Below are 223,452 nucleotides of genomic sequence, written 5' to 3'. Positions count from 1 at the left end.
TTGAATTGATCAGACTCGCATCGTGGTATATATGGTATGGGAGAGCAGAAAATAAGGATTGTCGGCTGGCGATGAGAAGGAACCGTGGAGGTAAATACACCCCTTTTAGGGTCCGGTCGTGTGGCTCCCGAGCATTGACCTGCTTGCCTCTATGCTCACCACTGCATTGCCGTGCTCGTGCTCGTACATTCCCTGCACGGGGTACCCTCCCTATCCTCTCTCTTTCGTGTAAATGACCAGACTTTTTCCTTCGTAAATACCTTCACTCTATATCCTTTCCTCAATGGAGTTCCCTTGCTGTTGTTTTTTTCAGTGTCATAGGACTAAACGACTGTCCTTAGGACCGGTTCGACGATATGAAGGAATGGCTGGAGCAATTGAAAGAGATCGCTGATAATATGAGGTAGAAAAGAACAGCCAAAACAATATAACGCGGGTTGCAACTTAAACGTGGACCAGACTGCCCCCATATTTCACGAATCACGTGTCCCCGGACAGCGATCGATTGAATACCCCGGTCCTCTTTTGCACGCCGCTGTTACTCTAAGATTAGGGGTTGAGGCATTAATTATCAAAACTATTCCTCGTATACCTCGCCCCGCACTATGGCTGGCGTGCAATCAAATATCATCCTAACAACATCTAGCTGCGTCATCTAAGAAGTTCGCAAGTGCTGGATTTCCATTCTCTCAAGTAATGCCCATCTAATAGTGCCTAATATCATTTGCTAATCCCATATACTAGTCATGGACGTGCCTTTTGACGATCCTCCGTCAGAATCAAGCCTAGCCCTTATTCTTTCCGTGTCCTCGATCAGATCCTTTTTGACTTGTTCTTCCCATTCTGGCTTGGTATATATTGTAGTTCCGGGAAAAAGAGCACGGGGTCTGGAGCCCACCTGAAACCGAATGAATCTAAATATGTCGTAGTTGTCTATGATGGCGTTATCGAATAGTTCCTCAATGTAGACTATGTTTAGCTTATTTGTGTGGTCTCCTTCTAGGCTGATCACCTGAGGGCGTTTGGAAGGAATGAACTGCCCGCTTGGATGGTCTTTTATATAATCGACGAGCCCACGTAGCCTCAAATCGGTAATGGGCTTTTCATCAACGTCGTCGTGGATCTTGGCTTCCACCAAGAGTTTAAGGTAGTCCAAGGGCGAAAGTTGGCCCCTGGCATTAAATGGTATTTTCGGAATGAAGGGCACCGGCCCTGGTCGGGCTCCACGCCACGTCAGTACTTCGAGGCAAACTTGCGTCTGTGGTGTGACTCCTTTAATGTAGGCATCATATTCATCCGGGCTCTTTAGCCAGATATTCGGGACATCTCGCTTGGACTTCTCGAAGGTTACTAGCTTGAACTTGCCCAGGCGTTTGGGGTCTCCTGATCGGAAATACGGTGCCCAGGAACTGAACTTGGTCAGGTCGATTCTTTTGCAGAGGGCGATGAAAAGTTTCTAGTCAATCACGACCAGTATTAGAAATTTAACTTTCGGCGGAATAGCCACGTTTTAGACATACCGAGTAATCAGGGCATTCGGAAAATGGGATATCGCACTGCCCTATCTCGGTCGTATTACTGCTATGCCACTGAACGTGGATAGTTCTAATCTTAGCGTCTGCCATTTCGGCAATTGTATTATGGGCTATATGTTAAGCGAGGGAGAGCCGTGTCCTTTGGGGTTGTGATTGCTGCTTGGTGACGATGAATACGAAGCGTCGAGAAGCTGATGATAACAAGGTAATGATTACCATTATAGGTGGCTCGCTGGGAGTGTTTTATAGATAATCGAACGCAACAAAGCACATGTCAAGAAGTCTTCATCGGGTGCTGTGCTGTAGCTAAGGGCTAGGCTGCAGTTGCCGGCCTGGGCACGCTGTCTCGAGAGCGCGGTCCAGACAGGTTGGCCAGGTCATGGACCGGTTTTCATGAACATGCATGGACGGAGGTTTCCATGTGGTGTACGGTGTGACTATAGGTATAACCGCGTTTCTCGCTGTTTCGACCTGAGCTAACAATGGCTCGATGGCGGCCCTGGTGGGGGGGAGGGGGGTTGTACAAGTGCTGCCAACCTTGACAGCGGCATGCGAAGGAGGACTAGGGCGTTCCATTCCGACATTCCGACGGAGGCCTTGAGCTTCAGCGACCTGTTTCAGGATTGGGACCTGGGTCTATTGGGGCTAAAAACAAAGGTTGTATTTCCTTTGCTGATTCCGACTCTCGAATGCCACCTTGGTCCCGCGCCGCATCCAACCGCAGAATCGTAACCTCGCGGCGAGGTTTTCCTCTTTTGATTGAATTAGAATCCTGACGAGTCGGAATTCCGGGAACCAATTAAACGCGGAAACCCAGGCCCGATTATTCGGCCCAAACCCAGGTCCAACCTCGCCTCGGCCTCGGCCTCGGTACCCACCCTCCAGACCAGTGAGATGCCAGAAACAAGGAAGAGAAATGTGGACCGGAGACTAGGTACCCCGGCTAGCTCGGGCCCCATCTTTCTGTCCCGTAGTTGTACAAACGACCCACAGCAAATGTGACGCTGATTGTTCGCAACTGAACCACACTCGGCTCCACCACCGAGTGTCGCTCCCCACTGGGGCACGGGGAAGGGAGTGGGGATTTGGCAAGGAAGGCCAGCGAAAACGGCCTAGCTGGCTGTGTTAATCTGCCGTCGACGCTAACGCGGGGCGCTGGCTGGCTAAAGATTTCTGAGTGGGAGCGGGAACCGGGACTGGAGCTGAAACTGGAGCTGGAACTGGAGCTGGAGCGGGGTTGGTGGCCGTGTCGCCCCGCTCCGCGCCTCTCTCTACGCCCTTTTTCTTGCTCGCTTCAAGCCGCCCCACCAGCCGCCGCCTACTAGTTTTGTCTATTGTTGGAGAACTTGGTGACCACCCCCATTCAGTTTTGCACAATTCAGTTTTGCGCAATTCAGTCTTGCGCAGATGCAGGCGCAGCCGCTCTGCAGGCTGGCAATCAATTGATCTTTGCAGAGTTCCTTTGGGGATTTGTTGACCTTGGCATCACAGTACATAGCACGGGCGCTAGGACCTAGGACCGGCCTATTAGTCAGTCAGGACCCAACAGCCTAACACCCGACGGCGTGGCCGATATCGGCCGCATCGGGGTCTATTGCGGGGACGCTGGATGGTCCTTTTGCCTAGCCGCCGAGCCATGGGGGCGGCAGAGTCACGGCGCAAACGACACGGGCTCTTCGTCCACTGCGGCAAGGAATCTGCGCCCCCGGCAGAGCTGCGATGCCTGCAAGAACAGGAAGACAAAGTTATTTATGCAATTTTTTTTTAGCTGGCCACGTTAGTCCGCGCCGCCAGTTGGTCGCATTGACTGCTTTGTGGCTTGCCTTGTTTCCCTCTTCCTCTCTCTCTTTGTCTTTGTTCATTTTTATTTTGTATGAGTGACGGGCGACATCCAAGAGTGTGTTCGGACTAGTAAGCACCAATTGGAGTTTATCTCCCCCCATCAACCCTCCCCCTTCCAAAAAAAAAAAGGGGGGGGAATAAATATTGACTAGATAAAAGGCACGGGATCATGTCGGTACTGCGCGTTAAGCAATGCGACATGCTCGACCAGCGTGCGGCTGCAGCGGCGGCCGTACTACCGCGTGTCGGAAGAAGAATACAAATGCTGCATGCGGCTGCTGCGGCACTCTGTGCTCAACGCGACGCTCGACCTGAAGACGATGAAGGCTATGCTGGCCGAGATCGAGCAGGGCGTCGACATCGCCCCCGCCGTCGCCGTGCCGCCCTCGACACCGAGGAGAGCGACGTGTTGCAGGAGGAGCTGGGCTGCATGACCATTGATGCGTAGGTGAGCGAGAGTAATTTTTTCTTCCTCTTCTCAAACCAGGGACCAATTTTCACTGACAGCAATGCAGGATACGTGGCGCCGACTCGTCAGTGCGCTTTGCCGACGCCGTCGTCTAGGTCAACCTAGTCTCCTCCCCTTGGGCGCCGGCTCTGCTGCGGAGCTAGGGACCGTCAGCAGCAACAGTAAAAACAGCCTGGCCATTATCGTGCCGCTGGGACGGGAAAGGCTCCTGCCGAACTCCCCCGACAGCAGTAACAGCTCCGGCAACAACATTGTCAACATCAACAACAACAACCGCACAGCCGCAGGCGCAACAGCCACAACAGCAGCAACAGCAGCAACAGCCGAATCTCCCGCGGCTTCGCCCTCGGCAACACGCAGCCGACGGCAACGGGCTGGCGGTGGGACACAGGCAAGACCACCGTGTACCTGCTGGACCGCGACGTGTGCTAGAGCTACGCGATACGCTTCTTTGACGAGATCCAGTCCATCTACTGGTTCTTCTCGCCGAGCAGCTCTACACGCTAGTCGACCAGTCATATGCCGACGGCGGGCCGGCAGCGGCGCCAGCTGGCTGTGCAGCTTGTACAGCATCTTTGCCCTATGCTCCGTGCGGGAAGAGCAAGGCGATGACGGCGTACCTGGTGGTGGGCATGATAGTCCGCACTGCATACCCGCTGGGCCTGCACCGCGACATAGCGCTGTCGGCGACGCAGGACTCGGTGCCGCGCGCGCGCGCGCACCGCCTTAGTAGACCGTGTGTGGACCTGCTGGACCAAGAGATCGCGGCGCTGCCGGGCTACCCGTGCGCCATCGTCGACGACGTCATAGGCATCCGCACACCGCCCGCCTGCGCGCGGCCATGGCGCCATCTCACCGCCGCGCCGTGGCCGTAGCCGTGCTGCACCTGCGGTACTGGGCCATGCTAATCCACGCGCAGCGGCCGTTCCTGCTGCACGCGGCGACTCTGGCCATGGGGAAGCCGCTGATGAGATGCGCACGTCGCCCCCCCCCCCTCCCCCTCGCATGAGCGCGGCGCAGACTTCCAGCCCAACCCATGGAAGACGGCCTGCCGTATGCTTTCTTTGACAGTTTCGACGACTTTGAATATTGAGTTTCCCCCGCACTGCTCCTGACCCCTTCACCTTGCTGACGTGCACCGCCAGCACCATTGACGCGCAGCTCGATGTCTTTGACACGCTTGATCTCGACATAGGCACCTTTGCGGGGGAACAGCCCATGTATTTCTGGGACGGTTCAAGGCTGCGCGGCAGGAATGGGGGTCAGCTTCTACTTGCTCGGTTGTGTACGGCATGTCATTGAATTTAATTTGAACAAATGAATTCACGTACATATGAATATTTAGCTAGATATCATTGATTAACCAACCCTTTCCCCTTGTTCATTAAATTATTTCCCAGTCTCGACTGCATCCACCCAGTTCCCGTACAGCCCGTACCGCAGCCTCAGCGGCAGCTTGATGACGGCCAGCGCGTGGGTGAAGTCGTTGGTGTCCAGCAAGTGCAGCTCGCTACTCATGAACGCGTAGTCGTTGATAAGCGCCAGCACGTAGCCGTCGCCCTCCGTGGTGCTGTCGCGCCGCGGGATGAAGACAGGCTCCTGCCATCACCCGGTAGAAGGTCCCGTCAATGTCCGCCGGGATCGTGCCGTACACCTCGACGTTCGCCACCTCGACGTTCGCCACCTCGACGTTCGCCACCTCGCCCTCGACCTAGGTGGGCTTCGTAAAGCCCGAAAACTGCGGTCGGTCGGGGCAGTGCGTTGCCACCACGGGCGGCGAGCCGGACGGGACTGCTGTCGACATGCCATCTGACCTGGAGACGGAGTGGAGAAGGATGCGGCTGCAGTTGGGGTTCGGCGATCTCCCGCGCTTGCCGGCGGGATTCAAATCCGCTAGTGGCACGAGCTCGTGGTTAGTTCAAGTTTTCGGGGGAACAATTGAAATTCCTGACGGAAATCGGAAACGCTGTGAATTCGGTTGCTCGAAGAGCAAATCAGGCAGGCAGCAGGACTGGTGGGATTATGTAATAATAATCCAGACACTGTCTGGGCCTGAGGTCTTGCCGCTTAGTCAGGATTCTGGTCAAACCTGTTCCGATTCCGTCTCAAATGTCCTTGATCTTCCTAATTTTATTTAGGCGCTAGACCTGGGCTAGTAAAATTCTCCACCTTCTACCCTCTACCCTCCACCAGCTTCTCCACCAAAGCTAATGGTATCATTTCTCCACATCCCATACTTTCCAAAACCGCAGCATTACCTAGGTCCATTGAGCTAGCCGCAATTCAATGTCGACGGCAACCCCCTCACCCCGTTTTGGGCCGATGCAGTGGGCACTCGCCCACTTGTCCACTCTCGTTGCCATGCTGGGGTTTGACTTCAAACTCACCGTGGAGACAAACCAGCCCAATGCAGAAAACATCCAGCCGAGCTTATCTGATGACGAATATGAGGATTTGCCAGACCTAATTGCAAAGCCGTCGTTGTTCTTGAAATTCCATGACGCGCACCGTGGCATAACGACACCAAATAATCAGCCCCCCACCCGAGACCAGCCCATGCCCCCAGGCCGGCTGAAACTCGGCCCTTACTTTGAAAAGCAGATGCAGCAACCTATCGAGACAATAGTAAGCAATTCCTGTATCCATCTTCTTAAAAACCAAAAGCCCGTATCTCACTTCCGTTTGCACAGCGGTTTCGTTTTCGCACCCGTATCATTAGCGCGACCATCACCACGGCTGACAGCATTCACCGAAATGTTTGCCGCCTCCATATCCAACCCAGCACTGTGCAGCGGTTTATTGGCCTGCTTCTTGTAATTTTTCCACGCCCGGTCTCTCGCTGGTTCGAGTCCGCCTTTCCCGAGTGGAACCTTCCTTCCCAAGTCATCCTAAAGAAGCAGAGCTCTCCTATTATCCGACATCGGTGGTGCGGACCTGGCATCGCCCGAGGCTTGTCTGCTCAAGATGGGCGATTTTCGCCGGATGATTTCTCAGGCACTAACTGCCCTTGCTCAATTTGGTGTCTCACATGGCGACGAAAAGCTAGATAATTACCATCTTGTCGGCGACAAGATCATGGTCGTCGATTTTGAATTGGTTAACGACGAGCCCTTGACCGAGAAGCAACTCGAGCGAAATATCGGGTTTACAGTGGATTTTTTGGCCGAGCATTACCAGCGAAGACAGCATAGCCTCTGGCAGACAGGTCTCGTACAGATAGATTCCGAAGAAACAAGCTATAGCCTCAACCACTCTTCTGAGACAGTCCAGAACGACAGAGTCTCATATACAACGCTGACCCCGGCCAAATCATTGGGATCTGTCTACTTCACAGCTCCGTCAGCATCTACCGAGCGATTATAGCCTCCGGGATAGTCCAAAGTCTTATTGTTGTCCATATCCCTCCAGATTAGGCGGCCATCAAAGAATCGACGTTCCACCGACTCAAATCCACCGACCGACAGCGGCCCGGGCAGGGCGTTCATTGCCTGAAAGCGCCTGAAACCCTGAGATAGGAGCATGTACAGAGCATATCGCAGCGGGACGTTGGTCTTTTCACGCGGAAACACCCAGCAATCCACTTTGACGGTGTTTAATAGGATATCGGCGGCCTTGGATGCGCGAAATTGGAGAAGGAGGAGAGTCTCGCCGTCGAAACAGTACACTTGTGGTGCTTGATAGTTATGGGCATAACTGGGTGAGGTAATGCATCTTCCGTCAGCCCTCAGATGTTCGAGGTGGGGTTCATGTCAAGGGGGCGGAGGGATAGCATACGCTCGAAGTTCCTTGGACAGCTTCTCCTGCGGCGAATTACCCATGATATTGCCGGATTGCCAGACACGGGCGTTGATCAGATTCTTTTTCATTTCCCCGATGACTATCACCGTCATGTTATCATAAGGTCCCACCAAGTACGTGGCGTCTACCGATTCGGCATCGTTGGAGCCTAGCAGCTTCATATGCGATATTTGCCTCACTAGCGGGTAGTTCCTCCATCCCGCAAGAACCACGTTGGACACTTCGGTGTGGAAGAACAGCTCGCAGTCGGCTTCACTGTCAAATATCCATGACCTCATATTGGGCGACACCGCGTGTTGTTGAGAGCGGAGGGCGTCATCGTCGAAGGTGTTGAAAGTGGTGAAGTCTCCGTTCGTCCTCCCATCTCTATCTAGCTGGGTACGTATCATGAGATTTTGGATTGCATGGTAGGGATTGGTCCAAGCCTTATCGGTATAGGTATAGGCATGGTCATTCTTGACGGGGTTGTCGGGGTTTTGCCAGATCAGATGACCAACCGTGTCCATGATTCAGATAAGTTGCGATGGACCGTCAGCGGTGGACTGTCAGCGGTGATTTATTCGTTCGACTGAGCAGACTGCCAGACTAGCGACGGTGTCCGTTTGAATGAGCAAGATGGCAGATGCAGCTCGACAGCGGCCGGTGGCAGTAGCCGGCGCAGGGCCCGAGACAGTAGAAGAGAAAAGAGGGATAATGAGATAATCCTGTCCGGAGGACAATATTACTGCGAAACTCTGAAAAAATTACTATGTGAAATTGATAAGACGCCTTATCGCCTTTCCGGATTGGCTAACCTATGTGGAAAAGTGGACCCGATTTCTCAGTCGCATCAATATGGGCAGCCCCTATCACATGCCTATCTGCCATTCGGTCAGCACACTTTCCAAAATTGATATAACCGGGATCATTATGTGTATAACTCTACGGAAATTTTGAATCTGAAGCCCGATTCGTATTATAATGGAAATTGGCTGAGATATAAGCGTTTAAATGCTTTCTGGCGTGGTGGGGCGTGCGTAAAGGTGGGCTTGCGTACGTGACTACGCGAATTGCCCTACAACCCCGCGTCGAATTTCAAGTCACAGGGCGTCACTCTCGACAAGGTGGTTTATGATATCTCCGCGCCAGAGTTCGCGTGCGGCCTATCGTACGTGGCAGTTCCAGGGTCAAGACCTTAGATGGCCTAATGTTTGAATCGCCGTTTGATCGGAGCAGGATATACCGCGAAGTGCCGGTATAGAGCATGTAACTGAAGATAGCGGATTACGGGGTAAGGAAGTTACAGCTATTAGATCCATAGGAAGAGGAGGTTGACTCGAGCGATATGATCGGGTATATAACTGATAGCTCTGTTGTATAGATGTAAGATTTAGTTGTGTAGGTTTAGCCATCGTTGTAAGAAAAGATCTCTAGAGCATCGGAGTTGTTGGCCTCCGGATAGGATATTGTCGCTTCGCTTGCTCTCTACGTCATCTAAATAAGTCAACTGTCGCGCTCTAAATTGCCAGGAGCGAGTGAGAGGAAGGAAGCGTCCCGTAGCGCAGCGAAGGGTCACGCGACTGACGAACGAAGCGACGCCAGCAATTTTAGAAGAAAGAGAATGAACAAAAGAAAGGGACGTACTGAAGACATTATTATACCAACAAGGCCAAAGGTGAGCACAGCAAAGCAGAAAGAGGGTGGGCGGAAGCCTGGAGGCGCCCTCGGAAAAGAGGCGCCCACAGTATACGGTACACGGGTCATTTGAGAGCCGGGAGGTACCTTGGCTAGTGGGAAGCCCATCATAACTGGTCGAGCCCAGAGAGATTAATCATTTTAACTGCAGCCAGGTCGCAATCCAACAAGAGACATTCGACATAATGCACGCGAAAAATGGTGGACAGTCATCCAAAGAAGAACGCTTCCTCGATTTTTGCATAACAGAGGACCGGACCAGATTGCCCAACGGCGAGGGTCTTGTCCGAAGAGCCGAAGAGCCGAAGAGAAAATGGCAAGTCATGGGCTGAAAGTCCCCCAATCCTCACACACGGCCCCTTTCCCAGTTGCCAACTAGGTACCTTGCCCAATTAATGGCTTTAGCTGGTTGGCAATTAAAATGCCGGGTATATTGTCTCCCACCCATGTCGCGCAGCACCTTGACTCGTTATCTCAAGTTCCCCAAACAGGAAACTCACGAAGTCCCCACTCTGATGTTTCTAAAGACTAAAAGGCACCATCTAACCACCGATCCTAGGAAAAACTCAATAGTAACAGACAGAGCTCTGCTGCCGAAGCGCACTGCAGAGTAAGGCCAACACCACTACGGCTATAGAGGCAAGAAATCCCACGGCAGTCCAGGCGGTTACCAATCCCTAAAGATGAATCGGCCCCCAATCAGAAGGCTGCAACAGGTACGGGCACCCCAAGAGACTTGATCTCGTCAAATTCCCATCTTCTCTGGATTGCGATGCCGCCGAAGGAAAGTTTGCCCACGCTGCCGCGGTCAACTTGATGGCATAGAGAGTTATAATCCCTAAAAGCAATCGGTGGGCATATGAAATCCTAGAGCAACATACGCCGGCCACACAATGGTACAACTACTTACGGAGAAGTCGTAACAATGTCTAGAACAAGGTCATTCGTGAAAGCTAGCGCCGGGTTCTTCAAGGCGTGTAGAAGTACTAGTGTCATTCTCAGTCGCTTGAGTCTTGCGGCTGCGCTGCCTCCTCGAAGCCTAATAAGGAGTAGGTGTAGTCATCGCCCTCAATCTCAAACCACCAGTCACAATGTGTGATGGTACCCCAACTAATGAAACAACCCTCGTCGGAATACTTTGGAGTCGGAGAGATTTCACGACAGTTCTCCATGAATTCTTTGAGCTTGTTGATCTCGGTCTGAATATCGTCGGCTTCGGGCTCGCACATGCCAAAAAGCTCTTCTGGTCCGTTTTGCCCTCTCTGGACTGGCCGAGAGCCAAATATGCGGATCTAATTAGACGTGGCGACCCAACAAAGAAATCGCCCCACAACGAAATTGGCCCACGCCATGCCCACACCCACTCCACGGGCGCAAATTATCCATTTCTACACAAAATAACTAGCAAAAAAATACTCAATCCTCTTCTTCGGCCTGTCTATATTGTTCGAGCCCACGGGCGATTATTTCCCGGGCTTCTTCGACTGCATGTGGCTGGCTTTCTGCCCGAGCCGTTTTTTTCCGCTTTGGGGGTATTTGACTAGCTTTTTGTGCCTTGGCGATGTCCTCTATACGTGCAAATCGCTCATTTCCATCTTCATATACCCTCTTACGCGTGCGAGGCTTTGAAGCCTCTAATTCGGTTGTGAGATGCGTAATTTGTGCCTTCAAAGACGCGATCTCTGTATTCTTCAGATCCAGGGACCTCCCGACCTTAGTAAACAAGGCCCGCACACGCCGCTGAGCCGGACTGAGGGCATTCCGAATACTGTCCTGGTACTTCTTGATGTCCTGACTGCCGTGCGGTGTTTTGAAGAGCCTGTCATCGTCGTTCGGGGCCGTCGGCGGCGGTGTTGAAGGCCGGGCCGGGAGTGCCTCATTGTCCTTGACCGCCTCAGGGTCATCAAGTAAACAAGCCGGGTTGAAGGGCCAAATCCCGGTTTTACTGAAGCCCGACATGATGTTACGGGCACTCATGCCTTTACCCGAGGCATCTCTGTAGCAGTAAAGGAACCGAACCTTGTTGACAGGAGCTGACGATGTGAAGCTCGCGAGGGCCTTGGTATTTTCCCTAAAATAGGTCTTTAAAGGTGAAAAGACCGAGCGATCGAGAGGCTGAGACTTGTGCGATGTATGAGAAGGTAAATAGACGAACTGGACCTTATTTTGGAAGGCCGCTAACATGAATTTTTCGTTCATATGGCTCGAATGTTCGTCAAGGATCAGTATACGCCATTCGCCCGGCCTTTGGGGCTTTGTTTGGATCAGGTAGACCTCTTTGAGCCATTTCAGCGCAATACTGGCGTTGCTCCAGCCTGTAATTGAGTAATCGTACTTCCATTCCCGGAATTCCTTCGTCAGGTTGAAGTTATCAGGAAAGTGTTGTCCTTGAAGACTGGCCCCGGTAAATATGATCACGGGCTTCAAACGAACGCCCTCAGCAGTGCCGCATTCGATAACTGAAACCCAGGTTGTTGCATCAGAGCTTTTCACGTAGGTTCGGTTCGTCAGGGAGCTTCCTATGACCTTTCCGGCCCGGGTCTCGAGCTCCTGCATGCCGTGCTCATCCATGTTAGCGATGTTGGCCGGGATGACCTTTTTATCCTTGATTTGGAAGGCCAGGCGCTTGAAGAAAGCTTCATAAGCTTCACGAGTAGATCCGCAGACTCGAGAGGATTCCAACAAGGTTGAATTCTTCATCTTTACCGCCGGGTTGCGGCGTAGGAAGCGGTCCACATATCGCTCCCCAATGGTCTTTTTCGTGCTGGCCTCATTGAGTATAGCTTGAGCGAATCTCTGCACCTGATGACGGCTAGGAGCCCTGCCTGCAGCCTCCTCATTGAGGCACCAGTCGGCTAGGAAGCTTTCCTGCGCATTGGAGAGGTTTCTTTCGGCTTGTTTACTTTGTGCTCGATTTCTGCCCCGTGGATGCGTTTGCAGAGGGTAGAAGGAGGGATCCCGAAGTCATGCGCGGCCTGCTTCTGCGATGCGCCCTGTTCAACTGCAAGTATTGCAGATTGAATTAGCTGCTCTCGACGGTTCGACATGATGTATTTTGAAGCTATTCGAGCCTGAATTGATGAAGTTGTGTTGTGTTGAAGTTGAAGGGCGGGAAATTAGATGACAGGGGCAGAGATTTCGTTGTGGGGCGATTTCTTTGTTGGGTCGCCACGTCTAATGTTGCCCAGCTATATCTAATGTGGGATCGCTGCGCCTTGTATCTGCAACATATCATGACCCTCAAGGACTGTTTCAAAAAGAACTGGCATTCGACCCAAGTATAGGGATGGGTTTGATATGGTCAGGCGGCGGCGGCGGCGGCACTCAGGCCAGTCGAAGCCGGCAAGAGATCTCATGAATGGGGCGCTCGAGCAGATTGAATCCTTTAAACCGTACAACTGGGCCGTGGCAGCGTAGTAAGTGTCCCTAATCGTCTCTTCTCAATTACTTTCACATTCACAACTTGGCGCTATTGCTGATTAATCACTCTCTTCTTTAAAAGCACACACTTCGGCCTAGGTACTGTCGATCGTTATGACCGAGAATATACATCGGCAGAGGCTCATTTCATCGAAGCGTAGAACCTGTGGCTAAAGGGAGACCAAATGCGTAGCGACCCATTCAACGGCGCGTGCATGTACCGGCTCGGCTGTGTACCTATCACGATGACTTACCCACCTCGCCACCACCCCCCCCCCTTTACCTACCTCCCATCCCCAACCCTTCGTTTATGGTGCGCCCTGATACCCGCTAAGTTTTTGGTGGCACCCAATAATGTTGGTTCGGGGCTGTTGAGAAACACTGGATATCATGCTGTTTGACTATTCGAGTCGTTGACTAGTCACCAGATGACTTTCGGGGCGCGTCGCCAAGTCAGGTATGTGTTGTTTACGCCTGAGAGAAATTACAAATCAATCCCGACGTCTCACAGACCGCAGTTGCCTTTTCTTACGCCCGAGACGAGCCACGTCTCATCAGATGGTGCTTGCCGTATATCCTCGTGCGAGAGACTCAGGGTTCTGCCTCCTCACCCTGCACAAGGTGCGGTGCGAGGGGTAGTTAATTAGTGAGCGGTCAGGTAATGACCAGGGCAGGTTACCCATGTGGCATCAATTTCCCGGCTTGGATTCTGTACAATACATAAGGTACATGCCTAGGTAGCTATTTATTAGCCTAGGTATGATGTAGCTCGCCGCCTTTCGTTTCGGCCTCTTTGGTCACGTTTCTCCTAATTGTGGCCCGATTCATTTCCCCAACCCACCCTGGTCGACCAAAATTGTCATCGCTTTCGGCATACAGGACGCTTTCAGATCGGTAACACCAACTAGAACCATGAGCGGCCGGACCCGCCGAGTGCCTTATGGCCAGCAGACTATTACCACGAGGGACATCGAGATGCAGAGATTCGACCAATCCAGAGTCGCAAGAACCAGTACCGGAGATGATCCCCACACGGCAACCCTGCAATGTTGGTTTGGGCTTTTGAAAGAGCAGGTGCGCGGGTGGTACCCTGGTTCGAGACCTATCTGCTGCTATCTCGAGACCTGATTTTATCCCTTGCTATCGGATGAGTATGCCATTGTGTGGCAGTTTCTCGGCCGGCGGAAGCCCGAGCCGGCAGCCGAGTGTTGGCAGCTGTTCGCCGACCTGTACTCTTACATACAGGTGTCAAAAGACGAGAGCGCAAGCATCAAGGAGATCTGGAAGACCTTTTGCCCGCCGACCCCTATTTCCCAGTCGCCATCGCCATCCCCAGGAGAGGGCGGGGGGCCGTCGATATCCTCCAAGGCTTATGATCCCTGCTTCATCACTGTTTTCTCGATCCTCTGTTAGGTCTATCCTCTGTTGGGCAACCATGACTCTCCAGCCAAGATTATGCTGGGCTGATTTCAAAGGCCAGCCCAGCTTGATGGTACATCGGCAAGCGCTTGACCAGGATGCACAGAAGATAGAGTCGGCAGTGTAGAGGCCCATCCCGACAATCTTTCGGCAGTTCTGCCGAGCTATGTCGACAAGTCGGTGGCGCCGTCCGATTGGCGAAGCCAAGACAGACACCTCGGTGGCTTTCGAAGCGGCGTGCTTAAACGTTGCGTCCCTCAGAGACATTGGGAAGATCAGCCTGGTCTGGGTCAGCGATCCGACTAGCCATTTGGACTTTGATGCCGTTGGGCGGCGGCTCTCCGTCTATCGTTTCCCCACTTTTCTGCGCTCTGGGTTGCGTGAGTGAGAGTCAAGGGTTGTCGGTGCCGGTCCTCGAGGGGTAAGTTCAGTGACACAACGGCCCTCCGCTCCGCCTCCCCCCTATCAGGCCAAGTAACTTCCTACCTATATCACCATTGTTTCGCCCGCAGACAAGTACCTTACTCTTTTGACAAACACTGATCAAGGACTTGTTTTTTGGGGGGCAGGCTCGTTCGAGAGTTGTACAGTAGCAGCGGAAGTGGCAGTACTGGTGCCGAAGATCGGGAGCCTCATAGTCACACACAACTAGGGAGATACTTCTGTCTTATCGGCTGCTGTTTGGGCAAAAACCTGGCTCACGACGATTGGCCAAGGCTGCATTGAGCAGACTGCGCGACGAGGGACGAGCCGACGAGTACGACGAGCTACTCAATCTAGTGTGTGCCCATCCGTACGACCGCAAAGTCCGCGCACTGCCTGCGTCACTTTGGCCAGTGACGTGCCGCGACCTCGAGGGGCATGTGCAGGAGCAGGGCTCCTACAGCTCCCAGGGCGACTTTCCCTTTCTTGGTCAGCGATTGGCCAAGCTCCAGGAGTTCACTCACCGCCAGCAGCCGAGCGAGCTGTGGGATCTTCGGCGTGATCGGAGAAACCTGCTGCAGTGGTATACCTTCTGGGCCGTCATGGTTGTCGGTGGAATTTCCATTTTGCTTTGAATACGGCAGCTCTTTGTGGGCATTGCCCAGCTGGTCGTCGCGATTTACGCCCTCAGGCTTTGAGACGCACTTCTTCCTCCTCCCCGATTTGGCCCCATGTCAAGATCTCGGCTCCGCTCAGTCCAGTAGCGGTAGGGTTTAATAATAACTGCGCATAATCATCTACGTCCTTGTTGATTGTGGGAGGGGTACTATACTGCTATAACCATATCAATAGTAACTGTCATCATTGCCAGCAAAATGACATACTACGGAAGAAACCAACTTCATTGCTAAGACGGCAATGATGAGCATTGAGACGAAATTGCAGTATCTCGCTCGCGATGAATTGTATACAGTAGACAAGCCTTACTCGGCCGAGTTTGACATTGAGGAGATCGACGGGGTGCAGAAGACGAACTTCATTATCATCACGGAGCCGGTAACAATACGCCCAATTCGACAGTCAGGCAGCTTTGACCTCGGCCGAAATGGCTTCTGCATCATTCGTGAAGGGACCAACATCAATGTGGTCTGTGCGATAAGCAACCCCGGCGCTGTGGAAGCGTCTTACCTGACTGAACTTGAGACCATTCTCTCTCGCTGGTTCTACTAGGTACTTATATACTTAATTAACCTAATAATACTTCCAAGTTCTATATTTACCCAAGTCCCTGGTCACATCTTCGCAATTCTATTCTCAACGACGTACCCAACGATAAGACAAGCCAAGGCCGACAATAGTAGCTACTCGAGGTCACCGATAATTAGGTGGTCAGTTGGCATTATCTCATTTGCATTGGATTGACGTTGGGGACATACCCTTGGCAGCGCGGAAAGTTGGGATGCGGCACTTCTTTGCCGGACCTCTGGAATAGACGTTGTCTCAGCAGAGTGAGTCCCAGACGGCTCGGGCAGCGCTGTGAACCTCTAAACGCAGTTTGCAATCTAGCTCCGGACTTGCGCTTCGTTCTTGTCTATCAACTAAATAAGCCGGGCTTTATTTGACAGGCCCAAGTCTTCGATCCAGCTCCGGAGTGTGTAGCTGACCTGGCGGCCTTCTCCGACGCGAAGAATAGAATCTGGATTCCAACCCATCCTGCGAACCCCTTCAAATCTAAACGATGCCTGCGACTTCCCCAGCTTTATTGTGGCACTTATAGTGGTATCTCTCTCAGAGCCCCTGAAGTGAAGCAGCTCAATCGAAAAGTGAGAATCGGCGCCTTGTTCCAAAAAGATCTCAAGAACGCCGGCGATCCTGTCGGCCCAGCCCGAATCCCATGGGTATTTAGTTCCATGCTCCGGGTTGAACCATTGGAAGAAGTCCCGACGAGAAACTAGTCCCAGATACTCACGGTCCGAGACTTCGAGATTTCTTGAATCGCGTATCCGGGGTTGATTGGTACCATATTCGTTTCCAGGCAAGGCGTAATGATGCGTTGGGCAAAGAGGTAGCCAATAATATCTGCGTTGTCTCTCGCAAGACAAGCGATTAGGCTTATTTTAAGAGGGTGGTTGGTGAGCCGGGGGTCGTCTGCCAATCGTCGCATAGCGTAGCCGGTGTTCCCATTGAGGACGGTTCCGAGAAATAAACTAGATAGGCGGACCTTCTGTCGGTAGGCGGTGCGGATCGGATCTAGTATTACGGCAATGAAAACTTCGGATTGCAGAAGGGGGTTCAACCATACTTCGGACGTAGTCGGGGGGGTTTCTTTTGAGCCGTCAAAAAGGTTCGTGTCTTCTATTTGAATGCCGCTGGAGAAGATTTCCGGGGAGGTGCAGAGGTCGTCCTCGGAGAATATGTCGGAAAGATAGTCCAGAATACCATACAGCGACTTGTCGTTAGCATCCAAACAGAGTTTTGCAGCTTTGATATGGTAACTCGACGAAAACGATAGACCGCCATGTTTTTTGGAGACAAGAATTCGTGATAGGGCGGAGGCGGTATTGAATTTTTGTAGCTTCGCTTACATACGCTCTCGGATGTCTTGTTTCCCGAGAAACTCTGGAACTGACCGATGAGCAAAGGCGATGATCTTGGCTTCATGACTCTTCCTCCAGGAGCGAGGCTGTGTTGGGAAGTGCACCAGCCCCTTGCACCACCCATTTGCTTTCTTCTCAGCGAGTTCGATATCTGATCTCGTTAACGTACGTCGTTCTTGAACCTTGGGGTCATCTCGAATTGCAAAGTACGTGTCTTTTTCGTATGCCTCGAGTAACAGTATTCCGACTAAGGGTAGATTGATGTCGTGTTTGGTTGCCCATGTCAACATGGCGAAGATCTCGTAAGCCCTCCTCTGATCCACATCGTTGATGGAGTCAAGGAGATAGCTGAAGAGGTGCTCCAATTCACGAGGGAGGGAATTGAGATGACTCATCAGATCCGGGAGCTCGATGCCGTTTTCGATTTGCTCCCGCACCGTCCTCACCACTAAGGTTACCCAAAGGAATATGCCATCGGCCTTGGAAGTTATCTCCGACACCAGGAAAGATCTTTCCTGTTGCGGGATACCCTGTAGCCGGTCTTCAACATACTGTTTCATATCCTTTGCAGTAAGCTCGTGAAGCCGAATTCTGTTTCCGGCGTCAAAGTTGTTCATGAAGACGTTTTCCTCGCGACTGGACACGCAGAGTTTTAGGCTTTGTGGTGCTGTTTTGGACTAGCCGTTCAAAGTGTCGACCATGAACCTGTGGTTATATTGAGGGGGTCTGCTCGTACTCGTCTAGTCTATCGATGAAGAAGTAGAAGCAGTGGTCGGGTTGCTGAAATAGCCGGTCAAAAGCCGCTCTGACCTCCTTGTTGTTGATCTCGAGTGCGGATTGGTCGTGCCACGGAACGTTACCAGCACGCATCCAGGTCTCAGGCATGACATTGGATATGAGGCCCGGGCAGCACTTTAACGCGTCGTGGAGGAGGGACCGGAGAAGGCCCGCGAACGACTTCTGCAAACTCGTCCCCGGCTTCTAAAAGAAGAAGCTTGCAAACACAAAAGCTCGGTCACCTGCCCGGCTGGTTAGCACCGGTTGGGGAATGGGCACAGGACGGCACTTACCGGTCCATTCTTCCAGCTTTGCTCGCATTTCTTCGCTTTCAACCAGAAGCTTCATCAAGGTGGATTTTCCAGACCCCATTCTTCCTGAGATGTGGAAAATGCCACCAGGCGATGCAACCCAATTCCAAAGCTTTCGCTTTGCCTCTCTCCGTAACTTGTCGCTATCTGACGGCCAGACATTTCTTGTTTGCTCTTTGGAACTGTTGGCGTTGGCGTCGGCGTCGGCGCCAAAGTCCAAGATCGAGGCAAAGTTTTTGGTATGGGCTTCTTCGACTGCCTCGTACCGTTGGTGCATGTTGTCAAAATTCAAACTCCGAATGATGCACCCCTGTCTGCCGGCATCCAAGGCGTCTTGATGGATACTAATGAGCTCGCGGAACTGTCTTTGGCCTCTCTGTTAATAGAGGATATCTTGACTCTGTCCCGAAGCTCGTCGAGACTTGTTTGCACCTGAATCAGCCTGACACTGTTCTCGGTAGACGAGGTAAGCAAGCCATCTATAGAAGGCCGCTCGTTCGCTGGCTGTGTCGTCGGTGGGGGTCAGTAAGCGATTAGCACAGTCTGCAGCTCAAGCCTCAAGGCAACTACCTCGCATAATACGCAAGCTGCACGTGCAGCTAGGTCCGACACGTGTCCAGTGTCTTCTCAAGCTCCCGTAGGCTCTTCTCGTGGAAGCTCGTCTTGATTGCTGCCCGGATGGTCTCGACTTGGAACTGGGGTCTCTGATTTGTGTCTGAATTGGATGAGCGGATACGGTACTCACGCAGGCCCGTAGCCTCCAGGCCGTTCACCCAAGGACCATATCGCACCATCCTAGCCATGGACCTTCTATCGTCAACTACATTGTGCTGCTCAGCGCGTGCGAAGGGTTCGACGGCGGCGGCGTCCCCCTAAAGCTCCCCCTAAAGCACCACCTCATCAAGATATATTTCTGCGACTCTGAGTAGAGTCGGGCTATTCCCTCGTCTATAGAGGGCGAGGGGAAGTCAGATGACCCCCGTCTCCGGTAATTAGTAGTGATGATAGGGGCCGAAGGAGACCTGGGAGTGCTCTCTATGCTCAGTGGGTGATATTCTTGGCATACGATTGGCGTCGACTAGCGGGCTGCAATGCAAGTCGACGCCTGTTCCACTGCTGCAGATAATCAACATGGCTCCTCTCGCTCAGCTCTTCGTCTCCCCCCTTGCGGCTGCCGCCACGGCGGTGGCCAGACCAGTTGCCGCTGCCGTTGAGGGTGACGTCGAGTCTCTGGAATACCGCGGCTCGCCGCAGTCGACTTCCTGCAGGCCCTCGGATGTCATGACCCGCAAGTCATGGTAAGCCCCCCTTCTCCTCAGACCTCAACCAATGCATCATGCCAACCAACTCACCAAATGTCAGGCACACACTATCAAACAAGGAGAACAAGGCATACCTGGACGCCGAGGTGTGCCTGATGAAGATGCCGACCCGGCTCCGCCTGCGCGGTGCCAGAATCATGTTCGACGCTTCTAGTCGGCGCACGTGTCGCTCACCGAGGTCGTGCACTACGCCGGCCAGTTCCTGCCGTACCACCCCCTGTCCGTGTTCGCGCACGAAGAGGCGCTGCGCAGGGAGTGTGGATACAAGGGCGCGCAGCCGTGAGTCTACTAGAGCTATGCATAAATGGAGTAAAAAATGCTTACACCTGCATCCAGCGGACCGCGGTCGACTTCATCAGCTGGGCGGGGCACAAGGTTACGGGGAGAGGTGCCTGGCCAAGGCGACGGGGCTCGGTTTTTGGGTGTGCGTCGAGGCGTCGCCGCACACAGCCGGCCACGCCGGCATCGGTTTGCAGATGACCAAACCCATGTCCAGCCCCGGCAACCCGCTCTTCTACCTGCACCACGCCTACCTCGACATGCTGTGGACTAAATGCCGAGCCCAAAACCCGTCTCTACGCCTCACCGAGATGGGTGGTAAGAACAGGGGCAACATGCAGACGGAGTTCCACGGCGCCCTGCTGCCTTACTGATGTTCCACCCCCGCCCGGCTTCCCCGGCGGCGGACCCGGAGGCCCCGACCCGAGCACCATTCCGAATGTGACTCGCCCGTACGAGGCCCCGTAAGTTCCCGTATCTTTGCCTAGCTCTGATCAGCTGTTTCTTTGGACTTGAACTGACAAACCGATCACAGTGTGCCTATCATCATCGGCGGCCCGGCCAACGTCACCACTCTCAACCACGTCCTGCAGATGCACGGCCTGACCCGGGATCGGCATATCCGCGAGATCATAAACACCAAGGGCTTCCTGTGCTACGGCTACGACCAGTGACCAGGCAGTGTCCGGGTAATATCATTCTCTGTTGGTCACAGACTCATTACGGGGGTGTGGAGGTTCGGGCTCGCCGAATGAGCAACTGCCAAGATATCATTCAAGTTACTAGGAAGTCTTTCTCAGTAAACTCCAGAAACTTGCCAGCGTGTGGCATATCGGCCTTCCAGCCCGCAAAAAGTAGCTGGTGACACCAATACATTTCCGTCTCGTACATGGGGCCGTCTTTGAGGCCTCGTAGTTGTGCGTCTTGAGGCAATAATTAGCAGTTAGCAGCGCTCTTGTATGATGAAAGACTTGTCTGGCAGGCAGGCAGAGCGGGCGGGTACTGGGCCAACCTTGACGAGAAACCTGGTCTTTAATGTCGCGCATATATTTTGTTTGGTGCCCGTCGACCGTGGACCTCTCCTTGCCCGACCACTCGAGGAGGGACAGGGGCGCGGCACCGCCTGCCGCAAAATGAAAATAGTCGAGCACGGTCTTGCAAGCGTGGTAGTAGGCCTGGCATGGTAGTAGGCCTGGCGTGGTAGTAGGCCTGGCTGAGGGGGCTATCGTGGTTAGACCGTGGCTCGGACTATTGGTAGTTGCGTAATTGACATATCGGTCAGCCCCAACACGGACAGGAAACCAGCACGAACGGAAAGCCAGCACGGATGAAAAGCTCTCCCATAATGGATAGAGGCATGACAAGAGGGAGACTGACGCGTGGCAAGGGGGTGATATACTGACGCGCGACACGGGGTGGTTGCACTAACGCGTGATAAGGAGGGAGGGATACGCTAACGCGTGACAAGGAGGGAGGGATATACTAACATTAACGCCGAATCGCTGAGAAAAATTCACCATGTGCGAAAGCACTCGCTCCGTGTTGTGCAGAACGATGAAGGATACGAGATATATCTCATACCAGTGCTCATTCTTCCTGGACAGGATCTTCTTCTTCAGAAGCCGGAGGAGGTTTTTCTTGAGGGGGACCAAAATTCCCCTAATGGTGATGGCGTCGAGTTGGGTATCCATAGCTGGGGTGACGGGGATGGCGTTGACCAGAGGGTTGTAGCGGCAGGGGCCGATGCTGTGCTCCATCGGGGGCACACCAAGCGTATCCGCTCCGCAGATGAGCCAAAACCTCTCGATCATGCGTGTGACCGACCAGAACATGAGGGCGGCGGCAACCAGATTGCTCTGTGCGTCCAGTTAGTATTGAATAACGTGTGCCTAGACCTAAGAGAACTACCGACCTTGGACTCTGTGTAATAACGCTCGGCTTCCTCAAAGGTTCTCTTCACTATCGGGTTGCTGTCGACGAGGAGAGCCTTTGTAAACTCAGCCCTGGCCGTCGTGGCATACACGCGCATGTTTGTGCGAGCTTCGTCCATGTCTGAGATATAGTACGGCGGCAGAGGGTACTCGTGAGTGATGCCATCGCTGCCGGTCCATACGTACGACGTTGCATCATCTAGGCCGGGCTCGAATCGAGAGACTGTTACCCAGAAGCAGGTTTGATTGATGTCTTGTGTGAAGTAGACACAACGAGGAGGAGCCTCAGTTGCTGCAATGCCGCCTTCTGGCAAACGAGGCCGTGCGCCGTGTCCAGGTCCACTCGGCAATGTCCACTGGCGAATGGTTGCCGGGTCCGCACCTTGTGAGAAACACGTTAGGACTCTGCGAATGTGGGGATGGGCAGAAAGGGAACAAAGGCCGGGGTGGCATACCGAGTCTGAATAGCTTGATATCGACAAGTTCCACCCGGCAGCAAGGTTGTGACAGCAGGTGGGACGGCAGCGTGGAACATCTTCCGCACGGTACAAACTTGTCGCACGATTGATCACAATCAGGCAGGGGGTTAGCAGACGCAGGCGCAGACGAGATGTATGACTCTGTGCTAATATATCTTACACGGAGCTTCTTGTTCTGACAGGCAAGACACGCGCCGACTTGCCTGGTGAATGCAGTGCGTGCCCGAGACTGCTCGTCAAGCTTGGATCGGTCTGTGCCGTATGCACGGAAAACCGTTTGGAGAGCACCCCGGGCGGCTTGTTGACGGGATGAGGCTTGAACCGATTGCCGCCAGCGGTGACTTGCAGAATGGGGAGCTAAGTCAACACGGGCCGAACCGTGCTTTAGTGTATTAGCCGTTGTAGTCGCGGCAGTGTGGCGGTTTGGAGCACCACCACTCGCTTTTGTTGCTGCCGGAAAAACAAGAGCAGTAATAGGCAGCGCAGATTGTAGTTCTAGAACCCAGGGAGGAGTGAACGGCTCGAAGCCGTTGCTCCCAGCCCACCAGTTGGGCTGAAACTCACCAATCTCAACTGCCAGCCGGGTTTCTGACAACGGGGGCAAGCCGAGGCCTTGAGTGACCAGAAAAGGGTCGCTTGCTGTCGACAGGTCCAAGATGGGGCCGGCACTCTCTGCGTTGCACTGCTGCCCGCCGTTGTTTTGATGGGCCGAGAAGTTCTCCAGCGAAGAGGAGTCATTGACCTTCTGACGGCGGCCGTCGACGCTGATGATGGAAGAAATTCCAGTCACGGTCACCGCGTTCCCACCCGTTAGAGGAAATTCGTAGATTTTGGTAGAGGTTGTGGGGCGGAGTGGGAGAGGCGGTGCCGAGAAAGTGCCAGGAGAAGACACAAGCTCAACCGCATGTTCAACAGGCCCAAAAGAACCTGTGAAATCGGTGATATTATTTGGCAGAGCCCATGGGTCACCTGAGTTGTTAGGTGCAGGCGTTATGACAGTGCCAGCCATGATCGTGTCCAATCCGCCAAGAACATGTAGTGGTCCTGTTGGCGCGGACAAGCCCGCCAACCAATAGGGGTCAGGTGCAGCTCCAGCTGCGATCCCGGACGGGTCGTCTTGGTTCTCGGTGGCATTGCGCATAGTCGCAGTGTTAATGATTGGCTAGATGACAAATGCTGGCGTCGGCGGCTACTCCTTGAACAAGTGAGGTAGACACCTTATGTTGCTAGGAAGGTCAGGGCAAGCCGAAGAAAATCGTGTCATGGGGAGAACGTCACGCAGTCTGCCAAGCACCTTGTCGTCTGGAATTGGCCCACTTTTCATGGAATTGGACAGGCCCTGGTTGACATGCCTCTGAGCTTCCTTCATTCTTTGTTATTTCCTTCATTCTTGACTCGGAATGTCTTCATTTCATTCGGAATGCCCTCTTTCGGGCTGATTATAACGCCTCCCTTGCCTTCTCTCCACGAGTATAAGGAAGCGTTCTTTTCTGTACTTTTAGACCTATTGAGCAGACAATTCAATGCGCTGTCAACTTCGATCGCGTGCAACACACCTCAAACGACATCACGACTCTGAGCCCCTACCCCACTTAATAATTCACGAACTACGGGCGGCCCAGCACCTTCGTTAAGATGATAGGGAGGCAGAGATGAGCCCACCTATCCCCACCGTGTTTGCTATCTTTGCGCCTTTCATTAAAAGCTGAGATGGTAGGTAGGTAGGAAACTCCTCTCTATTCAGTCTGATGCCCTTCCCGAACGCCGAAATGGCCGAGTTTGCCAGCCCAGCCCAACATGTAGATCCGAGGATGGTATGATGTGTTGCCACACCGACTTTTCCGCTAGCTGGAAATGGAAATCGGTACTCGTCAGGGCTACAAAACACGTTGACTGCGGAGGCAAACAAACTTTTTCGTTGGCTCAGTTCAGTTGAAGCGTGTTGCTCATGATCAGAGTTAACAGCGCATTAACTTGTCTGTCTAGGCTAGAAGAAAGGTTCAAAGGACGAAGCCGAAGGCTTCCTTACATAGACCCTGTAGCCCTGCGCCTCCTGCCGCCGCCTCCGCCGCTTATTGTCGGTTCAACCAACACACATCTTCAAACAAAGGTCAGACGTAAGACGACGGAATAAGCCGACTGTGGTTTGAAGAGTGGCTCAAATCTGGGCGACAAAGCGCAAGAAAACAGATGATTCGTGTCGCCCACTTTTGAGCCACATTGTCAAGTCACATACCTGCATATCCCTGCATATCCCTTCATTCGTTACTTTCAGCCCTGATCCCTTTTTTCGGGCTCCCGGACTTCCGAATGCCCGCTTTTTTCTCCTTTGCTACGGCTGAGTCCCTTACGGAGTACGACTGAACAGACTGTTGAACCAGGTTTCCTTTGTCCTTTTCTTGGAAGCATAAAAGGCCTTCTTTCCTGTACTATTAGATTGGATTGAGACAGACAATTCGAGACTCTTCAAGCTACTGTCAACTTTGATCACGGGCCAGAATTCGCAAAGAGTATAGCCCACTACTAAGATGCTAAAGTACCCCTCCTTTCTTAAAGTACCCTTCTTCCTAAAGTACCCTCCTTCCTAAAGTACCCTCCTGTCCTAAAGTACCCTCCTTTCCTAAAGTACCCTCCTTTCCTAAAGTACCTAAAGTGTGACGGCCCGCCTTACGCAGGAGGGATGTCAATGGTTGAAGGCAGTAACGAATGTGGATTTAAAGCTATAAGGAAGAGAAAGGAATCTATCGCGGGGTCCGCGCAGGGCGCGGGGAAATAGGTTGTGGTGCTCAGTGCGCACAGGCCACACTCTAAACACAATGCAGCCAATAGAATCAATCCTGTCACATGAGCCCTGTAGCGACCGTGACATAAAGTACCCCTCCTTTCCCTCGGTTAGGCCGTTTTTGTAGGGAACTTATCGGGGCACCCCCCCCCCCCCTTTAACACTCCGGGAACCCACCAATCCGCCTTTGGCAGCTGTATCTAAGAACCCGCGTTTTTAGCGGCAGAATCATTACTTCTGGATACTGGCCCCCATATGGAGATTTTTGGCCTTCCGCATCCCGGGCAAATCGGCCGAATGCAAATGAGGCCTGAAAAGGCGCCTCCCGGGCTTCCACCAAATTGTGTTTGAATTCACGGTTTAGTGTCACCACACAGTCAACTGTAGAGAAGCAGGGCTGCAATGTGGTTGCTGTATTCGTAGAATCTAAAGCTAAAGAAGGAAAAAGGAAAGAAAGCTTCCAAGGCCTAGGCGGGGCGCAGGGGAAGTGGGTTGTGATGTGGGTCACGTGGTTATAGTGTGCACGGACCACTACCCAAATCTGGTCAGCTGTCTGCACCTGCCGTGACATTTAGTTAGTAATTGTTGTCATGGTCGTTGGTAGACTTCAAGTGAGGGAGTCACGCGAGGAGCACGTGACTAGTGTTGAGGTCCGCTCAGACAATGAAGGCCGCTGTAGAGTAGAAAGACCCGGGTACCTGGGGAAGGAACGGCTCGCAGAGACTTAGCTGCGAGCCAGAGATTAGCGCCACGTACGGATTACCGATACCGCCTAACCTTCGTTGCCTCTGTCACTCTCGACACCGTTGTCCCAAAGCCCCTTACACCTGTTGAATTGCCAGAGTGGCGATGCTATTTATGGTGCTGTGGTGTTGAGTCTGTCAACCGGCACAGTTAACTGGGCTCAATTTACATATAGGGTGCTGTATCAAAAAGTAACGATTTTACCGCTACAAAGGCGTACAGTTGATGCCAGCCGCCATGGCGGGTTTTTTGTGGGTAGGTGGGTGTTCGTAACGATAAGCCCCTGTTTGTAGCCCTGACGAACAGCATTTTCATCCAATTTCGCACTCAAACTGATTGACGGAAATGGAAATCGGCAAGCCATAGCCCCCGACCCCTACCGCGATGCTACAAGCCACCGATGCCCAATATCATCTCGCCGACTACCAAGTTGGTAATGGTAGGCAAACAAGTAGGGGGGTAGGGAGGCATATAATACTTGATGCAGCACGCCCAACCTGGAAGCTCGGCACCCAGCTCTAGTTAAAGCCCAGTTCCAGTTAAAGCCCCACATCTAACCCGCCACGGCCCACAACGCAACATGGCGCCAACACCAGAGGATAAGCGACCCGAGTCCGATTTGGTCAATATCACTATCGGGGTTATCACGATTTTCCTTGCCGCCGCTTCCGTGCTCGTTGGCATTTGCCAATATCGCAAAATGCCCAAGAAGACGCGCTCACCCGGCCCTCGCGAAACAAGCTTCTTCCTCATGTCGCGGAACGCGGCCGGGGCGATAGGGGAGGGGCGAATTCATGGTGTCGATCGTTTGTCGCCGCGAGCAGTATTGGCGGAAGAGATAGTCGAATTCCCACTGCCAGTGCAAGGTGTCGCAGGGGGAAGAGTCAGAGTCACGTGACGGACAAAGATGCACGCTAAGGGAAGGGCTTGTCGTCTTGTACCTTAGTCTTTGCCGGGCCCGGGAAATTCTCTGATTGCTCTGGTTTTTGAGTGCGGGATTCTTTGGGTCTCAAGGACCAATTCGGGCCTAGATATACTTGTTTATCACTGGAGCGGAATTTTCCGTTAGTTTAGGTCACATCTATTCAACACAATCAAATCGGCATTTTACCCAGTCAAATGGCACTAGTGATACCCTAAAATTCAGTTAAACTTGGTCCTCGATTCGACTTGTTTGAGTTTTTGCAAGCCTTGATTGTTTACTGTCCGCGTTCTATAGTCTTCCAGCTTTCCGGCCGGCCTCGCCCCTTGTCAGCCAGCGAAGAATTAAATTACGGATAAGCGCGATGAAAATTGAACCACCGCCACGCGGTGAAGAGACAAATAGATTTGAGCAAATAAAAGCCAGTCACTCCATAGTCGGTAAATGACAGAAAGATACCGCCTAGCGCAGCCAGAACTCCACCGTTCGGTTCTCAACTATCCCGCCTCGTGGCGTTCCAAATTCCCCTTGTGCCGCCGCTCGAGCAACTTATCACGGGCCATCACCCATTGAGCATGGAGAGCTCCTCTAGTCCGGGCCAGTAGGTGCACTCCCAGATCTCCTCCTTCTTTACCCTACCATCATCACTACCGGAGAGATAGGCCGTCTTCCACTCGCGCTCCATGGACGGGGGGATGGCCCAGCCCTGCTCGGGGTCGCGGAAATACATCTTGACGAGGTGGCGCTTTAGGGGAACGCCGCCGTCGTGGAAGCCCTCGCGCGCGTGGAACAGCGCCATGTCGTTAACGAGCAGGACGTCACCGGCTATGACGGGCAGCGTGATTGCGTTGCGGGCAGCGATGAACTGGACGGCGTCCGCTGCGTCGCGCTGTGCCGCGGTCGGTAGCGGCACGTCCGCGCTGTGCCGCGGTCGGTAGCGGCACGTCCGCGCTGCGCTCTCGCTGGAAGCCCGTGACGGGGTAGCGCGAAAACCTGAACAGCACCGGTATCTTGTCGGAACCAACAACCCGCTGCAGCGGCCGCACGTGGCGAGGCGGCTGGATGGAGAGAGGTTTGAATCTGTTTTTTTTCCCCTAGGCACGGACATTGCACGTATCCAATTAGCCAAAGTCTAATTAATAGGTATGAGACAATCTCGCTAGCCCGTTGCGGTGGGTAGTCATTAAAGTGCGGCTAGCTTGCCTCACTTACGTATCCAGTACCCATGGCTCGGCGAGGGTGTGCAGCACTTCCAGTTTGCTCGCCGCCAGCTCATTGTACGTCTGCCAGATGCTGCTCAGTAAAGTCCAACCGCTAAGAGGCGCCACGTCCAGGTAGTAGAACGCCATGATCGCGCAGTTATCGGTGTGGAACGACTTCAAGACAAAGCCCCACGAGGGATTGTGCGGGTTTAATTAGCTGGTGGTTCGTCCATCTTCGACACATGGGGGAGGGGACAAAATATACCAAAGGAACATCACTGAAGGCCGGGGCCGTGGTATTTGGTTTTTTCCTTCTGGCTTGTACGTTCACTATGTGGGCTAGCAGTATTTTCAGAGTTTTCCACGTTAGAAAAAGACGGAGGAGGCTTGGCTCTGAGGCGACGGGGCAGGCAGCCAGTCAGCTTACCAACAACGCCCTTCCCAGCCACGTCGACAGACCCCCGCTGTGGGCAGACGTGGGCAGTCACCCCGACGTACATGATCATCTTCTGTCTAGGCGTGTACTTGGTCGGATCGAGTCCATGGATTATCTGGAAGCCAACTCCTCGGTAAAGCTGATCGGAAAGCTTGCGCAGGCGCTGAGAGAACTCGGTTGGCAGCTCGAAAGTGGAACTAGTGAGCTCCGCAAGGTTCTCGCCGTATTTCTCTATTGTCGCGCAGTGGTTAGAGTAGAACTAGACTGCACGCCCCTCACAAAGGCGTATGGCGCATCATGAACCTGTGACTGATAGAGTGGAATACCTAATATTCACTTTCGAAAGCAAATACTGCAGCATCAATAGCGGTAATCTCGTCGCCACACAGATCGACCTTCCACTCCCGCACCTTGGGATGGATGTCTGAGCCCTTCCATACGAGTGGCGATTGGATTATGTCCGGGAAACCCGGCGGGACTTCTGAGATGCTCCGCTCCCTAGTGCGCTCCCTGTCCCAGAAAAGCTCCGTGTCGAGCTTTGACGGGATATAAGACGAACACATGATCAATTTATGATGAAGTTGTTTGCTATTTCAGCAGATTTCATGGCTAGGAGGGTGAGATCTGGTTTTTGGATGAACTGTCAGGAGGTTACCGGGCCTCCTAGATGTGGCCTCGACAGCAATTTCCAAATCCCAAACGCCCGGCGGGTGTTGGTTTTTAAACACAAGTTTTTATGCTGCTGTCCGCGGAATCCAGACCCCCACAAAGGTTCACAACTCGCTTTCAGTTTATCCTCGAGCCGAGCAAAAAGCCGAGGAAAGAAGGATTGGGACCACAGGCAACGTCAAACAACAATAAGCTCTAATTAGACAGAGAGAATCATGGTATCGGCAAAGTTGAGAGCTTAGAGGCGGGTACCAATCATATCCTGGGTTGGGTCTGCAAGCGATATTGCTGGCGGCATCAGGTGGTGTCCGACATTATGTTATCTAGTCCACTTGGTTGGGAGGACAGTCTAGTGATGTGAGCGTACTTAACGTGGTGAGTTTCCGCGAGGAGGGATATTAAGGGCTACTTTACCCCCCATCTAGTGGCACGGCCACGGCATCGCGCTTTTATCGGGGCTGGGGTCTCTGCTTGACACGAGTCATTGGCCTGGATGAATGAAGCATAGCCTGCCCAGGGTTTCAATTTCCTGCATCGTGTAATTAGGTGGCATACCGGAAGAAGAAAAGACAAGAGGGGGAGGAAGATGTTGTACATACTATCCCTTGGGGAGAGAGAACCGAGTGGGCAAAGAACCGAGTGGGCAATTAGCCAGCGTTTCGGGGGAAGGGGCCTTGAAACTGGGCCAAGGTAGCGGTAGGTAGGTAGCCAGGTCGGTTGTGTACATATGCGAGTAACAAACTGTTGGCTGGAGAAAGAATAGCCCAGAACCGGAATAAACGGGAAAGAAAAAGAGAGGTTCCCGGGGGGAGGTTCCCGGGGGGGCGGGACCCGCGCCCCAAGCAGTGTTGGCGCTCCTCGACCATGTACACGTAATTGAGGATTGGGTTGAAGCTAGAGCGGAGACGGTCTTCAAACATCACCATGTCTGCCAGATCTTGGTCGCCATAGTGGGTCTTGATGTTGGCATAGCGGTGAAGAACACCAGCGAGGAAAGCCGAGGCGTCAAACACAGCCCTCATGCCGTCCTGGTCGTTTTGAAGCAGCTGCAGGCCGAGAGATATCACAGTCCACGCCGACGATGCTAGAAATGTCAGCGCCAAGCACTGAGAGAGCACGCAATTAATTCCGAGTGGCTTAGTATTTGGTGGGGTCGAACTTGACGCCTGAGTCTATGATGGCCTTGGACCGCAGGGCAAACCTGAGGGTTCCTTTTTCATTCTCGCGCACGCTCAGCAGGACTTTTGCATCGTAGTCCTCGATCTTCAGCCCACCATTTCTATACTCGTCAAAAGACGACTCGACGCCTGTAACCATGTCTTGGATGACGTTTGTGATGCAGGGCTGGACTTGGCCGTGCTCGTCGAGATTGAGTTTCAGCGCCGATCTCTTGTCGTCGTCAAGGTTGTCTACGGCTTTTTGCCAGAGGTCCCAGAAAATTTTGCTGCTTTCTTCTTCCTCGACACTGCCGTTGGCGCCGCGACCGGCTGGACTAGCCGCGCTAGAAGCTAGAACTGAGGTGATTGGGCCATGGCTGCCAACTCCAAAAGCTGCCGCGCGGTCGTGGAAATGGAAAGAGACGCAGACGGTTCAGGTTAGGAATCTCCAGCAGAGTTCTTGACTGCTTTCGACTTGCGAGAGATCTTCCACAGCCGAAGCATTTTTCTGGCTTTGAACCAGCGGATTATGGACGCTGCCTTCACGCGTCGAGTCCGCCCATCTCAAATGCGCTGCTAGGGGAGGGAAGCGGGAAGGGCTGCGCCCATCAAAATTGGTGACCGCTTTTGACAGCCCATTGGGCTACAATGCCCGTAACCCTAACCCCAGCAAGCCTTTTGCGCTAGCCAAAGTTACCAACTGTTGAGGTTCTCGTTGGTCTCTTGTAACTACAGTCGTAGAGCTATTGATCGAGATACCACGACACATCCAGCAATTTGGTAGCACGTCTTATTCGCATGGACAACTCAAGCATACAAGGTAAAATGCGGACTTTGAAATACTAATTGATTATGGCCGTAGTGAATTTCAAAAGTATCGGAGATACCCCTGAACGGTGATGTAAGACGACAAATCGAGTTAGTAGCCGATAGGGCAGCACCAGGATCAGCATCAGAATTGGCCACTGTCTTGAGCCCGCCTCTTGGCAATGGGCCGAGTTATCCCGCAACCCAAGCTGTCCACTAGTGCCTGCGCAGCTGCTACTAGTAAAGAGCCCCCTAATCTCTACATGTTTACTTGAGAGAATGTAATTCATGGACAAATACACAACCTGGATGATTAGTGTCATGCAACAACAACCAGAAATACAAAGAAAAAAAGTACACTTTTTCCCACTCAACACAAACCATGCCGCCAAAGAACAAGAACAAGAGCAAAGCAAAGAGAGGATGGCAGGATGCTGCCCGCGAAGCCCAGGAACACCGTGACGCATCCATCAGCCACGCCCTGGCTAACACTATCGAACAAGACGTCGCAGCTCGCATCACAGCGCTGGACCCGACGTCGATCGCGCGCATGACGGCCGCCGGAGAGCTGTCAGCGGTGCAGGTGGTGTCGGCGTTTCTGCGCCAAGCAGCCACGGCGCAGCAGGCGACCAACTGCATCACGGAGCTGCTCGGGGCGCGGGCGCTGCGTCGAGCCCAGACACTAGACGCCTCGCCTCCTGCCGCATCGCCAACGGCGCGGCCGCTGCTCGGCGTCCCCGTCAGCGTCAAGTCGCACATCGGCATCGCGGGCGGGCGCATGGCGGCCGGGTACGCGGCGTGGTGGTTTGCGAACCCGCCGGCGCCGCGGGACGCGCTGGTCGTGCAGATCCTCGAGCACGCGGGCGCCGTCGCGCACGCGCGGACCACGGAGCCGCAGAGCATGATGCAGCTCGAGTGCGCGAGCAACCTGTTCGGCGAGACGCGCAACCCGCACCGCGGCTCTGAGCTGTCGTCAGGCGGGTCGTCGGGCGGCGAGGCTGCGCTGCTGGCTCTCGGCGGCAGCGCGCTCGGCGTCGGTAGCGATGTGGGTGGTAGTGTTCGCGTGCCGGCCGCCGCGTGCGGTATCTTTGGGCTCAAGCCTACTGCGTTCCGCGTGCCGACCACGGGCTGGAGCTCGACGCCGCCCGGCGCGGATCCCGTGCCGACCGTCGTCCGCCCCATGTGCCGCACCATCGATGGCGTTGAGCTGTTCATGGCTGTCATGCTGGCCGCCGAGCCATGGACCGTCGAGCCCGCGATGGTGCCGCTGCCGTGGCGCTCGATCGATCTGCGTCTATCAGACAGGCCGCTGAGGATAGGAATAGCGTGGCACGACGGCACGGTGCAGCCGCACCCTCCCATCGCGCGCGCGCTAGCGCAGCTGGCCGCCACGGTGCGGGCACTGCCGGGCGTAGAAGTGGTCGAGTTCCCGCTGTACAACGCCGACGAGGCGTGGGCCATCGCGTCAAGTCTGTACTTCACCGACGGCGGGGCGGCCGACGTGGCGGCCATGGCGGCGTCTGGCGAGCCGCCGCTACCTCTCGTGGATTGGATTTTGCGGGAAAGCCCTGGCACCAAGGTCCTCACGCGTGAAGAGCTCGAGTACTGGCTCGAGGAGCGCGAGGAGTACCGCCTTGAGTATGCGGACTACTGGAACCGCACCGGCCGCTGGGACGACGGGCTGGGCCGCTGGGCCGGCACCGTAGACGTGCTGGTTTGTCCGGTTGCTCCGGGGATTGCCACGCGCCACGGCACTGCAAAGTACTGGGCCTACTCGGCCATGTGGAATCTTCTCGACTACCCGGCGCTGGCGTTTCCTGCCGGCACGGCGTCGAAGAAGGTGGATGTCAAGGAGCAGCGCACGAGTTTCATGAGCGATCACGACAGGAGTAACTGGGATTTATGTGAGTTACTTTTTTATCTCTAAAGATCGGGGCAAGGTATGTGCCGGGTTGGATCCACACTAACAGAACACAGACGATGCTGATTTGTTTGACAGAATGTCGGTCGGCTTGCAAATGGTCGGCCGGCGGTTCGATGACGAGAAGGTCGTGGCAGTATATAGGTATTTGAAGGAATAGGGGTGCTTTGGGGGGTAACTAATTCATTCTTGTTAATAGTCTGGCGCCGGGCATCAATACCATGTAATTATTTAGTTGTCACATTCAGGTTCGCTGTGAACTATCTGCGCGATTCCAGACTCAGCCTTGGCCGAGATTCATGTTGGATCCAGTATCCACTTTCCAGACACTCGACAGAGTAACGTGGCTGGAGGTGGCCGGCTGACCTGCAAACGCCTACAAGCCAAGCTGCGAGACACGGCACATACAGCAAGCCCCTCTTTATTCGCGTCAAATGGGGCTCCCTACCTCTGAGTATCTCAAAGAGACTCGACTAAACATAGTTCGTTAACATGGCGCATCAATACCGCTACGAAGCCCTCTCACACGCCCGCCGCATCCGGCTCCTTTCCATTGGCAAAGACGCCTCCAAGCCGCACGGCCTACTTCTGTCGCTGAGCCAAGTGAAACTCGACGACGCGCCCGAATTCTCGGCCCTCTCTTACACATGGAAACTTCCAGGGTACGCGCCGGGGAAACCAGACGCCAGGTGCTTCTCATGGACAACATCTACAGCCAAGCGCAGAGGAGTGTTCTCGTCTGGCTCGGCGAGCCGGACCCCAAAAAAGAGGTCCTGTGGGTCCACGACACCTTCATCCCCGTGCTGGGCAGGCACGACAGCAAAAACGGAGCTAGAACTGGCGCTACATTCCAGCTGCTGGCGGCGGATCTCCTGTGCAGGTCCGCCAAGGCTGTCGAGCTGCTGGGCCAACACGTCTGCTCGCGCTGGACCGTCTCGTCGCTGGCCTTTGCCAACTTCCTCGAACAACACGGCTGGTTCTATCGCGGGTGGGCTATCCAAGAAGTGGCTCTTGGTCGCGCCGACGACATCATCCTGCTCTGCAGGGGCAAGGAGCTGAGCTGGCGGCGGCTCACGGCCATTTGCCACTTCTTGCAGCGCGCCGGGTTGGCCAGCTCGCCAAGGATCACATACCAGGCGAGTGTCGGCGTCTACGTTGTCGGCAGCAAGCCGATCGACAGAAAAGCGCCCATCGGGATCAAGATCCGCGCCATCGACGAAGCCCGCCGCATGATCGCGGCCGTCCCAACACAGCAGCATCCGGCGTCCGACTCCGCGAGATGGACCCACTGGTACCAATGTGCGAGCGATCTGATATCCAAGACTCAGTCAGCGCAGTTCGAGGACCACAGTGACTATATTTACAGATGCCTGAGGATGCTCTCGCAGATGCTCCCCGAGAGGTGTGCGAGCCCGATAGTCCCCGTGTAATAGGTGCCTCTGTGCTAGCTAGACAAAAGAGAAACCTGTGTGCCTAGGAGTCTAGTCAATTATGCATACTCACTGCTGTGGGCTTGTTACGTTAGTAGGGCACAAACCTTCTAGGCTATATTAAGCCTATTATAGATAGCTTCCTTATACTCATGGAGAGAGGGCAAGGGAGGCGTTGTAATCAGCCCGAAAGAGGGCATTCCGAATGAAATGAGGACATTCCGAGTCAAGAATGAAGGAAATAACAAAGAATGAAGGAAGCTCAGAGGCATGTCAGCCAAGGCCTGTCCAATTCCATGAAAAGTGGGTCAATTCCAGACGACAAAGCTCAAAAGCCTCTCCTCGCGAGATTCTTCCAGGGCGTCTCAAGGTGGGGCTCTGGCCGAGCTTCCATTGGTCAGTCGGGTGGATCCCTCTGGCTGGTCGGGTGGATGCACCCGGCTGGCGTCTGATTAGTCAGAGCGTCTGGGAGGTCTGGAGGACCAGGCCCTCACATCCGATACCTAATAGCCTTAATAAGGCTATAGTAGCTATAGGCTAGTAATAAGGCTAGCTTCGAGGCATAGAGAGGATAGATCAAAGACTATGTCTCCTTCTACGGCGACTAATTCCCGGCTATAACGGACGAGCTTATCTTTATAGCTAGACTACTGTTGTCACAGTCGTCACAGGGCTCATGTGACAGGATTGATTCTATTGGCTGCATTGTGGTTAGAGCGTGGTCTGTGCGCACTGCTTCACTTGCTCAGCACCACCACCTATTTCTCCGCGCCATACGCGGACCCTGCGATAGATTCCTTTCTCTTCCTTAGCTTTGAATCCACATTCGTTACTGCCTTCAACCTTTGACTTCCCTACCTTCGTAAGGCGGGCCGTCACAACTGTCACGGTCGTCACTGGACACATGACAGAATTGATTCTACTCAGTATTAGCTGCATTGTATTTAGAGTGTGGTCCATGCACGCGCCCACCGCGTGCCCTGCAACACTACCTAGAGTATTTCCCCGCGCCCTGCGCGGGGAAGTAGGTGGCCCTGGAAGACTGTCGAATACGAGGCTACGGGCCTCAGGAAGACCTGCCTCTGGCCTATATAAGGCCAGTCCTTTCCCTTAGATAGATTTCCTTCCTTCCTTCCTTAAGCAAGTTGCACGCCCTCCTGCTCCCGGTTTTGCCACTCGAGCCAGCAGAGGCAGCGAGAGGTGTTGCTGACCACGTCGCCGTCGTCTTCCCAGTCCCCGCTGCCGTCGCTGCCGTCGTCGTCTTCCTAGTCGTCCCCGCTGCCGCCGTCTTCCCGGTCGCCGTGGCCGCTAGACGACGGCTCGGGCGAGAGAGCAAAACGGACGAGCCCCCGCTTGCTCTTGGCGCGGTGCTGCCTGGGCTTCCGCACTGGCTTCCGCGCATCGCCGCCAAAGACGGAGTAGTAGAAGCGGCCCTCTTTCTGCACCAAGACTTTGATCTTGGGGGGAGGCACCAGCTGCAGCGGTGAACGACAGCGAAAGGAGGTGGGTGGTGGCCGAGTGGGCGGGCTGGCCAGGTCGGGAGGGGGCATGTCGACAATGTTTTGCGGAAGGCCCTGGGTGGGAGTGTTTGAAGCCACATGTACGTCCTCGACAATGTCTTGCGGACCAAGGCTCTCTTGCTTTGGCGGACTGCCCGGCACGGGAGGGGGCATGTCGACGCTAGAAAAACGAAACTAGCAGCATAGTCAACTTAATTAGAATCCAATACAGCTCACTAGCAAAATCGAGACAGTTCACTAGTAAAATCGAGACAGTTCACCAGCAACATAGTTTTCGCCAACCGCAATATTAGAATGCTCAATATAAGCAAAGACGACAAACCAGTAGTAGCGGTAATAAAAGCCAGTATCAAGGCATAGGAGAAGGAACTGAAAAAATACATCATACTGCTAAGACCCTTAACGAGGAGACCGAGGAAACACAGTCATATAGACAGGACAACTCCCAGCTCATTGTACGTATGGAGACGGCAGAGAAGCAAGTAGAGGACCTCGATCAGCAAGTGGAAAATCTCAAGAACCAAATATAGGAGTTCGGCAACCTCAAGCGATATATGGAGGAAGTCAATAAGCCCTAGAGAAAGTCACCTCCGAGGTGAAGAAGAAGAGGAAATTGGAAGAGATCGAGGATAAGAAAAGAGAATTGAGGAGAAAATTCAAGGAACTAGACGAGGAGGAATTAAGCATTAAATAGTTCGGGACAAGAGGACTATTAAGGACGAGGAGATCATTTTGGAACAATTCCTATAAACGGATACCTAGCAACAAGAAGCTCACGGGAATTATTGATCTCACAGAGGAAGATCTCATCAGGAAGCTATTACACAGCCTGCCTCCACGACTCGCTTACTCCTTCAGTTGCTCGATTGCTCCAATTGCCTTGTAGGTGAGGACGTAAGCTTCATCCTTCTCGTTGTATCGTAGACCCGTCTTGCGGACGTCCTTTTCCTCCAATCCGTTGAGGTTTCCGACATGCATTTCATGGTCTTGTAGCGAGCCAGTGTTGACCCGGGTGAACACGTTCAGGTCGCGTGTGTAGATCTTCTATCAGTATGCCTTGTTGTCGACCGTGTAGTCCACGATGCCGTCGCGCACTTTCTTGAACGTGTATGCTACCATGTTTTTTGTCATGTCTCCCTCCTTTTCGCCCTTGCCTTTGCTTCTGATCGAGCGCGCGATCGCGCCCTAAATCATGTTGCGCATGTGTACTGCGTCCACAGGGTCTGCTCGTCAAAGCTCATATTTATCTGAAACGCTGCACCATGATTTCCTTGCATGACGAGGTCGTTAATCGTTTTTGCTTGCTTGTTGATCACCTGGCGCTGCTCCTTCATTGCCTCCTTCTGTTCCTTCACCTCAGCCTTGAGTAATTCCATTACATCGTCGCGGAGTTAGAACGATGGCTTGTTGTCCGTGGCTTTCTCACTACCCTTCTTCTTTGCTTGGAACGGGATATCGCTGTCGTCGGTGTCCGAGTCAATGAGAAAATGCGTTTTCTTTGCCTTCTTAATCAATGGCTTTGTCGTTAATAACTCGTCTCCTGAGTTAAGCCTAAAGGCTTCCTTACCCCGCTTGGGGGTGCTGGCGAATCCCGCTAGGCTTGGAGTGACTCTGCCGGGATTCTTCTGGGGGGTTTACGGTATATCCTCCGTCTCCTTATTCTTTGATCCTATACGAGGGGCTGTGATCGACGATGCGTGCGTATTATTCACGACGATACCCCCAGTCCACTATGGGTCATATGCACGCTCGTTGTCGCTATCGATCATTGCGTCTAGTTTCGCGTCCACCAACGCTTCCTCGTATGACTCGCGTAATTTGCCGCCGCACAAGACGTACACGGCCTTGACTTGGTCGATCTTGGGCCAAGTAGTGTCGGCAACAGCAGTGACTGCCGCATTGAACGATGGATAGGCGTTGACTATCTTGACGAGCTCATCGAGTCGCTGCTTTGTCATGCGCCAGGCTTCGTGCGAGCTGGGTTGGTTGGTCTTAGGGTCGTTTCGCTTCAGTGCTGCGACGACTAAGTTAACTTCGCGCTGGGCCCAATCTTGCTTTTTCTACTTCTGGTATCGCTCGATTGCCTCCTTCATTCTTGGTGCCGTAGATTTGGCCATCGTGTGATCGAGAGCTGGTATAATGCGATGGGTGGCTTTGGGGTAATCGGTTATGCAGAAATTTGCGTGCAATAGTGGTTTCGGTTTCTCGTGCTTGCGCGATGGAAGTACGGCCTCGATATTTGGTTTGGGGTGAGTTTCAAAGGGCTGGGTGCGTTTTTGGTGCGACGCGTTGTTTCTGCCTGATGTATTGGGTTTCTCATCTCATATTCGTACACCAGATCGCTGGCATGCTCGAGCAACGCCTTGCGCGGGTACCATTGATTGTGCTTATCTGCCCAGTCCTTCCATTTGATAAGGCACTCTAGTTTCAGCTGTCCTCCATGCCGTGTCGTTCTGCCAATGAGCGGTCATGTTCGTGACTGCAGTTGTCAGGTTCTGAACAATGTCCTATGCGCCGGTGTTCCAGAAGTTCTGCATGGTTTGAGCGACTGCCATCGACACGATCTGCGCCAGCATGGCTGCGTCTTGGTTGCCCGTATTGGCAGGGTTCGGGCCAGGTTGACCAGCATTCAATGGTAGGTTGCCGAAGGCGTTGTGGGTATTGGGTAGTTCATTGAACGATCCACGGCCCGCTAATCCTCGGCCTTGTCCCAATTGATTAGTGCCTCGTCCTTGTCCGGGAAGTTCATTTATCTGCGTGTTCGGCCACTCCCTTGTCCGGGGGGGAAGGTGGTGGTGCATTCATGACGGAGGCTAGGCCTGCTTGTGTTATGATGGGGCTGGGGCCTGCTTGTGTTATGATGGGGCTAAGTGTCAGTGTTGTTGTACGATCAAAGAGTGTTGGCAATTGGAGGTTTATTTGAGGGATCTGCTGAGCTCGATCTAGCTGACTAGTAGGCAGTGCTAGTTGGACTTGCGTATTTGGAGTGGTTCGATTGATCTGAGAAACGGCAGTGCTTTGTGTTACTGGGAGAATTTTGTTAGATTGAAGAATAGCTGATGGTTTCGTAGATAGTCCGAATCGTTTAGTAAGGCTTGGTTTGGTTGAGTAGCTTATGTGATGTGGTGATGGCGTCCACGCTCCAGGGGCGGTTGATAGGGACAACGCTGGATCAATAGACGGAATGTCGGCTGATAGCCCGAGTTGTAATGCCAGTCGTGCGAGTGAGCTTGCTATTATCTGAGCTGCGCCTGCCAAAGCCTCTGCCCAGGTCTTGGATGGAGATTCCTGGGGTGACTTTGCCGTTGAGTAGGCCGGAGAGGTTAGGCCTGATGAGAAGTCTTCCAATAGGTCGGGGCTGGTTGTGCGTTTAGGGCTCTTGCTCGCTGTGAACAAAGTTGTACGTAACCGATGTACGTCAAGGTTTTTTAGGCTGCGCGTCCGATTGCTTGCCCCTGCCTGGCCAGGGTTCAGAACAAAGTTTGCACTTGCCGTCTGATCATCTGATCCTAGAGCTGGCTTAATTTTAAGACTTCAGGGTCAGTGCGGGGAAGTCTAACAACTGGCGTTGCTATATGATCGTCGTCCTCAATGAGTAGATCCCGTGAGATCAGCTCTAGTTGACGAACTAATTCTGATCGTGCGATTAGATCAGGTGATGAGCTACCTTCTCTGACCATGGTGAGCTTGTTCAGGCCTTTTTGGAAGGTGGTAAAAATATCCTTTGGTATGTGTATCCAAGACCCAGTTTTCTGGGTATGGAGGCCACATTTAGCCCACTGCAGATAGCTTCCTCCCTTTAGCAGAAATCATCTTCTTTTCTTATTTACTTTCCGATGCCCGATGGCCTTAACAGGGCTGTAGTAGCTGTAGGCTACCCCAGCACACCCTGACTGCGAAAGACGGTCGAGGAAGTTTTTACGTCGGTAGCGGCAATGCTCTTGACCGAACTGCCCAGCTTGGCCGAGCTGTCGAGGGTCGAGAATCGGACGTATCGCCGCCACACCTCTCTCCCGTCCTGGTTCGCCGACTAGGTTTTAGTTCAACATGGGTAGAAAAAAAGGAAAATGGGTAGAAAAACCCTAACCCTCAAAAAGCTCAACTTGGGTAAAATCGTTCTACCCATGTTCGACCTTTCGCATGCGCTTAGTAGATGCTAACCTACGTAAAAAAATCTAATTCCGTAACAAAAAATCAAACCTAAAAAAATAGAACGGAGCGTAGGATATGCTGAGTAATGATACAGTTGGTAGTAAATAATATAATTTATATCCGAGGAAGAGGTGTGCGTATGTAGAGTAAATGCTGCATATATGCTGAGATGGTTGTACTTTAATTCGCTAAAAGCGTGGTTTTAAATGACCCCGTTATTATAAACCACTCGACTGTTAGGGTCGTCTGTCTGTAAGAGAGCAGGGGCTTCACAGAGAGGGTTGCTGAGTTGGTAATAATGAAGACTGAACAAAGGGCAAGCTACTTGTAAGGAAAGAGCCCTAACCCACACACACGACCAACTCACATGCGTACCGAGCGGGCCAAGACCTCACTCCTTCATTATGACTTCTCGCCCGCTAGCCCTGCACTATGTCATGTATATAAGCAGTGGCCCTCGCCCCTTCGCCTTGACCGACTTAAGACGCTAAATAAACAGCAATGCCACTTTTCTAATTATCGTCCTAAGAGCTCGAGGACATGATTTCCAACGAATAATAACTATATAGGGAAACACTATAACACAATGACTCCCATAATCCTGGTTCCCGAGTGAATATGCCTACCTTGTGTCGTGACTAGGATCAACCAGGTCAGTCCGTGTCAACTCATTACAACTCGTCGTGCACCACCTCCCCAGGCCGCGACCCGTCCCACGGCTCAACAGCGCCGCCCACCACCTCACCCAAGAACTTCTCTAGCGCCGCAGCCGACAGCTCTCTTCCCCTCGGATACGGAAACAGCTGGCCTGTCCCAAGGTTTTCCACGGACACGCCCGGCAGCACCCCACCCGACAAACCCGCCAAGGCCGGCATGGCCGGGTTTTGCGCAGTATCGATAATAGTAAACAACAACTCGTCAGCATACTTCTTCGCGAGCGCGCGCACCTGCGTCCTGTACGCATCCCTGTCCGCGTCGGAGGCCGCGAAGAAGTGCACGACGATGCCCTTAGCTGCACGCGCCGCCGCCGCCGCCAGCTCGGCAACCTCTTTGCGGCTGCCGGGCTCGAGGATCAGTGGGGCTGTGCACTGCGTGACCAGCTCGTCGAGCGCGCCCGCTACCCACAGCTCGGTCAGGGTGTAGCTCTCGCTGTCGACGTTGTTGCGGCAGCGGACTGCTGACGGCTGCTGTTGCTGTGATACGGGCAGGAGCAGACCGAACGAGAACTGGTCGTGGTACTCGCTGGCTAGGCTGCGGTAGTGCGCTTCGTACAGCCCGGCTTCAGAGGGCGCAAACACGGCCGTGAAGACGATGTCGTCTGAGGACGTGAACTCGGCCAGGGTCGCGGGGTTGAGTTCGGCGATTACGGGGCGCGAGGCGCGGCGGAGGAATGCGAGGATCCTGGGGGCGTGTGATTAGGTGCTAGATATCGTGCTAGATATCGCATTCCTGCCAGACGGAGGAGACTCACGGTGCAGATTTCCGTGGTCCTCTGTACCGGTCCATCCGGCCATCGCCGTGGTACAGGCGGACGGCCGGGTAGGCCACTACATCCAGCTGGATGCAGGCGGATACATGGGCAGCGCAGTCAACGCTCATCACCTCGGTGTCGTCTGCAGCGGCTCCGACCACAGCCCAATCCGCTTCGAGGGCTTGGCTATCTTTTCTACCTTGGGTCAGCTCACACGTCTCGTGGTGAGGCCAGGATGCGAGAAAGAATTACTGGACCGGCTAGGGCGTCACGAGTTAGCTTGATAGGCATCATATGTAGGTCGACAACTGAGCTCACTAGCACAACTGATGTAATGAAGCACGAATTAGCCTTACTACCAAGACTTGATTGGAAGAGAATCAATGCTCACAGGCGATTAGCAGCGCTTGCGCACGCTTTTCCAGCGCCTCGTCGAGCTCTGCCGGGCTCGCATGCTGCCAGGCACGCACCTGCGATGATGTCAACAGCAGCAGCAGCAATATCGAGAGCGCCTGCAAGGAAGCTCGGGTTTCCATTGCCTCGAAGGTCTTGATTTTTGCAAAAGTACCGCCTAGGTGGGAGGGTGTGGTGCCGCCCAGACGAATATAATCAACAGTGCATGAGCCGGCTAATTCAGTTGCTCGTCCATTCATTGTTCATTCATGGAAGACGCCACGTCTCGGAGCTTCCAGCATGAAACACTCACCCATCGGAACACACCGGAACACATCTTCCCCTCTCCATTCAATTTGTAATTACACCACACATTGCCCCGACCTCGGTAGTATAGTGTGGGCAACTGACTCGCTGGAAATGATCCTATCCCTGCTTATCGCGACGGCCGCCGTGCTCGCCTCGGCGGCCGACGCCAGCACCACCGACGCCAGCACCACCGACGCTAGCACCGCCGCCGCCGAGTGCACACACCCGCCATACCGGGTCTACAAAGTGTCGTCGTCGCCACTGATCCTGTACCTAGAAGGCTTCCTGACACCCGGCGAGCAGACGCATTTACTCAACGCAACAGCATCCCGCTTCCGGCGGTCCGTCGTCGCGGGCTCCGATGGCGCCGCGCAGCAGTCCACTATCCGCACGTCGCAGTCGACGGACCTCGACCACCACGCCGACAACGTGGCCGCGTGCATCGCACGGCGGGCGCTCGACCTGCAGGGCTTCGATGCGCGCGACGCCCAGCTCGAGCCGCTGCAGCTGGTGCGGTACGCGGCCGGCGAGGAGTACGACGTGCACACGGACTGGCTGGCCGACGGCGCGTATGCGACAGCGCCCAACGGCGGCAACCGGGCGACGAGCTTTTTCGTCTACGTGCACGTGGCGGCGGGGACGACGGGTGGCGGCACCAACTTCCCGCTTGTGGTCGCGCCGCGCGACGGGCGGTGGTGCGCGCGCGGGTTCGTCGAGTGCGACGCGCCGTACGCCAGCGGGCTGACGTTCCGGCCGGTCGCGGGCAACGCCGTGTTCTGGGAGAACCTGGCTGGGGGTGGTGGTGAGGGAGACGCGAGGACCGAGCACGCCGGGCTGCCGCTGACTAGTGGCGACAAGGTCGGCATGAACATCTGGACCAGGCAGCTGCCGCTGAGCCAAGAGGCGCGGAGGCGCGACGTGCCGCTGGACTTTTAGCCGAGCGCCCAATCGAACGGCGCCAGGCGCGGATCTGCTGGTCGTGGGTAGATTGTTCATGCGTCTGCCGGATGATGGTGGGTTATGTATTTCTTGGCAGAGCACGGCGGGGAGGCAGGCCAGGTCTTGGACTCTGGCCTGGGCGGGCTCGGTCTCGGAGAGCTGCCGAGTAGAGTGGCTTGGCACTTGGAGGGGAGCTATGGATAATCTGGAGCAATGTCAGCCTCTCGTGCGATTGGCAAGCGCGAGCAAAATTGTTGGTGGTGTAATTTTGGGAGCGTCTAAGCGAGGCAGCCTGTCCGCTCACGCTGGTGGCAATGGGAGAAGACGGAATCCATAACTAGGTCCCCGCCGCTCCTGTGCCAAGTGCAGATCTCTTGGAGACTCCATAGCCAAGGAAGCTTGTTCCGCGACACCATCCACCGGCTTCGACGACGTAAACAGGTCGCGCGTGAATCATGGCTCGGCTTTCTGTCTTGACGGCACAGCTGCTCGCAGCCTGGGGCAGCACCATGTTGGTGCTTCCTCTGGCTGCCGCGCAGTGCTCGGGCGTGTCCAAGACCAGCAACCAGAAGCTGGCCTCGGGATACACGTCGAGTGTCTTGGTTACGGGTCTGCGCACGCCGCGCGGCATCGCCATGGACCCGGCGGGCAACCTCCTGGTCGCCGAGCAGCAGGGCGGCACCGTGCGGCGGCTGACCCTTAAGGACCAGGGCAGCACCGTCTGCGTCGACACCAACAAGGTCCTGATCTCGGAAAGCACCGTGAGTTCCGCTCCAAAACCGGACGACTCTCCTTCTGTGGCTGACGGGGCGAACAGAGCAACCACGGCGTGGCCGTCGCGGCCGACGGCAAGACCATCTTCGTGTCCAACCTGCAGAAGGTGACGGCGTACCCGTACGACGCCGCCGCCGGCACGGTAGGGACGGGCAAGACGGTCATCACCAACATGCAGAACAACGGGCCGCACCCGACGCGGGCGCTGATGACGTCCAAGTTCAGCCCGGACACGCTGCTCGTGGCCATCGGGTCGGCGGCCAACGTGGACACGGCGGCGACGGCGCAGACGGCCGGGCGCAGCATGATCAAGGCGTTCAGCATCAGCAAGATCAGCGCCGCGTCGGTGGCGTACGCGACCGGCGGCGAGGTGCTGGGCTGGGGACTGCGCAACATCGTCGGCATGGGCGAGCACCCCGTCAGCGGCGGCGTGTGGTCGGTCGAGAACTCCATGGACGACATCCGGCTCGGCGGCAAGGACGTGCACAACGAGAACCCGGCCGAGAAGGCCAACTTCCACGGCGCGCTCAACGACACGGCCAACAAGCTGCGCGGCGCCAATTACGGCTACCCGGGGTGCGTGGCGGCGTGGGACACGGGCTTGCTCGGCCAGAGCGCGCTGGCCGTCGGCAGCCTGTTCTCGCCCGACGGCGTGCCCAAGGCCAGCGACTGCGCGACGCGCCAGCAGGCCCGCATCCACTTCCCGTCGCACACGGCGCCGCTCGACATCAAGTGGACGCCCGACGGGGCCGCGGCGTACGTCAGCTTCCACGGCTCGTGGGACCGCAGCCCGCCCGACGGCTACCGCGTCATGAAGGTCGCCTTTGGGCCCGACGGCCAGCCCGTCGCGCCGCTCACCAGCCGCTCCGCCGCCACCACCGTCATGGAGAACCCCAGCACCGGCTCGTGCCCCAACGGCTGCTTCCGCCCCGTCGGCCTGGCGTTCGATGCCAAGCGCCGCCTGTTTGTGTCGAGCGACAGTACGGGCGAGATCCACGTTATTTACGGCGCCTAGGGGGTGTGTCTTTGGTCTTGGGAAGTGGTGTGTCTTTGGTCCTGCGAAGGGTTGTGTCTTTGGTCCTGCGAAGGGGTGTGTCTTTGGTCTTGGGAAAGGGACTGTGCAGAGCACGAACTTGTTGGATTGGTGGTTTCACTCTCTTCGTAGTGTCGCGTTGCAGCTCTCAGAAGCTAAATCGTGCGCAAAGCAGCAAGAATGGGGAGTGTTCGCAGTGTGCATATTGATGATTGATGCGAGGAAGAAGAAAAGCCTTCATGTGCCCGGTCAAAGACTGCCAAGTAATTAAGCCAGGTGAACAATGACTTACCTCTAATATGCAAGATCCTCTGCACTTCTTCCTTCCTCCTTCAACACCAACACATCACTCTTGTGAATTACGACGTGCGTAACAGGGGCCTCTGTCGACCCTGTGGAAAAGGCGGTCTGATCGAGGTCGCCATTGCAGGTCCTGCCTGGGACCATATCTGAATAGTGTCAAATAAACAAACCTGACAGCAAGAAGCTGAATATTGCAGCTGCAACTATGCAATACGAGGGGAGGCGGTCTGACAGCAAGCGCTTTGGTCGAGACAGGGACAGCATTGGCTATGCCGAAATTCTAGTCCCTGTGGCGTTCTCCACGTGGCGACCAAGCTTTTTAGCAGACAATGGTTTGCGGCGGTCCCAGGCTATCGGGATGGCCGGGTGGGATTTTTTGACTTCTTGGGGACTGCTTTGTGCGGAGAAAGGTGCCGAAGCGCCGGAACATCGAACCATGGGCGGTGGCTGTGCTTGCCCCGACCTATTGATTGGGCTTAAACCCCATTGGACGTATGGTGCCACGGTGCCCAATGCCCAGCACAGCCCGTCAGCAAGCCACATTTGAATCCCCAGCACTTGATTACTGGATAGGTCCTAGCGCGCTGCATGGAACTGAACACAGCACGAGAAGCTATCGTATTTACGTAATTTTCCCATGCGGAAGGGAAAAGGGGAAGGGCCGCTCGCAATGACCTCCTAGGAGGCGGCTGAGTTGATGCACGACGCACGGCGCACGGCGCACGGCGCACGACGCACGACGCATTCAGCTTGAATATTCAGCTTGCAAGCCTCAACTAGTCTATGAGTCCAAGACAAACCTCCTGACCATATTTTGGGCCTCGACAAACATAAATAGAGACCATCATGGTATTCTCGACGGATGGAAACAGTCCTCGTCACTCACATCTCGACGATTCGACCTCGGTCCCTTGGAACTGCCAATAACACACTTCAAATTACAATTACCTGCAACCCGCGCTACCATGCACCTCGTCCAGTTCATGGCCTTTGGCCTGTCTCTCGTCGCCGCTTCTCCAGTTGTACCGAAAGTGAAAGTAATCGATGAATGCAAGGCTGTTGACATTGTCGTCGACGTTCTCAAGCTGAACAAGGCGACACCATTCTGTTCGAGCTTCTTGAGCGTCAAGACCTCGACGGCCACCGCCTACGCAACGGTGACCAGCACGTCTACCCAGCAGGTACAGGGGCCTACAATCACCTCAACGGATTATCTAGCTCCAGTGTAGGTACAACAAGACAAGCAAGTAGCCAGCCCGAGGCAAGTCCCGGCACTAACAAACATGGACAGCACGGCAACCAGTGTCGCCGCACAGCTCGTCACAGAGACCACCACCGTCACGGGCCAAGCTGTGTCGACCATCAGCGGCGTCACGACCACGACCTCGACGGCCTGGACCACGACAACAGTCTACTACAGTCTCGGCGTCAACGGCCGCAAGCGCTCTCCGGATGCCGACATCAGCGCCCTGCCCATCGCCCCGCGCGGAGCACCCAAGCTGCCGCCCTTCGTCGCAGCATTCGCCTCCTCGGCCATCTCTAAGGCCTGCAGCTGCCTGTCCATCCCCACACCCATCACCACCGTTACCCTCGGCACCACCGCAACGGCCATCGCAACGGCGACTGGCGCCCCCGTCACCGTCGCCGTGTCCCTCGGCACCACCACGACCCTGCACTCGACCTCGATCGCCACGTCCACCGCGACAGCCCACACGACCACCACGGTTCTGACGACGCAATACTCGACCGCCAGCGCCGTGGTGACGTCGACGGCCACCGTGTCGCGCCTGGCCGTCTGCTCGCCCGGCCCCAACGCGCTCTACAACAAGCCGCTCGGCTACCCGTCGCGCCTCGACCTCGACAGCAGCCAGCACCCCACCGACCTGCCCGACGCCCAGACCTGCTGCGAGTCGTGCTACGCGCGCCAGAACTGCGTCGCCGCGTCGTTCCTGGCGTCGCAGGGCACCTGCTTCTTCGCCATCGCGGTCAGCAGCGCCGGGACCAGCCCCGCGCCGCCCCAGCTCGGAGATCGCTGCCCGCTCGGCGTTGGCGGCAACGGTGTCACTTCCCCGGGCCAGGGCGGCTCGTGGTTTCCCGGCCCCTGTGTCGTCTAGATGCCTTGGGAAGTGTCGGCTGGGTAGGATGGGTGGTGGGTTTGGGTAAAATTAGACTAGACTTCTAGACGCAAGTTGGTATAATTAGGGGATGAAGATTTGTAATTTAGCGCAAAGATGGATAGATTGATAAGTAATCGCACCTCATTAACATTTTAGTCGAATTACTCTGTAACAATCAGCTCAGGTGCTTCGTTAATCCTTGAAAAAGTTAACTTTCTTTTCGCTTTCCTTTAGAGCCTTTAGAGATTGGGCGGCTTCTACGGAGTACCTATTTTCGCTTGAGGAATACTTGTGGCGGCCAGTGTGAGGCCGATCGATTAGAGTGGTGATGTTATTTGCGTTGTTGAGTCTATAGCCGGCGCGGTTAACTAGGTTGTACTGCTGCCTGGCCGTGGCGTTGAAGGAGAAAATATACACATAGGGGGCTGCATCAAAAAGTACCGATTTTACCGCTAAAAGGGCTGTCAGTTGACAGCAGCTGCCATACCGTGCACATCGCTGCGCTGGCTGCTCAGGTGCTATGGTAGGATGGGTGGTAGACATGGCTTTTAGAAAGCTACCGATGCTAACGAAGAATGCAGTGAGTCCGATCGGGTGGATCACTCCACGCCAGACTCCAGTTAGGCGTCGCTTGATCTGCTTACACAAGATATCAGCGACGGCTCTGCCGAGAGAGAACAGCGCCAGGGAGGCGGCGGCGGTCTCGCTGAAAGCTGGATCATTCTACCCCACAGCTATACACCTGCTTGATCGAGCCCCCCCGGACCCGGAGGCGTCGCATCAAATCGAGCCCTCATTCGAGAACACGGTCATCACTGTGGCACTGAACCACAACATGACGCTCTGGCTGCTCTGCTACTACGTCTGCAAGATTAGCCTGCTGTGCTAGGACCAGGAGCTGTGCAACCCCCAAGACTCGCCGGTCCCGAAGCGGCCGGTCCCGGCGCCCTTCTTCCGGGGCGAGGACAGGCTACGGATCGACCGCATGTGCTACGTCGTGCTCGTCGACGGTAACACCGCCGAGCGACACTAGACAGCCATCGGCGCAGACCTCTCTAAGACGGCCGAGCGGTTCTACCCCGTGCTGCACGAGAACGCCTACTAGGTCACGTTCGCCGCCGGCGTCGACGCGTAGGCCATCATCGAGTCGCGCGTGCTGCTCGACGTGGGTGTCTTATTCGTCGAACACGCCCAGATGGACTCGTGGCAGGCAGAGAGAACCTACGGCACGTCGCGCGCCGGATCACATCTGCTAGACCGGACCCAGGCTCCGCCCAACTACCGAGACGACGGCCACCAGGTGCCATTAGATGACGGTATGGAGTAGAATGCCATGCTCACGGCCGGCTGCTTCAAGCTTGGCCTTGTTATTCGAAATGATGGTGAACAACGCATTCGAGCTGGTTAGGGAATTGTGTCGTGGGGTGAAGTTCCTTCTTCTCCTTCTCGCCCCGTTTTCACAAAGAGAATAAAAAAAACAATGATAAAAGGGGTAGGTTTCGGTGCGCATTCTTGGCCTGAATTTTACCTAATTACATGCGCGGCCGTGGCTGCTGCCGCCGATTTGGTCAGAGCACCACATCCATCGTTCCATCATCGTTGAGATATTTCTCATTGCCGTACCGCTCGGCGAGTTTGCTTAAACACCGAGGTCAGTTTCAATTACAGTCGTCATTATAAACAGCTGAAGAAGCAGGAGCTATACCAAAACTCGATGCACGCGGTGGCAACGGTGCGTAGGCCGTCGAGGTATCTCAGCAGCTCCTTGCGGGCCCACCGCTGCTGGCCCGCGTCGCCGGCCGTCTTCTTGCACATGCTGTCGGCCGCACGGTCGAAGGCGTCGCGAGAGCCTTGCAGCCGGGCCACCAGCACGCGGATCGCGCTGTCGAGCGGCTGGCCCTGGCTGTACAGGACGGGGATGGCGTTGTGCACGCACCCGGCCGCCAGCTCCTTCTTTGCCGACAGGATGTCGTTCTCGCTGCGAGGTCCCGTGGGTTAGTTGGCTGCTGATTGGTAATTTACTGAGTTAGGTAGGGGAAAGAGAAGGACGGACTGACACGAGAACGAGCACCGTCAGGTCGTCCCACAGCGCCTGCATCTCGGCCGACTTCATCATCCGGACTGGTACCCTCACGTCCTGGCCGAGTCTGGCGTTCACGGTCAGCACTTGTGACACTGCTGGTGTCGATTCAGTTCCTCATTTACTCACTGGACGAGGAGGCCGCAGCAGCGAATGCCGGATGTGTGATGTCGAACGCGCAGGTAGCTCTCTAGGCTGTCGGGCATTTCCCCCGTCATGCGCTCGCGCTGTTCAGTGGTGCAATGGTCGAGGTAGCTCTCGATTTCCCTGTGGAGCAGCTCGCGGAAGGCTGTGAGGGGGGCCACATTGCGTCAGTCGACAAGATCATCAATATCCCAAGAGCCCTAGTCAGAGCCACAGCGGCCACTACCGATTAAATTACCCACCCAAGCGAGGGAATCAGGCATGGAATCAAACCTTTGCTGGTGGTCAGCTGGACCCTCTCGGCAAACTCGAGGAAGACGCTGTTCGGCAGGCTCGGGCACGGAGGGTTCCACTTCTTCACGGCCGGCTGGAACCATGACAGGAGCCTCGAGGCGGCGCCGCCGCTCGGCTGTGGCGGTGACACGGGATCTAGCCCCAGACAGCACCGCGTGTAGTCGAGGACCTGCTTGCGGTACTCGCAAGACGCGGAAAAGTCTTGGGAGACGGCGCCGGCTCGGTCGTCCATGGCGTCGTCGCAGTGGAAGATCCAGAAGGAGAAGAGCCCGCACGTGTAGAAGTCGTCCCAGGCGGCGTCGGGGAACCAGCTGTTAAGTGTTAACCAACGAGAGGGCCAGTTTGACCAACGAGAGGGTCAGTTTGACCAACGAAGAGGGTCAGTTTGCTGTGCAAGCGAGCACGCACGGGTGCTTTGGAGAGGCTTCGGGGTGGTTCGTACATGGATGTCAACAAAGCAAAGTCGCTCTTCAGCGCCAGCTCCCGCGCCACCTCGTCGGGAAAGACGCTGTGGGAGAGAGAACATGTCGTCAGCGTCTCGTCGTCTCACGCAAGCAAGCAAAACCGCCAGCATGGAATGTCAGTATTAGTCAACCTTTGAACAATCTCGTCGAGCCTTGCCTTCAGGCGCTTGTAGTACTTGTTGCGGCCGCCGCTCGGCCAGCTTTTTGGGAATAGCGACAGCATGTCCGGGACGTGCATGACCTGCCCTTCGAGCTTGGCGATCAGCGCGGCATGCGGCTCGCCATGGGGCTGCGGCTCGCCATCGGGCTGCGGCTCGCCATCGGGCGGCGGCAACACCCCGTCATCTGGGCCATGGTGCGAGAGATCAGGCTCTGTGGAGGCCATGGGTGGTTCGGTTTCTCTTCAGGTGTCGGGCGGGAAGGTTGATGTGCTGTGATAACTGACCACAAGAAGTTGGGAATAAATCCTGCTTTTTAATGAGCGACTCGGCTTGAACGAACCGCCGAGTTGTCGTGCTCGTCGGAACAAAACCAAGAATCACCATCCGAGCACTTTTCGTATTTCGGACACACTGCCAAACTCGCCACTTTGTGATTTGTGACAGATAGAAAATGGTCCTACCGGAAACGCCGAAGATGTGCCCGCACTCTGTGACACCCGAGCACCAGAGTAGCGTGCAGGGAGATAGGCCCAGAGCGGTCAATGAAGAACATGACTGGACGGCACTTGTCTCTTACTCGCTAGCATTTATTTGGACCCCCTTCCCCCCCCCCTTTATGATAATGGGAGGCTCAGCTACCTACCTCTTGCCACGCCCGACGAGGACAGCTGACTGTCTCGAACCAATGCAGAACGAGAACTAACCAGCAAGTGGCCACTCCCAAATGACAGAAGTTGTGACGGCGGGGCTCAGCACCTACTACCGCTGCACCACACCTTCCAAACGGATGCCAGAATTGCAAGCTGCCAAGCTGCAATCTGTAGTAGTAGGTTATAGTATGGTCATGCACCCGTAGGCCTGCTCACAGCGCCTACGGTACCGTGCCGTGACAGAAGTACCCAAGACGAATCAAACCAATTTCGGCCCGATTGTGATTTTCTCGTGCTGAGCACTCCCTGCATTGATCCTCTTTAATTACAAGAGCATTTCTTGCACTTTTCCCAACCACGAGGCCCTGCTCACAAACACCTACACGCTCCCATAAGCTCGCAGTCACACCGACAGACCGGGAATTGGCTGTGTGGCTACCCACGGCCAGCATTAAGACCATGTTACCTTTTGTGGATGCTGTACGAGAAGCTGCTGCCGGACGCCCGCCTGGCGGTACGTCGTCTTCTTCGAATAGCGATTCCGTGCGGCTGGATTTACCCCCGGACGACAAGATGTCGGCACGACAAGGTGGTATCACGGCCTGGTGGGGGTCTCTATCGCTTAACTTTCATTTAACATGGCATGACTGATGACGTACTTGTCGAGTTTTTGTTAGGGCTCTCGGATTATCTGGCCCTTGCAGTCAAGCCCCATTTTCCCCTACTGACACACGAGAACAGGAACAGATTAAGTCATATGGCGCTAGATAAAGTTAGTAAATAGGTAATAGTTAGCAATCAAAATCCAAACCCGTCTATCTAAAACGTAAAAACAAGTAACTAATACCAAACCGAACATGTTACCAGGAAGAGAAAGTCTAAAGTCTTCGGCATATAACTCTGCCACAACCTACCAAAACTATTAGACCTGATCATAACACTTATGTTGCAGGCGGTCGAAGTTCACAGCGAATTGGACTGTCTGGCCAAAATAGGTCTAAAAGTACAGAAAAGAAGGCTTCCTTATACTCGTTGAGAGGGGGTAAGGGAAGCGTGGTAATCAGCCCGAAAGAGGGCATTCCGAATGAAATGAGGGCATTCCGAGCCAAGAATGAAGGAAATAACAAAGAATGAAGGAAGTTCAGAGGCATGTCAACCAATTCCATGAAAAATTGGTCAATTCCAGGCGACAACTTACTATCACAGTCCCCCTACTATAGAAAGTATCTACAAAAAATGTGCTACCTCGTAGTGTTTTACCGGTCTGGCACCAGTGCCAAGCTCTTGTGCGCGTTGCACGGAGCATTGAGACCTCTGAATTACGGCGATTTCTGGGAATAGAGGATATGACATCAGAAACGAAATTATATCATATACTGTGCCACTATCAGGGCTCTAGATGTATTCTCATGTCTCTTCAATTCCTAGCAGGCTCTGTACAATACGGTTTTTGTCGTACTGTGGACAGTCTTCCCCTAATGAGACTAAATTTTCTGTTTCGGGCCCTGCGCCATGCCGTCCTCGTGAATCTTCAAGATGAACTGCGGTTTCACGGCGACGGCGTCCCACAGCGACCCGCGGCCTTGAGCCCGGGCCTTTTCGTCCTCGCGACGGAAGAACTCCTCGGCACTGCGGATGCGCGCCGGGTGAATCTCGTCCAGCAGCGCATAGTCCCTGCGGACGACGCCCTTGTTGCCGCCCGAGGCCTGCCACAGCCGCCAGAAGCCCGAGAAGTTGTTGCGGATGGTCATGGCGGCCGGGCTGGCGGGGTCGGCCGTGTAGCCCGTCTGCAGCGGCGCGGCCTTGCTCCAGTACGGGCCCTGCCAGTACTCGTCGAGGCTGACGTCGACGAAGCGCGCCTTGCGGCCCGTGACCTTGGCAAAGGCGGCCGCCAGCTCCGCGTAGCCGATGTGGTCGATGGCCACGGCCAGGTCCATGCCGTCGGCGCCGCTGGGGTTGTCAAACAGCCACCGCGCGTACGCCGCGCAGTCGTCGAGCGCCACGTGCGGCACCGCCCCGCCCGCCGTCAGCGGCACCCGCCACGTCACCACCTCGTCGCCGTCGTCGTCGCGCTCGACACTCGGTGCCATGGGCGTGTGCGGCGACAGCACCATCTCGATGTACGGGCCGGTGGTGAAGACGGCGGCCTTCATGCCGCCGCTGTTGCCATCCTTCTTGGCCGCCGCGCGCTGCAGCTGGATCCACTCGCCCATGCGGCCCTTGCCGTCGTAGTGGCCGCAGCGGTAGCGGGCGTCGTAGCCGCCGAGCTTGTGGCCGTAGTCGAGGTTGCCGTGCACGTACATGGCGACGCCGCTCTCGGCGGCAATCTCAAAGCACCGCGCCGTCCAGAACATCTCCATGGCCTCGCCCGTGGCGAAGCCGTCGACGTTGACGAACGCGCCCCAGCACCCCGCGAACCCCGCCCGCAGGTCCGCTTCCGACGTGAACGAGCCCGCCAGCAGCTCCACGTTGGGGCCCAGCGTGACGAGCTCCTTTGCCCGCCGCGACGTCGGGTCGCGTGTCAGGACTCGCACCGCGTACTTGCCGTCGGCGGCGAGCCCGCGCACCACCGGCAGGCCCTGGGCGCCGGTGCCGCCGACGACGAAGATTTTCAGGGGGTGGGCCATGTTGGCTGTTTGTGCGTGTCTTTTGGGGGTTAAGAGTCAGGCAGGTCTGTGGAAAAGGGCATAGAGACAAGAGGACCATGTCGGGTTGTTGTTTCTTCTTTGGTTTTCACGGGATGCTCGACGCCTTTTATACCGTCACCACGGCACAGAACAGCACAGCACGTACGTACCTAACTAACATCCGGCGAACCCACCAGACATACAGAGACGGAGATCCAAGCACATGCCGATGACAAATTGAATTTCCCGAGTACGTTGTTCAATGTTGACATGTTCAGGGCGCAGCCGCGCAAATGTTCACTAATCAAGGGAGTTGGCGGTGGTGCGTGTAACTAGCGATCACTAATCACGAAAATGGGCTTTGTGCGGCTGGTGTCACTGCCGTCTCCGAGCTTCGGGGACTACCAAGACAAGGAGCAGCACGAATCTCGGCCCACTGTGGGTTCGGCTGCCTTACTATCCGATATAGGTTTCGTCTTATGCTTCGAGCCCACTGTGCCAAGACATCTCATCAGGCGCTGGGGGTCGGGACCCGACATCTTCCTGGCACGTCATCGTTCCTACCCACCTGACTGACTGGGCTGGGCATGTGCTAGGCTGTTTCCCCGCCAAGGAGTTTGTGCCCACATATTTTATACGATTAGCTCCCTCCACTCCCTGTTTAGTTCTACACGCAACAAGCAAAGCACTTTCTTTTCCATTGTCTGCTGCCATCGTTCCGAAACCTCTTTCGCTTCCACTTCTACAACCATTCTTTGCATTCCAGAGCAAGCATTCCCAGCTGATAGTCAATCCAGCGATTAGACGTGGTGAGCCAATAAGGAAATCGCCTACAACGAAATCTCTGCCCCTGTCGTATAATTTCCTACCCTACAACTTCAAAGCACCACAACTTCATCAAATTGCTTCAAAACAGGCCATGTCGGACCGTCGCGAGCAGATCATTGAAGCTGCAATATTTGCTGTTGAGCAGGGCGCTTCGCAGAAGGACGCCGCCAAGTTACATGGCATCTCTGCCTCCACCCTCTGCCTCCGCATCCATGGCGTAGAAAATCGAGCAAAAAGTAAACAGACCGAAAGAAATCTCTCCGATGCGCAGGAAAGCTTCCTAGCTGACTGGTGCCTCATGAGGAAGCTGCAGGGCGTGCGCTTAGCCGTTGTTAGGTCTAGAGATTCGCTCAAGCTATACTCAATGAGGCTGGCACGAAAAAGATGGTGGGCGAGCGATATGTGGATCGCTTCCTACGCCGCAACCCGGCGGTAAAAATGAAGAATTCGGCCTTGTTGGAATCCTCTCGCGTCAGAGGCTCTACTCGTGAGGCTTACGAAGACTTCTACAAGCGCCTGGCCTTCCAGATCAAGGATAAAAGGTCAAACCGGCCAACATCGCCAACATGGGCGAGCACGGCATGCAGGAGCTTAAGACCCGGGCCGGAAAGGTCATCGGAAGCTCCCTAACGAACTGAACCTTCCTACAAAGTTCTAATGCCACTACCTGGGTTACAGTCATCGAATTCGGCACTGCAGGGGGCATTCGTTTAAAGCCCGTAATCATATTTACCGGGGCCAGTCTTCAAGGGCAATACTTTCCCGATGACTTCAGCCTGGAAGCCGAATTCCCGGATTGGAAGTATGACTACTCAACAACAGGCTGGAGCAACACCAAAATCGCTTTAAAATGGCTCAAGGAGGTCTACCTGATCCAAACAATGCCCCAAACGCCGGCCGAATGGCGTATATTGATCCTTGAACATTCGAGCCATATGGACGAAGATGGAAATGAGAAATTTGCACGTATTCAGGACATTAACAACGCCCAAAAAGCCAGCCAAATCCCCCCCAAGCGAAAAAGAACGGCCAGGGCAACAAATCACCCACATGCAGTCGAAGAAGCCCGGGAAATAATCGCCCGTGGGCTTGAGCAATACAGAGAGGCTGAAGAAGAGGGTTGAGTACTTTTTGGCTAGTTATTTTGTGTGTAGAAATGGAGAATTTGCGCCCGTGGGGTGGGTGTGGGGCATGGTGTGGGTCAATTTCGTTGATGGGCGATTTCGTTGTTGGGTCGGCTCTTCTAGTGTGTATTTCCCCAGTGGTGCGTGAGGCGTAAGCGCACCTCTAAAGCACCTTCGTAATCAAGCGATTACCGTACCGCACCCCCATTCCATGGGCATATATGACCGACTGAGCATCCCTCAAATTTAAGGGCATATTGATCGCCGAAATCCACTGGTCTACCGGCCCTATTCCGAATCGCGGGCAGTACTCCATACCGATCGCGCGAAATTAAATTAAGTCTTCAGGCGACTGAAGCTCAGCTACAACCTTCCTAGGTCGCGCCACTATACAAGACATTACCAACTCCAAAATGGATCTACCTCTATGGGATAGGCCCCATGGCCAACCACTAGACCGCACGATATCAAGAAACATGTCGTCTATGCAGTCGTTCAGGAGCCCGAAGCTCCTGAGGGAGCTGCTGCAGACCTCGTTGCCAGATTCCTTGCTGAAAAAGACACATGGAAGATGGTCCGGGCTCTCTCCATTGCCCTGATCGACCGGGCTCTCTCCATTGCCCTGATCAACCGTAGTCTGTCGCTGGAGGTGCGAGCGAAAATTATCGCTCAAGGCTGGGACGACCAGGAGACTGACTCAAAGGCCCTGTATGACCTCGTCAAGCGAGTTGTTCCCCGACTTACGCAAGAAGCCATCGTAGACCTCGTTGTTGAGTACGCCGCGATCGACCGTACGACCTTCACCACCATGCCAGCCTATTACACAAGAGCCCAATTTCTCTACAAGAAGCTCGGGGAGCTCAATGCGGGAGTTGGTGAAAACTTCCACCTTGATCACCTCATCGTCACTTTGATGGAGGCATACCCTGAACGTTCTCTATTCTGGCTCAGTGGCCTGAGGAACAAGACCCTGGATATGAAGTCCCTGGAGAGAGACCTGGAAGAGATCTCTTCAAGCGGGGAGACGACAGCTATGTTCAACAAGGTCACTGCGAGCAAGGATACAGAGAACAACTATTACCACCCTGGTTGCGTAGAGACACACTGCAACCACACGGGTTGCGCCAGCCTCTTTCTTGTCTGGGAAGACGAGGAATGCTCTAGGCGCTGTATTGAGTGGAAGTTGGCTGAACAGGAGAAGAAGAATTCGGCTATCAAAGCGAAGAAGATGAAGAAGAAGTTGGCCATTAGGGCGAAGAAGGAGAAGGAAACCTCGGGCACGGCAACTATGCCGGCGGTCCTACAGAGCGGCTCAGGCAACCCCAACACTCCAAGCTGAACCAACGCTTCGCCTCAACTATTCGCAGACTACTCGCAGACTACTCCCTCATGCCCCTTATGATCGGCTTAACCGAAGACTATCAGTTCAGCAGCCCGCCCGCGGAGACCTCGACCTCGGAAAACTAAGCGGAACATGCTTACTACGAGCATAGCATGTCAGAATAGCCTCATTTAGAGTGTGGCCGAAGGAAGGGGGTGTGGTGCGGGGTTTCTGCCCACCTGACTGGGCATGTGCTGGGTGGTTTTCCCGCGGATGAGTTCTCGCCTACACATCATGCAGGTAGCTTAGCACCACTAGTTTAAACCAGTAGACAACGCACATTTCATCATTATTCACTGCCACATGATCCATGTGTCCGGTCGTCCCGAAGATGTGTATACCGGGAGATAAAGACGGTGGGAGACGTGTGCTGAATTATCGGCAGTCTGTCTATCATGAAGACGGCCGGGGTTCTAACGGGTCAATACCCGTATTGGATAGTACACCACCACCCTTTCTGCAGTGTTTTTCATTAGGTAGACAAGCATCAATCAAGCGAAGCTGTCCCAAAATGGCCACCGTTTCTAACCCCAGTTTGTTTCACTGCAGCCACCCCGGGCCCATTTTCATCCATACCACAGTTTCTGAGACAATCAGGGGCTGGCGAGCCTTGGCCGTGGATTGTGTGTTTACGTTTGCACGCACGGGCACGTTAGAGGGTTGAGATTGGACTGGAACAGCGCTGCGGGCACTTGGTCCCAGATCCCGTCACTGACAATCACCCACAAAAGAAAGAAGAAAATAAAGCGCCTCTCGCAGTCAAACATCCCCCGAGTTGAAGAACATATTAATTACCTCGATGCCACCCCGATAACATTTTTTAGCCAAATACTTATTAGGCTTAGAACCTGAGCAGGAGCTGAGGCCCGGGACGATCTCACCGGCTTGTTCCGCTCACTAGCTTATCTCATCCGGCGTGTCGTCTTCAGGCCTAAGTTAGAGCTATTCTCTGGCCGGAAGAGCCATATGTTTGTTACTAGGCAAGTTCATGCGCAGTAAATGCAAGATGATACTAGCTAAGATAATCTAGCAGATATATTTTCAGAGATGATGCCGCCAAAGTCCTCATTCGCACCGATGGTGCATGTCCAGACAACGGACAACAAAACCGAAAGCCAGATTGGGCTTTTTGGCATGGGTCTGGCCTTCGAACAAGCTACTCGTCACCTCTGGCCGCTTAGAGAAGAAGGGGCTTTTCGGCGACGATAGTCTTCAGACTAGCAACCAGGCGGAGCTCCGTGCTGTCATCACCGCCCTGCGTTTTAGATACTGACCCGGCGAGGGGTTCCACACACTTGTCGTCGCTCCCGACTCTGAGTATGTGGTTGAGGGCTCCACCAAATGGGCCAAGACATAGGTCGAGAATGGCTGGGTAAAGCACGGAGGGGCTGGCTCAAGAATAAAGACCCTTGGGAGGCGTTGCCGAGTGAGATTGAGCGATATAGGGATGAGTGGATAGCTGTTGAGTTTTGGAGGATCCTGAGGGAGTGGAACGAACACTGTTGCTGATGCAGCTGCGAAGAATGCTGCCGCCGAGAAAGATTCACTTATGGGTGGACAAAAGCCATGGGATAAATGTCTAAATTAGGGATGGCGATACGAATTGCAATGTCTCATGAATCCAGCTATTGTTGGCCCCAGTTTTACAAATCATATCTGCTCAACCTCCGTCATAACATCTCGACCCCCACCCCCACCTACTACCCATTATAGAGATGTCTTAGTTATGTTTTATTTCGTCTGCTTCAATGAGGCTCTGCTCAAGGAGGACTCCCACAGTTAGATTTATCACAAAAGTGAAATGGCTCATACCCATCAACACGTACACATTAAAAGGTTAACACAGGCATATGCCGCGGTACAGCAAAAAGTCAAAAAATTAAACGGCACCGACAGAGTCATACCGGCCGACTCACGAACCTTATCACCGCCATGCAAGATCAAAGCAATTCAAATATCTACGGCTTCATAATTCTTTGTCTGAACGGTATTTTGGCCGTATTTGATTTGCCTATGTTGGATTACGTTGATCTGCATTGAATTATTTGCATTGTTATTAACGCTGCCTGTATTTGGGGTTATACGGGGTTTTGATAGGTCAATAGCCTAACAGACGTGTCCCCGTATGACAGCAGGAGTCACGGTTTCTTGAGGTTTGTCTGGACTGCTTCATTGAAAACCAGTCATGGCTACAGGCAGACAAAGAATCCTAACCCCCGACAGGCGTCCGCTTGGGCTTGCCAAATGCCTCTCGACACCCCACTCGATCTTATCAGACACCACTTGTCAGAAGAAAACTCCACCTTCCAGGGTCCTCCAGCTCCCCTTACCACGCTCAGTGTTTATCTGTGACCCAAATTCCCCAATCGGAACATGCCTTGCAGTCGCCGGGGCAACATTTGCTGTTCCGCCTTCATTTGAGCTTGTCTGGAGGGCAGCAGGCAACGAGGTCACAGCTCAACATAGGTCATAAAAAGCTCAACATAGGTCATAGAGTTTGACTTATGTTGAGCCGTATGACTTATGTTGAGCTTTTCGGTCAGCAAATAGCATATGCTGAGCAGCCCCAATAAAAATATATAACTCGGTACAAGGCAAATAAAGTAGTATAAACGGTCAATTAAAGCAAGATGTACGATAAATTAATTGGTCTAAACTATTAAGGAAAGAAAGATAGAGTGTAAACTGAGTCATACTTTGATGGCCAAGTAATAATATGTTTTCATATTTTCCAGTGTTCGGCATATGCTGAGCCCGTATTTGAAGTATAGGTGACTTGGCGTTCTGCGATCGGCTCACGCATGCACTGCGACTGAATCTATCCCACGCTAATATAATGATCTGAAATATTCAATATCAAATCGTACAGTGTATTATATAATAGGCCATATAGTGTGCCATGACTCCGAATCCGAGCTTCGAGGGCAGCCCACAAAGAGCGTCTAGACGGTGTTAGCATCTGCCGAGTCGACCTCGAGCAGTGGCTTACCTCATTTCGAGTAAATATTGTCATATCTTGCCCCCGGCACCTCTCCAGCCCAGCTCGATTCTTGCAAGGGTAATCCCCCTTATCCTTCCAAGTATTACAATAACCCTGGTAAGTACTATATATACGTTGGGCTTAAGCTAGAACAAAACTAGAAGTATTTACTTACTTTTCTATTATAGTTTTTACAGCCTCGGTCAAATTCGACCCATCAACGTCCCCTTGTTGTCGTTTTGGGAGGTCAGCAAGCAAGCTTAACTTCACTTTGTCGGACGCTGGGTACGGAGTCAGAATATCCTTAGCAGCTGCTCCATACACTTTCAGTCTTGTATACTTATAAGCCATGTGCTAGGCGGAGTTTAACGACGTATCATTACTATCTCTGTTTAGCAGAAACTTAAGCTTAGTGTAAGGAAACCACCCTCGTAACCACCATGGCCACCGCCACCAGGGCCACCCTCGCCACCATCGCCACTATCGCCACCGCTAACAGGGCCACGCACTATCGCCACTACCACCCTGGCCACGCAAGGATGACTCGTAACCCCTTTCACGTGTATATAGACCATGGCCTTCGCACACCTCTTTAGCTCAGGCCAGGTTGAAGTCTTACGCCAATACCAGTCATTGCTCGCCCTGCTTGTTGCTCCTATTGTGACCACCTTGATCAGGCGTACCTGCCTTCTCTTACACTTAGCCTGAAAGATACTTACCTTAAGAATTTCAGCTTCGTTTTTAAAATTGTTACAGTTGTTCTACTTTTAAAGGTAGTATGAAATTGAATCTGTAAGAGAAGGCAGGTACGCCGGATTAAGGTGGCTACAATGCAAGTAAGAAGGTGGGCGAGCAATGAGTAGTATTGGTGTGAGACTTTAACCTGGCCCTCGCAAAGGAAGGTGGGCGAGGGCCACTGTTTATATACGTGCTCAGGGGCTCAGGCCCGGGGCGCCATGGCGTGGCGTAGTGGCTTGTGCCAACTGGCAGTGTTCCGGCCAGTTGGTAACAGGTGGTGAGCGCGCACCCTGTGCGCGCGGCTGGTGTTTGGGGTGTCCTTTCCTTACAAATCTTCATATATGTAAGAGAAGGTAGGTACGCCTGATCAAGGTGGTCACAATGCAGGCAAGAAGGTAGGGGAGCAATGACTTGTATTGGTGTAAGACTTCAACCTGGCCCTCGCAAAGGAAGATGGGCGAGGGCCATTGTTTATATACCTGCTCAGGGGTTCGGCCCGGGCATCAGTCTGCGGTCGTGGCGCCACGGCGTAGCGTATGCCAGCTGGCAGTGTTCTAGCCAGTTGGTGACAAGTGGTGGGCGCGCACCCTGTGCGCGCAGTTGGTGTTTGGGGTGTCCTTTTCCTTACAAGCCACTTTTATCCACCTACCAGAACCAATTTTGTAAGGAGACCCGTCGAATATAGATATTTTTCAGGAGTTTACTCGGGTATAGGATCAGGTACGTACTTAGTATCTACCGAAACAAAGTTGAAGCTAATATATATTGTAAGGAAAAGGACACCCCAAACACCAACTGCGCGCACAGGGTGCGCGCCCACCACTTGTCACCAACTGGCTAGAACACTGCCAGCTGGCATACGCTACGCCGTGGCGCCACGACCGCAGACTGATGCCCGGGCCGAACCCCTGAGCAGGTATATAAACAATGGCCCTCGCCCATCTTCCTTTGCGAGGGCCAGGTTGAAGTCTTACACCAATACAAGTCATTGCTCCCCTACCTTCTTGCCTGCATTGTGACCACCTTGATCAGGCGTACCTACCTTCTCTTACATGGCTATACTATCCTTATGAGTAAAAGGATAGCTTAGAATAGTAAGGCTATCAACAATCTCAGCCACAGAGATAATATGTTTACGGCCACCGCTGATATTTAGGCCGTAATCCTTAAGAGTATTCTGCTTCAAGTCATTCGAGGTTCAGCATATGCTGGAGCAACTCACCTTGGTAAAACCCATCCCTCCCACGATCTCTCCCGCTGTCTCCCTGTCACGGCGGGTGCCGTGGTGGTGTCAATGACGTAGTGCTGGAGTGTGGTCTGTGCGTACCTATCACGTGGTCCGCACCATACCTAGAACCCCGCGCCTTGCCCGCTCCCCGCAACACCTTCCTTTTCCTTCCTTAGCTTTAGATTCCACAATACAGGTTACGGTTATACTCCGTGTTATGCCAGTCGAATCCTCTCCTTCGTGACAATCCGCAATCGGATCATCGTCATCGTTCCAGAATTGTTCTACCGCATCGTCCACACTTTGCTCGAGCACCTGCTCATTCTCATCGCCTGCAGACTCTTCGTCGCCGGTATCGCTAAGGGTACCGTCTGAAGGAGAGGGGGACGGCGTAGGCTCATACTCATACTCGGCATAAGCTACGTAGCGCCTGAACTCAAAATCGGCTGTTGCTCCTCTGTGGGTTGGTGATGTATCCATTGCGGATCAATTCCCCTGAATTGTTATTATTGGATTGGGGTTTGAGTCCAGGTTCGGCATATGCTAAAGCAGAGTAATAATTGTGCGACAATATTATTTTGAATCTTAATTTCTTTTGTACGTTACAGATGTCTACCCTTGCTCGCCGGTCTTTTCTACTTTGGGTTGGTCGGCTAACCTTTAACATATGCTATTTGCCGACTAAAAAGCTCAACATGGGTCATAACAGCTCAACATAGGTCAAACTCTATGACCCATGTTGAGCTTCTTATGACCCATGTTGAGCTGTGACCTGGCAGGCAACTTGTCGGAGCGGGTCAAGCGCTACGAAGCCGAGTACGGCCCCTTGTTCCCTCATTGTGAAGACCAACAAATCACAGACACAGAATATTGTCCTGTACTGCTTCGATGACGAGAACGACGTCCCGGAGTAATTGCGCGAGGAGCTGTGTGAGCTCTACCAAGCTCTCCAACCAATCTTGGAAGAGCTTCTCAGTGTTTCCCGCTCCACTCACCCAGCTAAAAGGAAGCGCTCTTTTCTGTACCTTTAGACCTGATTTAGCAGACAATCCAGTGCGCTGTCAACTTCGATCGCATGCAACAAAAAACTAGGCTTCGAAGTGGCACCATGCTGTTAAAATGGCGCTGGCAGTGTGACATACTGTAGTCTTCAATTTTGAGCGATTATCGAAGACTTTCTAATCGGATTAGAAGAGGACTGAGAGAGGTATCACGGGTAAGACCAAAGGTGGGGATTAATGTGATGTGAGTGTAATGGGATGGTTCTATCAAGAGCGAGGTCCCGAGGGCCGCGGAAAACACCTGCCTCGGGAATATCCTCTATTTTCCTGTGTCAAGGACAGAAGAGAACAGGGGTATTTCAGCGGCGCTGTAGCAATTGCGAGAAGACTGGGCACAATGCGCGGAGCTATTAGAAAGATGTAGATGTAGAAATATCTCTGGCATGTAATAATGAGTAGTTCGAATTGATTCTTGTAATTATAGTTGTGTAAATGAAGTGTTTTGTCGCATCGTAGAAAAGTGCGTCACGCGGCCGCCGGGTACCACGTTGTATCAAAAATATCCAAACCAAGGCATTAAAGACTGGAGATGAGAAGCCGATACCGCTTAAACTAGCGTCAGCCTTCTCTGCCCAACACTCTCAAAGGTTCGAATCGTCGCGCCATCTTCCCGCTCCTCGTCTGCATAGCTGCTCCAATAACCAACGCGCTTGTAGAATTTCACGCCAGCTTCGCCTGTGCCGACTACTGGCTTTAGAATAAGACCCTTCAGCCGCTGCACTCCGTCGCTGTCAAACAACTCGCCGATGCAGAGAAGCCTCCACGCGCCACCAAGGATGCGCGCGCCTTTCTCGTAATCGTCCCACGCCAAGTCAAAGGACACCCAGCCCTCCTTTCTCTCCCATTTCCATCGGTACTGAAACTCTGCTCTGTCGTAGGCTGTGCGCTTGGGCTCCGCCTTCATCTTGAGGACTTGCCCTTCGATCGTGAGACTTGCAGACTTTACCTTCCCATACGGATTCTGCTCGTCCTCCAGATCGACAGCGAATGATTTGACCCGAGCAATCGCGTGATAGTCTGCGCTCTCGTGCGCGGATATCTCTCCGATGACAGACGCCCAACTCCAGGACGGAGCAACGTAACTGCTTGGTATGACGACGGGATCGGTGAGCACGCCGAAGCGCCGCGTCCGCCATAAGAGCGCCAGAGGCAGCTGGGACGCAAAGTAGCCGGCGACGTAGCGCTCGCGGAGGTACTTGTCGTTGAACCGCTGCGCAATGCCGGATATAGCGGGGAGTCTGTCTTCGACGACGGTGATGCTGCTCTTCGCGTAAGCTGCCGTCAGGGTGCGCCAGTGCCAGTCGGGGTCGACTGTGGCGTCCTCAAGCTGCGATACGTCGGGCATGTGCCACTCAAACGGGGCATCGTTTGCATAGACGACGTCTTCCGGCAATATCCCCGGCACGCCTCTGGGATATGCGCCCGACGCCAGAACCGCTCTGCATTCCCAGAAGAGATCACGGCCTGCGTAGTGCAGGGCCCGCGGCGCCAGCAGGCGCTCTTGGAAGACCCACGCCCTGGCGTTCAGCTGAAAGTTCTGGAACTGCGAGTAGTCACACAGCTCGGCCGCAAACACCTTGCCTCGTGTCGTCACGATGCACGGGCTGGAGAAGACGGCCGGCCGGGACTGGAAGCACCCGCCGTGCGAGCTGTCGGCGTGCGACGCGGCGATATTCAGGTAGCAGTTCGAATAAACGTCTGCCATGGCGCGCACGTGGCGCTCCCAGTCCTCTGTGTCGAGCGCCCTTCTGGATGATGCAAAGCGAATCAATCCAGAGAAAGCCGACGCGAAGCTTCCTTGTAATTTCGATAGCGTCCGTGAACGACTTTGGTAGGCTGTTTGAATCGATCTCGTGGTGGAACTGATCAATGTTATCCGTGCGCAGCACCTGCTGGGTAGGACTGCGTCCCCAACAATGACTAAGCGCAAAGTAAGTAACCGAACGCCCCGTGGCTGCCAGCACCGATGCGTCTACTAGCCTCAGTCTCGGTCCCGTGCAATCCAGGAGACGCGGTGGGATGTAGGATGACTTGCGATCCTCCAAGCACGAGTGACGAGCGTTGCAAGTGTTAATCCAGCCACGCACGTCGATGTCTTTGGTGCTGCATAATGTTTCGGTTGGCTCTGGCTGGTTGGCATGAAAGGCGGTCCTCGCTTTCGTGGCGGCATCAATCACATTAAAGGAAAAGCTCACGAACCGCCCGCCCTTCTCGTTTTCCCCTGTCGGCTCCACGCCCTCCCGGAAGTCAAAGTTGAGCGCGTACGGATGAAGACCATCGTCCTTTCGAATTGCACGAACGCAGATGGGTCTCCCCTGGCGGAATGGAAGCCAGTCACGGGTCTCAGGCTCAAAGACTGCTCTCGCACAGAAGGGACATTGACGCTCGGCGGCAGAGATGAGCTGCTGGCGGCTACAGTGGTGAGGATATTCAACTGTCGCCCGTCTTCCCCGTCGCTGATCCAACCCGCGTGGCACTGAAAGTATGCTTTCACAAGCGCTACACAGCTGATAAGGTCCGGCAACTGAGGGAGAGGCGAATTCGAATGCTTCGGACGTGATGGAAACGTCGGAGGAATCGTTAGACGCCTCAGATGCACTGGAAGATTGGCCAGAGCCCATATTGTGCACTGGAGGATTGGCCAGAGCCCATATTGGTGGCCGCGGCGCAAGTGTGATGGCACGAGCAGTAGGCCAGGTAGGGCCGCGAGCAAGAGCTGATTGAGTTGATAGAATCTAGAGGTGGTAGCATGAAGAAGAGACAGCGGAAGGAGCACGTGGAATCATCCCGTGTTGAGGTGGCACAAACTACCCCACTTCCCAATCCAGCCTAAAACCCGATGTTTGGCGACTGCGAGATTTTCATTTGGCGGGTAGCCACTAGCCTGTTTAGACCCTCGAAACGTCACTTGTTCCTGCCTTTTGTGCAACCTACGCACGAAGTTAGGGAACGAAGCAAGACGGTACCAACACGCAGATCGGCAGCAGCTCAGATTTGCCATGTGTCGCAGGGAACACGCTGGCCAATCAGATCTACAAAACCCCCCGACCATAGGGTGTTTTCAGGGCGACAAATGCGATACCAACCTCCAGAGATGAAAGCCCCACTAGCTACGGACTGATCGAACTGCCTCCGTATCTAATACCTGGGAAGGGCACGGGATACGGCTATAGTAGCCCAGGAGATATGCCTTGCAACGCAGGCGAATACGCTGGCCACCAAGTATTTATCTTACCGCCGCTGTTATTTCCCCTGTTGAGGGGTGATTAGAAACGGGCCCCCTTATCTAGCCCAAAACCTATCCGTCGTCGCGTTAAGTTGGCAATTCGTGGTATGGTGAGCAATGGTGAGCAATGGTGAGCCGAGGGTGAGGCGAGCCAGATTTCAGCCTACTCATCTTTGGATAAGGCTTAATTTTTTTTTAGCGGCCGACTACCTAGAATAGGTAGATAGGTAATGGTGAGCCTAGACCGAGCAACGGCATGCCGCCAAGTCCCTGCCTCTCGCAATCTATGGAAAAAAGGGACAAACCAATTTGTGGATTATTATGTCGAGGAAAGAAAGCCAAAGGATCAAAATAACGATGAATAAAATCCCCTCAATAATACCACGGCTCCGCCAGCCACTGTGACGGCGGGGCTCAGCACCTACTAGGTACCGCTGCACCACACCTTCCAAACGGATGCCAGAATTGCAAGCTGCCAAGCTGCAATCTGTAGTAGGTTATAGTATGGTCACGCACCCGTAGGCCTGCCCACAGCGCCTACAGTACCGTGCCGTGACAGCCACTCCCTGACCGCCCCGTCCGCAGCATCCGACACCACCAACACCGAAACAATCCCCTCCCCGTCCCCGTCGTCATCCCCGTCGGCCCTCTCCCAATGGTACTGCTCCTGCTCCTGCTCGCACCCGCCCAGCGCCTCGAGAAAGAACCCCCGCGCCGTCCTCGCAGGCCTGGCCCGCGCAGCAGGAGACCGCCATTCCACTACGAGCGCGTACTATTCAAAAACCCTGGCTAATCTGCCACTTCCATCCCCCTAACTCAATATTTACAAGCCCTGACCTTATCCAATGCTTCAAACACTCAAGGTATTATCTAAAGGAACTATTCGGCCAGAAAGTTGGATAAATTGATTCATTCGACCAGGGGACCCTCTCAGATGGCTAATAATATTGTGGAGTCTGATCAGAGGGTTGAGGTCAAGAGCAATCTTAGCCTCTTTTAACTCTAGATCTTCATCTTGGTCTATGTCCTGGAATAAAAATGCCTGGAGAGCGAGATTGATGATATGCCCATTACATCGGATTCGATTATCTGATAATGACCAGGGAATGGCCTCTTCGTTAAGGGTTGCTTCGAGGATCTTGCAAAGCTTATCGTTGGTTAAAGCATTATCGCTAATTATCCTAATCTTCGAAATGATATTATAACCTTGAGGGATATAAAAGAGAGCTTCGTATTGAGTTGTTACATAATATGACAGATAGATGGAAGACCGATAAGTGCTTTTGAAGGGTTTCTAATTCGAGATCCACAAAATAAGGACAAATTGCTAGAAAGAGCTTCTTATTCGGAGAAGTCTCAACATCGATAGAGATGTATCGTCCTCTCAGGGGCTCCCACCTCCCTTCTCGGAAGTGGTAATGGCGCCGCTCTGACTGGCTTCTCACTTGGGGCAGGTCGTACACCCACTCAACATCATCAGCATCGCCATTGTGGTGTCGTGCTGTTACTCTCTCGGCGCGGTTGTAGGGGTAGTAATAGAGATGGTCTCAAGGTTAACGATTTGATTGATGATAATGATGGTTGGCGTGGTCGTCGCCATGGTCGGGGACATGGGGCCGGCCGTGCTCAAACTGCTGGCCGTTGGCGAACCTCACATGGTGTGTAGGAGCCGAGTGGCACCTCTTGTGCGTCTCATTTTCATACTGCAAGGCGGCATTAGACTTGTTGTCGATCTCATCTTCGGTTCCATTCTTCCTTAATTAGCTTCCTGCTGTTTACCTACCCATTATTGAGCCGACCTCTGTGGTTGTATGCGTCGCCGTGTGGGTACCCCTGGTAAACAGGCCGCTCCCGCCGCTCCCGTCTTTCGGGGCTTTGTGCCTCTGCGGCCATGGAGCCTGAGTGCCCTGATGAATGGATCCTCTTATACAGGTCACGTAATAATATCTTATAACTCTGAACGGTGCGTGTCGTTGTTGGCCTAAAAACTGTCGGCAAAGGAGTCAGTCCTTGTGGCTTCTTGGATGGTATTCAAAAACTCGGGAGCGGTTTGATTTAAGCCTGCAGGAATTTACAGCTAATTATTTCAGTGGCGACGAGCAAGCGAATGTAGGTGGTTAGGTGTGAGAGTGGCGTGAGGGACACTGCCGCGTCATGGGGCTTCATTACGCCGCACAAGCTCTCAGCTCACGCACCCATACGCCCGCTAATTGGCTGCCAACCATCCATACCTGGCACATGCTGTAGTAGCTGTGGCTGAAATGTCACCAAATGGTTGTCTGACTAACTTCGGTCACACGAGGCCATGTTCCTACACCATCTTTGGGTTCTTGGCTTCTGACGACATTGGCGGAATTTTCGCTTCCGTGCGGCTGGAACTGACTAGCGACGAACGACGCTACGATACCTCATTCCCCCAGACTTGGTGGGCCGGCTTCTTCGCGTGACATTTGAATCGAGGTCGAGATTTGGGGAGATGGTGTGGGAGTCAGACTAAAGTCTCCAGTACCTACAGCAAGGGCATCGACACCCTTTGCAGCCACTAGACTGCGGGATCTCTCGCGAAATATTGACTGAATAACCTTGGTGCCCTGGTTGATGGAAGGTCATAAGAGGAGGGCGCGAGGTGTATTTGCCGGAAAAGGGGAAGGGTAGGTAAGACTAGGCACCACAGCAATAGGTAATTGAGTGCTCTTATTGTCAGAAAACCCTCTTGCACATGACTGATCCCATCCGTTGAAGTCGCCTGATACCATCATCCCCTAAGCCGCCTTTTCATCATAAAGTCATTACCCGACCACCCTTTCTAGGAGGCCACTGAAGATTCTCCAGATCGATTTTGTGGGCCAGACGCCGCTCGAAGCCAGTTCCTTAACGTACCTTGGTCATACAACCCCCCTGGGAGGGAGAGAAAGGGGAAAAAGAAAACCACCTTCAGAAATATTCTCTGCACCGCACCGCGCAGTCCAAAATCTCATGTTTTAACTAGTGCCACAAGTAAACTGCGGCGGGCTGCGATGGAGCCAGACAATGTAATTCGCGCCGCCGTTGTTATCCCAAAACTCGTCGCCGGCCACGACGTAGTGGAAGCACAGCTGGAAAGTCTTGCCCTCTGCTAGCCGCGCGATGCTGGGGAGATGGATTGTGAGGGCGAATGTGTCCCGATCAGGCGTCGCGCTGCCCAGGTAGGCGCCCGCCACCTCGTGCGTCGTCTTCCAGCCGTCGTGCGTGTACCGGCAGCAGACGTACTTGTCGTAGGCCAGGTTGCGGACCGACACGGTGGCAAGCAGCCGGTTGCGCTCGTCGGATATCCAGAGCTGGTCGAGACTGACTTCTCTGGTCGATCCTACTGAAGGTGGCGGCAGCTGGAATGGGAAGTTGACTAGCGTCATGGCGACTCTGCTCGGCACGGGGTTCTGTTTGTACGTCTTTGTTGGCGTGATGGATCTTCGGCGTCTTGACGAGCTGACAGCGAGCGGCGGCTCCGCTTCGAGGAAGCATCGGACGTTTTCTTGGGAATCGAAGTGCACCGTCTTGGAGGCGGCCGACGACAGGCCGACAGGCCATGTCTTGCGGCGGAGAATGGGAGGGTAGCCGCCGTTGGCGTTGCAAGAGCCCTGCCTGGGCTTTGGTGTCGAGGTGGCGTCATCTCGGTCGAGGACGGGAGAGGTCTCTGTTTCTCGGACAGGTTGGCTACTCGCTCTTGGGCGAGTAAGATGCCTCGCGGTCCACCCGCTCTCGAGACCGCAAACCGAGTTGGAAACGGGGGGTTGGGGCAGGGCCAAAGCCATTCTTGATGGTTGATGCAGTACCGGGATGTGGTTGAAAAGGGGCTAGGTGTGCTGTGTGAATGGAAGCTAAAAAAAAAAAGGCAAAGAGGGGTGATGGGGGAGGGCTGCCCTCCTAAGTGGGTTCGGGTTTGTTGATAGTATAGTCGAGGCCTCGCTAGCTTTACTTCGCTTTATTCCTATATGTCTTTTGTTTTTTTATTTTTTATCTTTTTATTCGTTGTAATTGGTATTTGAAAATCAGATGCGGTGCTGGGAGGTCTCGATAGGCGTGCGATACTTAACATCCTAGGAAAGTGGGGTAATTTTAGAACCGGAATGGTATGCACGTCAGGGGGCACTGTAATGGGGGGACAATTCGGCCTGCCTGGTATGGTGCTGTTTCGAGCGGACTGTTAGGACAGGGTCGACATGCTAATTGCTGCTCGACTAATTGGTCCTATTCTAGTACTCAATGCTCCCGCGGGTATGGTGTGACCAAGGCCTCTAATTTGCGGGGCGCAGCAATTGGAATCGTAGCCCGGTACCGCCACACTGTTCCGGCAATCGGGAAACTCCCAGACGACCCCAGAAATCCAATACTACTCCAGTGGGCCCAGGGGCGAGCAATGCGCTGACAGCACGGCACAGTCGCTGCAGTGCCGCCTGCCAAGTGCCAACAAGCCTGCAAAGTGTCTGAACATGACGTGATCGGACCAGAACAAACTGTCCGAACGCCTGGTATCCATGGACAGCAATCCACGAGGTTGAAGAGATGGGTGCCGCCTACCCGACGTTCCATTGGCGCAAAGCCGCCAGCGTCTGGTGGTGCTACAATGTGTCAAGTCTATAGGCGGTTCCGAACCCGCCTGGGGCCCTTACTTAATAACACGCTTTATGGCCCAGCGGGATTCAGTCTTCGAGGTCGCCTGTTGGTGGGTCGGCCACGATTCATGTCCAAGCACCATCCTCGCCGCTGCAAGGAAACACCTTACCTACAATATGGTGCACCGCTAATTAATGCAACGGTGTGCCAGCAGCGAGGTAGCGGAATTACCACTGCCAAATGTCTTGGCCGGAGAAAACCGGTTTGGGTCGCTTGGCTAGGATATACGCAGTAATTCTCTACCTACATCAGACCACCTTGGACCTAGCCGAGGCCGGTGGTCCGGACGGGTAGGTACGGTTGTCCGACGAAACCCAGCAGCCCCGCAAGTAAGTCTAATCCACCATAGACGGCTTCACTTCCTTGACATTGGAGCCCGAGGTTACCGAAGGGTGGCAACTGTAAGGACTGCCAAAATTGGCTAGCAATAATTAAGATGCATGCCACCGCAACCTTTGAACCGATCATGTTGCAACCACAACTAGGTAATTAGAAATCACAACTAGGTAATTAGAAACCACTACTAGAAAATTAGAAACCACAACTAGGAAATTAGAACGGCTCGGGCATGACCACGAAAGGCGGCGAATGCATCCGCATCTTTCTGTCAGGAAATTCTTGGCAATTTACCATCCGTCGTATTGTCCGGAAACGCCTTCTTCTCCCCCTTGGTCAGTTGACTACCTAGGTAGTTAGGTATTCAACCAGACTATGGGCGGTATAACTGCGAGATAGACTGAGTCTAATCACCGAACGGAGATGCCACAGACGAGCAACTATACTTCGCGCGTCTGGGATGGATACACTATTCCCATAAGTGACGATACAAGGTACTCTCAAGTCTCACCCTTTTCTCTCATCCGAACAAATCTATTACTCGTTGTCGCAACAGACGTCTCCAGAGGAGTCGTACTACTTCCTGCCAACGTGGTTGATGGATGAGGATAATACGCACTCGCCCGCGGAATGTGTGCTTGACCAGCGACAGCAGCACGTCTCCGCTGCTGCTGCCAGCCCCCGTCAACATCCACATCCACCTCCAGCGGCGGCGCCCCAGTATTGGCACCCCAGTATTAGTTGGTCCAAAGAGCGTGTCTAAACTCCCCTCGGCCAAACTCCGCACCTCGCGCCGCAAATACAAAAAAATCACTAATAGCACCCATATTGACTCTATTGGCAATGTCAAGCGACCCAGCAGCAGCAGCGGTGGCGCGGCTGAGCCTATCACCCGCCCCAAAGCCGAAGCCAAAGCCAAAGCCGCGGTGCGCGCCAACCACAAGGTATTACTCGAGGGCAACTACTGCCGCCGCGTCAACCAGCAGTTTGAGCGGCTGCCTGGCGTGCTCGGCAACAACCCTGACGATGACAGCAGCAACTTCCTGGACCAGGAACTCGCCATGGCCGCGGTTGCGTCGCTGGCCACGGAGAAAGCCGTCAGCAAGATCGAGATGTTGGACCAGGCGCGGCGGCGCATCCTGGCTGTTGAGGCGGATAATCAAAGCTGAAAGGGCAGTTGGCTGCTAATAGGAGGGTGGTGAGGGCAGCGTAATTAGCTGGGGGGTTGGGAACAGCGAATTAGGGGGCGAAGATAAGACGCCGTGGCGGTTGGAAAGTCGATTCTAGGGCTGTTGGTATCAAAGGGGGATGTTGGAATAACATACTGGAATGACGCGCTGATCCAAGGAATGCGGCTCCGCATTCCTGGCCACAGCAACGTCTGTGGAGGAGCGGGCCTGACAGATGCATATATATTGGCCTACGCCCACCTGTTCAGATAGATAAAAAGACAGACACAAACGAATCCATCACTTGAACCACCACCTTATGGCGCGCAGCGCGCCATGCTGTTTCCAGTACCGGTACCCTGGTGATTCCTACAGGGGAATGTATTAGTTAATTGATGATTATTGATGATGATTACTTGATCAGATAGACAAATCCTTGTTAATTACGGCCGAACTCTTCCCTGATTATGGCTGGTCATGGTATGAAATGAGTGTATCGATACAAAATATCCAAGAAACAAGAGTGTGACTAGAATTCATTAGGATATATGTTTTAAGTCTTTGTCTAGTCTAGGTAATCAGTGCTAAAGTGACGCAGAGACCTCGCCCTAGAGACAGGCGATAGTACCAGGTTGGCTACCACCGACGAGGACATTGAAAAAAATGAAATAAACGGCGACTAGCTATGTAAGATACCCGGCCGAGAAATCCAATCACCCATTTCATCAAGCCCTAATTAGTCCATATTTACACTTGCTCTGTCCAATAGTCCAGGCCTAGTCATAACCCCGTCATGATTTTGTAGCACGCCTATCCCGGTTTGTGTTGTAATTAAATCTCGGTCACCCCATTTTGGTCTACGTCTTCCTTTCGTCAACCAAAACACTAATTAAGCCGAGATGGGGGCCCACCATCGCGTGAAAGAGCGAATGGGCATGGCATTGAGGAAAGGCTTGATGTGCTCGTCCGAGCACGGCGTGCCGGAGGAGTAGTATGACTTGTTACCTGCCGCCGTCTCCTTGCAGGTGTCCTCGATACACACAACGGCGATTGTGGCTTCGTTTGTCATCTTGGAGGCAGTGCTTCTCCGGGCCGCATTAACGTCGCTCTGCTGATCTTGAGCCGACACCTCACAGTTCTCAGTGCCTGGGCCCGCGGCCGATACAAGGCTCACGAGAGAATTGTGGTCGGGAAAAAGGTCGGCGATATCGTCGACAGCGTCGACTTCTTCTCCGTACGTCACCGCACGATCCTCGGCCTCGTCCTCGTCCTCGTCCTCAGTGTCTGAGTCGTCCCAGTAAGCGTCGTCGTCCGAGTCGCCTTCGTCGCCGGACTCGTCTCCGTCGTCCAAGTCGGAGCCAGTATCATCATCGTCGTCGTCGTCGTCGCCTTCGTCGTCGTAAGTATCTGCGCGCCGCCCAGCGGGCGCAGACTCGATCTCGTCTGCGTTCTCACGGTCGAGTTCAGCCAGGTCCCATCCCTCCTGCTGGCTCTCCCTCTCCAGCCGCTCGACCAGCGCGTCGAGCAGGTTGGCGTGTCCGACCAGCCGGAGGAGCTTGTAGTCGGACTGCGCGGCCTCCTGCCGGAGCTTCTCGCGAGCTAGGCTGGCAATCTTGTATGTCTCCGACGACGGGCGAGTCAGCGGCAATGTCGACGACCCGTACCCCCCCTCGCGAGAGGGGTTTCGCGAGGCCGCCTGAGTTGCTTTGTGGTGCTCCCGGCGTGTATGGGAGTGTGTGGAAGGGCTGTGAAACATATAAGGTGTTGAGTTGTGCGATCTTCGACTGTCGCGGGATGTCAATCGTAAAAAGTTGTGGTTTGCTAGTTCCGTTTTCACCTTGGGTGATGTTGTTTATTTGCACCGCCATTTATGATAGTGCTAGCTACCTCAGCTTTGACCAAAGACACTAGAGCTTGGGGAAGCTTACCGCAACTCTGGGGCGCATCATGCCACCACACGTGGCGAGCCAAGGCCTACACTTCCGACAATCGGGACCTATCTCACGCCACCCCTCCGGCGGCCGCCAACGCATCGAAAGTTTCCTAACGATTTCCCCATGATGCGAATTTGTTCCCAATGTTAAATTCTAATTAGCCTCGGTAGGGGAGCACGAGGTCATGCTTCCAGAATTCAGGTCGTAAAATCTCTGCGAGAGGGTCCCCGATTGAGATGCACGTATGAATTAGTCGCCGGACACTCATGTGGTTAGTTATAGGCTGTAAAGGTGGTTAGGTGGCTGTCAAGGTGGTTAGGTAGCTGAGGTACGAACCCTCGAGGCAAGTGCCGCGCTCACGAAGCATGCCAGAAATTTTAAGCCAGAAAACACAATACCCTTCAATGACAACTGAGGTTGGAGATGACCAGCGAAATACTCAGACAGGCACGTCTTCACGAAAAAAGGATCCCCATAGCCAATTCAGCATATTACTCAATGAAAACCTCAACTTTGAGTTATTACCACTCCTTACCTAACTGGTCGCCCAAAAACTCTAAAAGTACTTAACACTACCTAGCCCTCTTCTAGGCTATTAGCGAGTGAGGCTTAGAACTCGTCACCGAGAGAGTCGCGTAAAGTTGACAATTTCTTAACATAGTGAGCGTAGACTAAGAAGCTGAGGAGCGTAGATTATGTAGAGACTTGATCGGCGCACCCATTAATTATCATCGGCGCACCCACCTGAAGGTCCGACCAACTGCTGGCAACTGGCATTGCACAGACTTGTTTTATTTGCGGCAAAGTCACCTCTCTGCAAGAGTCCCTCCCAATGCCGCCACCAAATCCGGTGTTATTTCGATCCCTTCCTCGATCCCTCTGACTTCTAGGAGCTCACTCCCGCGCCCTCACTGGAGCCTGAAGCTATTCCCGACCCAGCCGACCGCGCCGACGACGTTCCGCCCGAGGATGAGCTTGCTTCCGACCCCGGCCCCAATTCCGACGAGCCAGTGAGCGAGGATGAGCTTGATTGAATCCGATAACCCGTTACCAAAGGTCGCCCAACTAACCAGGGCGGTCTTTTTGGTGACGAGCCGACGTAGCCACCTCACGCACCACGCAAATCGACCGCTTCAACCGCGAAGATTCGTTTGAGTGCACGGCTCTATTATTCACAGTCCGAGCTGACGGGACTGAGCCTCGAAGAGCAAGACGAAGCCGACAGCGCTGAAGCCAACGTCGAACCTGACTGTATTGTTATTGGACTCAAGAGGAGGGCATCAACACACACAAGAGAGGGAAAGAAAGAAGACCGCAAGCAGCACCAGGGTGCTGAGGGAAACACCTATCCCGAACCCCTGCCTTATAGACTACGAGCTTGCTATGCGGCGTCAGATGAGGGCAAAGAGGCTAGCGGGCTTGCAGATGCTTGAGCAAGACGGTTAGCTATCGAGCCCTCAACACCATGAATATTATCACCAGTCTGCAGACCGTCCAAGAGGCTCAACAATGCCAGTTTTTGACAGAGCGCACAAAGTTATTGTACTGCGCCATAGAATCTAGCCAAGTCAGGGCTAAAAAGGCGGGTCGAAATTGCTTCCTGCCAGCAGACTGACCAGCTAAGCAACGCTGTAAGCTTCAATGGCGAAAACACAAAAAAAACCCCCCCCCCCAGGTTTCCAGCGAATTTAGCGCTTCGTAAAGTCTTCAAGTCCTGCATGCATGCAGATCGCCCAAGGCTAGCGGAGCGTGCGTTAGCTGAAATTCGGCTTTTTACGGTACAAAGGGGGCCGGTGCGATGGCAGCTGCCAGCGACCCGGGTGGTGCACCGATGGCAATTGGCCGATCAAGACTCATTACATAACCACTCACCGCAGACAAGGGCACCTGCGATCTGCGCTGTCCTTCCACACCATTAACTTAACTTATTAATTCGCCATCCATCTTTCTCCATCTATGATCTTTTTCCGTCAACATCCAATCATGAGACTTGTCAATGTGATAACGTTGGGCATCGAAGAATTCATCGACAACAACAACGCTCCCGAGTATGCAGTCCTCTCGCATACCTGGTCTAAGGAAGAAATAACATTCCAGGAGTGGAACGATGGTAAAAATGCCGCAAAAAAATCAGGGTACGCAAAAATCAGCGGGGCTTATTGTCAAACGTCGAAGGACCGATTAAACTATGTCTGGGTCGATACAAACTGCATCGATAAGACAAGCAGTGCCGAGTTGTCCGAAGCTATCAATTCCATGTTCGCGTGGTATCGCGCGTCGAAGGTTTGTTACGTCTACCTCGCCGACGTCACGGCAGACGGCGTCGAGGATATCATGCCCGCCTTGCGCATAAGTCGATGGTTCACCCGCGGCTGGACCCTCCAAGAACTTCTAGCTCCGGAAAACGTTGTCTTTTTCTCCCGCGACTGGATTCGGCTAGGAACCAAAATAGAGCTAGCCAAAGAGATCTCTGCCGTCACAGGCATTCACCAGCGCTATCTCCAAAGTTCAGATGCCATCTTCTCAGCATCTGTTGCCGGACGCATGTCATGGATGAGGAACCGAGTAACGACACGAGTCGAAGACATAGCGTACTGCATGCTAGGCATCTTCAAGATAAATATGACACTACTCTATGGCGAAGGCGCCAACGCCTTCCTCCGCCTGCAGGAGGAGATTATCAAGATCTCGGATGATCAGACCATCTTCTGCTGGGGTTTCGTCTCCTCGGACGTGGTGCCGCCCACCTGGCAAAACATCCTAGCGCCGCACCCAGCCGCCTTCTCTTACGGTCGCGGCTTCATACCGCGCTATGCGGACGATGCCGCCATCGAGCCTTACGCTATTACCAACGCGGGCTTGTCCATCTCCCTCCCTGTCGTGTACACATGTGAAGGCATCTGCGCCATCCTGGACGTCGCCTGGGACGAGGAGACGGAGATTGACGAGAAGAATGATGTCTCCCGGGCGTCTGAAGCGGAAGGACGGTCCCCTTCTACTGCCAACTGGAAGGCCCGTGGTTTTTGCGCTGCCATCCACCTCGGTATGGTCGGCAATCGCGGCCACTACATCCGCGTGCAGTATCCGCCGGTGCCAATTCCCATCATACCGTCGCGGTCACGGAGGACGAAGCAGCTGTTCTTACGCTGCCGCGGAATCACGAAGGATCAAAAACCTGTCTCTTCTACTACCACCGCGGTGGACATGGTGCCCGCTACACATACCAATCGCCGAGGCGAAGCCCTCTTCCTAACATTCGACCGCGCCGTCACAGTCAAGGGAACGTTTACGCCTGGCGATGACAACACAGATGACACCATTGCCCCGCTAAAGCTTGATCGGGCTGGCAGCTCTGTGTGGATGCCACAATTGGGCAGGGGAGAGCCCGGTGGCGAAAGACAGCGCCGCCAGGAAGCATGCCTGTCCATGGTGATCGCAGAATCACCGCTGAAAGGAGAGAAGTATGGTGGGTGGGGCGTGGGGGCAGTCTTCATAGCGAAGGTTTGCTCTGATCCGGCATCCAGCAGCGGCCGCGCTGACCGTGTTGAGGGTAATGAATACCGCGACGGTAGTGATAGCAAAGCCAATTCCCAGCTGACCTCGACGGTAGCGAGAGAGTGGTATACAGAAGTGGCAGGCGTACAGGAGACCGCCACCTTGCAGAGGCGAGCGCCGCCTACCTCTACGTTGTCGGGAACGCTTGAGAAGATCAAGAACATGCCGCCGACCAGCTACGGCCCCTTCTCGACCACTATCATCACGCAGCTGCCTCGACTAGGAGAGTTACGCCAAACCCGCCGTGGACGAGGCTGCACATCGAACTTTCGGGTGGAGGAGCTGACAGCTTAAAGAAAATGGTATTAGATGACTTGGTCAGAGTCTTCGAATCCGGCAACGGCCAACGAACGGGCAAACCAGCCCAGTCAAGGGGAACTGAGGTGGAGCAGATGTTACGGTATCCAGCGCTACTGGCATTCACGAACCATAATTACTGCGATCCCAGGGACTGTGCTTTACATCATTCGTTTTTCTAGGGCGGCTTCCGTCGTCTATGGGATGCAGCTTGCCGTCGTTAGGCCGGCTGCGCATATACCTATAAATCAAAACTAGCAGTACGTCGTGCAGAGTTGGATTTTAATTGAAATAGGCTCTCGGTGCCTTTTCTTAGCTTGTCTATGCTTGATCATAATCTCTAAATCGCGCTTTGACGCTGCAGCCCTGATGACTTATTCTACTACGGCGCTGCCCATGGGTCCCGGATGTCATTGGATGGATCATGTGGTGGATGAAGCATGTGGTGGATGGAGCATGTGGTGGATGGCGCGAGATATTCTATTCAATCAATCACTTAAGATAAACCTTATCTGACTTGTCTCAATTCTCTTTAACCTTTCCTAACTAACCTACAGTCTAAGGTGCACCGTGCTTTCTACTGATTAGGAGTCTTATTTGCTTAACCTATTAATTAGTTAATTACGCTAGCGAGAAAGAATATCTAATAAGATAAATACTAATAATAACGGCAGACTACTATGCGGCCTTAAATATATAACCTAATATTAGTGACGAGTGTCATGTCAGGTGTAAGGCGCGCGGTCGCAGCTGCTAGAGTGGCCTTATATAGCCCACTACGGTCGCAAGTTTCCAACTTGCGACTCTAGACATCCTTTTGGAAGGTTAGCGCAGTGGTATAGAGGGCCCACAGTACGAGCCGTCATAACGAGGCTATCGATAAGGCCCGCGAAGCTCATTAACTAGCGATTAAGCTATTTACCCGAGAGCCTAAGGACCTAATTAAGTAGTCTAAATAGTAAGATCAAGCTATATTAATAGCCTAAGATAAAGGGGTTACCGAAGCAATAAGAATTAAATCTTGCTTTTACGACTTTGTTATCCGCCGACACGTCAAGGGCAGGGTCATGGTGGAAGCCAGAGGCTTCCAGGAGAACAACTCTAACTAGCCATGGCCGCGGCCTACAAAATACGGCCAAGATATTTCATTCTTAGGCCGTGTGCTGCCACCGAGACAAGAACCGAGTAGAGCTCTGCATTGAGGATACTATGGGGCGTGGAGTTTGGCGCATGATGGTGTATTTATCTTCAAGGTGCGTCTTAATGCCTCATATTCATGAATGACCACACATGATGAGAGATACAAGTCAAAGCCCTTCCTTTTCTCTACCCGAACAGGCATCTAGCAGATCGTTACCAACATGCCCGTCCTAGGATGGCACCCCACGTACTCAAAGTACTGCTGCTCAGGCTGCAACACCATAACCTCATGAAACACCCTCAGCGTGACATTATTCCCCAGCTTCTTCGCATACTGGAAAAACCCCCCAAAGATGGCCAAATGCGTTGGATGCTCCTTGCACCACTTCTCCAGGGAAGCAAGCTCATTGAAGTACGCCAGTCCAAAGGTACGATCGATGCCGTCCGGCTTGGCTGTCTTTGGATCAACGACCTCAATGAAGCGACAGCTGTAGCAACCGACCTCGTCGCCGTGGTCACGTAGGAAGTCCATCCCTTTTGTCAAGACGGGATGCATGGTATCGAGGTAGAGAGTTCGCTCTTCGGGGGTAGTGTCAAGCCAGTCCTGGCCCGAGCGGATGACGGCGAGGTTCTTCCTGCCTGGGATGATCACTCTGCCGGTAGGGGTGACGTCCTCAGGGGGTGACCTATATCCATCTGGCACGGCCTTCACTCCCTCTAGGCCATCGGTCTGCGAGAGAGGGATCCTGTCGCGCATGCTCCCCCAATATCCATGCTCCTTGACAGCTTCGCTCATGCACTGACCCATGTGAGCGGAACCTTCGCGGGCGGTGTCGGTGTTGAAGAGTGTCTCGAAGCGGTCGGTCGTTGGGAAGAAGGCCTCGAGGAACCAGCCGTTGGGGCTGTCAGGGCCGAGAGCCTGCCACCACGCCTTGAAGCCTGACTCCTTGGCCCATGACTCGTATGCGGCTTTGCTGGGCCAATACCCCAGGGCAATGATGTTGTAGAAGCCCTTGTTGTCGGTTACCGAGGCCCATTCAAAGAAGGAGGGAAGGGTCGTGCTCGCTCGGGATGTTAAGAAAGTCGTAAGAGTGGCGCGAGAAGCGCCGTCGGCGGCGTCAGAAGCTGATTTGTGCTGGGCCCCTATGACGGCCATGACAAGCTGGGAGACATTCTCGGGGAAGCGGATGCTGAAGCTCGGATACGGAGGCTGGAAGTCGGGGTTCGGTAGCTGGGCTGGTCGAGTTCGAGGACACTTCATGTGATCTGCGATGGACGACACCAACATTGTGAACTGCCTGTTCCTGGGTGTTCTGGTATTCTATAGAGTCGTCTTTGGGGGTGTTTTGGGGTGTGGAAAACGATGCCCCGGGTCCTTCTAGGTATCTAGATCCTTCGTGCGGGTATTATCCCGTGGGCTCGTCCTCTTTCCGCACCAACGTTGGAGCATATGAGCGGGCTCTCCCTTCTCCGGTCTTTTGTCCGCTGCGAGCGTCACGGGATTGCTGCCCAACCGCATGGCCCGAAACACCAGAGAGACCACTTGTGGTGGAGCGTAGTGAAAGGGATGAGTTCTAGTGGTATTTGCCCAATTTGCCGCATTATTATTGCGGCTCCAGCGGACCACCGTCCTCCATATCCTACTGACACGAGGTCCAGGCCCCGTGCTCGTCCCACAACCACAGTTCAGGGCCCTGGGTGTCTTATCACAGACGACGCCACCAAAACAAACTCGATCTCAATTGGCTAATACCCCACTCTCAACACCTCTACCGCATGATGTGTGGGAATGGCGTTGCACTGTGATGGAAAAGGGCGAATCCTGAAAACCTAGAATTTCGGTAGTGGGCCTGGCTAGCCACTCAGAGGGAAAAAAGCAGCACTCTCAGAGCTGAGCTGCGAGTTTTCGGAATGGGGAAGACCTATTAGCGTCCTTCTCTCACTGTTTGAAAGACGCATTGCCGGATGCAGTCAAAGGGGTGGCCGCTTTGCTTCAGCTTGGCATCATGTACCTTATCTTCCCTGCTGGTTGGTCGGCCATCTGCGGTCGACGAAGATCTGAGACCTAGACCCTGCGAGTCTCATTCCATCTTCTATAGGGCTGTCGAGATGTCAGCAGCATATCACAGTTCAAGTAAGGCGCATCCAGAGCGCATCAGCTTGCCACTCAAATGCAAGCCCACGAGAAGTTGTCTGACGTTTCAATGTGCAAAGCGTGGAGACCGCCTCCTCGACCAGAAGCCTGGGTACCCAACGAGCGGAGTAACCGACCTATCAAGCCTCTTCACGGCCCTCTTTTCCGCGATCCGCCGCCGCAGCCGGCCCAGCACCAACCACAACTTCCTTCTGCCGCTTGTCAACGCCCAACCATAACAAGTCAGGCCGGCTGTAGTGCCCAACGATATCAATGAACCCCCTAGCGGCCACGGTCCTGCCAAGGTCCAAGTCAGCATACACAATCCCCTCATCCACCCCCGTCCCACCCCCAATGGGCGTCGTCAGGCGGCGCCCATCCGGACCAATGACGCAACTGTGCCCGCCCCCCGGCTGGCGGCACACAATCCCCTCCTACGTCCCGAGCGCCTCGATGCTCTCTTGGTTGCACACAGCAGTAGTGTGCAGCACGTACGCAGCGCTCTCAATCGCATAGGTCTGCGACAGGCTCTGACACCCCTCAGCGGACATGCTCCACAGACCAGGGTCCTCCACGCCAGCCGAGGGCGCAAGAGGCGGCCACATGGCGATGTGGATGGCCTCGCCTTGAGAAATGGTGTGGTACTTGAGTAGCGGCTGCGTGTGCTCCCAGCAGGCGAGGCATCCGACCTTGATCTTGCCGTGTTCGGCGCCGAAGTCAATCTCGGCGACGTTGTTCAAGTCGCCACCAGAACCGTCGCCAAAGATGGTGCGCTCCATGTGCGTTGGCTTGAGCTTCCGGCGGTGTGTGAGAACCTCGCCCTCGGGGGAGATGACGGCCTGGGAGATGTAGACGCTGTTGGTGGGGCTCCGCTCGGAGAAGCCCAAGACGGCGACAATTGAATGCTCTCTGGCTGCTGCCTTGAGGAGTTCCATCTCTGGTGAGCGGACTGACAGGGAGTTGTAGATGTATCGAGTTTGCATCTCGACGTCCACCGGGCGGGCCCTGGGCGCCGAGTGTTAGGGAGGTGACTAGAGACTGGGTGTGGGAGACTCGCCAGATCCACGCGGGGTAGCCAGGGAGCCAGCATTCCGAGAAGGCGACAAGCTTCGCGCCCCCCCTGGCGGCCTCGCCGATGAGGTCGCACGCCTTTTTGACCGATGCAGCGAGGTCGAGATAAACTGGCTCCGCCTGGACGGCAGCAATGCGAATCGGGGAAACCATTTTCGGCGTTGAGCACCTTGCAGCGTTTTTGTGTGTAGAAGGTGAAGAGCAAGACTAAAGTACAACTTTGACCGAAACCGAATACACAGGAATTCGGAAGCTCTGGAGGGACCATGTCCTTTACTCGGCGTGGGGGCAAGGGGAGGATGTTGCCGACTTTAAATTCCCGCCCGCTGTGGATGAAGACGAAACCGAATCGGCGCAAAGCCTATTATTAGCGCGAGAGGCCATGGCCACACACATTTAGACACGAAGGTGGTACTGGAGGCAGTTGTAATGGCTCCAATCAGTGGCATCCGGGTGCCGCGGCAACTCGCATGTCGGGCCTGAGAATGTCAAAGGGCTGCGAGTCCCCCAAATCTGACATGGAAAGGAGGTATTATCGGTTGTATGATAGTTATTTAAAATATAATTCTTATTTCGGAAGCTTGAAAGCTAGCAATTAAAGTAACTTGAATTTCTTAATAGATAACGTTAACGTGTGTGATAAGCGAGATGAACAGACAAGCGAGTTGAACAATTTCCACAACCTCACCACAACTACCCTCAATTACACAACCACAACACTAGGAAATAACAATAACTGAATCGGAAACAGATGAATCAGACGATTCTGCAGCCTCCTTGCACGTACGTGCATTATGGCCAGGCTTGCCGCATACGCCACAGCATCGAATCTTCGTACGAGACCCCCCTGCACCACCACCATTTTGTCGTGTTTCCTGGACCAACTGCCCACCCACAGCCTTCTGATCCAGTAGATCCTGTGCCTCTTGTACAGTAAGTGATCCTCCAAGCCGAACACGTGTTTTCTTGGCTCTCCGTCGCTTACTAAGCCCCTCATTGGCCTTCCGAAGTGCTGAGACCTCTGTACGCAAAAGAGCCACCTCGTGCATCATAGCCATCGTACCTTTAGCTAATCGATCCACAGCAGTCAGCATTGGTGTTGGAGAGCTGCCCTGATGGTTGGAAATTCGAGTTTTGATGAACGCTGACTGTGAGGCAGCCTCTCTCGGGTTTTGTGGCGTTTGGGAGACCCAAGGTAGCGATGTAGTTGGGCTTGTAGCTGGGGGTGTTGGAGTCCGAATACGCACATCCAGCTTGGATATCACCCTCTCTGGATCGTACGGCACAAGGCCGGCTCCAGCAAACCCCCCCTGGATATTCCTTTCCGTAACCGAAGCAAAAAACGCCTCTCTAAACCCACAAAGAAACTCCAGCTTGCTAATATGTGTGATGTTCATCCGCATCAGCTGCTCAATCTGACAGCCGTACGCCTTCTTCAACGGCCCAAAGCAACCAACATCCAATGGCTGAAGTAGGTGTGAAGAGTGCGGAGGCATACAGAGTGTGATGATGTTGTGCTCCCGGCAGTAAGTCTCGAATTCTTCGGAGTGGTGGCTATCGTGGCCGTCGAGAATTAACAGTCGGTATATTCCCTTCGTACGAGATGCTGTGTGGAAATCGAAGTGCCGAATCCAATCCATGCCTTTCTCATTAGTAGTCCAGCCATTGTCGGTTGTTGCGATACGCCAGGTACCCGGAAGGTTGCACTCTTGATACCAGTTAGCAAGGTGATATTGCCCAGCTAAGATAATGAATGGTGGGATAGTCCAGCCTAGAGCATTCACTCCTTGGATGACTGTAGCCCACTCTCGATTACCAGGCTGGGCTTGCTTAGCCCTACCACGGCCATCAGAGGTAGTAACTACCATAGCGGGGATGATAATGCCCATCATAAAGCCGGTCTCGTCGAAATTGTACAAATCTTCGTCAAGGATACCGTACTTGGCCTTCGTGTTGTGCACAAGCGCAAACCACTCGCGAATAACTTTTGGATCTTCGCATTTGGCCCTCTGGTAGTCGTATTTACGCGTAAAACGCGTCCGAAGTTCTGGCTGGCGCTTGACGAAGTTGTGAGCCCAGCGTGTACCGACAGAGGGCGCGTCGCGTTCGCGTAGCAATCGATTGGCCATATCTTCTACGTACGAAAGCCGGGGATGAAATGCGCGCGCACATAGCTCAATGATGTACTGAACAATCGTTTTCTCTTCCAAATCCGTAAGCTTCCGCGAATTGGCTGGAGTATCACGTCGTGCAGGTTTGCCGTCGCGTCGGTTGCGTATAGTATTTACCATGACTTGATATGTTGTTGCTGCAGCTCGAATACTGAGTTTTGGGTCGTTTTGAATAGCCCTGAGGGCCAAATTCACCCTAGCTTCGTATGAAGGAAGAGACATTTGAGTTTGTTGAGGAATTTGGTGTTTTGTAGAGAGGAGGCGCGTCGCGTCAAAAGTGTTCAACTCGCTTGTCTGTTCATCTCGCTTATCACACACGTTATTTTATATATTTATCCCATATTACTAAAAGTGGATCTCGAGATTACTTCCTTCCTTATTTAGTATCTTCACTAGTACCTTTGAGTTTTCGTCCATCATTTCTTGGAAGCAGCGAATATGCTTCGTATTGAACCTTGCTAATTGGGCGCGGTGCTGCTGGAAGCAGCGCGAGGAATTCAGTGAATCGTTTGCAATCCGTTGCAGCCGAGAGAACGACAGCGTCGGCTGGACCAAAAGAGCCGCAAAGTGGGGTCTAGGCAGCGCGGGGTAGGCAAAGCGACCGAGTGCAGGGTAGGTCCTGCCGGGTGTAGGCTCGGGGGTGGCTCAGAGCTCCCTGTCTATATAACGAGAGCTGTCCTTTGTAGACTACTTTTCTAGATCGGAACTAAGACATAACCTTCAATTCGATCGACCCACCTTTTCTGCCGTTCGCCCTACCGTTTCCCGTTTCCAAGCTCCCTCAAGCTCTCTGTGAGACCGTCTTATGAACAGCTGGAAGACCCTGACGTGGGAGATATTTTCTTTTCTGGCCCGTGATCAAAGTTGACAGTGGCTTGAAGGGTCTTGAATTGTCTGCCTAAAAAAGGTCTAGAGATACAGGAAAAGAAGCCCCAATTTATACCCTAAAAAGTAAACAAAGGAAATCTCGTGATACTAGGAAGTGAGCGTCATAGAGGGCCTTTTAAGGTTCAACTCAGTTATGGCTCGGATGTGACTCAAATCTTAGGTGACATCCTTCATCTTGAGTAGGGATGAATGACACAGGTCTGCGGTGCTGTCTTGAAGGGTGCGTGTCAAGTGCAAAAGATGTGATTTCTCCGCGGCTTTTTTCACGGCTGGGAGTAGGTAGTCTCTTCGCCTCCACCGAGCTTTCTGACTGTTAGGCGTAACGCTTTCTGCGTCTTCGAGCCGTCGCGTGCTGTGAATAACCAAGGCATTGCCGGGGATTACCATGCCGTCGGGGGCATAAGTCAGGTGATCTGCTTATGGAACACCCCTGGATTTGGAACAAGGTTTGTCATCAAGGACTTGCCGCTCGCCACCCAACTCACCTATTTCAATCGCTTGCAACTCGACCAATTCTGCTTCAATACTTATCTTCTTTTCTCCATTCAATTGAGAAATGAAAGATAAAGCGATATACTCAGTTGGATTTGCAGAATGCGCTGGCAGAGTATGCAGAAACCGGTTTACTCCGTAGCTCTGCTGAAAATCACGGCATCCCCCCTACTACTCTCTTTAATCGGGTTCGTGGTTCCGAGCCAGCCTCCAAGGCCCAAATTCTTAATCAAAAGCTTTCTCCGGCTATGGAAGAACGCTTAACCGAATGGATTCTATTCCAAGGGTCGCTCGGTCACCCTCCAACCCACGCCCAAATTCGGAAACTAGCTAGAAGAATGCTCGAAGATAACGAGACCCTCGGAAAACGCTGGACTAGCCGGTTTTTGGCTAGAAATCCATCTTTTTCTACAATTAGGCCTCGGAGAAGCCATGCAAACCGTGCTGATCGAGCCTGTGAGGCCGTTATCCGGCCTTGGTTTGACTATTTGAAGCCTCCAGGCGTGGAGGCTATTCCAGCCAAGCATAGGTATAATATGGATGAAACTGGCATTGCTTCTGGCATTGGAGATAACGGCCTGGTTGTTGGATCTAAGGAAAGAAAAAAATTCCAGAAAAAGAAGAAAGGAGACCGAATTTGGACCTCGATTATCGAATGTATTTCCGCTGACGGCCGGTATTTGAACCCAGTCGTCATTTTCAAAGGTGGAAGCCTTCAACAACAATGGTATCCACGCGATTTACAGCCATTTAAGGGCTGGAAGTGGAAACCCACTGAAAACGGCTGGTCTGACGATGATACTGCCGTCGCATGGCTCCGCAATATCTTTCTTCCAGAGACTCGGCCAGCTACCCCCTCGGAGAAGCGCCTCCTTATTTTAGATGGCCACGGTAGTCATACCACCGAAGAATTCATGTGGCTAGCCTTTTCTAATAACGTACAATTGTTATTTCTACCAGCCCACACCTCCCACGTTCTCCAGCCCCTGGATTTATCGGTTTTCGGCCCTCTAAAAGCCCGGTACAGAGCCAAGCATAACGAGGTTGTTTCCGGCTTCGACGAAGGCACTGTTGCTGAAAAGAGGGCCTTCCTAGAATGCTACCGGCAAGCCAGGGTCTATGGAATGACTGAATCTAATATCAAAGCCGGCTGGAAAACTACAGGCCTCTGGCCGGTCAGCCTCAGGAAGCCCCTAAGCAACGGCCTTGTTATTAAGAATTCTAACGGCGACGTTGGTCAACTGACCTCTACGGTTTCTATAGACCTTCAAGAGGTCCATAACCCCATTCTAAATAAGAATTCGGAGGGCCGGCCTATATGGTTTACCCCTAAAAAGCCGAAGGATTTCCGTATTCAGGGGCAGGTTTTTCTAGCCGGCCAGAAACGGACTGCCAACGACCGACTTTTCATACGCAAGGCCGCAAAAGCCTTCGATTACGTGGTTTTCCAACTAGCCAATACGGCGCATCAATTGAAGGCTGCAGAAAAAAGCCTAGAACGCAGAAGAGGCCGAAAGAGAAGGAAGGTCCAAGTCGACCCTAATACGCAGTTCGCTGGAATTGAGGAGGTTCGTGCCTCACAGAGAGAGGCTGGCAGAGAGGACATTAGTTATTCTGAAAGAGAAGAATCAGGAGAATCCGATACTGAAGACTTCATCATTGTAGCTAATTAATTGACAAAGTTGTTGGCAATTGAAGTTTGTGGTGTTGTGCGGGGTCCGATTCAGGGGCTGTTCCATAGGCAGGGGTGTTCCAAAAGTCCCCCACCTGACTTATTTGACAACCCTTGCCTTTTCTAGAGATGGCACGCTTTGACAGCGCAAACATCCTTGAAAATATCAAGTTATTTCTGAGACTTGGACCTGAATGCAAGCGTCATGGAGCGCCAGAGTCTCAAGCAGGTGGTTCAGGCCCAAGGTAGACAGATTAATACGGGCGGCTGTATTGCCGCGGCCCTTCAAGTCACTTGCAGTTGCACGCATATATGTGGTATCGCCACCTTGCTAAACTATGACGCCTTTGCTCAGCTTCTATTACGCTCGCTTTTTATACGCCCGCTTTTCCTTCCTTCTGAAAATATATACTACCAACCTAGCTTACAATTTGGTCCAATGACTTTTCACCAAATCCGAAATTGGAATGCCTACCAATAGTCCCGCTCAGTCACACGTTCACCTACTCCCGCAAGAGTAGGCGGCAATGTAGGCCATCTAGCTAGAAACAGCCAGCCACGTCAAACATGGTCCCAGGTGGTCTTGTGCTCGCCAACCTTCCCGTCGGGATGGGCCCGGTCATGCACGCCCTTGAGACCATCAAAGGTGGCCTCGACCTTGTGCACGACGGCCTCGCGGATACGCTCCTCGCCGCGGTCCATCCATGTGTGCCAGCCCGCCTGGGAGAGGGGCCACAGCACGCGGTTCTCGGTCGACTCGATCCACTCGGCATTCCTGCGCTTGGGCCGGCTGGCGATGACGTCCATGTCGGCGGCGATCTGGGCGCAAAATGTCTCGAGCGGCAGGTCGTTGACGTCGCGGCCGAAGGGGTTCTCGATCTCGCGGCCGATGAAGAGGATGCCGAGGATGATGTAGGCGGCCGCCACGGTGCCCGGGATGGCGATCCAGCCCTTGAGCGGCTCGAGGAGCTGGAAGGGCAGGAGGATCACGTACACCCAGGTGATCTGGGCGATGGCGATGGAGTAGGCGATGGGCAGCGGCGTGCTGAGCACGCGGTCGGTGCCCGTCAGCACGTCGTTGAGCGTCATGATGTTGTTGTACGCCATGGTCTGGTGCATCGAGACGGGGAGCTGTCCGTTGGCTACGAGCTCATCAGTGAAGGCGGCTAGGTAGGACAGAATCTCCAGGGGAAGGTTGCCCAGGGGTCGCTCGGCGCGCTTGAGGGCCTTGCGCGGGTTGGACTCGGCAAAGGACACGCCGAGGTATTCGCCGACGCTCTTGAAGAAGCCCGGGTTCCGGTTGAGCGTCTTGTGCACCTTGTCGGGCTCATCCACCGTGGCAGCCTTAGCAAAGGTGTCGAGATGGGCCACGAGATGCTGGACATCGTCGTAGCAGGTGTAGGGTTCGAAGCGCAGCTTGTGCTTCAGCGCAACGCCGAAGGCCACGATCAGGTTGAGCGCGGTGCTGTTGAACACCTGTCAGCATAACACGCGGTGGCAACGAGACCGACTCTCCACTTCCACGTACAGCTTGGCGAGGAGATCCTTCTGGCCCTGCTCGCCCTGTCTCTCGGTAGCGTGCACCCAGTAGACGCGGCCCAGGTTCTGAGAAGCCAAGATAAGCTGGGCAAAGTAGCGGCGGCCTTCGGCATAGCGCTCGTATGCCGTGGAGCTGCGGAAGGACAGGCCCAAGCCGACGACGAAACCGAGGACGGTGAGCAGGATGCTGGAGATGTTGATGGGGCTCACTTTCATGTGGATCAGGGTCACAGCGGTGGCCCACGCCCCGACAGCGAGGAGGGGGAGGATTATCTTGGGCAGGATACTGCCGTGCAGCTGCATGAAGATGGGCCATTTGGAATGCTTTTGCATGTCTCGAGGCCCAGCAAAGTAGTCGTCCAGGTCCAACGACGTGTTCTTGCGACTGAACGGGTTGGGCGCCTGAACGCCGCGAGGCGACTGGAAGGGCGAGGCAATGTCCTCGGGAGCGGCAGCCTGGCTGTTGTTGTTGATAGCACCTGGTTTCCCACCCATCGCCATGGCCGGCCCCTGGGAGGCCTCGCCCGGAGCATTTGCCGTCTCGGCGGCGGGAGCTGCCGCACCACCACCGCCGCCGCCGCCACCATGCCCGCCGCCGTCGTCGCCCATTGTGGCACAAACACGTCTAGGCTAGGTATTATACCAAGAAAAGGCGGAGGAGGGTATCAATTGCAGTCAAGTGAAGCGCACAGTCGAGTGAAGCGCACCAAGAAGACTCAAGCCTGGCAGCCAGCTGCGCGAAGCCGGATTCGGTGCACTAAAAAAAAGGGAAGAGGTGACAAGGAGCGACGACCAGAAACAAGAAAGCAAGGTGAACTTGGCAAGAAGGGAGGGTCTGGACCTTTTTAGCTCCCATCAAGCCAAGAGCTCCGCGGCAATCAGAGCGGGCAGGGAACAAAGAGAGAATACGAATCGCCCCTGTCGCGTGCATCGTGAAAAGCGCTCAAATTGGGCGACAACACGCTGCAGGGGTCCTTCGCCTCGTTTCATTATTCTGGGGGAGCTTTCTTCCCTGCTGAGACCTAGCGTGCTGAGGCCTAGCGCCTGCAGTGCTCTCGGTAGTGGGGAGTGTCAGCAGCAGCCGCAGCGCGCACACGGAATGGCGAACCAGGAGCTAGAGAGCCAAGACCATCATACGTGGACCAACCAGGATCATACCCGCCCAATCCCTTGTAGTCTTGGCGGTGCAATTTGTCTCGTCTTCTCAAGCCCGGCTACGATGACTTTGATGAGAGGGACCACCTCAGATTTTGCAGCTCAGTGTGTGCAGAAGACAGTCCTGTCTACATCTACGAGTATTGATTGCACAGAGAACTGCTTACGAGAATGTAAACAGTCAAAGTTGACGACAGGACGAAGGCACGAGCAACAAGGGTACGTCGACAAAATTATCAGGGGGTCCCCGCCAGGTCCCCCCGACATTGCCAAGGCTCGAGCTCTGTTGTCGGTGCGCCTTCAGGGGGCTACCTTGCGCTACAAGGTAGCAATCCACCTGTATTCCTGAAAATCGTCCCTGAATGAAACCCAAGACTGTGCAAGCAATTGTTCACTTATTATACAAAACGATCTCACTTTTCCACCTTCATCCGCGGGCCAATCTCCTCTCGCAACGGCCGTAGCCTAAGCACACAGCAGACCTTTCGGATCAGCACGATCCTCCACCCGCCAGAAGGGGTGTAGGCCTGATTTATCCAGACTACTAGAGCAACTGCGTGGACAATCTGCAGTGTCTTGGGCCATGATGTCTTGGCGTCACAAGTGGTTGCACCTAGGTAATCGGTCACGCTGTGAGAGTTAGAGTTGATTGATCGCGCCGGGTTAGCACCGGGTTTATCAAAGCAAAGAGTGAGGCTCGCAGAGAGTATGTGCGATGCACGCGCACGACTTGTGGGTTGAGTGCACTCAATTGACCGTTTGTGAATTAGTTCAGAATTGATTGCTTCATTATTCTCTTCGGCTCTGTTGAAGAGACCTGTATTATGTATATAGACGGCGGCGAGGTGTCTATCCCTTTCTACCTGAGCCGAGCTACGCCAAGCTACGCCGAGCTACGCCAGCTAAACTATCCGTTCCTCTCTTTCCAATAGTTAGAACTGCTAAACTGCGTGCTCCTGGCAGGTCTGAACGCAGCGCCTGCATAGGGTTGCTGCAGTGGGCTCAGGTGCTGCAGCTGGGCGTTGCGGAAGCGGTGTCGTAGGTGACGGTACCGGGCTAATGTATCGGGCTGTACAAAGTAGGTCGGAGGGACCCGAAACACTAGTTACAACAGTAGGACTCAGGGAAGTTACAATAGTAGGGCTCAGGGAAGCAAGACGACCAACTCTGTAGGACCCTACCACAGGGACTAGACTATAGGGAACTCTACCCTGCAACCAAGCCTGCACCAAGACTTTAGAGAACTCTGCCCAGTAGTTGACCGTAAGACCTATGCCGTGTAGTCGAGAGCCTCGTAATGAGCTATGCACTATAAGACAGAGGAACTTGAACAGACAACCACAGAGCCCTCATAATCATTCACCTAGCAATGCGGTATTTCCAACATGGTGGCTGCCTAACGTAGACGTCACCAAGACTCCATGTGTCACATTATCTTTTGAGCTAAAGACCAAACCTCGCGGCTCGTTTAGGACTTGGAGTGTTTGGGAAAGAAAGGAGCTAGACGAATGTACGTAAGGCGACAGCCCGTCGAGATCTTCGTTTCCCTCCCCGGGCCACCCCCTGCATCTCCCGGGGTTCCTTGCAGAAGATACAACGACCACTTCAACAGCGCTCACAACCTGGTCCGCCCAACCCATACGTCAGTGACTCCCGACACGCCGGGCACGTCGCACAGGGCACCCCGGTGCTAAGATAAGTAGTACAGCCGTCGAATCTTGTCACTGTTGTTCGTGTCGGCCTCGGCTGCCGCGCCACTTCGCTCGAAGGTGAGGTGCAGATTGGAGGCAAGGTACAATCAAGGAACCGTGGACACTGCAGAGCGCGAGTCATCGTCGTGGAATGGTCTGGTCCACATGCTTCGGGCGTTGCCTGTGCTGCCCGAGCAATTGGAGAGGGGGGAATAGATGCTAGAATGCTATGATGGGCCGGTCAGCATGAGCTTGACGACGGAAAGTGGTTGTGGGAACGTACGGAAGCCCAAGCGAGACGATGTACCAAAATAGGTTCTGGAAGACATCCATGTTTTATGCAGTAGCTAGAGATCCTTTATACGTATAGCGCCTCGTTAGATGCTGGTGCGACATACGATTCTGAAGACCATGACCGCGTCTGGCGAAATTGAGAAAACCTGGGGTTTCTTACCGAGCTTTAAAAGGTCAAGTCTTTCAACCGGGGTGATAAATAGCCTACTCCCTAACCCGGTTAAATGAGATGTAGCCCGGGCCGCGCATGCGGCCGAGCCGGGGCATAGGTGGATCTACGGGCTACACTATTCCAGACCATCACCTTGTACTCACAGGGACCGGCTGTCGGAAAGCCCTCTTGATCGGTATTAATTGTTCCGGTCAACGCGGCCAGCTCAGGGGCTGCATTAACGATGTCAGGAACATGTCCGGCTATCTCGTCGAGAACTTTGGTTATAAGGGGGAGGATACGGTCATTCTTGCCGACGATCAGCAGAACCCCATAACCCAGCCAACGAAGCAGAACATTCTCAGAGCCATGTATTGGCTCGTTAAAGATGCCCGTCCAAACGACGCGCTCTTCTTCCATTACTCTGGTAAGCGAGCTCTAGTACTCTGTTTGGCACCGGATTCTAACCTTTGTGGAAGGTCACGGAAGCCAAACCAAGGATCTCGACGGTGATGAGGAAGACGGGTACGAGGTCATTTACCCGGTTGACTTCCGCCAAGTCGGCCATATTACCGACGACGAGATGCACCGTATCACGGTACGGCCGCTCCAAGCCGGTGTGCGTCTCACAGCTATCTTTGATTCTTGCCACTCTGGAACAGCGCTCGACCTGCCTTATATCTACTCCATCCAGGGTATCCTTAAGGAGGCTAATCTCGCTAAAGAGGCTGGCCAGGGCACGAAGGCTGGCCAGGGCCTCCTTCGTGCCATTTCGGCATATAGCCAGAGTGACCCAGGTAGTGTATCCAATAATATCTTGGGCTTCTTTAAGAAGGCTGCCGGTGGCGAGAATGCTCATGACCGCGCTATGGCTACAAAGACGTCTCCCGCCGACGTTATCATGTTCTCCGGAAGCAAGGATGATCAAACCTCGTTCGTATACCCCTCTATTATAATGATTTATCCTTAACGTTTTTTTTCACCTTCATACACTGCGTTTCATGACTGGGCATTTTGATGGGGTTTAGCTTGAGTTTCGTGTCTAGAGTGGCGGGTTGCGTTGGAACACCCTACCTGCTTCTTATCTTAACACCCCCAACACTCCTCCACAATTATCTTGTAGTAGGATGCCAGCTAACCACTCTACTCTAGTGCCGATGCAACGATTGCGTTACAAGCCACTGTTCCCATGTCATGGGCATTCATCACCGCGTGGAAGAAAATCCCCCAGCAGAGCTATGTTGAACTATTGAGTAGCATCTAAGACGAACTGCAAACTCAGCATGCCCAAAAAGGGGCAGCTCTCCTACTCTCACCCTCTCGGTACGTGTCTTCAAGTCTCGCGCTAGCATTCCACTATTTAGATCGCCTGACAGAAAGTAGATCTAAACCTCTTGTTTGCGATATGACTGGGGTTTCCAACGAAGAGCCCTGAGAGAACGCGCTGGGTTGTGGGTTGGAGCCAAATCGTGTTTCATAAGGTGAGCCGATACAGCCCTCGGGGGCGGGGCGGATACCCGAAATTAGAATCTATAGCAACTGATTCGCTACAAGGGATGATGGGGCTACGAGAGGAATAATAAAGTGTAGATAGACCTATAGTCTACCGAGAAAAGCACCGTGATTTACACCTATACGGCTATATGTTGGTTGTAGAAATTGGAAACTGCTTCTTTAATGATTGGTACCCATTTGAATCCTATCCTTCTTTTGATATGGAAAGGTTAGTTGCTCTTTATAACAAGTCTCCCAGAAGCGTCTGGGCCCGGGGGCCTTGTTTCGTGTCTGAAGACATGTGCCCCGCTGGCTAGGGCGGATTGTAATATTACCCTGCTGACTTTATATAGAGAGAGTGCATACTCCTCCAAGAGAGAATTGAGGCTGTCGGTTACTTACTAAACAACCTTGCGGCAGGGAAATGCCCGAAGGGTATTCAAGATGTTAGAAAAGGCAAGCTCAGGTCTATGAGGACCTGGTTCGGAAAACGAATTACCTCTGACATCTCTCTTTTGTTGTAAAGTCCCAGCAAGCGACGTATTTACTGATAGCTCGAGTGGCTTTGTCCGTAGGCACAGGGCCAGGCATCTTCTTGGCCAACTCGGGCGTGTTTCCCGCATACAAAGACAGCTTCCCCTAGAGCAGCTTCGTGCAATGGTACGAGAACGTCCATATCCCCGACTGGATGGGTGCCAAGGCCGGGGCCATCACGTCGGCCTGGAGATACCATCGCTTGACGTGGACCACGACCTCCGTTTCTTGTCGCCTACAAATACCGCGACATCTCAGCATTGAACTTACTCGAGTTTATGAACGTCACGCTCAATCGTCTTTCGTTGCCCTGAGGGTGAACCAATCACCGAGTTTGCCAATATCACGGCCATGGCGGGCCCGCATATTGAGACTTTGGGGGTGGGGGTGTCGGTGGTGGAAGCGTCGGTGGTGGCGGGTTTTCCTTATCTCACTCCCCGAACTCTATTTTATACCGCATTTTCTTAATATTGACACTTGCAGCAACAGAGCGAGGCCCGCTCCTGGTGATAGAGGGCTTATTTGGCACGTCTAACGAGATCAAGGAAATTGAGAGGACGTTTAAGAGAGTTGATATGGCAATATGGAAGCTTATGGGCCTACGGTGATGGGGAAGCAGCCTGGGGCTACTGAGGCGGAGATAGGGTTGTGAACTAGCCAAACCCTAGTGGCTAATGCCCTAGTTGCTAATGGTGGAACGTCCTCGGATTGGCATGGAACATGACTTGTTTGGCCTATATGTGGAAACATGAGCCTGGTGGCCGAAATTCTTATACTCCAATACTATGACTAGGTATATATGCACTTTGACTTAACAATTGTCCATTCACAAGTGGTATCCTTCGCAAAATTCTCTAGGCGCTATATCCATTTCTACCAAGAAATCAAATTACCCTTGCCGCCTTTCCTTTTATTACACCTCCGCATCCCATCTGTATCTCGTATATCGCAGTTAACAGTTCATTAACGCCCGGCGACAATGCTCCACCAGCAGCAACTCGACTGCTGAAACTCTGACTCGGACTGCTCAAACTCTGAGTCGGACTGCTCAAACTCTGAGTCGGACTGCTCAAACTCTGACTCGGACTGCTCAAACTCTGACTCGGACTGCTGAAACTCTGACTCGGACTGCTCGTACTCCTGCTGTGGTAGGCCCCCGCCCCTAGTCTCATCGAAAGTCGTCCTGCCGCCCGTTGTTGTGCATATCCAGCGGGTTGCCCGTATGCCGGTAGAGGACTCCCCTACAGACTCGGGCTCGAATACGAATGCTGCCCAGATTGGAGCATGGTACTCGCTTCACTGAGCCGAGGGCTCCCCGGCTGATGCGGTGATAGCTGGTCCTGTCCAAGGTCCCGTGGCGATGGCTGTGGCTGTAAATATTGCGCCGGAACGGGATTGCTATCCCCGTTATCCATCTCAATATACTCCTGCCCCGGATTAGGACGCATCTCCCGCTCGTAGGCCGGTAGTTCAGTTTTATAGCCCGTGTATACCACTATGGGTGTGCTCGGTGTGCCGAACTCGGCGACGGGTGGCTGCCCTGGGATGCTCTGGTACTGGTACGTGTTGGAATAGGGATGCGCCGGTGGGCTCGGGGGGTAGCTGCTCATGTCCTCGGGGGGGTAGGGTTGGTTGTAAGGGCGTCCTGGTGGCGGGAGGCCAAGTGGTTGTTTCCGTTTTCGGTGTTTCCGGCACCAGAGGACGAGAGTCGCGAGCAAGGCGATGAGAATGATGCCGCCTATGGCAGCGCCGACGCCGATGCCTGCTTTGGCGGCCGTCGAGAGCTCTGAGCCGCCTGCGGCCGTCGAGGGATCTGAGCTGCCGGGCCCTGGTTTGGAGACACCGGTCCCCACGATGCCGGCGGTTGTGCCAGGAGTGTAGCCGGCTACAGGCGCCGTCGGTGGGACAAAGTTATTCTGCCAGAAGATGGAACTCCCTGACAGGGTCGGGAGCGATGCGTATGCGGGGAGGGATGAGGAGCCTGCGTACAGGACGTCGGTCGACGCGCAATACGGAGTGCAGGCGGCCAGGGGGAGCTTGACCAGATCTGTCGAGTTGACGTCGACGATGCAGCCGGTCCAATTAGTGACGCCATCAGCATCGCTGTCAGCGTTGAGGCTCTTGCAGGCTTGGTTGATGGCGACCCATTCTTGCTCGTGGAACGGGGGCGGCTTGTGAAGGCAGTTGGGCGAGACGAACGAGGGGTCGGTGCAACCGGCGACGTACGTGTTTCCGGCTGTGAAGGGCTGTGTTGGACTTTGCGACCCACGACGGCGGAGGAATGATGGAACTTACACTTTGCATCCCAGCACGCGTTCGCATCGCCCAGCGACAGGCAGTAGCTTCCCGCCTTGCAGCATGGCCAGGTCTCTATTAGCTCGTTCCCACAGGGGATAAAGTCCCCCTTTGTGACCGTGTTCTCGGCATAATAGCACGTTCCGTTCGCAATGTTCGGATTGATGGTCGACATGTTTTGCGTCTGGTCGTGTCAGGTCCAGGCCGACAGCGTGCGGGGAACATGGACGATTCGAGGGTCCTCGTGGCAGGTGTGCAATTTGGGTCACGGGAAAAGGAAAGGGAGACAGGTCGGGGGATTTAGAGTTACGACGCAGAGCGGGCAGTGCATAAGATGAGGGGCCGGGCCGGCAGGCCACTCGCCCCCTGGGTCGAGCCGTTCTGGACCCAGTAGGCAGCGACAAATGGGAGACGGGGCGGCCTCGGTGCGCCAGCGAGAGATGCGCGATTCTGTGTACGTCCTCAGAGCCTATGGGAACCCTCAGAATACCCCAAGCGAAACACGACTAACTGCGCCACATGCACCACGTCGGAGAATTGCCGAATTAGATGATAGTCCACAGCCTTGGGGCTGAGCCTTTACCCGAGACACGCCCTGCTCGAATGTCATCCTATCCGGGAATCGCGATTGTCAATCTTGTCGGTTCGCGTATAAATAAATGAGCTGGATCCCGTTCTCTGACATGACCTCGCCGACAAGCCGCAGCCTCGCATCCCACGTGCAGAATGTCAAGGCCAACGGCTGGCGGCGGTTGTTGAAGGTGGATTCGCGGCCCTGGCCGCAAGGCCGCTGTTTGGTGGTGTGCCGACCCAACCAACCCTTCGATTTGCCCATCTGGGGTTACACATGGCTCAACTTTCCCCGGCCGACATGATCCCAACTTTATGCATTTCGCTGGAAATACCTCAATCACTGTGATATCCACTCGTTAACGTACGTGAGATGCTGATTATAGTCTAGGACACACAGATTTGGGTAATGGTCAAGCGAGGTGGACACATCGTTTCCCGTTTCCGCTGACGCCTACCTTTACCATATTACCAAGAGACTATCATCAATATTCCCGCCTACCAAGTCATGAGAACATGGAGAAAGTCCAATGCTTAACTATTTCCATGGTTCCATCATTCAGTGGCACGATTGTTCATTGGTCTTGTCTTGCATAAAAGCGGTAGCCAATGCTAAGGCTTGGCACAACTTGCTTTGCATCATTTCTCTTGCACAATTGCCGCATTCAAGGCCCGAGCTTTATACATGTCCCGCCGTGGCCTGGGCGCATCCATCTCAACCCGTGAGATGCCGAGTTCCGCTATGCCGCGACAGACTCGATCGACATGTAACAGAGTATTATAGCTCGGGAGCACCTCTCCAAGCAGGCAGAAGCGACACCAAAAGCATCAGAGGCGTTGCCGTTCATTACGTTTGTCTGTAACGTTTTGTCTGTTATGAATTTTATTCTGCAAAGCTACATATTCATGGAGTTCCGGTTTTAGGCCACCCCCCTTTCCCATAATGAACAGGCTGTGGTTTTCTTCACTCCGCGCCCGAGGCATGTTAAACACTACGATAAGTTAACGGTATTTAGGGACTAGCTGTTTCCTACTATTATTAAAGAAGTTTAGAGATTCCTAGGATTTATTCACTTTACTAAATGGCTTAAGAAGTTTGAGTAGTATTCTAAACCCTTAGTAGATCTAATAAAAGGGGGGACCCCTTTATATAATTTCTAGAGTGCTGATAAGCCATCGAATAGATTGAGAGGGTAGCTCTCAAGGAGCTAGCTGTTACGATCCCGGCTCAGGTGTGTAGGCGGCGTCTTCGGGAGGCAACAGAAGGTGCTGAAGAAGACTAAGAGGAGTTGTGTTATAGAAGGACCATAGTATAAAGAGTGGTGAGTGCGTTTTGTCAAAGTTAACTATACGTTACAAGTAACGTAGGACGCCTTTTCCTGATTCAATCACATGCATCACATGTGCCCGCTGGCTTCGAATTTACGCGGCCCTTCCAAAACATGACCAGCACCTGCTCGCGCGAACAGTCAACTCAATAGCCCACCGGAATACATTCCTCAACGAGTCGCGACCAGCACGGCTCTTTAATTTCTTCTTAGCATCACTAGCCTTAGCCAGGCCACCAGCGGGCATCGTCTCCGCCGCCCCCACCGCCTCCGCTTTTCTTCTTCTTATCGTCCTCTTCCTTCGCCTCCTTTGCTGCTGCATCGGCTCCCTTCGTCTTCTGCACCTTGGGCTTTGCGACTCTAGCTTCACGCTCGGCCTGACTGTCAGGATTGACGAGAATGACGTTGTTTCGAGCTGCCGTGAGTCCATAGTAGTGGAAATTGTACCGCCAGTTCTATAACCGGAGGGTGGCATTAGTGAGCCGGACCGTGGTGTGGGGATCTGGGTCAGAGCCAGAAGGGTTGGTCGTGGGATGAGGGCCATCCCTGGGTAGCAGGCGGTAAGAGATGGACTTATTCTTCGTGAAAAAGTTGAAAGCAACCGATGGTACCACTGAACCTGGGGTGGGATACAGCTGATCCTTCCGCCGGGAACTTGAGGATCAGGCTGGCCTGGAGGGGCTTATTATCAAGCTTACATGACTTCGGCCAGGTGAGGTCGGGAAGTGGTTCAAGACTCTTTTTTCCCTGGCAAGCGGCACAACGCAGTACAGAACTGGCTCCTGCTCGTCCGTGCCACGATCCTAGTGTTTCTAGTTGCGGAGCTTGTATGGTCCTTGGAGAAAAGAGCTTCAAATCTGTGAGGTTCAAGCACGGCGACAGGAGAGCCAAAAAGGGTGGTAAATTCGTGGTAGTTGCCCCTGGTTAGCAATGCATGTTAGGACTTTGGTAGGGGAACCCAAGTGCCTCCAAGTTCCGAAAAGCCACCGTAAAAAGAGCCAGACGGCCCACCGAAAAGCCCAAGTATAGTCAAGGTGCCTGCTCTGCATCCCCGGGTGTTAGGGGGGTTAGCGCAGACTGACTCCCACTTTAGTTGGAATTCTACTTGAACGGTAAACTTACATACAATTAGTCTAGTCTAAGAGGTCCGGCTTGTTTCAAGTGCCCAAACTCAAAATAGACCCACCGACTCAGGCCCCCAGGCCGCCACTTAATCATTAGTCGTGTGTGTGTCATGGTAAAGTGTCGCCCACTTTTGAGCCACTTTTGAGCCACACTGTCAAGTCACATCCCTACGTATCCCTTCATTCGTTCCTTTCAGCCCTAATCCCTTTTTTCGGGCTCCCGGACTTCCGAATACCCTCTTTTTTTCTCCCTTACTACGGCTGAGTCCCTTACGTAGTACGACTGAACAGACTGTTGAACCAGGTTTCCTTTGTCCTTTTCTTGGGAGCATAAAAAGCCTTCTTTCCTGTATTATTAGATAGGATTAAGACAGACAATTCAAGACCCTTCAAGCCACTGTCAACTTTGATCACGGACCAGATAAAGGATCATTCTTCGCGCTGAGAACTGGAAAATGCACTCAGCAGCTGCAGTGGAATTATAATGGCCACGCACTAGAGCCCTAGTCCACCCTCGGCGTACGAGCAGCACAACCTCCTGTATGAGGAATTCAGTGGGTACAGGAAAAGAGGCTTCCACCTAGTCAGTATTCATGACACCTTCCAGAGAACTCTGACCAAGTACACTGTCGTCTACAAACTCGGCTACGGAGGGTTTGCTGATGTGTGGTTAGTCAAGGTGACCAACACGATCCAAATGGGCACAAGGCACGTTCGATTCTTCATTCTGGACGGCCGAGAATCTGACCCGGACTGATGCCGTCTCTAGAATCTCAGGTGAGAGTCTGAGATGCCGGTGGTTCTCGCTGAAGATGCTCAGTGGCGACGCCTCCTGGTCCTAGAAAGCAGCGCATGAACGAGCCGCTCTGGGCAAGGCTGTCTGTCCACCAAAAACTACGGCCGTCTTCGCAGAATTTTCTTCAAACCTTCTCACCAGATAACAAATTCATCAATACCGAGTGAAACACTGTCTTACTCTATACGTATATCCGGTATTCGCCGCGTTCAGTCTTGCTAAGAGAGAGAGCACCGATGCCACCGAGACAGAGGGCGGCAGAGGGCGGCAGACATCTCCTCATATCTAGCAACCTGCACAGCAGCGCCGATCATTCTAGTTCACGCCGACACCAACCTGACTCCAGAGTTTCCATGGCTGCGTGCTGTCTACGCTTGGCCAAACTTCTTATCTAAATGCAACCACCTCGAAACCAACAGTTGATCCCGTCGATGCTGCCACCCCAATACTGCGGCGCAAAATAGGCACTGTGAAAAAATGCAGCACGAACAGGAGAGGAGAATCCGGCAAACAGAATACGCTAGGTAATCTACCGTTGGCTAAGCACCTTTGGAAGCGCGGCGTGATAAGGGGAACACATGTTTCGTGCCTGTAGGTGCACCAGTGTACCTAGATACCGATTATGCACAAGTCAACCCCTTGTACAAGAACCCGCCCTTCTTCTGTAACAAAATCCTCTGCATTGAAGTCCTCATGCCACTCGTATGCTCCTCCAACTCCCGCGCAGTCGGGCTCTTGTTGTGTGTATTCTTCAGATAGTCCTCGCTCTCGTACGCGGCAAGCGTCCACAGCTTGTCCTTGTTGCCGGGGTCCGTGTATATCCCAAACGCAAGAGTCCCGCTCTCGTTGCGCGATGCATCTACTTCCTCCTCCCAGTGGTCAATGACGTGGTGGACGCCGCCTTCCATGTAGGTCAGGGCCTCGACGACGATGTACGGGTCGGCGACCTTGGCGAACTCGGGTTTCACGAAGCTCTGGCCGCTGATGACGGTGAAGTTCTGGACGGTTGGGTTGTGGGCCCAGATGTTGGGGGTGTCCTGGGACCACTTCAATAGTGAGGTCGACACGATGTCGGCCGCGAGGTGCTTGTTGAGAGCTTCGTCATCGTCGTATCTGCGTGTCGCGTCGGCTCAGCTGCGAATTTCTAGCTTGACAAATTACTCACTGTTCGATCGAGTACGCCGTAAGGTTGTCGCCGCCGCCACGGGGTATGACGAGCGCGTGCTTGGTCACGCCGGGTTCGTTCGTGCACGACCAACGAGATATGTTGTCCATGCGGCTGATCAACTGAGGCAGATTTACTATTAGCTGCTGCTCCGAGCAAGCTCTTGAATTGAGCTCCATGTATACCTCATCTCTGAACACGGTGCTGGACGTTGGGAACAATTTGAGATAGAACACCGGAGCTCCCGCGGCCGATACGTGTTGAATCGACAAGCCGAGTGGGACCAGCAGGCTGAGAAAATGCATCATGACAATTAGATTCCGTCGTCCACCTGGTGTTAGTATTTACCGTGCAAGCTACGGGCAACTCGTACGGGCGAAGAGCGGGCTCGCTTTTATAATTGCTAGTTTGGGCTCATACAGGCTATACAGCTATTTACCGTTTCCATACTGCCAGTAACCTCTATCCTTTCCGGTTAAGATGTGTGACCTTGAGCAAGTTATAATTGGGTGGGGCATTTGGATGTACTCAAAGTAAATGAAGTGCATCTGCCGCATGGTCGGTGTTGCCCCGGGGAACACATTTATCCCTGGACCCTTGCGTGGATTTAGAACAAGGTTGAGACGAGAAGTTGCTCTGTCCATCTAGACTTGACACATTACAGCACCACCAGACGCTCGCGGATTTGCGCCAATGGAGCGTCGGATTTAGGAGGAACCTATCTCTTCGGCCTTGTGGGTTGCTATCTATGGATACCAGGCGTTTGGACAAATTGTTCTATTCTGATCACATCATGGTTAGGCATTATTTTACAGGCTTATTTACAGGCTTATTAATTAGGTAGGTCGCACTTGGTAGGTGACACCGCAGCGCCTGTGCCGTGCTAGTCAGCGCATTGCTCGCCCCTGGGGCTCATTGGAGTTTTGGATTTCTGGGGTCGCTAGGGAGTTTCCCGATTAGCGGAACAGTGTGGCGGTACCGGGCTGCGATTCCAACTGCCGCGCCCTGCTAGAAGTCTAGAGCTAACCGACTTGCCCCGCTAATTAGAGTCAGGTCTAGCCCTTGGTCACACTATACCCGCGGGAGCGGATTGAGGGGGCTACACTCGACTAATTGGTCCGGTAGCACTGCATATCGACCCTGTCCGAACAATTCGTCTCGAGACGGCACCTTCATCATCATACTAGTAGGTGGGATTATCTCTTGCTAAACTGCGTGCCTGATAGGCCTGTAAGAGGGCACCTGTATAGGGCGCTACAGTGGGCTCGGCACTGTAGCTGGCGGAGCAGAAGCGGTAGCGAAGGCGGGCGGCCAGCAGAAAACCTTATCGGTATCGCGAAACCTTGTCGGTATCGCGAAGCCTTGTCGGTATCGCGAAGCCTTGTCGGTATCGCGAAGCCTTGTCGGCTACGACCGCAACATAAGATGCCTCCAATGGAGGCTCCTTGCTCCCGTTCTTCTCTCCCTTCTTAATAATACCGAGGGGGGCGACTGAATTCTCGGTATCACTACGTCGAGTACCATCGCCCAAAGATCGAGTCTTTGAGGTGTGGAAGCTACGGTTCCTAGGGACCCAGACCTAGTTGGTCGCCGGTGAGGGAGACAGGGCGAAGACCGACCCATGATCCCCCTGGAAGAGTTCGGGTCGGTAATTTTGTGTAAATTTCAAGCATTCACCGCCACGAGGCAAGTAAAACACAGAGCAGGCATGGCTATGACTATTCCTTTGGGCTACCTTTATCTTCCGAGGCAACGCAATCCATATATCCTTTATTATCTACCGGCCACCTTAGATGGTGAAGGTGGAAGTTCTCGCCAACTCCCGCATCGGGTCCATCGAGCGTCTTGTATGCCCAGGCTCTGCTTTGTCCCCTGTGCTAGGCACAGGCCAAGCCTGGCCTAGCCTGGACCACCTAATGGTCCATGCACCACCAGCCTATCCCTCCACCATAGACTTTTCGCCTGCGGGCAGATAGTTTAGATTCCTCAAGCAATCAACAACTTTTCCTAGTAACAGTGCACCTCGCATATCCCCCAAGTGGTAACCACACTGCAGCAGTTTCTTCTCGGGCGGCCGCGTGGTGTCGTGTGCTGTGCTCGCTCCACTCGGTCGGTGACTCCACCGGTGCACCACGCTCAGCAGACCAGAAGTCTATGTTGGATGGGCGTGGTCGTAGCGCTCGTAGCGACCTTCACTATTGGAGATTGGGGGTGGAAGGAACCGGGTGTGCTGGTACCACCCGAAGGGCGCTGTATACCTTTCGGCCCGCTGACGCGCCGATTCGATCATGCGGATCTCGCGGAAGAGGTAGCGGCCGGGCATCACGGCCTCCACCACTACGGCGATGGCTTCTTCGCTGTGGGTTGCGTGGGTTGTGACCGAGACTTCTCTGCTGGCGAACAATCGGTCGAGGTATTGGAGGAAATCCACCAAGTAGCCAGTCCAGGCAGGGGCCTTTCCAGGCTCCTCCTCCAGTGCAGCAGGACGAACAGGCAGCACGATGACGAGGCCCGGCTTCACAACGCCGTACAGCACTGCTTCAGCCTCCTCGTTGATCTGCCTGCAGGGCAGTTCTCGGTTTCCGAAGAAGATTGAGATGCTGGTGTCTGTCTTGGCTCTCGCGGTAGTCGAGGGCGGGACAACAATGGTACTGTCAGTGGGATTCGCGATTGTCGACGACGGCGCTGATTGATCACCTAGCATGCTTGACGTGGAGGGCGTTTAGGTCTGCAAAAGCCAGGGCCGTAATAGTCAAAGTTGGTGTCGTTGTCTTGTTGCGCGGGAATCTCTGCGAGTGCGACGTGACTTGCGAGATTGGGTTCGGGAGCGGTTGGCGGTGCGGGGAAAAGGAAAAGGAAAAGGAAATGTAGCCCTACTGCTAGTTCAGGTCTGAGTTCAAAATCATTTTCGCACTACAGCTCCCCGCATCAGAACATACAACTCGTGATACACCAGAGTCACTGCCAAAACATGTCGGTTAGTCTTGGTGAGGGAAGCATCGTGATGGTGGTCGTCCTGAACGTCCTGTTACGGGGGTCGTCCTGCACGTCCTGTTACGGCGTAACGGGCTGCTGCCACACCTTAAGGCTTCTAAATCGCCTACCTGGCCCCCTAGACGGTCCCATGCCTGTTCCAGTGTCTCTGGGGAACGCGCAGGGACCTAGTTGCAAGATATTAGGTGAGCAATTTAGAAGCCCTAACGAGACCCAGTATTTTGAAAGTAAGGGGGGGGGATTCCGTTACAAAATGGAAACTTCTGGGTAGATTTCAGAGGCTTTTGCTTATAAAATAAAATTCAAAACGAAAATAACATAAATAATCTTATCAAATTTCTCAACGCTTCTTATCGATATATAGATGTACTTTTTGGATTTGAATCGGCCTAGGACTTGGTTGTAGCTACGTATTTATATGCTGTTGTGAGAGGCTAGGTTGAAGACTTTGAAAGTTTGGAAAACCGTGGCAAATCCGATGTGTTTGATAACCATTTTTGGCTAAAAAGTTGGGCTTCCTCTGTTGGTTTTAACAAGCAACAGCAGACAAAGAGATGCTCGCTGCCTGGTACTCTGGGTGACAACAGCCATATGGGCGCAAGCCTCACAATACGTTCCGCTCCATTTCAACCGCCTTCTTGGCCCGTCGGGTACAAGATGTGACCAACCACTTTCGCGACGGGCGAAGCCGACATTGTGTTCCAGTTGAACGTCAAGGCACCGTTAGTTGACGCCCAGCTCCAAGAAGGCGTAGAGGTCGGCCTTAACCTCGGACATAACCTCGGACATATTCGATTTATTTTTATAGAGCCCCCCAAAACGAAATTGATGGCCTTTTATTCCCTCGAGGAATGTATCGCCGGCATCTGGTATCTCAGTGCAGCTCCAGAAAATATAGCCCATACCGAAGCACAAGACTGGAGGGGAGAGGAAATGCTCTTCCAATACCCAACCGCGAGTGTTGAGCGGCAGCTCCCCAAAAGCTTTGCGGAGGTCTTTTCCAAGAATGGTAGACACGTAGGTATCCAACTACTAGACACGTAGGTATCCGACTGCATTAGCTGGCTGCCCTCTCCAAAGGGGGCCGGGTCCTGTCTATGTTGAAGGGCCGTGTTACATGAGCGGGCTAGGTGCCTCGGCAGGCCTAGTTTGGATTGGCAGCCCCGGACAGCGAGACGTTGAGGTTGCGGTTGGAATAGACGTCGTGCATCTTGGCCGACTCGGAACGCCAGTCTTGGGTGCTCCCGGGGCCGGACTGGATGATGCAAAGCGAGTCTATCTACAAGTATTAGATGCTGATGCTCTTGACAAATTGCGAACCTCGACGAAGGCCCTGGGAAGGTCGGAATGCTGGATCCCGGCCTGACGAAAGTTGGTCAGACTCGCAGCCTCGAGACGTATAAAGCCGGGATTGAGGCCCTAGCAGTAGCTGAGTGTGGTGTAGGGGCCAGAGACGTGTTTCTTGGTGGGTAGGATGAGGTGGACCTTGGACTCGCCTAGCTCAAGGAGACCCGTCGGATAGACTGTGGGTTGGTTATTGTGGCTGCACTTTTGGTGCGTGCCGTCGCATCCGTTGAGCCAGTCTTGTGCACGTCCGATCAGAGCTGGCGATGCATGCCTAAAGTCTATGGGTGCTCTGTCGGAATACTCGAGTCGAATTTGACGTCCTCGTAGATGAGATACTCTTCGCGCAAAGGCACTACGGTATCAGAACCAGGACCCAGGGGATATCGTAGCTTTTGCAAATGAAGCAGCGTGTCGAGAGCGTGGTACTAGTATTAATATCGACTTGGGCGCCCTGCAAGTGCAGGCGAGTGTCTCTACGAAGCAGGTGCAAATAGCGCAACCACTTTCGACCCCTTGCATTAGCGACGCGGCGTCTTCATGGTGCGGACTTCCGTAGTCAAAATCGCCCTGCAACGCGAGGGAGCACTTCTCGCAGATCATTGCGCGTGTCGTGGCCGAGGGAATTGGTTTGGGTTGAAAAGAAGAGGTAAAGGTTAATTAAGGTCAAAGGTGAGATTCTCCAATCTTGACTCCTGCCGAGTTCCAACGGTCACGTGTATTTTTAGATAAGGTGATTAGTTGATTAGTCCCCTTACGGTCATGGTAAATCAGGTACTGACAGACCGCACCACCTCGTGCTTTCAGTTCTTGAAATTTTAGGCTATTCGATCGACTTCTTTTCCTACAGGGCCTGAACTCGACTCAAGCTCACAAAGTTTCGCCTTCATGTCTTCCGAGGCAATATTTTGAACAGATCGCCGATGAGCCTCTCCAAGAATGGAATCCAGCAATTAACCAGCCCAGGCCTAGACTAGACGAACGTCTTCAACTCGTCGCAGTATCCCTGTGCAACAGCCTCATAGCCGCAAAACTCCACAATCCTCTTCATCTCCTCGTCCTCGGTGCGCTTACTCACCACATGACATGCATCCAAAGTCAACCGCACCGCACGAACGCCTCCAGCCTCCAGTCGACCTCATCCTCTCCAAATCCTCCGTCCACCCTTGGGCCTCGGGCATGGATTGCCCCGCATATGTCTCCGCCAGACATCACAAAATGTCTCCGTAGTTGCTCCGCAACTCCTCCCCAAGTCCCTAATCCGTCCAAAGTGCCCTAATCAATCAATCATATTATGTCTCCGAGGAACTCTCCCTGTCGCATCACGAAACGACGGCGTAGACTCTATAAAGAGCTCTCTCTGGATTTGCTCGATATAGCAAAAGCAAAACACTCAAGAAATTCCCAACTTGCTAAACTCCCTCTTCTTCATCAAGACCAACACAAACAAAACGGAAGTCGGCTCAAACACCTACCACAGCCTCGCCTGCACTACTCCAATGTCTGTCCCCACTGTTGTCTTCATTACCGGCGCAAGCAGAGGCGAGTATCTGCACCATTTGCCCCTCCCGTAGCAAGCACTGAAGAATTGAAGGAGGCCTACGCTCACCCGTAGCCGTCTAAGCTAACGTTGTCTCTGTCCGCCGACTATGCAGGAATCGGCAAGACACTGGTCCAGACCTATCTTGCTCGGCCCAACCACATCGTCGTCGGTAGCGTCCGTGACACGGCCTCGCCCAACGCCGAGGCCCTCAGGTCGCTGCCTGCCGCCGACGGAAGCCGCCTGCTGCTGGTCAAGATCGAGAGCACCTCATACGCCGACCCCGCCGCTGCCGTGCGCGAGCTCGAGGCCGCCGGCATCGGCCACGTCGACATTATTATCGCCAACGCTGGCGGCACCGGCGGCGGCATAGCCCCTCTAACCACCGTCACCCCTGGGAACGTGGCCGACGTCCTCGCCCTGAACGCGCTGGGCCCTCTCGCTCTGTACCAGGCTTTCCTGTCTCTGCTGAAGAAGTCGCCGGCGCCCAAATGGGTGTCCGTATCCAGCGCCGTGGCCTCCATTGGCAACATGGAGAACTTCCACTCCCACGTCGCTCCCGCCTACGGCATCGGCAAGGCCGCGCTGAACTGGATCACCGTGTATGTCCATCTTCAAAAGGCACTGCGAACGATTCAATTGGGATATGGCTGACTGTGCCCCAAAATTAGAGCCGCGCACTGCGGCAACAAGGAGCTCATCGCGTTTGTCCTGCACCCTGGGTAAGCAAACAAGCACGCCCACCACTCCAACAGAAAATCTCCCAACCCCAATCCAGCCCTGGGAGGATAGAAACGGGAAAAAGGAAAAAAGACCAAGGATCTGACCGCCTTGGCACAGCCTGGTCCAGACCGACATGGGCAACCGGGCCGCCAGGGGCATGGGCCTGCCCCAGGCGCCCATCACCCTTCAGCAGAGCGCCGACGCCATCATCAAGCTGGTAAGCTTCCCGGTCAAAACAGTCGCTCCCGTCCTTGTTGCCTACGGGAAATACAAAGAAGAATTCAAATCAGCACAGCTCTAACTGCGAACTCTTAACCAGACCGACGAGGCCACACGCGAAAAGACTTCGGCCAGGTTCTTTGACGCCATCCAGGGCACCGAGATTCCCTGGTGAACTCATCTCTTTCTACAAGGGCTATTCGCTGGGAGCCTTGTGACGTGATTAATTATCCTACTGGATGAGCAAGGTTACCCATTTCCCAGTTGAGTAGCGAGTCTAGAGTAAATAAGTCTGAAAGAAAGTCGAATAATACCTATATAATTAATCACCCCCCAGAGCATAACTCTAATGTACCCGAGTCAAATAAAAATCAGCCCAGTGCCCCAAAAGGGTGAAGAGGAGAGTGGAACGCCGGGGACATTGAGCCTTTTTGGGCCGATATACCCAGCTAGGATTGGCGGAGGCACCCAGACACCGAGCTTTACCGCAGTGTCTCGGAATACCAGCGGCTACTCTCCGATTGGGTTGCCATGCGACAACAAGAGATGGCGGATGACGACGGCTAGCCCGGCCGAAAAAAAGACGAAAGACGCACGCCGTTCTATTATTCCTACGTACCCAGGCAACCGTTTGAGATTTATCATCTCCGAGCAGCAGCAGAAGCAGCCTCCAGTGGCCATCGTGGGCCAAATTGAGGGAGATACTCAGCTTCGACCGCGCTCTCTGTTGCCCTCCCTACAGATCAACCCCTTCTGCCGAGCCCGGGCCTCGGGGGACCTCGGAGAATCTGTGGGTTACCTAGGTGTAGTGATTTCGTTGTCATTATACTTCAAGCTACCTAGCTAGGATGCATAACTTACCCTTCAAATCCTTCAATGCAGCAGCAGCGGTTCTCGGTGTGTAATCTCAGCAGCCCCTTCCAGAATAACGAGGTTTGCCGTATTGGGTGCGAATCGTGAGTGGTTCCGAAAATTAAAAATTTATTACTTTTATTTCCTTTTGCTATTTCCCTTCTTCTCTTTTCTTCTTTTCTGAAAGAAACACCATTCAACCGCAGCAACGGATGACCGGCCTCCGATACGAATTACCCACCTCGCAGTTTGAAAGCTTTCAAATTCTGTCAAGGTCGTCCAATCTCGCACGCTTCTGAGACCGGATCATTATCGTGGCTCTCTCTCTCAAAAAAAAAAGAAAGAATGTCTCAGTTTTGGCCTTTGATCAGCGGTACCTAATACGTAATCGCAGCGACGATCCGCCAAGACCGGCCGCCTCTTATTGGTGTAGTACTTCTCTCCTCCTTTCTCAGCTTTGCCTCAATGCAATACCACCGTACCACGGCTGTGGAACGCGCATGCCGCGGAACCACCAGGCGAGAAAATTCTTCAGCCAGTCGTGACACAAAAAAAACCAATTCGGCTTCATGTCTGTCGGCAGGTCTCGCAACCATTCGACATGCTCGGAATAGCCGCAGCTGAATGCTATACCCCACGTGCATGCAAATGGTGCCGACGATGGAGGCGGGTCCGGGGGAAAGACTGCGAGGGCGCGGATTCCGAGAGTGCGAGGCTGCCTAAGTAGAGAACTGCCTTTACGGATTCCGAGAAGCGCGGCCCACTGTTTTGGACACGCTCGCTATCGTGGCATGCCATGCTCTCACTGTCTTGCGGCGCGTTTTCGCGCGAACACTCTTCTGCTCGTTGCAGCGTCTATTATTGGATAAGTTGGTCCATGTGGTGATCAGATCTATGTGTTGACGAGTATTTGAACGACCAATATCCCTCCTCAAGTCCTCATACCCCCTGGCAATGTCCTTCTCGCCTCCCTCTTCTTCCTCGCGTATCATTGTCCTGCTGTTTGCTTGTCCTCGTTGCTCGCCGAGTTCCTCGTCGCATACGGATACACTCCCAACAACTCCGGAACCATGAAGTCTGCCACCGCGATTGCTGCCTTGGTTGGCATCTCGCTCTATGTCTTCCCGGGAGCAGCAACGCCACTCCCTAGCAACGCAAGCTCGGCGGTGGCGAGGACCTGCAACCCGCGGTCCCCTGGGTACTGTACCGGAACGAATTACACCGCATCGCTCCAGGACACGTACGTGTGCGGCGACAGCAGGCTCGGCCCCGTCGTGCTGCCCACCTATCTGGAACCGCTCGAGTCCGTGGTCGAGCTCTACGAGCGCTACGGCGGGCTGTGCCCCGGCGAGTTCCTGGCCAAGCATTGGAATGCATCGCATGTCAACCCCAGGACCGGCAAGGTCGAGCCCAGCTACGAGTACCCTCCATTCGAAGGCTTTTCGCTCGACGCCCACCACCAGCCAATGCGGGCCAACTTCACGCTCGAGAACGGGACGTATGTCGACCGGTTCGGCTCCGAGTCCGGCAACTACACCAGCCCGTTCGGATCGCCTTACATTCAACGTTCCCTGCCGCCGAACAGCTTGAACACGCACCTCCCCACAGGGTGAGCTCTCTCTCTCTCTCTCTGTCTCTCTGTCTCTCTGTTTCTCTGTCTCTCTGTCTCTCTGCCTCCCTGTCTCTCTGTCTCCCACACTCCCTAAGAACCACGACGGCGGAGGACTAATTCGCAGGATCAGCAACGCGTTCAACTATTATGTGTACCACGTGATCAAGCCGTTCATCGTTTTGGCCGGGCCGGCAGCGCCATGGTTTGAGATGCCGGGTCAAGGCGTGCAGTACGAGCTGTACCAGCCCATCTCCCAGCTCCTCACCACCGCGGACGGCGGGCCGTACTTGGAGCGTGTGGCGAACCCGGAGACGCTGTTGCCGGTTATTCAGTAGCCGTGGCGCTTATGTGAAGTGCGGCGTTATCGCTGGTGATGAAATAAACATGGAGCATGTTGAGGCTGCACAGCAGCGAACCAGGAAATAGGGCGTCTGGGCTGGAAGAGCTGCATTTTTGCATTGACGATGACGCGTGTGACGGCGCGCTTGTTTTTTGTGCAACGAGTCAACCAGAGACTTGGAGTTTGCTCACCGACTAAGGTAGGACCTACCTAGCTGAGGGGGAATGATGGGATCTTTGGTCTCCTACTAGCGGAAAAATCCAGGGTAATGCAGTGGTGGACTTGTATTTTCCCTCGTGGACTCACTTCGCTGGCTGGATACATTTGGGTGACCCACCTTGCTGCTGCGAGCCTTCGGAAAGCTGACGACTGTCTCTCTCCCTGCACTAACTACGGGAGTTGGACATTAATTAAATCATTTGTAGGTATGCACGGCACCAGCAGTAGTATTATTAACCCGACTTGCACTAATTGAATACTTATCCGAGGCTACCGGTTTGGTTTGATGGCGATGCCGTGTGCGGTTCCCGCTGTAATCATGTACGATGCCGGTCCACGGCCGTATTCTCACGGCTGAGTAGGGGATGTAATTACGCGCCCCCCAGACCGACAGCTAGGATAGAACGCGGCTCCCCCCAACTCCATTCCCCCCCCTGCGTATGTGCCACTCCTAAGGCTGTGCTACTACTATTACTGCTGCTGCTGCCCCGACGGCGGCCGCAAGGTTTTTTCGTCATGTTATGTTAATGAGGGAGTTGTTCGGTGATGTAATATGTTCAAAGGGGGGCGGGGGCCTCAGGAGTCGACGATGTTGCTTGGCAAGAAGGGCTTCGCTGAGAACTTGACTTCGATGAGGGCTAATTAATTAATTTACTGCGTGGTAGCGACGTGATTGTCGGCTGTTTGGCACTCTGCGGTGCGCTTGGATGAAGGGACATATGTATTTTGTTGACAAGGTGACGTTATTCTGGAAGAGGCTGGCTTACTTTTCGTTGTAGGAAGTGAGCGGCATTGCGTGGAAAATGGCATTAGCCTTGGGATACTGGCTTCGAGGTGATGCATGTCGTTATGTTAGAACGAGCGTGCACTAGGAGTTAAAAGACACTGAATTTCGATTCGTGTTTTATCGGGATCGTGGAAACACATCCGCCACGGGCTGCCCACCTGGTAGGTACCTGGGCTGGTGCCCGCGTTGATCTCTTATCGAGGTACTGGGCGGTCGGGCTTCGTTGGCGGCGGCGGCGGCCATTGCAAGTTCCAACGGTTATGAGGTCTGTCACTTTGGTGTGTTTGGGCTGCCAGCCAGCGCCGCTGACCTGACCTGGCCCGACGGCGTCGACGGTAGCCGTAAGAGGGATAGAGCTGCTGGTGGCTTGGTGTTCGGATCTGGATATGAGATCGATCTGAGAGGGCCTCGAGGAAAAAGGGATAAAAGAGCATCTCACATGGCCTGTTATTAGTCTGTAATTGCGTCGTAGAGTGCGTGCGTGCTCTAGACCACGCTCTGACATTCTTACCCAGCAGGCATATCATCTATTAATCAATTCAATTCCAACTCGTCATCCATCATGTGTAATATAGCCCAGACCTACTATAGCTGCGGCTGCAGGGGCCCATACGTTGTCAAGGAGCCTCGCTGCTCTCGCCACCCGAACTGTTCAACCACGAACGTCGGCAGTACCCACCTTAGCTACCCCTACCACGATCACCGGCCCAGGGGCTAGTGAGTTGAGAAGGAATTGCATGCTGTTGCAGAACTGGGGTGGGAATACAGAGAAGAAATGGGGGTTCAACGGGGTGTCGTCGCCGGTCGACGGACGATTTGTTTTTTGTCATTGTTTGTGGGGCTGGTTCCCCTGAATTGAATTTGATCAAGGTAACGTATTATACAAACGAGCGGCGAATATAAGCGAGCGGCGAATTTTCCCCGCGACGCGACCCTTCATCTTTGATCCTCAATTCTACCACAACAAGCTATAGTTACCCCTTCGAAAGAAGCTAGGGTAATCTTAGATCTCAAATCAATCCAAAATAGTAAAAACCTCAATATTCTTTCCACAGCCAATCTGTACAATGTTCCAGAAACAACACTTCGCTATCGACCCGCCGGTCGGCCTTCACGACGCGATATTCCAGCTAATTCGCGAAAACTCACAGATCTAGAGGAGCATACGATTATCCAGTATATATTTGAGCTATGTGTACGCGCGTTTCCTCCTCGGCTTTGTTCGAGGGACAACAGAAGTGCTGAAGAAGACTGAGAGGAGTTGTATTATAGAAGGACTATAGTACAAAGAGTGGCGACTGCGATACTTGCGTACTTCAAAGGAAATCTATTTAAGGGAAAGAATAGGTCTTAATATAGACCTGAGGTAAGCTTTCTAGAAGGTTCTAGAAGCCGTAAGTGGCCCTATTTGACAGTCTTCTAGTGGGCTCGTAGGGGGTTTGTGTTACGGATCCCTGAAGGGATGCACCTCGGTGGGTCCTGCTGAGTCAATCTCGGCCAATCAGGAGTGTCCCACGCCTCTGGCCCGGGACATGGGACCGGGCCTGGTTGACAGCCAATAAGAGGTGTCCCGTTTCCCGTTCGCGGGACACGGAACCTCTCTTTCAAGTCCCGCGTCCCGGACACGGGGGCTGGGACCCTGCGACCATTTTTATTGGTTCTACAGATAGATATATACGATGACCGTACCCACGGTCTTAGATAGTTCTTGCTTGGTTCTGCAAGCAAGCAATACACATTCACTGCACTCATATACTTTGAGTGGCATTCCGATTTGACTGTATTACCCGTGCGATAGGAGCTTGCCCTTTGTTCTATCTTCATAATTACCAACCCCAGCATCCTGTGGAGCCCGTGCTCCCTTACAGACAGACGACCCAAACAGTCGAGTGGTATCCCTGGGTCCCGAGGTTCGGGACCACTTAAAGTCGGGGACGCGGGACAGTATCCCGCGCGCCCGGCGTCCCGAGACCGCAAGTCTTGGGACCACGGGCCAGTGGGACCATTGTTATTGGTTACACAGTTAGATATATACGATGACCGTACCCACGGTCTTAGATAGATCTTGTGAGGACCCGTCCACCAAACTGGCCCTCAAGCAGCCAGAGCCGCCCAGAACCCCCGGGCCTATCAGAAGCCTCCTCGAGGCCCCACCTACCCCACTGATAGATGAAAACTTATTCGCGAGCACGCGACGCGTTGTCGGACTTTTCCTTCTTTCCTTCCTCAGTTTAGAATCTTCGTCGATAGCACCCAATGGACTGAGTTCACCTCAATGCCTTGCCCTGGTCGTGACAGATCTTGACTCCTAATTGGTCCCTTCCATGGGACGCTCCTGATTGGTCCACACCAAACTGAGCGTGCCCCACTTATTACAAACCACTCGACTGTTAGGGTCGTCTGTCTGTAAGGGAGCACGGGCTCCACAGAATGCTGGGGTTGGTAATTATGAAGATAGAACAAAGGGCAAGCTCCTATCGCACGGGCAATACAGTCAAATCGGAATGCCACTCAAAGTGTATGAGTGCAGTGAATGTGTATTGCTTGCTTAAAGAACCAAGCAAGAGCTATCTAAGACCGTGGCTACGGTCATCGTATTTATCTAATTCATGTAACCAATCAGAGTTCTTTCTTTGCGCTCCGTGGGCCCCGGGTGCTCTGCTCATAGAGCACGGAGGCCCCGCAGAGCGCCCGCTCCGTCCGCTCTGTTGGTCTTGGCAACAGATCGGACAGAGCGCTACCTGATTGGCTGCACCGAACCCCTGCGGGGCCCGGCCCGCCTGCCTGCCCTGCCTAATTAGCAATCGGCTTCCAGCGCCTCCTGCAGACTTGGACCAGGATCGTAACATACGAGCATTAAGACCCGCGCGATTACTAGACGTACTCAGTATAGGCGCCGTCCTGGTAACTAGGGATACGTACGTAATACCGGAACTTAGGGAACGCCTCTAGGTTGCCGCACTTCCGCGGGTAACGGCGAGCGCGCTGTAAGGAAAGAGCACCCCAAACGCCCGGCCCGGCCCAGGCGCCACCAGCTGGCCCCAAACACCCGGCCCAGGCACCCGCCAGATTGAGCCACCCAACTATGTATATAAATAGTGGCCTCGCCACCTTCCTTTGCGAGGGCCAGGTTGAAGTCTTTTACCAATGCCAGTCATTGCTCGCCCTCTTGTTCCCTCCATCGTGACCACCTTGATCAGGCGTACCTGCCTTCTCTTACACGCGCTATCCGCGCAACTGGATAAGGAGGGTGATGCACGAAAAGTGTAAATAGCTTCATTACGTGAAGCGCTGGTGGGAGCCCCACTAATAGCGTTCGGCGCTAGCACGTGACATAGCGGGGTCTGGGGATTTCCTACCTTAAGGAAATCGCCGCGCCCACCTAGCCTTAGAAAAAGCATCACCTTTTACACTTTTTTGCTTCCTTCTCGGTTTTACCGCTTCAGAGGGCCCGGAAGTACGACTCCCGCCGGATAATCTTGGTAAAGAAGATATCCAAGTTGGCGAAGTCGGCCTCGGATACGCGTACCTCGGTATTAACCGCGGATATCGAAATTAGGCGACGCTTATTATCCTAGCTACAATTAACCAATCGTATAACAAAAAGAGAGACTCTCGAGGGTAGAACTTACGTTAATAGAGAAAGCGGCAAGGAGACTACGATTACTATTATAGGTAGTGGGAATGAGGATCCAGATAGACCTATCCGCCTCGGTGCGATACGGGACGGAGCCGAAGAGGATAGTCGATACCGTACCTTTATTAAGGATGGGCACGGCACCGCCAGAGCCGTCAATAGCCGTCAATAGAGACAAGAGCCATTCTGCTGAGAAGAGGGCAGGGAACCGCGCGCACATAGAGAGAGAGAGAGCGGCTGGAAGTGGGTAGGAAACAGCGCGCGCAGAGAGAGAGAGAGAGCGGCACGGTACGAAGAAGAGGAAAGGAAGGGAAAGGTACTTATTTATACCCAGGTGAATGGCCTGAAAGGACGTACCTTCCGGGACCCCTGCTCCTTCCGTACGCTCCACGAATACGAACTCCCGGTAGTACGAAGGCCCGGATCGGCATTAGCAGGCAACCAATTTATCGGACGGACCGGCACGGCAGGCACAGAGTGGCTACGATCAAGCGAGCACGTCATTAGAATCAGCAGTGTAGGGACCTACGCACGATTCCAGCAAATAACATATTCAGACGAGGCAGTAGGACCAGATCACTTTACCACGTAGGAAACCACCGTGGTGGGGATCCATTTTCCTACCGATAGTACTACCACACCTTTGACCTGCAGGCACCTCTGCGTGGTTAGAATACCACGGACACCTAGTGTGTGGTGGTTTAATTGAGGATACTTGTGGTAGGTTGGTTAGAAATTCGCCGCTCGCTTATATTCGCCGCTCGCTTATAAAATACGTTACATGTATTTAGGAAGGCAATTGATAGGGAGGCATGACGAATTGATAGGGAGGCATGACTCTTAGGGAGGCATGAAAATCCCGGTCGTTGATTGGCCCAATTTTTATTGTTAGTGCAAGTGAATTCTGCCACCAACCTTCCGAAGTCCTGTCTCAACTGACCCACAGAAGCTGCCCAGAGCTCCCTTCAGCTAGACGCGTTAAATCCAATGCACGTAACGAAGCGAAGCCATCACAAGCCCTCTTGACGAAGAATCCCTTGCTTTGCCAATATGGAAACCCGTTCGAGTCGCCATTCGAAGCGACAAGTAGGGAGCGATGATCTTGACGATCAATCGCATTCTCGGAAGCGCCAACGAACCAACAACAATACCCCACGATCCGACCCTTCGCCCTCGCGATCGGCCGTAAGCCGAAGCTCCAGTATCGGGCAATGGTACGGCATTGGGGATGAAGATGTATTGAGCAACCTCTTTGCTTCTCACCCGGAAACGTTTACTACTGTCCCACGCCCCCACGGATCACGCGGGCTCCATGCGCCCACGTGGCAGTTGTGATCCGACTATAGGCTTTACTTTTCGAACGATTTCCCTTGACCGGGGGGGCGATCGATGCAAGTCACGATGCCGATACCGGGCCAGAGCCTGATTTGCTGGCCAGTTCCTCTCCCGAACCAAGCCAGCAATCCAACGGACCTCTCTCTCCTCGGACGCAGTTCCGATCTGCCCTGCGATTGGTCCGAGAGGTCATCGGCGAGGAGCGTCGGCTCACTCAGGAATGTATCCTGTCTTTCGAAAGAGTATGCGCCTGGCGTGAGAAATGGGGTTGGTCGCTGGCTAGTTCCGATACACTCGACAGCCCTCCGCCGTATTCGCCACCTCGCTCGCCTGGAGCCGATCCAGCCAGCAGTACATCTCCGAACCCAAGCTCGACTTCTGCCCTCTCTGCCTCGCCGGCTCCGCCTTCGATCCCCAACCCACCTATCCCAGGCAACCCTGCGCCTTCAGCGGAGGTTCTCTTTGGCTTGGTCAATATATTTGCCAAAGCTAATGGCTTTGGCATTGTTCGGCGACAAGGATATTCATATATGGGTCGGAGGATCCGATACTCGTTCCAATGCGATCGGTTTGGAGAGCCAAAACCATCTCGCGGTGCAGGACTACGGGAGCGAAAGAGCAGGAAGTGTGGCTGTCAGTGGATGGTCATCGCCGAGGCTCTTCAAGAGGGGGAATGGCTTTTACGCCAGCATACAGATACCAAGCACAACCAGCACAACCATGGGCCAAGTCTTAATGCATCTGCACATCCGGTACACCGACGGCTCGGTGATTCCGTCAAGGCAACCATTGAATCGTCAAGTCGTCGAGTCGGTATTCGGTCTCGGGATATTCGAGCTATCGTTCAGGAACAGCATCCTGATTCGGTTTTTACTCGCCGAGATATTTATAATGCTCGGTCTCTTATCATCCGAGAGAGACTGGGAGGTCACACTCCTGCAGCCCTCATCAAGCTGTTCGATGAGAAGGAGATCCCATACTTGGTCAAATGGGCCGACGAGGACCCAGACCGACCCGTCGGGCTTGTCTGGACCTTTCCATACTGTATCCAAACGTGGCAGCGATTCCCTGAAGTAATCAGCTTCGATAATACCTACAATACCAATCGCTTTAAGCTTCCCCTTTTCTAGGCGACCGGTCAAACCTGCCTCGGCACGGCCTTCAATGCCGCATTTGGCCTAATTGATAACGAGAGGCGCGAAGGATTCCAGTTCCTTGCAGAGAGTATGCGACAATTGATGGAGCAGCATTCCATCCGGCAGCCCGACGTCATCATTACTGATTTTGACGATGCGATGAAGGCTGCATTGGATCACCAATTCCCCGAAGTACAGCAACAGATCTGCATCTACCATATCAATTCCAATGTCCTTCTTCGGGCCAAACAGCGATGGGTTAAGGATCAGCTTTCGTTTAGCAGCAGTAGTAGTAGCAGCAGCGATCCTTTCCCTTCTTCCGATTCTGCCGACGACACTCCTACCCCCTCTCAGCCACCCCGGCTCAACAACCGGGACAGGCAATTAGTCCACGCATCAGCTCCTGATACCATCCCACATACCTACCAAGGGGTTTTGGCGATGTGGAAGTTGGTTGTATTCGCTAAAAGTGAGGAAGGGTTTGAAAAGGCCTGGGCGAATCTTTGCAAGGAATTTGACGACCAACGAGTCATCTTGCGGTACCTCTACGGGACTTACATCCCCGTTAGAGCGCAATGGGCACGCTGTTTTATTCGCAAGTATCGCAACTTCGGCATTCGCGTCACGTCGGGTACGGAAGCAAGTAATAATAACGTCAAGAGTTACCTTTTGAATGGCATGAGTCACCTATATCGCCTTTTCGAGGCGATGCAGGACATGATTGTCGACCAGGAACGGGATTTTTTTGATGCCTGTGCAGCGGATGAGGTTCTCACGGCACGTAGCAACCGAGGCCCAGGCGCTGAGTATTTAGGCAATCTGTCGGGGGTGATATCGTCGAAAGCGCTGGGGTTAATTACTGAACAGTATCGGCTGGCGCGGAAGGCAATACCGACGGGGAGGGTTCCTCGCCCGGCCCCGCTAGGTGATTGTACGGATGATTGCTCGGTCTCGACGGAACTTGGGATCCCTTGCCCGCACAAGATCTACGCCAAGCTTACAGACGCCGGCGCATTCACCAAGTGGGAGGTTCACCCACGATGGCACTTGCGACAGTCCACATCTCGCAATCCTTACCGGCGAATCCTCGACCCAAGGATTGCAACCAACCTCCGTGGCAGGCCTAAGAATACCAAGGAGGCAATTCCGTTGCAGCTTACAGTCCGGGCGCCAGATCAATCGAGGTCCCAGCCCGCTAGCCAGGCCAGTCAAGGTCGACGGGGTCGGCCGCGAGGGATCCGGAACAAGTCGACGCTGGCTCGGCTGGCGCTGGAGGAGGGCCAGGAAGAGAGTAGCCAGGCGAGCATGCCATCCCCGCGCAGGACACGAAGCCAGTCGGCCTTACTAGGGGCTGGGAACACGACAGGCGCCCGCGCCAGCGGTCGTAGGTTACAACCCAGCATTCGCAGGCGACGGAGCCAGTGGGAGATGTTGAGTGATGATGTATAGAGGTGACGGCTGTAAATTATAACTTCGGGTCGTCTTTCCTTAGTATTATAACTTATATACGTAATCGAAAAACCTACTAATTTACTTCACGGGCTCGAGCCGGAGTTTCAGTCTTTAAAGTTGCCTCCCTCGATGTCGACCGTTTTTAAAGTCTGTAAGTCGGGCTCGAGCCCGACCTGCGTACCCAAAACTACTTTAGGCATGTTAAGCGAACTGGCTTCACCGCTTTTGGTGGGGGAGTCCTGCACTAATATTAAAAATTGGGCCAATCAACGACCGGGATTTTCATGCCTCCCTAAGAGTCATGCCTCCCTATCAATTCGTCATGCCTCCCTATCAATTCGTCATGCCTCCCTATCAATTCGTCATGCCTCCCTATCAATTCGTCATGCCTCCCTATCAATTGCCTTTAGGAAAATTCCGGGCCATTGCGGGTCAATGGGCGGCGTCCATTCTTTCTTTTGTATAGAAACCTAGAGCCTATCTGGATAGGCAAACCGTTGCTAGATAATAGCTCGATCAACAAGCCTTTCTAGCTACCGTCGTCGTCCCCTGAGCGTGCGTGCCCACGTTAATAATCACCTGCTGCCAAGTGACTGCGTTCACACCAAGGAGTTCGATTGGTCTGGTGCCAGGTGAATGACAGGCTGTGTGAAGACTTGTATATTATCTCGTGGTTATTTCGTTCTATCCGCTGTAAATTAAGGTAATTAGTGTAACTAAGTTAGGTGGGGGAGTAAGCGAACGCCACTGATCCAGAACATTCTAGATAAGCGAGGAACACAACCAACCCTCTTATATAAAAAGCCCATAACTCAACCAATTCTTTTCCAATTCTCTTCATCTTCAATTCGTTTTATTCTTCTCTTGACAATGGTTTCATATACAGAAGAAGACCTCCGCAAGGCTTGCGAGGAAGCCGTCAGAACACATCGATTACGCAAAGTCGCGCGAAAATGGAACGTTCCACCCTCCACCCTTTATGGCCGTCTACATGGCTCCCTACCTCGAAATGTTGCTCATCAAGATGAGCAAAGGCTTACACAGACCTAAGAGGATCGTTTAGTCGAATGGATTCTTCTTCAACAAGATTTAGGATTGCCCCCTACACATGCACAGATCAGGGAGCTTGCACGCCGTATTCTAGCTGAAAGGGGGGACTCCTTACCACTTGGAAAGGGGTGGTGCCGTGCCTTTCTTAACCGCAATCGAATTTTGAAGACTCAGAGGGCCAAGAGAGTCGATTCGGTCCGCGTCAACTGCGCTACAGAGTCAACAATTCGACCTTGGTTCAACCATTTCCAAACACCAGCTATCAAGGCGATTAAGCCAGAGAATCGCTGGAACAAGGACGAATCTGGTATTATGGAAGGCAGAGGAACCAACGGCCTTGTCATTGGAAGCCGTGCCTTTAAGGCGCTTCAAAAAAAACAGCCTGGAACCCGCACTTGGACCACTTTTGTCGAATGCATCTCAGCAGCTGGCCGTTGCCTTCCTCCTTTGGTCATTTTTAAGGGGAAAAGCGTTCAACAACAATGGTTTCCTTTGGATATGAAGCCATTTCAGGATTGGTTCTTTACAGCAACTGAGAAAGGATGGACTACCGATGAGACAAGCCTCAAATGGTTAAAAAATGTGTTCATTCCTCTCACCAAGCCAGCAAACTCCTCTGAGAAACGACTCCTTATTATTGATGGCCATGGCAGCCACACAACTGCCGATTATATGTGGGAGGCATTCACAAACAATATTCACATTATTTATCTGCCTCCCCATACTTCCCATGTCCTCCAACCCCTAGATTTGGCCATATTTGGCCCCCTAAAACGACTTTATCGCAGACGGCTTGAGGACCTTCTTGCTAACGCCTTTGACGACTCTTCTGTAGCCGGAAAACGTGCGTTTCTGGAATGCTACCAGATTTCACGCACAGAGGCAATTACTAAGAGTAATGCTAAGTCAGGATGGAAGGCATCAGGCCTTTGGCCCTTGAATGTCAACAAACCGCTAAGAAGCCCACTCCTCCTCAAGAATTCTAATACTTCACGCCCCTTAAGAACTACTATAGTTACCCCAGAGGTTCGCACACTCCGTATGCCAATCCTGGAGGATTATAGAGACGATCGGGTGCAGTGGAGGACTCCTAGAAAGGCACGTGATTACGTTGAGCAGGCAAAGAAGTTCGCACGCATCATCAAAGCAATGCCAGCGGATAAGCTCTTCCTCAGAAAGATTGGTAAGGCTTTGGATAAACAGGCCTTTGAACTGGCTATTAGGAAGCGAAAGATTGAAGGTCTAGAACACACTCTCGAATCAATAAGAGCCAGAAAGAAGAAGAAGGTTGAAGAAGATCCAAATACCACCTTTGCGAATATTCAGACTATTCGTGAGGCCCAGAGAGCTGTAGGGCGTGCAGCAGAGGTTTTAGAAGATGCGGAAGAAGCGGATGATTCAGAGGATATCAAAGATTGTATTGAAGTTTTGTAAATAAAAAGATCACCCTTTCTTTTGTTGGAGGGTTAGTTGGGACTCCTGCTTATACAGAATGTTCTAAATCAGTAGTGTTCGCTTACCCCCCCACCTAACTTATAGCTCTTCCGGCGCCGGGTCGGGTCGGATAAGACCGGATGATATAGGATCCGGAGGACCTTCGCGTCCTAACTATGCAGGCAGATTCGGTAGGCAGTGGCTGGGTACCTTAAGATTGCAACTACAACCTCAAGCCACCAAGATGCATGCAGAGTGGGCGACTGCCGAGTGCCGACCGGCTCGAGCATGGTCTGGTCAGACCCAGAGGAAGGTTGAAACGGCCGGCCACATGTCAATCGCCAGCGCCGCTTCTGCTTGCCTGTTCTGTTGCTCGCATGCATGGGTCTAGACATGCATGGGTCTAGACTCTGTAGGCCTTATCAGGAAGTCTAGACCTCATGGCGTTTTTTCAGCTCGGCGGGGTATTCCTGCAGCCATGTCCATGATCCCCCATTTTCGGCTTTCCTCAACAGGCTCAAGGCCCATGTGGCTTAGACCAAGTCAGCTGGGCTTTCTGGTCCGAATTTGTGTCCGCCATGCAAGTCGCTGCAGACCGAACAAGTCCCGACCCAGACTCTGCAGGGAATGTGGTGCGGCTTTTGACAAGAGCTGCTCCCACTTCTGTCCTGGCCTGAATGGGGCACACTCGATATTCGGGAAATCTTGGGAAACAGTAAAGGCTGAAACGAGGAGTTCCTCTAGTGAAAGACAAGTGAATGCCCGGCGCCTGCTCTGGTCCTCGAACTTCGAGTTGCTCCAACCCTCCCGACATAGCTAAGCCCTTTAACTCCATAATTAACTAGTATCTAGCATCTTGTTTTGCTCTGCCTAACATGCCTCCTGACGTCCCTCCTACCGTCCCTCCTACCGTCCCTCCTACCGTCCCTCCTACCGTCCCTCCTACCATCCCTCCTACCATCCCTCCTACCATCCCTCCTACCATCCCTCCTATCACGTCTCCTACCGCGCCTTCGAAGTACCAGTGGCAGTACCCGGCGCTGACTCCCAACCAGCTGGACGTCATTCAGGGCGATATCTGGAGCAAGGGGTTTCCGAAACACAATGAGACGTACTATCTGTTCAAGATCGCTCCAGGAAATGCGACAGCCTTTGCACAATGCCTCAGGAAGATGGTTGTGGACCAGCCGGAGCTCATCTCCAACTTGAAATCGACGAAAAAGGCCCGTGACGACATCGCCGCCGAGAAACAGAGGGCGAAAGTGGCGTCCAAGCTGGGACTGCCCAATGGAAAGCCCGAAAAGCTACACATGTCATTCGCTCTGATTGCTTTTACCTACAAGGGCTTGAACATGGTAGGTACCTTTTTCGACCTCGATCTAGCGGCACTGCCACCAAGCGCTCGCTAACCTGCCCGTCTTTATATCCAAACTGGCCTTTCGAAACCGGGCAGTCTGGAGTTGAACGAGGTCGGGAAGACCGATCCGGCATTTTTCAAAGGCATGAAATCAGACGGCGACGCCCTGAACGATGCGAAGACGGGCTTGGACCCTCTCCTCGCCAACGCCAACGAAATCCACGGGTTGATCAAGGTCGCCGGATGCTCCACGGGGTCGGTCAACGGACGCCTGGAGAAGCTTCAAGCCGCTCTGCAGCGTGGCACAGTCATTCAGGACGTGCCTGGGGGGGCTGAGGGCCGGCTTGACGGTGCCACCAGGGAGGAACCCTTTCGTGGCAAAGAACAGTAAGATGGTTGCCGATTAATTTACCCAAGACCTGATTGATAATTACGCTGTCCGGGCACTCATGCTTCCGATGAATCATAGTTTCGGATTCGAGGACGGGATTTCACAGCCCCTGATGAATGGGATCGACGACACACCCCCAGTGCCGGACCCAGGGGCCCTTGCCGAGTTCAACATGGACACCGAGCAGAGCATCTTGGTTGTGACGGGGACCACGCGCCACGAGAATTCCTCGGCCCGGCGTCCCGACTGGATGCACGACGGATCCTTCCTCGTGTTCCGCAAGCTCGAGCAGGACGTCGGGGCTTTCCGGCAGCTCAAAGCCAGCTTCGCGACGTACCAGTGCGAAAGCGCAGCGCACATGGGTGCGAAGTTGATGGGGCGGTGGCCGAGCGGTAGTTGCCAGAATTTCTTTTCGCCCCGTAACTATCATTCATGATAGGCAGGCCGTGTCGTGACAAACTGCTGACGGCAGTTACAGGTGCTCCTCTTACGCTCCCAGCCTACTACACCACGGACGCCCCTCCCGCCGACCACGAGAAGGTGAAAGCGATGAACAACTTCGGCTACGTGAAGGTTGACGACGATAAACTGGCTGCATGCCCGTTTGCCGCACACATCCGCAAGACTAACCCGCGGCGCTTTGGCGAGTGGGACGCGAACAGCGGCGACCAGGGGCTCAAGTTCGCCAAGATGGTCCGCTGCGGCATCGCATATGGGACCGACTACACCGAAGGCGAGCCCGCCGGCCTGCAGCGCGGGCTCTTGTTTGCCTGCTACCAGGCCTGCATCGAGGACGGCTTCCGGCACATGCAGCTGGCTTGGTCCAACAAGAACTCCTTCCCTGGCAGCAAGTCTGGTCTCGACCCCATCGTCGGCCAGGCCCCTGCGGGAGAAGCAGTGAAGACCTTCGTTACTGACAAGAAGGGGAATAAGAAAGAGGTGCTGATCACGGCGCCACTGGTGACTTTCAAGGGTGGCGAGTACTTCTTTGTGCCGTCTATTACGGCCTTGAAGGGCGTCTTGACCGAGGCCCCCCTCTGAGTTGAATCACGACCTGGCGCATGTACCTTTTCGTGAATATAGCAGCAGCTCTTCCTTTCGTCTTTTATTATTATTATTATTATTATTATTTTGCCCTTCCATGTATTAGTCAGTCGCTTCAACGCAATCCTAGCATCTCGATAATCTAGTCCCCAAGTTATGCTCCATGCCAACTACGTTGCCTAGGTTCTAGTTAGTGGTGGAGACCAAACCTTGGGGACCGACCGCCCTCTCTCGCGACAAGCTAAAGCAAGCGGACGGAGGGGGGAGACAAGATGTTCGGTACGTAGCCCCTTGATACAAACACCTGGCCGACAACTGCGTGTATGCATGAAGAGAGAGGCCAGGTCCATTCATCCAGGCCAGCTCTTATCACGCAAGCCTTCTTTTTGGACAAACTCGGCGGGTAGGTAGAGGGCTGCCGCTGCAATGCAGGTGCCGTCCGAGAAAGGTGAAGTTTAGCGAAAAGCCTCGAGAGCCGCGTTCGCGGTTTACTACTCACCCCAGGGCTCCGGGGCCGGAAAGAAACCTCCTGGCCGGTACTGTACGTACGGCTTGAATGGTCTTTTGTGTGTGCGCCTTGTCGGTATTTAGGTTACACTGTGCCAAGTTAGGGAAAAAAAACAAAGTTCAGCTCCCAGGGAGCAAGTAGTCTAGCCCGGAAGCGGTGTGCTGCAGACGAGCTTTTACGGTTGGGGAGACTGCAGGCCCATTATCGTCCTTCTAGGACTACTACGGCTAGGCTGAAATCTCAACTGAGCTGCTGCAGATCGCCACAAGCACCTACAAGATATGCCACCGACCACTAGTGCGTTTAGCCTTCCTCAGCTTTGAGCCTTAGCAACAGCCACGTAGAGATTCCAGGCGTCTTGCAATTCAAGGGGCTTGGTCTAGACCTAGCGGAAGCTGCATCTCCCCCCCCCCCAAATCTGCATGTTTTCGGTAATGTGACCATGCAGGGAGCAAGGATATCAACGTAAGAGCAGTCAGGTCCTGTCGACGACCACGGCGCGGACTCCTCTTACATTACCGAATGAACCTAGAAGCATCGAGAAGTTAGGGGAGCCGAGTTATTCAGACGGCCTCAGGGCGTATTTGCTATCTACCTGCAGACATAAGTTCAACTAGCCCAGGCACATACCCGAGCTTACCACACGTCTCGGAATCTCCCTTCATGGTGAATGCCTGCCTACCTTGTTGCAGCAGCACCCAGCGAAGCAAGCACCATGTTCAATCTCGGCCGCAAGTTCTTCTACGAGGCCGTGGCCCTCTCTGAGCCCGAGTCTGAGCCAGATAGCACGTCGGACTCGAAGGATCAGGATCTGCTGCCAGTCTTCAACGGTGCAGAGAAGACCACCATCGTAAGGCTCAGACAGCAACTGCCCTTCGTCGTCAAGGTCGTCGTCTTGACATCTGTCTTGGCTTCTGCCGTCTTCTACGGCAAGTCAATCGCCCACTGTGCTGCCCTGGCGTACAATGTCATCCTGCAGTGTGCCAAGGCCAATGGTCACAGTGAGGCCCCCGACAATGCGATTGACAAACCCCTTGGCCATGCGGTCATGGCCAACAAGTCCGTTTCGGCCGCAGCAACTCTCTGGGGAGCGACGCGCATAGAAGACCGCACCGGCTGGAAAGCTACGTGCAGCAGCAATGGCACGGACAGCACGACGGGCTGCGACAAAGCAATCGATGCTCGCGGAAAAGAGACAGATTGGAAAAGTGCGAGCAAGCCGGGTGCCGTTCACTGGATCGTCATCGATCTGGCGAAAGAAGTCAACATACATAGCCTCGCCGTGACACCGAGCAACAGTTGGGAAGCCGCCGGAGGGTCGGTCCGGAAACATGGGGTCGAGGTTCGTACACAAACCGGCGACTGGCAGACCGTTGCCTTCGGGGCCTGGAGAAATGGTAGCATAGGTAACGCGCCTTGCGAATGATCTCACCAGGAAACCATTGACGAAGTGCTGACAAGCTGCTCCAGAGACTGCTGCGACGTTTGAGCCTCGCCCAGCCCAGTTCGTGCGTCTTTCGGTGCTGGATACACACAAAGACGCGGATTTCGTCGCCATCAGCGACATCAACGTCTACACTCTCCCTGCCGTTCCAGCCGCTGTGGCGGGCGGAGGGAGATGGAACTACACGCTGAATTTCCCCCTGGTGCCCGTCACGGCCTTCTTGAACCCGATAACCCACCAGCTGGTGACCCTGGCGTCGTATGCACCCGACAAGTTTGTCAAGGACACGTACAAGTACACGGTCCTAGCCACGTGGGATCCACCGAGTGGAAATATGACGGATCAGTTTCTCGGGCAAACGGAGCACGACATCTTCTGTCCCGGAACGTCGATGGATGAGAGAGGCCAGCTCATCGTCACTGGCGGGTCCACCTCGGACGTGTTCAGCATCTACAACCCCAGCCCCGGGCGCGGATGGGAAAAGCCCAAAAACAACAAGGTCGCAGTCTCGCGCGGATACCAGGGCCAGACATACCTGTCCGACGGCAGGACCTTCATGATCGGGGGAACCTGGTCGGGCGGCAGCCCAGACGAAGACAAGAACGGCGAGATATACGATCCGAACAACGGCGGCGGCTGGACGGAATTGCCCGGCATCGCGGCCGACTACATCAGGATGAACGCAAGCCAGAGCTGCGACACGCCGCAGACGTCGAAACCCTGCTTCGTGAATGAGTGGCGGCAACACCACGCGTGGCTATTCGCCTGGAAGAACGGCAGCGTGTTCCACGCCGGCCCTTCGGCGAGGATGAACTGGTTCTTGGTGAAGGACTACCCCGGAAGGGTCGAGCTCGGAGGCTACCGGCGAGACGCGGCCAAGGGCTTCGCCGACGGCGACGCCGTGTGCGGCGCCGCCGTCATGCACGACGCCGCCAACGGCCGCATCCTCACGGCTGGCGGCGCTCCCAACTACCACTACTGGCACGACCCCAACAACAAGGACCCCAAGGCCGGGCACCGGCGGGAAGCAACCACCAACGTGTTCAGCATCACGCTCGGCGCGCCCGGCCGCGTCGTGGAGCCGACGCAGCTGGCCTCGATGAAGCACCAGCGCATCTTCGCCAACGCAGCCGTGCTGCCCAACGGCGACATCTTCGTCGTCGGCGGCCAGCGGCAGGGCGAGCCGTTCTACGACGACACCTGGCAGCCGGTCCCCGAGATCTACACGCCACAGACAAACAGCTGGCGCGACGCGGCGCCGCACTCCACGCCGCGCGTGTACCACTCGTGGGCCATGCTGCTGCCGGACGCGAGCGTGCTCGTCGGTGGCGGCGGCCTGCAGCGGCCCGAGACGGACCACTACGACGCGCAGATCTACCAGCCATCCTATCTCCTCACGCCCGACGGCAAGGACGCCATCCCAGACACGCAGCGGCCCGCCATCAAGGACGACGGTGTGACTGAGTACAAGGTCGGCGACACCCTGTCCATCGTGACCGACGGCGACGTCGACGACGCGAGCCTGATCCGCTACAGCGCGGCCACGCACGCGCTGAACAACGACCTGCGGCGCATCCACTTGACTCTTCAAGGTGTTGGCAGCAAGAACTACACTGCCGCCATCCCGTCGGACCCGGGCGTCGCGCTGCCGGGGTACTGGATGCTGTTTGTGCTGCGCAAGGGCGTGCCCAGCCACGCAAAGACCATCCGCATCCACACTTGAGAGTCTCTCTCTGTCTCTCAAACAATCGCACTGTTTTGCTTCATTAAAGGTTCAGCTCGCTGGGGGGGGGGGCATATGTCTCGAGTTAATAATACAAGATTGAGATATTGATGAGCCACCACAGGTTTCGATTGGTCTGGTGGCAGGCTTTGATTGGTCTGGTAGCAGGCTTCGATTGGTCTGGTGGCAGGCTTGTGTGGGGAAACTTGCATATCTCTCATGATTATATTGTTCTATTAGCTCTGAACTATTAGTGTGAGCCATAGCCCCTCCCACCGCCTGGGGCTGATCGGGTCCGGAGAGCAAGATCCGACCTTCGCGTCCTAGACTAATTATAAGCAGATAGGTACCGCAGGCAGATCCGGTAGGCAGTGACTATCCGCGTGGTGGCGACGTGTTTGCTGGCTGTGCGCTCTGCGGGGCAGCTTGGATGACGGGATGTCTTTTTTTTGACATTGTGACGTTATACTGGAAGTGGCATTGCGCGGGAAAGGTTGGCCTCGGAATACTGGCCTCGATGATGTATGTCGTTGTATTGGAACGAGCGTGGAATCAGGGGTTAAAAGACACTGGATTCCGATTCGTCTTTTAATTAATATCGGGATCGTGGGGGAAATCAACGAAGGAAAAGTCATTGGGGGAATCTCGTAATGTGTTGGAACAGCGGCAATAATGACCGTACTTTTGGTGCAGGAGGGAGGTGGCACCAGGCACGTACATGCTCACGTGGTACGCGAGCGCACGGGGGCCTGCGTGCCGATCCACCAAAACCAAGCCCACCCAGAAACCTTAGTTGCTTCTAGAGACAAGCAATGAACAACCATTACCCCCCCCCCCCCCACAGTAGTACTACTACGAACCATTCCGGAATACCACGAACATAATGATACTTGCAAATGAACGAGGAGATATTCCCTGGAAGTTCAAGCCAAACGAACGAGAATAAGCAGCATTAATTGACGTGAGAAAGAAGAGATGGCAGGTCCGGGGACCTTTGACAGGGCTCGCAACAACCCAAACAAACCAAATCGGGACCTATATTTGCATTGTTTGAATGTCGTCTGGAATTGACCCACTTTTCATGGAATTGGACAGGCCCTGGTTGACATGCCTCTGAGCTTCCTTCATTCTTTGTTATTTCCTTCATTCTTGACTCGGAATGTCCTCAATTCATTCGGAATGCCCTCTTTCGGGCTGATTACAACGCCTCCCTTGCCCTCTCTCCATGAGTATAAGGAAGCGTTCTTTTCTGTACTTTTAGACCTATTGAGCAGACAATTCAATGCGCTGTCAACTTCGATCGCGTGCAACATTGAACAAACCAGGCCATCAAGTGCCGAGCGACGACAGCCCCACTCTTAGTTCTGGGTGGTGATACCGCAGGAGGATGGTAATGCACAGTCAGCCAATATCGCTTCCAAAAAGAAGCAGGCTCCTGGGGCACGGCTCACTACAAGTCGCTCCCATTTGCCCATCTCTGACGCGGCTTGCCCCTTCTTATTGTTGGTTCCGGCCTGGGCCGAGCCGACACGTCTAATGAGGAAACCAGAAACCACCGTATTGCGTTCAAACCTGAGCTTCAACTTTCTTTCCCACCACCCAAACAGGGCTCCCGTCTTGCCCACCATCTTCCGTTCCTCGCGCGACGGGCAGTGAACCTACGTTTTCTGAACACGTCGAGTGCCCCTGGGCCAGCTAGGTCTACGCGAAACATGGATATCCCGTTGCTGCAGCTCCGCGATGGTAACAAAATATCATTAGTAAGATGCTCGCTGGGCGGCCACACTATTCGTGCACTGCCGGCCCCAGCTGAGATTCCATGTAGCTTGCCTTTGGAACGGGCACGGCGTGGTTCAAGGATGTCGGTGACACGAGTTTCAATCGCAGTCTTGTCGACCTGATTAAAGCAGCCATTGCGAAGGGTCTCTACCATCTCGACTGCGCAGAGATGTACGGAACCGAGGAAGAAGTCGGCATCGCCATCAAAGAGGCCGGCGTTCCTCGCGAGAAGCTCTTCGTCACCAACAAGGTCGCTCAAAGCATTGGCAATATCGCTAATGCGATTGACCAAAGTCTCAAGAAATTACAGACCGACTATTTTGACTTGTGTGTATTGCCTCTGCTTCTCCATGGAACATTCCCCCCCCCCCAACCCCCTCTTCCGGCTCTTCCCATTGATGCTGGGGCAAACTAATGCCGCACAAAAGGTACCTCATCCATATCCCATTCTTCGCCAAGTCCGAGGCCGACTTCCAGGGCGCGTGGAGGGCGATGCAGGAAGTCAAGCGGTCCGGCAAGGCACGGTCAATCGGAGTGAGTAACTACCTGCGCCCGCACGTCGAGGCGACGCTCAAGGGGGCCATCATCCCGCCTGCCTTGAACCAAATCGAGTTCCACCCCTACCTCCAGCGCGGGAACGATTACGTCGCCTGGTTGCGCGAGAACGACATCCAGGTCGGCTCGTTCAAGGGCCTGACGCCTGCCTTCCGGGCGCCCGACGGACCGTTGCGCCAGCCGCTCGCCCGCATCGCGAAAGCGCACGACACGACGGAGGCCGTCATCCTCATCAGCTAGATCATGCACAACAACATTGTCGCTATCACCACGACGACGAAGCCCGAGAGGCTGGATGAGTATGCGCAGGCGCTTAAGATCAAGTTAACGCCGGAAGAGGCCCACGAGATTACGGACGTGGGCTCGACCTATCACTTCCGCACGTCTTGGTCTAAACATTTCAGGGACGAGGACCGATCGTGATGTTTAGCTTTTTCATTCTTGATTTGAAAAAAAAAAAAAAAAATAGAGAACTTTGCTTTGTGTGGTGATGACAAGACCCACCTCTGATGGTGAGTTGGATCTGTACAATTGTTTGCATGCACTTCTATACCATGAAGTCCGTCAGATCTGGTCGAACATGAGGGCGCGTAGGTAGCTGCAGGCGCTCAAGAAGGAGCTCTATAAGCTGGAGCCTCTCTTTTGGCCCGAGCCTACGTACAGGGAGGGAATCAAGATTGTCAAATGAGATAGATCCGCTCGTTCACTTCCTTCCTGCCATCCTGAAAACCCGGGTAGTATAATTCAGTTTTACGCTATATATAATTTTTCAGTGGAATATAATAGGGTATTACTCCTTATCGTCGGGTTATTGCTAGGATAGTACTCCTATCTCCAGGACTCAGCTCGGCTCAGGGCGATACTCAGTACGCCTTAGCTCCTACTCAGGTTTCAAGCTAATACGGATTTAGCTAAAAAACGTTGTCGGGGGTGACTATAGAGGCAGTTAGTTGCTACTGTTTTCTTTCAGTTGAAAGCTAACTCGAAGCTGCGCCGCTCAGCCCCTAAACAAGGCCGACCAGCAAGCCATCGTCCTATGCGAACCGACCTCGGGGCAGCTTGCCTCTCCCGCACGGTTTCTTCAGGGGGTGAGGCACGACGGCCGGTACTCCTCACATGGTGTGAGAGCAGCGGCTCCGTGCCCCCAAAATCTCGTTTGCTCGCCACGCAGAAGTCCAGGGTGGTACCGGTGCGTCATCAGCGAGTGAAGCGCGAGACGACGATGCCATTAACCTATCACAGCCTTCTCTAATCAGCAGAACCAGATCAGGCATCCAGTCTGGCATCCGGTCCATCGAGACGTGGGGCGCCTGGTCCGGAATAATAGGGCTCTGAGTGATAGGCAGAGGCAGAACAACTGCCGAGGTCTAAGTTGCTGTCGACATGTAGCGGGGTGGCAGTGTCAGGGCCGCTGACGCGAAGACGGACAGCCGGTCCACGAGCCTGGGCGTCGTGCTGTTTTGTTCTTGTCTTCTTGGTCGTCGTTGCCCTTGTCGCCCTCGTCGCCCTCGTCGCTACGGGATCCCCTGCCGAGGTCTTGGCTACGACGGCCGGGTACTCGGCTGTGTTGGTCGTGTTTGTTGGCGTCAACAGTCAGTAATGATCAGGGGTTCAGGGGCCGGGTAACAAGGGGGTTGTTTACACCCATACCCAATGTAATCTAGTGTATGGATGCTTTTTTCTTTTTCTCTTCTCCCTGGCCCGCCCCCCCCCCATACCGCTTGTTTTCGTACGTTTGGCAACTGAACTAGCAGGCCCTGAGCGAGCAAAAATCCCATTCCTAATTCTACCAGAACCTTGTTCCAATTCAGAGAGCAATTTCCGCGCAACTGCCGACGCCTTACCAAGTTGGAAAGCAACTAGGTCAGGAGGAAGTTAGTTCGGTTGCCAAACGAACAATTATGTGCAGTTTAAAGTAGTAGCCCGCCCTCCCTCTGATTAGAGGACCAGTATCGTTCTTTACCTTCTTTTTCTTGCCAGTCTTCAAAAACCATGTCTTTTACCATGAATTGAGATCGCCAGACCAGTGCACGCAGTACTGCCTTTTTCTTTGTCATTTTAACTACCCGGCTATGGATTCCTGTTCCTGTACTCTGTAAGGCTCGCCTGCGGCTCGTATTGGTGTTGTTTTCGTGGTTGTTGTGTTGTGGTGCCTTCACCGCTTCAGTAATTGATGGTCTTATCGAGCGAGGTTGAATCAAATATCGGCTGTTGGGCCACGAGTGGACAACCCACCTAAAGATACTAACGCTACCTACCTAGACATATTCAACACTTCGCCATATTATAAGCCCCCTTCTTCCATCCGCACGGCGACTGCATCGGGAAATCCAAAGACCTGGTGCTCAATAGACCGATACAAGAGTACTGGAACCGCGAGGGCAGCGAGCGTGCTTGGGGCTGTCTCGGAAAGACTGTGGACTGTAACATCTAACCCGAGCGTATTTGATCTAATTAGCAATGATATCCATAATCAGTTGGCTTGACGAGTCTGTAATTACCTCTGCCACGCCGTCTCTTGCGACGTTCCTGGACGCAGTTCCACAGCAAAAGGCATGCTGGAGGCAGTGGAACAAGGAACGCAAATAAAGAAATGAGGGCTTCAAGTTCATCTCCATAACTAATCCTAGGATGTGTAATGGATAACAGGAGAAACTGACGACCATCAGCAGCGCCAATATGGCGGCATCATGTAAAATTACACCAAGCAATGGCCTCCTATCACCGACATCGAAGTCGTCCCGGCCCCTGAGTGAGGCCCTAGTCACACGAGAAAGTTGAAGCGACTAAGGACAGCGCATTCAAGACAAGAATCCGGCAATCCATTCAGAAATATAGGTGCTAGCTCTGAGCTGTTTATCAAATAAACTGGCTGGCCATGAGGCCAACCTAAGCCCAAGGACGGCGCGTACCTTGCAACGTGTGCCAATGAGGCCTCACTCGGAGCCAAATCATGCCGTGTGGCCCCAACTAAGGCTTATTTTTGCACGAGAGTCTGACCGAGAACATAGCGGAAGCTTAGGGTTTAAAACGCCGGGCAACCCCCCCTCCAGTCTGTCGATGACTTTTTTCTTTTTCTTTTCGTGACGTCTCTCAGTGACACCCCCAAAATTACCTACCTTTTCATTAACCCCGGGGTCCCGGCCCACGCCGGCTAAAAATACACTACCTGACCAGTCAGGAAGGGGCAGCGGAACGGCCTGGGCTTTCGGTCTTGCCTCCGGCGGGCTGTTCGCAAGCTCCCCAGCAGCGGCTTCGGTGGCTCCATTCAGCCTAATCAACCGAGTTGTTTGGGTGGGTGCCGGTTCAAACTTTGACATGACTACCTTACCTACTCGCTAATCATTTTAAGAACCTGATTTACGGGGATTGCCCGAGGGAGGACAATAACATTGTCCTCCCTCCCCCCCAATCTCGGCGCAATGGAGCAGTGATCAGGTATTCAACGACCCTGGGGGACTGTGGGGAAGTCAGTGTGATCTCTATGGCATGGGGCTTGTAGATGATGGTGCCAGCTTCCCCTGGTTCTCTGGGTCGTTGGACTTCAAACACTGGGCGGTGGACAGTGGTGTGGGAAATGAGACAACGCACAGGACGACGACAACGGTTGGCCGTGAGCATGGGCACGAGCATCACCACTTCTCCCCTGGAGCAGCAGAGCCTCCCCCTCTCAAGGAGCAACAGACCGACGACTGGGAACCCCCAAACTTCCCGATGTCGGCCTATCTCACCGACAAGCTGCAGAGAGCTGGTTCCTCCTCCCCAGCCTGGGGTGGCCATGGTGGCTCTACATCTCCTGGCACTTCCACTGATCTTGGTCCCACGCACGGGCCGGTTGGTGTGCCAATGGGAGCCCATGGTACCGCTTTAGTCTCTACGTCGGAAGGCTCCAGCTCTTCGGCCAAGAAGGACAGGTGAGTAGTTAAACGCCCCTTCTTTTTGGTCCATTGAAAGCGCTAATGACCTCTGCCTTGAATCGGGATGAGTGGTAGCCGAAACTATGCATGCACAGAGCCCGGTTGCCAGCAAGCATTTAACCTCAAGGAAGGATGTTCACAGACAAGCCAACTCAGTCCACCGGAAACAGCAGGGTACTTGTCCAAATTGCATCAAGGTTTTAGCCAATCGCTCAGACAACCTGAAGCGGCACTTGGACAAGTATTGTAATGGACCAGTCTGGCTGGACTGCTAAACATCATCACCGTTATTATACGCTTAATTAGCCCACCACTTGACTACCCTAATGCTGTTAGGGAACGAACCCTGACGCTTTTAGGATAGGAACGCAGAAATGCGGCCACAACCCCTTACCGGTCGGGACCTGTATCCCTTGCCGTCGGGGGATAAGAGGAGAGTGTAGCCCCGTCAATAAGTTTACGAGAAATTCTTCACTGAAGTTTGCTCGACATTTACCTCATGACGAGCCTGCATCTAGCCGAATCACTCGCCGCCGCCGAGTTCCGCAACTAGCAACGTATCGACCTCGACGTTGGCAGTCGGAACTCTGGAGACGACCTTCCCGCCGAAGGAGAATAAGGTAGTTGACATTGTCAACGCCCCATCGATGTTCTCCCTCAGCAGGAAGGTCGTCTCCAAAACCCCAACTGTCAAGTCTTGTGTTTTCTCGTTGATTCTCGTTGATGGTAACCGCCACGCTTTCTAGTAATAGGGGTTGTGTCAAGATTTCTCGGTTTCTTCTTCTTTTTCTTTTTCTTTTTCTTCTTGACCCGGACGAGCAATTATCGCTTTTTCGTATTTAATTTAGAGTTAGATGTCAGCATTAGCAAATTGTGCGCCAGTTTCAGTTCATATACTTCTGTTTAGAGATGATAGGAAGAAATATTAGAGAAATAAGAGAGTGTCTTCATTCTGGTGAGTCCCGAATTCTTGACGAAGAAGGAAAATTACATCGTCCAAGAGAGACGAAAATGGCATTTGAGAGAAGGAAATTTGTCCAAGGTAATTAATACCTTCTCAGGTGAGGAAGGTGCGTTCCATGTTGCAGTGATGATGTTTCGGCAACTTGGAATGGAATTACGTAAGCCACACGGAGATACAGTATCCCTGTCAGTACTCGTGAAACGCTCTGACCCCTGAGACAGAGTCACGCAGCATGTCATTACACGCGTGACCGATTGCGCCAAAGGTGTCAGAACGAAGGGGCGAAATACAGCGCAATCAAGAATAGACACAAGAAGAACACAAGACGGCCATCCATCTCATTGACCTTTTCCCCCTACCCCTATCTCACTACTTACACAAAGTCCCACTCCCGAGTCCCGTGCAGCCCAAATCCCCAAATCCCCCAATCCTCCCTCCGCGCAGCTGCCGCGAAGGACCCGGCCGTGCCGTCTGGGCAGACAGACCGACAGACAAGTTAAGTAACACAGCAGGACCCAAGAATACACCAAAAGTCCCCTCGGTGCGCCGCCCACCCGCACCACACAGATGCTGCACATGCATACAAGTTCCGTACGCAACTCATATCTTTCAATTTATCTCATCCCGCAATGGATGCATTGCTAGGTTGCTTGCCGCTCCACGTTTTGGGGTAAAGTCTAATTTAGGGGGGGGGGGCATTTTTAACTCTCTCGGGACTTTCGTCCACGTTTCACTCGCACTCCCACTCACAGACGCACACGGCCGACGCAGCCACACAGACGCACACACATACGACACCACACCTACCAGGAACAAAAAGGACGGAGAGAGAAAAAACCCCCATACGCAACGTGGCACAAGACACTCACGCAATTACTAACATGTGCGTCGCCGGGCTTCCAAATATAGATAAATACCTAGATAAGCAGAGAAAGGGTCGATCCTCCTACTCTCGTCCCACAATCAAAATACATACACGACACTCTAGCTCCCTCGTGGCAGCTTCCAGCCGGTCGCGGTGCTGTGCGGGAGTTTGGGTGTGTTGTGTTGCCGCGCCACTCGTCGAAAGTTCAAATCCCCCCTTTCCTTTCCGTAGGCACATAGCTACAGTAAAAACACAACGCAAATGAAACAAAATATAACAAGAAAGGAGGTGGGATTCCCAATCAGGGCCGACTATATGAGTAAATGAACCAAAAAAAACATCTCTAGCCCGCAGGTATCTCCCAAGCTATGACAAGAAAAAAAGAAAAAAAAGAAAAAAAAAAGAAACCGCGTTCAGTCAGTTAATAAGTCGTCAAAAACGTTCCTTTCCGTAGAATGCCCAGCCCCAGAGAAAACAAGACCAGAACTGGACAAATTACACCCGTCTGCTAAACGAAAAACAAGCCCGAAGAAAAAAGGGTAAAAAAGGGAAAAAAAGGAAAAAGAGAAAAACAACCCGACCCTTTCTGTATGCATACATGGCTCATAAACCGAAATCTGCACACGCTCCGCCGTAATCATGCTCCTCCCACTATTTCCAAAATAATCTAATAATAATACGGGCTTCGCATGCCCCGCGAACCAAGCCTTCTCTCTTTCCAAACCCTCTTTTTATATCTCAGCTTCGTGTCACCGCCGTACATCTCCAAAGTTTCCGTTTTCCACGCTCGGATACGCACCGCCGCTCATCTCGGCCCAGTCCCAGTCTAGCGTCATCGGCAGGCTGAACAGGTCTTGCGGGAGCATGGGCTGCTGGAACATGCCCATGCCGCCCAACGGTGGGCTCCCCATGCCGCCCATCCCCATGGTAGCGCCTATGGCGGCGGCTCCCATGGCACCGTAGCTAGCCGGGTCCCCAAACCTGTAGTCACCTTCACCCCCACCGTTGGCTGTAAAGTCGTTTGTCCAACCAGTAGGGGCGATTCCGGGCGACGGGCTCTGGCTCATCGTGTGCGTCATCGGGCTGTACCCGTTAGGCGGCGTGTGGTAGTCGGTTGATGGCGGTGAGAGATGCCTGTGGCTGTTGCCGTTACCGTTGCTGATTCCATTCATATCGCTGTGGCTCGGCTGAGGCGTCGCAGAACTCGAGGTCCCGGGTCTTGGTGTCTGGCCTTGGGCCGCTGACGAGGGGGTGTGGGGAATGGGCCTGAACGAGGGAGACGGGGCACCGCCGTTGGATGCCGAGTTGCTCGACGTTGTCTTGCTATTCGACGAGTCATGGCCCTTCCGCTTCCGTCGCATTGAGTGGTCCTTTTCCGCCTTCTCGATTACCAACTTGGCTATCCGCTCAAACTCGGAGCAAACGCCGAGCATGCGATGGACGCCGCCAGTCTCGGCCTCGACACCGAGAGTCAGGAGAAAGGTTACAACCACATTCATGAGCCTTGTGTCTGATCGCGCTCTGGGGTCAAGAGGGTTCTGCAAAATATTTCCAAACAATGTGACGAGGGCAGACACGGGAAAGTATAACACCATCCTACATAAAATGTTAGAAACAAGGCAGTGTGCTGGCAACAACTGGAGGAAAATGGCTCACCAGACACAAGAGAAATCCCCTTGAGGGATGTATTTCAGCAGGGAAATCGAGGCTCTTGCTGCTGCGGTGCACAGTGCTGCCGAAGAATAGACGCGAGGGTTCAGTGGTCTCGCATTGAGGCCCTGGATAGCATAATTCGACAGTCGGCTAGTCCAGTACCCGTGGTGTATCGACATGCGGTGAATTGTAGTCAAACAGCTGTAATAGTTGAAGTGCAGCATGACGATATGTAGGATAAGCGGAGTGTGCGACGCCTTAATCTCGTGCTCGGGCCGGAAATCGATGGGAATGCTGTCTTTCCAATCTTCGAGTTCCTGGTCGAGCTCTCCGATTGTGTTAAGCAGCTCGCCGTCCGACTGCTTGGTTGCCTTGGTCGAGTACAGCTTGTTGTACACCTTGCCCTCAACCATGGCTAGCTCACACATGACTCGGAACAGGTTCATCTTACCCTTTCCGTCTGCCAAGGGAATGTTTCCGATGTTGTCGACGGGATCGGCATCGGGCAGGCTCACGTTCATGTCGTCGTCGTGTTGCGCCGGGGGCCTTCCCGATCTCAGGCACAAATCCTTATCCAGCATGTAGGCAATCCAAAAGACTCTCTTCCGCTGCTCGATCTCGACGGGATTCAGGTTGAACCCCGTCACGCGCTTGTGTAGGCCGATGCTGTGCGAGAGTCGGATTGCTGTGGCGATCAAGAGAAAAGAGGGCTGCGGGTTGGGCGTTCCCTGCATGAAGAGCGCCATCCCCAAGAGCGCCTGCACGCTGAGCAAATCAGTGTTCCGCATGGTGAGCTCGGTGAAGACAGACATGGCATTCTTGAGATAGGCCCACGCCTTTTCATCTTCATCAGCTGGTACCAGGTTGCTCATGACTCGCAGACGGTGAGCAATGGCCAGAGCCACATTTAGGCTCGCCCACCATCCGGACCCCCGGTACGGGTCGGACGAGTATTGCCTCTCTACCAAGTGCATGAATGTCGGCTGGTGGAATAGCGGCAGCATGCAGTTGAAGTTCTCGAAGTAGTCTTTCAAAAGGGACAGCGCTTCTGGCTTTGGGGGCAACTCCCTAAAGACTGTGCGGCGGAAAATGTCGCCGAACACATCGGGCTTCCAGGCCGTCCATTTATGGTCGTCGATCGAGACGTCCGAGATCATCTGCTGGAATGAGTTGTCTCCCGTCTTCTCATTCACCCACTGTATCCCCTTTGGCGAAAAGATGGAAAACCCGGACGACGAGCCTTTCGTCTGTTAGCAACCGTCCCAAAAAGCCCTTTGGTCCGATTCACATACCGATATATCTCGTCTCGCCATAGTTGTTGGTGACCAGAGAGCACATCATCTCCGACAAAGCAGCAACCTCCTCCTGTTCCTCCTCTTTCTTATCCGGCGTGAGGGATTTCCTCTTCTCGTCCTTTGACGGCTCGGGCGATGTCAGGGAGCTTTGTGGCGTCGAGGCGTTTCCATCCTGGGCCGACGCCGTCTGGGATGGCGAAGTAGGGTCCGAGGCAGCCTGGGAAGCTTGTCTCGACTGCTGATGCTTCTCGGCGAGCTTCTTTTCTAATGTGCCGAGGTCGGTAGCCCCATTGTCGTCCTCGCCCAGCAAGCCTACGTCAATGCGTTAGCCAATAACTCGCCGGCGCACATGTATCGACAGCACAGCAGGTCGGGATAAGAAATACCTGACAGCCTTAGCAGGCTTTCCATACGGCCTAGGCGGTTCTCGAGGCCCTCGATATATTTGGCCCTGCAAGCAAAGTGTAAGCCGACATGCCCGCAATGTCTGAGACGTGTATGAGTATGAGACTGACGCACCCTTTGGGGGGGTTCCTCTTCTTCTCCACCTGGGTGAAGACACATTCTGTCTTGTAGTTGACGCAGTGCGTGCAGAATGGCAGTTTCCCGTCGCACTTAATCTTCTTTTTCCTGCACATGTCGCAAGCCTATAAGACAAGAGACTACATTAGCGACACCGAATTCCCTCATGGCGCACAAGCAGCAGCTCGGTGTAGGCCATCCGACTCACCCTCGCTATCCTCCGCCTCTTTGCTTCGTTCGAGTCTTCGAGTAGGCCGTGGTCGCCAAACATCTGGGCGACTGACAGGTCGGGCGGGAGCCCGTGTAGTGGCATGCCATGTTCGGTGTATCCGCCAAAGATCTGGGGCGGCTGGTTCATCAGTGGCGGGCCGGCCATGGGCAACTGGAAGCCGCCGTGCATGTGGTCCATTGTGGGAGAGGTTATCGCCGAAGCGAGGGACTGCGCTGTTAGTCGTTGTCGATGCGTATGTTGGGGGGTTGTTGCGTGCGGATACGCTCGTTGCGTGGACCGAGAAGGAAGCTTTGCGGTCGTCTGCGGCGGTGGTGGGCTTTTGGGACGGAAGGTTGGGGGAGGCGACGTTAGCGGGGAGGATTAAGGTGGGCAGTTAGGCAGGTCGAGCGTTGGGGGAATTAAGCTAGCCGCCGTGCAGGGTGGTGTATGCTATTATTACAGGCGACCGCTTAACCCTCGTCGGGTTGGTCGAATCAGGCGCAACTCTTGTGGCCCGGAAGGCCCGGAATTCGGGGGCTGAGCTCTCTCCTAGGCGGGCTGTCCAACAAGCAACATTTCCTCTCGCGGGGGTATTGGATCGCAGATGCGCCACGCGATCGTTGCGCAGGGCTAGGCGAAAGTGAGACTGGAACCGCGATCTGGGGCTCCCGTTCCCTATTACACTGGGCTACTCCGTACTAGTGCCCTAGTGCAGCCGACCCTATTGCGGCGAGAAGATGAATCCACGCCGAAAGTGGAATAGGCAACGACGTAATAGGCCTAATTAACGTAGAAGACTCGAATAGCTCGGGTGGCGCTTTCGAAGCCGTCAGCAGGCGGGGCGAGGCGTGCGTTCTCAAGAGCAGGTTGGCGACAAACAGGCGAACGCAGAGCAGCAGATTGAGTTTGTCGATAATTACGGCGAGGATGAAAGGGGGGCAAAGATGAAGCAGAGACGGACTCGGCACGAAAAGGACGGGCCAGCACGGTAGTTTAGCACTGAAGGTCGAGACAGGAACAGGAACCAGGCGGCACGATACCTGAGGCAGGGACGTTTACGTGTGTGGGGGAGGGAGGCGGGGGGCGGAATCGTCCCGACTTAGCGTGTGCACGGTGGCCGGTGGTTAGAAACCCAGCAAATTCAGGGTGCACCTGGCACTTCTTGCCCCAGGCGTCATGATTGATAAGCCCCGCTTTGTGTCTTGGGCCTTTCGACGGGAACCACGACGGGAGCACCTGGAGAAGGCGCGCCCATGGGCGCCGGGCCTTCTCTCTGAGGGACAGAGACTCTGCCCATTAGCGGCTACCTGGAGTGGCACGGATCGAGGTTCCATTCGTCGTTGACACTCCGGACAGGGCAGCATCGGCCGCATCACTGCATCGGCCGCCCCACTGCATCGGCCGCCCCACTGCAGCAGTGGCGGTCTGGGCTGTCTTGTCTCTCGAGTTTGCATCATTTTGCAGTCGGTCGACGGCTCTCTCGCAGCCCAGAACGGACACAACTTTCTCTCCTGTCCTGTAACTATCTGTTTCTGTATTGTTTGTACTCCGTACACCGCAGCTCATTGGAGCAGCTGCCGATATACATAGTATAGCATCCATCCTTCCAACGGATACCGACTACCCCAGACGTTTTGCATGCCCTGGGATCCTCGAGCGCTGACACCTGAATCTGATGTGCATACAGGGGACCGGCGAATCCAGTGCCACCCTGCCCCCCGACCCGGAGTCCGGTGTTTGGAACTGGCTGGAGCTCAACCACCTTGCAGCACTTGCAGAGGACGAGACTCGGGAGAGGCAGTTGGAGCTTTGGACCTTGAAGTCGCTCTCTCCTGCCTATACTAGTTCGAGGTGCTCGTCCTCGGTAGGTATCTATCCCCGAATCTGCTGTCCCTGGCCGCCATCCCCATCACAAGAGAAAGCAAGTCTTTCGTAACTGCTCGTGTCCGTCCACCGTCGTCATATCCCGCCAGCCCTTTTTCACGTAATCCTTGCCTCCCATCAGTACAAGGCAGGCGGGCGGACGGACGGACGGGATAGGTACTTAGTAGTAAGTGATGGCGAGGCGTGTAACACACGCAGATCTGACCACCGCGCGGCCCAAGTGGAGCGGGATTTGGCTCGTGCCTCTCTCTCCACGTAGTGGCCAAGCCAAACCCTTGCCAGAATCCTTGTACTGCAAGATGTCTAGCATGTGCTGTACCAATATAAGCACTTGTGCCTCACCAGCCTAGTTCTTCCTTGTTGTGGCAGGTGGGTCCCCGAGAACCTTGCCTGTCTGTGTCTCTTGTTGTCTGCATCTCTGTCTGTCTAGACCCAGCACCAGTTTACGGATACACATACGTAGATGTTTCTACCAAGTGGCGCACAGCCGGGGATGCCCGCCTATTTGCTGCCCTCGTGTGTTCTGCTTCTGTCCGGCCGGCCAGCACAAGGGGTGCTCGTCTCGTTTCCATGCTCGGGATAGCTTCGTGTAGTTCCTTCCGTATACCGCGCCCAGCCCGCCAAATTTCACCCAAGGGGCTCGCATCTTGGCTAGGTGCTTCTTCAATGCGGCGAGGAAGGAGACCGGGAAGCAGCACGCACGCACACACAGACAGTTTACAATACCCCACCCCCAGGAAAGGAAATAGATAGAGGCAAAGTTCCAACCCTAAATGGGACTGGTGGACGATTTCGTATCCCGTCCCAGTCCCAGCCCAGCACACAAAATCACTCACTCATCCATGATAGCCTTACACACAGATACGACAAGGGGGGTGTAGGCCACCCACCAGTTGGGCGTGGGTTGTTGCTAGCTATGCGCAGCAGTTTGGTAGCTCCGGTGCCCGAATCGGAGGAAGGCGGGCGGGCGGGCGGTGGGCGGGCAAGCAAGCAAGCCAAAGCAGGCAAGAAAAGCAAAAAAAGAACGGATGACAAAACGAGAGACGAGTAGGTAGTTTTACCGATTCCGTACCATGTCATTGATAAGGTGCGGATGTCAAAAGCCTAAATGAATTCCCGAGAAAATTAACCACATGTATGTATCCGTATCCACCGTCATTATCGTGTCCCCTCAACAGAGACATGTTTTCACTTGCACTGGCTTCCTACCAAAACCCCTTCTGCTGCTGTGCTTCCATGCCACGACGTGCTTATCTATCACCACTCGTATAAAAAAAAAGGCATTGGCTGGCTAGCATCAGCTTACTGCAAACACGTGAGAAGGAGGGATTCTCGCAAAAAACTGAAAGCACGGCTGAAGGATGCCCGAAACCCCGATAGGAGCGGGGGCGGCTGGTGTAAGTGGCTGGCTTGGCTACCTAGCTGGGCCCTGCCTGGACTGACTGCCATGGCGGGATCTGGGATCTGGATCTGGAGCTGGAGCCGACCGTTCACCCACCACTCTCAGGCAAGGTTATACTGGTTACTATACCTACCTAGGTAGGTATGTATGTACTGGGGGCGGGCGGGAAGACGAGGAACAGGCACACACTGAGTCACTGACAACAGACTGTGCGTCGGGAGTTTTAGTTTCTGGAGCAAGGTACTTCGTAGAAGAGACAAAAAGATTGGATGGATGGATGGAGCCGTGTGTGCGTGTGCGTGCGTAGTTGAAACGTCGAGGCTCCCGCGCGTTTCATCGGGGACCATTCACTTTTTTCGTTAGCCATCTCAAAAAATAAGAACGGGCTTTGCGCCACGACAACTTACCTAGGTAGGTTTTGAACATCCGAGCGGGCGATATAGCCCAACTCCCCAAGAGACAAAGAAAAACGAGAAAGAAAGAAAAAAAAGGAAATATCACGGATCACCTCTAGCCCTCGAGAATACATAGTACAGAAACGAATCCCCGAGCTGCGTCTTGTGCCTCCTTCAGCGGCAGTGTTGTTGGCGGATGCGAAATCCCATGGGCCTCATGCCACGCCATACAATGCCATGCATACCTACCCACAGTTTGCCCAATTTCCCAGACAAGGCGATCGAGGGGGAATAGACATGCGTCATCGAAGCAGCAGAGCAATCAGCAACAAAGCCATCCCAAACCAAAATCAGAATCTCGGAATGGATCGAGCGAAAGAATGGAATAATTTGTCATGAACGTTGTGCAGTGCAGTGCAACCCAAGATCCAAGCGGTGGGGTCGCTCGAGCGCGGGCTGCCTCCCAGCCTTTGAGAGCCCTCTTTCCCTTGTTTCACAACTGTCTCAACGCTCATCTAGAGTCCTGATGTTTTTTTCCCCATCTTTTAGTGAACACCCCTTCCCCCCTTAAACCCCAACAACCCTCCACCCCCTGACTCGGATCAACTTGGCTCACATATATGCTCACATATGCGATCCCATACTTGAAGAGGATCGCTTCATGCCTGTGACACGTGCCATGAGATCTGCAGTGCTTTTGCGGTCGACTGACTGACTGACTACTGTGTAACAGCGGGTTCACTATTGGCTATTGGCGCGCTCGGGGTCCTCGAAGGCTCCGTGGAAGCGTTGAAGAAGCCTCCAGAAGCCCACGACCATCAAAAGAATTCCGCCGTGCCCGTCGGAGTCCGTCGCTCATCATGTGCCTGGACGAGAGACAAGCTCACCAACTGACAATGGCACCTGGGGATAGGGGAACACAGCCACGTAAACAAAATGAAAACAACGGCTAAGCTGTCGCCAACCATGTGGTAATCCAGGTCAAAGATCGCATCAATAACTCGCTCTCCCATATTCAATTGTAAATACCTCCCGTTTAGGGTGCCAGCTTGCTAATCTGGGCAACAATATACACAGAAAGACTGGCGATAAATACCTCCCGCGCTCAAATGGCGATCTGAACCAAAACAGAGAAAAACAAAAGGTCCAAGCCTTAGCTTGGAAAAGAATTTGGCTGAATACCCAAAACCAGCCCATCTTCCGAATCTATCGTATGACGTGCAGCTGACAGGAAGCGTCTCCAAACAGGCCGCGAAAGCGTTAATGCACCCAAGGCTCTGCTTCCATGAGCACCCCTAGCCTTGGCCCTAGGCGACTGGTTTCAGACATTAGAGAATAGGTGACGAAGAGGACTGGCTATCGAAATGACATCATTACGGGTGCGTGCGCCATCAAGTATCCTCGGTGAACCGCGAGCCGGATCCGCCAGACCCGCGCGACCCGGCTTGCGGCATGAGGCTCCGACCGAGCGGGTCGATCGTCGGAGGAGTCAATGGACGATGGTCCGAAAAGAAGGCCGCTTGCTCCTTGACCGGCGTCCGGCCGGGGCCGGACCTCATGATTGGCACGCCGCTCTCCGGGCGCATCGGCGACCCAAGCTGCAGTTGTAGTCGCGGTGCGTCGTCGAAGAAAGCCTGCGAGTCTCTGTAGTAGGATGCGCCGCTCATCGTACTGTCGTGGGGATTCCTATCTTGGCGGTCGCTGGGGTCGCTGTAGCCGTCTCCCCCCGATTGCAGGACTGGCAGCAACTTCTTGCCCGAGACCCGATAGAAGCCCCTCTCTCCGGAGCTCGGCTCGTCGGCGGGTCCTTCGGCAATTCGTTTGTTCCCGCTCAGCTTGGCGAGGGCGGACGGAATGGCAAACGGAATGGACCTCTGCGACATCATTCCCCCCCCTCCGCCCGACCCCGAGGGTTGACCGCGCCCCTGGAGGGGGCTATCTCCTCCATCTCCCAGGAGCATAATCTTGCCACCTTGGCGCTTCTTCCACTTGATAATAAACATGAGAAACAGAGCAATGATGGCAATGCCGGCAATGCTGCCAACTACGCCGCCAATGACGGCGCTCTGGGCAGCAGGCGTGAGCCCGGGGCTGGGCGAACCCGTCCCGGTTGCAGAGGCTTGCGCGGGCGCGGTAGCCCCTCCGCCAACGCCCGGGGCGCCATCGCCACCGGCCCCGGCCGCGGGGGTTGTAATCTGAAGATTGAGAGTAGTGGTCGCAGTGATAGACTGGCTTTTAGATGATTGCTTGGAACGAGTGGATGAAGATGACTTTGTAGAGTTTGTGTAAAATGAATGCACCGATGTGCTGTTGTTAAAGAGTGACGGGAAGCGAACTAACGAGCAATATTTAGTTTGGGTACTTTTCGTGCTTTCAATGTCACCTGGTAAAAGGCCATCTTACCGGATGAGGAGTTGAACCCCCCAGAGGATGAGAACGTGGGAAAAGAGGTGGCGCTGCTGCTGGAAGGAGCGGGCGTCACCGTCTCCTGGCCGGAGGACAGCGACAGGGGTGTCGACTCGGCCCGGGCGGAGGCGGCGGTGGACGAAGGCGCTCCATCGCCCGATACCTGGGGCGCAGATGCAGACACGCTGGGCAATGCGTTACCCAACGCCGAAAGACCGGCGGCGGTGACACCCGCGACGGGTTCTGACGGCGGGCGTGTGACGGCGTCGGAGAGAATTGTTGCGACGCTAATTACGGCGCCCGTGGCATCGACGACGTGCACGACGGCGACGGTCTGGACGACGACGACCTCGCGGGCGTGCAGCTTTTTGTCTTCTGGTGATGAACGAATGTGGTTGTTGTTAGTATTGCTCTCGTCGCCTACGAGTCCGCCGCGGGCAACATGCTGCTGGTCCTGCTGATGCGGATGCGGAGAATGCAAATGACGATGGCGGTTGTGGTTGTGGTGGTGGTTATTGCGGGCCTGAAGGAGTGAAGACCCGCCGACGTGGTTAGTCATCGTGCCGACCAAGCGTGGTGTGGCTGTGAAGGCCTGAATGAGCGAAAAAGGTAGCTGAAAAGGGAGCAGCGTGGCCAGGTTTCTATTTCGGAACTTCGAAGGGAGCCCGTATTCGACGTGCGTGACTGCGCTCGTGTGTACCGCGGCTCGTCAGCTCGAGGGGGCGGGCGGTGCTGCGTGGTCTCGAATTGGTCGCCCAGCGCATCCTATTCAGTCGAATTCGTCATGGCTAGCCGTCATCCCATCATCTTGGCTACGCAAGTCGGCAAACTGTCGGTTCGGGTGCAGGTCAAGCTTCGTTCTCGGCCTGGGCTTCGGCGGCCGTCCAGTGGAGTGTCGATGCGGGCAACTTAACCGGGCGCTCCCACAACACCTCAGGGCCGTGGTCGTGGAGTTGGACCGACGATTCAGTTGCGCGCCAGCTTGGATGCGTGGCGAGGACGGTTGCAGAAGGGAAAACAAAAGGAGACGGACCAAGTGCCCGCGGCGCGAATGGGCTGCGCGACATCAAAATAATAAGAGATGGCGATTAAAATGAGGTGTAGGGGCCCTGCCTGCACTGCTGCTGGGTTGGCCTGATCCCAGATTGAATCGCCCCAAAACACCCGTGTTGGCTGCGCTAGAACGGACCCCACAGCCAACGGACAGACGGCTTTCCAATCTCGCTTGGCTGAGAAAGTTGGATTTCTGCCACGATTGGCCAATCACGCCTTGCCAGAGACCCTGCAAGATTAGCGGCACATCACTCTGCCATTGGACAGCGAGTTTCGATCTCTCTTGGAATGGAAGGCGGAACCTTGAGTTCGTGTTCCTGAATTGATTGCCTTCGTCTTCCGCATTGACAACATGAAGTCTATTTGAGCCGTTTGTTCGCCGGCCTCTAATTGTCCCAGCTGTTATCGCAACCCGCTCGAGGCAGATACCCGGGCTCATCCCCAACGGTTCTTGCCCTTGGTCCTGCTGTGATTCTCAAGTTTTTTGTCGTTGCCCGTATCTCTGAGGATGGGCTAATGCGTTTGCACATGTTGCCAACCGATACAAATCTCCTTCCTCTCCCGATTGTTTCACCACAGTCTCTTAGGCATGGACGGACCCGGCCCGAATTCTTGGCGCTGGATGGGAGACGCAATCACCCGCTTCTTGCAAGGAATGCCTGCAACTGAGACTGAGAAGTACACGCGTATGGAGCATCATGTACTATGCCTTGCGCCTATTATTAGGTAAGGTATCCGTAGGTCGGTTCGCACAGAAGCCGTCTGCCGTATCCTGTAAAACGAGGCGCCGTTCTGGGTAGCGGAGGCTGTCGTCGTTGATACTCTCCGCTGCAACGGTTGCATTCAAGAAACCAGGAAGCCGAATACGTACAGCACGGCCTGTTTACGCGCAGGATTGAGCGAACGAAATGTCAAAAACAGCCTACTACATACCTTAGTATTAAAAGTCTTGTCCCTATTCGCGTTCCGAAGAAACTTCCATAGGTCGACAAACACCAGTCCCTTGGTTATGCGGGGCACCACTACCAAGAGGTCTGCCGCATGGACATACGATCCGTTCTCCCCCACCACCCCCACCATCCCCATTGGTATCAAGTCCCTCACACGGACTCGCTTCTCCCATCAAACCTAAACTTCACGTTTGGGTTTCCAAAAGTTTTTCAGGTTTTTTGTTTCCAGCCCAGAAATGGATTAGGCAAAATTGAACACGGAGCCGATGCCGCAACGGCACCAGCTAGCTGTACATACATACCTACCTTCCTATCTATCCATCTCCACAAATAATTGCTACTTTGCCTTATTTGTGTGCCTATTCTGAAACCCAAAAATCGACAGCTGAGCTTCGCTGACGTCATGGCCCAGCCGACGACAACGGCGACGAGACTGTCGCCGGCGCATTCGATGTCGTCGCTGCATCTGGTAGAGGCTTCTTCTGGAGGCGTAGTAGACTGGATGGCCAGCGGGCCGGGCTCGTCAAGTGAGGGCCCGGGAAATGACAGTGACGACTACTACCCGCGATGGAGGTCGCTCGATCCGCGGTCGTCGTCGACGCAGTCCCTGGCGCCCTCGGAGCGCGAGCAGCGGCGCACCCTCCTCATCATCTACGTGCATGGCTTCATGGGTGACGACTCGTCCTTCCGCTCGTTCCCAGCCCATGTCCATAACTTCCTCAAGAGCGTGCTGGCCGACACCCATGTCATTCACTCCAAGATCTACCCCCGCTACAAGACGTACAAGGCCATCGAAGTGGCCACGGACAACTTCAGCACCTGGCTCGAGCCCCACGAGTCTCCGACTACCGATATAATTCTCGTCGGCCACTCCATGGGCGGGCTTTTGGCTGCCGATGTCGTGCTGCAGGTGTGTTCAGTTGGCTTCCAGTTGTGCCTCGAGACAAGAGCTCTCGCCTAGTGATAAAGAAGGGTGTGTTTGGGCTTGTTACGATCACTGCTGGACTTTCAACTGACTGGCCGACCAACCGCAGCCAACTCAACCCCCCGTGTATGGATCTCCATTCCGCCACCGAATCTTGGGTACCATTTCGCTAGATGCGCCGCTGCTCGGCCTGCATCCGGGCATCGTTGTTTCGGGCATCACGAGTCTCTTTCGTCCTGCCCCCGGCCTGCCCCCCGCACCCGGGAGGGCGGAGGGTTTAACACCCGGCTTTGCACCCGCAGGGCCCTGCTCGCCTAATCTCTCCATCTACTCAGAGCAAACTTCCTCTTCCCCGTCACAATCACTGGGGGGAATGTCAACTCCGAGCCTGATGACAAGTACATCCTCCTCGAGTGCACAGCCCCAGGGCCTTGATCCTTTCTTCAACCCCGCCTTCTTCAACGATGCGTCCTTTGTAGACCGAGGGTGGCTGAAGAACGTGGTCCATTTTGCGCAGAAGCACAAAGCTGAGAACCTGTTCGGGGCGGCCGCGAGCCACATTCTTTCGCATCTCGAGTTTGGCGGCTGCCTGGCCGACTATTCGGGGCTGAAGTTGAGGTATACCAAGCTGAGAAAGCTTGAGGACGTAAACGACCTCAACCCACTAAGCGGTGGCATCCGGGTCCGTTTTATCAACTACTACACCATATCAACGGGGATACCGAAAAAGAAGCAGCCAGGTCATGAGCCTGCTCCAAACGCCACAGCGGAACCCAAAGATGAAGCCAGCGTTCAGCAAGGCTACTTTCCGGACACGAAGTCGCTCGACGCCGGAGCCTCGCAGCCAGTGACTCCAAGGATATTGATCAAGAACCACAGCGACAGCGGCGTGAGTCCCGCGGCTCTTGAGATGCTTGAGCCCATACCAGAGCCAGAATCACCCGACCGGACTCCTGCAGCACTTTGGCAAGAATCCCAGCTCTCTCTCCGTCCAAAGGTTGCCAGCAGCGACGGAAACGGCGAGCCCAACACAGCAGCACTTTCAGAACCCGCAGAAGCGATCGAAACCGAAGCATTCGGCGATCCAGACGCCCTCGCGCTGCCGCCGATCCCGAACCTTCCCAGTCCTCCACCTGCAGCACCAGACTTTACCAGCATCCAGGACAAGGAAGCGCGGAAGCAGGCCGAAAAGGAGGCGAAGCGGGCGCAAAAGGCGTACGAGCAGGCTGTCAAGAGCCGGGAAAAGACGATCAAGGAGCGGCAGAAGCTGGCCGAGAAGCAGCGGCGCAAGGGGCTCAAGGACGCCGAGAAGCGCGAGCGCGACGCGCAGAAGGAGCGCGACAAGCTCGAGCAGAAGGAGCAGAAGAGGCTCCAAAAGGAAGAGCAGGCAGCATTGAAACAGCAGCAACAGCAGGCATCGCAGGGGGGGGGAGGAGAATCCGGGGAGGCAGCAGCAGCAGCCGAGCCCAAGAAGAAGCTGCGCAAGTTCTGCATGCTGCCTGGCAAGAACAGCAGCACGGGCGAGCGCGACACGGCGTGGGTGCCGGTACACATGGAGGGCGTGGACGAGGTCGGCGCCCACTGCGGCCTGTTCTTCGCCGAGGGCGCCCACTACGAGAAGCTAGTCAGCGACGTGGGCACTCGCATCGCCGCGTGGGTGCACGAGGACGCCTCGCGGCGCGCCATAGCGGATCTTGACTGAGATTTATTGTACAACAGTAAAGGTCGGTGAGAGCAGAAGCGTGAGGTAGTGGAGATAGCAGTATCGAGTACATAAGGCGCGTGCAACGTACATAGCAAGCAGCAGTATTTACAGAATTGATGCCTACGACGTTTGGACTCTCTTCTATCCGGTAACACGCAATCTGTAGATACTTCTCTGGACAGATGGGAGAAGATTTGGACACCCGTCACTCAAGCTCTCTCCCGTAAGCAGGTCATTACTGCTCAGCTCTGTTGTGTGGTTCCCTCGTTTTTACGAAACGCCAGCTTCCAATTCGCCCAGCCGATACTGTTTCGGCCGACTGTGTTGAGATATCAAGATAGCACCGCTCCGTTGCGGACTATTTGACTAGGTATGGATGCAAGTTCCACGTTCGTAGACCACTGAGTCTACTTCCGAAGAAGAAAAATATGAAGGAGAGAGAAAAGAAGATCTACTCGAAACATCTATCTTAATTACACATTAAACATGCAACAATAGGGTCTTACGGATAACGCCGGCTTGGTAAAGCCTTTACTAAGTCATTCATTACATTGAGATAAGGTTCCAGTATCCCAGATTTGGTACACAGTCGTTTGAGACGAGGCTTCCACCTAGACTTCAGGAACTATCAGGCTTTAACGCATGTCCAAATAACAAACTTACACTTGGCTAAATGTGACCTCGTTAACTTGATCATCACCAGGGTTTCCGTTCTCCTCCTCCTCCTCCTCATCATCATCATCTGAGCTCCAGCAGGTAGGTTAGCAACTGCTTGTTCGGTTCTCATTATCATAGTCTTCACAGGGTGATCGGGAGAGCGACTGTCCGTTTTGCGTAAGCTCAAGCTTCGCCTTTATTCCTTCTGCTGTCGTAGGGGGCAAGACCAGTCAGTCACAACAGGCACCGGCCCTCTAACAGGGTCCCGAAGATTAGGACAATCGCTGTTTGAGAAACTGGGCTGTTCGCTAGACTCCTAGACAACCTGACGGAGGACGGCGAGATTGAGGATGGGTACTTATCTTATGACTAAGATCGAGCAGGGCTAGGGTGTGTTTGTGTCTGCGAGTTCGCGAGGCGCCAATCTAATTTACAGACAACAACAGACAGCATAAATAGGTAGGTATTGCGTTTTGACCAGTTTGAACCGGCTCGCCTCCAATATACACCCTGTTCAGTGGCCAAGTTCACAAAACAAACAGAAAACCCCGGCAGCATCAGACCCAAACAGCCACCCAGGTTCCGACCCGACCGCAGCACGTCATCTTTCCGTATCACTACCATTACACAGAGAACAAAAAGCAGCAGCCACTGGCGCTGCCACAGACAGATGGATGGATGGACGCCACGCCATTCCGTTTCATCCCAGTATCTACATTCCGTTCCGTTTTGTGTCCTCTCAGCACACGGGCCCACACCGGCCAGCCCACGGAAGAAGATATGCCCTGAGCAAGGTACCTAATTTACCTGAAATGTGACTCTCGGACAAGGAAGCTAGCGGTCTCAAGACTCTCAAACGAGCAAAGACCAAGAAGCAAAGACGGGAAGGAGAAAGCAGGCCGCCACCTCACCTTCCACACATACCAAAGGGACCTCGTGCCTCACTTGCCCATGTGCACAAACACGCACGCATTCACTGTCACTAAGAACGTCACCAAGAAGAAAACAAGCACATGTGATCAAATATGCCTTTGCTTTTAATTCTTCCAGCTAGCTAGCACAGACTTGACAAAGAGTCTTTTTGAGGCAGAGCGGTACCCCGAAGTAGCTAGCAAAGGCCCTCTCAAGTGAGGAAACCTAGGTGTGGAAGAACTAAAAGTCCATAGACGTGCTCGAAAGCGAAGCCCCCTATGATGTGAGACGAACCCCCCAAAATAAAAGATGACTCTGGATGGAGGTGCGGTTTTTGCTCCCAAAAACATACAAACAATGCAGACAGATGCATGATGCGACCCCGGTCTCTGCTTGTCCGAAATATCGCTTTTCCTCCATCTCGGCGGCCATGGCGTAGACGCAATGACCAACCACCGTATGATTGATCGACTAAACAAATGGTCAATCGATCCGCGGGTCGAAGCGACCCGATTGCTCTCTCCAGCCTCTGTCCGTTACCATGACTGTCCGTCTCTCGCTCTCTCCGTCTCTCCGTGGTATGATCCCCCGCCCAATCCAGCCGAAAAATGCAAAGTCAAAATGATCTAGTGACCATGGTGGAATATGTCCCCAACGCCTTGCTGATGTAAAAAGAAATAACGTCATAAAAATGCAGATAAACTGCCCATTAGGATGGAGAAAATGGGGTAGAGGTCATGGCGACCAAGACGGTGGATGGCAAACGCATGCCCTCTACCTAAGCTAGCCCCCTTTCTCTCTCTTTTTTTTTTGGTTTCGTCTTTTCATGCTCCTATTGTCTGATCGGTGCAACAGGAGGCTCCTGGTTCTACAACCGCCTTTCCGCTCTCGGTTGCTGTCTCTCCAAGGCCCAGAGGAATGTGCAAGAAGACAAGTCTTCTCGATTCCTGCTGGCGCTTCTGAGAATCAACTAATCAACCAGGTATCACCCTGCATAATGATGATGAGGCGGAGTGTAGTCCAGCCCAATTCGTTGGGCATCCGGCTGTCAATGCCGTCGCGGCTCGAAGAATCGGTGTTTGGGTGACTTGGCAATGCTCTCATGCTCCAATAGGGCCATAGCCAGGCTGCCGGATCTGCACGAAAGGCTGACCACCTGGATGGCTCTGTTGCATGTTAGCAAGTCCGTTTTAGTCGGGATCAAATCCGTCGGTAGCCACCTTTTTGCGTCGCTTAAGGCCGGGAGCCATATCCCCTTCGCCCGTGGAGTAGCCTGTCTCGGCTCCATCATCTGGGAAGCCATCTCCGTAACCCTCGAAGCTGCTGTCACCGTAGCTTCGCTTCTTGATTCCGCGCTTGGGTCGGTTCGCCTCCTGAGCAACCGGCGTGTTCGTCTTTGCCCGCGGGAAGCCAGGGGTGGCAGTCAACGGCGTGTTAGGCGCGGTTGGTCTGGCCGACGTTGTCTGCTTCTCGCTTTTCACGGATCCAATATCCCCCAGAACGGAGCTATCCCACATGTGACGGGGAATGACACCCTTTCCCATCGTTGCAGCCCGAAGAAGCTTAGCTTTCGTCTCGGAGCTGAAGCCGTCGACAATGTCTTTGCCTCGAACAAAGTGGACATCCCACTCATCAACAGGGTACTTGGCCAGGTTGAGAATGCTATCCGGACGGTCGGGGTCCTGGTCGACCGAGTCGAAGTGACCCTGAACTCCCAGCTTCTTAATATGACCCTTGTACGTCTTTCGAATGGCATTCTTATCGCCGTTTGGTAGCACGCGGGCGACTCCAGCAGCAATTCCAGTCAAGCCGTAGAGCTCGAAGAGATCCTCGGACAAGAGAGGCTTGGACGGCGGATGCGCTGCGACACGTGAAAAAAAACGTTAACCAAAAGTCTCCAAATGAGAGAAGTAGGAATAAAAACGCAAGTCATCCGCGGGCTACGATGAGACCGGCACAAAGGCCGTGACACCAAGCCTGCGCAATCATTGGAGACAAAGCTGCCATTTCTGGCGCTTCATGTGCAGGTGAAGGGAGCCTTACGAGTTCTGCAAAGTAGGTATTTTTCGCCAACATCCAAATGAAGGTTCTCAATACCAGTTCTGCGATCCTCGATCTGGACTTTCTTCTTCTGTCGCTCCCCAACATCGTCGGTCGGACGCTTGCGCTTGTGCGGGGTATCGTCGCCGGCGAGCATGTCGTGCGTCATTTCCGAAGGGATCGAGCTTCCGTTAACGCTGTGGGCAGGAGTGGGCAAGGCGGTCGAGATGGTGGTCATAGAGCTCGTCACGCTCATGATAATGTCGCTGGTACTGGGGGAGAATTGGGAAGGGCTTTGCGGAGTCTGTGGGTGGAAGGACATGATTGATCGCGGGGATGGTTGACGATCAGAGGCAGGTGCGAAAATATTGGCGTGGTCGGAGTCGCTGAACGAGCGAGTGGCGACGGCTGGAACAACGAAGCCAGAGGCTGTCGCCGTTTTGACCTAGACTCGCAAAAGCATGCGAGGTCCGTTTCGCGAGAAGAAAAAAAGAATGAGAGCAGAAAAAAATCCTGCCAGTCGGTTGAAGAAGGGAAGGGAGGGTGGAAGGAAGTCGCGCGAAAGCGCCGACGGCTATCGCAGAACCTCAATCTGCCCTCATTCACTCTCTCCTCCGGCGGCTCCGGACGGCGACCGACTAGAAAAGTGCGGTGAAGCTTCCGTACGAGTTGGATTTTGTAGTGGAAGATGGCGATCGAGATATTTCGCAGGTCGCGGCCTCGTACTTGCACAGGGCGATTGCGAGACTCGGGCGGCACGAGGTGAAGGTCGGTGATGATTTAGTTGTGAAAGCGGGCACCGCTGGCTTTGGAGGAGGCGCAAAGACTCTCCCTTCTCCTCCACGCTAGTTGCCCAGTGCGCCCGTGCTCAGTGCAGTCAGGGTGTGGGGCAGACAGTGCGCAAAAGTCTCTTTTCTCCCCCCGTCACTTGTCACTTGCCTCGCCTGCCAATAGACCCCACAATTCCCATCTCAGATTTTACACTTGACCAATCGGGTTTGTGCGTGTCGCCCTGTCTTTGGTCTTTTTACGGGCCGTCGGACACTGTTCTCCATTGCCTGTCTGTCAATGGCAACTGAGGCTCGGTTTCATTTACTCGCAGGTTGGTCTTCATCAATCAGGCCGAATGCGATGCGCTGACTACCCGTGCATCGAAGCGTTCCTATTGTGTTCCATCCCCCAGCCGCTCACAAGTGCACAATAGAACCATTTGCACTGGGCAAGAGTCACGAGACTTTTGCAGCCTTCATGTCACTGGGACTCACCGGACGTGGCCGCAACGACCCATTTTCTCCTCACGCAAAGCGGCCTGACCAGGCAACAGGGAACTGCGGGGCTTCTGGCTACGACCTGATTTGCTACGTTTTTGTAACCTCCTGTCGTTCCCAAGCCACCGGGGTTGATCTCCTTCGCCTCTGCAGGTCATCCGAAGCTTTACCTCAACGTCATTGCCCCTCTCGCGGGCCGCCCAAGAAAGGCACAGATGCACTATTCAGGGATTAGATATTTAGAGCGTAGCTCACCCGCGCTGTGCGACAGGGAGTCTTTTGATAAATTTTTGCGTGATCAGGAAACTGCCAGGAGCCGCTCGTGAATCGTTAGCTCCCATTCGCCGCGGCCGTTAAGTGCGAGCGATGAGGACGATGAGGACACTGTCAAGTTTCAGACCACCTGCTCCGCCAGAGCCCCTACTGGATGCTAGGTTAGGCTTGAGCCCCGGAAGCAAGTGCTGCCGTCGGGGCCTAGAAACGGCGGCTGCTTTTACATCTGAATATATTAGCGATGACCTGACATGTGAACAAATGCTTGTAGGCCAACGGACGGTCGCACGGAAAGACCCGAATGTCCACGAGTCATGACTTGTTCTTTCCACTCCATCCTCCACCCAGAAGAAGCGAGTGGTCGATGGCTAGAAAATGAGTGTCGCGCCACCCGAGACCACCCGCATGTGAGAACAGCGTGCCAATACCGTCTACCTCCCATGCCTGAGCGATGCGACGCAGATGCCCTAAGCCCTCCAGGAGAGATAGTAGACAGGCCCAAACTCTTCTTCACCACAGCTCCACGTAGGAGGCGTTGGCAACGAAAAGAACGATGTTCAAAAGAAATTGTGGTTTTGCCAAAAATTCCCTAGCCAGCCACAGCCAACTAGGAGTAGTCAGGTATGTAGTTTTCAACTAGCAAAAACGTGATCTCGGACGAATCCTCACTGATACACGTAAAACCTCTGCACTGGGATGGGAGAGAAAGGAGAAGAAGGGGACCGAGGCGGTGGGGCGAGTTGTTTTATACCTGTGTGGTTGGTCCGTGCACGACTGCAATTTTTCGATGTGGGGCTTATGTGGGGCCTGCCTGCTTGCTTGCTACCTGTGCCCCACCAGTCACCCAACTGGCTTTCTGCCTCAGGCTCTAGATAAGCCCGGAGCTCAGCCACCACCCGCCGCAAAGTTCAGACCACACACAACCCCCAGCACTGCCCTCCGTGTGTGACTCGATGAGTGACCCTGACAAAACCGTGACGGAGTGCAGTCGCTACTCCCCAGATTTGGTCAGGATGGAAGGTGCAAATAATTACCGCCCGGTAGAACAGAGTACGTACAGCTGTGTCCTCGGGCAAGTGCATCGAGGTCGATGCTCAGAACGCTAAGCATGATCCATCCACGTAGAATTTTTGGATATGCGTAGATTTTTGTGTATATGGAGGGAGCTCCGCTCCCTCCTTTTCTTACACCTCTTTCTTCTCTCTACATCAACAATACAAACAGTCCTTCGACCTCATCTTCAACATACCATTCTGACCGTCTTGATCTCTTCTTTCCAACGGTATCATCGGCTTATGCCTGTGATTACTGTGAGACCCACAATTTGCCCTCGAAGTCCTCCTTATTTGGTTTAGCGCGGCCCTTCCATTAACCCCACGACTCTATGTCCTTCCGTCTAAAGATAATCAAGAATCTCTCCCCCCGGCGTCTCTTTCTTATATTCTTAACCTTTTATCCTTCTTCTCATATTCTTCGTAATTATATCTGATGAGAAGTGCCTAGAGCCATTATTGTAGTAGAGCCTAGGACTCTGTATATAGAAGAATGAAAGTGCAAGTTGACGAAGGAGATTTGTCGTGACGGTCTGCCTTACCAAGGTAGGGAAGTCAAAGGTTGAAGGCAGTAACGAATGTGGATTCAAAGCTAAGGAAGAGAAAGGAATCTATCGCGGGGTCCGCGAGGGAGAAATAGGTGGTGGTGCTGAGCATGTGGGAGGTAGTGCGCACAGACCACACTCTAACCACAATGCAGTCAATAGAATCAATCCTGTCACATGAGCCCTGTGGCGACCGTGACACACCGTGTTCTCGTTTACTAATCCAAAAGACTCTCAAAGTGTGACATTGCATAACTTGTGAAGAACCCTCTAGTCCAGCCTTAAACAGCTAGCTAATCGTAGCGTGTGGCAAAGGATTTCAAAACAAGGTTTGTCATCCACCAGCTAATTATTCAGCCTTTTACAGGAAAACAAAGAGATTCCTAGGTTCTTTGTATGAGACATTTCGCTATAACGAAAACTATATAAGCAAAGCTTGGGCATAGGTGGTGGGTGGGGTGGAGGTGAGCATTTTAAGCAGATTGAGAAGGATGTGACCTGAGCAGCCGCGTAACGGCCTCGTGCCCGTTCTCAGCCGCCCTCGACAGCGGCGTCCGCCCATCAAAATCCTTGGCGTCGACGGCGGCGCCCTTCTCGAGGAGCAGCCGCGTAACGGCCTCGTGCCCGTTCTCAGCCGCCCTCGACAGCGGCGTCTGCCCATATAAATCCTTGGCGTCGACGGCGGCGCCCTTCTCGAGGAGCAGCCGCGTAACGGCCTCGTGCCCGTTCTCAGCCGCCCTCGACAGCGGCGTCCGCCCATATAAACCCTTGGCGTCGACGGCGGCGCCCTTCTCGAGGAGCAGCCGCGTAACGGCCTCGTGCCCGTTCTCAGCCGCCCTCGACAGCGGCGTCCGCCCATCAAAATCCTTGGCGTCGACGGCGGCGCCCTTCTCGAGGAACAGCCGTGTAACGGCCTCGTGCCCGTTCTCAGCCGCCCTCGACAGCGGCGTCCGCCCATCAAAATCCTTGGCGTCGACGGCGGCGCCCTTCTCGAGGAGCAGCCGCGTAACGGCCTCGTGCCCGTTCTCAGCCGCCCTCGACAGCGGCGTCCGCCCATCAAAATCCTTGGCGTCGACGGCGGCGCCCTTCTCGAGGAGCAGCCGCGTAACGGCCTCGTGCCCGTTCTCGGCCGCCCTCGACAGCGGCGTCTGCCCATATAAACCCTTGGCGTCGACGGCGGCGCCCTTCTCGAGGAGCAGCCGCGTAACGGCCTCGTGCCCGTTTTCAGCCGCCCTCGACAGCGGCGTCTGCCCATATAAACCCTTGGCGTCGACGGCGGCGCCCTTCTCGAGGAGCAGCCGCGTAACGGCCTCGTGCCCGTTCCCAGCCGCCCTCGACAGCGGCGTCTGCCCATATAAACCCTTGGCGTCGACGGCGGCGCCCTTCTCGAGGAGCAGCCGCGTAACGGCCTCGTGCCCGTTCTCGGCCGCCCTCGACAGCGGCGTCTGCCCATCAACATCCTTGGCGTCGACGGCGGCGCCCTTCTCGAGGAGCAGCCGCGTAACGGCCTCGTGCCCGTTCTCAGCCGCCCTCGACAGCGGCGTCCGCCCATTGAAATCATTGGCGTCAATATTGGATAAGGCTAAAGGAGGCAGGAGGGCTACCAATATTTCGTCCCCTTGCTCCACGATGTAAGAGAGAATACCTCTTCGCGGATGAAAAATAAAGTCACGTCCGAGCTTGATCCATTTATCCTTGTCTTCACAATAGCTCTCCAATGTGCGATGAAGCAGAGATGCTGGAAGCTGGATTCCTAGCTGGGCCATTAAAAGTGCCCGCACTGCTTCATCACTATTGGTGGCCACTGCTGCAAAGAATGGTGGCCCATACCGCTCCTCTCCCACCTCAAAGTAGGTTAGGTTGGAGGGATAGCTTGTGATTAGGTTTCCTATGTTATGCTCTGCCAGTATGTATAAAAGGCTCGCATTTGAGGTGTGTCGACGTATGTTGTGTTTTTCGAATAGGTTATCGAAATCGATCCATACAGGGAGCTGAAAGTCTCGGAGAAACTCATTCTGGTTGATGCCGCTCCCCGCCGCTACATCTGCGTGAAATAAGACATTCCTGACGGTATACTCAAGAAAGGGAAACTTCCGAGCTGCCGACCGGCGGAGCTCCACGGCTTCCTGCGATGTTGCTTTGGGGAGAGGATTGGTGAGATTCAGAGAGGTAATAGCCTTGGCGTTAATTTGCGCGAGGCAACACTGTTTCAGTCGCTCATGGCTTTCTCCCCGGAAGTCTTTAAATTCTGGCCAGATCCCCTTCAGTCCATCTCCTTTTAGGAGAAAATCCCTCACAGACTCGTGGATAAATTGCACAGTCGGAGGTTTGGACTTGGTAATTTCGGCAAGACCTTTGGAGGAGTTGAGGATGAATTTTTTGACAGTAATTTCTGTAATCTCCTCGGGATCCCACTCAAATAGAGCCCCAGGTTCGATACCGGAGAGGACGGCGAAATATAACTCTTCTGGCTTTAGTGGCTGTCGTGCGAAGAGAACCCACTGAATACACAGAAGCAGCTCGCCTTTGTTGTGCTGGTCACGCGTCAAAATTTCGCGGAACAGCTCGTGCAGGTCTCTAGGGATATCCCGGAGTCTTTTCTGGAGTGCATGAATGCGGCCGCCGTCATACTCTTTGTTCAGAATCTCCACCACAAGAACAACCCACATGAACACCCCAGCTGCCTTTTCTCGAAGATCATGACGAATCGTTTCTGCATGCTTGCTGTGCCCAATATTCAGCTCGCTGTCCAGATAGTCGATTATATCCTTCACGTGCTCTTCTTGTCTTTCGAGGGCAAATTCCAGACCTTTCGCAATAGAAATATGCGGGTAGTAGCGACTCGAAAACAAGACTTGAAATCGAATCTCAGCTTGTACGGCCATTTCGCCAACATGCTCGAAAAACGATAGCATATCTCGAATCTGATACTCGTCGCACTCATCTAGAGCGTCAATAAAGCACGCCAACGGTGACTTTCCAAGACCTAGCACAGCTTGTTCAAAGAGCGCCTTAAGCGATTCGACGGTCCATTTGAGGCATGCACCATTCCACGATACCAGTCCGAGAGTGTCAAACACATCCTGAAGTGCTGGATACCGCTCAAGAAGCTGTAGTAGCAGTGATCGGTACATCCCAGTCGTAGACTTCTCCAGTTCGTCGCCTCGTGCGTTGAAGAAGAAGGAGATGATGGTCGTTTCCTTCATCTTTCTCCGCGCACTAGCTACGGCAAACTTCATCAATGTCGACTTCCCTGCCCCAGGTTTCCCCTTGATCCACAAGAAGCCGTGGTGCTCACCGAGCTTGGTGGGGTCGAGCCAGTCGAGGTACTCGGACTTTTGTAGTAGCCATGTGCATGTCTTGATGTGTGCTCTCTTGATGGTCAGTTGGCGAGCGTCGATCTGGTCAAATCTCAAAGATTCCAACAAAGTGCGTTTCTGACTTTCATCCAATATCAACGTCTTCCCTTCCGTCGATTGCCTTGGTGCCGTGGTTGCTATCCTGCGTAGAGCAGCAGCAACCTTTTTGTACTCGACGTCATCGAGTCCCGGAAATCGACACATTTCCATATGGTCCCGCCCAATATGCTCCACTGTCTCGGCTGCAATATTGAGGCAGGATGAGGTATCATGAACAACCTATGAAGGGTGATTAGTAAAGTGTAGGAAGTATACCTTGTCGTAGATAAAATACCTTTTGTCCAGAGAGGAGCCCAATACCAACCTCTTCTTGAAAGGAGTGTATTATCCAATTATGGCCCTGAGCCATGGGGCCGAATCTATCCCTCAAGTCTTTGAGGATTTCGGAAGACGGCAATAGAGCCTGAACGATTTGCTCATTCGCGGAGACGCCAACGACATTGGCTAGCCGTTCAGCAATGTGATGGCGAAAGCCGCGAGGATCGGCACCAGCGTGCGGCGTACCAAAGAATATTATGCCGGCCGTGGACTCGAGTATACGACCAAAGTGAGCCTGGTGACAATCCCTCGACAGCAGAAGCATCTTCTTGACAATGATCCCTCCAAGGCTGTGCGCCACAAACAACAACGGCCTCGTCGACTCGGTCCGACGTTCAGACTCCAGGGCAACTAAAAAATCCTGAGCGATACCCGAGACTGTGTTGCTGAGCATAGGAGGCCCACCCGGATATCCGATATGCGTGTTGTAGCCGTATGTGAAGATTCGTGCGTAGGGGACCGTTATTGGGACCAAATCGCGTGGCCAGTAGACACCTCTCTCGTGACGGGACGCAGGAAATGGGTTGAGTCTCCGATATTTGGAAGGGGGTTCCGAGGATTCGCCAGCAGCCGGGCTATCGCCGTAGCGTCCGGCATTTGCCTTCTTGGAAGTCCATGTGCGTTCGGGATGGCCGGTAAATCCGTGTATGAAGACAATGCTTCTCGGTCAGTAAACTAACTTGAAGCACTAGTGAGGCCAAGAAACCCACTCAAGATGCGGCTCGTGTGGCTCGAAAAGAACCGTCATCCCGGTCGCGGGGAGAAGCCTCGGCAAAGGTTGTGCCGCCGTCTCAGCCATCCTGTCGAACAAAGATGAATGCACCGAACTCTGTTTTGCAGTTTGAAGTACGACGCCTAACCCTTTAAGAGGATGCGGCTAATGCTCGTCGCAATGGCTTCGGTTTGTATCGCAGAGGAATTCAATAATGACTCGCCCGTCGTCGGTCGCAAATCGCTGCGACATAAAGCGCTTAGGACCGCCTCAACAAGAGAGAGATCTGTCTGAACCGGAGGGGAAGCAATTTCAGGACAAAACGGCGGAGAAGGAAGGCACCGCCAGCCTTGCGAGCTTTGATTGGGCACCGTGCACATTAGGACGATTACAGACTCCTACACAGCCTTGCCCCCGCCCACACGATCAGGCCCTCACAGCAGCGGTCATGTTAGGCTTGCAATAAGCCGGCGCTGTCTAGACATGTCCAAGGTAAAGAGGGTTGGGTATTCTGACAGGCAAAAACTTTATATATATATAATGTATAAAATGGCACTAGCTGAGCGAAGTTAAAACAAGGGTAACAGGGAATGCGGGGTGGCGTGGCGGGGCAGGTACTTGTATAGACACCTACTCTAGGGTAATATATATGAGGGGACAAGGGGCCCGTTGTTAGGAAATTGTAGACACTTTGCCCAAGCCATAAATAGAAGTGTTTATCATGTTCCCCTGCGCACGTCATTTTGCCCCCTTAAATGATACATATGCCTCGCTCAGAGGGAGCCGAAACTGGCAGGAAGCAAGACGCCGAAACCTGCCTCTCCTGAGTAAAGCCAAAGTGGAGAAAGATGCATGGATCTATAGGTAGAATCGACTGTTATAAAAAAACGCCAAGTGACATTGTAACGTAGAGACGGGAACAACAGGCAGGGGCTACGCCCTACCCACTGGAAGCAGTCGGATTACTTCTGAATAGGGTGACGGGACTCACCACCGCCTTGTTATCTCTTCCCTCCCCCTGTCCCAGCACTCCCACCCCAGAGCCCCAAAATGTCGGCTCCCCACAAACCAATGATAGGACTCCGTAGGCACGGCTCTTAAGCATGTTCAGGCTAGTGGGCGATGAATTTGACTTGTAGGCCGAACGTGCGGATTTAGCTGAGTAGAGAAAAAGGAAACCACCTTAGCGGGAGTACGTAGTCCGCTGCAGGCCCTGTAGCAAGACTTTCCTGCTGTAAGGCACGCCGGTTTGTTGGCCGCGACCCACGTTGCTCCTTGGCCTTATGGATTTGATATGGGCTCTCCGAGTTTGCTTCTCCGCGCTGAGCTAGAATTACCAACTTCAACTTCTCACACCAGCGTTTGGCAATCGTCCACGAGAACCGATCACTGTTCAATCTCCACCTACGCTATGTGACATACGCACGGCGCGCGGAGAAGTTCACAGCGACAATATAAGCTGATGTTCATTGAGCTATCTTGCAAAGCCCAGTCCTGAAGAATGGTGAAATAGCGGAATGTGGTCCATATATGGGAAGGAAATCATGCAGTTTCATGTTATTGACAGCACACGACAATCATTCCCGCGGCACCTAGCGTACATTGAATGGTAGAATGTTACATGTTACAGTGATTGCACGCGGTGACTCTAGAAGAGAAGTCACTCGTCCGCGCCCGTCATATGATACAGATCCGATAACTACACGCACGCCCTCTTTAAGCTCCTGTTGTAGCTATGGTCTTCGGCATTGAGGATGAGCTGGCCGATGGGCGGCCCCTTGGCGCGGATCCCGTTGACGGCGACGCTGCTGATGAGGTCGCTCTGGTGGTTCTTGACCATCTCCTTCAGCGCGCTCCGCTCAATGACAATCCTGCCCGTCTCCAACAGGTCCTTCACGTCCACGTCGTCCAGCAACATGGCCCGGCCATCCTCGCCCGCCACATCCATGGCAGTAAACAGGTTTGGCCGCCTGTCGCCCGTGATAAACGTGGTGCGGCCGTGCGCCTTGCCCCAGCTCAGGCCGTCGAGGATCTGCTTCATGTACTTGCGGACGAAGCCATCCTCGAGCTCGCGGCCGAGGACCTCGGCGCTGACCATCTGGAGGAAGTCGTTGGGCAGCGGCAGCTCCAGGCCGTCCTGGGCGACGATCAGCTCGCCGCGGCGGTAGCGGTATGACAGGGCAGTGCGCCACGCCAGGTCGTACACCTTGCGGTTGAGGCTGGTGCTGAAGTCGCGCGGGTGGGGACCGAACGACTTGCCGCCGCCGCGTAACAGCGGCGACTTCTTGTCCCCGCGCCGCGCCCGGCCGCTGCCCTTCTGTGCGGAGAGCTTGCGGCCGGAGCCGTGCACCATGTAGCGCGTCTTGGACGAGGCCGTGCCCTGCCGCGTCATGTCGCCCTCGTAGATGACGGCCAGGTGGAGGATGTCGCGCCGGAGGGGGAGGTGCAGGTGTCTGGGGGACCACGACTCAAGAGCGCGCGGCTCTAGCGAGGGGAAGGAGTAGATGGTGACGGGGACCGAGGTTACTAGCGCCTACGTGTCAGTGACGAGAGTAGCGGGTAGGTGATGAAGTATCTCTTGCGACCGGTAGTACGCGCAAGCAGCCGCCGCATGCCTGAGACGTACCGGGATTCCACGGGTCGCTGACTGATCTCGTGATGTTTTTGGCAGATGCTTGGGATGCCATTGGCCGGCTACATGTGAAGGAAGAGGGCCGGATCTGTAGCCACGACGTAGACGATCCGGTCAGTAGCTGCTCAGCTCAGCCTGTCCAAGGCGGGAGAGACAGAGGGGGACGCACCGGTGATGTCCTGCACGGCTGCAAAGCTAGACTGAGTCCCCGGAGAGCGTCGCCGAGGCTCTTCAAGCCCTTCCGGCTGCTGCTGCTGTGTGCCATGGCGGCCGTCTGTCTCGGGCGGCGCGGCGCGGCAATTGCAGTGGCGATGCTGTGCAGTGGCGATGCTGTGCAGTGGGCGGACGGGCGGGCGGGCTTGACAGACAAGATGCCCGTACCTAGCGACGGCACGGATACCGGCGATTAGGGTTTCTGTCGAGTTGAAGCCAGGAAAAGATTTGGAGTGCTAGCGCACGGACGCTTCCATGCAAGTTCAGCCAAGGTCCCCCCTTAGCAAACGTTAGCGCGTGCAGCTGGGGCGGAACATGCCGGGCGCTGTGCCAAACTAGACAGGCCTTAGGAAATTTCTCGCTGGCCCGTCGCGGTTCTTGATTGAGATTAACAGCCACAGCAAGAGCAGGAGGAGCTCAACACAGTCTCGACAGCGGGCAGGCACAGCTGCATCCCATCCTGCAGCCCGATTTCTGCTTCGCTTCTGCACAGCGGCCATGTCACGGTGCCAGCAGGTTGGGCAGCCCATTCTGCGGTCCATACGGCAACAGAGCTATAGCTACAGTGCAACGACATGCTCGATCCGATACTTCACATCAACGCCCCGGCGTCGCGATGACCGTCCGACCCTGCAAACGGGCTCTGAGCCCCAGAACCCAATCGAGGTAGCGCTGCTGGGCGCCACCCCACTGACGGGAGTACCCTCCAAGGCGTGGACACCAGAGCAGATGGCATCGTTCACGTCGCCCGAGCACGGATCGCGGAGGAGGCGGGCCGCCATGGCCACGAGCGGCAACATCCCCTTCGAGCAGCTGCCATACCAGTGCTTCCAGGAGGCCCGCAAGATCCTCGCCGAGGACCGTGCCGAGAAGATCGCCAAGATTGCTGCCACAATGACAAAAATCAAACACACCGAAAGCAAGGACGCCAGCCAATTCCGCGGCGGAGAGCACTACAGGCAGAAACGGTTGGCCGCTCTGCGCACCTATGTCGATGAGCTCAAGGTCCTAGCCGACATCAATGACCCAATAGTGAAGCGCCGCTTCGAGGACGGGAAGGGTGCGTAATTCTCTCTCACAAGACCGGACCCCTCCCTTGCTGACCATTGATTGCGCACCCGCAGGCGACATGACCAAGCCCGTCTACCGCTACCTCGCCGAGAAGAAGTGGCACGCCATGGATCACAAGATCATAAAGCAGCGCATACACCAGTTCCACATTGTGCCCGACATCCTTCCCAAGTTCGAGCCGACGGTCGACCTGAAGCTGTCCTTCCGCAGCTCCCCCGTGCAGCCGGGCGCCATCCTCGACAGCGCCATGACCGAGGTGCCGCCGGCGATCCGCATGCAGGTGTTTGACAAGGGCGAACGCCTGATGACCATCGCCGTCATCGACTCAGACGTGCCCGACGCCGAGTCGGACGGCTTCAAGTGGCGCTGCCACTTCCTGGCGGCCAACATCCCGTGGGACCCGACCAAGACGCACCTGGCGCTGCGCCACATCGGCGTGCGGGCCGAGGGCGACGTGGCCGTGCCGTGGCTGCCGCCGCACTCGCAACTCGGCTCCCCGTACCACCGCCTCAGCGTCTTCGTGCTGCAGCAGAGGCCCGACGAGACGCTCGACGTGGCCCAGCTCAAGGAGCTGTACGACGGCGACGCCGAGAGCCGCAAGGCGTTTGGCATCAAGGGCCTCCGCGACCGGTTCGGCCTCGAGCCCGTCGGCTTCAACATGTTCCGCACCGTCTGGGACGACAACACGGCCGCCGTCATGGAGCGCCACGGCATCCCCGGCGCCGACATCGAGTTCCGCCGCGCCCGCGTCACCACGATGAAGCAGCCTCGCAAGGCCAAGGGCTGGGAGGCCAAGAGGCAGAAGCCAAAGTACAGGAGTCTGTGGAAGTACAGCAAGCGCATCGCGTGAGCGTGAGCGGCAGTCTATACTTGTATTGTACCATATCTATATACCTACTTGTACCAGTATGTATCTAAGAAGCTTCAAATGCCGAAACGTGAGACCTGCGAGGTTATGTCCCTGGTATCTTCGTTTCTGTTTGTTCGAGGAAGATGGTTTTGTAACCTATCCCTTATTGGACAGTTTCGTGCTCACGACACCCCGGAAGGACATACAGCACAAGACGGGCAACCGTAGCAGCAACGTTGCAACGCTCATGACTTATGCTTGTATGCCCCCAGTCATATGTTGGTTATGTATTTTGCACAGTTGAAATGAGTGCGTGCTTACTGTGTTAAAATGACGAGATGGTCTGGCATATACATACATCGCTATTTTCCTTGATTATTTGCGACTCGGTCGAGGGGGAAAAAAAGCCTCCAGCGTTAACTCTACCGCAGTAGGGATCCAGAACACATCATGGGTATAATCCATTATTTCACTTTGGCGATAGATCTAACTATGTAAGTCGCTCTTAACGTAGACGAAATAACACAGAGCACATCATGATTCACAAACCCATAATTGCATAGTTGATGTTTTTAATTACGTGTATTGTTTCGAGGTGAACTCCTTAGGGGCACTAGTACTTATGATATCACACTCTTCCCATTTGTTTTCTTTGCTCCGTTTTATATTTTTCTTCCTTTCCTAGTGGCTTACTCTCTTTATCCTTTTTCCTGCTTTGCATTTATTTTCTTTCTCCTCTTCGTTTTCTACTTTCCTCTTTCCCCCCATTATTTATCTACTTATTTTCCGTTCAACCTGTTTATTTCCCTCCTCTTCTTTCCCCTCTTCTTCTATTTCCTTTTAGAATATTTACCGCTTTATCTTTACTCCCGTTCCTACTTCTCGTCTTACTTCTCTTATTTGCCCACTTTACTTCTTCCTAACCTTTTCTTTCTCTTCTTCTACCTGTTTCCCCCTCTCCCCTTTCCCCTTTCCCCTTTCCCCTTTCCCCTTTCCCCTTTCCCCTTTCCCCTTTCCCCTTTCCAATTTCCCCTTTCCAATTTCCCATTCCCCCCTTATCCACTTCCCATGTGTTATTACTGACATGGAAGCGGCCAGTTCCACTATATTTATTCGTTTACCCATTGTCTCTATAAGGAGGGACTTCGCAGTGTTGGGTCTACCACAATATAGACAACCATCCACACACTTTTCGGAACACGGTCAAGAACTCCATCACTTAAAACCTCCTTCATACCAAAACAACACGCGCCATATATCCAAGGGACCTCGTACCCACACACACACACACATCATGGTATAGCTTACAAGGAACAATAAAAAGGCAAAATAATGCCAACATTTCATTTCCCGCCACTGCTCTGCCGGTGAGAATACTAGACCTAGACTCTACTAACCTGCTACAGTAGTAAATCAATACACGAGGTTATATTCATCCGTTCTTCTCTGCACTGAACTCTCTCTTCCCAAGTATCTACGCCCTTCCTCTCTCTTACTCAACTCGCTAGAGCAGATAGCAAACCCCATCAGATCAGCCCATCTCCTCCACCATCCGGTAGCCCATCCTTTAAAACGCAGCTAGTCTGTTTACTATGCTTGCTTGTCCCGCCAGCAGTAACAGGAACAGCCCCCCTCGCAAACAAACACACGCCGCCAACAAAAACAAACGCCCTCAGGCTAAAGTACTCCGTGCCCGCCGAGGTAATGAGGTAATAACCCAAATAACTACCGTCTGCCCATCTCACTTCTCGTCCCCTTCCAACAACGCCTCAGCCGCCGCCATCCACATGCTCGCGGCCGCGGCCGAGAGCCGCCCACCGCCGTCGCTGGTGCTGCTCCTACACCTGCCGACATCGTCACAGATGCCGCGACTAGCATGCTGTTGCTGGTGCTGTTCATGGCCACCACTCAAACCCACGTCGCCTCTATCCACATCTCCACCCCCGTCCCCGTCTCCATCAGCATCAGCATCAGCATCATCCCCCTGCTCATCGTCGCCGTCGGCTCCCGCGTCGTCTCCGCCGGGGTGGTGGGCAGCAGCTTTACGCCGGAACGACATGCGGATGCGGTGCGCCACGACGTCGTCGTCTTCCGTGTGCCCGCCCGCCGACGACAGCGACAGAGAGCGCGCTGCTGCTGCAGGCAACTGCTTCCGCCGCCGTGCTGCTGGCCCGCTGCGGAGCATTAGAGGCCGCGATGCACCTCCTGACCGCTTTATTTCATTCTTCTTCTTCAGCAGCAGCTGCTGCGTCTGGAGCCGCCGTTTCTTGATCTTTTCGCCAGCTTGCACATCGCAATAACCCTTGTTATCACTCCGTTGCTGGTGGTTGCCAGGCAACGCCTCCGAAAGGGGCTCGACATCGACCTCGACCTCGCCATCGGCGCTGGTATCTCCGCCATCCTCACAGCCCATATCATCGCCGTCGTCATAGTCATCCTCGTAATCATCCGCCGCAGCATCGCCAGCATTCATCCCTGCCGTGGCAGCAGCACCGCCACCAACACTCATGCCGCGCTCATGTCTATCCAGCCCGCCACTGCTGCCGCGCCTCGCCATCCTGGCACGCGCGGCGGCGGCCAGGCGCTCAAACATGGCGACGCGCTTCTCAGCCGCCTCGGCGCGCTCTCGCCACGTGCGGCACTCGCGCTCGGCGCGGCGCAGCTGCTCGCGCAGGGCCACCACCACCGGCTCGGCGTCGTGCTTGGCGTCCACGAGCCGCCGCAGCTGCTGCGCCTCTTCGGCGCGCGCCTCGAGCTGCTTCTGCAGCGTGCGGATCTGCGCGTGCAGTGCGGGCGTCTTGCTGCTCTTGCTCTTGTCGGGACTGCTGTGGCTGTTGCTGGTGCCGGTGCTGCCTCGTCCTGTGCCGGGCGCGGGCGACCCATCTGCTGCTGCCTCGTCTGTTGCTGTTGATATTGTGCTGTCGCGGTCCGGTGGCAGAGCCGAGGGCGGAGCTGCGGTGCCAGGCGTCGTGATGGCGGTCGCCGATGCCACCGCTGCTGCGTGATCGTGGTCACTGTTGGGCGACGGCGTCCTGGAGGACCGCTGGGCGTGAGGATTCTTGGCTGTCGAGTACGAGTCCGTCTCGGTCTGCGAGAAGCTGACCTGCCGCCGCGCGAGACGGCGCGATGACGAGCTGTTGTCGCGGTAGCGCTGCTGCTGGCCCCAGTGGGGTGTCATTGCCGAGACTCCTGGTTTATGTTCGAGTACGGGATGTGTAGACTGAGGAACAACAGCGGTACTGGCTTTGTTCTCGTCGCCCGCTTCTTGTCTGCCGCCATGGTATCGCTCGTCATCGCTGCCTAGGCGACGAACCGGAGCGTGGCCCTTTATCTGAGGCTCGTCGCAGCCCCCATTCTCTTCTCCCAAGCCGCGCGAATCATCGTCTCCGTGCCGGATGGCCGTGATCCAAGAGTTGTTGTCCGACTGCGTCGAGTCCGACCTGACAACCGCGGAGCGCGGCGTGCCCGACTTGGCCGGAGACTTCTTCGTCGGAGAAGCGTTCACCGTGTACTGCGAAAGCACGCCGCTGGGCCTGCTGGCATCCGTGTCGGCCCAGCCCACGACCATTTGCTGCTGCATCGGCGTGGGGAGGATGATGCCATGAAACGCCGTGGGGTCCTTGGACGGCGGGGAAGTTGAGGCGATCTCGAACATGGCCGCCATGGCTTTCACACCGCTGCCGACGGGCTTGGCCGGCCGCGGCGACCGAGAGGGCGACTCACCCGGACTCGCCTCCCAGTTTTGTGCGGGCACGTTTCTCGGAGTTGTAACATGACTGCCGACGCTACTCATTGTACCTCCCTTGGACCGAGTTGTTGTTTTCTTTGTTGGTGTCTGTATATCCCTGCTATCGTCATCACCGGTATCATACTGGCTCAATGGCGCTATAGGATGTCCGAGTTTTGGCTGCTCCATATGTTGTTCATGAGAAGCGCCATGGATTGTTGACTTCTCTGGGACATCGTGACTACGACTAGGACGCACTATTCCGGAGTCGGTGCCTGAGGAAGCGTTGCCAAAAAGCCGTTTGGTGATCGACATTTGGTCTCCAGATTTCTTGCTCGCACCCGAGGTCCCCTCCGCTCTAGACCCCCGCAGACTGTCTTGGATGGGAACAGGCTTACGAACTAAGTGGCTAGGATATTTCGACCGTGTCTCTTCAGGTGCGGATCCAGTTGACCGAGACTTTCTCAACCGAATCGAGAGCAATTTTCTCTGTTTTGACTCCGATATTTCCTTCTGGGGCGCTTCACCCGTGTCGGCCTCGGAATGGGCCGAGTTTGGCAGGTCCGTAGAAGTACCGGAACGGCGCTTCAACACCCATGTTGATTTTCCCGACCGCCTGCGCGCAGAGTCATTGGACCTCGGCTTCTCGCCTTGGAGCAACTTCTCTTCTGCCTTAATTGTTGCCGACGAGATATTCAGTGCCTCCTTTATCACTGGTCTTGTGGCGTCCTCTGACTTCCTTGCTGTGTCCACTCCTGACCGTCTAGTGCGACTGAGCGGGTCCCCCAAAATGTCTGATGTCTTTCCAGCTCGACGAGATACCGCCAGTGGGTGGTTCACTTCCGAGCCAGGGGCGGCGTCTTCAGTGGAACTTCTAAAAGACCTGCTCGACAATGGCTTCGCAAGAGACGCTGAGATCTGCGGCTCCGCCCGAGGTGACTTTGGCAGAGACTCGCTCTCCTCCTGAATGCTTCTTTGTTCGCTACGTCCTCTCCTTCCCGGCTGTGAGTCGGCATTATTTAAGAACGTGATGGAGCTCTTCGAGATTACCAGCCTCCGCGGCTGAGACATGGGAAAGACTGGAGATATCTCTGAAGCATGATTGAATAGCGAGTTGGCTGCCGAGGCAACGGCTGGGCTGCGATTAGCCTGGTAGGGGAAGCCGGAGGTAGTCCCTGATGCCGATGATGCACCCGGGGCTCCGTCGCCCGCGTGCGAGTTGGGCCCGTGCTTTAGGTGACGTGGTTCCTCCATGGGAGCGGCATATTGTGCTGCAATAGGGGCATTAAATAACTGCTCGTGATCTGGAGGGTGTCCTCCCGAGGCTTCGAAGTCGACCATTGGTGATTCCTCGGCCGTAGGTGAGAGCAGCTGGAGGGACGTTTTTGTAGCTACACGGCTACCCGACTGTGATCGAGGACCCTTTGGCCGCTGTCGCGGGACGACGAGAGGCACGCGAGAATTCGAATTCTCCTGCCAACCCCCTCCGCCTCTGCCAGATCCTCTTCCTAGCCGTAAAATTAGCTTCTCAAGTTAAACGACGAGCAGACTTCGGGACGCACTCACGGGCTTCGGGGGTCGGGCTCGGGGGAGCCGGGGACTCGCTCATGGCAAATGGCGCCGAGGGAGGTCGCAGAGCACTCCATTCTGCCGGTTTTCTTATAACAAAGGACTCGGAAGCCGAAGGGCGCAGGGACGCTCTCTGTATGTCTTGCTGTATTTCCGCGAGGGTTGGCCCGTCCATGTTAGTCTTTAGCACCCCGAGGCTCCGCATCTGCTTAACCACGTCCCGCCAGTGCGTGATGAGCATCTCGGTGATGCTATTTGCCACGTGGATCTTGTCCACGGTCAGAGCTCGGGGGTTGGTCTCGTCTACAGCCCTGCTCCGGCGCCGCTCCCGCTTTGCACAGGGCGGAGTGACGGGAAACAGTATCAGACCCGTCGTGGGATCGGCTAGCTTCATCGTGTACGAGTTGAGCAGGTCGCCCACCAGTAGAGGGCCAAACACGATGCCGAGGGCGCTGTAGCCCATCAAGTCAGCCGTTGGCAGGGGCCTGCCATGCTCGTCCTCGCGTGGTGCCTTCTCAGCGGTACGGCCGATAAGACAGAGGAGGCCGAAAACAGCACAGATCAGTTCGCGGCGGAACTGAGACTTGACACTGCCAATAGCCAGAGCAATTAGTCTCGCTCTGAGCTTAGTCTGCTTTGTCCTGGTGAATTCGGGATCTCCTTTGAGTTGGCTGTGGATAGCGACCAAGGCATCAAACAGCGCCAAAGAGCCAAGAACGCCGCCGGGGAGGCCCGAGAGGAAGCGCTTGAACGTCGAGGCCACGTCGTGGGTCCCGGCCTTGATGTGCTGCGGCAGGTTTGGGCACCGTATTGTGCTTGATATCTCGTTGGCGTCGCCCTCGGCACAGTAATAGTCGTAGAGTGACCCCACCACCCGCACTGAGCCCGGGATGCGAAATACTCCCCGCGTATCGGCAGCTGTGGAATTGTCAGAAACGGAAAAAGAACCACACTCGATGGCCACTGCTTACCGTGCTGAACCAAGTACTGAGCCGTGGCGCGGAAACAGGTCGGGAGCACCAGCGAGCTAGGGGCGTACTCGGACGGCAGATACAGCATGCTCTTGCCGCACAGCCGGACGAGCGACTGGAGGTCCTCGTCCTTGAGGCTGTCCCGCTTTGCCGGGTGAACGATGTGCATCGCTAGGTCACCAACACTGCGCTTGTGGCTCGCCTTCTTCTCCGACTTCGCCGAGCTGCTGGCATTGCTTGCCCCGGACACCTGGCGTCCGAGAAACGTGCGTGAGAACCAGCCTCGCCTGGCATGCTGTGTGTGTTGGTTATATTGTTGCTGGTATTGCTGGCTGTGCTGCTGCAGCTGCAGCTGCTGTGGCGACCGGTCTCTCTACTCTCTAGTTAGACACCGCCGCCTCCTTTTCCAACGCGAAACAAACGCAGAGCGGCTGACTGACCGACGACGGGCTACTCTCTTCGGGAGCCAGCATTCGGATGCCATGCTAGTTTCCTCGTCAGCAACGCCCGTGAAAACGGAGGGCAGTAGAGAATGAGACAAGCTAGACGCCAAGCACCTTTCTCGCAAGCCTGTTGTACTCGCGGACAAATTCAAGTCGATCTTGGACATCGTTAGTGTCGGACAGACCAGCCAAGTCTCCGCTCGACGAGGTCCATGTTGCGCTGCTTCTATTCGCGCGCCTGTCTGGTCCTGGGACCGGGAGCTGGCCTGCCGTGGCCGAAAGGGGGAGTCCATGACGAACAGGTGGTGGTATCACCTCGGCGTTTTGGGAGAGGTGTTTGGGGTACCGTTGAGCAAACGAGCTCCTGCTGGTCGAAGGGGATCCAACCGAAGCTGTAGACGCCCCGTCCATTTCCTGGGAATGGTGATGATAAGAATGCATCTTAGCAACTGGCCTCTCAGGAAGACAGGCGTCTATCAAGTCGCAATTGCGATTCCGGTTGCGATTGCGAGATCGCGATGGAGACCAAGTGCGAGCGAGCGACAAGAGATACGGTTTTTCTCATGGATATTCCAACTGAGAAGGAGAGGGCCCTTGGCGGTGCGAGAGACGTGGGAAGAAGCGAGTGAGACCCAGCTGCTGCTTCCTGTCCAGCGTGGCCAGCAACTGACTAACGATCCATGCTCCTTCCCACTAGAATGCAAGACGCAGAAGGAGTGCAGGAGAAAGAAAAAAAGGGAACGAGGAAAGCAAGTGCCCGAGACAGCATACGGTCGTTTCTTGCCTAACGGTGCCGTGCCTTATGCACCAGGCCAAGCAATCACTCTTCCAACAGAGCCGGTCATCAGTCTCACACTAATGCCTCCCCTAGGAGACAATACCAACTATGCTAAGAACGCAAATGTCCGTTACGATTTTCTTATTAAAAAAATAAAGATTGTCGAGCTCAGGCTGCTGTTGGTGCAGCTACATCCTTCAGCGAAACAGGAATGGGAAAAGCAGATCTATACATCGAGAGACAGAAAAAAGATATGCAATGTTGGTATTCCTTGTTCACGTACCGTCCGTCCTTGACGCCCTGCAAATGCAACTCTAAACACAGGTCGACCTAGATCCAAAGTGAAGGCCCATCCGTTCCGTGCAGCGCACGCACACGCACGCGCACGCGCACGCGCCGTTCCAGACCTAGATCATCGTACCAACTTGGCGGATGTCGTCCTCTTCTTCGCCAAAGAGTAGCACGTACTTGAGGATGTCAGAGAGCGAGATGATGCCCTTGAGACGGCTGTCGTCGTCAACCACGACCAGCCTATGCACGCGCGACTTCCGGATGGTATCGAAGATTGAATCCAGCCGGTCATCTTCGCCACATATGTAGATGCCCCCAAAGTCGTCGGCACGCCTCGATAGGGCGTCGCCCACAGTCGAAGCCAGCTCCTCGTAAGCCCCACCCTTGATGCAGGGGATGACATCAACAGCTTCAAATACGTTCAGGAGCTTGAAGTTCTGGTCCACAATGGGCACGGCCGAGATGTTGTGCTTGACCATGAGGTCGATGACATCCAAGACGGAACTGCCCATGGTAGCTGTGGCCAGGCTGGAATAAGTGCCGAGGCCGATATCACGCACGGGCTTCTTCAGGAGCATCGTGTGCTGCTCGTTGTTCACGGCGATGAACTTGAGGATGCGGTACTGCGTGATGACGCTCACAACCGTCTCGCGACCCGTCTCATCGTCCGTGTCGACGAGAGGAATCCTGCGGGCTCTCGTCCTGAGCATGCGGCGGCACGCCTCATAAAGGGGGCGCATGGGATGGACCGACACCGTCTCAAGCGGCACGACGCCAATACGCCGTTCAATCTCTGCACGCGGCACACACAAGCAAGCATCAGTCCATCTGGGCCAGCCGAACCTAGGGGGTAGACTGGGTGGGTGGCGGGGGCCTACCTCGGAGACTGCTGAGGCGGAACTTATCAACCTGGTCGATCTCCTCGGGGAACTGGCAGTAGTACTGGATGACATTGATGTAGTCAGTGCTGGTCAGGAGGCCGGCAAATGCCGAGTTGCGCGAGTCCCAGAGGGGCGCCGAGACGATGCCTAGAACATGCGAGTCTCTGGTCAGCACAGCTGCACCACGTCAGGCGAGCCCAGCTAGCCCGCGCCCGCGTGCCACGACGTCACCGCACCATTCTGGAGGAGTATGTTCAGGCTCTTCTTGATGAGCAGGTCGTTATCGAGCACCACGAGGCGGAACGAGAGCGGGAGGACATCGTAGCTGGTGCGGACTTTGAGAAACTCGCGGATGCCTCTCTGTTTGCCCACACATGGGTTAGCCTCGACTCTTGTATAGGATGGAGTCTGTTGTTGGTCCGGCTCGTCTGCTGCAGGCCGTCCCACAACCCCGCATCACAGCCATGCTCTGGGAGGCGGCAGCAGAAGCGGCGCGGGGGGGCCAAGGATAAGGGGCGAGGCGAGGCAAGGCGAGGCGAGGCGTAGAGAGCACGAGCACGAGCACCAGACGACGAGAAACATTGGGCAGATGCAGACGGCGACGACGCTGGGAACAGGGCAGGGCGATGGGGGAGAAGGGGGGTGGGGGGGGCGTGTCTCGGGATATATGCTCACCAGACCTTGCATCTGCTCTTTGTCGAGGGGACTGCTGGCTGTCTTCTCAGGCATTGTGCGACTGGTGGGTTTAGGGCGAAGGTAGGAAGAGGGCGCGACAAAGGGCAGCTCGTGACCATGTCGCAGCTGCTGCGGGCCATTGGCATTCTCTCCGCCTGCGGAGATGGGGGCAGCCGAAGCGCTGGCGATGCTTGCACCGCCGGGATTCGCTTTCTCCGTGGGCGTACGGGCGTCGTCCATTATCGTGACGGTAGAACAGGAACCATGGGGAGCGTTCCGGGCGGCCTTGGAAACTTCAAGGTTGCGGAGTGGGGGTTAGATCAAGTAAGGTAAGGTAGGTTAGGTTGGACTCAGGTTTGGAGCTGGCATGGAATTCCAGTACGGTAGGTAGGCGGCATGGGAATGGGCAATGGATGCTCCCGCCCTTGGGCTCAGCTCCAGTTCTGGGACGGGGCCTACCAAGGTGGGATCTGGGGTTTGGAGGGGCGGGCTGGCTGCACCAAGCAACTAAGCACCAGGTGTGGAACCCGTGGAACTAAGATAGCAACGGACGCGCTGGCCAAAATCGATGAACCCGTCGCGGGTCCGATAATCACCTAGGTAGGCAGGTACACCTCAGATAGGGACCTTATAGGAGACGGAGGATAGAAGGTAGGAGGATTGGATAAGTAGGATCCAATAATAAAACGACGAAAGCTCCCATCTTCTGCTCTCTGCTCCAACCTAGATACAGTAAGGTACTGCCCTGGCTAAGGTAGGCAGGTAGACTGGACCCCGACTTTATCGGCCGTCTGTCATCAAATCCGGGTGCTAACTCGTAAATCTCGAAGCGCGAGGGGCACGAAGAGAGTCAGTCCATCGGATGCACCTGCGAGGCCCCTCGCCAAACTCGCCCCGCAACGAAACTCAGCTTCCCGGTGGTCGACCAGGGGGTGCGCCCCAGTGAATAAGGTGTGAGGCGTCCAACTTGACGCTCAATCCTTCTGTGAGGTGTGGCTTGGTCAACACCTCAACCAACTGGACCCTTCCTGAAAGGGAACAGCAGGTGATCTGGGCGCGACCTCGGGACTTCCAATCTGATTGCCGCCTAAAGACTGGCACACGACTTCCAAATGTGATGATGGCTGATATCCACCGACTACCTTGGTTGTTTCATTTTATTTTCTAGCGGTGTGAAGAGTGTTCAAGGGCGACGAAGGTGCATGCCAACAGATAACCATTCTCATTATCAACCGAGATAATATTCTTCTTACCAGGTAGGTTATATCTAAGGTAGGTTATTACTCTACAGGTGGGAAAATTCTATGGCAGCTCTCTCATGCCTGGAGTGCTTCACCGACTGTGATCTTGATAGCTAGGTTGGTGTCGATGGTTGGAGATTAGAAGCAACCAACTACGAGCCACCTGCCACGTGTTGAGGGGTTGCCCTTCCTGCCTGCCCAGCGTCCAAATCCACTTCATTCGCCTCTCTCGCGGTCCTGTGTGCACTGTGAGCTGTCTCTGCTGAGGCAGGACCGGGTACGACGGATTGGGGTATCCGCTAGAGGCCTCAGTTGTAGACCTCGTCGGCGACGTACTTATGCTGCATCCTGCTCGTTAGATTTGAGAAAACGTCAGTGATGCAAATGTTGGGCTGAGAGAGTACAAGGGGAAGCGGCCTTCGTGCTAAATGAAAGCCACAGTCGTGGTAGATGAGGCGCCACCCGAGTCCTACCTAGCCACTGTAAGCTACTGGGCTACAACTAAAACAAATCAGCTGCAGCCGACCACTGCACTGCACTGCTGCAGGGAGCAGAGGACGGGCGCCACTTTGCTGGCAGCCAAGCAACAGCAGACCCACTGCCTGCCGCGCCCAGCCAGCCGCCGCACGGCCCTGCGCTGGCCCAGCAGCTCGAGAGCGGAAGGCAGCTTCGATTGATTCATGACTGAGTCCTCGCTTGCCATCCAAATGTTTTGGTCGTGCGATCGCCAACCTGCCCCGGAACCAATTCCTCCAACGAACCCTGCCCGCCACAACGACGGCAAGGCGCCCGCTATTGGCCGTTTGGTAGTCAGGCACCGCTCTAGGATGCGTCTTTGATACTCTGCATCGCTTTTTGAAGCTCTTGCAACTCCCCGCGTGCCTGCTGCCGAGCCACTGTTTGAACCACTGGCTCCCGGACTCCCTTGCCAGAGGCACAAGCCGAAACCAACCAGCCCCGAGCTCCAAAGCACCTCTCAAGCAGCAGCCCTCGACATCCACAGGGCGCCTCGGTCGCCATGGGTGCTTGCAGCTCTTCTTGCTGCTCGGGTACTGCACCTTTGCCCGCCAGTCTCATTTGCCGCATTTTTTTTTGCTGACAAGTCGCAGGCAAATCCCGTGATGGCCTATACGAGAATGTGCTCGCCGACAGCGAGCGGGAGGCTGTCGCCGACCTGCTACACTATCTTGAGAACGTTCGTCCATCGCCTTCTTTCCGTCTCCAGTCTTCCTGATTTGTGACTGAGGTGCTGACTTTAGCCCTGTCTCCAGCGCGGCGAAACCGACTTCTTCTCGGGCGAGCCCCTCCGAGCTCTCAGCACCCTCGTCTTCTCAGATAATATGGACCTCCAGAGGAGTGCAAGCCTGACGTTTGCTGAGATCACAGAGAGAGGTGCGTGTGTAGTGATTATTGTGTGCTCCTATCTGCCCACATTCACGATGCCTCCGAGGCATGTGCGGAGTTTGCTCGGGCTGCTTCGCGCTGTCCCGTGAATGCGACGCCTACCCGGGCTCGGGAGGGAGACATGCTCGGCCGAGCAATACCTCTTGCTGGTCCTCGAAAATCACACTCTCTAACTTGGCCTCTACAGATGTCCGGCCCGTTGACCGTGATACCCTCGAACCTATACTCTTTCTTCTGCAAAATTCCGACATCGAGGTGCAAAGGGCAGCTAGTGCCGCACTGGGAAATCTTGCTGTCAACAGTAAGGACCAAAGCCCAAGTGAATCTGCATTGGAGGGCAAGTGGCTGACAAGAAACTCTAGCTGAGAACAAGGTTTTGATTGTTCAACTGGGAGGACTGACACCTCTGATCCGGCAAATGATGTCGTCAAATGTCGAAGTCCAGTGCAATGCCGTGGGTTGTATCACCAACTTGGCAACGCACGAGGACAACAAAGCCAAGATTGCCCGGTCTGGGGCTCTTGGTCCACTGACGCGGCTGGCAAGTTCCAAGGACATGAGGGTTCAGAGAAATGCCACCGGGGCCCTCCTGAACATGACGCATTCTGGTGAGTTGAATGAGTAGACTGTTAGCAGCCCCCTTGCTAATGTATTGCTCGTAGACGAGAATCGGCAAGCGCTTGTAAACGCTGGCGCTGTACCTGTGCTGGTTCAGCTCCTGTCCTCCAAGGACGTGGATGTCCAGTACTACTGCACGACGGCCTTGAGCAATATTGCCGTCGATGCTAACAACAGACGGAAGTTGGCCTTGGAAGAAGATCGCCTCGTGCAGTACCTGGTTAAACTCATGGATTCTTCGTCGCCCAAAGTCCAGTGCCAAGCTGCGCTCGCCCTCCGAAATCTAGCATCCGACGAAAAGTATCAGCTAGAGATTGTTGAGGCACACGGGCTGCCCCCCTTACTTCATCTGCTCCAGTCGTCGTATCTCCCCCTCATATTGTCGGCAGTAGCGTGCATTCGCAATATCTCGATCCATCCCAAAAACGAGTCCCCGATCATCGAGGCCGGGTTCCTGAGGCCCCTTGTCGACCTCTTAGGGTCAACTGACAATGAGGAAATCCAGTGTCACGCCATCTCGACACTCCGAAATCTCGCAGCAAGCTCGGACCTGAACAAGGCCCTGGTACTCGAAGCCGGAGCTGTGCAAAAGTGCAAGCAGCTTGTTCTGGAGGTCCCTGTGACGGTGCAGTCGGAAATGACGGCCGCCATTGCTGTGCTTGCCTTGAGTGACGAGCTCAAGACGCACCTTCTGGAGCTCGGTGTATTCGAGGTCCTGATACCCTTAACAAAGTCCTCGAGCATTGAAGTCCAGGGTAATAGCGCTGCTGCGTTGGGGAATCTCTCCTCGAAAGGTTAGTTTGATAAATTCTGGGGCACACACTTCGATGCTAACACTTGAAAATTAGTCGGCGATTACAGCATTTTCATCCAGAACTGGACTGAACCTAGCGATGGCATACACGGCTACTTGAGCAGGTTCCTCGCCAGCGGAGATGCCACGTTTCAGCACATTGCAATCTGGACTCTGCTCCAGTTACTCGAGTCCGAAGATCAGAAGCTCATCAACCTCATTGGCCAGTCTGTCGATGTCGTTGACATGATCAAGCAGATTGCCAACCGGCAAATTGAGTCGGATAACGAACTCGAAGATGATGACGAGAGCGAAGTCGTCAGCTTGGCCCAGCGCTGCCTGGAGCTCCTCGGGCAAGGAATGGCGAAGATTCATATTGAAGGTTGACACACCAACTCTCAGTTTCGTTGTTCTCAGGTTCATTTTCCTGGCTTACCATCATTGGCGTGGAGTTGGCGGCGTCACTATCTGTCTATAATAACACGGGACGGGAGGTCAAGGGCGTGTGGGAGATTTGTATTTTGAACGGTATTGAGGCATCTGGAAGTGGACTCGAGGCCACGCGAGAGCGAAAGGCTCGAGTCTCGGCGTCCATGAACGAGCGACCCAGTTCCATCGCCCGGGGCTCACAAATTTTCCTTTGTATCATGACTACGGAGTCACTCAGATCTTCACACCGGCGGCGGTCTTGACTTATTACCGTAGCACTAGCGCCATGCCCCCCATTCAACCTGTAACCCCATTTTAACATTGCTAACAGCCCTCCCCCTATTCGCGCCGGGCCTAGTTTACCTTCCTCTAAAAAAATGTCATTACACACCGTTAAGATATGCACAAATTCAAATCTCCCAAAGTGCTAAGCTTGACGGTGTTTTTGCATGGATAAGAAACTGCTGCTGGGTAGCGTAAAAGGCTATGTATACAACTATGTGGTCGGTATGTAACGTGTACAAGAATCATGTTGCTGCTTTGGGTAGCACGCAGCGGCTACGACGACAGCGACCCTTGGGCCCTCATGCATCGGATGGCTGGTCTGGACTTCGCAGTGGGTTTCGCACCCATTGGAAGTCCCAGTTCGGTTTGGCCCGGGCGATAATCTTGCCCCTGATCAAAGCCAGGGGTACGGGCCCGAACAGGCGCGAGTCTCGCGATGCGGGCAAGTTGTCCCCTATGACCCAGCAGTGGCCTTGTGGTACCTATAATATTTGTGTAAGTTTCCCGTGCATCGTTCTGTCGCCTTGGTTTCAAAGAGAGACGGGCACCTGGGTGGGCACTTACTTGGATCATGGCGTCACTCGCGCTCTCGGGCGAGTTGACTAGCACGTAGTCGCCCGGCAGGCCAATGACGCGCTTGACGCCCACCTCGTCGTTTATGGGGATGTTGTAGGCAACCACATCGCCCACCGACACGCCGCGCCCGAGCCGGTGCCACTTGGACACCAGCACCCACTCGCCCATAACCTCAAAGGTCGGCAGCATCGACGGGCCCGAAGCCGGCGACGGCCAGAACCCGTACTCGAGGAACAAGTGCGTGAAGGCTAGGTACTTGGTTGTGAAGATGATGAGCCGCAGCGGTCGGTGCAGGAAGATGGTGTCCCGGGCTTCTCTTCCTCCTCCCCCTCCACCGCCGGCGCTTGCCCCGCCTTGCCGACCAACGCTGCCGGCGCCCGTGCTCGCGAACCGCCGGAATGGTTGGCCAAATGCTGATATTCGAAAGGGCGGCATTTTGAATGGCGTAGGTGACACAACCGACGACTTTTATAGATGGAGTCGTCTACTATCTCATGGCGGCATTGGCTAGGTACAGGACGTTGAAGCTTTTATATGAGGCTTGAAAAGAGAGAGAAAAAGCCCAATCTCAAAATGTCAGGAATTGGTTAAGCGTCCTCTGCTTCATGCTCGTTGCTTTGGGACGCAATGTTTAAGACTTCTTCCTTCCGTAGTTGGCTGACTGACACCGTGGTGGATGAGAGCTTCATACACCTCAAACATCAAACAACCCGAGCTAAGACGGCTGTCGACATGAGGGCGCTCCCTGAGAGTCGATGGTAATAGCCCGTGCACGGCAGCTTTTTTGGGGGCTATTGGTGAACGGTGATTGGCCCTAAATTCTCCAAAGCCATTCGAGCTAGCGCGCTATAACTCAGCTGTAACCAGAGGCTCTCGAATAGCGGTCATTAAGGAAAAAAGGCCCGGACCAAACTTTTCTCAAATCCCGCGCCGCCGTCTTGACTTGTCGCCGTCTTCCTCTCCCTCGCCCTCGAAAAGCCCGGGCAGCCATGAAGGGGTCACGATGTCTCTTCAACTCAGCAGCTGCTCTGCGCAGGGTCTTCGTCGGCAATGCGCTCCCGTCTGAAGGGCCATGGCAAATGCACCGCCTAATCTTGCCATTGGCGTCGTCCTCCCGAGCGGCCGCGCCGTCTTCTCAACTACGAGGCTTCGTGTCCTCGGCCCCGTTATCCGCCAATCGCGGCGGCGCAAAAAAGCAGCTCAAGCTTCCAGCGGATCGCTACCCTCGCGACAGGAACATCGACAGCCCGTGGATACAGCTGCGCGACGAGGAGACGGGCCGCCTCTTGGAGCCCGAGCGAACCCGCGACGTCCTAGCCCGTATCGACTTGAAAAATTACAGCCTGGTAACTCTCATGATGCCGAAGGTGGCAGGCGAGGAGGGAGAAGACGACACAGCAGCTGAAGGAGATGACGCGGCGAGAAAGACGGGCAACCCCTACCCCGTCTGCCGCATCATCGACCGCAGGGCCGAGTACGCCGAAGCGCTGGCAAAGAACAAGGAAGAGCGCAAGCAGAACGTGTCCACCAAGGAGGTCGAGATCAACTGGGCCATCGACCCGCACGACCTCCAGACGCGGCTGCGCCAGGTCAAGGGGTTCCTCAACGACGGGTTCAAGGTCGAGATCACGATGCAGAGGAACCCTAAGAAGAGGAAGAAGGTGGCGTCGGCCGACGAGGCCAGGGAGACGTACCAGACTCTCAGGGCGGCCATTGCCGATGTGCCGGGCACGACCGACGTCAAGCCACCCGTGGGCACGGTCGGCACTAGACTCCAACTTGTCTTGCAGGGGCCGCCCAGGGAGAAAAGCGCCAAGGAGCCGAAGCAAAAGCCCGAGAAGCAGAGTGCGATAAGGAGGCGCGAAAGAGCGATGGCACAGAATGCTGAGAATGGCGGACAAACTGCCACGGCCTAGACACCATAAGATTATGTATGTAATATACCCGTATAAATTGATGGTTTTGGGACTAGAATGGGGATGAGTTGACACGGAACGAAACAACCCCCTTTTTTATGTGTGTCTGTTATATAGACTACTTTAACCTGGTCTTCAGACCCCGTGTTTAAAATTTCTCAATAAAAATTCATGTAGATATTTCTCGATAGAATGCTATTCTTGGTTGTTTATATTGAATACTTGACTGAAAAACAGTTTCCCGAGTCACAATGCGCGTCGTCAAGCTTTTCAGAGCAGGGCAGCTTTCTTGAGCTTTCGAAACTACGACTTTCAAAGCCCAGGCACAGGGGTCATGGCGGCTTCTGATTGGGGTGCCTTGCACAATTGCGGGGCGCGGGGTTCAACCTCCCCGCGCATTGATTGCTTTGCTCTGCTTTGCGACTCCGCAACGAACGTTCCCCATCGTGACTCAAAGGCTGTCTCCGAAAAGTCTCACAGCTCTTTGTGAACCTTCGCAACAACCTCGGACAGTTCTATTTGGCCGCTTTCCACAACAAAATTTCGAAGGGTATAACCTGCCAAACCTCTGGTTATACACCTAGGCCAAAGATCAAAGACCGAGGGGTCATTATTCATCGGGGCCGTACATTGCGCCGCACAGTACAGAGCGGGAAGACAGAAAACCTCCCGAGGGCGCCGCATCGAGACAATGGCTTCCGAGGCTAGCGGGGCTCCCGTAGGAGCTCCTGCCTCAGCTCCCGCCCCGGCTGCGACACCAGCCCCGGCAGGGGGGAACCGGCAACCAACGACCGCGGCCGCGGCCGCCTCTCCAACTGCAACTGCAACTGCACCCGCACCGGCGTCTAGCGGCTCGCAGCTCACACCGGTTCAGCTGAAAGCCAAGGCCAAGGCAGAAAAGGCGGCAAGGCGGGCGCAAGTCAAAGAAACAAGGGATGTAGCTGCGCTGGCGGCGCCAGTGCCTCCGGCGGGCGGTGCCGCGTCCGACGCGAAGGGCGGGGCCAAAGGAAAGGGAAAGCAGCAAGATGGCACGCAAGGCACTGGGGCACAAGCTCAGGGGAGACCAGCACATCCGCACCGGCCCTCGATGAGCGGGCGGCGGCCGTCGATCTTGGTGGTCGAGAAAGACGTCCGGAGCGGGATCCCCGAGTGCTTCAGCCATGTGCCCATGGCCAAGAGGATGCCGGCATCGCAGGCCCACAAGGATGTGCACCCGGCGGTGCTGGCTGTCGGCCAGGAGATGGCGACGTTCGCCATCAGAGACAGCATCGCCCGGCTCGAGGCGACACTGCTGGCGTTTAAAAAAGTGAGTTAGAATGCGTCTGTTCGGGGTTTTCCTGTCTGAAGCTTGTCTCTGCTTTGGGCTTTGGAGGCTGACTAGAATTTCTTAGGTCATTGAGTCATACGAGACGCCCAAGGGCAACTCGCTGTCGCGGCACTTCGTTCCTCACGCCTTGAACCCCCAGATTGAGTACCTCACCGAGTGCAGGCCCATGTGCTTTTCCATGGGCAATGCCATCAGGCTGCTCAAGGCAAAGGTCAACAAGTTCGACATCGACACCCCCGAGGACGAAGCCAAAGAGGGCCTCCTGGGCGCGATCGACGTCTTCATCAAGGAGCGAGTCATGCTGGCCGAGTTCGTCATCGCCAGAAACGCGGCGGCCATCATTAAGGACGGTGAGCATGTCCTGACGTACGGCCGGCATCGGCTGGTAGAGAAGACGCTCCTGCAGGCAAGCGAGGACGGGAAGACGTTTGAGGTGTCCATTGTCGACGACCCCTACGACGGCGGCGGCAGAGAGCTCGCCAAGGCGCTGCGGCACGCCGGCATCCGCGTCTTCTACTCGCCGAATCTCGGCGGTCTCAATGCAATCGCGCACCGGGCCACGAATGCGCTCCTTGGGGCAGAGGCCATCTTCGCCAACGGCTCGCTCCAGGCGCCGGCCGGCACTGCCGACGTCGCCATGGCCGTCTCGGCTCAGCTGAAGAAAGTAATCGCCCTGTGCGAGACGATCAACTTTGACCGCGAGCGCATCTCGGTCGACGCGCTCACGTACAACGAGGTTGACCCGGAGCGGAACACGGCTGAGTCGTTCCGCCTGCTGTTCGACAACACGCGGGACAAGTACATTTCGGGCGTTGTCACGGAATTCGAGACGGGTTCGGGCCTGTCTCCGGCCCAGTCCATCCTCGCGCTTCTGAGGAAGCAGGAGGACCCCACCATTGCTTGAAATGGGGTTAGTTAGGGAAGAGACGGGGTGCCCGACCACCTAGCCTAGAGACATTGAAACTGGCACAGTGTATTTTTCTTTGAAAAGAATAGGCTTGATACATAGCTAGACTGGAGCCGGGGCCCTCGATCTCGACCCTCTACGGTGGTGAGGGGCTTTACAAACACCACTAATAGGGTAGCTATCTGCCAAAAGGAGCTGCTTTGTTGTTGTTTTTTTGTACAAGGAAACTTGCTCGTAGCCGGCTGACCTGGGTCCTCTCCAAGGATTGCCATAATGAGTTTCATATACATTCCCCCGATATTTCCTTCCGCCGGAGAGTCAGTTGGCTGCCAAGGCTGTGTTGTTGTCTGTCTCTCTCATGCGGTGGTAGCCTCGGTGCTCTCGGCCTCCCGCTGCGCCCTCCGCGCTCGCTTCTCCAAGATGGCGCTCCTCCGCTCCTGGAGCACTGCCGTCTGCCTCTCGTCGACTCCCTGCAGCCAGTATCCGAAGCTCGCCCCCACGCCGCCGAACAAAGGGTACGCCCAGAGCCGGCTCCGCTCGAACAGCGGCCGCATCTCGATGCCCAGCTGCCAGGCCCGCGTGATCACGCCTACAGACAGGTTCATGGTTAGCAAAATGGAGCCATACCGCACCGCACAGTAGTAGATGGATAGATGGATGACCAGGCCTAATTGGTCTGCTCGGCCGGCCCGCCAGGACAGCTTGCCGGAAGGGTGTGTTTACATACCGAAGCCGGTCCAGAACAGGATCCTGTGCACCATTTTTTCGTTATTTTTGTTGTCCCCCTTCGTCTAGTGCGTCTCGGGTCCGGAGGAGGGAGCTCCAGGGCGCGCCCTTTAATGAAATGCGAGGCGGCGTCGACGAGTCGTGTATCGTGCACGACCCAATTCGGTTTGCCTGTCTAGTTCTTCTTCGGCTGGCCGCTCGTTCGGTGGGGGTGAATTGGTCCGGTCGAGCAGCTCCGCGCCTGAGGTTCGTTTTTGACGACGTTGACGTTGACGTTGTGGGTCGTGGTGGTGGTGGTTTGGAAATCGCGGGCCTGTGGGGGCTTGACTTGCCTCTGGCGAATTGGAATCATCGATTTGGTAGGTGAAGCTCTGGCGTGCACGGGCCGTTTGGTGCCCCGACCAAGCGCTGCGAAGGGTAGTCCGTCTTGTGGCGTGCATGAAAACCCCTGCCATGCCGTCCTTGCTTTCCGCCCCTTACTTCCTAATCTAGCGCATTTCGAACACTTGCAAAGGCGCTCTCTGCCCCACTAGAATCGTCCTCACCAGCGCCAGCGCTCAAGGCTCTCAACTACACCCGAGTTTCGTGCCGCTGTGGAATTTCGTTGATCACCCGGAAACGCAAAGACATAGCTCTTGTTCACGCGCATCATTTTTTCGTCTTTATTTCCTCTCTTCTCCATCGCTGCTTTCGTTTGGTTCTAGTTTTGCCGGCTTGCATCCGAACTACGCGCTCTTCCCTCTCATTGTGTTCCTTCCTTCCGTCCCGAGCTTCTGGTACATACATCGACATCCTGCCGTGAGCAATGACTTGGTAAGCGGCCCAACCGCGAACCTCGTCGTCGCCAAAGGCGGATTAGATATCTAGACCAAGACAGGTCGCTTCCGCGCTCCTTTTCTTTACCTTGTCTACAATTGCCATCGCATCCATGTCTTCTGCGGTTCGAGCTCCATTCATCACCGGCGCGACTGCCATGGCGCCAGATGTCGCTACGCCGCCGGGCGCCAGGAAGTTCAAGGCGTCCGACTTGCCACTCTCTTCAGCTCTGCGGTCTGCTATTGATGGCCTAGCACACAGCTTCAAGAAGAAGGGCGGATACGACGCGATTCGCAAACAGGTTTGGGAGAAATTCGAGGCCAGCGTATGTCTATGCCTTTTTCTTTTTCTACTTTCGCTTGCTTGCTCGTTTCACCCCCACCAAACGTCTCGTGTACCATTTGTATCTCGTGTTTTATCTTTCCGCGGCTGACAGTTGGTTATAGGACTACGAGGCGGAAATCATGAAAGCAATCCGTAAAATTGCTGAGCAAGAAGTTGAGCGCAATCCGGTCCAACTTTTGACGCTCGAGCGAGGCAAAGCTGCTGCCCTTATCGACGGCGCCGTGGATCGCGGAGGCATATATCAAAAGGCCGAGGCAGTCATCGATAGCCTTATTGACAGCGCCGCCATTGAGGCCCGCATTCGTGAGTTGCGACGTGCCGAGATCGGCGACGAGGCCGCCGAGGAAGAGTGCATCCGTGGCACCAAGACCGACGAAGATTATGCGGCCGAGACAGCGGCACGGCGGGCCGAGCGCGAGCGAGTTCGCGAGGAGCTGAAATTGGTTGAAGAGCGGAAACGACAACTTGAGCGCGAGATCCAGGAGAGAGAGGAGATGAAGCAGCGTGAGGAGGAGAAGGCGGCCCGAGAGGCGCGCCGTAAGAAAGAAGAAAAAGAGGCTGCGCTTCGAGAGAAGGAACGGCAAGAGCGACGCGAACAGCGCGAGCGCGAGAGAGAACGGAGTCGCGAGCGTCGTGAAAAGGAGCGCGAGCAGCGAGATAGGGAGAAGCACCGAGAGCGAAGCCGCGACAGAGATCGCCATCGTGATCGCGATCGGGAACGGGACCGAGATCGGAACCGGGACCACGAACGTCCTAAAGCGCGTTCAAGAGAGCGAGCTAGGGACGAAAACAGAGACCGGGATCGACATCGCGACGTGCAGGAGAGTCGCGACCCGAAACCAAAGGCCAGCAAGGATGAGGGACGACGAGAGGAGGCAAAGAAGCAACTCACCAAGGAAGACCACGAGCGTCTCGAGCGCGAGGCGCTTGAGGATCTTCTACGTGAGAGCAAACGCGTGTCTTCAAAACTCCCTGAATTGGAGGTCGACGCAGCTCTAATCCCCCCGCCAAGACGAACCATGCCGGCCTCCGCTATCGATCCCATTCGCCGCGGGTCCCCAAGGATTCCCGAAATGAAAAAGCCAGCACAGCCAGAAACTGCGACCAAGCCTCCAGAGTCCAAGGACGCCGCCAAAGAGATTAAAGAGGTCAAAGACGCCAAGGAGCCCAAGGATTCGAAAGAATCCAAGGATACCAAGACTTCCAATGAAACGAAGGAGACAAAGGAGACGAAGGAGACAAAGGGAACGAATGAGACGAAGGGAACGAAGGAAACCAAGGACGCTAAGGCACCCAAAGACACCAAGGAGACCAAAGATGCCAAGGATGCCAAGGATCAAGGGGCCAAGGATGAGAAGCGCAGGAGTAGGAGTCCCTCGCGCGTCTCCCGCTACCGAGATAAGGATCGGGATCGTGATCATGACCGCGACCGTGACCGCGACCGTGACCGCGACCGTGGCCGAAATGAAGATCGTAGGCGACGGGATCATCGTTCCAGTTCCCCACGACCTCGACGCACCAATCACAGCCATTCCCGGAGAAGAGACCGCAGCCGCTCCAGGATTCGAGATACTAGAAAGGACGAGCGAAGAGACCGCAGCCGTTCTCGAGCCAGACCGGAACGGCGCGATGACCGGAAAGTGGAGCCCAAAGAAAGGAGCCGCTCCCGAGCGAAGACGGATCGCCGCGAGAGAAGTCGATCCCGTCCCAGAGCAGACCGGAGAGAGCCTGAGAAGAAAGCCCGGAGCCGCTCTCGTGTCCGGGAGCAAAGCCGCTCATCGCGCTACCGTGTTAATCGGCGGGAACATTCACGATCGCGCTTGCGATCCAGTCGCCGAGACAAGAGCCCGCGCGCTAACTCTCGCTCTCGCTCTCGAGACCGTGACCGTGACCGTGATCGGGATCGGCGCGATAAGCGGGAGCGCAGCCGCTCCCCCAATCCTAAACCGGACGCGAAACGTGATACTGACCGACGTGAGCGGAGTGGCGAACGCGACAAAGAGCAGCGAGACAGGGGTAGGGAACGAGACCGCAAGAGCCGCTCCAGGTCACCAACAACCGTAGCCCGTCCTCCATCCCATCTGGGCCGCGACGAGAAAGAAGCCTGGAAGCAAGCCGAGGTGAAGAAGCGCGAGCAGGAAGCTAAAGCCTACCTTGCCGCCCAGAAAGTAGCCAGAGAGAAAGGCATGCCAATTCCCGGTATCGACGACAAACGGCTTGGAGAGCGGTCGCCGGACCTCAAGCGCCGTCGCGAGCCTGAGGAGATTGATCGATACGTCCCACCGGAGCGCGAGCGCGAGAAAGAGCGTCGTCCCGCCGCAGACCGCTACCGCGATGGCGATCGCGATAGAGACAGAGACCGTGATAGAGATGGAGACCGCCATCGCCCCCGCGATCGAGACCGTGATCGTGATCGCGACCGTGACAGGGACGATCGGCGGGAGAGACGTCGGACTAGAAGCCCCAGCCGTGAACGAGACAGGACGGTAAGAGAGCGAGAGCGAGACCGAGACCGAGACCGTGATCGTGATACCAAGGAGAGAGATCGGGACACTAAAGACAGAGACCGGGATAGAAATAGGGATCAGGACCTGGACCGTTACACGCGCCGCAGCAGCCGACGGCGCACATCAAGCATCGGATCAACCCGTCGGGATCGGGATCGAGACAGAGACGGCGACCGCCGCGACAGAAGCCGCAGCCGAAGGCGCAATTGATCCCGCACACGAATCCTCCAGCATAGAGAAGTTTATTTTCTCACGCCTGATTTGATCTTTTGGTTCATGGCCTCCAGCTTTGCCTCTTCTTCAGGCTCCAGCATCATCACGGCGGCCTAGCTATGCGCTGTTATGGGTAATGTACAGGTACTATCAACGTTGAGAATATGGCACAGACCATTCAACGAACGAGAGGCACGGGTAACGGAACGGGGTGGGTGGCAATAGCGTTGCGGTATTTTATGGTGGCGTCAGGGGAGGGAGGTCGGGAGGAAGCTTTCATTTGAAAGAAGCTGTGTAGGATTCCTGTACGAGTATGTAGTATTTCATGTTCACGCCAGATTATCTGGACAAGGCGGGTAGGCGAGGAGCAGCCAGGTTTAGCATCTTGCAGCCCTAGCAACGAGAGCTTTGGTCCGCGATGGTTTACACATTACGTCTTCTATCGTCGTCGGCATCATTAACCCGACCTCTCTTGCCGTTTATCACACCTTACTACTAGATTAGGTAGATACTTAACAAAAATCTCGCGGGACACTTCTCTGCCTCTCCGGTGACACTTGTCAATGTCGTTGCACCGGGCATGGTGAGCGGGAGATGTAAACAATGTATGCAAAAACATTTTCTTTCCTCCAGTATCGGCCCCCCACCCTTGAACGGATACAGATCCATCTTCTCGCTTTCGCCACCTAATTCGCTCTCTCTTGCCAACCGCCCGGGAATCTACCTATCCAATTCCCATTACATTCCAAACTCAGACACTGAGAAAGACTTACAGACCGTCATGCCGTTTTCCGCGTGTCGTCCGCCTTATTACGTACATGCACAGTCCCCTTCCCATAGTCAGTCTACCCATCCATCCATCCATCCATCCATCCGTCCATCCATCCATCCATCCGGATATACATTCATATGATGTCTGCACATATTTGTTTCCTAGAGGGGCAATTCCAGAACGCGTAACAAATCATGGACGAGCAAGCCAGACGCGAGGGGGGAGAGGGGGAAGAAGGGCATCGAACTGTAAGAAAAGGGAAACGCAACAGACCACGCAATGTAAAAAGCAAAAATGAACAGAGACAGGAAATATAAAGAGTACGTATATAGCTGATACACGAACGACCCTATGCCAGCCAGCCAGCCCCGTCCAGCCCAGTCCCGACCCGAAACGGAAACAAAGAAACCACAAAAAGATACTTCATGATGTCAAAAATGACCCCCAAGAAATATATGCTTGTGTGGTATATGCACAGTCGCTCGCTAGCCTGGTGTTAGTTCATTTACGTTGCCCGCCTCTCCTGTCCAACCCCCAATCTTGCAATGTGAAATGTGCAAAGAATGACGGAAAAAAGGGATGGTATGCAGAAAAAGATTTCCCCTCCCTCCCCTCGCCCAATTCCAGTTAGATTATAAAAGCGACACTCTTTACTCGCTTGCTCACTTTGATTCGCACGCTCGCTTGATTCGGTGGCCTCTCCCTTCTCTCTATTCTCTCTTCGTGCGCCTCCATGTCTATTATCCACATAAAGAAGGCAGAACTTCTTGGCTTGCGTAAAAACACAGGTGCGAGAGAACACAACAGCCGGCTAAAAAAGCAGGACAAAGCCGCCTTTTCTATAATTTGTCAAAAAGTTTCGTTTTACCATTCTACGCCTCGGGCTTTAAGAAGTAGGCGTCCCCCCCGCTGCGCCAGATAATGACGCCTGCACCGCGGCAACAGCGTTGGCGCCCGTGCCAGTTCCGTAGAGAGCGCCCGCGACGAGGATGACGACGGTGAGCGTGCCGAGCGTCATGAAGAGGGCGCGGCGGAAGGCGGGCGGTAGACGGCTTTCATCGGCGCGCGTTGGTGCCTCCCACAGGGAGCGTATCCAGAGCCAAATGGCCGACGAAACGCCCGTGATCTGCTCCCAGCCAACCGAGTAGTAAACGAGGCCGCCGAGGGCGACGGCGTAGCCGCAGAACTGGAGGGGCGTGATGGACGTGTGCCAGATCATGACCGAGGCGACCACGAGGAGGATGTTTTTCAAGATTCCCGTCAGCGTCATGACGAGGCTCGACGTCTTGCCAATCTGTTTTTGGCTCTAGTCAGTACCGGCCCTCGTTCACAACAGCCCGCCCCGAACAAGAGATACAGAGAACAACATACCAAGAAAACACTGCTGACGTTCAGCATGAAAGCGACAATGGCGTTGAGCAACAACAACCAGTAGCCGCACTTGGCCAAGTCGGCAAAGTCGAAAGAGTTCGCCTCCGAGGGGATGGCAATCAGGATGTTCATCAAGGCGCAGACAGGGGCATAGTAGTATAGGCTGACGAGGGGGTCCATCTTCTGGCCGTCCTCGGACAGCAGGACCTGAATCATGACGAGGCGAACGGCCTCGAAGATGATGCCGCCGATCTGAAATAGGAAGCCCGTCAGGCTGAAGTCGATCTCGCCGAAGCTAGCAAGCGCGACACCGCCCACGATGAGCAGAACGTTTAACAGGCGCTTCAGCGACGGGTCCTCGACGCGCCAGGCCCACGAAGTGAGCAGCACGGCGACGGGCGCCGCTGACTTGAGCATCTGGATGAATGCTACGCTCAGGTAGAGGTAGACCATGTTGCTGCACACCAAACTGGCGCTATAGAGAAGCCCAATAGGCACGATAGCGCGCAGGTATAGTTTGCCCGTCATCTTGACGTTTTTGCGACCGTCCAGCAAGTGCGTCGTCTTCGCCAGGATCTGGGTCGCGACCGTCGCGAATATAAGATGCCAACATGTTAGGATAACAGCTGCGCAGGCCTCGTTAGCATGATGGAGGGGAGGTTAATTATCGGTAGTGCGAGAGACCACATACGGTATCCTAAGTAAGAAAGAGTCAGCAACTGGTCACTGTCGATCGCGACTCCAAACGTCGGGGCCGGTCACGGTCACGGTCACGGTCACGGTCACGGTCAGGTCACGGAGCGCGAAGGAAACTTACTGAATCCTCGGTTGTCAATTAACCACTTATTAAAGAGAATGGTGAGATTAGAGAAGAATATCCAACTCCTGAATCGCGAGCAGACAGACGGTTAGCTTTGCTGACAGCGACTACCAGAGCCCGGCGACAACCACCTACGTGATGTGGACAATGGGATGAACTGATCGCCCGGCAGGCTGCGGCTTCTCCGTCGGCTGTCCCGTCTCCTCATCGGCCATGAGCGCCCGCTGATCGACAGAGTCTCGTGTCATGGTGGGCGCGTCTTGTCGTCGTCGTCGTCGAGAGGCGATGCAAAATGGCGGTAAGAAGTGACTTGCGGTCGGTAATTAGAGAGCGAGAGAGAGAGAGTAAGTCGGAAGGCCCAGTTCTCTCGGGGAGAAGTGGTTGGTCTTTCGGAGACGCGTAAGGAACGAACGAAGCGTATTTGTCAAGACGCTCACTCGGGGTCACCTATAGGTGGCATGGGCTGCTGCTGCTTTAGGGAGGGGAGGTACAGAAAAGGACGATAAAATGATCAAAAAAGCGATCGGCTTATTAAAAAAGGAACCCCCAAGAATTGATGATCCGGCGAGGGGAGGTCGGCCGCAGGTACGGTGGGCGGCAAAAGAAAATGGAAGCCTGGGGTGAGCGGTGCGGCCAGCTGAATTAAAAACGACCGCCTTTCCGCCCGTGCGACAATGGGGTAGCGAGTGCGACAGTTGAAGAGGCGAAAGGCCAATCCAGCACTGCGAACCGGATTCGGGGGTGCTGCGGCACGGGGGAAATTCGTGCGTGGCGGAGTGCTGGCTCTTAAAGTCGGCCGCAAGCAGGTACGGACAGAGAATGCAAGGATTATACAGAAATAACAGGGGGCGCCTGTTGTAAATCTACCAGGCGGGGCAGTTTGTCGGTCGTGGGAATAGCGCAGCGTCCTAGGGCCCGCGTTGAGAAGTAGCAGTGTTAAAGGAGAGTCGTTGTCTTTTTTTTCTTTTTTTGGACGGCTAATAATTATGAATGGCAATGGATGAATCGGGAACAGCTGGGGAAACTCGCAATCTTCATTTCTCGGTCATGAGGCGCGTTGGTTGGGGAAAGGGGAATCGCTTTTACGAACGCTAGCAAACTGTCAGTGCCAAGGGAGAAGGAGCATAATAAGCCCAGCCAAGCCTTCAGTTCATTGGCCGAGGAGGGGGGGCACCATCATCGTGAGTCCCAACAGCAGCGCAATGAGACGGCACCTGCGAGTCAGAGTCCGCTTCTCGATCTGTGCTTAGGTTGTTGTCGGGCTCATTAAGGAGAAACAGATGGCCAGATCATGGGCCTCAGCCCATTGGCCGGGCGCGGACAGGGCAGGAAAACATAAAGCATCAGGTCGCACAAATTCCACTATTGGGAGCATTGGATTTCCCAGCTGTCTTACTCTCGCATGTGGGAATCAAAGCAACCGCAACGGCCAGGAGGTGCCAAGCAACTACCGAACGAAAGCCCACCCAACGGCGAGTGCCTGGCTTCAGCTCAGGGGGCGAACCCACATTTGCCAGGCAGGTACGAACTTCGTTGGAAGGAGCGAGAACGAGCCCGGTTGCCGATAGGTTAATAACCTTTCTGGCAGCGTGTTTGTTGTTATGATAAACCCTCCTTCATTTGGCTGGGCAAGAAACCTTATTAATAAGTAGTATCCATAGCTTTATGCATAAACTCGTTAACGCCAACCACGCAAGCTATACTATATAAATCCGTCGCATCCGCCGCGGTCCACAAAGAAGGCCTCTTCCTTCCCCGTGCAAGCGGCACCGTTATCCGATGCGCGTCTCTCTACCTTTGGCCCTGTATAGTACTGTACCATTCGCAATCCGCCGTCGACACTGGAGACCACGACAACAATGCGCTTCTGCCATTCGAGTTTAGTGCAAAGGGCACCAAAATTGTCCAGATATTAGCCCAGCATGTATGAGGATGATTGCATCCATGCGGAGCGGCAGGTGACAGTTGATACTGCCCATCTTTTTGACAAGCAGGGCTTTTGACAAGCGGAGCTGCTTTCGTCCAAAGTTCCACCCAGCTAGCGGCCAGCTTCCGAAACATCTCAGTGCCCCCCCACGCCTGTCTCAAACTTTCCACATCACATGGTCGAAGGCAATTCCTCCAGTAGAATAGGTAAGGTATATATATACACAGTGAGAACAGAGTAGGTATATACCAGTACAGACTCGTCACAATGTCTATGTCTACCAGCTGCAGGAAAAAAAATACCCCTCTGCCTCTGACAATAACAAGTTGCGTTAGAACTAAAGTTCTTACTACCAGAACCCTCGGTGGGTCAAAGTGTCTTACACGAACTACGGATACTCCGTGCCTAGACTCTACCTTGGTGTCAGGCGCGAGCAGTAACGATGAACGACCGTTGCGCTTGTGGCGAGTCCAACGAATTCTAACTTGAACGACATGTCTTGAGCCACCTCGCCAAGCACAAACAAGTAAAGCAAAAAAGTGACCCGAAAACCTGGCCGTCGGGTAGGTACCAGGTGCGTATTCCCGTTCCCACGATCCGCGGTGACCCGAAGTAGCAGTGTCACATGTGGTATCCCTTTTGATGAAACGCCTTTTCGCTATGCAAAATCAGCCGCTGAACCAGACAAGAACCTCCGAGCCACACAATTCCTTTAGTCGATTGCGATATCTTGATCAAAATCCGCTTCCTCGGGCGGGAGAGGTATTGATACCGCCGCCGCGAGAACCTCACCTAGCCCCTCGGTCGCCGCATTCGAGCCTGTCCCGGTAGGTTTCGTTGTCTCATCCGTCCCACATTCCTCGGGAAGGTCTTGGTGGAGCGGCGTAATGGTCGCCTCGGATGCTAGCGAGTCGATATTATCGTCCTGCAACTGTTGCGATGCGTCCCTGTAGTCATCAAGGCTAGAAGTTTGTACAGAGGCCGGATCGATGCAGTCATAAAAGAGCATGAAGACGCCACCCTGGGCAAGGACGGTTGATTCGTACACCTTGGTCACGGTTTGATCGCTGAGCCGCCACCACTGAGACTGCCCCTCAGTCTCGGGCGCGGGCTCCTCTGGGTCAGGTGCCGTCGTGTCTTCTGCGTCGTTTATCGCCGGTTCTTTCGGCTCTTGCGCCTGTGTCTTCTCGTCATGAACAGGATCGCCCTTGTCGGCAGCATCGTCATCGGAGGCGAGTCGGGGTGGCTGTTCCGCATCGCCGGCTGCTTCACTGTCTACCGGTTCCCTTTTCACAGTCTCGCTGGACGGCGGATGTCTCCTGTAGCAAACGTAATGGCCGTTTTCATGCCGCCCATAGTGCGTGATAACAGCCCTCAATTCGTATATGGGTCCCGTGATCTTAGAACGGTGCCGGGTTCCGGCTACCATTGACAAAGTGGGCTCGAGCAGCCACTGTTCTTCGTCACGGGAGTCGGCTTCCGTCTCTCCATCCTCGATGCTTTTGTCTGCCATTGCGTCAGACTGCTCGGTTAGTTTATCGGCGCTGCCTAGACACCAGGGCCCCAGGTCCAGCGTCATCGGGAACCTGACTGCAGACATATTTTTGGACATACGGCCGCTGGTCTCATCAAAGACAGATCGGTTCATGTGGACCGCCAGGCTCTGAGGAGGGCGAGCAATGACAGCCTGTTTTGTTTTGGTCGAGGTCGACATTTGCCGAGCTGGGACCTTGCACTTGTTCCGGAGCGTGTCCTCGTCAAAAGCGTCATCTTCGAGCGCCTCCTCAACAGCAGCCACCCTCTCATTCACCCCGGGGAGATCCTCATCGGCCTTTCCAGCATCCCTGTTTCGCTGCAACAGAGTCTTCAAGAGATGCAATCTTTTGAGCAGAGTGCATTTGGCGCATTCGACTCCTTGGATGGGCTCTACCTTGGTGTAGCTGTCCAATATTTCGTACAAGTTATGCTCGGTGTAATTAACACCGAGATTAAGTGTCAAGCAGTTGAACGGGATCATCGACAGGCCTTCGCAGTAGCCGCATGTAACGCACGCCACGCGCTGCGCAACGAGGCCGACAAGCGGATTCCTGATGGATCGAGGCTCAAAGCCGGCCCTGGAGTGGCTTGACTGGCTATGGTAGCCACTGTCATCACTGTGCTGGCTCGAGGAGGCGTCGTCCTTTGCCCAGTCTTGTTCGAGCCCCGGCGGCTTGTATCGGGCTCCGGCAACTTTCGCAATCTCTTTGTCAATATTATCGAGTAGCTTCGAAAAGTACTCCTGCGCATCCTGCTGTTGCCACGAACTCATGTTCTTCAGTGCACCGGGAGTCCAGAGGGTCCTCCCGTTGTTAGACGCGTTTGTCAGATCGGTAATCAGGTCGCGAAGAGCATCGACGGTGCCCGTAGGTAGCCGCTCGCTGCTCTCCCCATCTGTCAGGGCCGATAGGTAGGCGGGAAACGACTTGAGCGCGGCGAGACTCTGGAGAATGCTGTTCTGGTAACAAGAGTTGTCGTAGTTGCCTAGGCCCGCTGGCTGATCCGTCGCGGTTTTGGTTCCCAGGGCCGTGCCAGACAATCCATTTATGCCCATACGCCCAACTCGAGAAACGGACGAAATGATCCCCCCGGGTTTGTCAAGACCCAGCACCCTCCGCAGGACCTCGCTCTTGGCCGCATGGGTTCTAGATTGTGTCTGAAGCATTGGGAGCGGGAAGAGAGGCGGGTTGAGCCAGCGATCTATCGCGAAGAGTAACCTCGACGGGGTTATGGCTACCAGGCGGTCCCACAGGTATCCGGGGGCCTGCGGCAGACCCCTGTGCTGCAGCAGGAGCGTGAGGGCGAGGATGATGACGGGGACAATGACGGCCGGGCTAGTCGCACGTTTCCACAACAGCTGGGCCTGGCCCTGGCCGTAGTACTGGTACAGATCGGGGTTCGCGTAAGAATCGTACTGGCGTAGGAGGCGTCTGGTATCGGAATTCATCCTGGCATGCGGGAGAGGAGAAGCAGGTTGGCTACGAGCGGAGGTCAGCGATGTGCTAACCTAACGATGCGTCGTCGAGGCCGCGTAGCCCTGCGATTGTTGCCGCAAAAACTGGGTGGGATGTGAACCGATTGTGGACGACTTCATTTGGTCGCGAAAATTCCATAACCGGTAGATGGGCGCGCAGCTTCCCCAGCCGGTCTGTAGATAAAGTAGAAAAGTCACCTTGGCACGCAGTGGAGGAGAAGCTGGGAGGTTTTGGTCTGGGAGCTGGCCGTCCGTGGATTATTTGAACTCTGAAGGCTCTTTCCCAGTGTCGCGGCACGAACCAGGGCTTAAACGCCACGACAGCTTGTTACATCAACCCATGCAGGCTGAGGCGGGGCCAATTGCCATGCATGACAGCGGGCCAGCCAGTTGGCTCAAGCCCAGAATCAGATGCTAAAACCTGGCAAATGGGTCCGCTAAAAAACGACGATCAGGTACTTCGGTGCGTAGCCCGTAGTAGCTTGCGCAGAGACGGAGACGCCTGTTCAGTTTTGGGGAAATCGAAATCAAGTGCTTCCGTAACCCCCACCACGAACAAAGGCAAAAAAAAAAAAGAATGATACGGAATACAAAACTCCAAAACCTCTAGCACCTATCGGACGATTATAAGACACCGCTTGAAACCTACCGATCATACAAGATGGGCAAAGGCAATATTTCCAGGCCGAAGAAAGGTGAGAGCTCAGGAATCAGAAACCCCACCCCAATTTTCCTATAATAATAATATTTTTCTAACGATTTTTCCCGTCCTTCCAGGCACATCCGTCCACTCCCGTGCGGCGAGGCGGGCGACGGCACCCGACATCGACACGGATAAGTCGCTGAAGAACGTCAAGGCGCCCTCGCTGGCGGCGGCGCAGAACATTGGCGACGACGCGCGGCAGGCGGTGCTAGGAGTGCATGCGGGGAGCGGGATCAACAAGCGGAGCAGCAACAAGAAGACGGCGCTGAGCGCCAAGGCGCGGCGGCGGCAGGAGAAGAGCCAGGACAAGGCCGAGGCCATCATGGACCGGACGGCCAAGAAGGTGGAGCGCAGCAAGGGCCAGGCCCGCGTCATCTTCTCGCGCCGCAAGACGTGGGACGAGGTCAACAAGCACGCCCTTAGCGTCGTGGCCGGCGGCGGCAAGCCGGGTGCCGTGCCCGTCGGCAGGTTCATGGCGCCCGACGAGGATCTGCACGGGGACGACGACGACAACGACTTGGAGAACAACGCCCAGGAGAGGGGCGACGTGATGATGATTGAAGAGGCGCCGATAGCGTCCTCTGCGTCCATACCTCCGCCCCCACCTCCGGATGTCGAGGACGTGATCCTCTAGTTCTCTTGTTTCCTTTTTTTTATCTTTTTATTTCATTCCGCCACTCCATCATGGCAATGGCAATGGCAATGGCAATGGCAGCAGCAGCTTTCGATCATGGGGGTGAAGAAAATCGGGCGGCGCATCGGGTTTGGCGTTTCGGCATATCACATACATATATACCAAGGGAGGCGAGGTTATAGACACAGAAAAGGAGAGAGAAAAAGCCCGGTGGCTGATGAGTCGTTTGTTGCACGAGGGGGGGTTATATCCATCCCACCCATATTGTCCCACGGCGCCCGCATACCGCGACAGCAGCGTAGGGCTCTGATCTTGAATCACGAACTAAATTTATTGCTGTCCAAGTCTGTGAATTCAAATTGGTCAGCCACTGAAGAGAAAATACAGCCTACCACAGGGCCATGTTCTACGCAGTGAGAATGAGGATGCTCTTTTTCATGCGTGCTGTGCAGGTGAGGAAATCGGTGTGTGGCTTGCAAGGCGTACTTAGTATATTACCTTTCGCCATCATTTACAGTCTTGCACGTCAACTGTCTCTTCTTGGCACGAGAGTGTGCGCTAAAGATGAATAGACGTTGTGAGCCGTTCTTGGTTCGCACTGAAAAGTTAAATTAAATGTAAGATTCGCTTTCTACTCCCAAGCCATTTTCTGGCTTGGAAAGCAAAAAAAAAAAAACGAGAGAATATTGAGACTTGACCCGAATGGCTTGATTGGTATTAGCTAATATATACATAGATGCGATAACAGGTCTTGCTACATAGTGCAGCGATGTGGCGCGCCACTGTTTGTCTTGTCCATTCGCTGACAGGGGGTGTGAGGGCGGACGACGTCAGCCAAAAATGTGACGACACCTCAACCACGAAAAACGCCATGGACCAGACAAGGCTTCTCACCCTCACCGGCCCGAGCCAGCAATCCCCCAGAACAACTCACAACTAAATCGCAAAATTATCTGGAAATTTTTACCTCAGGCCGCTGGATCTTCTTAGACGCAATGCGACAAATCTTGGTTTCGTACCGAAATCGTCAGTGGCACCTTGCCGGTGCCTGCAAAAGCCCTTTGAAGCGACGGTTGAGGTCGTCACTCGAAATGTGACGTAAGAGAGGCCTTTCGACAAGACGAACTGGCAGCTAAAGCACTGGCAGCTAAAGCACGTCACTCAAATCTAACTTCTCCGACAATGCCAAAATTTCCACCGTGATGTGATCACGTATATCCCCTAGTCGCCGGTTTTCCTGTTTCACATCTGGGCAAAGCTCTTTCATCCCTGGAACGCCTTTTTGTCCCGTTGTTAATATGCTGTTGACACTCATAACTTTCGTGGCAGAAGGCTACGAACCCCTCGTCTCCAGTGATGACGATATCGCACTGGGAGTGACAGGTTTTGAGACTGGCCTTGATCATTCCGTGCAGAATCTGTAGATTTCATCCTCCAAATGTTGAATGCTCAGGACTGAACATTGCGTCAGGCATATGGTCATAGTTGATGCCCGGCTCTCTCTTGAAAGTGGGAGAACTGAGGCTAGGGAATCCACCATCGGTGGGTGGCGTGTAGAACGAAGGCCCTGAGAGTGTGAGTCTAGGAACCGACCACCACTATCCGCGTCTCGTTTTCTTACTTACCGTTAGTGTAGGCCATACTGCCCTGTCTCTCCCCCGGGCCAATGCTATCAAACTGGACACCTTGCAGAGCTTGGTAAGCTGAGGCGATGCTGGGGTTTCGGCTGCTCGGAGAGCTGGTTGATATCCCAGACTGGCTAGCCTGGCCGAAGTTGGCGTTGGCGAATGACGGGCCGAAAGGCTCGTTGGAGGTTTGGACAATCCGCCTGGCCTCGTTGTTGAGCCACTGGTCAATGTTCGGGTCGTTGCACTTGGCGTGGGCCATCAAGTGATACTTCAGGCCTTTGACCTCGCTATCCAAGTCGTTATACTCTATCAGTAGTTGTGCGTGTTGCGCTTCGAGGCCGATTTTGTTCTCCTCCAAGCTAGAGACAAACTTCTTCTTCTTCTCTCGGCATTTGCTGGCAGCCACGCGGTTTCGCTCGAGGAACTTGTTCCTCTTGTGCTCGTCCTCCATGCCGACCTCTTTCTTGGCTTTCCTCGACTTGTTCTTCTTGGGCGGGCCCTGATCTGGTGGGGTGGTGTCTGCCGACACGCTGGCCGACTTTGTAGTCCTCTGCGAGCTCGACTTGCTGCTCGATGTTCTCCGAGTGGAGGGCCGGGACATGTCCATGGACAGGGCCTGCATCTGCATGTCTTCGTTCTCGCTTTCACCGCCGTACAGTCCGGGGTCGACAAACATTGGCCTGTGGTCAGCTGGCATAGCTCCCATGTGCTCGGCAAAGTCGTCCCACGCGCATGGCCTCGAGTCCAAGCCTCTATCGCCCGCGGACGTGGGCGAGCTGTCGAGACCTATTTTCCCGTTGCACGGCTGGAACGAATGCATGGCGCCACCGCGGTCTACTGCTGCATCATGCTCTGGACTGTGGTAGGAGATTGGGTCTTCAAAGTCGATGCAGTCATTGAAGAAATGAGACGGCGTGTCCATTTCGCCTCGTGTGGTCTCTTCCCTGCCCTCGACCGGCGAAGAGTCAGTACCACCAGGCGTTATTAGCAGCAACGAGAGCGACGGCGGCGCCGGGGCGGGGGGGGTGAGACTCGGTTGTGTTTGGAGGGACGGGTCTGGTTGGGGGTTTATGAGGGAGCCCGGGTGCTGTCCACTCGGGAAGCTACCATGGAGGCACCGGAGGTAAGCTCCGGGGCGGCCTTGGAGCTGGGGCGGGAAGGACCGTGAGGCGGCGCAGCTGCCTCTTTTCACCTCAACCTTTACGAAGGGGGAGGTCGGCCTTTTGGCGGCAGGCCAAGGGGGAGGTCGGCCTTTTGGCGACAGGCCTTTGGGCAGGTTGCTGTGGCCACGAACTTAGTCCAGCTGTTCGGGCAGGGCAAGAGAATGATGGCGGGCGACGGCGGCGGGGGGTGGAGGCTGGAGGCTGGAGGCTGGGGGCTGGGGGCGGGGGCGGAATTGACGACTTTCTAGGAAGAACATTGTCTGCGCCGTTGTTGCAGCCGACGTTTGTTCGACATACCTTTTGGCTGTTTCGCGAGCTGTGTTGGGCCCCTTTAGAGCGACGGCGCGGTTGCTTGTGTGGCGTGGACGTAGGCAGGGTGGTCTGGTAGGTAGGTAGGACTGCCGCTTGCACGGGTGCGGCGGCCCGGCTTACAAGCACTCGCGCGGTATGTCCTCGCCGCCCTCACCTTGGCTGGGGGCCGTCTCTTTTTTTGCGGGAATGCTATGCAACAACGCCTATTCGCTCAAGCCCGTTGGAGAGTGTCGTGCATTCCTTTGTCGCGCGTTGGTGGGCGTGGGAGCGAGCTCGGGGTGGTAGCAAAGACGGCAAATCGCTCGATCCCGAGAGCTTTCTCTGGGTGGGCAGCCCGCCTCAAGATTGGCGGATGCGTGAGATATTTCTTCTGGCTGATATATGGCAAGCAAGTTTGCAGGGCGAAAAGGGATGTCGAGAAGGAAAACGGAGGTGGACAAGCTGGGCGAACATGTCGTCCAGTCCGGAGCTGCAGGAGAAAAGGCTATGGGAATCAGGAATCGGGGCACAGGTCAAGCAAGGAAGCTATGCTGGCTCGGCCAGACAAAGATGGCTTTCCACTGGATCGCACAGATGCAGCTGCGAGCTTTGAAGCTCAGGTGGGCATGGACAAGGGCAGCGGGGAGCAAGCAGTGGGCAGTTTGCGGGCGAGGACGAGGGCGAGGGCGAGGAGGGCAGTGGAGGCAAATTGGGCAGCTAGCGAACAAGCTCAGCAAGCTTCCAAGTTGTGCAGCTTCTTCCCTGCCCGCCTAGACGTGGTGCCTGGGTTCCGTGTGGACGATGGGAGGCGAGCGAGCACGCTTGCGGCGACTACCTTGGTACTAAGCAGCTTCGTCCAGGTCCGTCCAATGCTACTTGTATCCATCTTCATGATTCGTACAGTACATTCCTACCTCCGGTCCCAAGAGCCTACCTAGAACTGGGGCGCCAGGAATATGCCCGGAGTGTATTCCACCGATAGAGATCAGGGCATCTCTGCTATGGCCAGCATTTCCGTCGAAGGCGATGGGAACCCCGCATGGAAATGTTGCCAAATCCCATAGGTATAAGTGCTAAGGTTCCCGCTAACGAACAGGTCCTCTCTCAACCCCGCCTCGTCCGCCTTCCATCTTCCCTTCTCAACTGGGGCGGCACCTACCTTCCAAATTCCCAGGGCCTCCATTGCGAATGAGGCGAGGGGCTGGACTGTGATGGGGAAGCTCGGCGCAAACTTTTTCGCGCACGGCGAAGGGCGACATCTGGATGTATGCTTTGTCGACGGGTGCCCAAGGAACCTCAGGTATCCGTGTCGATTTTGGAGGAGTCCATGGATGTGCAGTCGACTCCCTGCACAGAACCGTCAGCACCCAGCTATGGAGCCCGCATGCACCGTCGATTGCCGGGGTGGGTTGGTGGGTCTCCAGCATTCCATCCATCCTGCAAAGCAAGCCACGCTGGCCCACCGGGATCGGAATGGGCGTTTTCAAATGGCAGGGATCGGCAAACACGTGCCCAACGAGCGCTATGTCCAAATCTGCTTGGCTCTTGGTCGCCTTCTTCCTTCTCCGACCTCACCAGTTCCGCGGGCAGTCTTCAAGGTTCATCATCAGAGCCGCATGGCTTTCGCGACACCTGGAGCCGGCCTTGCTTTGCCCAGACATAGAGGTAGGGCTCGGTATTTTAAACCACGGCCCGTCGAGTAAACTGCCATTCAGCAAAACTGAGCGGGAGGCTGGATTGCGCCTACCTGTCTTTTGACTTTTACCAACGTTGCTCTGCTCTGCAATGGATCTTCAATCGATCAACCCACCCCCCGTTGTGGGAGTGGCTGGAAGTTGGTTTCCCCAGACGCCAAACTGCAGAGATCACTCCACGTTTGCTGCGTTTTGAGACTTGTTGGACCATGCGGCTTTCGGGGTCCGTCCGCTGCAGCGTGAGGGAAAGCTGCCAGACTAGCTGCTCCGGCTTGGATATGCGCATGGATATTTAGGCTGGCAGCCGTAGACCTCCAATGCAGTACCGTACACGGCTCCACTCTAGCAGAGCGAGGTGAGCCGTGAATACTGGGCAGGTAAGCATATGCCCAGGGTGGTATAGCCAAGGTGCGTACCACAATCGTTGAAGACCCCAGACTATCTCACCGGGTCATGGAACTAGCTCCTGTCTTTAGTTCCCAGAGGGCCGGATGCCTATTCATACAGTAGCCAAGCTTCTCCGATACAAAGGCCTCTCCACTGGGTTCTCGAAGGTGGAACTTGGTGGAACAAGAAGACTTTATCGGCTGCCTTGCCTTCTTGACCACGAAGGACATGAAAACGGGCGGCGGCGAATAATCGCCGGAGCTCACCCAACCGGCACACACCCCTGGTCACCCCAGACAGACGAGTAGATCCAATAATGACTGTTCCGGAGGCCATGTATCAATACCCGGGCTATGGCGGCGGGGTTTGGAACTCTCAGCAGTGTCCTGACTGGTTTATTTCCACAAAAACGGTCGATCTTGCTGAGTTTCCACAGTTGGCGAAAAAGACACGGCCAAGCTGATCAGTTAAAGGTCATCTGAGATGCAGCACCAACCTTACCTTGTTGTTTACTCCACATCCTGCACAGATGCTCCTCGAGTTGAGACTCGTGGTTGGTCTGAAGTCTGAAGTCCATTCGGGGGTCCTTCAGGCGGCTGAAGCGCCAGGAGCATCTCTGCTAGTCTGGAGGCGGCACCTGGGGGCCTTGTTGGCTGAGGCGGAGCCCATCTCCGAGAACAGCTTTTAGGTTTTGACAGGCGCTGGGGTTGGAGCGCGGTGCTCTTTTCCCCAGACCCGTCACTTACCGGCTGGTGCCCCGGACTCTCAGGCCCACACACTGAATGGCGTTACGGCCGTAGGGTTTGAACTTGTCCATGTCACTAATGTTATGGGCAGAGCACCGCAATTCAAGAGATCGGTTTATGAGAGGTCCGTAGCGGCGTGTGAAAGGCGGGTCGGGTCAGAGAAGAGAACCCATGAAAATGTGCCTGTTGTTGTCGTCCGGGACATACCCAACCAAGCCTTCATACAACTCCAATAGAACCCACCGGAATCAAAACCAATTCTTTTACTTCACAACCCAAGGACTATCTTCCAGGTTGTACCTACTCAATGTCCAAGTGCCCGATCACCAAGAAGACGAGAACCTTGCCCTCCCCGCACCCCGCAACTCCAGTGCTTGCTTCCCCCCACGAAAACACACAGCAACCTTAGGTAACCTGTAAACCTTGAATTCATCCCTCAAGCTAGTACGGTATCAAAGGCAACTAGAGACTAGCGGCCTGCGGTTGTACAGCACGCGTCAAACTTTATTCAAAGAGTACCTTACCTTGCCTGGTCACGGTATTCACCCAAGGAGGCATGCACTGTGGGCAACTAATTTTGATACTGTATGTCCACACTGTACTGGAAAACTCGCATCCCCACTACCCCACTAGCCCTATTTAGTAACTAATTACTTCGACTTCTTCGCCATTCGGACGCGACGCGGCGTGACGCACTTCAGCCAAGACTTCAAGTTGTCGTCCCGCTCACCCCAATATCTCACTTCACCTCACCTCTCACCCCAAAGCATCAAGCAAAGGTGCTTCTCTACCATCTCTCGACTCATTCGGTTCGCGAATCAATCATGGAGGCGTCTTCCACGGCACGCGTCATCTGCAGCTATCTCGATTCCTACGTCGGCAAGAATGTCATCGTGGTGGGCAAGGTCGTGCAGATCCGCGGCGACGAGGCCGTTATCGACGCCGATGGCAACATCACGGCGCACCTGAACCGCGTAAGTCTTTTTTTCACCTTCTTTCCGCACCACCTCTTTCTCCTTCTCCGCGGATAAGGAAGACCAAGGAAAGGCTTCTAGCATCAACCCGTATCAGCACGGACATGCCAGTCAGGGAGTATGCATAAGTAGGCGTAGGATGGGTAAAGGAGGTGGCAGTATCACAGATGCGCACACACGTACACGCACACGCACACGCACACTGCCCCAATGTATCACATACCTGCCTACCTACCTACCTACCTGCCTACCTGCCTACCTATCAACACCGACGCGGCATGGCACAGCAGCAACCCAACACGGACGCGGATGTATACACATCACGCACACACGCACGCACACGCACACACATATACACACAGGCACAGCGCTAACATGAATACTTTTCTTAATTTGTGGGCGAGCAGGGGAGTCACCTTGCGGCTGGCAACGGAGCGCAACTCATTGGGAAAGTCAACCCAGACCTATCGGTTAAAGTCCTCAGTTCCCTTGACCTGGGTAACAATGTCGGTTAGTAGTTTTTCCTCTTCATCATCAATCCTCCGTCTGTGCCCGAGCCCATCCTCGTCTCTCTCCAGCGGGGTTTCTTCTCTCGAATAGTCCAGAGCCTGCCTTCTGTCTTGGTGTTTGGCCGGCCGGGTACATTTTGCAAACAGAAAAAGAAGAGACCTAACAACACCCCACAGATTTCTCTCTTGCCAACCTCGTTGCCAAGGTTTCGCACCAGAATAAGGACTTGTTTATATACGACTAAGGGCAAACGATGTATCGAACCAGAGATATCCTGCTTTCTTTCTTCCTACGTAGTTACGTAGTTAGTCTCCAGAGAAAAAAAACAGAGCGGGTCACAGTGGCAAAACAAGTATCTGCCCGCTCCACTCACACCTGTCTTCTTTACCAAGCTCAACTACCTACATGACTTGGGGAGGGAGGAGATGGGCGGAGAATATAACGAGGCACACGACATATTCCTTGAGCAAATCTACCTGCCTGAGGGCTTTTACTGTGGAAACATAAAGTAGACCACAGCACAGCATAGCAATAAAGATGACCTCTGGTATGCCATTGTTATTGCCTCTCCTTCTCCACTACAGAATATTCAGGGAATGCTACCCCCATCAGTCCATTCCTTTTCCATACGCACGCAGTATATACATATATACACCACATCTGCGGTCCTCGATATCATTCCCATTTCCAATTCCGAATCAACTCTCCCGATTTATGCAGCAGAGAAGAACCACAAGAGCGGGAGGGAAAAGCGAAGTCCAGGCAAGGTAGAAAGATTAAAAAGTCAACATTTGCTCGCCCATCTGTGATGTGACGCGATGTAATGCGGGGGTGATGGAAAAATAATAGTAAATAAATAGAAAAACAAAAACAAAAAACCCCGCCCAAAGATTTAGCCGCTGCTATTGGCCTGGCTGCGCTTCCTAAGTCATTTCCTCTCATAAACGCCCTTATCTGCAAAGACGGAAACTACAAAAGAGGTATGTGTGCTGTGTGTGTGGGTGGCATGCGGCCTGTGGGTGGGATGCGGCCCACAGACAGCAGCACTCCGACCAAGGACGTTTCCTCTCCAAATCCTCCATACATTCCCAGAACGCTGCTCCAGCTAGCTACCCAGAGCGATAGGTGGAAATCCAACACAACAACAAAATAAAAATAAACCCAGCAAGTAATAATAATAATAATAATAATAAACCCGCCATCTGAAAAATGCGAGTCGCAGTCGAGAATAGGATATAGGGGTCTGCCGGCTCTGTGGCTAGCGAACAACAACGCCAAGACACTCCGTATGCTGGCTGGTACGATGCGGCAAGGCAAAACGTAAAGCAAGGTGCGCATTCAGCGACACGATGCTTCACGACTCGGTGGATTCGTCCAGGCAAGAAGTGTCCTTGTCAATCTTATTGGCAATGAATTCGGCCCACATGTCGTCAGCGCTAGCACCCGAGAACCCCGCCAACGAGCCCCCAAAGTTCAGACCGCCGTGGTTCTTAAGCAGCGGCGGCGAGCTGGGCATGATCATGTCGGTGCTGAGGTAGTTGCCAAAGTCCAGGGCGCCGGGGCCGCCGAGGTGGATGCCATCGCTGTCCAGGTTCGGCAGGCTGCTGAGATCGATATCCACGAGTCCGTGGGACGGCGATCCGGCGGTGAAGTCGTTGGCTTCGCTGAGCAGCTGGTTCAGCGTCGCTGTGAGGGGGGAGTCGATATGCACCATGTGCAAGTCATCCAACGCAAAGTGGGCGTGGAGGTGGGTGTTTCGAGGGCTCTTTCGCTTGCTCGCGCTGAGAATCATGCCGTTTGAAGCCGATGATCGAGGCGTCTTGGATGGGGTTCTGTGAAGCTGGCCAAATATTTGGTCAGGCGACTTTGCTACCGTCCTGACGGTCCGAATCGATCGCGAAATGCTCCGAGTAATGGGGCGATGACTCGGCGTCGGGCGTGTAGGCGTCTTGAACACTCCAGAGGATGCGGTCTTGGGAGGCGGTGTGGAAGGGCGGTTGGGAGGTGTGCCGAATAGCTCTATCTCAAGATCGTCATGGTCGTTGTGGTCGTCGTGGACTGGCGTACCGGGACACTTTGGTTCCGATCTTATATTCTCCTTACCCGCGCTTGCGGACTTTTGCTCCTGCGAATTTGTGGTGGTTTGCACGACGTTAACTGCAAGCTCCCCAAGGACCTTGGGCAATCCATCTTTTCTTGGTGATGGAAATAGTAGCCTTCGGGTGGTCCCGAGATCGTCCTCGACCGCGATAGGGCTGTCCGCAGTTCCGCTACCCCTCGAGTGAGTCGATCCCGGCCCGCGCTGCCTTTGGGAGCCCCGCGAGTTTAAAATCATGCAATCCGGACTCTGGTTCTGTTCGTCGTCTTCTCTGGCAGCCATACTCTGCTGTCTCGATTCTGCTTCGTTTTCATAGCTGATGTCTTTTGGCGATTCTGGATCTGCTGGACCAATCGGGTCTGTCGTAAAGTACGCTTCCGAAGTCGGGTTCATCTGGGAGTCGCTCTTGGTGCGCGCCTTCTTGGACTTCGAATTGCCCCCCTTTGCCTCGCGCTTCCTGCGAGGCTGGTTGAGGCGCGCAGCGTCTTTGTCCCATCTGTCTGACGGTCGGTGAGTCTTGAACTTTGCGAGCCAGATACCGCAAGCTAATATTGTCAGATGAATCTTCAGATAGTATGTTACAGGCAGGGCAACTTACGATTGCAGAGAAGAGACTCGGTCCAAAGTTTCTTGTCATCCCTAGGGCCAAGATTCTTCTTCACAAGTTTGTACATTGTTGGTTTTCCGTCCGGGCCACGCTGCATCACGTCGATCATGGTCACATATCCCGCTTTATCCGAGAATTCATGAAAGCCCGGAACTCCCTTGTGCTCTTGTGTCCAGATTTTTCGCCATGTCGGGGTCTCGATGGCACCGCAGTTGTTGCAGAAGGGAGGCATCTCTCCCTTCTCTATTGCGGTAATAAGCCGCTCCTTAATCGCGTACTTTTTTACCTGGTTCTTGTTATATCGGCCCGAATCTGCGTCGCTAATCAGGCAAGAGGACTCAGACACAGGTTCCCGACCCCGAGTTGTCGTCTCTGCAGCAGCATTGGTTGCAGTGTCAGGCGGGGGCAGTGGAGCACCTCTTGAAGAAGGTCGCGAGGTCGGCGGGGCTGGCAGTGACAAGGTGATATCTCCTGCCGGCGGCTCTATAGTAGGCAGTATGGTGTCATCGCCGTCTTCTTGGATGGCGGCTAGCAGAGCAATCTGAGCATCTTCGTCCTCAGAACCTTGGGCTGACGCGGAGTTGGAGGGCAGAACTCGTTCCTTGGCCTGCTCCTGCTGAATTGTCTGTACAAGCAGCAGTGAGATTTCACTGTCAGAGAGGTCTTTGGGGCCAGCCGCCTCTTGGTGGATGACTTCTGGTTGAACATCCGGCTGTGGCAGGTGTGGCAGCTCTGGCTGGTGATCGGGATGTTCGGACTGCTCTGGTGGTTGTGGCTGCTGTAGCTCCTGTGGCTCCTGTGGTTGCTGGGACTCCGGTTCTGTGTCTTTTTCTAGCGTCTTGGGATTAGGCGCAGTATGAGATCTTTTGAGTGGTCTGTTATTCTTCTTCGCGGCGGGCGGCGGAGCCGAAACCGAAATAGGCGGTCTATTCAGCGTTTTAACCTTCCCCGCCGGATTGAAGATGCTTGTTATGGGCAGCAGCTCAGGGGGTCCTGGGTTTTCCTCCCGGAATGGAAATTTTGTGGGCTGTTGTGGTTCGGCGAGATTTTCTTTCCGGTTGGTGGGCTTGCTCGTCGGCGGCAGGGTAGCTGAGACTGGATCCTGCATTGGCCCAGGCAGCTCTTGCATCTGACCCTGTGGGAAATCTCGCATGAGATCGTCGTCATCAAAAAGATTGTCAATGCCTCCACTCATGAATCCAGAATCAACCTGCGACAGGGGCATAGTCGGAAGAACGGGGCTCGAAGCCAAAGGGCTGGAATGCATGTAGGCACCGGTCCGAGGAACGGGAGGCGATGATCCCAGGTCAGCAGGGCTATCTGCAGGCGTGTACGACCGGTCCGGCGATGGAGCATTGGACTCCGCTGGAGACTGCGCATCCTGGCTAAAGCTCCTGGACATTGACGTCTGACCAGATGTCGACTGGTACAGCGGGACACCATCAACTTCGATCACAGAGTCCGACCTCGATTTTATGTCGAGCAGTCTCCTCTTTTGCTGCTTCTGCATCAGCGGGCCGTCCGGGATCGGAGTCGGGGCACGAGGGATGTCTTGGAGGCGATTCGCAGCAGGGCCATCGCCAACAGCGCCGACAGGTCGCATGTTGCGCAAGGATCCAGAAGTGCTCGCGGCCACCCTCAAGGAATCCGGCGCCGAGCCGAATGGTGTAATTGCGCTGTACTCGGTCTTGATGGTCTTGGCCCTCTTTTTCTGGGGACCCTCATCACCGTCTGTGGCTTCCTCGGTGGCAGAGGTGTTGCCGGTCTCGAGGGGCTTCTTGCGCGGTCGACCCCTTGGACGCCCAGTCGGAGCCCTACTACGAGACGCCCTCGAAGTGGGCCGTGAAGGCCGAGGCTTTTCCGGCACGGGTTCCATGGGCGGCTGGGGGCCCGAAGAGGATGGCGCGTTATCACTAAAGAATGGTCTTGGAGAATTGTACCGAGGTGTCGGGCCCATGTTCGCATGCGGCATGACGGACTGCGGCATGCTGGCGGCCGGCGGGATGCCACCGGGCCGATTCAGCTGAGGGGGAGCGCTCTCGGTCCTCGTATCCATGTACCTATTGTCGGACATTGAGTGGTTGAAGTTGCTCATCTGAGCAGGGGGAAGGGCTGGCGAGGGCATCGATGCCACATTTGCCGAATGGCCCAGCATTGGGTTGGACTGGATGAATGATTCCCATTCGGAAGCAGTGTCGGTCGGGGTCCCAGCCTTCACATGGTTTGTCTGGTCGAGGCCGGAAAATTCGGCCCGCTGCTGCATTTGCTGCGTCTTTGCAACCGAGGTCATCTTCAGGCGCACTTCCAGGGTTTCGCGGCTGCCATTACTCATAATAGTCAGAACACTCCTAGTCACGCGGCCCGTCACGAGCTGTTGCTGTGCTTGCTGCTGCTGCTGGTCGTTATTCTGGTTCATACACCATGAGAGCATGCCCTGCCCAACCAGTGGCATGTTAGGCTCGGAGTAGTCGTAGGCATAAACGCTGTAGTCGGTGTCTTGCTGGTTCACGATCTCGGGACTGCATTGCGCCACGGCCTGCAGGCATGTGCGGAGGTCTACCACGCCAATTGTGTTCCTGTCGTCGAGGGGTGCGGTCTGGATGTGCAGGATCTGGGGCCACCGGGCAAGGCAGTGAATCTGGCCTTCTCGGTCAAAAGTATAATGTACTTTCACTGCAGGTTGCAGAGTTTAGGTTAGACGTCGCGACCACAGATTGAAACACTTCGCAAAGGCGACACTTACATCCCATAGGCCTGACCTGCAGGCCCGATTCGTCGCCTCTAGCAGACTGGCCGGCCGGAGGCTGCGGCGGCGCGGACCAGGAGGAATTGGTCGGAGTCGCCATGGGTGTCACGTCGGCAGCTTCGTGCTGCTCCTCCAGAAGGTCACTCAACTCAACTCAAGCGATTGACGGCGGTGACGAGGTGAGGGCGGCGGCGACGTGACGATATCGTGTAATTGGAGGGATGGTGGGTTGAAGGTTGAGGTGTAGATAAGATCCTGACGCTGGGGTGGGCGAATTGAAAGAGGCTGGCAGTGAGTGCAGTGAGTGGCACGCACACGCCTGGTTTCATTGCTTGCTCAGGAGCGCGTCCGGGCTGGCTAGTCGCGTCGGTGGGTCAACTGGAAAACGGGGCCTGCGGCAGCCGAGATCTCCCCACTCATTGCTCGCGCCTACAGTATCGCGACGGATGGAAAAAGACGCAAAAATAGCCGGGTAGATAAACACACAGTCGATACCGGATTCCTCTTTTACACGCGTAGACAATGCTTCTGTAATCCTGCACGCTCATGCAGATGAGCGGAAGCTCAGTGCAGAGTCGAGGTTGAGCTGTTTGTCGGTTTGTCTCGCGCTTCCATGTGTGGGGACGGTTGTGTTCAATTCAGGTGAAGAAGGCGCCCCAAACATGGGGATGACGCGAAGTGGGGAAATGCGTCGACGCGCGCACGGAGCAACTGCCAGGGCGCTCTGCGCCAGGGCCCCCAGGCACTGGCCCACCCAACCTGGACTCGGTGGAGGCGGGCTTGTAGGTGAGCACGGGCCGGCAGTCCTGGGAGGGGAAGGCGACGGGAGGAGGCGGTTGCGCGATCGTGCCGCAGCCTAGCCCAGCCCAGCCCATCAGCTTTCGGACTTTAGTGCATGCAAGTGACAACTCCGGGCATGCCAGGCACACACCGGAAGCAATGAAGAACAAGAAGCAAGATTCGCAGGTGTTTTGCAAGTTTTGGGATGCCGGGGTCCTATTTATACTCGCCGCACAACGGTCTCCGCCTTCTTCGGCAACGCTCCCGCGATCCACGAGCCACAAGCCCACCAGGCAACCGTGCATCTCTCCTCTCCGCTCTCCCCACTCTTCAACTGCAACCACTTTATGCCCGTAAGACGGAATTTCGCGTGCCCCTATCCACCCGTCCTCAATTGGGTAAAATAAAAACAAAAGGCTCCGTCCGTTGGAGTAGCGACCAGCTGTGCGCCCAAAAACCCCGCCGAGGCTTTTCAACGCCCTGCGCGTCGCCTTGCACGACAACCAGAAAACGACTTTAACAAATTGCGCAATAAAAGGAAAAAAAAAGGGGGGAATTTATCTAGGAAGTATCGATTGCATTTCATTTGGTGTGTAAACAGTCTCTCAAAAACATTTTTCAACTCGTCGCACAGGTTGCATGCACTTTTATTCAGTGATCCCGACTTTTGTCTCGCGCGGATTGATCGGAAAAAGGGGGATTTAGTGCTAAGATCTCGACCAGTGCGCAAATTTCGCCGTCGCCTAGCGAACGCAGACAGCGGCATCCACCCGCCTCAATTTTTTTTAGTCCCTCTCTTCCACTCTTTGGCCCAGGGTGCTGCTCTCGCCGGGCTGAGACGGACGTGAACAGGTATTCGTACGTGTCGAATGCCGACAAGGTAGTCCCCGTCTCGCCTTGCTCACCGCTTATCAACTCCCCGAGACTCAAGGAAGAGTCGTTGCACAGAGAAAAGGCGCTCGACATGTATTCCAACAGGGGGTATGCCATGACATTATTAAACGATTTATCCAACTACCCAAATGTAGGTCCCGATCTAGCCAAGGTATTTCCCTCTAACTAAAAGATAAAGACTAAAGAAGAGAGAGACGGAAACACTCATCGACCAAAGAAACTGTCTTGCCAGAAAAGGGGTAGGGAAGAGCCAAGGTAAGTAGGTAGGTAGGTCATCACGGTTTAGATGATGCTCTCGCCGCGTGCCTTGTCTCGTCCTCCCTACCAGCTATTCTGCAACAAAGTCCGCTCGCCCTTGACGATGCCGTCGTACTTGTCGAGGCCGAGCGTCTTGGACTTGAAGTAGACGATGACCCAGCCCCACAGGCGCATGTTGCCCATCTGACCGGTCCCCTTTTTCCTCCCTAAGCTCCATCCGGCGCCGATCTTGGGGTTGGGCTTGTACTCGTCGACCGGCTTCCCGGCGGACTCCCCAAGCACGTGCGCCTCGATCAGCTTGACGACGTGCGCGGCCTGCACGTCGGCGTGCTGCCCCGACGGCTCCTCGATGTTGCCCGCGTCTCCCACCACGAACACGTTATCGTAACCCTCGGCGCGCAGCAGCGGCGTCTGCTTGATCAACCCGCGCGCGTCGAGCAGCTCGGCGGGGACGAAGGCCGTGTTGGGCGTGATGCCGTACGTGGGCAGGAGCAGGTCCGTCTTGAGGGACGTCTTGGTGGTGCTGCTGCCCACTGTCGTCAACTGGACGGTCGTCTGCTCCTTGGCCCCGCTCCCCTCTGTGACGGCGCTGACCTTGGAGTTGACGACGACCTTGACGCCGAGCTTCTCGAGCTCGCGCTTTACTGTCTCGCGCACGTCCTGCTTGTATTTGCCCGCCAGCGGCAGCTCGCCGTCGGCCACTAGTGTGATCTCCTTGGTGCCCGCCGTAGCGTACTCCTGCCCCAGCTCGCCGGCGATCTCTACCCCCGTAGCCCCAGCGCCTGCCACTACGATGGACTTGGCCGCCTTGATCCGCTCGCTCCACGCCAGCAGCGTCTGCTTAGTCTCCTCGGTCGTCGAGAGGTTCTTGAGCGGCATGCCCTCCTTGAAGGCGCTGCCCGTGGCGATGACTCTGTTTTAGGTGGCTTGTCAGTGATGCGTTGTCGCTGTTGTTGTTGTGTGTTTGTTGAGCTTGTCATCCGGTGACTGAGTCTATCATAGGGAGAGGGAGAGAGAGAGAGAGAGAGAAAGTATTGTACAAAACTTACATGTCGTCGTAGTTGATCTGCCTTACGCCGTCATTGTTCTCGCGGATCGTGACAGAGTTGCTACCGGGATCCAGCTGCTCGGCCTTGCCGACGACAAACTCGAACCGGCCGGCGGGGTAGTGGGCAAAAGCCGGGGCGATGGGGATGAAAATCTTGCTCTCGGGGATCATATCTGGGAGGATGGCGCGGACCGATGGTATGTTTGCGAAAAAGTGCGTGTTGGGAGACACGAGGATGACCTTGAGGCCCCCGACGACCTTGGCCGCGAGGTGCTTGAGTAGGTAGTGGGCGATCGGGGTGCCGGCAAGGCCCGCCCCCAGGACTACAATTACCCGTGTCATTGTGGTGGACTGAGTGTGTGAGTGGCTGCTGGCTGTGCTACTTGGTGATCGACAGTCTGGTGCCTAGTTGGTCGGTGAGGTCTGCTGAGGGAAGAGAGACTAAGACTCCGGGATCACTTGGTTTGTTGGAAAAGCGTCAAAGTCCACGAACGAGGTCGTGGGGGGGGTCAGGTTGATATAGGGCTTGCAATCCCGCCAGACCCAGGCAACGAGGATTTACACGGCATATATAGGTACCGGCAGCTATCTACATCCGCAACTAGCGGCAGCCTCCCAGGGTTCTCCTGAATGATGTGCTGCTCGAACATGCTGGAGAGGAGCTATCATTATAAATCTCGAGGCGTAGAAATGCCCCCGGGCCAATGAGCTTTCCTGAAACTCGGGACTTGTGTGGAATATTTATTGGCTGATTGTTGACGAGCCCCTAAGTGACACCCCTAACCGTGAAATTGAGAATGCGGAGGGCCCTTAGCGTGCGCGGCACACCCAGTCGTTTGGCTCGCTCGCGCGCGCGGGATTGCGGAGGTACCGCGCGGGAGCCGGAAACGGAATGGCGAGACGTGGGCTTTTCTTGGCCTACAGCCCATAACCCTGACAAACCCTGATAAACCCTGATAAACCCTGATAAACCCTGACGCAAGTGCGCCATCGAGAGCGGCGAGTTTATCTCATTTAACGTTTTCGCATTCAATCTTCCGTATCGCAATAACCTTCCACTACGCTGAACAGCTTGAGCTTACAAACCCGCCCTAGAGATGAAAGATTCAACAAACACCACAGTCTCGCGAAAAGACCAGAGAAGAAATGAAATAAAACACCCAGAAAAGGAATATATCGTGTATGTATGTACAGCACAGACCCTAAACCAGTGGTTGACACTGCCGCGCCCAACCTCGACCCCTTCGGAATGATCAAAGCCCAAACATGACCGCGCCAACAACCACAATCCCCAAGGCGGCGCAGCTCGATCTCAGGTCTGCGGCCGCAGCCGTGGGCAGCGCCGTGCCAGTGGTGCTGGTGCCAGTGCCGGGCAGGAAGGCCGCCGTGCCGGTAGCCGCGCCGCTAGTGGTAGTGGTAGTAGTCGCAGCAGTCGTGTTGGTGACGGCGGCCTGGACGGGGCCCGGGTTGGTGACGTTATAAAAGTTGCCTGCCACGACCTTGCCGGCCAAGTTCGCCTGCGCCAGAACCGTGCCCGCGTTGAACCCGACCCGGCTGGCGTTGACCGCCGTGCTCAGCGTCTGCAGGCCCTGCGCCGTGATGCTGCTAGTGTCGACCAGGATCTGCGTGTACCGGTGGCTCAGCGGGATCCGAGCCGGCGGGCTCGGCCCAAAGTACGGCGCGATAGCTGCTGTGTTGCCCTTGTTCTCCAGCAGGAACGCCTGGATGGTGCCCCGCGTGGTGTTGAGCGTTGTGGCCGCTGTCGCCGGAGTCAGGCCGGTCTGGATCCAGTGGGCCAGCGTGTTTGTTGCCGGCGGCGTGTTCGTCGGGATGTCCAAGTCGATCATGAGCACGGCGTATGATGATCCCAGCAGTCGCGTGGTTGTGCCTATTAGCGGCTGGTTTGCGGTTGCTGGGCTATCTGTTAGATATTTGGCCCCAGTGTGTGAATTCCCTGCACTGGTCACTTTTAACCCACCTTCTTTGCTGATGACTGCGCCGTTGAGCGCCGTGATCCCATTGTAGTCCACGATGAGATCCGTAGTCGACCCGGGCTGGAAGCCGTCCGGAGTCCTCGCCATTGAAACAGCCGCTGCCGCCACCAGGGCGACTAAGGATTTCGGGAGCGTCATTGTGACCGTAGGTAAAGAAGGACGATTAATAGATGCGTTGCGAGAGAACAGTACGCTAATTAAACGACGAAGCGAGAACTAGTAAGAAGGATCAAATAAACCAAAATAAATATATTTCCGAACGATGACTCTGCTAGGGGAGTTCCGCTAGGGAGTTCCGCTTGAGGAATTACGGCGCGACGTTTATGAGAAAAGAAAAGAAAGATACTTTGTTCTCTAGAGACGCAGACCACCCTCCCGAAAAGAAGAGGAGATCGAACACCTTAAGCCTCAGTCGCTCGCTGTTGGTACATGTAGATTTCTCTTGGCCATGCCGCGATGACGACGAGATGAAACGAGCCGATCCGCGGCTCGCTTCACGGCCAAGGCATAAAGCATTGACGGCCATGTCACTGTCTACCCCCCCCACCCCCTCCTTTCTACCTACCCGGCCTTGCGTGTGCACTTGCCTTGTAGTATATTGAGTAAAATCTGAGAGGCGGAATGGACGAGTGAGAGCAACGAGGATCGAGCAATGACTACCGTGGTCGCGTGCAAAAATAAGACCGCCTTGTCAAGTACCTGTGGGGCAAACACTTTACGCGTTTTTGACCAATAAGTACTCGGCATGGGGCTTTTTATTACCCATCATACCACAGTAAGTAATGGCAACTGCCCCGGGTGGTGGCTTCGCTGAAATGGCATCCACTTCCCCGATTGAGTGGGCAAGCTGCTGCCGCTGTGGCGAGCAAGCCCGCTTCCACTATCCGAGTCGTTGAAGACCAGGGGTTGGCTTGTTCCAGCAGAACCCATTCTGGCCAACACTTTGCGCCATGGACATTGCGCGTCGCTTCCAGTCAGAAACTTGCATCCATCGCCGCTCGATTTCAAAGCGACGAGTCAAAATATTTTTTATTACAATCAGACCAAAGAGAAGGCTTTTTGACGGTTGAGAATGGACGTTTCTTGGCTGCTTCTAGCGCATAATGCACCCCAGAAACCAGAACGGAAACCCCACTATTATTTTCCTCCCGAAACCCCGAGACGGGGGTCGCGTGGTCGCGGATCTGTGGGGACCAGACGATGACGACGACGACGCCTTCACCAAACACCCCCCCTGGCTTCCAGAATCTACATGCAATTCTCTTACAAGCCCTACCATGGCGAGCTCGACTCGGAGAATTAATCGCCCGCTGCTGCTGCTGCGAAACCTGGATTTCACCTGGGCCTCGGGTTTCCGAATCTCTGGGCTCTCTTCCTCTGATGAATGTACTTGTACCACGGACCCTCAGCACGAAACTCATCGTGATATGGGACAAAACGTGGGAAACCCACCAAGTGAATCGCCAAAGTCGCCTCCTTCAATGACCGCTCGGCGCCGTTCGGCCATCCCTATTCCGGCCAAACATGCCCCAAAACCTCCTCTCCTTGACCTCGGTCGTGTACGGCTTCAGCGGGTACATGGGCGCGACGTTGTACTCGTCCGAGCTGGAGTCCGCCGTCGGGTACCTCCTCCGCAGCTTCCTCTCCGGGATCTCCCCCAGCTTGGTGCTGTCGGTAGAGATGGATATGAATGATATCCGGTTGGGTAATGGCGGTGCAGTTTCTGGCGGCGCTGGTGGCGGTGGTGCTCGTTTCTCGCCGCTGCCAGTGCGCCGGTGAGACGTCTTGGCGGCTGGCCTGGACTTCTCCGCCGGTGGGTTCCTTGCTCTGGATTCCGGTTTCGGTTTACCTACTGCCTTCCCATCTTTGCTCGACGACGACGTCTTCTTCGGGGCGCTCTCGGGCGATGCGGTCTTGCTTCTCCTCGGAGCCTCGTCCGGACTCGAGCTTGAGTGGCGCTTATGCCGAGAAGAGGCAGACGGTGAAGAAGATGTCTTGGAAGAGGATGTTACGACTGATGACCGAGATGGGCTATCCAGGCGGCGGGACAAGCGGTCGATCGCCTTGATAGCGTCGACTCTGGACGAGTTCGACAGTGACATGAGCGACTGGTAGTCCAAGTCCAGGCCTTGCTTCGTGCTGGAGAACCGGAGCAGGTTGGCAATTGCTGCCCGTAGCTTCTTCAAGATGCGGCCAAGAGCCGAGACGGCGGGTGCTTCAGCTACATTGTTAGCAACAAGAGCTGCTGGTAGTGTCAATGGGATAGCTTACCGTCGCCCTTACTGAGCCGACTGCCGGACCTGGACAGCCTCGTCGAGTACGCGCGTTCAACCAAGGCCCGGTCTGACTTCAGAGACTTGCGCAAGTGAGCTCGATGATCCTCGGCCTCTATCAGTTGATTCCCGCCCTTGCGCTTGAAGGCTTTCAAGAGCGAGAGGCAGTTTGAATATGTTTCCAGCAATGCGGCAACACTGTCCCCGAAGCCCATCTTTCATAACGATCCAGTTCGTATATGCTGGAGGCTGGCATAACCCTCTGACAACGTATTTTCTATCCGCAGTATGATATGATACCATTCACGGCCAGTGCGGCAGCGTAACACTGATAAGCAACTCAGAGAGACTCTCGAGTCTCTCGGCTGAGAGCGTAGAGCGGAGAATGCGGGGGTGCATATCCGTACTGCGGCGCTGGCATTTACGCAGGGTTAGTGGCTCTGTAACCGCCGCACCTGTGCTGCGAGCTAGCATCGCGAAACAATTGGGGAACTAATCCTGTCTCAGTGGCGAACTCTGTCCACGTGAGGCTCTGTCGCATGGAAGTCCACATGCAAAAGTGGCTGAACCTTGAGAGCTTTCATTTCTAGGTTCAGGCTAGGTGCAATTTGAATCGTTGGTTGAGCGATAGGAAGAAGGGCTTCTGGGAGAACAGCATAAAGTCAATGGATAGGAGGTAGGTATCATTACTGCTCCGAAGTGTAATTCGTGAATAATAATAATAAAGAGTTCCTTCTAGGTTGGCTTATGCGCAACTTGTGTCAGTTGTCTCTATGAGTGTTGCCAATTGTTGCCAGCTGGCCAGCCTGTTGCGCACCCCACATCCACTCGAGGCAGGCAGCACTGGCCAGTGGCCACTGCCCCGCGATTGACCAGGGTGCTTGGCCTCAATGCCAGCGGGCGAAATGGCCCTGCCTGGATTCATCGCGACAATCACTCAAACGACGAGCAATAGTCCCCGACGTCGACTCGACCGAGACGTCAAGATGCAATTGCCATCACGAAACTCGGTTGCCATCTGCGCCGCCGCCCTCTCCGTTTTTGCCATCTCGACTACCAAAGCTGCCGGAATCCGACCGCCGCGCCACGACGCACTTGCGGGCGGAGGCAGCCCACACGGTCTCGCCCGAGATGGTCCGGCCTTCCCGTTCTGGAGATGGATGCGCGAGAGCGCCGCCGAGGCCGTCTTTGGACGGGCGAAGGAAGATACAAAGCCCAGCGGGGCGCTGCGGTCCCGATACCACAGCGACGTTGTGATCCGGTTCAATGTCACAAACTCTGAGGAAGAAGGCGCCCTCTCCAATGCTGCCCAGCAGATGCTGCTGGACGTGTGGTCGTTCACGCCAGATTTTGTCGATATCAGGTTGCACAAGGACGATGTGTCGTCACTCCTCACACTGCTGCCGGCTTCCCTGCAGCCGTCTGTGTTGATCCCAGACGTAGCCGCCGCCGTCTGGGCGACGTATCCGTCAAGTTCCAGGACCAAAATTCGTTTCGATGCAAGCGTCACCAACCCGGCCGAGCTGCGCACCTCTGTTGAAGGCATGGGGAATGTGTTTTTCAGCGACTATCAACCTCTGTCGGTATGCTTTATCCCCCCCTGTCCTCTGTGTATTTCGATAGGCGGTGCTGCGTCAGATACTGGACCTTTGCGAGAGCCAAACAAATGCGCGGATATGTTGGCCGCCCATCGCGGTGATCTTTGTTCAACGGACTAATACTAGCTAGGTCATCACAAACTGGATGCGGCTGATTGAAGCCATGTTCCCTTCATTCACCGAAATGATATCCATCGGGAAATCATTCGAAGGCCGAGACATATACGCCATGCGCGTCGGTCACTACAAAGGCCGTGATTATGGGGACCTACCCCGAAAGACGATACTCGTGACTGGTGGTCTTCATGGCCGGGAATGGATTTCCACAAGCACAGTGAACTACCTTCTCTGGTCCATCGTTACGACGTTCGAAAAAGAGCCAATGGTGACGAAGCTACTCGAGCACTTCGATATCGTTTTCGTCCCCGTGCTCAATCCCGACGGGTACGATTACACCTGGCAGACGGACCGGCTGTGGCGCAAGTCGAGACAACAAACGAAGATGCGGTTTTGCCGCGGCCTCGACCTCGATCACGCTTTCGGATACGAATGGGAGTCAACCAATCATCAGACCGATCCGTGTTCCGAAAGCTACGGCGGTGATCAGCCATTCCAAGCAGTGGAGGCCTCGGAACTAGCCAAATGGGCCAAGAACGAAACACAGTACAACGTCGTGTTTTCCGGCTTTCTCGATCTGCATTCGTACTCGCAGCAGATCTTGTTCCCCTACTCGTACTCCTGCGCTGTTGATCCGCCTAACCGCGAGAATCTTGAGGAGCTTGCGGTCGGTCTGGCAAAGTCCATTCGACTCTCCAGTGGGGAACCCTACAGCGTTACGTCGGCATGCGAGGGTGCAGTTGCTCTTGCATACGGTGCAACCAGCTCTTTGCCCCGCGTTGAATCTGGTGGCGGGTCAGCTATTGACTGGTTTTACCGTATGTCACCCCGAGACGAAATGGAAGAACACATTTCCTCTGCCTTATATAGGCTACAGCCAAGACATCGAGGCTAACATTGGGATTTTACAGACGAGGTCAAGGCCCGATACAGTTACCAAATCAAGCTTCGAGACACTGGGAGCTATGGTTTCTTGCTCCCAAGCGAGTACATCGTCCCGACTGGGAAAGAAACGCTTAACGCCCTGAAGTACTTTGGCGATTACTTGCTCGGAAACAATGGCATTGAGAAGTTCCCAATCCAGAAGGAGTCCGACCAGGACGATATGTGGAGGGATCTGAAGCGGCGAAAGCGGTAAACCAGGGAGGTATATACTTGGCAACACGGATAATGGCCCGAGCCGTTTATGAATAGCATTTGAAAGGAGCGGGTCATTACGTGACGGGATGGCGTTTAAACCAAGACTGGTTTGCATTGTTTCTGGGGCGCTGGGATGCTTTTGAACTTCCAAACGTGTGAATGGGGCCGAGTGGCGGCAAATGGCGTCGAAAATAAGTCTACGTCGACGGTGGAATTGGTTACCTACACTCTGTGTATCTATAATTGTTATATATCG

General features: G+C 54.4%; 75 protein-coding genes across 75 annotated transcripts; 30 read left to right on the top strand and 45 right to left on the bottom strand.

Moving 5' to 3' along the window:
* Positions 1-480: 480 nt before the first annotated feature.
* Positions 481-1,625, bottom strand: B0T26DRAFT_672883 (uncharacterized protein; the record flags this gene model as incomplete). Its single annotated transcript, XM_060439523.1, has 3 exons — positions 481-543; positions 899-1,456; positions 1,521-1,625. The coding sequence occupies 3 exons, from the start codon at positions 1,623-1,625 to the stop codon at positions 481-483; spliced, it is 726 nt and encodes a 241-aa protein (XP_060301192.1).
* Positions 1,626-2,876: 1,251 nt separating this feature from the next.
* Positions 2,877-4,721, top strand: B0T26DRAFT_800116 (uncharacterized protein; the record flags this gene model as incomplete). The annotated part of the gene is made up of 5 exons (XM_060446991.1): positions 2,877-3,279; positions 3,530-3,783; positions 3,885-3,910; positions 3,942-4,226; positions 4,312-4,721. Exons 1-5 carry the CDS (start codon positions 3,145-3,147, stop codon positions 4,719-4,721), a joined length of 1,110 nt encoding a protein of 369 aa, XP_060301191.1. The 5' UTR covers positions 2,877-3,144.
* A 514-nt stretch (positions 4,722-5,235) lies between these two features.
* On the bottom strand, positions 5,236-8,397 carry B0T26DRAFT_869415 (retinal pigment epithelial membrane protein-domain-containing protein; the record flags this gene model as incomplete). The annotated part of the gene is made up of 4 exons (XM_060447888.1): positions 7,621-8,397; positions 7,197-7,539; positions 5,501-5,557; positions 5,236-5,445 (listed from the first exon to the last, which is right to left on the bottom strand). Exons 1-4 carry the CDS (start codon positions 8,148-8,150, stop codon positions 5,236-5,238), a joined length of 1,140 nt encoding a protein of 379 aa, XP_060301190.1. The 5' UTR covers positions 8,151-8,397.
* A 5,253-nt stretch (positions 8,398-13,650) lies between these two features.
* On the top strand, positions 13,651-15,810 carry B0T26DRAFT_672878 (uncharacterized protein; the record flags this gene model as incomplete). The annotated part of the gene is made up of 6 exons (XM_060439522.1): positions 13,651-13,812; positions 13,909-14,146; positions 14,543-14,578; positions 14,727-14,794; positions 14,874-15,188; positions 15,526-15,810. The coding sequence occupies 6 exons, from the start codon at positions 13,651-13,653 to the stop codon at positions 15,808-15,810; spliced, it is 1,104 nt and encodes a 367-aa protein (XP_060301189.1).
* A 1,427-nt stretch (positions 15,811-17,237) lies between these two features.
* Positions 17,238-18,542, bottom strand: B0T26DRAFT_738708 (uncharacterized protein; the record flags this gene model as incomplete). The annotated part of the gene is made up of 6 exons (XM_060443622.1): positions 17,238-17,263; positions 17,569-17,813; positions 17,856-17,882; positions 17,914-18,144; positions 18,181-18,196; positions 18,248-18,542. 6 exons carry the CDS (start codon positions 18,540-18,542, stop codon positions 17,238-17,240), a joined length of 840 nt encoding a protein of 279 aa, XP_060301188.1.
* Positions 18,543-19,396: 854 nt separating this feature from the next.
* On the top strand, positions 19,397-20,540 carry B0T26DRAFT_748565 (uncharacterized protein; the record flags this gene model as incomplete). The annotated part of the gene is made up of 6 exons (XM_060444979.1): positions 19,397-19,563; positions 19,628-19,673; positions 19,742-19,844; positions 19,924-20,184; positions 20,282-20,330; positions 20,402-20,540. The coding sequence occupies 6 exons, from the start codon at positions 19,397-19,399 to the stop codon at positions 20,538-20,540; spliced, it is 765 nt and encodes a 254-aa protein (XP_060301187.1).
* A 100-nt stretch (positions 20,541-20,640) lies between these two features.
* Positions 20,641-21,557, bottom strand: B0T26DRAFT_638620 (uncharacterized protein; the record flags this gene model as incomplete). The annotated part of the gene is made up of 3 exons (XM_060437058.1): positions 20,641-20,789; positions 20,879-21,075; positions 21,448-21,557. 3 exons carry the CDS (start codon positions 21,555-21,557, stop codon positions 20,641-20,643), a joined length of 456 nt encoding a protein of 151 aa, XP_060301186.1.
* Positions 21,558-27,286: 5,729 nt separating this feature from the next.
* Positions 27,287-28,925, bottom strand: B0T26DRAFT_738706 (uncharacterized protein; the record flags this gene model as incomplete). Its single annotated transcript, XM_060443621.1, has 5 exons — positions 27,287-27,613; positions 27,669-27,804; positions 27,937-28,100; positions 28,292-28,593; positions 28,700-28,925. The coding sequence occupies 5 exons, from the start codon at positions 28,923-28,925 to the stop codon at positions 27,287-27,289; spliced, it is 1,155 nt and encodes a 384-aa protein (XP_060301185.1).
* A 342-nt stretch (positions 28,926-29,267) lies between these two features.
* B0T26DRAFT_697603 (uncharacterized protein) lies at positions 29,268-29,797 on the bottom strand. Its single transcript, XM_060441404.1, has 2 exons — positions 29,446-29,797; positions 29,268-29,380 (listed from the first exon to the last, which is right to left on the bottom strand). The coding sequence occupies exons 1-2, from the start codon at positions 29,626-29,628 to the stop codon at positions 29,351-29,353; spliced, it is 213 nt and encodes a 70-aa protein (XP_060301184.1). The 5' UTR covers positions 29,629-29,797; the 3' UTR covers positions 29,268-29,350.
* A 371-nt stretch (positions 29,798-30,168) lies between these two features.
* Positions 30,169-30,692, bottom strand: B0T26DRAFT_672873 (uncharacterized protein; the record flags this gene model as incomplete). The annotated part of the gene is made up of 2 exons (XM_060439521.1): positions 30,169-30,565; positions 30,664-30,692. 2 exons carry the CDS (start codon positions 30,690-30,692, stop codon positions 30,169-30,171), a joined length of 426 nt encoding a protein of 141 aa, XP_060301183.1.
* Positions 30,693-31,224: 532 nt separating this feature from the next.
* On the top strand, positions 31,225-33,127 carry B0T26DRAFT_848639 (amidase signature domain-containing protein). The gene is made up of 2 exons (XM_060447616.1): positions 31,225-32,899; positions 32,973-33,127. Exons 1-2 carry the CDS (start codon positions 31,378-31,380, stop codon positions 33,074-33,076), a joined length of 1,626 nt encoding a protein of 541 aa, XP_060301182.1. The 5' UTR covers positions 31,225-31,377; the 3' UTR covers positions 33,077-33,127.
* A 281-nt stretch (positions 33,128-33,408) lies between these two features.
* Positions 33,409-34,346, top strand: B0T26DRAFT_748561 (uncharacterized protein; the record flags this gene model as incomplete). Its single annotated transcript, XM_060444978.1, has 2 exons — positions 33,409-33,578; positions 33,632-34,346. 2 exons carry the CDS (start codon positions 33,409-33,411, stop codon positions 34,344-34,346), a joined length of 885 nt encoding a protein of 294 aa, XP_060301181.1.
* Positions 34,347-35,611: 1,265 nt separating this feature from the next.
* B0T26DRAFT_672871 (uncharacterized protein) lies at positions 35,612-36,844 on the bottom strand (the record flags this gene model as incomplete). Its single annotated transcript, XM_060439520.1, has 2 exons — positions 35,612-36,026; positions 36,717-36,844. 2 exons carry the CDS (start codon positions 36,842-36,844, stop codon positions 35,612-35,614), a joined length of 543 nt encoding a protein of 180 aa, XP_060301180.1.
* Positions 36,845-37,596: 752 nt separating this feature from the next.
* B0T26DRAFT_748558 (uncharacterized protein) lies at positions 37,597-37,983 on the bottom strand (the record flags this gene model as incomplete). The annotated part of the gene is made up of 2 exons (XM_060444977.1): positions 37,597-37,843; positions 37,931-37,983. The coding sequence occupies 2 exons, from the start codon at positions 37,981-37,983 to the stop codon at positions 37,597-37,599; spliced, it is 300 nt and encodes a 99-aa protein (XP_060301179.1).
* A 2,642-nt stretch (positions 37,984-40,625) lies between these two features.
* On the bottom strand, positions 40,626-41,961 carry B0T26DRAFT_167163 (uncharacterized protein). The gene is made up of 4 exons (XM_060433538.1): positions 41,881-41,961; positions 41,808-41,815; positions 41,490-41,749; positions 40,626-41,419 (listed from the first exon to the last, which is right to left on the bottom strand). The coding sequence occupies exons 3-4, from the start codon at positions 41,615-41,617 to the stop codon at positions 40,690-40,692; spliced, it is 858 nt and encodes a 285-aa protein (XP_060301178.1). The 5' UTR covers positions 41,618-41,749; positions 41,808-41,815; positions 41,881-41,961; the 3' UTR covers positions 40,626-40,689.
* A 341-nt stretch (positions 41,962-42,302) lies between these two features.
* On the top strand, positions 42,303-43,127 carry B0T26DRAFT_638172 (uncharacterized protein; the record flags this gene model as incomplete). The annotated part of the gene is made up of 1 exon (XM_060437007.1): positions 42,303-43,127. One exon carries the CDS (start codon positions 42,303-42,305, stop codon positions 43,125-43,127), a length of 825 nt encoding a protein of 274 aa, XP_060301177.1.
* Positions 43,128-43,639: 512 nt separating this feature from the next.
* On the top strand, positions 43,640-44,919 carry B0T26DRAFT_636277 (soluble quino protein glucose/sorbosone dehydrogenase; the record flags this gene model as incomplete). The annotated part of the gene is made up of 2 exons (XM_060436813.1): positions 43,640-43,891; positions 43,948-44,919. The coding sequence occupies 2 exons, from the start codon at positions 43,640-43,642 to the stop codon at positions 44,917-44,919; spliced, it is 1,224 nt and encodes a 407-aa protein (XP_060301176.1).
* A 1,176-nt stretch (positions 44,920-46,095) lies between these two features.
* B0T26DRAFT_167131 (uncharacterized protein) lies at positions 46,096-46,612 on the top strand. The gene is made up of 2 exons (XM_060433537.1): positions 46,096-46,469; positions 46,532-46,612. The coding sequence occupies exon 1, from the start codon at positions 46,206-46,208 to the stop codon at positions 46,467-46,469; it is 264 nt and encodes an 87-aa protein (XP_060301175.1). The 5' UTR covers positions 46,096-46,205; the 3' UTR covers positions 46,532-46,612.
* A 1,286-nt stretch (positions 46,613-47,898) lies between these two features.
* B0T26DRAFT_748553 (uncharacterized protein) lies at positions 47,899-48,684 on the top strand (the record flags this gene model as incomplete). Its single annotated transcript, XM_060444976.1, has 5 exons — positions 47,899-47,937; positions 48,007-48,219; positions 48,247-48,367; positions 48,395-48,438; positions 48,493-48,684. 5 exons carry the CDS (start codon positions 47,899-47,901, stop codon positions 48,682-48,684), a joined length of 609 nt encoding a protein of 202 aa, XP_060301174.1.
* Positions 48,685-49,031: 347 nt separating this feature from the next.
* On the bottom strand, positions 49,032-50,745 carry B0T26DRAFT_800109 (isoprenoid synthase domain-containing protein; the record flags this gene model as incomplete). Its single annotated transcript, XM_060446990.1, has 6 exons — positions 50,471-50,745; positions 50,318-50,383; positions 49,855-50,186; positions 49,567-49,726; positions 49,415-49,504; positions 49,032-49,335 (listed from the first exon to the last, which is right to left on the bottom strand). Exons 1-6 carry the CDS (start codon positions 50,722-50,724, stop codon positions 49,032-49,034), a joined length of 1,206 nt encoding a protein of 401 aa, XP_060301173.1. The 5' UTR covers positions 50,725-50,745.
* Positions 50,746-52,634: 1,889 nt separating this feature from the next.
* B0T26DRAFT_640341 (NmrA family protein) lies at positions 52,635-53,777 on the bottom strand (the record flags this gene model as incomplete). Its single annotated transcript, XM_060437225.1, has 1 exon — positions 52,635-53,777. The coding sequence occupies one exon, from the start codon at positions 53,775-53,777 to the stop codon at positions 52,635-52,637; it is 1,143 nt and encodes a 380-aa protein (XP_060301172.1).
* Positions 53,778-56,300: 2,523 nt separating this feature from the next.
* B0T26DRAFT_800107 (uncharacterized protein) lies at positions 56,301-57,177 on the top strand (the record flags this gene model as incomplete). The annotated part of the gene is made up of 1 exon (XM_060446989.1): positions 56,301-57,177. One exon carries the CDS (start codon positions 56,301-56,303, stop codon positions 57,066-57,068), a length of 768 nt encoding a protein of 255 aa, XP_060301171.1. The 3' UTR covers positions 57,069-57,177.
* Positions 57,178-61,234: 4,057 nt separating this feature from the next.
* On the top strand, positions 61,235-61,457 carry B0T26DRAFT_697575 (uncharacterized protein; the record flags this gene model as incomplete). Its single annotated transcript, XM_060441403.1, has 1 exon — positions 61,235-61,457. A coding segment is annotated over one exon (223 nt), but the record flags the coding sequence as incomplete, so codon positions are not given.
* A 137-nt stretch (positions 61,458-61,594) lies between these two features.
* On the bottom strand, positions 61,595-61,842 carry B0T26DRAFT_697574 (uncharacterized protein; the record flags this gene model as incomplete). Its single annotated transcript, XM_060441402.1, has 1 exon — positions 61,595-61,842. A coding segment is annotated over exon 1 (223 nt), but the record flags the coding sequence as incomplete, so codon positions are not given.
* Positions 61,843-61,980: 138 nt separating this feature from the next.
* On the bottom strand, positions 61,981-62,536 carry B0T26DRAFT_672863 (uncharacterized protein; the record flags this gene model as incomplete). The annotated part of the gene is made up of 3 exons (XM_060439519.1): positions 61,981-62,005; positions 62,051-62,133; positions 62,258-62,536. The coding sequence occupies 3 exons, from the start codon at positions 62,534-62,536 to the stop codon at positions 61,981-61,983; spliced, it is 387 nt and encodes a 128-aa protein (XP_060301168.1).
* Positions 62,537-63,664: 1,128 nt separating this feature from the next.
* B0T26DRAFT_672862 (uncharacterized protein) lies at positions 63,665-64,822 on the bottom strand (the record flags this gene model as incomplete). Its single annotated transcript, XM_060439518.1, has 1 exon — positions 63,665-64,822. One exon carries the CDS (start codon positions 64,820-64,822, stop codon positions 63,665-63,667), a length of 1,158 nt encoding a protein of 385 aa, XP_060301167.1.
* Positions 64,823-69,354: 4,532 nt separating this feature from the next.
* B0T26DRAFT_629781 (putative phosphatase regulatory subunit) lies at positions 69,355-69,675 on the bottom strand (the record flags this gene model as incomplete). The annotated part of the gene is made up of 1 exon (XM_060436262.1): positions 69,355-69,675. A coding segment is annotated over one exon (321 nt), but the record flags the coding sequence as incomplete, so codon positions are not given.
* A 1,845-nt stretch (positions 69,676-71,520) lies between these two features.
* On the top strand, positions 71,521-72,875 carry B0T26DRAFT_697564 (uncharacterized protein; the record flags this gene model as incomplete). The annotated part of the gene is made up of 2 exons (XM_060441401.1): positions 71,521-71,826; positions 71,889-72,875. A coding segment is annotated over exon 2 (557 nt), but the record flags the coding sequence as incomplete, so codon positions are not given.
* Positions 72,537-72,790, bottom strand: B0T26DRAFT_167024 (uncharacterized protein). Its single transcript, XM_060433536.1, has one exon. The coding sequence runs from the start codon at positions 72,740-72,742 to the stop codon at positions 72,572-72,574; it is 171 nt and encodes a 56-aa protein (XP_060301165.1). The 5' UTR covers positions 72,743-72,790; the 3' UTR covers positions 72,537-72,571.
* Positions 72,876-76,348: 3,473 nt separating the features above from the next.
* Positions 76,349-78,588, top strand: B0T26DRAFT_697560 (heterokaryon incompatibility protein-domain-containing protein). Its single transcript, XM_060441400.1, has 2 exons — positions 76,349-77,985; positions 78,046-78,588. Exons 1-2 carry the CDS (start codon positions 76,392-76,394, stop codon positions 78,282-78,284), a joined length of 1,833 nt encoding a protein of 610 aa, XP_060301163.1. The 5' UTR covers positions 76,349-76,391; the 3' UTR covers positions 78,285-78,588.
* A 1,041-nt stretch (positions 78,589-79,629) lies between these two features.
* On the bottom strand, positions 79,630-80,715 carry B0T26DRAFT_635985 (heme-containing dehydratase protein; the record flags this gene model as incomplete). The annotated part of the gene is made up of 1 exon (XM_060436783.1): positions 79,630-80,715. One exon carries the CDS (start codon positions 80,713-80,715, stop codon positions 79,630-79,632), a length of 1,086 nt encoding a protein of 361 aa, XP_060301162.1.
* A 1,230-nt stretch (positions 80,716-81,945) lies between these two features.
* B0T26DRAFT_697558 (carbon-nitrogen hydrolase) lies at positions 81,946-82,578 on the bottom strand. Its single transcript, XM_060441399.1, has one exon. It carries the CDS (start codon positions 82,542-82,544, stop codon positions 81,996-81,998), a length of 549 nt encoding a protein of 182 aa, XP_060301161.1. The 5' UTR covers positions 82,545-82,578; the 3' UTR covers positions 81,946-81,995.
* Positions 82,579-88,416: 5,838 nt separating this feature from the next.
* On the bottom strand, positions 88,417-89,889 carry B0T26DRAFT_636064 (Bestrophin, RFP-TM, chloride channel-domain-containing protein; the record flags this gene model as incomplete). The annotated part of the gene is made up of 2 exons (XM_060436790.1): positions 88,417-89,320; positions 89,384-89,889. 2 exons carry the CDS (start codon positions 89,887-89,889, stop codon positions 88,417-88,419), a joined length of 1,410 nt encoding a protein of 469 aa, XP_060301160.1.
* Positions 89,890-92,781: 2,892 nt separating this feature from the next.
* Positions 92,782-93,949, top strand: B0T26DRAFT_638529 (peptidase C14, caspase domain-containing protein; the record flags this gene model as incomplete). The annotated part of the gene is made up of 3 exons (XM_060437045.1): positions 92,782-93,112; positions 93,165-93,618; positions 93,838-93,949. 3 exons carry the CDS (start codon positions 92,782-92,784, stop codon positions 93,947-93,949), a joined length of 897 nt encoding a protein of 298 aa, XP_060301159.1.
* Positions 93,950-95,798: 1,849 nt separating this feature from the next.
* On the bottom strand, positions 95,799-97,426 carry B0T26DRAFT_697533 (uncharacterized protein). Its single transcript, XM_060441398.1, has 2 exons — positions 97,009-97,426; positions 95,799-96,949 (listed from the first exon to the last, which is right to left on the bottom strand). The coding sequence occupies exons 1-2, from the start codon at positions 97,181-97,183 to the stop codon at positions 95,955-95,957; spliced, it is 1,170 nt and encodes a 389-aa protein (XP_060301158.1). The 5' UTR covers positions 97,184-97,426; the 3' UTR covers positions 95,799-95,954.
* A 4,020-nt stretch (positions 97,427-101,446) lies between these two features.
* On the bottom strand, positions 101,447-102,296 carry B0T26DRAFT_748539 (uncharacterized protein; the record flags this gene model as incomplete). Its single annotated transcript, XM_060444975.1, has 3 exons — positions 101,447-101,939; positions 101,992-102,113; positions 102,177-102,296. The coding sequence occupies 3 exons, from the start codon at positions 102,294-102,296 to the stop codon at positions 101,447-101,449; spliced, it is 735 nt and encodes a 244-aa protein (XP_060301157.1).
* Positions 102,297-104,143: 1,847 nt separating this feature from the next.
* B0T26DRAFT_672850 (uncharacterized protein) lies at positions 104,144-105,680 on the bottom strand (the record flags this gene model as incomplete). The annotated part of the gene is made up of 4 exons (XM_060439517.1): positions 104,144-104,696; positions 104,931-105,016; positions 105,096-105,152; positions 105,654-105,680. The coding sequence occupies 4 exons, from the start codon at positions 105,678-105,680 to the stop codon at positions 104,144-104,146; spliced, it is 723 nt and encodes a 240-aa protein (XP_060301156.1).
* Positions 105,681-106,129: 449 nt separating this feature from the next.
* Positions 106,130-106,932, bottom strand: B0T26DRAFT_748537 (uncharacterized protein; the record flags this gene model as incomplete). The annotated part of the gene is made up of 5 exons (XM_060444974.1): positions 106,130-106,240; positions 106,306-106,404; positions 106,471-106,568; positions 106,634-106,757; positions 106,810-106,932. The coding sequence occupies 5 exons, from the start codon at positions 106,930-106,932 to the stop codon at positions 106,130-106,132; spliced, it is 555 nt and encodes a 184-aa protein (XP_060301155.1).
* Positions 106,933-107,718: 786 nt separating this feature from the next.
* B0T26DRAFT_166918 (uncharacterized protein) lies at positions 107,719-109,073 on the top strand. The gene is made up of 5 exons (XM_060433535.1): positions 107,719-107,871; positions 107,985-108,471; positions 108,541-108,591; positions 108,710-108,809; positions 108,912-109,073. The coding sequence occupies exons 1-5, from the start codon at positions 107,829-107,831 to the stop codon at positions 108,984-108,986; spliced, it is 756 nt and encodes a 251-aa protein (XP_060301154.1). The 5' UTR covers positions 107,719-107,828; the 3' UTR covers positions 108,987-109,073.
* A 1,223-nt stretch (positions 109,074-110,296) lies between these two features.
* B0T26DRAFT_848620 (uncharacterized protein) lies at positions 110,297-111,610 on the top strand (the record flags this gene model as incomplete). Its single annotated transcript, XM_060447615.1, has 2 exons — positions 110,297-111,272; positions 111,406-111,610. The coding sequence occupies exons 1-2, from the start codon at positions 110,734-110,736 to the stop codon at positions 111,608-111,610; spliced, it is 744 nt and encodes a 247-aa protein (XP_060301153.1). The 5' UTR covers positions 110,297-110,733.
* Positions 111,611-123,540: 11,930 nt separating this feature from the next.
* B0T26DRAFT_800094 (uncharacterized protein) lies at positions 123,541-125,497 on the top strand (the record flags this gene model as incomplete). The annotated part of the gene is made up of 4 exons (XM_060446988.1): positions 123,541-124,020; positions 124,135-124,409; positions 124,492-124,775; positions 124,892-125,497. 4 exons carry the CDS (start codon positions 123,541-123,543, stop codon positions 125,452-125,454), a joined length of 1,602 nt encoding a protein of 533 aa, XP_060301152.1. The 3' UTR covers positions 125,455-125,497.
* Positions 125,498-127,013: 1,516 nt separating this feature from the next.
* B0T26DRAFT_640088 (uncharacterized protein) lies at positions 127,014-129,132 on the top strand (the record flags this gene model as incomplete). The annotated part of the gene is made up of 2 exons (XM_060437194.1): positions 127,014-127,371; positions 127,436-129,132. 2 exons carry the CDS (start codon positions 127,014-127,016, stop codon positions 129,130-129,132), a joined length of 2,055 nt encoding a protein of 684 aa, XP_060301151.1.
* Positions 129,133-130,669: 1,537 nt separating this feature from the next.
* On the top strand, positions 130,670-131,897 carry B0T26DRAFT_166784 (NADP-dependent oxidoreductase domain-containing protein). The gene is made up of 3 exons (XM_060433534.1): positions 130,670-130,892; positions 130,958-131,238; positions 131,340-131,897. Exons 1-3 carry the CDS (start codon positions 130,845-130,847, stop codon positions 131,704-131,706), a joined length of 696 nt encoding a protein of 231 aa, XP_060301150.1. The 5' UTR covers positions 130,670-130,844; the 3' UTR covers positions 131,707-131,897.
* Positions 131,898-136,597: 4,700 nt separating this feature from the next.
* B0T26DRAFT_166740 (uncharacterized protein) lies at positions 136,598-137,076 on the bottom strand. Its single transcript, XM_060433533.1, has one exon. The coding sequence runs from the start codon at positions 136,923-136,925 to the stop codon at positions 136,686-136,688; it is 240 nt and encodes a 79-aa protein (XP_060301149.1). The 5' UTR covers positions 136,926-137,076; the 3' UTR covers positions 136,598-136,685.
* Positions 137,077-137,961: 885 nt separating this feature from the next.
* Positions 137,962-141,091, bottom strand: B0T26DRAFT_672844 (fungal-specific transcription factor domain-containing protein; the record flags this gene model as incomplete). The annotated part of the gene is made up of 6 exons (XM_060439516.1): positions 137,962-138,808; positions 138,869-140,105; positions 140,158-140,472; positions 140,547-140,611; positions 140,680-140,807; positions 140,891-141,091. The coding sequence occupies 6 exons, from the start codon at positions 141,089-141,091 to the stop codon at positions 137,962-137,964; spliced, it is 2,793 nt and encodes a 930-aa protein (XP_060301148.1).
* A 2,063-nt stretch (positions 141,092-143,154) lies between these two features.
* On the bottom strand, positions 143,155-145,137 carry B0T26DRAFT_697494 (uncharacterized protein). The gene is made up of 2 exons (XM_060441397.1): positions 144,587-145,137; positions 143,155-144,529 (listed from the first exon to the last, which is right to left on the bottom strand). Exon 2 carries the CDS (start codon positions 143,855-143,857, stop codon positions 143,606-143,608), a length of 252 nt encoding a protein of 83 aa, XP_060301147.1. The 5' UTR covers positions 143,858-144,529; positions 144,587-145,137; the 3' UTR covers positions 143,155-143,605.
* An 828-nt stretch (positions 145,138-145,965) lies between these two features.
* Positions 145,966-147,539, bottom strand: B0T26DRAFT_672843 (uncharacterized protein; the record flags this gene model as incomplete). The annotated part of the gene is made up of 2 exons (XM_060439515.1): positions 145,966-146,909; positions 146,978-147,539. 2 exons carry the CDS (start codon positions 147,537-147,539, stop codon positions 145,966-145,968), a joined length of 1,506 nt encoding a protein of 501 aa, XP_060301146.1.
* Positions 147,540-149,386: 1,847 nt separating this feature from the next.
* On the top strand, positions 149,387-151,738 carry B0T26DRAFT_848606 (uncharacterized protein; the record flags this gene model as incomplete). The annotated part of the gene is made up of 5 exons (XM_060447614.1): positions 149,387-149,505; positions 149,557-149,893; positions 150,018-150,648; positions 150,709-150,897; positions 150,955-151,738. The coding sequence occupies 5 exons, from the start codon at positions 149,387-149,389 to the stop codon at positions 151,608-151,610; spliced, it is 1,932 nt and encodes a 643-aa protein (XP_060301145.1). The 3' UTR covers positions 151,611-151,738.
* A 2,634-nt stretch (positions 151,739-154,372) lies between these two features.
* On the bottom strand, positions 154,373-155,544 carry B0T26DRAFT_636338 (mediator of RNA polymerase II transcription subunit 19; the record flags this gene model as incomplete). The annotated part of the gene is made up of 2 exons (XM_060436821.1): positions 154,373-155,043; positions 155,226-155,544. The coding sequence occupies 2 exons, from the start codon at positions 155,542-155,544 to the stop codon at positions 154,373-154,375; spliced, it is 990 nt and encodes a 329-aa protein (XP_060301144.1).
* A 2,133-nt stretch (positions 155,545-157,677) lies between these two features.
* On the top strand, positions 157,678-158,443 carry B0T26DRAFT_697487 (uncharacterized protein). Its single transcript, XM_060441396.1, has one exon. The coding sequence runs from the start codon at positions 157,900-157,902 to the stop codon at positions 158,116-158,118; it is 219 nt and encodes a 72-aa protein (XP_060301143.1). The 5' UTR covers positions 157,678-157,899; the 3' UTR covers positions 158,119-158,443.
* A 390-nt stretch (positions 158,444-158,833) lies between these two features.
* B0T26DRAFT_636087 (ankyrin repeat-containing domain protein) lies at positions 158,834-159,229 on the bottom strand (the record flags this gene model as incomplete). The annotated part of the gene is made up of 1 exon (XM_060436791.1): positions 158,834-159,229. A coding segment is annotated over one exon (396 nt), but the record flags the coding sequence as incomplete, so codon positions are not given.
* Positions 159,230-159,325: 96 nt separating this feature from the next.
* Positions 159,326-159,898, bottom strand: B0T26DRAFT_613278 (ankyrin repeat-containing domain protein; the record flags this gene model as incomplete). The annotated part of the gene is made up of 1 exon (XM_060435931.1): positions 159,326-159,898. A coding segment is annotated over one exon (573 nt), but the record flags the coding sequence as incomplete, so codon positions are not given.
* Positions 159,899-159,964: 66 nt separating this feature from the next.
* B0T26DRAFT_848594 (uncharacterized protein) lies at positions 159,965-163,316 on the bottom strand (the record flags this gene model as incomplete). Its single annotated transcript, XM_060447613.1, has 3 exons — positions 162,808-163,316; positions 162,054-162,756; positions 159,965-161,998 (listed from the first exon to the last, which is right to left on the bottom strand). Coding segments are annotated over exons 1-3 (2,826 nt in total), but the record flags the coding sequence as incomplete, so codon positions are not given.
* Positions 163,317-164,253: 937 nt separating this feature from the next.
* On the bottom strand, positions 164,254-165,868 carry B0T26DRAFT_697484 (ribosomal protein L4 domain-containing protein). The gene is made up of 2 exons (XM_060441395.1): positions 165,436-165,868; positions 164,254-165,335 (listed from the first exon to the last, which is right to left on the bottom strand). The coding sequence occupies exons 1-2, from the start codon at positions 165,494-165,496 to the stop codon at positions 164,509-164,511; spliced, it is 888 nt and encodes a 295-aa protein (XP_060301139.1). The 5' UTR covers positions 165,497-165,868; the 3' UTR covers positions 164,254-164,508.
* A 113-nt stretch (positions 165,869-165,981) lies between these two features.
* Positions 165,982-167,930, top strand: B0T26DRAFT_697480 (putative ribosomal protein). The gene is made up of 2 exons (XM_060441394.1): positions 165,982-166,714; positions 166,779-167,930. Exons 1-2 carry the CDS (start codon positions 166,153-166,155, stop codon positions 167,573-167,575), a joined length of 1,359 nt encoding a protein of 452 aa, XP_060301138.1. The 5' UTR covers positions 165,982-166,152; the 3' UTR covers positions 167,576-167,930.
* Positions 167,931-169,316: 1,386 nt separating this feature from the next.
* On the bottom strand, positions 169,317-171,368 carry B0T26DRAFT_748523 (uncharacterized protein; the record flags this gene model as incomplete). The annotated part of the gene is made up of 1 exon (XM_060444973.1): positions 169,317-171,368. The coding sequence occupies one exon, from the start codon at positions 171,366-171,368 to the stop codon at positions 169,317-169,319; it is 2,052 nt and encodes a 683-aa protein (XP_060301137.1).
* A 1,462-nt stretch (positions 171,369-172,830) lies between these two features.
* B0T26DRAFT_640248 (uncharacterized protein) lies at positions 172,831-174,059 on the bottom strand (the record flags this gene model as incomplete). The annotated part of the gene is made up of 2 exons (XM_060437217.1): positions 172,831-173,789; positions 173,843-174,059. Coding segments are annotated over 2 exons (1,176 nt in total), but the record flags the coding sequence as incomplete, so codon positions are not given.
* A 1,411-nt stretch (positions 174,060-175,470) lies between these two features.
* On the bottom strand, positions 175,471-177,524 carry B0T26DRAFT_767627 (uncharacterized protein; the record flags this gene model as incomplete). The annotated part of the gene is made up of 4 exons (XM_060446488.1): positions 176,911-177,524; positions 176,472-176,595; positions 176,233-176,382; positions 175,471-176,147 (listed from the first exon to the last, which is right to left on the bottom strand). Exons 1-4 carry the CDS (start codon positions 177,148-177,150, stop codon positions 175,471-175,473), a joined length of 1,191 nt encoding a protein of 396 aa, XP_060301135.1. The 5' UTR covers positions 177,151-177,524.
* Positions 177,525-179,169: 1,645 nt separating this feature from the next.
* Positions 179,170-181,353, top strand: B0T26DRAFT_636364 (armadillo-type protein; the record flags this gene model as incomplete). The annotated part of the gene is made up of 7 exons (XM_060436823.1): positions 179,170-179,200; positions 179,261-179,346; positions 179,423-179,543; positions 179,743-179,856; positions 179,918-180,163; positions 180,218-180,967; positions 181,022-181,353. The coding sequence occupies 7 exons, from the start codon at positions 179,170-179,172 to the stop codon at positions 181,351-181,353; spliced, it is 1,680 nt and encodes a 559-aa protein (XP_060301134.1).
* A 626-nt stretch (positions 181,354-181,979) lies between these two features.
* B0T26DRAFT_738683 (peptidase S24/S26A/S26B/S26C) lies at positions 181,980-182,691 on the bottom strand (the record flags this gene model as incomplete). The annotated part of the gene is made up of 2 exons (XM_060443620.1): positions 181,980-182,162; positions 182,245-182,691. 2 exons carry the CDS (start codon positions 182,689-182,691, stop codon positions 181,980-181,982), a joined length of 630 nt encoding a protein of 209 aa, XP_060301133.1.
* A 305-nt stretch (positions 182,692-182,996) lies between these two features.
* B0T26DRAFT_697465 (uncharacterized protein) lies at positions 182,997-184,501 on the top strand. Its single transcript, XM_060441393.1, has one exon. It carries the CDS (start codon positions 183,246-183,248, stop codon positions 184,170-184,172), a length of 927 nt encoding a protein of 308 aa, XP_060301132.1. The 5' UTR covers positions 182,997-183,245; the 3' UTR covers positions 184,173-184,501.
* A 191-nt stretch (positions 184,502-184,692) lies between these two features.
* B0T26DRAFT_166314 (uncharacterized protein) lies at positions 184,693-186,541 on the top strand. Its single transcript, XM_060433531.1, has 2 exons — positions 184,693-185,478; positions 185,564-186,541. The coding sequence occupies exons 1-2, from the start codon at positions 184,864-184,866 to the stop codon at positions 186,401-186,403; spliced, it is 1,455 nt and encodes a 484-aa protein (XP_060301131.1). The 5' UTR covers positions 184,693-184,863; the 3' UTR covers positions 186,404-186,541.
* A 221-nt stretch (positions 186,542-186,762) lies between these two features.
* On the bottom strand, positions 186,763-187,167 carry B0T26DRAFT_738680 (uncharacterized protein; the record flags this gene model as incomplete). The annotated part of the gene is made up of 2 exons (XM_060443619.1): positions 186,763-186,995; positions 187,134-187,167. The coding sequence occupies 2 exons, from the start codon at positions 187,165-187,167 to the stop codon at positions 186,763-186,765; spliced, it is 267 nt and encodes an 88-aa protein (XP_060301130.1).
* A 428-nt stretch (positions 187,168-187,595) lies between these two features.
* B0T26DRAFT_166316 (complex proteins associated with Set1p component shg1-domain-containing protein) lies at positions 187,596-191,234 on the top strand. The gene is made up of 3 exons (XM_060433532.1): positions 187,596-188,273; positions 188,395-190,779; positions 190,869-191,234. The coding sequence occupies exons 1-3, from the start codon at positions 188,061-188,063 to the stop codon at positions 190,872-190,874; spliced, it is 2,604 nt and encodes an 867-aa protein (XP_060301129.1). The 5' UTR covers positions 187,596-188,060; the 3' UTR covers positions 190,875-191,234.
* A 1,437-nt stretch (positions 191,235-192,671) lies between these two features.
* On the bottom strand, positions 192,672-194,224 carry B0T26DRAFT_672831 (triose-phosphate transporter family-domain-containing protein; the record flags this gene model as incomplete). Its single annotated transcript, XM_060439514.1, has 5 exons — positions 192,672-193,079; positions 193,157-193,782; positions 193,848-193,853; positions 193,974-194,041; positions 194,112-194,224. 5 exons carry the CDS (start codon positions 194,222-194,224, stop codon positions 192,672-192,674), a joined length of 1,221 nt encoding a protein of 406 aa, XP_060301128.1.
* Positions 194,225-196,615: 2,391 nt separating this feature from the next.
* On the bottom strand, positions 196,616-198,886 carry B0T26DRAFT_639999 (uncharacterized protein; the record flags this gene model as incomplete). Its single annotated transcript, XM_060437184.1, has 2 exons — positions 196,616-197,017; positions 197,102-198,886. The coding sequence occupies 2 exons, from the start codon at positions 198,884-198,886 to the stop codon at positions 196,616-196,618; spliced, it is 2,187 nt and encodes a 728-aa protein (XP_060301127.1).
* A 688-nt stretch (positions 198,887-199,574) lies between these two features.
* B0T26DRAFT_748513 (Alb1-domain-containing protein) lies at positions 199,575-200,250 on the top strand (the record flags this gene model as incomplete). Its single annotated transcript, XM_060444972.1, has 2 exons — positions 199,575-199,608; positions 199,691-200,250. The coding sequence occupies 2 exons, from the start codon at positions 199,575-199,577 to the stop codon at positions 200,248-200,250; spliced, it is 594 nt and encodes a 197-aa protein (XP_060301126.1).
* Positions 200,251-201,677: 1,427 nt separating this feature from the next.
* B0T26DRAFT_738676 (uncharacterized protein) lies at positions 201,678-202,800 on the bottom strand (the record flags this gene model as incomplete). Its single annotated transcript, XM_060443618.1, has 2 exons — positions 201,678-201,817; positions 201,876-202,800. 2 exons carry the CDS (start codon positions 202,798-202,800, stop codon positions 201,678-201,680), a joined length of 1,065 nt encoding a protein of 354 aa, XP_060301125.1.
* A 464-nt stretch (positions 202,801-203,264) lies between these two features.
* On the top strand, positions 203,265-204,433 carry B0T26DRAFT_165946 (uncharacterized protein). The gene has a single exon (XM_060433528.1). It carries the CDS (start codon positions 203,545-203,547, stop codon positions 204,268-204,270), a length of 726 nt encoding a protein of 241 aa, XP_060301124.1. The 5' UTR covers positions 203,265-203,544; the 3' UTR covers positions 204,271-204,433.
* Positions 204,434-206,780: 2,347 nt separating this feature from the next.
* Positions 206,781-208,034, top strand: B0T26DRAFT_165976 (replication factor A protein 3). The gene is made up of 3 exons (XM_060433529.1): positions 206,781-207,133; positions 207,541-207,643; positions 207,820-208,034. Exons 1-3 carry the CDS (start codon positions 206,984-206,986, stop codon positions 207,885-207,887), a joined length of 321 nt encoding a protein of 106 aa, XP_060301123.1. The 5' UTR covers positions 206,781-206,983; the 3' UTR covers positions 207,888-208,034.
* A 757-nt stretch (positions 208,035-208,791) lies between these two features.
* Positions 208,792-213,463, bottom strand: B0T26DRAFT_166003 (uncharacterized protein). Its single transcript, XM_060433530.1, has 3 exons — positions 213,092-213,463; positions 210,340-213,021; positions 208,792-210,286 (listed from the first exon to the last, which is right to left on the bottom strand). Exons 1-3 carry the CDS (start codon positions 213,192-213,194, stop codon positions 208,998-209,000), a joined length of 4,074 nt encoding a protein of 1,357 aa, XP_060301122.1. The 5' UTR covers positions 213,195-213,463; the 3' UTR covers positions 208,792-208,997.
* A 1,626-nt stretch (positions 213,464-215,089) lies between these two features.
* On the bottom strand, positions 215,090-216,416 carry B0T26DRAFT_672825 (uncharacterized protein; the record flags this gene model as incomplete). The annotated part of the gene is made up of 2 exons (XM_060439513.1): positions 215,090-215,939; positions 216,076-216,416. The coding sequence occupies 2 exons, from the start codon at positions 216,414-216,416 to the stop codon at positions 215,090-215,092; spliced, it is 1,191 nt and encodes a 396-aa protein (XP_060301121.1).
* Positions 216,417-217,522: 1,106 nt separating this feature from the next.
* On the bottom strand, positions 217,523-218,185 carry B0T26DRAFT_621654 (phosphatidylethanolamine-binding protein; the record flags this gene model as incomplete). The annotated part of the gene is made up of 2 exons (XM_060436083.1): positions 217,523-217,986; positions 218,053-218,185. Coding segments are annotated over 2 exons (597 nt in total), but the record flags the coding sequence as incomplete, so codon positions are not given.
* A 1,087-nt stretch (positions 218,186-219,272) lies between these two features.
* Positions 219,273-221,013, bottom strand: B0T26DRAFT_165905 (uncharacterized protein). Its single transcript, XM_060433527.1, has 3 exons — positions 220,911-221,013; positions 220,340-220,833; positions 219,273-220,283 (listed from the first exon to the last, which is right to left on the bottom strand). The coding sequence occupies exons 2-3, from the start codon at positions 220,554-220,556 to the stop codon at positions 219,547-219,549; spliced, it is 954 nt and encodes a 317-aa protein (XP_060301119.1). The 5' UTR covers positions 220,557-220,833; positions 220,911-221,013; the 3' UTR covers positions 219,273-219,546.
* Positions 221,014-221,327: 314 nt separating this feature from the next.
* B0T26DRAFT_640175 (uncharacterized protein) lies at positions 221,328-223,194 on the top strand (the record flags this gene model as incomplete). Its single annotated transcript, XM_060437204.1, has 3 exons — positions 221,328-221,924; positions 222,070-222,874; positions 222,968-223,194. The coding sequence occupies 3 exons, from the start codon at positions 221,328-221,330 to the stop codon at positions 223,192-223,194; spliced, it is 1,629 nt and encodes a 542-aa protein (XP_060301118.1).
* Positions 223,195-223,452: the final 258 nt, after the last annotated feature.

The sequence above is a fragment of the Lasiosphaeria miniovina genome, assembly GCF_030549165.1.
Source record: "Lasiosphaeria miniovina strain SMH2392-1A chromosome Unknown B0T26scaffold_2, whole genome shotgun sequence".
NCBI classification, from domain to species: domain Eukaryota; kingdom Fungi; phylum Ascomycota; class Sordariomycetes; order Sordariales; family Lasiosphaeriaceae; genus Lasiosphaeria; species Lasiosphaeria miniovina.
The sequence above is the reverse complement of the archived record's forward strand: the minus strand, read 5'-3'. Positions and strand labels throughout refer to the sequence as shown.

Excerpts from the sequence above, each read along its gene's own strand:
- B0T26DRAFT_165976 (XM_060433529.1), top strand. The coding sequence starts at position 206,984 with ATGGAGGCGTCTTCCACGGCACGCGTCATCTGCAGCTATCTCGATTCC. Across the intron at positions 207,134-207,540 it reads TCACGGCGCACCTGAACCGC|GGGAGTCACCTTGCGGCTGG; the intron begins GTAAGTCTTTTT and ends GTGGGCGAGCAG. Across the intron at positions 207,644-207,819 it reads TGACCTGGGTAACAATGTCG|ATTTCTCTCTTGCCAACCTC; the intron begins GTTAGTAGTTTT and ends AACACCCCACAG.
- B0T26DRAFT_166316 (XM_060433532.1), top strand. The coding sequence starts at position 188,061 with ATGTCTTCTGCGGTTCGAGCTCCATTCATCACCGGCGCGACTGCCATG. Across the intron at positions 188,274-188,394 it reads GGGAGAAATTCGAGGCCAGC|GACTACGAGGCGGAAATCAT; the intron begins GTATGTCTATGC and ends AGTTGGTTATAG.
- B0T26DRAFT_697494 (XM_060441397.1), bottom strand. The coding sequence starts at position 143,857 with ATGACATGGTACGGAATCGGTAAAACTACCTACTCGTCTCTCGTTTTG.
- B0T26DRAFT_697484 (XM_060441395.1), bottom strand. The coding sequence starts at position 165,496 with ATGGCATCCCAAGCATCTGCCAAAAACATCACGAGATCAGTCAGCGAC. Across the intron at positions 165,336-165,435 it reads CAGCGACCCGTGGAATCCCG|TAACCTCGGTCCCCGTCACC; the intron begins GTACGTCTCAGG and ends CGTAGGCGCTAG.
- B0T26DRAFT_697603 (XM_060441404.1), bottom strand. The coding sequence starts at position 29,628 with ATGTACAACATCTTCCTCCCCCTCTTGTCTTTTCTTCTTCCGGTATGC. Across the intron at positions 29,381-29,445 it reads GCCGTGCCACTAGATGGGGG|ACTGTCCTCCCAACCAAGTG; the intron begins GTAAAGTAGCCC and ends TCACATCACTAG.
- B0T26DRAFT_166003 (XM_060433530.1), bottom strand. The coding sequence starts at position 213,194 with ATGGCGACTCCGACCAATTCCTCCTGGTCCGCGCCGCCGCAGCCTCCG. Across the intron at positions 213,022-213,091 it reads GCAGGTCAGGCCTATGGGAT|TGAAAGTACATTATACTTTT; the intron begins GTAAGTGTCGCC and ends TGCAACCTGCAG. Across the intron at positions 210,287-210,339 it reads CGAGTCTCTTCTCTGCAATC|CTTGCGGTATCTGGCTCGCA; the intron begins GTAAGTTGCCCT and ends TGACAATATTAG.
- B0T26DRAFT_167163 (XM_060433538.1), bottom strand. The coding sequence starts at position 41,617 with ATGAGCGTTGACTGCGCTGCCCATGTATCCGCCTGCATCCAGCTGGAT. Across the intron at positions 41,420-41,489 it reads GGACCACGGAAATCTGCACC|GATCCTCGCATTCCTCCGCC; the intron begins GTGAGTCTCCTC and ends ACACGCCCCCAG.
- B0T26DRAFT_166740 (XM_060433533.1), bottom strand. The coding sequence starts at position 136,925 with ATGTGCAGCATCTGTGTGGTGCGGGTGGGCGGCGCACCGAGGGGACTT.
- B0T26DRAFT_697465 (XM_060441393.1), top strand. The coding sequence starts at position 183,246 with ATGAAGGGGTCACGATGTCTCTTCAACTCAGCAGCTGCTCTGCGCAGG.
- B0T26DRAFT_165946 (XM_060433528.1), top strand. The coding sequence starts at position 203,545 with ATGCAACAACGCCTATTCGCTCAAGCCCGTTGGAGAGTGTCGTGCATT.
- B0T26DRAFT_697487 (XM_060441396.1), top strand. The coding sequence starts at position 157,900 with ATGCGTAGATTTTTGTGTATATGGAGGGAGCTCCGCTCCCTCCTTTTC.
- B0T26DRAFT_697480 (XM_060441394.1), top strand. The coding sequence starts at position 166,153 with ATGTCACGGTGCCAGCAGGTTGGGCAGCCCATTCTGCGGTCCATACGG. Across the intron at positions 166,715-166,778 it reads CCGCTTCGAGGACGGGAAGG|GCGACATGACCAAGCCCGTC; the intron begins GTGCGTAATTCT and ends GCGCACCCGCAG.
- B0T26DRAFT_166784 (XM_060433534.1), top strand. The coding sequence starts at position 130,845 with ATGGATATCCCGTTGCTGCAGCTCCGCGATGGTAACAAAATATCATTA. Across the intron at positions 130,893-130,957 it reads ATGGTAACAAAATATCATTA|CTTGCCTTTGGAACGGGCAC; the intron begins GTAAGATGCTCG and ends GATTCCATGTAG. Across the intron at positions 131,239-131,339 it reads CAGACCGACTATTTTGACTT|GTACCTCATCCATATCCCAT; the intron begins GTGTGTATTGCC and ends GCCGCACAAAAG.
- B0T26DRAFT_167131 (XM_060433537.1), top strand. The coding sequence starts at position 46,206 with ATGCACCTCGTCCAGTTCATGGCCTTTGGCCTGTCTCTCGTCGCCGCT.
- B0T26DRAFT_167024 (XM_060433536.1), bottom strand. The coding sequence starts at position 72,742 with ATGCATCTGTCAGGCCCGCTCCTCCACAGACGTTGCTGTGGCCAGGAA.
- B0T26DRAFT_848639 (XM_060447616.1), top strand. The coding sequence starts at position 31,378 with ATGCCGCCAAAGAACAAGAACAAGAGCAAAGCAAAGAGAGGATGGCAG. Across the intron at positions 32,900-32,972 it reads CAGGAGTAACTGGGATTTAT|ACGATGCTGATTTGTTTGAC; the intron begins GTGAGTTACTTT and ends AACAGAACACAG.
- B0T26DRAFT_165905 (XM_060433527.1), bottom strand. The coding sequence starts at position 220,556 with ATGGGCTTCGGGGACAGTGTTGCCGCATTGCTGGAAACATATTCAAAC. Across the intron at positions 220,284-220,339 it reads TCGGCTCAGTAAGGGCGACG|CACCCGCCGTCTCGGCTCTT; the intron begins GTAAGCTATCCC and ends ATGTAGCTGAAG.
- B0T26DRAFT_697558 (XM_060441399.1), bottom strand. The coding sequence starts at position 82,544 with ATGCAAACTCGATACATCTACAACTCCCTGTCAGTCCGCTCACCAGAG.
- B0T26DRAFT_166314 (XM_060433531.1), top strand. The coding sequence starts at position 184,864 with ATGGCTTCCGAGGCTAGCGGGGCTCCCGTAGGAGCTCCTGCCTCAGCT. Across the intron at positions 185,479-185,563 it reads CACTGCTGGCGTTTAAAAAA|GTCATTGAGTCATACGAGAC; the intron begins GTGAGTTAGAAT and ends AGAATTTCTTAG.
- B0T26DRAFT_697533 (XM_060441398.1), bottom strand. The coding sequence starts at position 97,183 with ATGTCGACCATCAATCCGAACATTGCGAACGGAACGTGCTATTATGCC. Across the intron at positions 96,950-97,008 it reads CGCGTGCTGGGATGCAAAGT|CCGGAAACACGTACGTCGCC; the intron begins GTAAGTTCCATC and ends AGCCCTTCACAG.
- B0T26DRAFT_166918 (XM_060433535.1), top strand. The coding sequence starts at position 107,829 with ATGTCTGTCCCCACTGTTGTCTTCATTACCGGCGCAAGCAGAG. Across the intron at positions 108,592-108,709 it reads GCGTTTGTCCTGCACCCTGG|CCTGGTCCAGACCGACATGG; the intron begins GTAAGCAAACAA and ends GCCTTGGCACAG. Across the intron at positions 108,810-108,911 it reads CCGACGCCATCATCAAGCTG|ACCGACGAGGCCACACGCGA; the intron begins GTAAGCTTCCCG and ends ACTCTTAACCAG.
- B0T26DRAFT_697560 (XM_060441400.1), top strand. The coding sequence starts at position 76,392 with ATGATCTTTTTCCGTCAACATCCAATCATGAGACTTGTCAATGTGATA. Across the intron at positions 77,986-78,045 it reads CCGCGCTGACCGTGTTGAGG|CGAGAGAGTGGTATACAGAA; the intron begins GTAATGAATACC and ends CCTCGACGGTAG.